This window comes from Oryx dammah, unplaced genomic scaffold, assembly GCF_014754425.2.
Source record: "Oryx dammah isolate SB20612 unplaced genomic scaffold, SCBI_Odam_1.1 HiC_scaffold_1, whole genome shotgun sequence".
Classification (NCBI taxonomy): domain Eukaryota; kingdom Metazoa; phylum Chordata; class Mammalia; order Artiodactyla; family Bovidae; genus Oryx; species Oryx dammah.
The window spans coordinates 28,630,057-28,918,414 of record NW_024070185.1 but is presented as its reverse complement, the minus strand read 5'-3'; the positions used below and the strand labels follow the sequence as shown (position 1 = coordinate 28,918,414).

Below are 288,358 nucleotides of genomic sequence, written 5' to 3'. Positions count from 1 at the left end.
CAACTGTGCATGTGAAAACAGTTAGGTTGTTGGGTAGGTAGGTAGATATGAGATATGTGAAGATAAGGAAGAGAAATGATGGATACTAAGCTACTGTCTGTGTGGATCACAATAAACTGTGGAAAATTCTGAAAGAGATGGGAATACCAGACCACTTGACATGCCTCTTGAGAAACCTCTATGCAGGTCAGGAAGCAACAGTTAGAACTGGACATGGAACAACAGACTAGTTCCAAATAGGAAAAGGAATACGTCAAGGCTGTATATTGTCACCCTGCTTATTTAACTTATATGCAGAGTACATCATGAGAAACGCTGGGCTGGAGGAAGCACAAGCTGGAATCAAGATTGCCAGGAGAAATATCAATAACCTCAGATATGCAGAAAACACCACCCTTATGGCAGAAAGTGAAGAGGAACTCAAAAGCCTCTTGATGAAAGTGAAAGAGGAGAGTGAAAAAGTTGGCTTAAAGCTCAACATTCAGAAAACGAAGATCATGGCATCTGGTCCCATCACTTCATGGCAAATAGATGGGGAAAGAGTGGAAACAGTGTCAGACCTTATTTTGGGGGGCTCCAAAATCACTGCAGATGGTGACTGTAGCAATGAAATTAAAAGATGCTTACTCCTTGGAAGGAATGTTATGAACAACCTAGACAGCATATTAAAAGCTGAGACATTACTTTGCCAACAAAGGTCCGTCTAGTCAAGGCTATGGTTTTTCCACTGGTCATGTATGGATGTGAGAGTTGGACTGTGAAGAAAGCTGAGCGCTGAAGAATTAATGCTTTTGAACTGTGGTGGTGGAGAAGACTCTTGAGAGTCCCTTGAACTGCAAGGAGATCCAACCAGTCCATTCTAAAGGAGACCAGTCCTGGGTGTCTTTGGAAGGACTGATGCTAAAGCTGAAACTCCCATACTTTGGCCACCTCATGCAAAGAGTTGACTCATTGGAAAAGACCCTGATGCTGGGAGGTGATTGGGGGCAGAAGGAGAAGGGGACGACAGAGGATGAGATGGCTGGATGGCATCACCAAGTCGATGGACATGAGTTTGAGTGAACTCCAGGAGTTGGTGATGGACAGGGAGGCCTGGTGTGCTGCGATTCATGGGGTCGCAAAGAGTGGTACCCAGCTGAGTGACTGAACTGAACTGAACTGAACCTACTGTCAGTAGCTGCCTCTGCTGAGCAGTAGAAATGGGGATTTTTCACATTTTGTTCTAAATGGTGATAAGTGCTACGGAGAAAAAAAAAAAAAAACAGCAGGAACAAAAGGTAAATGCTGGTACCAAAACTGAAAAAGACACATGTATCCCAATGTTCACTGCAGCACTATTTACAAAAGCTAGAACACGGAAGCAATCTAGAAGTCCATCAACAGATGAACAGATAAAGAAGCTGTGGTACATAAATATAAGGAACACATTTGAGTCAGTTCTAATGAAGTAGACAAACCTAGAGCCTATTACACAAAGTGAAGTAAGTCAGAAAGAGAAATATAAATATTGGATACTGATGCATATATATAGAGTCTAGAAAGATTGTACTGATGAATTTATTTTAAGGGCAGCAATGGAGAAACAGACATAGACAATAGACCTATGGACATGGCGGGAGGGGAGGAGGGAGAGAGTGAGATGTACTCAGAGAAGTCAGACAAGGGCTCTGTGACCATCTAGAAGGGTGGGGAGGGAGACGGAAGGAAGGTTCAGGAAGGAGGGTACATGGGTTCACGTATGGCTGATTGTTGTTGAGGTATGACAGAAAAACACAAAATTCTGCAAAGCAAATACCCTTCAATTACAAAAAAATGATAAAAAAAGAAATGTTAGTGAGGAGATTTATATAAATAATCAAATAAAATATATTTCTCATCTTTACATACATGAAATTACAAGAACATCTTTGGAAATAATACATGCCAAATTCAGAATAGTGTTTACTTCAGTGGAGGGAAAAGGGGAAAATCCTCTAAGAGTTTGAAAACCAGGAGATGTGGATACCTGAGGCCCTCTTAGAGATTATCTACCACAGAGATACCCAAATTACTGAAATTATTTTCAAATATCCAAAAATACATATGGAAAATGAATGGCAAAAATTATAGCACTTTGTATGGATTGGTATTTTCCATATTGTGGGTAGGTTTTCCATATTGAGAAGATTTGAAATGCTTTCAAACACTTAAGAACTCTCTAAATCAGACATCAAGTTATAGTGTAGATAGATCACTCCAAAATTTTGATATTTCTTATTTTTAGCTACCATTAAAATATGAACCTATTAAATGGAATGAGGGTTATTTGGCCCAACTGCTACACAGCTTACATAATTTACAGAATGAAACTTATTAACTTGATGGTCATTCCTTATTCATCAAGATTACTCACCCACAGTTTCAAGGTTGAACTATAAAAACCCCACATTGTATTAGATCCTCAACCATTCAACGTATGCCAAGAACCAGCACTAGCTAGAGGGGCCACTTGTAGTTATAAAAATAATACATTTCATTATTAAGAAGGATAAGTTTCATCTGAACCATTCCACAATTTACTACTAACAACATACGTAAGCACTTATGCACAGTACCATCTGAATGTTTGGATTTGTATATTTCACATTTCTCTATTTCTTGAATTCTTGTGGCTTTTTTACATGCAAAACATATTACTATTTGGGTGTTTGATCTTTAAGCAGAGGCACATTTTTGTTTGGAGAAAAGGGCTAATTTGAAAAATACTAGGCAACCAGTGGACATATAAAGAATGTGCTGTGACTGACACAAGTATTTTTTTAAGTAAGCTTAGATGTATTTTTTTTTTTCAAAGCAACACACATCCTCTATCCTTTCTCAGTCCTGTTTGCTCAGCTGGATGTCCACAGGGTCCAATTTTCCCTCCAATTGCCCTTGCACGCTAATATAATTGCTGCTCATATGGGTAATTGGTCAGCCTAGAGCAGCATTTGTGTGCATTTGTTCACTTGCAGTATCTGGCAGCTTCTCAAATGATTTTGCAGTATTATAATACTGCCATGTGTTTTTAGTTTTTGTCTCTTTATAACTAGCTAAATAGAGGTGAATCCTTAAGAATGCTATATTTTAAGTGTTTCAAAAGCAGGCATATAAAAATACAAATTCTCTTTTTAAGCAGCTCATGTTCCTTTTCCCTTATCAAATGAAGAGTAAATGAACTAGAGTCTCAAATGGACAATGTTCTGTCCTACCTTCCCTCATTGCTTTCCTCCCTGTGTATGCGTGCTCAGTTGCTTCAGTCATGTCCGACTCTGCAACCCTATGTACAAAAGCCTGCCAGGCTCCTCTGTCCATGGGATTTTCCAGGCAAGAAAACTGGAGTGGATAGCCATGCCCTTCTCCAGGGGATCTTAAATTAAGTAGATTCAAACAAACTTCAGCTTAAAAAAGAAAATGACAAGCCAGTTTCACTTAATACGCCCTTGATGAATCAGTAAAAATAATAATTTGACTAAATCTCAGCCTTTGAGTACATTTTCAATATTTTCTTTGACAGAATAGGAAGTAAACATGAGGCACTCTTACCTGTATTCCAAAGTATGACTCTTCATTCTTGAAGGAAAAAAGCACTGGTGTAACTTTTGAGTTGCAAGCTGAACCAACCACATTTTTCATGGATAGCATTGTTTACTTGAAAGAATAACTGACAAGCTTTCATTTTTCAGACAGGGATATATGGCAAGTATTTTCTCACGATGAAGTGAACCTGCCACAGTAAGGGAAATCACTGAATCTTTGGTTACCGATAATAAAACTCAAGTTTTCACATGAAAATTAGGATTTTGCAAAATGTAATGCATGAGCTGAACAGTGTTCTAATACTTACTTTTCCTGAACAAGATGAGTGGTGATATTAGTTTTAAATGTTAATCTAATTTTTATTTTTATAGAATGAACGTGTCAACACTTGAAAGCTCTGTGTTACTCCAATAGTTTCCAAATGACAATGAACGATGTCACAGAATCATGTACGGGTTAAGAGAACTTTTCAAAATGAAAAAGAGACCAGTGGCTTTTAATGTAACAGGGTTGGAAAAGTCCTTGGTATTGTTTCTGGTTCTACAATGTAACTAAATTTTAAGGAACCATAACTTGTTAAGACTTTTATATTATCAAAGAAGAGTATCCAGAGACAATTGAAAAGACTATTTAAATATTCTTCCTTGTTCCAATTCCATTATTTGAATGAGATGAGATTTTTCCAGATACTTCAGACAAAATAACAATGTAATGGACTGAGTGTTCTATGAAGATCCAAATTTCTTTTTTAAAGCCAGATATTAGAGCTTTGAAAAAAAATTTAGAATCATGACTCTCTAAGTAAAAAACATTACTTATGTTAACAAGCAATAGGTTTATTATATGTTTAATGAATAAATAAACATTTAAAATACTTCTCAGTTTTAATTTTTAATATAGTCAATATTGATAAAGACATTCTATATAAGCAAAGACTCTTTGGGACATGTAATCATTTTTATGAAAATAAAGAAGTTCTGAGACCAAAAACTTGAGAATTACAATTTATCATCACTGAGAAAGCACAATTATCGTATATGCTGCTTAGAATTAGAGCAAAGGAAACTGAAGAAAGAACAAGAGTAAAGTTTTACAATCCTTTAAGACTTGTCAGCATGTAACAATTTGCTTTGAATTCACCAACGCAGCAAAGTTTATAGTTTCATCTGAAATCCTACCAACTTATTTATCTATTAATTCAGAGTATTTATCAAGTTATTTTTCTGGTAATAAAAATTTAAGAAGGGGGTTTTAAAAATAAGAGTTAAGCCCTATCTTTCAATCTCGGGGCAGTTTCTACTTCTTCATTCTTCCTAACACACACTGATTTGTCTTTTCAGATGATATTTTTGACCCATTTATACTCTCTAATATATATGTCTCTGTTCTGATTTCTTGCATACACATGTAAAGTAATTAGTCGAGACTTAGGAAGGTATTTTTAGAACATAACTCGATAAGAGCAAAAGCTCTAAGTAATACCCCTAGAAAATAAACAATGCCTAGACATGTACTCTTTGCATTTTACCTTGCATAGATTACTCCACAAAGAGAAACTATTTCCATAAAATAACGTCTGGCACAATAAATGCTAAAGGGGTGATTGAATATAGTCAATTGGGTCATCTCTACACAAATATGCCTAACTAGAAATACTCTGTCAATTTCAACTCTACTATGTATACTGAGTTTTTCTTGAATATGTAAACAATTCTGAGATTATGACAGAACAAAATTTAAGGGTACTAAGTACAAATAATTATCCAAATTATATAAAACGGCTGCAGTCTATGGGGTTGCTAGAGTCAGACACGACTGAGCGAATTCACTTTCACTTTTCACTTTCATGCCTTGGAGAAGGAAATGGCAGCCCACTCCAGTGTTCTTGCCTGGAGAATCCCAGGGACGAGAGACCCTGGTGGGCTGCCGTCTATGGCGCCACACAGAGCCAGACACGACTGAAGCGACTTAGCAGCAGCAGCAGCAAACAAAGTGGCCAGTCATACTGACAGTCCTAAATTCTAGAATTTGGGGTTTATTTTAAAAAATACAGAGGTGCGAAAGAAAAATAGTCCTATGTTTTTAAAAAATATTTATTTAAAAATAAGATATCTAAAAATACAGTACATAATACATTTTGAGAGAAGTAAAAACTTCACAATTTAAATTAAAAAACAATCTGCAAAGAAAATAGAAATATTACATGAATAAAACTAAGTAAAATAAATTAAAAACAAAACAAAACATCGTTCTTAAGGTAGATAGATACATGGTTTGTTTTTCATTCAAAAACCAGTGTAGACTTTTCATTTCAACAAGTGTATCTTGGATACATGGCTCCCACTTATCATTTTCCTCCCTCTTCTCAATCTAGTTTCATATCCCTCAACTACTATTTTCTTTATCACCTTTAGCACAAGAAACATCAGTGACAATTTTTCTTTAAATGCTGTTAGGGGAACTGACAAGGTAACACAGTAGACATGCAGCAAAATAACACTCAGATTTAAACAGATGCACTGAATGTAAAAATGCCCAACAAATTTAAGAACAGAATCTTCACACGGCACTTGGAACATACCACTATCAAAATAAAAGTCTTTTATTTTAGGGAGGATATAATATTAAACATCACTTGAGGTTGACACAAAATTTTAAGAGCCTCAAAATATCACAAATTTTGCCTATTCGTTAAACTTGCCAGTCACATTTTAAAAGACTAATTCTAGGGACACAAAGCCCATACAAGCAAGATCATCTACACTCAGTTCCTGCAAAAGTCTATTTTATTCCCTCAGGTTAAACTTGCAACTCACTTGCCTGAGTATCTCCAGTTGTAGAGAAAATTCTTCCTATGATATCATTTAGTCACTTTATTCTACCTATGCTAAAGCAGACATTTCTTTCTAATACTCTAGAGAACAACAGTTGTGAATCTTCTACTACCCAATAACTTAAATAAATGACTGCATTTAGCCACATTAAACGTGACTTCCCTGGTGGCTCAGACGGTAACGCGTCTGCCTACAATGTGGGAGACCCAGGTTCAATCCCTGGGTCGGGAAGATCCCCTGTTGAAGGAAATGGCAACCCACTCCAGTATTCTTGCCTGGGAAAATCCCATGGATGGAGGAGCCTGGTTGGCTACTGTCCATGGGGTCGCAAAGAGTCGGAGACGACTGAGCGACTTCACTATCTATCTATCTATCTATCTAGCCACGTTAAATTAAGTAACACATAAACAATCTGAGTAACTCAGAACTGATACTGCAGCAAAAAAATCTAGAAAATATATTTGGATAATTAGAGACAATGTTATTTCTTCCCAGTTTGCTTTTAAATTTTGTCTTTCCCCCTAATAATATATACATCTGTATTTCAATATATTATTCACGTGACCCTAAGTCACATTTCACATTAGTTTCAGGCATGATTTTTTTCCATTCAGAATTCACTGCAAAACCATATATTATATCTACATTCAAAGACAGAATGATTTTAGTTGATTGAAAACTATGCGGAACATTCTCAAATGTGATTGTCTACTTTCCCAATATGCACACTCAGTTATCTTCTTGCCAGAATTTTTAATCAATTCAGCTACATTTTTTAGGGGCATTAAATGAATGCTTTAAAGTTTTATGGGGGAAAAAAACAGGGAAACAGGATAGTAAACAAAACAGTATTACATTTGGACGATTACAACTACTTCTAAACGATGTTTTCTTTCATTTTTTACAAAATGAATCACTAAGCAGAATTAGTTTTTAAAATACTCAACTATAACTTACGTGAAGTGAGTAACAACATCTAGGTTTTTGGGGGGGATGTAAAGTTTAATTTCTTATTAGTTTTGTTTAAATCAAAGTTTGCATTTCCTCTTAGACAAGCATATGTGTGTGTGTGTGCATGTGGTATGTGTGTGTACACACATACATATGTGTATATTTTAACATTTCCTTTAAAATTATCTTTATTTGCAAAATAGAAAAATGGCAATATCATTCTTTAATACCACTAATACACACACACACATGCAGAAACCTTCATCTGTTATCAGAATGGGCCCTTAACTTTTCCTTTTAGCATTTTGCTTCAGAATTTATTAAAAGGGCCCAACAAGCCATACAGTTCATTTGTAGGAATAGTAGAGTTCTTATTATTTCTCATTTATTCCTGCAGATTAAGACAAAAAAAAAATCTTGTGAAAAGTGTTTCAATTAACTTTTGTAAGTTCAATCTACCATACTACATTTTAAAGTGGCCAATCTATAAGAAAATACAAAATTAAACATCATACTAATCTTCCTAACTAAAAAACATAAAGTCCAAATGAGAGACATTTAAAGCCAACTAAATTGAGGCAGCAGTGTGCAAAAACTAACATCTATTAATCAGAATTGTTCTTAGTAACATCAAATTCTCCTTTATAAACACAAGGACATGAGAAGAAAACCCTCAGGGAACTGAAAAGAAAATTAACTCTTTGGTACGGGAGTTAAAAATGTCACTCAAGGCTAAAGTGAGTAGCACCAGGATGTTTTAGTTATTGAGGTTGTAAAACACTAACTTCAGGCACCAGTAGTGCAAATATCACCCAACACACACTGGCAAGAATGAGCTTGCAATATGCAGGCAAGCTTTCCCTTTAGTTAACAGCCTACACAATTAAACCCTGTACTTAGTCAACAGACAAGCAAAGCCACAAAAAGAAACACACCTTTTGCTGCTGCTGTTTTGTCCACGTCTCTGTTTACATATAAAGCTATCAACACCAAAAAGGTCAGAGCGCTGCATGACTGTGGTAGGCACCATAGTACATGTTGCAAGAATTCACAATACCAATAGCTATGGAGACCCTCAAGATCTCAAAATATCTGAAATAGTCCAAAATTTAAAGTGAAAAATCACCCTTCATATACAAGCAGTTGATTTTCTCTCTGTTGACAAATTCTACTTTAATACACAGTATCCTTTCTCCATAATAGGAGACTTATAATAAGGTCCTAGTTTTTTCAGTCAAACTTTAGGCAACCTATTCACTTCTCCTTGGCATTAAATAGCTGTACTACCACATAATTCTTGAAACTTCCTGACGGCAGACACTATACAATTCTGATGTTTAAAATTAAAAAGAATTTCTCAAAGGCATCTGACTAGCTGACAAGAATCAGCAATATAAACTCCTTAGGTAAAATAACTCAAACTAAATGCTTACATGCATTAACAACTCTTACAGTAAAACGGTATCAACAAGAGATAAGGCTAAAGTGATTGTAGCAGGGAAATTCTGTGTCCAGTAAACCCTGCTGTTAAGATGCTGATTATACATAGTCTATCTAGCCTTCTCTCTGTCTCATTATGTTCCCCTACTCTCCTTATCCAGTTTTGGCTACTCACTCCTCATTTATACCTGTACTCTATGGTAGAAAAAGGAAAAAGGAAATAATATAGCGAAAAAAAAAAAATAATGGAAAATACTGAAAATACCAATAACATAAGAATAAAGATCACTATTATTTCTGTTTCAAATTAGCATAGCAAGCAGCATACTATAACATCTGAAGAACAGACAAAAATGCACTAAATTTAGTTGTTAAAAATTGCACAATGATAATGAAAGGAGACATAAGAGAAAACTTTCCTGAAGTTAAACCATCACCATTCCAAACACAGCAGAAATGTTAAATACTGACTGATATACAGAACAACAGCATTGGTTCACAATACTTCAAGCAAGTTGGTTATATTACTTTTTCATGTTCTACTGAAGAATATTCTAGGATTCAATTGAGAATGGCTAAATTCAGAGTTCAATGAAATTAGTGATTTACAGAGAAATTCAGAGGATTCTTAGGATCTAAAGTAATAAATGTGGACATTAAATACTATATTCATTCATTTACTAGTTATATGGCTACTAATACTAGCAAGTAGAACATACTAAATGTGTATGACTTACTAACTACATTTGCTAATGCTTATTTTTTTTAAAGCAACAGTAGGAGAATTGGGTAAAAAAATCCCATATCTAATAATAAATTATTTAATGTTTATAAGTATAAACTGTACCAAATAAATTCTAGATATATCTACATATATAGAGGTCATGTCAAAAACTTATTTAATAAAGCAGCAATAGTTTAGTAAACTTGAGCTAAGTAGTCTATTCATACAGGAAGCACTAAGGGAAGTAGACACTGGAGAAAAGTACAGGGAAAGACTAGCAGCTCTGTTAATATTAATGCTTTTGTAAACTACAGCTGCATATATTGTGATTTTATACCAACATAAGTGAGAACATTCAAACCACTCCATTATCTAACACATAGAAAGCTACACGCTTAAAAATCAAAATTATTTCATACGTTTTGTGTGGAGGTGTTCTCCTAACTCAAGTCTTCACGATTAGCATCAAAACACCCTTTGGGGTGAAACATACCTTCAATTTATTATTTGTACAAAAGTGGCCTGAAAAAGCCTGATGAAGAATAGTTAAAATTAGCCACCAGCCTGGAGAAAAATACCCCTAAGCTTTAGCAAACAATCACTAATGCCCATTCTGACAGAAATTTTAACTTAGCTGTTATACTAAACTTTATCTATGCTTATGTTTTCTATTTCTATTATTTAAAACTCTGCTTTCTTCTGCTCAAAGAGATTAATATATTACTATTTTAAATATACCTATTTCTTAAGTTAACCACAAATATTTTTAATATAATTCTTAAGCAAAATAGTTATTTTTCTTACAGTGGAACATCAGCTGATTTAATATTTTTAAAATTTTTAACTCAGTCAATTTTTGCCCACAATCTTCAGCCTATAAAATATTTTTGTTTGCAGAAATAAATAGCAACAAACATAATTGTTCAAGAGGGGTAAATTTTAACAACCACTTAAAAATCTTTCATTTCCAGAAGCCCAATTAATGACCTTGCTGACATAAAACATCCTTTAACATACATTTCACTTAAAATGAAATGGAATGTTTATAAGGAAATACTTCATTCAATATATAGATTACATCAATAATCTCACTGCTCATAATTATTTTCTAATGTTCAACATCATTAGTTGTTTTCACGGTTATCCAGAATACATAATAAATCAGCTACTAAAGGTACAGTTCTAACTCACAGTAGGATAATTAAAAGGAATGAAGAAAATTATAGAAAGAATCTCATTATTTTAATGTAATTGAATCAGTTAAAAAAAAAAAGTCATTCCAAAACTGGGATTAAAAACTAAATGTATTTTTTTATATATTCAGTAAAACACACTAGACACTTGCTTGCTATCGTAACTACAATAAATTTGTTTTGTAGTAAACTGGTAATTTTAAGGTAATGGTTTTTTCAATTCTGAGGCTTAATTTGCCAAAATAAGATTCATGAAATGGTTTCATATGTATTTATCATCATCTGATATAAATCTGACAGTAAAAAAAATACAATATGAATACACATAAATGAAGAAAAGAGGTCATACCTGTATGAACTAGACATCAAAATCATAAATAGGAACACATTCATTTTCATAAAACCTTACATTTTTTACATAGACTTCCCTTCAACTTGTACCTTTGAAATGTTCAGAATTTGACTATACAATTCACTTGTGGGGCAATAAATCTCTAAAGCCAGTATAATTACATCAATTAGCCAAAAGAGGGCGCAGAGAGAACACTAGAGTTTATGCACTCCCTAGGAAAGTGCCAGGTGGCTTCTCTCACGTGGTCTACCAAGAATCACAAAACCCAGTCATGTGTGCTAACTTGAAAACACTTAAAGTTACAGCATAAGTATATACAGCTACACTTTATATAGATTCTTATATAAATATATTGATATGTAGCATTTCTGCCATTCAAAGAAAAATAAATATATGCCTTGCCAGTGCATTAGTTTGCATTTCAGTAACTTAGAAGAATCAGCTACAATGGGTTCAGGATCAGGGAAAGTGGAGAAAGAAGCGAAAAGAATGTGCCCTAAAATTGGGAAATCTAAGAAAGCCGGAAACAGATCCTTAGAGTAGGAAAGAGACCACCTCTGGTTCTCATCACTGAGGCAGAGGTTGGCACTGACCTCCCCAGTACCTTTCAAGGTAGCTACTGCTACTACATGAAGTATAAATACATCCATAAAGCTCTTTAGGAGTCCTCACTTGGCTACGCTGTGTTCTCAACGTCCTCATTTGAAAGGAATGTATACAGCATAAGGCATTTGACTGATACCTATCTACATTATCTATACTCCTTATAACTTCTGTCACCAGGCCAAATTTGGTCAATATGTTAGCTTGCACAAAACCCTACTCATTTATTTGCCTGGCGTGAATATACTAATTTTGTGGTTCATTAAGCTCTATAAATATATTTCTTATATTAAATTTACTATGCAACTTATCAGCACCAATAAATATTTTTATCTGCCACGTCTAAGTTTTTAAATAATAAAGCATTGTAATCAGAGCAGGAGAGACATGGCACTTAAATCTCTGAGAAGACCTTATTCTATTACTTTAGAAGACTATTTACAGTTTCTAAAAACTAAACACAGTAGAGTTAACTAGCTGACAATGGTTAACCTTCTGTCCCATGATTTCTCAGGTATGACTCCTTACTATCAAAATTAACTAAAAAGAAAATATTGCTATGCTCTAAGAACACTAGACACCCCTTCAATCTTCTCTTCAAGAGAAAGACTGAGTACATAATTTCTTTAGAAAAGATATATGGATTTTGCAGTATTCTAATGGAAAAAAAATTTTTTAACTGAATTTTTTTCCAAAACATACTAAATATTTTTTTCACACAAATGTTCTGTACTTTCCAAGAGACCATCACTATCAACAATTCAAATTTTTATAAGGCTAATCATGAATACAGATCACTATATTTTCTTATTTTAAGGTCATTTCCTAACACTAGCTACAACGAAAGTTTTCTCCATCCAGATTACATGTGGGCAATTAAAATTTAATTTCAATTTGGGTGATTACAGGTACACAAAAGTTACTTACTTTTACTAGTAACTTTCTATAAATAAAATTTCAATATTAGTTGGCCAATATTTATTACATAAAAATCTTAATGTGTCATTTTAGATCTAATAGGTAAAAGTAAAAAGTATACATTTTTTCAAAAGCACAATACTCTTTATACTATACATTACATATTATCTAGTTCACTAGCATTTAAAAAACATAACACATTCTAATATAACTACACAAAAAAAGGTATCAGTGGAATTATTGCAAATTCTTTACCCTTTTGCTCATCAAAATCTTAGGGTAAAATAGGAACACGTCTGTTTAGTCAAAAATTCTTCCTTGGAGCAAATATCTCAACAAAAACCAATAATTACAACAGTAGAGGAAGAAGAAACAGGAAAGTTAATGTGGAAAAAATTAATTTTTCCTTTAAAATAAAGTAGGTAGTTGGTATTTTACTTTAGTGGTGTTTTTATTTAGTTTTTGGTGAAAAGAAAAAAAATCAGAAAGCTACTTCTAAGAAAACACAGTCCTTTTTTTGTGTTGCTGCTTTTGGTTTTTGTTGCTGTTCAATCTTATATGCTGCATTAAAAAAAAATCTTGCAGCACATATAAAAGGGAGTATATCATATTTTAAACTGTATTTGAAAAAGAAAATTTACATAAAAGGTATATCAACTTTTGTAAAATTTGAAGAATTAAATTCCGATTTGGTTAGTACTGCTTAAGAGTGAAAATTTTAAATAAACATCTGAAGTTTCCCATAAATTGAAATCTGTAACACTGTTAGTACTAAAAGAAATTATGTACAATTATTTCATCCCAATCAGTGCCTTTTGAGTTTAATAACAAAAGCATTTAAAGAAATCCCTGTGGAAAGCTAATTTGAAAGTAAACATGCTTTAAAACTTAGATATAGATCTTTTATTAGTCCCACAACAGGATCAAGATCACTATTAAAATAAAGCCTGGGGCACATTATGATGCTTAGGATTGGTGGGTGGATTTTAATTGACTTGAAGACTGTCATAGTTCTATTATCAGAAAACCTGTAACGCATTTCCAGCATGGAGGACCCATCTGTGCCCACCATCCATCTGTTTAGACGTGATTGGCAAAGTGGTAGGGAACTCGCAGTGGTTGCCTCCGCCTGAAAGGAATAAACCACAGGATCTTCCAACGAGTGCCAAAAACTTCTGAGAAGGTCTGCTGCCATGGCTTTCGGGGCCTCGATCTACAGAAGACAGCATTATTAGTGAAAGACAGCACTCCCAGGGTGCACTTCAGTCAGCTAAAACAATGCAGGTTGGCTGGGGATCCATTACTGGACTCTGATGAATTGTGTCCCAGCATCACAAATACAGCTTTCCTTTCATTATGGCATACAGCTGAGTTTTAACTCTGGATAGCAGATATTGTATCTGTGTCGTCAATCAACCTAGGCAACTTTTGAAGCAGAGGAGAATCTCAGGATTAACAGAATGTGTGTCAACAACACAGTAGCAAATCTCTTTTGATGTACTTTCAGGACAAATAATTTAACTTACTTTAGTTAGACAAGGGACAAGAATGATCAGTACTTATTTTGTTTGAAAACTATCACGGCTAGAAGACCCCTACTGTAAGACTGGGTCATGCTTGTCTAGCTCAGACCTTAGACAAGGTACCGAGAAAAAGCCATCATTATATTATCTATCTTTTCACTACATGCACACATTTTTCAAATGTAACCAGTTGTTCACATTTTTAAATAAGAACACTACAGAGTTCACTTTTATACTTACATTTCTTCACAACAGTTTGACATCTTTTCAATAGATGTTGTATCCTATTAAAAATTTAAAAAATTATACTCAGGTATAACAAAGTTTTCAAAGCTTTATATCTATTTTATGGGCTTTATTCTATACTTTATGATTTTTTAATCATATTAAGAGAATATTCTGAAGATATAAACAGTCTACATATAGGTACTAAGAACTCTAAATTATCCATGTACATTGCTGAAATTCCCTTGGAAAAACAGAATCAATATTACCTTGTGCTAAAAAAAAAAAAATTCAATTACAAACCCCATTCCCCAAATTGTAGGAGTCTCAGTTCATTAAAAAATACCTTTTATTACATTTCCCTTCTGGATAATTCTTTTAAAAGCCTATAGTTAATTCAATTGTCACATGCATTCAAAATTAAATACCAAAATATTAAAGACACTAGTGAACAGAAAACTTTAAAGAGTCAAAAATTGCTACTGGTTATGGATTTCTGTAAACCAACACAAATTCAACAACACAATGTATGTATTTACCATGCTACCACACTATTACTTGAAAAGTAAAGCGAACTGATTAGTATTTAGTAAAAACTGCTTCAAAAGAAACAACAGTCCCTTCATAATAATGCAATTTCTCATTATGTGTTTTCTAAAAGGCTGTTAAGACAAATATATAAGAAAAAGAACTCAATAAAGAGAATTAAGTTTCTAGACATACTAGTCTAATTCATGTTAATGGAAGACATCATTAGACTGAGAAACTGGGATGGATAAGGAATATAGAAATAATTAAAAACACAAGTAACATAATCTTATTTTATATACATATTTACATTTTTTAATTTATATTTTAAAAATACTTTTAAATAGTACAAAAGAAATATATTCTTTTTAAATATACAAAAAAGTTAAGAGTTTTCCTTTTACCCTATTTATTAGCTTCTGCATATATAGCAGGTGGACTGCACTATTAAGCAGTACTACTCATGCAAATATTCCTAACTGCAACTCCAATTCCAAAAACTTCTTTAGATGTGATTGTCTTCCAATACTACTACTAAAAAATACCTTTGCTTCAAAAAATTCTTTAAAAGCAGCTACATGAATGGCTCATAATATTAAATTCTTATGTATGAACAGCTGTCTAACTTCAGTTGGCCCACACACAGGAAAACAAATCTATGTTTTTTTTTTTAGATGACTAGTAACCAATAACAGAGTTTCACTTCCAGATTTGTCAGGAATGTGTGAGGAGGTTGCAGATTAGTTACTCTATATTCACTAATTTCCCTAGCATTTTATGAAATTCATGATATCCAGTGACAATTCGACTCATAATTTAACCTTTCCTAGTTCTATTGCATGCATAATTTGCTCAAAATAATGTTTTACTTTGTGAAAACATAGTCTGCAAATACATGTAAACATTGATTAGAAACTTAGAGGAAAGTTGGGGCTCTGGTTCTATATCTGAAAAAAAAGTGAAGGAAGTAATTTAAATGGTTTCTTAGAATTGGTGGTGACAGGATATTATGAAACAATTAAGACAGCTTGCACAAAAATATGAAGGAAGAAACAGAAAAGAAATTTAAAACTGTTACGAGAAAAGGTGTATAAATGGCCCTGAATCGCAGGTGTGGATAATATTTGAAACTAGAAACTATTTCAGGATAAGGAAGGCAATTATAAGGTTAAACTATTATAACTGGCTAATAGTACAGGAATTTTTTTACCATGCCTAAACTTACAACTTGATTATAATTCTGAGGAATGTGTTTGTGACAGTAAAAGATCAACTTAAAAGACTTTATATTTAGACTTCCTATGGGGAAAGCTCTTACTTTCAAGTGCTTTTGTTGATATCTTTCTAGAATCTGGTTCAAGAAATAGCAGGAATACTACCTTTCAAGTCATCATAAACAGTTATTCTATCAAAGAATGTAGTGGTTTACCAGGACTTTATGAACAGGATTTGTGGGGCAACCTATAAAGGACTATTTCTTTTCCCCTCTAGAAATGGCAAATGCTTAGCTCTCAGCTATCCAAAATACTATTATAAGAACAATAAATGGCCAAACATGTCACAGAGTTTTTGCACTGGCGTTTATACAACATACTCAGGGCAACAAAAGTTATCAGCTATCATATTCATACACACAATAGAAACAGTAAACTAGAGGAGAGATTACTAGTGAAGGAACGTTGACAGTTACAAGTTATTTTCAAGTGCCAAACTACATTCAATATACTTTTAGTTTTATTTAGGCAGGGAATTGTGGAATATTTCACAGAAAAACTAAAAATAATTTAAATAGATTTTGTTGCAAATAATTCTATTGAACATAAAAGACTCAATACCTTTAGTGACTATCACAAAAGGACCAATAAGATAGTTACTATCTTCAAGGAGTAATAATACAATCTTTTAAATTCCTGCTATATGTAGGACAGCTATCTAGAAAAAATCAAATTCCTCAAGGAATGATAAGGAACACATTTTTATCGAGTGTTGTCTACGATCAAAATACCTTATTTCCAATGAAATATTTATGTCTTGATTATGGTCTAATGATCAAAATAGCCAAGACTTGTGTCAGTCTGCATAAGTGAGATATATGAAAATCCTTTCCTAGTTTAAAAACCAGAAGTTTATTTTCTAAAAAAAAAAGAATAAACTAGAAACAAGCAAGACTTACAGAAATATAGCCCTCATGTATTTTATCAAATATACTTTATCTTCTCCCGATGGCTGACCCTACTCTAAGAAATGATTTTTCAGGTTCAGTCTAAGGAAATATGTTTGACTATAAAAGAATGATGTATCTCTCAACTAATAAGATTATAACTGGAATGAAAAAAAAGTTTCTAATAGGAAGGGAGAAGGAGGTATTATTGCCTATGGGAAAAATTGGGGGTGAGAGAGGTGAAGAGCAAGAATTTATCACCAAACATTTCCTGGTTAACAGATCTGAGTATCTAGTCCTCTTGGGATAGACTGCTTGATGACACAATTCATCCAGCTAACTCACTCTGCCTTGAGTTCATCCTCACCAAGCAACACTTTGCTGTGCACACAGCTGTACAGCAGAGTGTACTGCAGAGTCCTTTGGTACCTGACAGTCGTACATAAGGGAATAAATAGTCACCCTGGTTCATATGACTATCACTTTTGCATCTAGAAGTAAGAGTTACTACTTCTGGGCCTGATTAACCCTGGAAACATTTTCAAAATGGAGTTTCCAGAGCTATCAAAACAAAAGTCTGAGGAAAATAAGAACATTCTGTCAGAAAGAAGACAGTTCAACCTAGCTGCCCGCTCTCATTCATCTTAGTATAGGTCTTCTTGATAGTCTGTACTCTGCTGCACATACCTGACTCAACAACTCTGCTGATTTAACCTGGAGTAAAAAACACTATTAAGGAAAGTTTATTTCAACTAGAGATGATATACCTGTTGGGTCTACTAATAATTTTTGTAATTCTAAAACAGACGTTAGTTGACTTCCTATAATTTCTGATCAACATACAGAGAGCAACTCATTTCACTTTGTATCTTTCATAGCACCAAACCACACAGAAAGTGGGTACTCAATATATGTTTGCAGCATTAAACTAATCGAACATGGACAGAAATAACATTATTTCTTATCTTAATTTTTTTTCAATCCAGAGAGAGAAGACTTCCTCCTAAACTTAGACCTCTCTTATCCTTTGAGGTCAAACTCAATACATTACTCACTTGGAAGAGATAGTTCTTTAAAAATCCATCTTTCACAAAGGATCAGCTATATCTTTTATTAGAGATCTTAAATTCATACAAACATTTAATCAATCATGAAAGCAAACTGAGAAGGCCGTAGATATTACATTTATAGCCACTGAAAATTTCTTTCCAAAAGAATTTCTATACTCCTTTTGTGTGTGCGCTTAGTCGCTCAGTCACGTCCAACTCTTTGTGACCCCATGGGCTGCAGCCTGCCAGGCTCTTCTGTCCATATGGATTCTCCAGGCAAGAATACTGGAGTGGGTAGCCATGTCTTTCTCCAGGGGATCTCCCCAACCCAGGGATCAAACCCAGGTCTCCTGCATTGCAGCTGGATTCTTTACCATCTGAGCCACCAGGGAAATCCAGAATACTGGAGTCAGTAGCCTCTTCCTTCTTCAGGGGGACTTCCCAACCCAGGAATCGAACCAGGGTCTCCTGCATTGCAGCTGGATTCTTTACCAGCTGAGCTACTCAGGTTTTTAATCAGCCTTTTTCTGGCTGTTCAAATACTACTACTAGATTTTTGTAGGAATCAAATGAAGTAATATGTTAGAGCCCTTAATAACTCAATAAATGGCAAACCTAAGTTTTTACTGTAGGACTTGGGAGATATCTCAGTTATATTAGATTGTAACTAGACAAAATTATCTTTAAACAAAAGTGGTTTTCATAATTAAAATGACATGCACTGTGGAAGACTACACAGATAAAATACAATGTCCAAAAGGGACTTATAATCTGGTTGAAAAAATAGGTAGTGAGTATTATACATAAATCATGATTTATTTACTCATTTATTCCTCTATCGAAAATTTAATAAGTACATATTATACAGTAACAAAGAGCTTACAGGCTAGTGACAGTTAAATATAGAAGAAATAATTATACAGAAATATACAAAAGATATCAGAGAGGATGATCAGATATAACAATATATAAGTAAGCCACACTATTTTAAAACAGCTGAAAACTTATGTTTGCAATCAACAATCAACTCAAGGTCAATTACCCTTACATTTTTAATACAAAATTATACTTTTAAGAAGATTTTTTTATCAGTAGAAGATGGGTTAATGTGCCCCTTTGGCTTGGATTTGAGGAGTAAGTAATATAGTGACAGAATGTGACAGAGAAAAACGTAAGAATCACTGTGGAAAAAGATCTACCAAGTTAACTATAAATATAAAGTTCACTGTTTTTTCCAATCCTGTAAGTTGTAAAGTCAGAGTAAAAATTCATGTGGATTCAGAACATGAAACAATAAAGTGGGAAAAATCACAATTAAAAGGGAAACTCATAAATGTTTAGCTTCCTTACCAAAAAAAAAAAGCCATCTACTTAATCACTGAAGCAATAAGTCATGCCTAAAGAAAATTAAAAGGCGCTATTCCTATTTTAAAAAGTACAGAAATAGATCTAAGTTGTTTTAAATGACTTTTAATCTTATCAGAAATAGTTAATTAATTACACTGAGTAAAGAGAGAGGATGTAATATAAATACATTTACACACAGAACAGTTTTATGCTAAAGAGCAATCCAATTCCACACATAATAATCATGATGCTAGGAGGCATTTTTAGAAAGAAAGCTTTTCTATTACTAGGCAATGTAACTTAGTATGTATTTAAACTAATTCTTTTGCTAGAGTGAACCTAGTTTCCATACAGGTCTCTACTGTATCCAAAATTCAAAGAAATATTATAGCCAATACTAGAATATGATACTAAAAGCATATAAGAAGTAACATTTTAAATTTTAATGATTTTTCTAGGTTTTAAAAAGCTACACAGATACTTCCTGTAATATTATAATTAGAAATGCTGTATTAGAAACATATTTTGTTTTTATTAAATGAAAATATAATTCAGAAAGGAAAACAAAATGTTGCACAGAACTCCCTTTATAGAAATGTAAGTGAGCTAGGTTCAGCATAATTGGCAATGATATCCATATTTGCAATGCTGATTTAGAGCTGAGTAAACCAAACATAATTTGTACAGAGATTGTACTGAACACTTAATTCATCGCACTGATTCAGGGGATACTTAGCAAAATTTCATTATAAGTCTTAGGACTACATTTTTGGGTATATGTCTAAAAGGCAGGTAAGTTCACTAACTGATGAATAAGAATGCTATTTAATAGATAATCTCATTTAAGCTAATTTAACATTTTGAACATAAGATACTTTTCACTGTAAAACATAATCAAGTTAAAATTAAAGTCACTCCTGCATCTGTGAGTCTATGTTTATTTAGGTAACCATGAGTGAGAATTTAGGGAGGAAAACATTTTCTCCTTTTATTTTGAAAAGCTTTGCTCTAAGCTATCCTCAGTAATTTAAGTAGTGGTCCAAAAATAGTACCTGTGAGACCAAATATAAAAAGCTCAAAATTTTTTTCTTTGGGAACTTAAAGCCTTTTACAAAACTGCAACTAAATATATCTTCCCCAGGATACCCTCAACCTCACAACTGAGAAAAGCACTAAGCTCCAGAGACACCATCAAAAGCTTCAGCTTTTACACAAACTCCACGGTGCCCTGAAAATAAAAATGCGTGTATACAAAACTGAGATAAACTGTCAGAACAGTGTCATGGTATACAATAGCTCACTGTCAGACCCTCACCAGAAGGCGCTGTGCCAGCTGTTACCGGCTTCTTGATTAACTCTCTCCAAGCCCAGTGACTGAAAACATGGCTAATACAATCACCCAGCACTATTAGTATTGGTGCTCATCAGAATGGACATTATTCTTGGCTGTGTGTGAACTACTGCATGGTAAGAAATACTGACAACAGCAATTACACTAATAATATCACTATCCATTTCATTCAGAAACAAACAAAAAGGCTAAATAGTCTAAGTGAGGAATAATTAGAATAATCTGTTCCATAAAGAAAGAATGTTTCAAAGCAACTTTGAAAACACTTTTAACCTCAATATTAATTTTAGTCAAAAGGAGCAAGAATATATATTTAAACCTTGTTTTTTAAAATTAAGTCTAAAATAATCAAAGGTAATCCTTAAAATTTGGGTTTAAGATTAGTCTATTTCATAGAAACATCTGGCTGGGTTGAAATCTTTTAAATGGGAAATGGGATCACAAATCCAGTATTTTTAAATTTAAGTAATTTCTAATTATTTTATCTGGGTCACAGTAATTTGTCTTACTAGGTCTAAAACGACACTGGATTATCATTAACTATGATTAACCTGTTACCTTCTACTATCAGTAAAAAGATGGGATTTTTCTTCTTATACAGGAAGGAAATGTTTTATTTTTCCAAGTAAGGGCCAGATAATGGGGAAAAATTACCAAAAATTAACATGTAGCTTCCTCAAAACTTCAATCTAAACCTAAATAGAGATAGCATTTGTTCTGCTTGTTTGTTGTCTATTTCAAACTATGTAATTACATAATTTCTATAATGAAATGATACTCCTACCAATCTTTTCCAAAAATGTATCTTGGTCTTTGGAGTGCAGGAGTAGGGGAAGGAGAAACACATCAATGGAAGGATTAAATTTACCATGATTCCTTCTCCTCCTTTTCTTTTTTCTGCTACCTGACAAATTCGTCACTACTTTCACATTCTAAAGAGAGATCCATGGATTCTGACAGTGACAAAAAAATGTCCAGATGTGAAATATCCTATAGGTAGTATCAATTTTTTTCATTAAACAGGAGCCATATGTTATAAAGAAAGGAAGCAAAATCTATATTTTAAACTTTAATTTTAACATTAAATCTATTTTAAATACGAATAACTCACTAGATTTAAAATTAAATATTGAATGCATTAACAACTTTATATAATTAAGCCCTAAAGAACCTTAAATCAATGTGGGAAGTAGTGCATTCTGGAAACAAAAAAAAACACAACTTTTTGTCATTAAAAAGAGTGGTACTTGAAGTACCTTATGAGAACCCAGGTAAATGCAATTGAAATTTACTATAATTTTTAAGGATTTAGATTCAAGAGGAAGTACAGTAACTAAAGGTTGGACTAGCAAATGGAATATATAAACAGCAAGCAAATTTTATAAAGAAAGGAAGCAAAAATCTTCATTTTAAACTTTAATTTTAACACTAAATATATTTTAAATACTAATCAATTCATTAGATTTAAAATTAAACAATTAATGCATAACAACTTTATATAATTAAGCCCTAAAGAATCTTATATCAGTGTGGCTAGTTGTGCATTCTGGAAACGAAAAAAATTTTTTTTCTTCAAATAGTGGTACTTGAAGTACACCATGAAAGCCCAGATAAATGCAATTGAAATTTACTTTTTTTTTTTTTCGGGATTTAGATTCAAGAGGAAGTGCAGTGACTAAAGGCTAAACTAGCAAATGGAATGTATTCTGTCTCTTAATATTTGCATTCTTTTTCAAATGTTTCACATATATTTAATTTCTGTACACACGAGAACTGTCTACTATACTATATGTATACAGAAAGAGATGAAACTTTGGGAGAGAGCTTTATTTAACAAATAGAATTTCTACTCAGGGGCTTCCCGGGTAGCTCAGCCAATATCTGCCTGCAGAGCAGGAGACCCGGGTTTGATCCTTGGGTTGGGAAGATCTCCTAGAGAAGGAAATGGCAACCCACTCCAGTATCCTTGCCTGGAAAATACCATGGACAGAAGAGCCAGGCAGGCTGCAGTCTACGGGGTTGCAAAGAGTCTGGCACGACTGAGCAACAAACACATACTCAGTTTTAGAAATGCCACAACCTTAAAACCAACATCCCTATCTTAAGAAAGACAATGAAATGTGGTTCAATATTATAGCAAAAGAGAACATACAATTTGAAAACTAATATTAATGTACTGGTAGTCTGAAACACAGAAGGGAACCTGATACTGTATATCCTTGAAAAAGCATAAATAACTATATATATATATATATATATATATATAACTTTAGGTCCAACTCAGAAGTGAATCAGATATGATAAGTAGTTTTATGTCCAACTCAGAATTGATACAAAAACTTGAGAGCAAAAATTCTTAAATGATCTTAAAGCCTATGCTGCCAAACCCCATTTTCTGAAGCTACTAGGACTGCTTACGTGAGAAGGAAATTGTTACTGTCAGCTATAAGCCTGATGACTCTCAGAAGTAACTTGTAGTCTTAACAGCAATGCTATCAAATGTCCATTTCCAGTCATTAACCATAATAAATTAGGGAAATAAGAGAAACTTCATTTCAGGAAATATAAATACGATTTGGAAAAACTCAAAAGTAGAAATTTAAAAATGCAAGCATAATCTGGCAATTTAGACTCAACTTATGAATGGACTATAAAGTAATAATTATGAATGAGTATAAAGGCAGAGAAAAAAGATTTTATGGGAAGATCTATTCTCGTCCACAGGAATATGATTAATATCACATTATTTATCAACATCATTAGATAAATCACAAGAGATATTAGAAAATATATCAAGCGACTGAATAATAACAAAGGTATACCTAAACAGACATCATCCAATCCATGAATGACCAATAAGCACATTGGTTAAATATCATTAGTGTTAAATATCATTAGTCATCAAGGAAATGTAAATTAAAACAACTGTTTATTATTAAAACCTATAGAACAGTGAAAGTGAAAGAGGAGAGTAAAAAAGTTGGCTTAAAGCTCAACATTCAGAAAACTAAGATCATGGCATCTGGTCCCATCACTTCATGGCAAATAGATGGGGAAACAGTGGACACAGTGGCTGACTTTATTTTTCTGGGCTCCAAAATCACTGCAGATGGTGATTGCATCCATGAAATTAAAAGACATTTGCTCCTTGGAAGGAAAGTTATGACCAACCCAGACAGCATATTGAAAAGCAGAGACATTACTTTGCCAACAAAGGTCCCTCTAGTCAAGGCTATGGTTTTTCCAGTGGTCATGTATGGATGTGAGAGTTGGACTATAAAGAAGGCTGAGTGCTGAAGAATTGATGCTTTTGAACTGTGGTGTTGGAGAAGACTCTTGAGAGTCCCTTGGACTGCAAGGAGATCCAACCAGTCCATCCTAAAGGAGATCAGTCCAGGGTGGTCACTGGAGGGACTGATGTTGAAGCTGAAACTACAATACTTTGGCCACCTGATGAGAAGTGCTGACTCATTTGAAAAGACCCTGATGCTGGGAAAGATTGAGGACAGGAGGAGAAGGGGACGACAGAGGATGAGATGGTTGGATGGCATCACCGACTCAATGCACATGGGTTTGGGTGGACTCCAGGAGTTGGTGATGGACAGGGAGGTCTGCATGCTGTGGTTCATAGGGTCACAAAGAGTCAGACACGACCTAGCGACTGAATTGAACTGAACAGGTGCAATTAAAAGACTGGCAACAATAAATATTGATGAGTATGTAAAGTAACCAGAATTCTCATACACTGTTGGTGAGATTGCAAAATGGTACAATCACTTGGGGAAGAGGCCTGGCAGTTTCTTATGAAATAAAAGATAAACCCATCTCAAGTGACCAGCAATTCTTCTCCTAGATATTTACCCAAGGATATGAAAACGTGTTTCCACAAAAATACTTGAACAAGAACGTTCATAGCATTTTTATTGATAATTACCAAATTATGGAACCAGACCAGTTGTCTATTATAGGATGTATAAACAAATTGTGGTATAGTCATATAATGGAATATATTCGGTAATAAAAAGAAATTATCAGTACATGTAAAATATGGATGAATCAAAAAACATTATGCTGAAAGAAAGAAGACCTAGATAAATGGATACGAGTCAAGTTCTATTACCAATTCTAATCTATGATGGAAAAATAACCAGATTAATGCTGCTTCTTCATAGCACATAGATCTGCTGACAAGAGGCATGAGAGAACGTTCTAGGTTAACGGTAGCAGCTCTGTTGTGAAAGAGGTTTGGGATGCACATGTATGATTTATGCCATTGTATGTAAATCTTGTCTATGATACATTTTGGGTAAATTTACATAAATGGTATGAGTTAAGGGCTCAACTTCATTCTTTTGCATGTGGACACCTAGTTGTCTCAGCAGCATTTGTTGACTTTTCCTTCCCCCACTGAATTTCTGTTCTAGTTACAAGTCCTGTATCGGTACTCATATAAATGGAATCATACAAATCTGTAACCTTTTGTGACTGGTTTCTTTCACTAAGCATAAGGCTCTCTGGGTTCATCCATGTTGTTGTATGCATCATACTTCACCTCTTTTCAAAGCCAAATAATATTCCATTTTATGGACACACCACATTTCATGTATTCATTCATCAGCAGATAGATATGTGGACTGCTTTCAGTTTTGGCCTATTATGACTAATGCTGCTATAAATATTCATGTACAAATTTTTGTGTGAATGTATGTTTCAATTTTCTTGGGTATATACCTAGGAGTGGAATTGCTGAATAAAAGATAATTTAACTTTTTAAAGAACTGTTAGACTATTTTCTAAAGTATACACACCATTTTACATTCCCACTAGCAGTGTATGATGCCTCTGCATCCTCACCTCTGATATTATCTTTATTATACCCTCCTCGTGGGTGTGAGAGAACTTCCCTGGTGGCTCAGTGGTAAAGAATCCACCTGCCAATATTGGAGACCAGGTTTAATCCCTGGGTCAGGAAGATCCCCTGGAGAAGGCAATGGCAACCCACTCCAGTATTCTTGCCTGGAAAATCCCATGAACAGAGGACCCTGGCAGGCTACAGTCCATGGGACTGCAGAGTCAAATAAGACTTAGCAACTAAAGAACACCAAGGATGCATGAGAAGTGATAACCTATTTATGCTTTTCATTTTCATTTCCCTGATGACTTATGATGTTGAACATCTTTTCATGTATTTATTGTCCATTTGTACCTTCTCTGAAGAAATGCCATTCACATCCCTTCCTCATGCTTTAATTAGGTTATCTTTTCATTACTGAGTTGTTTTTTTAATCCATTCTAGATACAAGTCCCTTATCAGATATGTGACGTGCAAATACTTTCTCCCATTATGCGAGCTGTCCTTTCATTTTCTTGCTAGAGTCCTTGGAAGTTCAAAAGTTTACAGTTTTAAGTCCAAATTAGTCTTATTTTTCTCTGCACTTTTGGTGTCATATCTAGGATATTATTTCCTACTCTAAGATTTACCTCTGCCTAATCCTACATTTTCTTCTAAGAGTTACATAATGTTAGACCTTCCATTTAGGTCTCTGATCCATTCTGAGTTAATCTGTATACGGTAATTACATATAATGGAAATAAGGGCCCAACTTCATTCTTTTCCATGTGGATACCGAGTTGTTACAGTAGCATTTGTTGAAAAGACTTTTTTCTTTCCACCACTGAATAATCTTGCTACTCTTGTTGAAAACTGATTGACCATATAGATATATGTTTATATGTCTGGACTCTCGATTCTGCTTCATCTATCCTTATGCCGGCACTACACTTTCTCGATTACTGCTGCTTTATGTTAAATTCTGATGCATTTTCTTCACTGAATATATTCTAGTAAACACTTAAGCTTTTACACATAATATGTTATATATAATAATGAGAATCTTTTTTAATATACATGTTTCACATGTAATATACACACATGTGAAAAAAATACTATCTATAGGTTGGCCAAAAGGGTTATGCATTTTAAATTCTGATAGACACTGACAATCTGACCTTCAAAAACTTTATACTAATTTATACCCCCACCAATAACAAATGAGAAAGCCTATTTACATCTGAAATGCAGTGTATTTCCAAACGTTTTGGGGAAGTTTGTTTTTTTTTCTTGTTTTGTTTTTCTCAGTGTTATTTTTCACATTTTTAAAATCTTTTCTGTTGTGACAAGTCCATTTTGGCTAATAAACACATGCAAAAAAAAAGCCCTTTACTTACTAATAAAATGTTTATATCTGCAACTCTATTTTTTGGAACTTACCTTAAATTAGTAGTTAAAAGAGAAAAACAGAGATGTTCAAAGAGCTATTTGTAATATAGAGAAAAAACTGCATAGTAGATACTGATCAACAGAAAAATGATTAGTTAAAATATGATGTAGTCACTAAACAGTGTATCAAACTATTAAAAACTATAAACATGAAGTTTGTAGCCAAATAAAACTACTTTAAGCTAATTTTTAAAAGCAGGATACAAAATTATATGTACATTCTGTACACTGATTATAACTACTTTATAATTACACAGGCATACAAAAATGGTACTGTATAAATGACTATGGGTAAGTTTCTCTTTAATTTCTAAACTTTTTGTAACTTTTTAGAATTAAGTTCATAATTAGGACATATGTTCATAAATATATTACATTAAAAACATACTTACTGTGATGATGCCAATTAGTTGAGTATAAAATAGTCCAGTTATTCCAACTAACATTGTAATGCCCATAAAGGCAGCTAGTCTCATTATGGCCAGTTCATGTCTAACAACAAAGAGGTCCTGTAAGAAAAAGAAAGTCTTAAAAACAATTCAAAAATTACTTACAATTGCAATAATAGTCAAGAACTGAGCCATAACAATTTCCCTTATCTTAAAAGAACTACACTCCCCATTTATGAGTTTATTCCACTTTATGAATATATAAATATCTGAAATTATCAAAACTAATTGTTTGTAGTTCACAGTAGCAAGCTGAAAAACAGGATTTTACTACTCTATTATCACATAAAAACTCAATCCTAAAGTTGCAAATTACCCATGCTCATTTGGAGCAAAAAATAAAACATTCTTCAAAAATCAAGAAAAAAAAACAAACAGATGGTGCACAATCTCTGGGTCAACAAACAAAAATTTTATTATGGCACTGGTAAAAAGCTTGAATGCACAAGTCTGATTCATAATATTAAAGTTCAAGTGGCCAAGATACCTAGAGATTATGTATTTTAGTCAAAATGAGAGGAACACACAATCAACAGGATCACATGAACAGCTCTCCTCAATCTCCCCTCATTCATTCATTCACTCATCCAACTACCACTGCCAAGCACTGAGCTATGTAGGATAAATGTAAAAATGATAAAGGTATGGTCTGTGCCCTCAAGAAGTGTGCAATTTATTCACAGAAAGAAGCTGGCTTTGCAAAACCCCAGAACAGTAAGATATATATTTTAACAGGAATGTGTGCACAGAGGACAGGAGAAACAAAGAGGGATGCCTAGACTGGAAGGTTAGACAGAGAAAAGCTGTGAGGGAAAACTGATTCTCCAGCCCAGGGCATGAAGAAGAGAGTCTTGAAAGTGATCCAAAGAAACTGTGGCAGGAGGTCAGGAAAACAAGGAGAAGCCATTTAATTTACCCTCACAGTTCTTTCATTCTCTCTCCCTCCTCTGGATAGACTAGTCCAGTCAAGGGAGACAAAAGAACAAAGACTTCTGGAAGCCTGTTGCTGCGAAGCTTTGGCATAAAAAAGTCAGGGTGGATAAAAAGCAACAAAGGAATGGGAAGGACCCCAAAACATAACCATCCACATGCTTTTTTAATACTGATTCAGGTTAGGGCTTAACAGTACTCTGGTGGCAATACGAGAAACAGGGAGGTCACTGAACATAATGATCTTGTTTGAAACAAAAGAACTGATGCTCTTCTATGTACCACAGGGATCATCCGCCAGGCTCAAGCACAACTCTGAGGCCACACTCAAACCACCCAGTTTATTAGCCGGGAAGAAATTAAAATTCACCAAGACACTTAAGATGTTACGTAATAGTCACATATTAGGCAGTCATTTCAAAACTTGAGTAAAAAGAGAACAGAGAATCCCTACAAAACATGTAAAGAGGAAAAGATGGGGCTATAAATGACACCACGAATTCAGTACAGTAAGCTCTTCTACAATGCTTTTTCAAAGCACAAATATGCTCCAATATGACTGATACATTAAGCAACAATTTGACCATAGCAAGGCTCTTGTGTTTGTTTATATGTGATTTTATCTGCAAGAAACCCAAGATGAACAATAAAATCTTCACCCAAGCCATACTGGAATACACAAAATATACACTGTCAAACATTTACCAGCTACCTCAACTTGTCATAAGTGTTATAAGTCACATTCATCCACACCTGGTATTAAATTTTCCCTCCAATTTCACATGACTCTCCTCCCATCACTTGTAATAACTCACATAAGGCAACCCTTCTGGATACCCACTTCCACGAGAAAATTTTAGGTCTCTTCTAAGGTAAAATGCAATGTTCCTTACAGCATATCTTAACTAGTTAACATGTAAGACCATGCTGCTATTTTTATTAGGTGTTCTTTTTAAGTGTCACTGACAAGGTTTTTTAATATTTTCATTTCTCTGCATAACCCCTATGGTTTTCTTTGAATGATTTTGCATAGTGGGGCAAACTTTAGGAATTCACACATTGTGCTATGTAGAGCTTACCCTAATAAAAAAAATACGGTCCCCAATTTACAATGGTTCACCTTATGACTTTTTGACTTTAAGATAGCGCAACTTCAGATATTTTCAATTTAGGATGTGTTTATCATGATGTATCCCACTGTAAGTCAAGGAAAATCTGTGACACATGTAACCAAATAAAATTCATCCTCTTTTTCCCCAGTGAAAAGATTAAAAAATTCTCTGCCAACTAGAATTTATACCTCTTAGGGATGAAGATGAGACTATAAAAGATCTATTTAAAATTACATTTATCCACTTGCTGCTGCTGCTAAGTCACTTCAGTCGTGTCTGACTCTGTGTGACCCCAAAGATGGCAGCCTACCAGGCTCCCCCGTCCCTGGGATTCTGCAGGCAAGAACAATGGAGTGGGTTGCCATTTCCTTCTCCAAGGCATGAAAGTGAAAAGTGAAAGGGAAGTCGCTCAGTTGTGTCTGACTCTTCGCGACCCCATGGACTGCAGCCTATCAGGCTCCTCTGTCCATAGGATTTTCCAGGCAAGAGTACTGGAGTGGGGTGCCTCGCCTTCTCCGATTTATCCACTTAGATATACATTTATTATTAAGAGTATTTGTGTAAAATAGTAAAATAATTCAGAAGTTGCTTTTTATCACTCTTTTTCAAAAAACGTATTTCAATTTTATACACACATAATTAACATTAGTACTAAATCCATATTTTGAGGCATTTAACACACATCTCCAGAGCACAACATCTTTACTTCTATCTTCGATTTTTCTTTCTTTCTTTTTTTTTTTTAGATACAGTACTTTTGAATCCAAAAATTGGCTTGGGAAATTTTATCTAAATCACAAGTACCCATTTGCTATTTAAAGCTTTACTACATAATCACTGTTAAGGCTGAATTACGGCTCTCCAAAAACTTGTATGTTGAAGTCCTCATCCCACCTCATCTTCAGTACTTCAGAATGTGACTGTATTTGGAGAAAAGGCCTTTAGAGAGCAGATGAAGTTAAAATGGGACGCTTAGGGCGGGCACTAATCCAATCTGACGAGGACCCTTATTAAGAAGAGGGAACTGAGAGACACAGGGAGACACCGTGCGTGTTGCAGCACAGAGGCGAGACCATGCGAGGGCACAGCAACAGGGGGCCACCTTCAGAAAGGCCTCCAGCGGAGCCAGAACTGCAGACGTCCTGATCCTGGATTCCCAGGCTCCGGGAGTATGAGAAAACGTCTTTCTGTTGCTTGTGTCCCCCCGTCTGTGGGAAACTGTATCAGCCCTAGAAAACTAACAATACAGTAACTGTGTTTACAGTTTTCATTTCTTCCCATTTTTGTTAAGAAATGTGTTTATACATAGATGAACACAGAAAAGACAAGTTCGGTTCAGAGAGAAGAACGCGGACATCTGCGAACGTGCACAGGCGTCCTCACTGCAGGCTCTTTGCCGTCACATCCAACCCCTCACCCCAACTTAAGGGAAAGGCTACTGAGTGGCTCTTCAGACCGTTCCGACGCTACGTTTCTGTTGCTTATTATAATACCTTTCCATACTCTGAGTCTACTTTTTCATTCTCTTTATGGCAACTTTTGATAACCCCACATTCTTAATGTAGTCCAATTCATCAATCTTTTCTTTTAGTGCTTTTTGTTTTGTATTTAGGAAATCTTTCCCAATCCTGAGGTAATAATGACATTCTCCTATATCATCTTCTAAAGCTTTTAAAAGCTTTATAATTTTGCCTTTCATATGTGGGTCACTAATCCACGTGGAACTCATTTTTGTACACAGAGAAATACATGGTTCTGAATTTACTTTTATTGTATGGATACTCAATAGTCCCAGGATGGTTTATTTAAAAAGCTGGCCTTTCCTCAGTGATCAGAGGTCAAGTCTCCATACATGAATGAGTCTGATGTGGGCTCTTCTATTCAGCTTTCTTGGTTTATGTGTTTATCCCAATACTAGTGAGCACATCTTTGTTACCATGGCTTTGTACTAACTCTCCATATCTAGGTGGCCAAATTATCCCAACTTGTTCTTTTTCAAGAATATCTTGTTATGGGGTTAAGAGACACAAACTACTAAGTATTAAATAGATAAGCAACAAGGATATATTGTTCAGGACAGGGAAATTCAGCCTTTGTATTGTTATAAATTTAAATGGAATATAATCTATAAAATATTGAATCACTAAGTGTGTTACATCTGAAAATAAGATATTATGGTACATCAAGTATACTTCAATTAAAAAAAGAATTACTGGTTATTCTAAATACACCTGACCGTTGAACAACACAGGGGTTAATCTGTATGTAATTCATAGTAGGCAATCAGTACCCACAGCTCCTCAGCATCAGGAGATTCAACCAACCGCTGGAGTAGTTACTACTGAAAATACACACAGGCAGGCAGTCCTGCATAGTTCCAATCTGTGTTGTCCAACGGCCAACTGTAATTTATATTTGCATAATAACTTCTGAACCAGATTTAAGTTATGACACACACACTCAGACACACACACCTGACATATTCTCTCCACCGAGTCACAATTTTCCCCTGGAGGTCTTGTGCTTCTTCTAGTCACATTTCCTTCAGGAACTTCCTGTTTCTTGATTCAATTATAAATAGTTCTGCTATTAATTCCACTGTCTAAAGCACTGCTGGCTGGCATTTAGAAGTAAAACTGATTTTTAAAAATATTTTATTAAGAGTCACACTTCTTAAACTTTCTTTTAAAATCCCAAAGAATCTTTGAATATATTATTTACACCATCATGCCATCATGACTTTTACATATTTACACAAGAGTAACGACGGGCTGATTTATTTCAGCAGTTAGTACTGTTTCCTTCTTCTTCTTGCCTCACTGTATAGACTAGAATTTCTAGCATTGTGTTTCATAACAATGGTTACGGGGTCACAGAGGCATCAATACCTTGTCCTGCAACTTGGAGGTCAACATTTTATCATTAAACAAGCTACAGCTACTGTGTTGTGTTCTGTGTGTGGTTTTGGTTGTTGGTTTGTTTTGGAACCATTTATCTCACTCAAAAAGCTCTCTAGTTCTAGTTTGCTAAGAGTTTATACATGAATGGAGGTTGAATTGTATCTTCTTCTTCATACACTGATATATGTAGTCTTCATACACCTGGGGATCTTCCCTAATCTGTTAGTGTGATAAAGTATACTGATGGATTTTCTAGTGTAAAAATAACCTTTCATTCCTAAGATAAACTTAACTTGTCCAGGCTGGTTATATATAACCAGATACAGTTGGCTAAAATTTTGTTTAGGGATTGTTTATCTATGTTCATAATCAGAGTAGTCTAATTTTCTTTCTTTTTCTTATTATCTTTGATAGGTTACATATCCAACATATGTTATACACAAAAATAAGTTGGGGAGAGTTTTCTCTTTACCTATTATTTTAATAAGTTTGCATAAGACTGGAATTATTGTTCCCTTTCATACATGACAGAGTTACAACTCACTGGTAAATGTGTGAATATTCTTTTCAGAAAAAGTTTTAACTACTCACTCATCATCATTGGATTACCTATGTTTCCAGATTCTTCCTGCGGCTATACTATGTTTACGATCAGGAAACTCAGTAATGTACAGATGTCAATTATCCAAACTGATGTATAGAATTAATACAATCCCAATAAAATTCCCCCACCAATAGAGTCCTACTGGTAGGAGTTTTTCACTTTCTTTTGATTTGTAAACTGCCAAGTAAGCGGTTTCTAAATTTCACTGGAAAAATAAAGGCAAAGGACAGCACAGCACTCCTATATAAAAAGCACAAGGGGAGGATTTGTTCTCCTGCATGCATCCTCAGTAGGGGCAGTACTGCCCCCAGGAGAGAGAAAATTGGTTCCTGGAGGATAAAAAATCTTAGCTATTACAGTGATTTGTGGCTGTCCAAAATCAGTCCTACCTGATAAAATCTTATTCCTTTAGTATTTAACTTCACAGAGAGAAGAGGAGAAAGCGTCTAAAAAGGCTCCTGAGGGAAACAGAAATAATGGAAATAAAAAGGCTGAGAAACACCCCTACACTATAGAACAAGATTTCTTATAAAACAACAGTTGTGGATTTTCCTGGTAGCACAGTGGATAAGAATCCACCTGCCAAAGCGGGTGACAGAGATTCCATCCCTGGTCCAGGAAGACTCCATGTGCCATGGAGCACCTACCCAATGTGCCACAACCACAGGCCCTTGCTCGGGGTCCACAGCCACTACTACTGAAGCCATGCTCTTAGAGCCTATGCTCTGCAACAAGATAAGCCACCGCGATGAAAAGCCCACACCCAGCAGCTAGAGAGTGGCCCCTACTCACCACAACTAGAGAAAGCCTGTGCACAACCACAGAGACCCGGTGTAGCCAAAAATAAATAAATATTTTGTATTTTAAAAAGCCCTAAAAAAAAAAAAAAAACAGTTGTAACACATGATATTGTACATGAGGTGGTGACCAAAACCATCCCCAAGAAAAAGAAATGCAAAAAGACAAAGGGGTTCTCTGAGGAGGCCTTACAAATAGCTGAGAAAAGAAGGGAAGTGAAAGGCAAAGGAGAAAGGGAAAGATATACCCACCTGAATGAAGACTTCTAGAGAAATCAAGGAGAGAAAAGAAAGCCTTCTTAAGTGAACAATGCAAAGAAATAGAGGAAAACTACAGAATGGGAAAGACTAGAGATCTCTTCCAGAAAATTGTAGATACCAAGAGAACATTTCATTCAAGGATGGGCACAATAAAGGACACAAACAGTATGGACCTAACAGAAGCAGAAGATATTAACAAGACGGGGCAAGAATACACAGAAGAACTTTACAAAAAAGATCTTAATGACCTGGATAACCATGATGGTGTGATCACTCACCTAGAGCCAAACACCCTGGACTGCGAAGTTAAGTGGGCCTTAGGAAACATCAGTACAAACAAAGCTAGTAGAGGTAATGGAATTCCAGCTGAGCTATTGCAAATCCTAAAAGACGAGATGCTGTTAAGTGCTGCACTCAATATGCCACCAAATTTGGAAAACTCAGCAGTGTCCACAGGGCTGGAAAACGTCAGTTCTCATTCCAATCCCAAAGAAGGGCAATGCCAAAGAATGTTAAAACTATCATACAATTGTACTCATTTCACATGCTAGCAAGGTAATGAATGCTCAAAACCCTTCAAACCAGGCTTTAACATTACATGAACTGAGAAATTCCAGATGTAAAAGCTGGATTTTGAAAGGGCAGAGGAACCAGAGATCAAATTACCAACATCTACTGGGTCATGGAAAAAAGCAAGGTAATTCCAAGAAAACATCTAGCTTGGCTTCACTAACTATGTGAAAGCCTTTAACTGCGTGGATCTCAACAAACTGTGCAAAATTCTTAAACGGATAGAAATACCAGACCATCTTCCCTGTCTCCTGAGAAACCTGTATGCAGGTCAAGAAGCAACAGTTAGAACCAGACGTGGAACAATGAACGGACTGGATGAAAACTGGGAAAGGAGTGCGTCACGGCTGCATACTGTCACCCTGCTTATTTAACTCACATGCAGAGTACATCACCTGAAATACCAGGCTGGGTGACTCACAGACTAGAATCAAGACTGCAGGGAGAACTATCAGCAATCTCAGATATGCAGATGACACCACTCCAAAGGCAGAAAGCAAAGAAGAACTAAAGAGTCTCTTGATGAGGGTGAAAGAGGAAAGTGAAAAAGCTGGCTCAACATTCAAAAAACCAAGATCATGGCATCCAGTCCCATCACTTCATGGCAAACAGAAGGGGAAAAAGTGGAAACAGTGACAAATTTTATTTTCTTGGGCTCCAAAATCACTGTTGATGACTACAACCACTAAATTAAAAGACGCTCACTCCTTGAAAGAAAAGTTATGACAAAACCAGACAGTATATTAAAAAAGCAGAGCTGTCCCTTGGCCTACAAAGGTCTGTATAGTCAAAGCTACAGTTTTTCCAGTAGTCACATATGGCTGTGACAGTTGGACCATAAAGAAGGCCGAGTGCTAAAGAATTGATGCTTTCGAACTGTGGTGCTGGAGAAGACTGAAACTAGAGCACTTTCTAACACCATACACAAAAATAAACTCAAATTGGATTAAAGATCTAAACGTTTAAGACCAGAAACTATAAAACCCCTAGAGGAGAACATACGCAAAACACTCTCCGAGAGTCCCTTGGACAGCAAGATCAAACCAGTCAAAGCTAAAGGAAATCAACCCTGAATATTCGCTGGAAGGACTGATGCTGAAGCTCCAATACTATGGCCACCTGTCGTGAAGAGCCGCCTCATTGAAAAGATTGAAGGTAGGAAGAGAAAAGGATGACAGAGGATGAGATGGTTGGATGGCATCACAGACTTAATGGACATGAGTTTGAGCAAACTCCACAAGCTAGCATAGGATGGGGAAGCCTGGCGTGCTGCAGTCCATGGGGCTGCAAAGAGTCGGACATGACTGAGCACGGGGCTTTGTCTTAAGATCTCTTTTCTTGTCTATCTATACTCACTCCCTAGAAAATCTCCTATCAGGTTCCATGGCTTTAAACGCCATCTTTATACTAAAGGCCCCAAACTTATATATCTAGCTCACACCACTCTACTGAAATCCAGACTTCTATATCTTAACATCTATATCTTAACATCTATATGTCTACTTAACATCTGTTCTTGAATACTGAATTGGTACCTCAACAGATACAAAATTTTTTAACTTTTTCCTAAAATTTAGTCTTCCTCCAGGTTCCTCCCTCTCAGTAAATGGTATCTCTATTCTTCCAGTTCAGGACATAAAACCTTGCAGTCATACTTAGCTTGTCACTTGCTATCTCATATCCCACATGCAAATCATCTCCAAATCCTGTTCACTCTTAAACTATAAGGCACCACTTTTCAACACTTCCACTATTCCCTATGCACTGTCATCTTGTTGGGACTGTATTTTAACAGTTTAGTAATTGATCTTTTTGTTGCCATCATTGTCCCTAAATTTATTCTTCCTAGCAATCAGTTTTCCTTCTAAAATGTAAATGAGCTTGTGTAATTTTGCTAAAAATCCTTCAATAGATTCCAAAGTCCCAATATTTAAATTAAACCTCCTGACAAAACAAAGTCTCGCCTCCAATCCCAGCTCTCACTTCTCTCAGTTATCTCCTACTACTGTTGCCCTACCTCTTTCCACTCAGATACACTGGCCTCCTTACTGTACCTTGAAAATATCAAGCATGCTCCCACCTCACATTCTTGGCATGGGATCTTTCCTCTCTCTGGAATGCTCTTCCTCCCAGTATCAGTGACATGCTTGAGTTTCCAATCTCTGCTCCAGTGTCAATATGAGAAAGGCCTCCTGTGACTGTATCAGCATTACTTTCTATCCCTTACCCACTTTTATTATACATTTCATAATACTAACCTTGTATACCATATATTTGCTTATCACCTGGCTCCTCCAATTAGGATGTAGGCTCCTTAATTCATGAACTTTACTGTGGTCTCACTGCATCTGCAGAGCCTAGAAGAGGCACCGTGCACAGAGAAGACGCTCGACAAATATTTTTTAAATGATTCATGAGTGTTCTTCAAAATTTTTGAAAATAAACAACTGTTTTACAAAGAAAACTTTACATCCAAAGTGGTAATAGTCTTAATTAGTAGAAAGCAATTTTATTTATAACTATTATTTGTGAGTTACTTTCTGGCTTTTTTTTTTTTTTTCCCCCCGCTGGCCCGGGATGTGGGATCTTAGTTCCCCAACCAAGGATCAAACCTGTGCCCCCTGCAGTGGAAGCACGTAGTCTTAACTGCTGGACCACCACAGAAGTCCCTGTTTTCTGTGTTTTTATGAGACTAGCCTGAAAATTAACATTAGAGGTATTTGTGATCTTTCTGCCACTGTGAAGGGGTTTGTCAGCCTCCACATTACTGCGCTTTGTGCCAATTCATCCTCTTTTGTAAGGGATGGCACTATGCATTGCAGGACATTTAGCAGCATCCCTGCTAAATGCCCGTAGCACTCTCCCAGTTGTGACAATCACAAGTATCTCCAGATATCCTTATCAAACTCTCCCTTCTTCTCCCACTGTACTCCTGGCAAGGGTTTGTTTTCTGTTTTTCAAAAATGAAAATAGCTAAGATCACAACTAAGATATCTAAAATATACAGATTTGAATTTTGAAAATGGCTAAATAACCAACTTCACATGCTGAGGTTAGGTTCATGTGGCACTTGCTTTTGCATAAAGTAAAATCCTACTATGTATGTACAGTTAGCAGCACTTTCTGGGATGGGCTTCAGCTTCAATTTTATCATTACATTCGAATCACAGACAAAGAAGTTACAGGATTATACTGTATAGTATTCTCACCTCCACTCTCCAGGTAAAATGTACTTTTCAGTTTTGTTAAATCCTAGTGGAAATTAATATCTGAATGAAAAAAAATCACTCTTCATACCTGACTCAAGGCTCTTCCTGAGTGATCAGAATCATACATTAAATTTGGATACAGATATAAATGCAGCTTTCTCAGCGAGTAAATTTCACTGGCACCTGACTGCCAGGTTCATGGCTGAAGGTGAAATATCTCAGAAAAATAATTTTGTCTGCCTTCCTATCTTTTAGCAGGAAAAACTCTAGAAAAATTAGAGCAAATTGGTAAGAAAGCAGGATACCATACTTTCTTGCTATATGCATTTGATAAAAAATGAGAGATGAGTGAGATTATAAAATTGCTGTCAGCATTTAACCGTGACTAAAAGATTCTCACAGAGAAATAAAACTGCTAAATTTTTACACTAAGTATAATAATATTCATAAATAATTAGCTATATAGAATTTAATGAGGACATATATTCAGGAGACGTGGTATTGCAAGGCAAGGTCAAGATTTAGTATAAAGTTTCTTTGTTCCACCTCAGTAAAAGCACAAGGGTATACGACATACAGACCTGACAATTGTTAGAACAGTAGGGTATTCGTATATAGTTTTTTTTTACACATATTAACTAATTATACATCTGACACCATACCTTTCAAGCAAAAAAAAAAGGAAAAGGAAAGAAAAATTTACCAAGAGATGCTACTTCGACCAGCATTTCAGGAAAGAGACAAAACAAATTATCTCTATACTTATTAATGAAATAACTTTCATTTCATATTTATCTCAATTTCACACTATTTTTGGCTATTCTTGCCAAAAATAAACTAAATACATATTTCCAGAAATTTTATTCATTCTAAAATGTCCACAATAAATGACTCTATATAAATATAGAGTAAAGCCTAAATCATTTTTTAAAATAGCAATAAGTAATTGAAGTACTCAGTATACTTTAAGATTGATTATATAAGAAGATTAAACTAAACTATAAAGAGATTTATTAATACTCAAAGCTACCTGCAACCAAGTCCTCTAGCTACTTCTATTCTTTGTTAGCCAAAAATCTATGCAAATAACTCCATGGCAAGGTTCTATCTGACATCAATCCCTAGCAACACTATTAGATAGGAGCTAATTGGAATAATAATAATGCATCTTCCTAGCAGAAGAGTTGTCTGGACTGCTAAACATTATTTATTTTCCTCTCCTGAATACTGGCAACATGTCCTTTATTGAAATTCCCTTCCATCCTTTGCCACTTCTGTAACTTACCCCATAGCCTTAAATGCAGTTAATATATTAGTTTTCCCCCTTCATATAAAAATAGATACAAAAGAATCAACTAAAAATTACCTGAATCTACTTCATCTAAAAACAATTTAAAAGATGTAACTTCAGAACTGTGCCACAAATGATTAGTTGCATAAACGCTATGCTAATAGTTACAGATTATTTCAGAAAGAAAATAATCTCTTATTTTCTCACATAGAAAGAATGTAGAGATAGTACTGCCTACAGTGTGTGATTGCCAGCAGGTACATACTTTCTAAAATATTTCTAACTTTCTATAATGCTTTTATAACATGTATTTTGACAATCTTTACATTAGATTAACTACTAAAAATGTGCTGATTCAATTAAAAATGAAAACAGCCAAGTATGAATTTACCAATCAGGAGATCCAATAAGATTTCTCTGGAGATTTTGTGGATGTTTGACTGTTTTTTAAACTGCTGAAAAATCTTCCTCAGGGTAAAGTGCAAACAGTGAAATAGTAACTTGATAAGTACAGAAAGCATACTGGCTCAGGCATAGGCAGAAATGGACCCAAACACACCTCTGGCAGGTGGGATAATTCTCTGCTTAGACAAGTTACTGGACCTCTCTAAATCTCAGTACCTTTTCTGTACAATGGGAACCACACTACTTATCCTCTCATGGTATTTTAAAAGAGTTGACATTTTCCACTAATTCAACTGTTACAAATCAAGAAAAATATAAAGTAAAATTCCTGAAATAAATGAATGAAATATTCATGATCAATAAATAGTGAACTATAGAAAGCATACTCCCTAATTATAATGATACCTTCCCTCATATTTAATTAAAATGTTATAATTTTCTAATAATGATTTTGGTAAACAATTAGCATACAATAAGATCAACTACATTTTTATAATTTATTCTGTAAATTATTAAACTATATTTTTACAATTTAACAAGATGCCAAATGACCAGATATTTGCTTATAAACATTTAAAATTTATTTAAAATGTAAAAACTAGTCAAATAGAGACTCTGACCAAAGAAAATTTATTTTCTTTAATATCTATCCATTTTATTAATTTAAAATGCCAAATTGCTCCCCAATCTACACATTTTGAAATCTTTTAAGATGATTTTCATCCTAATCATGCTTAAAGGAAGACATATTTTCAAGAGTATTTTAAATAAAAAATAACATTATAGTGGCATGATAAATACAAATGATGGTTGAACTAATCTGACATCTAACATTTGAAAAACTCCTACAAATATCTCCAAGTTTATAATTTTTATTAATTTTGGATTCTGTGATTCTAACTGAAAATGTTTTATTTATCCCCATTTATTTAGAAAGACACCTATTACTTATGTTTCTGCAGTTTCCTAAATATGAATTTTTGTCCCAATATTACCTGAGAATTTATAGAGATGTTTTTTAATTACTATTCACAAAGAAGATGGTAATATTAATTCTTCTTGGGTTTGTAGGCCTTCTTTAGTATAAGACTTAGGCTATAAATCAATATTTACAATACAAAAATAAATCCTGATTTGGGGCACTGATTCATGGTGAATAAATTCCTTGTCTTCCTTTTTTCTTATTACCCCTTTCTCTAACTAAGGGATATATTAAAGCATTTCCTTAAAACTTCACATAGTAAAAACACATAAATCTTTAGAAGCCCATGATAGCTGGATATTTTTAAAGTAAAGATTAAGAAGAAATCTAAAAAGCATTAAGTTACTCTCAAAAACAAAGGGGTTATTGCAAAGCTATTAAAACAATCCAGCAGAGAATGTACTTTCCTGAAAAGGCAAAGCCAAGAGAAGAGAGAAATGGAAGAAAATCAGGTTCCAAACCCTTTACTTCCCAGAGTTTGTGAACCGGCCTGCTTTCTTTCAATTCTTTGTTTCTTGTGCATTTAACCAATAACCTACCAGTTTTCTCCTAAATACAGGTTAAGTAACATAACCACAAGTTTAAAAGTCAGTCTTTTTCTCTTGTTTAATGAATACTTTCACAATTTAAGAAAAAGAAAAAAAGAAACAAAAACCTAAGCAAGAGTTGTTAACACTTTCTTTTCCCACCTAGAGAATAAGCACTCAGCTTTAGAACTGAAGATGGTCTAGAAAAGATATATGCTGCCATCTACCTACCTGAAGGGGCATAAAGGAAATACAGACTAAAGCTTTCGCTTCCTCTGGCTGACAGAATACAGGGTCAAAGACCACTGCATACTTTGATTGTACTTTTTCTCCACAAGAAAGAAGCACAGTAACCAGTAACACGATCTCCAAAGATAATTAGGGATATCTGGGGATCTTTATACCATAGCCCAAATAACAGAAAAGAACAGCAAGTTTTATGAAGGTTTCTGATACTATCAAAACAACTTCACATACAAAACAAAGAGCTGGATATAATTTTTTTGTTTGTTTTAGAGAAAAATGAGAGACAGGCAAGGGCTTAGGAAAAAATGGATGGGGTAGGATTGTTTGAAGAATATTCCACTATAAAACACTATTGTATAAAAAACACTAATAGTGATTTTTGTACTGAAATTACTGGCAATTTTCTACCTTTACAGAAAATATGATAAATGTCATTACCAAAAATAATAATAATAATAACCTGCTATAGTAAGGAGAGTTTTCTGTTATTTAGACTTAAGAAAATTTTCTATAGAGTTTATTAGTATCTTAGAACAAATGTGACCTTAAAACCAATTTCCAATTAACTGCCTCAAGCCTTTCAGCCTTTTGTTATTCTATTGTCCAGCAACGATCTCCTTCGTTTCTCCATCTGGTTTAACTCTATTGATACTATGAAGTCCACCACCAGTTTAATTCTCTACAGCACAACAATAGCTCTCAAACCTTACAGTTACAGGAGCATTCTTCTGTACAACTCCAAAGGATACTGTTTACATAGATTAAGATATGAGTGCTGTCTCCTGGAGTTGTGCAGTTAGGAAACAATGATAAAATCACTTGGGAAGAAATTTTTAAACAAAACTGTATGCCAATGATACTTATGAAAGAGGAGATTGTATGAGAATAACCCTACCAGTAAGAACACTACTAAAAATCAGATAAAACTCAATTAATTGGTAAATAAGCAGCTGACTGAAGACACTGAGAAGCGGCCAAAGTAGCCAGGACGTAAATGACCAACATCCCAGGAAAGGTAGAAAGGCACTAAGGTGAGTCCTACATTCCACACTGTTTTTTACCTGGAGGTAACTGTCAACTCATAAACAGTACTGTATGAAAGGTCAAGTAGAAGTGGAGGCTCAGAGCCTTCTACAGTCCCCTGGAGCTGGGGAAACACCACAGCAGAAGCCACCATACACACTGAAGTTTCCAGCTGAAAAACCCTGGAAGCGCTACAACATAAGAGAAAGGAGAAACGGAAACTAGTTCTTCATGAAGACAAAACCCAAATCGTAAGCCCTTACAAAGTCTCAACAAACGTAGTAAATTTCATCTTCAAAAGAACTGCTGTATTAAGACCAATGTTCTGTTATTTAGCCTTAGAAATATTTATTACACAAATTTTTGGCTGGATCAAGATGAGTTCTCTCTTATTGACTGTCCACAAAGACAAGTAAATCGTACCTTGAAAAAGAAAGCATCAACCAGGTCTTCTACAATTTGTCATATAAAATGCCTAGTATCTAACAAAACTTATCAGATGTATCAGAAGAAAGAACAAATATCTGAAACTAAAAGAGAGAAGAAAAAAGTCAACAGAAATAGATTCACAAGTGGATCTCAACACTGAAGATATCAGACATAAACATTAAAAGAACTTGCATTAAAATGTTCAAAATTTAATGACAAATGAAGAATTTCACCAGAGAAGTGATCTATGAAAAAATGGAAATTCTAACAGTGAGAAATATTGTACAAAGCCAGTATTAACCAGATATGAAAACCAAATAACACTAAAAGTATAGACCCATATACCTGATGAACAAATATGTAAAATTCCTCAACAAAATATTAGCAAGCCAAATTCAATAATACGTTAATAGGATCACACACCATGATCAAGTGGGATTTAATTCCAGGGATGCAAAGATGCTTCAACATCTGCAGATCAATAAGTGATTGATTGTATCAATATACATTAATAAACTGAAGGATAAATATATGATCTTCTCCAAGGACACAGAAAAGTACTTGACAAAATTCAATATCCATTCATGATAAAAACTCAACAAACCAGGTATAGGGGTGAACATATTTCAATATAATAAAGGCCATATATGACAAGCCCACAGAAACATCACGCTCAATAAAAAGCTGAAAGGTTTTCCTCTAAGATCAAGAATGAGACAAGAACAACCATTCTCATCATGAATATTCAACAATGGATATCAAAACAATTAGGCAAGCAAAAGAAATAAGATATTCAATTAGAAAGGAAGAAGTAAAACTGACATTATTGGCAGATTACATAGTATTACATATAGAAAACCTAGAGACCACCAAAAGTGTTAGAATAAATAAATCCATAAACTTGCAGAATACAAAATTAATATACAAATATCATTCACATTTCCATAAACTAATAATAAACTATCAGAATGTTAAGAAAATAATCCTATTGATAACTGTATCAAAAAGAATAAAATACCTAGGAATAAATTTAAACAAGGTGAAAGATCTGTTCAGTGAAGAAACTTATGAAAGAAATTGAATGGAAGACAACTAGTAAATGGAAAGCTCTTCAAGGCTCACAGGTTGGAAAAATTAAATATTCTTAAAATGGCCATAGTACTCAAGCAGTCTACAGATTCAACGCAATCCCTATCACAATTTTGACTTCATTTTTTTCACAGAAATAGAACAAATAATTCTGTGTATAGAACCACAAAATATCTCAAATGACCAAAGTGATCTTAAGAAAATCCAAGCTGGAGGCATCTCATTTCCTGATTTGAAAATACATTACAAAGCTATGGCAATCAAAATGGTATGATACTGACATAAAAAGACACTGAGATCAATGGAACTGAACAGACAGCTCAGAAAAAGAAAACAAAAAAACACTCTTACATGGTCAATTAACTTATGACGAAGAAGCCAGGAAGAGTCAATGGGGAAAGGACAGCCCCTTCAATAAACGGTTCTCAGGAAACTGGACAGTAACATGCAAAAGAATGAAACTGGATCTCTACTTTATACTATACACAAAAATCAGCTCAAAATGATTCAAAGACTTGAATGTAAAACCTGAAACCATAAAACTCATGGAAGAAAGGGTTTTGGGTAAGCTCCATTATACTGGTCTTGGCAATGATTTTTTGGATTTGATACCAAAAACAAAGTTACCAAAGCAAAATAAACTAGTGTGGCTACATCAAACTAAAAACCTTTTGCACAGCATAGGAAACCACCAACAAAATGAAAAGGCAACCTACGTGATGTGTAAAAATATTTGCAAATCATCTCTCTAATATGGGGTTAATATTCAAAATACATAAAGAACTCATATAACTCAACAGAAAAAAAATGATTTAAAAAATGGCAGAGTACCTGAACAGACACTTTTCCAAAAATATACTGATAGCCAACAGAGAAATGAAAAGGTACTCAATACCACTAATCATCTGGGAAATCCAAATCAAAACCATGAGATATCACCTCACACCTGTTAGATTAGAATGGCTATCATCAAAAAGTAAAAGGTAAGTGTTAACAAGGATGTGGAAAAAGGGAAACCCTTTTGCACTGTTGGTGGGAATGTAAACAGCTATAGCCCCTATGGAAAGCAGTATGCAGACCTCTCAAAAAAATTAAAAATAGAACTACCATAAGACCCTGCAACTTTACTGCTGGGTATATATGCAAAGGGAATAAAAACAGGATATCAAAGAGATATCTGCACTCCCATGTTCACTGCAGCATTATTCAAGATAGCCAAGATATGGAAGCAACCGAGGCATCCATTAATGGATGAATGAATAAAAAAGAAGTTTTACACACACACACACACACACACATGCACACACACGATGGAATACTATGCAGCCATGAGAAAGGAGGAGATCCTGCTATTTCTGATAACATGGATATACCCTGGTGGTATTACACTAAGTGAAATAAGCCAAATGGTATCACTTACCTGTGGAATTTTTTTTTTTTTAAAGTTAACTCTAGAAACTGAAAGTAGAAAAGTTCCCAGGGGCTGGAGTTGGGGTAAAAGGGAGAGATAGGTAAAAGGGTACAAATTTTAGGTGTAAGATGAATAAGGTCTAAAGGACCTAATATAAAACATGGTAATTACTGTTTTATCACCATATTGCACAACTGAAATTCACTGAGAGAAAAGACTTAAATGTTCTCATAAAAAAGATTAATATGTAAGGCGACATTTGTGTTAACTAGATGTGGGAATCCTTTTAAAGTATATGTGCTGTGCTAAGCTGCTTCAGTCGTGTCCAACTCTTGGCGACCCCATGGACAGTAGCCTGCCAGGCTCCTCTGTCCATGGAATTCTCCAGGCAAGAGTACTGGAGCGGGTTGCCATGCCCTCCTCCAGGGGATCTTCCTGACCCAGGGATCAAACCCAGGTCTCCTACATTGCAGGCAGATTCTTTACCAGCTGAGACACCAGAGAAGCCCTTCAAACTGAATACATACATCAAATTATCATAATGCAAAATTTAGGTATCTTATAAATTTATTCATTAGTTATGCCTCAACAAAGCCAAAATAATATAAATAACTAAATCATAAAAACAGAGAGAAAGACACATTACTTCAATGAATGAACTATAAAACTAACAACTAAAAAAAACTAAAAAAAAAAAAAAAAACTAACAACTGACTTTACAGCAGAAATCATGGAAACCAGGAGACAAGGAAAAAATATCTTTTAAAATCTGAAAATAACTCTAAACCTATAATTCTATGCCAAGCGAATAAATCATTCAAAAATGAAAGAGAAATAAAGACATTTTCAGGTGAACCAAATACTGGCAAAATTTGTTTCAGTACACTTCCACCAAAAGGCAGGAAAGAATATTCTCAGAAAGCAGCTTAGAAATTTATGAAGTCATGAAGGATCAATAAAGCATCAATAAGTGGGTAACTTTAAACAAATACTGACTTTATATAACATATGCATTATAACACATAATTTATAAATGAACATTAAATCTTATCATTATGAGTTTTATTTCTACATCTATCTTACGCCCCTACAATACCCAAAATGACGATGATAAGAAGCGTTCTAAGGCTACTCCATTTATTATCTTGGTAATGTTTAAAGTATCAATTTATATTAAACTTCAGAAAACCAAGGAAGAATGTTTTGATCTCTGGGAAAATCATTTTTAAAAGAGTAAAAGAGAAAAAAACCTCAGAAGGGATATGTTGGAAATTTCTTTCAATTGAAAATTTCAAAGCAGATAAGAAAGAGAGAAAAATGGGAACAAAAGAACAGAGGGGTGAAGTAAAAAATAAACAGTAGGATGACAGGGTTAATATCAGTCAAAATAAATGAAATAGACCATTTCAATTAGAAAAAGATCATCAGACTTCAAAAACGAGAGAAATATTTGGTGTCTACAAGACACAAAGATAACTGATAAAGGTTGTAAGTAAAAAGTTGAAAATACCAACCAAAAGAATAATATAGCCAAATTAATAACAGAAAATACTACAAGGGAAGATAAGTACTGCAGATGAAAAGGTATAATTTATAATGATACCAGAGTAAACTCATTAGAACAGTATTAGAATTCTAAGAGTGTATGTACCTACTGTTTTATCACTTCAGTCATGTTGTGACCCAAAGGACTGTAGCCTACCAGTTTCCTCTGCCCATGGGATTCTCCAGGCAAGAATACTGGAGTGGGTTGCCACACCCTTCTCCGGGGGATGTTCCTGACCCAGGGATCAAACCTGAGTCTTTTAGGTCTCCTGCAGTGGGTTCTTTACCACTAGTGCCACCTGGGAAGCCCTACGTACCTGGAAACATAGCTTTAAATTATCAACATCTTAATCAATGAAATGATTAGAATTCATTTCAGTGAATGCTAAATACTATTGAACATTTATTTTCCTTCAGATCCTTGGAATATTTAGGGCTATATATCCCAAGGATCTGAAGGAAAGTTCAATCCCTGGGTCAGGAAGATACCCTGGAGAAAGAAATGGCAACTCACTCCAGTATCCTTGCCTAGGAAATCCCATGGACAGAGGACCATGGTGGGCTATAGTCCATGGGATCGCTAAGAGTCGGAGACGACTGAGTAACTAACACACCAGTAAGTATAAGTAGGTTAAAGACACCAATAATAAACATACTATATAAAAACAGTATTAGTCAAACAAAATAGTCTTTTCTTATACTGGATAACACTATGGTAAAATTCTCCTGTCCATATACCTAACTTAAAAATATTATGAACCACTTCATTCAGAAAATACACCATAAACAGGGTTAAAACACAAAGGATTTTTCAATAGGATGCCAAATGCTCTCAGAAATATCATAACATAAACCCTTTGGGTTTCAACTTCATTATCTCTAACATGAAGGTAATTATAAAAACATCCTACTTAATACAACAAGGATACCATAAACCTTGAACAATTCCTGCTCAGCACTACTAGCTAAAACTCTGTCAGATCCCTAGAACTATCTGCAATTCACTGCTATTACCAAAGTAGCTTTATTACAACCAATATGATAGAGCTAATTATTTGATTTTCATCTGGTAATCCTACTAACAGTAATTATGATTTTTAAGAATTTTAAAATTACCTGTATTGTTTCTACAAGTGATTGCTCTAAAGAAACTCAGGTTTGAATTTTTAAAACCCAATTGTACTGCCTTTTTATATTTTGATCCTGGACTTTACATTTCTTAATAAACCTTTACTACGCTGCTAGTCTTTTGTCAGTATGCATGTAAATACACGTCTATGTATATGTTTCTAAGCATATTAGTATCACCTGTAATCAGTTTTTCCATTTAAAAAAGTGCTCTTTCCTCTAAGTGATAGTAATTTTTCCAGAGTTTCTACCTTTCGTTTGGAGAGACAAATCAGTTTGTAATTTGTAATGTCTTAATCCTTCATTTAAATATTTCCATTATATTCTTGAGTGTTGGAACTTTTTTATTCTGTCATTGATCTCCTAGTAATATTGTTAAACAGTCTGTTAAATGTTCATAAAAATTAAAGGGGCAAAGAAAAACTGTTCCCTTCTTCTGAGAGCTTTCACCAAAATCAAATGTAACATAAATTAAAAATCTCTTATCTACCAAGAACTTTTACATGTGTTATCTCATTAAATCTCATTACTATTCACATTTTTCAAGTGGATATTACAATTCAGAAAGGCTAAAGGATGTGTCAAAGCTTATACTCACAATAAGCCAGGCTTAATTCTAGGTGTGTCTATTTATAAAATCAAGATCTTTCCACTACCGGAAGCTGGTAAATGCAAGATGAAAAGCCCGATACCTAGTCTTTTAGGCTTTTCAGCACATATGCCTCTGTCACAGCTACTTAACTCTGCTGTTGTATTACAAAGGCAATTGCAAACAAAACATTAACAAATGAGAGTAGCTATGTTTCAAATAAACTTTATTCATAAAAACAGGTAGCGGGTCAAATTCATCCCAACACCCATAGTGTACCAATCCCTCCACAGTTCCACGGTGCATTCCCTCCTAGAGAAACTCTACTAGCCTTTCATTAATACCACTAGATTCTACCTCTCTCTCCATTCTTAAAACATTCTGATCTTAATCTTACAGGTACATTTTTATTTTATTAGGCTCAATCTATTGAATATTTGAAACAGGTTACTTGGAAAATACATATAATCTTTTATATGTTCTAACTACAATACCAAATATATCCGAAATTAATCTATGATTGAGATTCAAACCCAAGGAGTCTGGCTTTAAAGTCACACTCACATCTAGGCCACCTCACATGGTGTGGGAATTAAAAGAAATGACACATGCAGAAAGTACTTTGCTGACCCTAAATGACTCTTTAAATATTAACTGCTGTTGTTTTAGGGCTTCTGATCTGGATGCTTTGGGTGACCACTCTTTTGTACCTGGTTTTATCAGAAAGTAAAATCAAAATATAAGAAAGCATAAAAAAGAAATTCATTGTAAGATAAAACATTTCTAAGACTATAGTATTAAGATGCACTAAATTCTCAGTGTGATAAATGTCAAACACCTATATTTACAGTTCTCCCCCTTGAACTTTTTTGAGTTATTCACATCTAATTTTAATTGCTCATTCTGCATTTAATACATAGAATTACCTTGACAAGGCCCACTAATATATGCAACCAAGCAACAACAGTAAATATCCTTTTAATTATACAAAATGATCAAGTATACAAAAAAGATCTAAATACACAGAACTCAAAGACCTTCTCTCAACTGTTCCATTATTATAAAATTTAGTTGTATGTGCCATCACTAAGCTTATTATTTTTAATAGAAAAGATTTAAAGAGTATAAAAGGACTTAAATAGGAAATAAAAAAACACCCTTCTTCATCAGAAATTCCATTCCTCTTCCCTGTCTCCTTCCCTATCTTGCTTCCTGTAAGTACACATACCCTCTCTCTCTCTCTCTCTCACACACACACACACACACATACACAGAGCATTCTAAAAACACAATTTAAGTCAAAATGGCACACAGGATCAGGCTGAAATACAAGTTCTACAAACAAAGCACAAAGATACGATTCAGATAACACAAACCCAGATTCAAATCCCAGTCTACAACTAAAACCAGTTGAATAATCACTTCCTAGCTTTGTGCCTTCAGTAACTATTTATTTAACTTCTATTAGTCTATTTCCTCATCTATAAAAAATGGAGGAAAAATCATACCCACCTCATGTGATTGTGGTGTGCATTTAAGTGAGAATTAAAATCACATGTCCATGGCACAGTGCTGATAATATAGTCAAGACTTAAAACTCCTGGTTGATGTTATTACTACTACTACCTTTAACACCACCATTCTGGGCAAACCTTATTAACATATATTGTAGTTCCTCTATAGAGTGGGAAAAGCATTGCCTCAAATGGATATATAACAACAACTTTTTAAAGCATCTGCAAATTCATCTTATCACCAATGTTAAAAGTTGGAGTTGGGGTGCTGGGGAACGAATCCTTTTCTCAAGAACTTAATGTTCCTTTGAGAACTTTTAAGAATTAAACAAGTCTATTTTTACTCCTGAAAAGAAGTAAGAAGCTAACCTTTTTCACTTTGCTTTTCATTACTGTAGATTTAAAACGAAAATATGTATACATTGAGCGACAGGTCACTTTTTAAAGAACTAGACACTAATAAGTAATCATAAATAGATGTGGTTATAAGGCAATATCAGAATAGGTCCATTTTCTCAATTCCAATACATTTTAAAACACACCAATTTGAGGGTTTATGTTCATTACTTTTGTTTTCAATTTTCTACACTTTTAAAAGCACCACATGTTAATAACTATATACTACAGCTGTTCTAACATTAGTGGACATAAACATTTCTTACCAAATTACGCTTTTTTAGCGGAAGAAAGTAATAATAGTGGCAGAAAGAAAACATCAGTGCGTAGCAAGTAAGAAGTTCAGTGTAGAAACACAACTGCAGAAAAAGCCAATGGTTATCTTCACCAACACAATTGTTAATCCTGAAGAAAAAAAAAAGGAAAAAGAAAAAATATTTCGAACTTTAATAAGATGTTAATTTTAGGATGGTAAAACTAGAAATAAGCACAAACAACTTCTTAACTGTTTAAGTTCATAGAGATAAGCCCAACCCACTCAAACCTAAGAGCAAAGAGTATATAAGAAAAGATATGACATAAACACGCCACCTCACATTTGTAAAGCACATTCTACTTGTCAAAGAAGTCCTGTGTATGATTCCCCATTCAACTCAACAACAGGCCAGTGAGGCAGGAAGAACAGATGGCAATCTCCTTGCTTCACTGATACAAAAGAGGAACAGAGGAGTTAGGCAATTGCCAGGGGATGTACAGTTAGGAGAGACCGTGGTCAAGAGAACAAGAACCCTCTTCTGTACACTGCTCTTTCACTGCAGCATTCAAGCTGTGGAGATCAAGTTGAAGGATATGAAGCAAAGTAACTTAAACCTGCCATTCTGACACACTGCTAAGCATTCACAATTTTCCTTACTTTTACAGTCTAACCCTTGGTGGCTGAAAATAAACATATATTCAAAAATATGTATAAATTCTTAGAGCTACATTTCCACCAATACAACAATGAACCAAAACTAGGAAAAAGGATTAATGTTAGAATTCCAAAAATTCAAGATTAATGCAAGCTGAATATTTTATTGTTCCAAAGTTATTGTATCTAAATTTTCTAAATACAATTCCAGCAGAAAATCCTAGTTCAAAACTACAAATTATCTTTCACAATGTTTTATTTTCAACATACTAGAGCATTATACTGCCACTGTTTGAAAAAATAATAAATAGGGCCAAATTCCTAACTTAAATTGTATTAAAGATGTGCTGTCAATTTTTTAAAAGCAGATATGTAACTGAACAGAAAACCTGAAAGAGGCATTTCTTAGACTGAAGAATTCACTCTGAATAAACAAGAAAACTTCCTGTGTTTTGTTATCTGTAAGCAGGGCTACCAGAGAAGAGTACTTCTGTGTGCACTCAAAAATACTCTCCAATAGCTACTGCTTAAAAGATGCTTTATCCTTGCCCCATCCTTTCTGTCCCCCCAAAATCTGAGATATAACTGCTATGAACACTGCATTCTTCTTAAGAATAGAACTGTAAGAAACTACTATCATCTACATGTAAAAACTGTTTTGGTAACAAATTCCTTAGAAAGAGTGATCAGAGTCAAAAACAGAGTAAATCTTGAGGTTATCAAAAGAACTGACCTCTAAATCTAAAGCTGTTAAGCAGTTAAGATAATGCAATTTCTGAAAATACCAAAAATTCTCCTTGCTTCTGCTGCACACTGTACACTTCCCTCACTCTCTGAAGAGCTCAGCAATGCTTTATTAGGGAGTTCAAGCACGTAAGTCCCTATACCAACTCATGCCCCTGATCTACCCTCTTTTCCTGTCTGCAGCTCTCTGTTCTTCCACTCTTTTCTCACCAGGGCTCTGAGGTGACCAAAACTGGAAACAGAAGGCCTAGGAACAGAGAGCTCACCCCAATCCTAGAATTTTGGTTAAAAAGAACTTTATTTGGTCACCAAGTCAGTCTTAATTCCTTGAAAATAAATAAATACTATCACTAATCTATATAATCTATATATACTAATCTATATATAATCTATATAAAAGTTATAAAATAGTTGATTTTTTTAAGCTTAAATTACTGCATTCACTTAAAAGGAAATATCGATATCCAACCATCATGAACATTTATTATATTTTTAATCAGAAATATTACTCAAAAAATTATATAAAATTGAGTTTTTCAGTGTGATTATCACTTACCTGAATACATGCTTCACACAGTTTTAAAAAGCAAACCCTATTACTATTGTAACTGTAAACAGATCACTGAGGTTTATAAAATCATTTGAGAATTAATCTGAATAAATTCCAGGCACATTTTTAAAACACCAACTGTATGTTATACACTAAACTATTCTGTGATAGAATTTTAAACCTTTCTACATAGTAACACAGTATTCTTATTTTTTCTGAATCTCAGGAAATTATCTTCTAGTCAAATAATCATTTTATAGTGAAAACCAAATTCCCACTAAAAGCTTGCTGATAACTTGTGCTATCAAAAATAAAGGAAGCTCTAAATGATTAGCATTACTAGATAAAACTAAAATCTACCCTTGAGACAACCTCAGATAAATGCAGTTATAAATTTAAGAAGATTATTATGTAGCTAACTTTGTATACATGTGTGTATAAACATAAATATACATGTATATAGATATATTTATAAAGTGCTACACCATACCAGTTTAAATATTTATGCAGAGATCCCATGCTAGAAAAACAGAATTAAATACAATATCTTTTCACAGATTTTTGTGACAGCTTTGAAATGAGATACAATGCAGAACTCTCACAGCATTTGTTTTCAAAAATTGTTTCTCAACTGAACATTTTCTTTAAATATTACAAGAGAGCCCCCTACTGACCAAAAATGTTGGCAGTCAGCAGAATCAACTATCACTTTTTTTTTCCACTTCTAGCTAGCATGTAATATTAATCCCTATATCCAACACATAACACTGAAAAAAAAGGCTGAAAGGAAATGAAATGAGGTATAAGTATATGAAATGTCACTCTTTAATTAAACTGGAAGGGAAATACAAACAATGAGATGTATATGGTTTACATTACAGTTAGAAACAGTAACAGCTACTATATTTAAATTTAAGTACTCTCTATATGTCTTATACTATACTAAATGCTTTACCTACACTGCTTCATTTAATAAAACCACTTTATTTCTTTTGTATATTTGGGTGCATGTTAATTTTTAGTTTTCTGCTCAAATATCTCCTGGTTAGAAAAATCTACGATCTCTGAAAAAATGACCCTGGGAGTTGATAGAAGCATATGATCAATTAAAGGTCTCCTTATAAAAAGGCTCTCTTAAACTGTATAACCTGATATAACCTTTGTTTAAATCGGCTAAGTACCAAGGTCTATTTTTTACTACATTTTTTTTCGAAAGTGAATTATTCATTTCTTACCATGGACAATGATGATCCATTCTCCTAACACAGTGGCCGCAGCGGCTGCAGTGATGGGAACGCTTCGGTCTCATCAAATTACACTTGTTACACAATTCCCAGAACTCCCTTTCTAGAGAAGGAAATTAAAATTCATTTAGTAAAGGAACATGAGTAATGTTAAAATTTAGAAACAAGTGTTTAGAAGAGTTATAGGAATTCTTTGAGATATGTGCCTAAGTCTCTACTGTAAATGTTTGCCGTAAACGTTGCTTCTCTGTTCTCTGCATGTTTTATTTTGTACGTTTCTAATTTTAAACACTATAAAATAAGACTGTTAATAGTCAAACTAAGGGATAAAAAAAACAGCATATTTGGGTTTAAGTATATTGCTGTAAGCAAAATTTAGTGACAAAACTCTTATTTAGAATCAAATTATTACATTAAAACAGAATTTTATTGAAACAAGTTAATTTCTAGAAATTTATTATCTAATGGTTCTACAGAAGAGATAATGCTGAGTACTGGTTTCATAGATTAGTAAGTCAAAATTAACTGCATAAACAGAGACAGCATCTCCCCAAACTTCCAACACAAAACCATTTTTTGAATGGATTTATTTGGGAATACTTATGACAGAGAGATGGAAAAACAGTTCAGATGCATTTAAGAGGTACTAAAATAGTTTCAGAAGTGAAGAAGATTACAAGAAAATTACTCTTTAACGGAAATAAAGGAGTCCTTTACAAAACTCTATCCTACCACCAAGTAAGTTTCCTCTAGTCTGCTGTGAACGAGCACACAACTAGGCTTTGTGCTAAAAACATGAAGTTTACAGGAATAAAGGAAAAAGTAATTTATTTCCATTAAGAATTGCTCTGGCTAGAGCCATTAAAAACTCTACAGGACTGTTATTTACCAAGACAACTGTTATACAGAATATATAATCTTAATATTTCTTGACATGGAATTTTACCTTTATAACAATTTTTAAATTTTGTATCACTTATGGAAAACTATACCCTAACCTCACTAAAATTATGGGTACAGTAAAATTAACCTAACTTCAATACTCCAAGTGAATATTAGTATATGCAAAGTGTGACTGAGCAAACCATAGATAGTCACTAAATCCTTGCTAAAACATGACAAGTTTAATTTTTTTTTAATGAAAGATTCTAAACATAAGTAACAAAAGAGAAGAGTAGGTAGTTTTCCATTTTTTAAAAAGATACCCTATTTTAATTCCATTATTTCTAGTTTAATGACCAGAAGTAAGATCAATATACTGGAATTTTATAGTAAAGTGTTGGAAAAACATTCTGCTACAAACATCTCTGGAGAAATCAATAAAGCATGAATAACAGCTGTAACAAATTAATTGCTCTCGATGAAAGCTGAAAAATTATCTTTTACATTTAAAATATTTCATTTTAAAATAAAATTCTCTTCTATTTCTTACTCACAATTCTTATTTTAATGAAAACATATTACATGAGAGAACAACAATATTGAAGCTTAATTTAGGTACAATTAAACTACTGTTATTTACCTGTTGGTGAAATAGAAACTTGTTTCATATGTAGCATAATACAATGTCACATACATATCACTTTTTTCTCCCACTTAACTAGATGTTCCCAAATATCCCAATATTAAAACTCTAAATTCACATATTTCAACGAATATGTGAAGGTGAGCCCATTTTCATTGAAAGACAACATGAAAACTATGTTCTTAAACCAGCTCCTTAAAAAAATAAACATGGGGTATTCACTACTGGCAATTTCAGCATAAAATATTCCAAAGAATAAATCATTTATTTCATACTTAAAATGCTGTACCCTCAGGAAAAAGAGAGAATTTGGCTATAGTCAGAGAAAGACTGTAATTCATTCTGTGGTGTAAACTACGGTTGGCAAACTACAGTCCACAGGCAAACCCAGGCCATCACCTGTTTGGGGGTGATCCATGAGCTTCCCAGGTGGCGTTAGTAGTAAAGAACCCACCTGCCTAATGTAAGAGATGTAAGAGATGACTGGGTTAGAAAGATCCCCTGGAGAAGGGTATGACAACCCACTCCAGCTTCTTGCCTAGAGAATCCACGGACAGAGCAGCCTGGAGGGCTACAGTCTACAAAGAGTCGGACACAACTGAAGCGATTTAGCATGCACGCGTGAGCTAAAAGTATTTTTAACAATTTTAAATGATTGAAAACAATAATAACAATTTGTGGCATGTAAAAATCTTGGAATTTAAATTCCATGTCCATAAAGAAAGCTTTATTTAAACACAGCCATGCCCATTCATTTACATACTGTGTATGTCGGCCTTGGGGCTACCATGACAGAGAGGAGGACTTGTGACAGAGACTATATGGTTCATAAGGCTAAAAACATCTATCTGGCACTAACGCTACAGTAGAATTTGCTGACCTATGGTCTGGACCATAAATGTGTTCAAACAAAGAGTTTGAGTCACTTAATGCTCAATTTAAGATACAAAAATCTAAAATGAAGATGCACATTTTGCACACACACATTTATGTTTTGAAAGGAAAAAAATCACTATTTTTAAAATTCAGAAATTTAAAGTATCATCTATGTTTTTGCTTTGCAGAACAAGAAAAAAAGCCATCCATCTTAATCTATCCTATGCATCCAGAAACCATTTCTTAGTCTTCTCCCTTTTTTCTTCTTCAGGATTTATTCAGGTCCTAATAGGATCTTTCCTGGAAAATCCCATGGACGGAGGAGCCTGGTAGGCTGCAGTCCCTGGGGTAGCTGAGAGTCAGGCACAACTGAGCGACTTCACTTTCACTTTTCACTTTCATGCATTGGAGAAGGAAATGGCAACCCACTCCAGTGTTCTTGCCTGGAGAATCCCAGGGACAGGGGAACCTAATGGGCTGCCGTCTATGGGGTCACACAGAGTCGGACACGACTGAAGCGACTTAGCAGCAGCAGTAGCAATAGGATCTTGGTGACTGACACATTCTGGTATCTGATGATTACCTATAAGACTTTTGCACTACCCATCTAACAAGATAAAATAAAAGCCTATGGGAGACAGAATCCACCTGCTAATTTATGGCAGCTATATAGAAAGTTTAAAATTAAGATAACATTTTTTAAAGGAAAGAAAAATCAACACATAAAACAAAAGAAAAAAGGTAAAATCTATAAATGATTCTCTTTAATATAAGGTAAACAGTATCATATTGTTTAACAGGGAAACTTATTAATGCTGTAATTGCATGAAAGACTATAAAGACAGATACGGTTTGGTTTGGTTTATCCCTCAAAAAGGAACAAATCACCTTTCCATTTGAGTCTTTTGAAAGATTCACATATTAGGGGAACTTTTTTCAATGACTATATTTCAGATCACAAAGTAATGTTTTGGGGAGAAAAATATAACTTGAAACTAACAAACATCAATACAAGGATTGGGTCTTAATAGAGGTTTTCTGGCAGAACTGGTTGGCAATGCAAGAAATAAATGAACAAACAAAACAGAAACAAACTCAAGAAACAAAAAACTAGTGGTTGCCAGAGGGAGAGGGGTGGGAGTGGGGCAAAATATGAGACGGGGACCAAGAAGTACAAATTTTCAGCCATAAAATAAATAAGCCACAGGGATGCAAGGTACAACAGGGGGTATACACAACAACAAAAAAATAAAAACAAAGTGGCACTAGTGAGGACAAAAACAGAACTCTAACATGCAAGTTAAGAGCTTAATGATGAAAATGTTCTAAGATTGACTGTGCTAATGGTTGTACAAATCTGTGTATATATAAAAGACACTAAATTGTACACTTTAAATAGGTGAATTATATATGTGAATTACACTCAAAGTTGTTTTTTAAAAGTTGAGACTAAATAAAATCATTTCATAAAATTCAAAAATGACAAAAAGTAATATTTCTGTATTTCAAACATGCATGTAATTTAAATAGACATTTAACAGTTTCATTTGACTATTCCATCTACATGTCCCAAAGTTTATAAAATCGAATTCTTGGGATCTTCACACGGAAGCATTCTCCTATATTCAAATTGCCTCATACTTGGTGCGTCATATAGAAACTAAAGTTACTATGTTTAAAAAAACAGAAAGGCATGTAATATATTTCAGAAGGGCATGTAAATTTTTTTTAAAGTAGCTAAAATAATAAAAGCCTTAGGGTTTAAGTTTCCTTTTCTAAGGAGTTCAATTATATAAAACTGCTCACCCTTAAAACAATGCTGAATAAACATCACTATTTTGTAGACCCCAACACTTTAGTCATTATTTTTCACTATTAAATTTTTATTTTTTTAACTAAGTTAAAACTGTATCTACACAATCATCAAGTAACTGAGCAAAAAGCACATGAAAGCTTTAATTAATTTCCTTCAAACCAAAGCAAAGATAAATAAAGAGGTAAGATAATTCACCTGTAAGAGGATTCATGGTAAAAAAGATGATGGAGACACGGATCTGGGCTTCACAGCAACTCTGTAACAACCTACCGTATGACCTGTGAAGGACAATCCATGCTCCTGATTTACCCAGTCCACCCACCTCATACCACCACCATGAGGGTCATATGACAGGAGATACCAAAAGACTTTGGAAACATTAAAATGTGATAAATAAATGCGTGAGTTTTGTTTTTTTTTTTGGTTGGGCAAAGGGGAACTCTCTCTCCACTGAAGAAAAACAGCCCAAACGTCAGTGAGAGCAGATATAATGCAGATAACCAAAAGGTTGGCAAGATGCCATGGTGTCCTCATCACTGGAGCCTATAAATTAAAGGTAACACAGCAGCTTCAGGTGGATTCAATCTGGCCCTCAGTTATAATCTGTTGGGTATTCATTTAAAAACAATGCTTTTAAAATTTTGAATCAGTTGCTAATATTTTTTAAAATCATAAAATGTCTCATAAAAATTGAGACTCCATGTTTTCTCTTCAAAAATTCCAAGATCTAAAAATACATGACAATTCAGTGTAGCTGATTAGTGCCAATTCCTTTAGATAAGATAGATTTTCAAGATGAAATAGTTCCTCCCTGGCCCCTTTCACTGATTTGTACTATCTGACAGATGTAGGCATTTGAATATTTGACCACAGCAAACTGAAGTTTTCTTCAGAAATGAGTCCTGAGTTAGGAAAACCCTGCTTCCTTGATTTTCTGGGAACATGAGGTTTTAGAGTTGAAGTAGAAAAATACATGTATCAATATTTTAGACAGCCGTTTGTTTTAGGTTAGTTGAGAAGAGAGATTCTACACAAATTACAGACTGCCATCCTCCCTGCCCAAACACAGGCATACACACACACACACACACAATTACCGTTAAGTGACAGTGATACTGTTCTACAAATTAATAAAAACTAAATACTCAAGATTATTTTCAGAAATTTCTACGATTACATAAATATTAGTGTCATTCCCACTTAATCATTAAATGTGCAAGGCCCATTAAGCCCCAAAATCATGGATCTCAAAAAACAATCACAAGCTCAAAGGAGGCTAAGTGACTTGCCACTTAAATCTAATTTTGGAAAGAATGACTACATTGCTTTCCAAACTTCTACACATTAGATTCACCTGGGATCTTTCAAAAGCATGGATACCTGGCTCTTACCCCTAGACACTCTGATTTAATTAATATGGGATATGATTTGGACATTGAGGTTTTTTAAAGCTCCCTAGGTGATTCTAATGTACAGCAAGTTCAGAAACTACTGAATTACTATAAAAATTCTCTGGCTCTATAATGTATAAAAAAGACATATAAATTTCTTCCTAGAAGAAAGTACAGGGTTCTCAAAGATTACATAGCAAATGTTCAAAAGCAAAACTCAGGAAAGAGCATAAGGGAGGTTTACTGTATCTGGCAAGCAATACATTTTTAATTTATTTCTGTGATCTAAATGGTTACTATGCAATAAGGTGACCAAAAATTACTTCCATTGACACTAGAACAAAAGGCTTTCAAATTTTTCACTGAACTGTTCCAACTTGGAGAAATACAAGCAATATCATTATAATACAATTGATATTTATTTTGTAAATATTTGTAAATACATTGTAAGCAATATTATAATACATCATGAGGTAAGTGGCACCATCAAAAACTCCTCTACTAAATAAAAATGTAATTTTTCAGATAATATCATTCAAAAATATTTACCCAGCAATTATTACTAAGTGATAGAGACTGTTTAGGCCCTAAGGATACAGTACTGAACAAATAAGAAAACAAAACAAAAACTCTACACCCTCACAGAGGTGATACAGATCTAGAGTGGGAGGAGTGAGGGACAAATAAATAATTAAACTGAAAAGGAGCCAGAGACGGCAGATTCGAGGAGTAAGCTGGGATTTGTGGTTTTAAACTGAGAAATCTGGAAAGAAAGCACTTGAGAAGAGACACGGAAGCGGCTTAGATGACATCTGTAATTAATATACTACAGGCAATAATATACATTAATACAGATGATAGTTCTGACATAGCAAAACCGATGAATCTGAAGAGCACCCTACCTCCATGTGGAATCTTTGGGTTCTCAGGGAGTCTTCCTGGATCAGTTATTGAGGCCCTCACTAAAGCAACCAGACAGAACATGGCAATGCCATAGAATACTTGAAAATAAACAAATAAATAAAATCAGTATTTACCCTTCAAAATGTTTTTTGACAAGCATATTTAAAGGCTAAAAGTATATTTTAATTAACAGCATCAGCCTAAATTCTCAGAGATAAGATGGAAAAATGATTAACTCATTTCATTCATCAAATAATATTGCCAAGAGGACTTTCTAAAATATACTAATTTTAAATAGTTATTTTGCATAACAATGATAAGTGTGTTGTAAATGAGATTCTTTATTAACAGAAATTAATGGTATATTAATTAACAGAAATTAATTCTTTAATTACTACATATACTATATTTGATAGAATCAAAGCAGCATTTTTAAACCTATTCTACAATTAAACTTCTTCATTAACTCTAACTGGCTAGCTTCAAAATTACATTGGATTAGTGATGTTCAATTGCTCTTTTCAATAGAGCTTGAGATTCTTAATTTGAAAATAAAGAATCTAGAAACTTTTGAATTTTACAATGAATAACACTTTAAACTATATACATTTATACATGTACTTTAATTATCTAAATTTAAATTGTATAACAGAAACATTAAAAATACACACACACCTACATAAATAGAACTATTGTGCCAGTGTAGCTTTAAACAAAATTGTACTTGTAGACTTTGTAGAGTTAGATATGAAGATATACCAATTACCTTACCCTGAAAAACTATATATATTCTTTTAAAATGAGTAAATAATTTCATATTAATAGCACTGAATAATATTAAAAGGAAGGTTATATAATGGTATTAAACTCCAAAAATATTCACAATGAGAAAAAATCTTTAATTATACAAGAAAATAAAGATTTAGAAACTTACTTATTATTAATATGCCTGGAATATGTCCTTCTTCATAGTGAGGAAAGAGGACAATTTTGGGAATTAAAAAAAAGTTGTATAACCAGACAAAGACAATCAAACCCATGCAGCACCAACCATGTGGGTCAACAACAAAGTGAATCCGGAGACCCATTCTGCAGCCCTATGACTGCCTACCAATCCACAAGCGAAGATGAACCTAAGGAAAGGGAAAAAGAAAACAATTACTTACATAGGAAAAATTATCTGACTAAAACAAAACTACCTTATTGGCAACTATAAAATGACATGAATTTTCTTTGTACATATATTTTTGACAATATAAAACCCTTTGGAAAACAAAGGGAAGTTTTAGGCTATTCAAATTTCACCATAAGCTTCAAATAATTTAATTTCAATTTTCATTATGGATTGAGATCACAGAGTAGCTCAGCAATTCCATGTATAAGTTCAAGGGACATAAGTGCACATATTCACCAAAAGATATTATTAAAACTACTAAAAAAATCTTGTACATAAGACTAGCTGATGGTCATCCAAGTCAAGAGTACCCATCTCATGGTGGGAAGCATGTTTACTGACTGGAAAGGGACACAGGGGAAACTCTGAGGAGCTAGAAATGTTCTATATGTTGACCTGTTGCTTTAAGGTATGTATATATGTAAAAATTGAGCAATACACTTAAGATTTGTTCAATTTAATTCTTAAATCATAATAAAATGCTTAAAAATAATTTTGAAAAATTATAATAAAAAATGAAAAGTAAATACAAATTGCCAGAAATACTTAAGTTCATGGAATGAAGCCCAACTAATATTATTAATACTACCAATTCAAGAAGACTTCTGCTTAAAATGTGGGTTTTTTCAGTTCGGTGTTAACAAAAGGCTAATACATCTCACAATGAGATGCTTAAAGTTAAGATATTTCTACACAGGTAGGAAAAAATGACTTAAAATATGTCCTTTAGTAGATACAACTTATAAACCCTCAATAATAAATTACTATGTAAGGTTTGGGTTTCCCATGTGACACAGTGATAAAGAATCAGCCTGCAATCCAGGAGACGTGGGTTTGATCCCTGAAACAGGAAGATCCCCTGGAGTAAGAAATGGCAACCAACTCCAGTAGTTTTGCCTGGAAAATTTCATGGACAGAGGAGCCTGTCATGCTACAGTCCATAGGGTTGCAAAGAGTCAGACACAACTGAGCGACAGACCATGTAAGGTCTAGGCAGCAACTTTTTTACGTAAAATACAATGGAATAATACAGTAATAAACTAGTTCAATATTTCTCAAACCTGTAAGCAAACGGGAATCAGTTGAGGAGCTTTTTAAAAACACTTATTCCCAGGCCTCATTCTAGATCTACTGAATCATAATACTTTACAGAGTAATGCCCCAAAACCACTAAAATGTTCTATTGATAAAACGGTCTCCAGGTGTCTCTGATACAGTTGACTGGTATCCAGGAACCACTAATCCAGGAGCTTCACTATGACTTCAAATGTAGAGCAACGAGTTGCACTCAGTTCAACAAATACTCAATGAGCCTCCACCGTACACCAGTCACTTGCTAGACACTGTAAATACAATGATGAATAGGACATGATCTTTGCTTGAAGGAACTAACAGTCTAATGGAGGAAAAGTCATAAAATGGGTTTAATATGATATAATACATTCCAGGGATGTGGACAATATATTACTATAGGCACAAATGGGGACTAATTAAATCAGGACAAGACTCCCTGGAGCAGAGTTCAATCTTAAAAGAAGAGTAAAAGTTATCCAACCAAAGAAAAGTGACAACAGGACTGCAAACAGAAGGAAGTGTCAGAGGTATTTAAGACTTATAAACTTTTAGGGGAGAGCAAGCAGTAAGAAGTAAGGGGCTATATCATGACAAAGATGCCATTCAAAGACAATTTCTTGGGAAGCTACTAAAGCAGGGGGGCAGGGTAACATAGTGAGGTTTATACTTTAAATAAATTATTAAAGCTCTGGTGTGGAGGACGAAATTAAAGTCAACGATTCATTCGGGCTAAGAGAAGACAAAAGTCAAAACTAGTTTTGGAGAAATTAGTTGTATAATCAAACCAGTAAGCTTTTGGAGGGTATCTCCTAGATTTCTAACATATATCAGACTACTGCATTCTAGGAATAATTTACCATCAGTTGAAGAGCCTCACAGAACTACCCTTTAGAGGCCTTGCCAATGTTCTTTAAAGTTACAAAGCTACCAGGACAAAGAAAAAAAAAAGATTAAGGATTATTTAATTCTAAAAGAACACTCTTATCCTATTATCCTAGAACCTTGAAACACCAGAAATGCAGGGGAAAAAAAGACAAGAATTCAAATGCAACACCACCCAACTCTTTAAATCAGATTTGGTCTCTTAGTATTTATGCATGAATTTTAAAATTGAAATAATGCCTAGACCTTTAAAAAAGTAAAGGCTGAGCTTCATTACCTTTTAACTAAAAAATTAAAAGATCTATCAGAATCAATAAAGTAAGGAAAGCCACAGAGCATAAAGCATGCTATTTAATTTTCTAGGTATCATTATTTTAAAAAGTCAATGAAGTCAAATGCAAATGATAAGCTATCAACATACCTAAAAAAGAGAAACATTAAAAAGAATGTTTATTTTTACAATCTGGCCAATTATCAAGTGCTAAAACAAATGACAGAAGTCTGTCTCTCAACATGATCAGTATCATTAGCTTCACGTATCTTCTTTTAATGTTTCAGTTCCACTCAGAACTAAAAAACAGACAATGAATTTCAATAATTATATAGAACAGAGTAATTTCATTACTTATTTCTAAATATATTAGTATCAGAAACAGGGACGCATAAAACCCAGCAAAACATGTAGCAAAATTATCAAATACTTTAAACTCTATTTTCATTCTCCTCTACCAGAGAATAACAATTTTTTCTTATCATTGCAACACATTCCTCACAACAGAAACTATTAATGAAAAGCACAGTTTAAAATGTGTCTGTTTTTCCTGGATATAAACATACACAGACAACAAGCTCTGAAAGAACAAGAATCCCCAAGGAAAAGTGAGCTAAGGGTAGAAATATAAAAGAATGAACAAGTAAGACGTTGAATATTTTTTTTAAAAATACCTGATCAGTGAAAATTAGTGCCACTTAATCCTTACAACTGGACTGTAGAGACAAAAGCAGTAGCCTTCCAAGAGCTTCAAATCAGATGACAGCCGGAAATATGTAACTGGTAGGGTTGCAGGATCGCGCCTCTCAGTTAATACCTACCAGGCGTGGCTCACGGCCGAACAGAAACTATTACACATCCTGAGCAACAACCAAATTGAACACTATGTTGCTACGTGGTTTTAAGGGTGGCATCTGTAAATACTTTCATCAGCTAGAGAATTCAACGCATTAATTTGTATATTAAGTGATGAGCTCATAACTCTTTGATGTAACTAGTGGACACACCGGTACTTCAACATTTTTGAAGATTGCTATCTGGTAACTATACTTGGGTGCTGTGACCAACATCATTAATAATATAAATTACTACAGCACAACGTTTTGTTTTGTTTTGTTTTGTTTTAATAAATTATAACTCAACTCTAATAAACTAGACCATGTAAATATTTACAATGTTCAACCTACTCTGGTAGGAAACCACCTTTCCTTTTCTGCCTTTTTCAGGCAACTAAATTTTACTATGTATTTTCCTCAGGAAGAATATTGAAGTCACTATGAAAAGTGACAGAAAACTATGATGGAAAATTATAACACCAGAATGCAGATTTTGGAAAATGATAAAAGTGAGCCAAAATAATTAACAAGAAATTGAGCCAAATGAGTATCTCTAAACTCACAGTTTTATATGACTCACCATGTCAGCCGGTGGTCTTACTATTGTTCCATGAATAAGAATATATATACCTCTCTCGTTCCTTCTGTCCAAAATGTCCCTGCCATTTTGTCTGCTCTATTCAAATTCAACTCATACTTCAAGGTCAATTTGACTCTCAGTCTCCATATGAATTTTTTTTTACTGGCACCTACGTTCATAGTGAATTGCTCTTTCTCTTCAAAATTTCCAATAAAAAGAAAAACTAACAGAAGAATATATATAGTAAGTGATTTTATAATATTAGAATGAGAAAGCTTTTAGTAAGACCCCATAAGCCATATTTGATCACATAAAGATTAAAATTTCTGAAGCTCAAAACAGCAGAAACAAAATTAAAAGACAAAGCATCCTTAGAAAATAGAATATACCATATTACTAGTAAGAGTCATTAAGGTAAATACATGGAGAGGCAATTCACAAAGGACAAAAAAAATCCAACGGTTAATCACTGCTGACTAGAAAAATGTGAAATCACTAGTTGTATTTTTCATCCTTTGTATTGACAAAATTTTAGAAAGACAGATGACACCCAATGTTGAAAGGGCACAGAGAAAAGGACACTTTCAATTCATTGCTGATAAGCATGTAAACTGATATAATCATCTTTGAAGGGCAATTTGGCAGTATCTATTAAAATGTCAAACACTCTGATCCAGCGGTTTTATTTCTAGTCATATCTATAAAACCATTCACTAGAGTGTACAGGTATATATACATGTAAGGATGTTCTATATAGCACTTTTTATAATCACAAAAATATGGCACAACCTAAATACCCAGGTAGGGGCTTCCCAGGTGATCTCAGTGATAAAGAATCCACTTGCCAAGCAGAAGTGAGGGGTTCGATCCCTGAGTTGGGAAGGTCCCCTGGAGGAGAAAATGGCAACCTTCTCCAGTATCCTTGCCTGGGCATCTGGTGGAATATAGTCCATGGGGTCGCAAAACACTGGACACAACTTAGCAACTAAACAACAACAAATGCCCATACAGAGAGAGGGAAATGGTCATATAATGTAAATCACAATACATCCACAGCATAGACTATTTCCAAGCTATTGCGATTTTAAAGAAGGATAGTAAGTTGATCAAAATTTGCATATGGCTTATTGGGGGCAGGAGGAGAAGGGGACGACAGAGGATGAGATGGCTGGATGGCATCACTGACTCGATGGATGTGAGTCTGAGTGAACTCCGGGAGTTGGTGATGGACAGGGAGGCCTGGCGTGCTGCGATTTATGGGGTCGCAAAGAGTCAGACACGACTGAGCGACTGAACTGAACTGAACTGACCCACATAAGTGCTGAGTGAAAAGAAGAGAGTAATATGGCAAAATCTAGGGGGGGCGGATATCTTCCTGAAAGGAGGGCAGGATAGAGGTGAACTAGGAGAAGGTATAAGGGAACTTTCTGGGGTGCCGATAAAGATCTCTATCTTGACACAAATTTGAGATATACAGGTTATAAATTTGTTGAAACCCAGCAAATGTGCACCTAATATGGGTGCATTTCATGGTATGTCAATTCACCTTTAAAAAAATTCTTTAAACCAATGCTGAACTCTAGTTAATGATATGTACACTGAAGTATTGGGAAGGAAGCACACAGATGACTGCAGTTTACTTTCAAATGGATCCCAAAAAACACGGATTAATGGATGGACTCAGAGATGGACGAGCACGTGATGTAGTTCAGTAAAACATCAGTTGTAGAATTATGGTGATGGGTATGAAGGTATTATAGCATGAAATTCTTTCAATTCTTCTGCTGAGAATCTTTCATAATTAAATGCTGGAGGGGAAAGTTACAGAAAAGTTTATGCAACGTGATTCTTCTTTTGTTAGAAAAAAAAATAATGTGTAGTTATTTCTGTATGTGTGGAAGAAAATACACCTACCAAACTGTTAACAGTGGTTATCACTAGGCTGAGGAAGGAAAGGATGGAGAGAAGGAATGCCATCACATTTTGTACGTATATTTATGTATAAGTCTAAGCTTATTAAGAAACAAGTGTGCTTGTGCTCAGTCGCTTCAGCTATGTTCAACTCTTTGCGACCCTATGGACTATAGCTCACCAGGCTCCTCTGTCCACGGGACACTTCAGGCAAGAATACTGGAGCGGGTTGCCATGCCCACCAGAAATTTTCATTTTAGCCTCTCTTTATCACTATGCATTAGCTTTATATGGAATGTTTTTCAAATTAGTATCTTTAAAAATGCAGCACAGAAGCATTAGCAATAAAGCCATATAAGACATATAATTCAGGAAGATGTTTCAATATTATTTACAGATTTTTTTTCCCCTCTGTGGAAAAAGCCTTGTTTAAGAAAATGTGGTTAAAATTTTAATATGAAAAACTTTACATAAAGTATAATTTTTTGCAAATGAAAGATTGTTAAAATTCATCTAAACATAACACTTTAAGGATACTATGCCACAGAACTAAGAAACATATTCCCATTAAAATTAAATGCACTTACCACTTGCAAATTCACTGAGATGTGTTGTAATTTTTCTGGTACTTGGATTTAGCAGTTTTATCTTGATTATTCTTTTTTTTTTAATTGCATCCCAACAAATGGATCTCTCCTCAGTAGCAGTTCTCCATGAGACTCTATTAATGGTTTAATAAAAATGATCTCACAACAATGATACAAACTGTAAACAACTGAATATTCTAACTGAAAAACACCAATTACAAAAGTTTAAATTTAGAAATAAAATGATCCAGCTCCACTTAATTCTGTCTTCATATCTAATTCCGCCAGCCCCCCAAAAATCTTTATCTGACTGCCATTATACATGAAAGTTTTCTCTTTTGAAACAACCCAGTTCCCATAAAATCAAATTAAGTGTTGTGTGTCCAGTATTTAGCTTCATCAAACTTCCTGACCACAAGTCACAAAATAACAGTAGATTCTAAGGTCACTGATCTGACAAAATGCAATGTAATATCTATCAAGAAGACTAGGACTATCTAATCACAATTGATAAACATAAAATAAAGAGTTTAAAAATAGAAGCACATATTCATTTAAATGTTTTAAGGGAAAAAGTTATCCTCCTATAATGAAATCATTAAGAGAATCAATCATTAAAGTTAATTTCTAGAGTTCAGGCTTAAACAGTAAGAGTTTGAGTTACTGTAAAGAGTTCTAGAAAACATACTGATCCAGAATTTCACTAATTCAATCACTTCTTATTGTCTATATTCCAAGCCTTGGCACTGCGTATAGATTTAAAAAAGAAAAGAGAGACCAGACCTATTCTCAACAGAGACAAACTCGTAAACAGACATGATCAACACCAACAAACACAAAGATAGAGGGCAATGGGGCAATAATGTATCTCATAGAGGAAGGGTACTGGTTCATGGGACTTTTTTCAGTCATGTGAATATTTATGTGCCTACCAGGCTGCGGTGAAAATTTTCTTTTGGTGTTGCCACCAAGAAAAGATTTCTGGAGCAAGTGAAACCTTGAAATGATGAAAAACAGAGGTTCTTCTGAATCAGAGAGCAAAGTAAGCAAAGGTATAAGGGAGGCAAAGAAAATCTAAATACACTGAAATGAGTCATTTCATATGCAAGAATCAGATAAAACATGTTAAACCTTTCGAGAACAATCATCTTTAAGAAATACAGTTCAGAACATCTAGTAGCAAATATACAGAAATACATGAGATATGTGAGTATATATTTCATAGGTATAAAATATATAACTGAAAAAGTTTAACGAAGTGATATTTATCCAGACTATATGTGATATATACTGCACTATTTTATTGTATTTCACTTTAATGAAAATATATGGTCACAGCCTACTAGACTGATTTCATGACCTACAAGCAGACAGAGTAAAAAACACTGTCAAACCATGCCAATGAGTTTGGACTTCACCCTGAAGACAGTAGTTTAGAAAATACTGAAGGATTATAGGCAAAAAAATGCCATGACGAAATGTGCATTTTAGAAAGAAGAGCAAGACTCTGAAGAACAAACTTGGGTGGATGGATAAAGCTCCAAGACTGACTATATGAAATAAGCTAGGTTTACTGGTTATTCAGTTGAGAGATGAGGGCATATGGTAAGTACCCCAAAAGCAGTAGTTTCTAAAGGAAGTAGGAAGAAGTAGGGGTAAGGATGGAAAACTTAAAAGACAGGAGGTATGCTGGAAAAGGGCAGAATAAGAACTTAAGAGTAAAACTAACAGGGCATGGTGATCAATCACACATAGGGCAGATTCTAGGATGACTCCCAAGTTTTTGGCTTAGGGTCTAGGTGAATGGTGGTACCATTCCCCAAGAAAGGAAATAAAAGACAAGTTGTGAGTTTGCTATGCATGCTGCTTACCATAGCAATAGGAACCTATTACATACAGAGGATGTGGAAGAAAATATCAAAATTATGATCACTGCATTTCCATTCCCTTTATAGACTTCTTTTTTTTAACTGCATTTTTCTCCCAAGGTCACTTTTCCTATGGATCATGATTGTTCGATTGTGAAATGTAATTTGTTTCTACTCTAGCTTGCTAAGCTAACTTAAAGTGGTCTCCATGGCTTGCACCATTGCTTCTCAGAGACAAAATACAGAATGACTTAGCAAAGGAGCTGATAGTCTAACAGCAATGAATGAACTCATCTTCTAGAAAAGACCTCAAACAGAATTAAGTGTGGTACAAGGAAGTGCTCTGAAACATGGCCGAAGTCAGTAATTCTGCTAGCGCTAGGACTCCAGGGTGGCTTCTTAACGTTTACAGCAAAACAGTAGTTTCTGTCAGTAACATTAGGTAACAGCACAAGTCAACCATCCTAGGCATTCGCCAGCTTAAAATCAAGGGAAAAAAAATCCTACTTTGTATTTACAGTTATTAGAACACATCACAGCCACAGCACCGAAAATGAGAGAAGCATTTTATCTATTCAGCATGGCCATTACTGTAGAATCAAATCTCACCCATGTGATATAAAAGCAATCCTAGTCTTAAAAACCCAAGAAATTTTGTGACAGCAAAGAATATCTCAAAGTTCTACAACTACAAAAAGTTAATTATTTTTAACATCGCTATGTGTGAAAGACTGCAATTGATGATTTACAGGGCAAACCAAAAGAAAAAAAAAATCCTCCCCCCACAGTGTCAAAATAAAATGGTTAACATATTATACAAATATATAAAATTTAAACCTTATAATTGCAGCTTTAAATGAATCTTAAAAACATAAATATATAACTGTATATATTTATACAGCTATTTAACTTCTAATTTTATCAACTCTGAGAAACTAGTCAAGTAATTCTACCTAAAATATCTGGATATAGATGTCATTAATAATTAGCCAAATAGGTCATGCAATTTTTAAAATATCACAGAGGTATTCAGTTTATTTTAACAGAGTAGGAAATTAATCTTAAATGTTTAAGACAGTCACATTCAAATTATGACAGAGCCTTTTATTAGCTCTTTAAGCTTCAGTTTCTTTTCAAGCTTCAGTTTAACCATCTCTAATATGGTGATTAAAATATCAACACACAAGGTGACTGTCATACCTAAAGGAGAAATTGCCTGGCAAATAAGAAACACCTCCAACAATGGTAATTTTAAATGGGAGTTTGTAAGGGGAAGGAAGGACTTAAAGATGAATTTTACATGTAGTCTTAAAAACTCCAAGATGAAACAATGTTTCTAGGTTGCCATCATTAAAGCAGTGATTTGAGGTGGCGCTAGAGACAGGTAAGAGATGCAAGCTCAATCCCTGGGTCAGGAAGATCCCCTGGAGGAGGGCATGGCAACCCACTCCAGTACTCTTGCCTGGTAAATCCCATGGACAGAGGAGTCTGGAGGACTACAGTCCATTGGGTTGCAAAGAGTCGGACACAACTGGAGTGACTTAGAGGCACGCACAATTTAACTATACCCAGCTATCTATTTTTTCTAACACCAGAATCTGAGAACTACTTGTCAAGGGATGTGAAACCTCAGACAGTATACAGCCTTTTCCCTCGCATCATACTATAAGCACGTAGGGAGGTTGTATTTCCACCAGGCAGGCATGCATGAGGTCTCTTCAAGCAAAAAACCAAAAACAGAGATTTGATCTAAAAATAGAGTGACTGAGCTAAATCTTTTTCAGGTAAAAGTAGAAGGCCTGGTGAGTTAAGGAATGAAGCATGGGAGAAAATCAGGACCTGATTTCAAGACCTAAGGAAAAATACAGAATTATAATTGGGAATTCTGGCCCATCTGCTAAGGTCTCCAGGAAGACCCCGTGAAAATATGGGTGAACAAAGTGTCCAACCTGTACCACTGATGGTTTCAAGAATCCACTTCCTAGAACAAGTCTTTAAGTCTCTATATTCTGGGCAGAACTGAACATAAGCTGAGGCTCTTCTGTGTATCTGCTTCATAGGTGAAAAAAAAAAAGTAAATTAATACCATTATTAAAAGTATTGCAATACAGCGACTTCCAACAAAAAACAAACCTCCTAACAAAAAAAAAAATAATAACTCAAAAGGTGTGGGATGATATGAATTAAAGCCTACCTAATATTGTTTCAGTCAGTACAAACGGCCTATGTGGGACTCTTCATTTAGGAAAAGGGACAGGGCAGCCAGGAAAGAACTGGTATTAAATGCAGGGTAGGGATAGAAGCTCCCTACCTTTGAACAAAGGTAACTTCTGCTCAAAAAACAGCACAAGGACAAAACCTTCAGCTACAGGAAAAGCCAGAAATAAGGCTCTGGCATTTCCTGGATGTGAATTAGGCATGTTCTTCCATGAGGAAAGGCAAGTCAGCTACTTATCCCTATCTAGTATCCACTGTACCAAGAACAGATTGGCGGGGGAAGCTAAATTAGATTTCCTTCACACCAGGCTTTACCAAAGCAGGCAAAAAAAAATCTCTCCTTGCTTGCTGAAGCTGAAAATCCTACAACAGTAAAAAAAAAAATTTTTTTAAGTTATTTACTCCATAATTACTGATAAAAGGCTTAAAATCAGAAGTCAGGTTGAAACCACAGTGGAGCATGTTAAGTTAAAATTAAAATTAAATGAGTCAGTGAGTAGTAAAATACTAATTTTTACCTAACCTGCCCTTTTGTGGAAGTGGTAGCAACAGAGAGAGAGCAGAAACTTATTCAGTTCTTAAATGGACAAAGTTAACCCACTTGGGTGAAAATGCACCAGGAAACAGGGGTCTTAAAGGCAGAAGACAAACTTTACAAATATCACATTTTTTCGCCAGAGTACCTCAAAAGAGGGAAGTAAGTTAATAAACTACCAACTACTTTGGGACAGGTAGCTAACAATGCAAGTAGTGCTATTTTGTATCTATTAAGATGTGCTTTTCAAACTAGGCTAACTCAATTTCAGTTCAGTTCAGTTGCTCAGTCGCGTCCGACTCTTTGCGACCCCATGGACTGCAGCACACCAGGCCTCCCTGTCCATTACCGACTGCTGGAGTTTACTCAAACTCATGTCCATTGAGTCAGTGATGCCATCCAACCATCTCATCCTCTGTCGTCCCCTTTTCCTCCTGCCCTGTCTTTCCCAGCATCAGGGTCTTTTACAATGAGTTAACTCTTCGCATGTGGTGGCCAAAGTATTGGAGTTTCAGCTTCAACATCAGTCCTTCCAGTGAACACTGAGGACTAATCTCCTTTAGGAATGACTGGTTAGATCTCCTTGCCGTCCAAGGGACTCTCAAGAGTCTTCTCCGACACCACAGTTCAAAAGCATCAATTTTTCAGCGCTCAGCTTTCTTTATAGTCCAACTCTCACATCCATGCATGACTATCGGAAAAACCACAGCCTTGACTAGACGGACCTTTGTTGGCAAAGTAATGTCTCTGCTTTTCAATATGATGCCTAGATTGGTCATAACTTTTCTCCCAAGGAGTTCAGTTCAGTTCAGTCAGTTCAGTAGCTCAGTCGTGTCCGACCCCTTGCGACCCCATGAATCGCAGCACACCAGGCCTCCATGTCCATCACCAACTCCCAGAGTTCACTCAGACTCACGTTCATCGAGTCCATGATGTCATCCAGCCATCTCATCCTCTGTCGTCCCCTTCTCCTCCTGCCCCCAATCCTTCCCAGCATCAGAGTCAATGAGTCCACTCATTTCCAATGAGTCAACTCTTCGCATGAGGTGGCCAAACTACTGGAGTTTCAGCTTTAGCATCATTCCTTCCAAAGAAATCCCAGGGCTGATCTTCTTCAAAGGAGTAAGTGTCTTTTAATTTCATGGCTGCAGTCACCATCCGCAGTGATTTTTGGAGCCCCATAAAATAAAGTCTGCCACTGTTTCCACTGTTTCTCTGTCTATTTGCCATGAAGTGATGGGACCAGATGCCATGATCTTAGTTTTCTGAATGTTGAGCTTTATGCCAACTTTTTCACTCTCCTCTTTCACCTTCATCAAGAGGCTCTTTAGTTCTTCTTCACTTCTGGTTCCAAATAGGAAAAGGAGTACATCAAGGCTGTATATTGTCACCCTGCTTATTTAACTTATATGCAGAGTACATCATGAGAAACGCTGGGCTGGAAGAAGCACAAGCTGGAATCAAGATTAACGGGAGAAATATCAATAACCTCAGATATGCAGATGACACCACCCTTATGGCAGAAAGTGAAGAACTAAAGAGCCTCTTAATGAAAGTGAAAAAAGAAAGTGAAAAAGTTGGCTTAAAACAACATTCAGAAAACTCTATACTTACCAAAAAAATTACCAAAAACTCTTAACCAAAAAAAAATCAATATTCTAATAATAATAAAGACGTGTTTTTCCATTTATTTTTGTCATTCACCTATATTTTTTAACATTTTCGACTTTAATAAGACGTATTAATGCACTGACTTTTCTCGATGATAAAGTGCCATTTGTTTTTAGTGTGTTTGAGAAACTGAAACTGAGTCCTAATGTTTCACTACAGTAAAATAAAATGCCTTCATTCCTTAATACAAAAGTAAAGCTGAGCTTAGGGGACAACTGGCTGGTAATACAAATAGCTTTTCCTTTGCCTTCCCTGTTATGTCTGGTAGAACTGATAACATCACTATGTAGTCTTCTACACTGAGAAAGATTTTATTGACTCACATTCAATTACAATTCCTGAAAAAAAAGCTCCATGGAGACATTACTAGACTTCTCAATTCATTTCTTCACTAATACATGGCATTATTTTACCCATGTGCTTTTCCACAGGCTCTGAATCCATCTCTATGAATTAGAGAAATCAGGCAGTGAGTAAAAAGAAGCACAAAATTTTATGATTCACTGATTACTTCTTAAGAACCTACCTGTTAAGCTGATGGTTCCATGTTTGCATTTTTAAATGCTTAAATTTCTTTCATTAAGCAAAACACCCCAGAGGTAGGCAATGTGACACAGTTATCATTTCATTTAAAATACACTCTAGTTCATTTATTTCAACTATGGCTTCAAAAGTATGCTAAATTAAACAGAAATCACAACAGTTTAAAAGGACTTAATATAATCCTATTGTTTGATCTCCAAATGAGGAATTCTGGAATAGTACTACACCAAATATTATGCTGGAGAAGGCAATGGCACCCCACTCCAGTACTCTTGCCTGGAAAATCCCATGGACAGAGGAGCCTGGTAGGCTGTAGTCCATGGGGGTCGCAAAGAGTCAGACACGACTGAGCAACTTTACTTTCACTTTTCACTTTCATGCACTGGAGAAGGAAATGGCAACCCACTCCAGTGTTCTTGCCTGGAGAATCCCAGGGACTAGGAGCCTGGTGGGCTGCCTTCTATGGGGTCGCAGAGTCAGACACGACTGAAGCAACTTAGCAGCAGCAACAAATATTATGCTAAAAGTATGGATTTATACATTTTTGGTTCTATTTTGATATAATTTTACTAATACTTCTTCAGGTATCTTTAACATGTTAATGGGTCTTAAATTATTTACAAACTTAGCATATTCCAAATAAGCACAGGACAGCTAAAATAAGGCTTAAAGAATTTGGCCCAACTTCCTGGTTGCTCAGATGTTAAGGAGTCTGCCTGTAAGGAGGGAGACCTGGGTTCAATTCCTGGGTAGGGAAGATCCTCTGGAGAAGGAAATGGCAACCCACTCCAGTATTCTTGCCTGGAAAATCCAATGGATGGAGTAGCCTGGCAGGCTACAGTCCATGGGGGTCACAAAGAGTCGGACAGGACTGAGTGACTTCACTTCACCTGGTTGTATAGATGAAAAATGTCATTGGTCACTGACCTACCCATGAAACCCCAGCTAGACAGTGACCGAGTTTTTCTTTCCACAACACCAAATTATTTGGTTCTTTCTTTCTAACTGATTTCTCATCTTATCTTTTCAAAAATAGTTTTTGCCATGACAACACAGCACACCTAAGGCAAAATAAAGCAACTCTCTGGATTTTATTCTTAAAAAAAAATCTGAGGAGTTGGAAGGATTTAACAAGACATTACATCAACAGCCTTTAGTCAAGGAATGGCATGTACTGAACAGACATCAAATGAAAATTATTATTACTTTTTACTTCAAGGAAGGTAGTGAATATTTAAAGTACGCATATTAGCATAACAGATCTTGGATCCATTTGACAAATACTTTCAATCTGCGTGCTTAATTATACTTACTGGTCTTTATTTTATACTGTAACTTTACACTATGATTTATGACCCGCCCACAACGACCTTGACTTTTTTCCTCTTGTACTTTTATAGATGGCTATACTGAAATATTTTCAAATAATAACCAGTCAGGTTCCCTTCGCCCTAGAGGTACAGACATCCTCCACTGACTCACAAAGGATCTTAATACATGACCCAAATACAGCTTGAAAAAGACCACAGCATTAAATGGTTAAAATTCAGTGGCCTATTATAGTGAATGGTAACAAGTGCAAACTGCTGCCATCCGTAAGCCATTTCTCAAAACCACTCTTAGATCTGGGGGAGGGAGGCAGAAGGTCAGCAAAGGAGCAAGTTGTTTCTCCTCTCGCAAATCCTCTGAAGCCTCACCCCAGCGATCTGGAAATGAATGAAAAGCCGTGATGGCAGGAACAAATCCCAGATCTCTAGCAGGTCTCCGGGCGTGGGTACAGAGACGGGAAACTAGAGTTCATACGTGAGAAGCTCAGGGCACAGATTTTTTACACCACACAAACAAAAAACTACCCCAAACCATCTAGACTGGAACAGGAAACCACCAAACTACCAGTAATGGGAGGGGCAGCTGGCGGGTGGCTGCAGCTCCCTGGCTGAAGATGCTGGGAGAAAGGCCAGACCCCAGGGGGGCAGGGCACGGAGAAGACCCGGGGCTCTGAGCGGGGGTGAGGGCAGGTGCGGGCAGGGGACAGCGTGCGGGGCAGGGCGCGGGGCTGGGGCGGGCGCCGGGCTGCCGTGGCGTTCCGCGCCTGCACACACTCACCGGCGCCGGGGGCTCGCTCTCCCCGCTACTGCTCTCGCGGCTGCAGGCGGCTCTTCCCCCTTCACCTCCGCCTCCTCCTCCTCTAGTCCCGCCGCCGCCGCCCAGCCGGGCCTGCGCTCCCCTTCCGCTTCCGGAGCCAGAGCGCCGGGCTGGCGGGATAGGTGCACCCGCCCGCGCGGTGGAGTGACCGGTTGCGGTTGTCGCCGCGGTCCCCACTGCGCGCCCGGGAGCCGCGATGGGAGCCGCCGAGGGCCCAAAGACCAGAAATCGCGCTTGGGGCGGGCGGAGACTCGCCGCGGCCACGTGCCCCCGGACCGCCGCTACCCAACACTAGCACCTGACGCACCTCGGCGCCGCCGCCCTCCCTGGCGGCCACCGTCCCAGCTTTGCCCAGGCCCTCCTCCTTCCACACCGTCCCCAGTCTCCTGAGTGACTGGAGAGGGGCCTTTCTTTAAAGATCGCCTTTATCCTCTTTCCTTCGAAAGGGCTGTCCCTCGGGCCTCTCTACCCCTAACTCACACTGGATGGCCCCTGGTACCTTGCCTCAAATTACAGTCCCCAGCATCATTATCCTCAGGAAACTTGTTAGAAAGGCGCCATTTCAGGCCCGCCGAATCAGTATCTGCATTTTAAGAAGGGTTACAAGTGCTGCCTACACGTGCACCTTGAAGACTGAAAGGCACTGGACTCTAGTGTATGGTCTTGCCCACTTCAGACCCTCTGTCTAACAAGAGCCAGAGTTGCCCAAGACAACCAAGATTTTTCTTTTTCCTGTCGGCAACCAAAATTCGTAGTGAAACAAGCTTTACTTTGTGTTTGTAATCCAAAAATTACTGGCTTTCCCATCCCTGCAACCTACGAAAAACACATTGACTCAACACTGCAAATAATCCACCTCTCAATCTCAATTCGTATCTTCACCCAACACCAAAGATAAAACCTTTACTCTCTCACTCACCTCTGCTGAACAGGTCTTTGGGAAGGTTGCTGGATCCTTGTGTCTATCTGCCACAGGAGAAATAATGTGTGGATTGGGGGGAGGGGGGTGGAATTCTACTTGCTGAACTCTAAGGAGAAGGCAATGCACCCCACTCCAGTACTCTTGCCTGGAAAATCCCACAGACAGAGGAGCCTGGTGGGCTGCAGTCCATGGGGTCGCTGAGAGTTGGACACGGCTCAGTGACTTCACTTTCACTTTTCACTTTCATGCATTGGAGAAGGAATTGGCAACCCACTCCAGTGTTCTTGCCTGGAGAATCCCAGGGAAGGCGGAGCCTGGTGGGCTGCCATCTATGGGGTGGCACACAGTTGGACAGGACTGAAGCAACTTAGCAGTAGCAGCAGCAGCTGAACTCCAAAATCTGAACTCTACAGAATGGCATTGAACGCTCTTCACAAACTGGTCCCTACCTATCCCTCCAGTCCTACTCTACCTCTCTTGCTTCTGAATCTACCCTTCCTAAAAGACCCTCCATCTTCCTCTCATGATCTTAATTCTATCCAGACCTGGCACTCAGCTCAAACCCTGCCAGCCCAGAGTTCCTCTCTCTCTCAATATCACACACATTGTAGTTTAGTTTGGACCCTTATGTTACCTTGTTTTGCTAGGTATTTTCAAACGTGTTATGTCCTGGTTTCTGAATTAGTTACAAATATAAGACCTTGCAATCTTAAAGTCTTACATTGGTGGTTATCAAAGTGTGGTTCCCACACCAGCAGCATCAGAATCAACTAGGAACTTATCAGAAATTCATGTTCTCCAGCCACACCCAGACCTACCGACATAGAAACTTTGGGGGAGAAGCCCAACAATCGGTGTTTTAATAGATCTGGGAAAGACTAGAGATCTCCTCAAGAAAATTAGAGATACCAAGGGAAAATTTCATGCAAAGATGGGCTCAATAAAGGACAGAAATGGTATGGACCTAACAGAAGCAGATATTAAGAAGAGGTGGCAAGAATACGCAGAAGAACTGTACAAAAAAGATCTTCATGACCGAGATAATCACGATGGTGTGATCACTCACCTAGAGCCAGACATCCAGGAATGTGAAGTCAAGTGGGCCTTAGAAAGCATTACTACGAACAAAGCTAGTGGAGGTGATGGAATTCCAGTGGAGCTATTTCAAATCCTGAAAGATGATGCTGTGAAAGTGCTGCACTCAATATGCCAGCAAATTTGGAAAACTCAGTAGTGGCCACAGAACTGGAAAAGAACAGATTTCATTCCAATCCCAAAGAAAGGCAATGCCAAAGAATGCTCCAACTACCACACAACTGCACTCATCTCACACGCTAGTGAGGTAATGCTCAAAATTCTCCAAGCCAGGCTTCAGCAATACGTGAACCGTGAACTTCCTGATGTTCAAGCTGGTTTTAGAAAAGGTAGAGGAACCAGAGATCAAATTGCCAACATCCACTGGATCAACAAAAAAGCAAGAGAATTCCAGAAAAACATCTATTTCTGCTTTACTGACTATGCCAAAGCCTTTGACTGTGTGGATCACAATAAACTGTGGAAAATTCTGAAAGAGATGGGAATACCAGACCACCTGACCTGCCTCTTGAGAAACTTGTATGCAGGTCAGGAAGCTACAGTTAGAACTGGACATGGGACAACAAACTGGTTCCAAATAGGAAAAGGAGTACATCAAGGCTGTATATTGTCACCCTGCTTATTTAACTTATATGCAGAGTACATCATGAGAAATGCTCAGCTGGAAGAAGCACAAGCTGGACTCAAGATTGCCAGGAGAAATATCAATAACCTCAGATATGCAAATGACACCACCCTTATGGCAGAAAGTGAAGAGGAACTCAAAAGCCTCTTGATGAAAGTGAAAAGGAGAGTGAAAAAGTTGGTTTAAAACTGAACATTGGGAAAATGAAGATCATGGCATCTGGTCCCATCACTTCATGGAAAATAGATGGAGAGACAGTGAAACAGTGTCAGACTTTATTTTGGGGGCTCCAAAATCACTGTAGATGGTGATTGCAGCCATGAAATTAAAAGACACTTACTCCTTGGAAGGAAAGTTATGACCAACCTCGATAGCATATTCAAAAGCAGAGACATTACTTTGCCAACAAAGGTCCGTCTAGTCAAGGCTATGGTTTTTCCAGTGGTGATGTATGGAGTTGAGAGTTGGACTGTGAAGAAAGCTGAGCGCCAAAGAATTGATACTTTTGAACTGTGGTGTGGGAGAAGACTCTTGAGAGTCCCTTGGACTGCAAGAAGATCCAACCAGTCCATTCTAAAGGGGATCAGTCCTTCATGTTCATTGGAAGGACTGATGCTAAAGCTGAAACTCCAATACTTTGGCCACCTCATGCAAAGAGTTGACTCATTGGAAAAGACCCTGATGCTGGGAGAGATTGGGGGCAGGAGGAGAAGGGGATGACAGAGGTTGAGATGGCTGGATGGCATCACCAACTCAATGGACATGAGTTTGAGTAAACTCTCGGAGTTGGTGATGGACAGGGAGGCCTGGTGTGCTGCGATTCGTGGGGTGGCAAAGAGTCGGACATGACTGAGCAACTGAACTGAACTGAACTGAATGCATGCTCATTTTAAAAGGACTAAGTTGGAGTGCTACCCTGGTGGCTCATCGGTAAAGAATCTGCCTGCCAGTGCAGGAGACATGGATTCAGTCCCTCATCTGGAAGATCGCACATGCTGAGGAGCAACTAAGCCGGTGTGCCACAACTGTTGAGCCTGTGCTCCGGAGCCAAGAGCCAGAGCTCCTGAAGCCCACATGCCCTAGAGCCCATGCTCTGCAACAAGAGAAGCCACCGCAATGAGAAGCCTGCGCACCACAACCAGAGAGTAGCCCCTGCTTGCCACAATTGGAGAAAAGCCCATGCAGAAATGAAGACTCGGCACAACCAAAAATAAATAAGTGAAATAAATAGAAAATTAATGAGTTGGAATATTACCTGTTAATCCCAAAGGAACTCATTGATGGGGTTGATTTGGCTATATGCAAGGTTTTTTGCTTTTCAGATGGAGAACTAAGCTCCTTCATTCACAAATAGCTAGGTTTGAAGGTTGTCACACTTTTGCTTTTGGAAGAATTATCATTGTTTACCATAATGCTTTTGATGTAGTAGGATTTTTATAACTGGATTTGTTTGAAAAGAAAGAGGTCATAGTGATAGTCACTTTGAGGAAGAGAAAACATGTGACATTTTACCCCCCACTTAAACCCTGGTACTGAAGTGCATATTATTTGGCTGTCTCTTAGTATACCCTCATGAAAGAGAATAATCTGTGGCAAATGATCTCAACAGGTGCCAAAATGAGACTTAGTTGATGAGCATGTGAATGCACGTGACATGGGACTGTATTGCTGTTCGTGCATCTTTAAAATATTATTAGTCAAATCAGTTCCACAGAGGATTTTCTAAGGAAGGCAAGGAAGGAGATAAGTGGCAGGAAGAACATTCTCAAAATCAAGAACCTTTTCTCTTATTTTTGCATGGGCAGTTAAGAAGTATCATCAAGGACCTATCCCTGACACTGAAAGTCAAGTCATAATTGTATCATTCACGCTAAACGTTGACTATATTGTGCTGCAATATATACACTTAGAAACCAGAGAGAGAGAGAGAATAGGAAGATATGGCATCATGTAATCTTTTTGAGGAGCTTTTCAACTTACTCTTAGAGAAGACATATGCCATGCACTATTTTTTTTTCCCTCCAGAATTCTTGTTTTCATGGTGCCTGTGACTGACTGAACCATGATTATTAATCAAACTAATATTTATCTGGGAATAGAAAAAAGTAGAAAGGACAAGTAGCACTGCTGCCACTGCCAATTTGGCTTCTCAACAAAGGCACAGTCAGGGCATTTATGTGGATAAACTCAGCCAACGACTGTGCTTCTGTGCCTTGACTGGGGAGGACAGAATTTTACTGCAATTTCCCAAAGTCAGAACAAGTGCAGTCCAGAGTTTAATCAGTACTGGATAATAGCCCTTGGCAGCTTGGGATGGATAGCGTTCTCCACCTGCCCAGCTGGGTACCATGCCCTAAGCACCCACATTTGATGCACATTCATGATTTCTTGGTTGCTTATAGTCATCTCCCCCATCTGTTTGAGTGGCAGAGTGCCCATTCCACAACAGTCTAATATTTGAATAGTTGTTCTTAACCTCTTTGGGGTTATGCATCTCTTTGAGCATCTGCAGAAAGTCATAGACTCTCTTCCTAACAAAATACACAAGTATATAAACATGTACATACATGTTTTATACCTTTAGATTTATACCTAGAGTTTCACAAAATGCTCTACCTTTCCACATTCCCAGAGAACCACAATGAATTAATAAGTTTCACATTAAGAACTTTCCCTAGGAAATAGAGAGTAGGTAAAATAACTCTTCCCCCCCAAAAAAACATTAATGATAATTCTAAAAAACACTGCAGTCTTAGGAGACAGAAGAAAAGCAATGCTAACCAGAGGTATGGACAAGTTACTACAGGAAGTGCTAAAGAAGCAGCTAACAGTGTCAACGAGATGATTCGGGGTGGGCTCGCAGAGAAAGTTCTTCCATCAGATAAGTGAGAGTAAGATTTTGATTAGACAGAGGCTCCCTACAGGATGTGGGAAAGTGTAAGCAAAGGCATGGAGGTGTAGAAGTGCAAGGGTCCCTCTGCTAAGTCACTTCAGTTGTGTCCGACTCTATGCGACCCAATAGACGGCAGCCCACCAGGCTCCACTGTCCCTGGGATTCTCCAGGCAAGAATACTGGAGTGGGTTGCCATTTCCTTCTCCAATGCATGAAAGTGAAAAGTGAAACCGAAGTCATTCAGTTGTGTCCAACTCTTAGCGACCCCGTGGACTCCAGCCTTCCAGGCTCCTCTGTCCATGGGATTTTCCAGGCAAGAGTACTGGAGTGGGTTGCCATTGCCTTCTCTGGTGTGGCTCAAATGTAAAACACAGAGAAAGACAGAGAGGAGAATGGAAAGGTAGAAAAAAGCCCAATTATGGTGAGCTTCAAAGACAATGAGATTTCCAGTGAGTCATTAAGCTTTCAGAGTAGAGTAATAGACCTGCCAACAAGGGTCCGTATAATCAAAGCTATGATTTTTCCAGTAGTTGTGTATGGATGTGAGAGTTGGACCATAAAGAAGGCTGGGTACCAAAGACTTGATGTTTTTGAACTGTGGTGTTGGAGAACACTTTTGAGAGTCCCTTGGACTGCAAAGAGATCAAACTAGTCCATCCTAAAGGAAATCAACCCTGAATACTCACTGGAAGGACTGATGCTGAAGCTGAAGCTCCAATCCTTTAGCCACCTGATGCGAAGAGCCAACTCACTGGAAAAGACCCTGATGCCGGGGAAGATAGAAGGCAGGAAGAGAAGGGAACGGCAGAGGGCAAGATGGTTGGATGGCATCACCAACTCAATGGACATGCATTTGGGCAAACTCCAAGAGATGGCGAAGGGCAGGGAAGCCTGGTGTGCTGCAATCCATGAGGTTACAAAGAGTTGGACACAATTGAGCAACTGAACAACAATAGACCTGCTGTACTCTGGAAAGACTTTTTGCGAAGGCAGTAGCATTATCAAAAGTTGTGGGGAGGTATGGGGTTTTTGGCAAAGTTCTAAATATTCTAAAATGGAACCTCTGAGAGAAGCCACATGACTTTGCTTCAAGCTCTTAAGTTGCTTGGTGTTTGCTCTAGAAGTGCCTACTAATTTAAACCAAGATAAACTAAAATGCTTACAACTGTTTAGGTGGGGAAATGTATCCCAGTGAATGATCAGGTGAGTTTAGAGTCTACAATGCTAAAAGAGTTAAAATCTATTTGGAATTGAAAGAACAAAAATTAACTTGGATTGAAAAGAGAAAAAAAAAAAAAAAGCCCTGCCACTAATCAGGCTGGGAGGACAGACGCAGATGAAGGCAGCTGCAACGTTAATAGAAAACACTATTTCTGCCAAGGTCATGCAGCAGTTAGAAATTACAATAATGCCACGTGCTCTTTTCATTTCTTACTAGGGATACCCAATTGCTCAGTCTTCTTGACACCTTCACTTGCTGACAACACCCAATTCCTAGTAAATTCCCTCTTTTTCAAATCGCACCGCAGAACAACAACCAGTGGGAAACTGACCGCTGCTTTACTCAGACCATCTTCAGAGTCCGTCAGTAAAAGCCCAGTTCACAAAGATGCTTACTTCCACCCACCAGCCTAGAGGCAGGCACTCCTCTGATGTGTTCTCCCTTTTTCCAAGGCAACAAATCTGCTTTTGTTATGCTGCAGACTTGTTCCTGGTAGTTCTGGGCTGAGTAAGTTTTAAGAGCCCATTTGATAATGAAAGCCACATGTTGTCAGGACTCAACAGTCAAGATTCTTCAGGAAAGAGGTCTCCCTTTTTGTGTCAAAGACACAGCAAAATAGCTGCCATCCTCAGCAAGGAAACTCAGCAGTTTCCCATGTGGATTCTTCCAACATGGGAGGAAGCGATGCTTTGGGCAGAGCCTGGCCTGAGCCTTTGGAGAAACATGGATTGAAGTAGAAGGCTTTTTATTGCTTTTAAAAAACTATTTTTGTGAGTGGTATTTCAGAAAACAGCTTATTCTAAGTAAACAGGATTAACAGAGTTCCAAGACAGAAATAAAATGGGCTTAGATAGATGATGGCAAGTTCTGCCCTGATTCAATGCAAAGAACACATTAAAAATAGGGCAATTTTGATGATGCTGGCCTCTTTGCATGATGGAGAAAGACTGAGTGAGATGTTCTTTGAGAGATGTTATTGTGAAGAAAATAGCAAAAAGAGATGGAGAAAACTGACAAGACCATAAAAACAGAGAAGCAGAATACAAGTCAGAATTGGAAACTTGAACAATTTGAAGGGCAAGAGCACCAGGAAAATCAAGAGTCCAAATAGGAGGGCTATCTTTGCTAGAAAAGAAACAGTTGCTTAATTCTCAGTCGGAAGCAAAGAAGAGCCAAAGGATGACCAAGCGGGAAATTTTGATGGGGACAGGAGGAAAATGAAGGGTTAAAACAGAATGACTTCCATCTTTGTGTAGAAACAAGAACAGGAGGTGCTGAAAGTGAAGTCACTCAGTTGTGTCCATCTCTTTGCAACCCCGTGGACTATACAGTCCACGGAATTCTCCAGGCCAGAATACTGGAGTGGGTAGCCTTTCCCTTCTCCAGGGAATCTTCCCAACCCAGGGATCAAACCCAGGTCTCCCACATTGCAGGCGATTCTCTACCAGCTGAGCCACAAGGGAAGCCCAGGAGATGCTAGGCTCTCTGAAAGGAAGAGAAAATATGAGACTGTTTAGCACCAGGAATGGTGAGGAGACTGAAAGGGATGGCCCATTTGGCTCATGTGGAGAGAATGCTGACTAGGAGAAGAGCATCATTTCTGAGTCCTTCAAAGAAAACCTAGGTGCCAGAGGTAATGAAAATAGTACTTTCAGCTGTTGTGCATAATTGTATTTATGGCTGTAAAACACTTTAGAGACTTAACTTTTGTTGGTTTCCAAGCCTACTAACTCAACGGACCTGCTTTGGGTTCATGGAATCTACATCTAATAGATTTTAAAAAAAAAGAGGACACCTGATATTTCACCTTTTGACACCTGCAATGCCACAGCAGGCAGCCACAGCCTTCAGTGGTAAAAATATAGCTGACATGGGTGGAATAGCAGAGAAGCCAGGGAAAATTCCATAGGCAATGCAGGTTTAGAATGTTACAATGGAGAAGAGCATGAAGCAAGCAAATGCATAATTGAGGAATTCAGTGCAAGAAATGGTGAAAGATTAATGAACAGCTAGAATACACTGACCACGTCTTCAGCTTATGAAATACCTGTGCTGCTTTGGATAGCAACGCCTGCCACACTGATAGACTTGCATACCATATGCACACACGTCTTTGTTTTTTGCTCTTTTAATCAAGCAGTAAGCTTCGTGTGGGCTTCCCTGGTGGCTCAGTGGTAAAGGATCTGCCCGTCAATGTAGATGAGGATTCGGTCCCTGGGTCAGGAAGATCCCCTGGAGAAGGAAATGGCAGCCCACTCCGATATTCTTCCCTGGAAAATTCCATGGGCACAGGAGCCTGGCAGGCTACAGTCCACAGGGTCACAAAAGAGTCAAACACAACTTAGCAACTAGACAATAACAAGAAAAAAATACTTTCACTGTAACTGCATCACAAAAACAAAAAGTCTGCCCTAAGTTCATACCTATTCTAGCAAGTGACTCCCTTATTCCCTTCACCTTTTCCCAGTCCACTTCTGCTGTTTGGGGAGAACCTAGAGATACGGCCCTACAGGACCATATAGGCAACAACAAAATGGGTCAGCCTTAGGTTTAGCAAGTCCTGCACCCAGGATTCATCCTGTGGTCTGGATCTGTGAATACCAGCATTCTGAGAGACTCCTTCCTGAAGCAATCAGATCACCGTTGTGCTGTCATTCATTAACTGCCATGGAAGTCGCCAACTGTCATCATCAAAGTCTTTTATGGGCATGCTGTAGATATTAAAGGAGCATGTTAATATTATATCATGTGCAGCAACAGCTGATGCTATTTTTATGGAGGCAATATTAGAGAGTGTGCAGAAGTATCAAACTCCAACTCCCACCATCTCTGTTTCTTACAGCTCTCCTGAAGCCTGATGTGGGGCCACAATGTCAAGCAGCTTTAATCACAGCAAAGAATTATTCAACTGATCATTTCCACGGAAGCTGATCTTATGCCTTAAACTAGGTATGTAGTTAATGATTGTAGATGCCTTTCTCTACACTCATCACCGACTTCTACTGTAAACCTGAAGGCAGAAGGATTTTCTTTGAAGTTTCCCAGGGCCAGAGAGAACATTTCTCCTTCCTTCTAGTTCAAGCCAGTATGTGGGAGTGTACCCTAGGAGTTATATGACTCCAGACATTACGTTTGGACATTACGTTTATATGTGCTCGATTGTATCTGACCTTTTGCAACCCCATGGACTGTAGCTCACCAGGCTCCTCTGACCACGGAATTTTCCAGGCAAGAATACTGGAGTTGGTTGCCATTTCCTACTCCGGGGAATCTCTGTCCTGATTTGTGAAATCTACTCAGAGCAAACTCAAGACTTATTGGGGCTGTCTCATAAGTCCTGCTTGCTCCCCTGAGATCTCCTCCCAGAGCCTATCATAAAGTCTGAAATTTCCAGCTCTTTACTTGAGAGAGAGAGAGAGAGCAAGATCCAGACAGTGACTGTTAAACTGCAAATAACTCGATGACGTTTTGGAAATATTATTAATTTTCTTAGGGGTGATAATGATATTATCATCCTTAATTGCGTAGGAAAATAACCTCATTCTTTGACGACGCTTATTAGAGAATTAAAGGTGAAACGGCCTGATATCTGCAATTTACTTTTGAATGGGCCTACAATATAAAAATATATAGTGAACGCACATCTATACACAGTCACACAAATGGAAAGATAAAGTCAATATGGCAAACATAAAAGTCACTTCAGCTTAAGTGGAGGCTGTGGAAGTCTTCTGGGATCTAATTTTTTTCAACTATTTTGTATGTTTGAAAAATCTTCATGATAAAGAAGTGGAAAAAATTTAGATGCCAGAACATATCTCAAACCCAGTGAATCAGATGTCTTGGGTGTGAAGCCCAAAAAAAAAGCCTTGCTTGTGAGCACCTGAAGTAAGTTTGAGGCATGCTAAAATATGAGAGTTAATGAATTATAGGGCTAAATGCTAATAGAGGAGTACGTGTAATAGGTATATAAGAAAAAGAGTTAATGATTTGGGGGAGAAAAAAAATTCAATTGAACACCTCTATTTCCTCTGGGCAAAAACTGAGCAAGGATACTGATATTCATAAGCTGCCTGAAAATGAAATTTGAGGAACCTAGAGTTTTATAGAACAACAAAACTGGAGGATCAAGAAGGACTGAGAGAACAGCATGATGTTCTAATTCAAGAAGAAAACTGAGCAAGTGTTCAGAATTCCTGTGACCAGAATTCTGCAGTAGCTCCCACCTACTCATTATCTGCCCTGGTGGAAAGATCACCAGCAGAGCTTTAAAAATACATTGACAATTGCCTGCTGTCCCCAACACCTACCTCTAATTATTGGAACAGAACTTCTGTATTTTAAATGCTCATGGACCATTCTAACACACAGCCAAGGTGAAGGAGTAGTTACCTGTCCATGAAATCTGAACTCTCTAGTTGGTAAATTCTGTATCCTCAAGGGCAGGAAGCTTTCATAGCCATCTTGGTACCCCAGCGGGTCAGCTCAGTGCCTGATGTTTCATTCATTCTGAATAGATGTTAACTGGATGAGCCACACAGATGAATGCACATGAATTAGGAGCCCTGGGCAACTGTAGACAATTTGAATATCTTAGAATCGAAGTGAGAGAGGGAAGGGAGCTCAAGGGTGAAGCAGAAAGAAGGAAAAGTAGACACCAAAGAAAATTCCACCTGCTTTGAACTACTTTCCTTAGAGCTATGCCTGGACTCATAATCACCTTTGCAGATGGCCAGGGGAATTAGGAGGCTTCCCAGGTGGCACTAGTGGTAAAGGACTCGCCTGCCAATGTAGGACACATAAGAGAAATGGGTTTAGTCCCTGGGTCAGGAAGATGCCCTTGTGGAGAGCATGGTAACTCACTCCAGTGTTCTTGCCTCGAGAATCCCATGGACAGAGGAGCCTGACGGGCTACAGTCCATAGGGTTGCACAGAGCTGGACATGACTGATGTGACTTGGCACAGCCACGGCCATAGCACAGGGGAATGAGGGGCATGAAACCTCTTTTTTCAATCTCTGCACATGGAGGAGGCCCCTTCAGTGGTAGTTTCACCCTGTGTTCTCATGGTCTTGAGAAGCTCCAGGACATTATTTTTTTTAATGTTCAAAGATTACTAAATCCAACGGATCCCAGGGCCCTTGATGGAGGCATCCTTTTAGTGTTTTATTTGAACAGCCCTAAGAGGTAAAATCTGTGCATTCATTTAAATTTTTATCTATTTCTTGTCTGAGGTTTAGGCAGGATGCAGGTTCCCTTGATTACTGGAACCGTGACATAAAGAGGCATGTACTGGAAACTCTTATTCTTGGGATATTGAACATAAACAGGCGTGTCTCCCTTAGCTGGTAGACAAGAGGAAATTGTGACCATTTCCCTGAGAAACATTAACCCAAGTCCACACCCAGAGATGGGTCACTGGTTGTTTCTTTTGGAGGAAAGGACGAGGAATGAAACAAAAACGGAGGGAGCATGGCAATAAAATGAAAATCTGAGCTCTCTCCCGGAAACGTGGGTGGATAACTAGGGCCTGGCTTTGGAAAACTCGTATTACAGGAAAGTCCATTCCTTTGCTTAAGGTATGATTACTCACGCATTTCACCATTACCAACTCCCCAAAGTGAACATTAAGCAAGGTGAAGAGGACCCACTGATGTATATTTAAAACTCCTCCTCTGCTCTTGAACTGGAAACTTGACTTTCCCCAGATTTGCTCAGAAGAGGTTTGTGAACATGATTTCCAAGTTTTCTTCCAGCTCTTCTGGCCTCCATGCTTTCTCCCCATTCCAACTGACCGGCTCCACTGTTAACATTTTTGGCTCATGGAAATCTTGTAGAAGCTCGGAAAATTCTAGATGATCTCCCCTGAAGTGTGTCCATAACCACAACAATTATGTACATTTCAGGGGGTCATGAGGCCCTCTGAATCTACTTTGTAAATCCATACAATCTAATCTGCTCAGAAATCTTCAAAAACTCCCCACAGTCTATCAAATTACATTTTTAAGACTTGTTGACTGCCATTCCAAGTTCCCCACCTTATGTACCCCATAGACCTTTTCAAGAGTAGTTCCCAAAATTCATTCACTTACCTTTACAAGTATTAAGTTTTTATTCCTTACAAAATATTAAAATTATACAATGTAGGCGTATGTGTATGTTTCTGAATATATGCAAATATATAAAAATCTCAAAATATGTAAATATATAATACTACTTTATAAGAAATAAAAAATATATATCTAATAATATATTAAAATAATGTAATATACTGTACCCTGAATCTGATGTCCACTGTGCTTTGCATGTTTTAGAAGTTATACTGATGATATACTGGGGGTACAGTTTACATCTTGGAGGCAAGAAGAGAGGAAATAAAGATATGAAGGCCTCCCATAAAGCTTAAACTGGAACTGTAATGTTCTATTTCTTTTTTTAAATTAATTAATTTATTTTAATTGGAGGCTAATTACTTTACAATATTGTGGTGTTTTTCGCCATACATCGACATGAATCAGCCACGAAAATGTTCTATTTCTTAAAAAAAAAGAATTTAAGTGGGATTTCCCTGGTGGTCCTTGCAATGCAGAGGACATGGGTTCGATCCCTGGTCAAAGAGCAAAGCAGCCAGGCCCAAGAGCCAGCAATAAAAGATCCTACATGATGCAAAAGACTTGACACAGTTAAATAAATAAATAGATTTTTTTTTTTAATTAAGCAAATATGGAAACATGTTAAATGTAAAAAAACTAGATAGTGGCTATACAGGTATTTAATGCCGTTATTTTTTAACTTCTTTGTATGCTTGAAATATTTAATAAAGTTTTAGAAGAAAAAAAATAAAATAAAATAAAATAATGTAATATATAAAACTTTAGAAATGGGAGACTAACCAAGATGTATAATATACAGGACTTGCTCACTATTATTGCTTTAAAATTTGCATATATTATCTCTGCTACTATATTATAAGCTACAAGGTGGGAGAAAATGTGTTTTATCTATGTTTGCTTTTATCTGAGGGTCCTCAGAATAATGTCATGTATAGCATAAATTATCAGTGAAAATTCAGAGAACACATAACATTCTTAATTAAGAATTAAACTGACAGGTTAAGGAGACTATACACACCAAAAAAATAAATTATCAAAACTAAGTTAACCGCTCCCTGTAGGGAATACTTAATGTCATACTTCCTAATAGAAATAAAATAGTATAGCAAAAACGCCTTTAAAAACTGTTGGAAAAACAAGCTGGAATCCTGTATGGAGAAAGGAGTAACCATGGAGCAATTTATATAGAATATCATGTTTGTAGTAATTAAAAACTCAGCTTTATTACACTTTCACAGGTTATTCAGTCTAACATGATTAACCTCGGCACACTTGTCTATTTTATTTTTTATCACTTATAACCATCTGATATTTTTCCTTTTCAGTTGATTAATTAATGAATTGATTGATTTTCAAGTTGCTAGTCTCCCTGCACTAGAATATGAACTCTATAGGACCAGGGGCCTTATCTGACTTGTTTCCTTGCTGTGGACACAGCTATAGACTTACAGCTCTATCGTGCACAGAACTGGTGGACAAATAAATACTTGCTGAGTAAAGGAACATATACACAAAAATAGTATGCATTATTTATGGATGTGTATGTACCTTTACAAAAATATAAAAGGTATTGGAAGTGTAAACAAGATTGGGAGTGGGGTAAGCATGAGTGCTCAGGGACTTGGGGGATACATCAGCATGGTAGTTAGAGAAAATGTATATGTGAAGTGGTTCATACTTTTAAGAAAATAGACAAGAAGCACAAGACGACAAAATGTTAAGTATTCTGGTAGTGGGAAATTGAGGGTCTGTTGTATTGCTTTTTGTACTTTTCTATGTCCTTTAAATGTCTCAAAACAGTTTTTGTTTTTGTTTTTAAGTCTGAATAGAGAAGAGTGAATTTATCCTAGCCTTATAGGATCTAAAGCTCTCTGATGTGCTGTTACCTAAACCTGATCATCACAGTAATTCTGAAGTAATTATTACCAGCCTTATTTTTTATAGGAGGAAAATGAGACCAAAATTGAGGAAGGGGGCTTGCCATGACCACCTCTTAAGTCAAGGCAATGGTTGGCTGAGAACCTGACCTAGGGATGATTTCTCTTTCAAGAGATAACATCACTGTCCTTCAAACATGAGGGCTAGACCAGAGGTAAAAATAAATTAGCTTTGAGAGCTATAGGCAAGAGACCTAGAGGAGTTAAATCTAAACTGACAAACTGCAAATAGGCAAACATTTTAATACAAGTAGAAAATATGCCTCACATGATCTTAGTCAAGTTGCTTAAAAATTTTTGGCTTATTTTCCTCTCCTACAAAATAGGGTATTTACATACCTCATCTGATTCTTGTTAGCATTGTACTATTTATGCATTTACACATGACTTAAATTATACAATTTATATAAAAGACTCAGGACAGTATCTGGCACTTAATAGATTGTTCAATATTTGTGTGTTTCCTCTGTTTCTTATGCTGCCATGTATTATGTCAAACAGTTAGAGATTGCCTTTTTTGTAAATAAAAATCATTGAATGTGGGCAACTTCGTGAGTTTCATGCTGCTGCTCTTTGAATGTGACCTCTGCTACAACCATCAGCTATCTCATCTTGAATTCACACATGAACAAAGGGCAGAGCAGAATTTGAATAAAACTGAAGATTGTTTGGGGCTTGGGCTGGAGAGTCTATTTGCAAGGATAGATAAAGGGGATTTGCAAGTGTGTGAGGAGGAGAAAGATTGGCAGAGATAGGTTTACATAATCAGGGTGAGGCAATTGCAAACTAGACAGCTGCTCTATAGCTTTTGGCACCAAAATATATTGACCAGCTGGGATATCATTAATGCTTAACAGTTTTATCCTTATGACCATATCTTGGCCAATTAGGTTGTCTTTGACCACAGAAGGGTATCATATATTCTAATATAAATGTTGCATGTATATCTCTGCAGCACGTATTCTATTGCATTGATGTGTTGTAGAGTATACACTAAATATAAATGCGTTTGTTTCTTCAGAACACCAGGTTAGATGGTGTGACTAAAGAGGAATAGAATTAAAATAGACATTAATTTCTTTTTTAGAAAAATAATTATTATTCCAGGATATACATTCTTGGGTACACTGAAAGTAAAGGGATTCAAATAAAATCATTTTTAAGATGAATTTTTAAAGAATGATTTTCGAAAAAGAAATAAGGTTCAGGAAAGTCAGTTCTGCTTGCTTTCCATACAAATAAATACACACCGGAGAAATGACTGACAGGCAGTGATTGAAGGACCTTAGCAGAAAGCGGTTTGCAGTGTTAAAAGAAACACTTGGACTAGGGTCATTAGCCTATGAAGCCATTTTGGAAATACTCTTACTAGATAATCTCCCAATAGTGCCTTTAAATTATGGGAGAGGTAAAACAAATAAGGGCAAAATATAAGACAAATGAATGCTATAATATTTCCCAGAATGCATCATACATGAAAATTTAATACATTAAAATATTTGGAATCTTTTCAGAGTTTGCAACTGCGGCGTTTACAAAATAAAATTTGTAACAGTTTTTCTATGCAGTAGCACAAACACAGTCATACGAACACAGAACCATTACTAAACTACCTAAACCAAAATGCATGGGGAAAAGGATTTCACCTGTAAATTGTTTTTTAAATTTTAAATCATTTGCAGTTTATTTGACATCTATAGGAATTCCTTGGTTATTTGCATCAACATCTCTGGATTAAACTTTAAACCTGATACTGATCATATATTTTCCTTCCCCATAATTTAGGTACTAGTTTGTTTACCGATAATTGATTGTTCCTTATCCCTATGTAAACCACTAAAAGTAACATCTGTGTTCCTTCTTCAAAGCTAGAGACCTGACATTAAGGATTTTATATGGGAAGTATAAAAAGTAATGAGGCAACCAAACACCAGACTCCTTTTACCTATGGACCTACTTAATCACCTGATAGAAGTCAAATAAAACATGGCCTGAGAGCAAAGACAGCTACAAGGATCAGGAATCTTCTCTACAAATACCACATTGAAATGTATACATACATGCATACATATGTTGCTCAGTCGCCCAGTCATGTCCAACTCTTTGCGACCCCATGGACTGCAGCCTCCCTCTCCCTGACCATCTGCTGGAGTTTGCCCAAGTTCATGCCTGTTGCATTGGTGATACCATCCAGCCACCTCATCCTCTGATGCCCTTTTTTCCTTCTGCCCTCAATCTTCTCCAGCTTTCCCAAGGTTAACTGAATTCTGCCAAGAGAAAGCACTGGTCATAGCAAATACCCCTTTTCAACAACACAAGAGATGACTTTGCACATGGACATCACCAAATGGTCAATACCAAAATCAAATTGATTACATTCTTTGTAGCTGAAGATGAAGAAGCTGTAAACAATCAGCAAAAACAAGACCTGGAGCTGACTGTGGCTCAGATGCATATGTATATATATGTATAAATATATACATATAGTTGCTGACGCTTTGACAAGCTATTAAAGAAACCCATTTTATGGTCTAGTTTATTTCTTTTCCATCTTCAGATGGAGGCCTCTTACCAAAACTTGTAGAAAATAGATCATGTAATAATAGTAGCGGAAAGGATTCTAATAATTGTCTAGTTCAAGTGCCTCCTTTATAGATGAAAAACTTGAAGAAAAAGCTTTTGCAGCTCATTAACATGCCATACCCAGTTAGTGGCAGAGTCGAGACTAGATCCCAAATATAAGCTGATGAATGGATGAATAAATATCATGACCTCTAACTCATTTTCACAACTATTTTGTAAACCATCTTTCTCTTAAAATATTACATACCCACTTCACATTTCAGACTGAGAAATCAGTAATTTTCCTGATAATAGTAAAATAGCTTTTTTTTTTTTTTTTATGTTGAAAATCCTGGGATAAAGGGATCTTGGACATGAAATTCTGCCCGAAAGCCAGCCTGTTCGGGGTAGCCATGCTGATGCTCTGTCTTCACCATGCACTGACATTCCTCCACCAGCATCACCACCTTGACCACCATGGCCAAGCCGGTGCAGTTGAGCTGTAAGTGCCTCGTGGTGAACTTGGCAGGCAGGCAGTGGGAGCAGAATGTGTGGGGGTGCTGCGCAGCTTCAGGAAAAGGAAGGGACCCGCATTTTCCAAAGCAGAGGTTGTTCTGTACAACCACTTTCTCACAGTCTTCATGGGTGATAGTCTAAAAGGCAAACACATCTCCATTAAATTATCTTGAGTCATTTCTTTAACATACAGGATGCAGACTAATAAGGCTGAGGATGTTAGTTGCTCAATCGTGTCCGACTCTGTAATCCCATGGTCTGTGTGTAGCCCACCAGTCTCCTCTGTCCATGGAATTCTCCAGGCAAAATTCTGGAGTGGGTTGTCATTCCTTTCTCCAGGAGATCTTCCCATTCCAGGGAGTGAACCCGGTTCTCCTCTATTACAGGCAGATTCTTTACCATCTGAGCCACCATGGAGGCCCTCCCAAGCCTGAGGATAACTTAGACTAAAATTGAAAAATCTTTCCAATGTTGGATACATTTTAAATATCCAAGTGATGGTATCTTAAGAGCATAGAGCTACCTCAACTAAATTTCTTTTATTGGGTAAATGAATAAATTACCCTGTAGGAAATACCTAAGGTAATATGAAAACGTTTACTCTACACTTGAATGCCAGACTCTAAGTTTGATGTTACTGGTCTGAAAAATTCTAATGGTTCGCTTCTTGTCAATAATGTGTCTTACCCTTCTTCTCTTCACAGTGCATCGTGCATAATAAATTCTCAATACGTATTTGTTCAATAGCTCACAGAATAGATCAGAACATCAAGAGTTTAATTCTGTCCTATTTTGCAGTGTTTATAGTCCATTCAAATTTATTAAAGTTGCAGCACTTACACCTCTAAATCATGTTGTGTGACATCATCTCTGCCTCTCCCATAACCCCAGACACCTAGCTTTATGCGCCCTTCAAAATATATGAGCCAAACACCTTACTCTTAATTTGATTAGCAATAGAATTCAAAATACGAGTTCAAAGGAAATTTGATTGCCCAGTTCTTAGGAGCAATTTTCTAATTATACATGGGCCAACAAAGCAGTCATTATTATTTGATCATTGACTTGTCATTGCTACGTGTCCTTGCCTTTTCAGAATACTTAACTGCCTTGCACAGTCAATTACCTTGTAATACTGCCTGCTTAATTGGGTAGCTTTACTGGACTGTAAAATTTTACTCTGCCCTGCATTGCTTTTGGTTCAGTATCTCTGTGTTTAAGGACCTGATGCAATTTCTCAATTTTAATCTAACATTTGGAGCGTGGGCTTTGCCAGACTGACTGGAGGAAGCAGATAGTAGAATGCTCTCTGGTCTTAATAGTGTGGAATCAATCATCCTAACCACAAATCAGCCAAACAACATGAATTGGGAGACAGGCATTTCTAAGGGGAGGAAATGTGATTTCACATCAAGATTACTTTTTGAAAGCTTATGAGAAAATCTGTTGTATTAAATCATTTTTGCTATGGTAATGCTAGAAATAATCTGGCAACTTCTGCCTAACAACCTGGACATAGTTGATAGACCTATGAAGTAGCTGGGTGTGAAATACAGGGATTAAGACCATCATACATGCATGTTTGAGGAGGAGTCCAACGTATCCCACTTATCTGCAGATGGAACCCACCTGCTCATCCATGTCTAATAGAGTGTAGAGATGCAGCTAGGGAGAAGTTCTGGTGATCACTCTAAGTTCCCAGTTTCGTACCTGGAGGTACAATCAATTACTTCTCCAGATAAACCACACCAGTGTAAAAACAAATAAAACAAACAAACAAACAAAAAGCTCTGTGTGATCAATATGAATGATTTCTAACATTAGCAGTACCGTCATACCATATTTGCAGCATTTACAAGGTTAGAAAGAAATTTAGGAAATATGAGCATACTTTGCCAAATCCCATGCTGAAGGTCCAGGCACCAAATCTGGAAATTAGGTGAGACTCAGACTCCTGGCACATTTGTCCCCTGCTTTTTACCCATCCCAGCTGTCCACTCCCTCCTGAAAATCTGGATCCCCGCCCCCACCCAGAACAAATACCTGGCTGAAGGGCACTGTCCTACAGGTCTCCTGATGCACTTCGTGGCTTTTGATAGGCAGGATGATCCCCTGAGAAGCTGGACTCATTCTGAACATGAAGTGGTGCCAGAATTTCTTGGCTTCTTCCCGGAGAGGAGATTTCTCCACTGGCATCCTATCCTTGGGCTGAGTGAGGCCCCAAGTCCTAGGGAAGATCTGCTCACTGACCAAGCCCTGGGATGGGTGCAGCTCTCTCTCGGGCTTCTTCCAGAATCTCCCAAACCTGGACAGCATCTTTTCTCTCTGCCTCTGGCCCTCCTCTGCAGGGCTGGCACCTATCAGGTGTGGCACAGCCACAAACAGATCTGGCTTCTCCTCTGCTTCCTCCTGAGTGCCCACGGAGAGCTCTCTGCGATTCCTTTCTAGGAGCATGAGAGAGACAGAACTCTGCCTCTGGCGACCATCGCCGGGCTGTACAGCCACCCCTAGAGGCAGGAGCACCAGCAGCTGAAGGAAGAGAAGAGGCATGCTGTCGGGCCCGCTTCTTGCAGATTCACAGACTGTGAGGCCCAGAAAGAGGTTCACTCCCTGCAGGACTGTGACCAGGGAGATGCTATATATGGATACCTGCCTTATGGGATGGGAAGGCAGGTGGTCAGTAGCCAGGCAGAGTAAACACACCTCTTGTTTGCTTGAATTATGGAGTGCTAATAGTGTTCTGCCTTCATTTTGGTTTTGTGTATTTTAGAAGGCTCCAGTGAAAGCCGGGGACCCAGGGGGTAATTAGCTGACACTTTATCGTCTGAGATTTAAGGAGCAGTATTAGTGAAAACAACACGCCTTTGCCTGGATTTCCCATCACTGTTATTAGGGCCAGAGTAAGCTAACATCTGTGGTCCATCTGCTTTGTGCTGATACAGAACTGACATGTTTTTAAGAGAGAGTTCGGTTGCTCAGTCACATCCAGCTCTTTGTGACCCCATGGACTGCAGCATACCAGGGTTCCCTTTCCATCACCAGAACTCCTGAAGCTTGCTCAAACTCATGTCCGTCAAGTCAGTGATGCCATCCAGCCATCTCATCCTCTGTCGTCCCCTTCTCCTCCTTCTCTTTAAAAGAGAAGTGTATCAGGTTAAAATTAATGTATACATTTAACCAAAGTTCAGGCCATTAGGCTCTACACACACACACACACACATGCATAGGAGCAGCCAAAGAAATATATAAAAGTTGTAAGAAAGAGAAAGGAAGAATTAGAGGGGTGTTACATTCATTGAGAAAAGGATGCTTCTATTACTGAGATACGGTTGTGGTTGTCGATTTTTGCACGGTAACAGTGAAGGGAGTATAGTCTCCTTTTCCACACATGGAAACTCACAATTCCCAAATAATCCCCTCACCTTAAGAATCAAATACTTGGTGCTAAATTTCACAACTGATTAATCATCAGATAAACTTTCTCAATTGTTCACACAAATCTCTCAACAGGAGTCTAAGTAACAGACTGACAGCTCAAGGAGGGGGAAATGTCTTTCCCTCAAGCCACCCTACTGACTTTTTTTCCCCAAAACAAAGAGCCAGACTTGAAAAAGTGGATTCTATGAACCAGGTTTGATAGCTCTGGGGCATGAAGCTGGCTGGCCCACATCATTTTCTTTATACTGCAATAATTGATGACCAGGTTAAATAAAGATGGAGGCAAACATGAGTATTCAGGGATCAAAAGAAAATTTGTTAGATGACTATCATTTTAAAACATTATAAATCAGACAAAGGTGTAAGAAAGAAACATTTCCACAAAAATGAACCTCAGAATTCAGTTCCAACAATCCTTTACAATATTTGAACAGTATTTCCACTGGGAATCAACCTAACACCTGCTTGCCTTTCTCCCCTTTTAATTCAATCATCATATTTCTTGCTTTCAGTAACACACATAATCCTGGAACATAACCCCTTTTTTTCAGTAATGATTAATCTTTTTTTCTAAGAAGTGACCCATTGGAATATTTTTTCCAGAACTACTGTTCTTCTTAATAGTTATGCCTAATTTCTAAGAGTTCAGTACAGTTCAGTCACTCAGTCATGTCCAACTCTTTGCAACCCCAAGAAATGCAGCACACCAGCCCTCCCTATCCATCACCAACTGCCAGAGTCTACCCAAACCCATGTCCATTGAGTCCGTGATGCCATCCAACCATCTCATCCACTGTCATCCCCTTCTTCTCCTGCCCTCAATCTTTCCCAGCATCAGGGTCTTTTCAAATGAGTCAGCTCTTCACATCAGGTGGCCAAAGGATTGGAGTTTCAGCTTCAACATCAGTCCTACCAATGAACACCCAGAATTGATTTCCTTTAGGATGGGCTGGTTGGATCTCCTTGCAGTCCAAGGGACTCTCAAGAGTCTTCTTCAACACCACAGTTCAAAAGCATCAATTCTTCAGCACTCAGCTTTCTTTATAGTCCAGCTCTCACACCCATACATGACTATTGGAAAAACCATAGCCTCAACTAGATGGACCTTTGTTGACAAACTAATGTCTCTGCTTTTTAATATGCTGTCTATGTTGGTCATAACATTCCTTCCAAGGAGTAAGCATCTTTTCATTTCATGGCTACAATCACCCTGCAGTGATTTTGGAGCCCTCAAAAATAAAGTCAGCCACTGTTTCCACTGTTTCCCCATCTATTTGCCATGAAATGATGGGACCAGATCCCATGATCTTAGTTTTCTGAATGTTGAGCTTTAAGCCAACTTTTTCACTCTCCTTTCACTTTCATCAAGAGGCTCTTTAGTTTTTCTTCACTTTCTGCCATAAGGGTGGTATCATCTGGATATCTGAGGTTATTGATATTTCTCCCAGCAATCTTGATTCCAGCTTGTGCTTCTTCCAGTCCAGCGTTTCTCATGATGTACTCTGCATATAAGTTAAATAAGCAGGGTGACAATATATAGCCTTGACGTACTCCTTTTCCTATTTGGAACCAGTTTGTTGTCCCATGTCCAGTTCTAACTGTTGCTTCCTGACCTGCATATAGGTTTCTCAGGAGACAGGTCAGGTGGTCTGGTATTCCCATCTCCTTCAGAATTTTCCACAGTTTTCTAAGAGACAAAGCCTCAAATAAGTCCTTTTACCTACAATAATGAATTTTTTAAATGAACCATCATTTTTCCAGAAATCTAATGAGATGTATTTTACTTGTACCAAATACCTAGAAAACCTCTGTTAGTATTAATTAAGGTACAGTTGATCCCTACTAAATAAATGTTAATATTTGTCATTTTTAAGAGTATTTTTAAAAAATTGCCTGCTGCTTGAATTTCTTAATTTCCTTCAGCCATCCAATGCAATAGCCCTCTCAGAACTGGCCACTTAATTATATAATTCATATTAGCTGGCCATTCAATTATAAATATGTTGTGGGAGCAAACTATGATATGTTCCTGGTTCCTTTTATTTTTTTATTTTCAGTTTTAAAAAAAATCTTTATTATTGGACTATAATTGCTATAGAACGGTGCATTAGTTTCTGCTGTACAACAAAGTGAGTCAGCCACATGTATACATATTCCCTGCCTTGCCCTTAAGCATCCTTCCCACCCCGCTAGCTTCCTAATTCCTTTTCGACTTTACTCTTCAGTGCCTGAAGTTCCACTGCCATCAATCACAGGGTCCAGCATCTTCCAGACTAACGTCTGTTCCAGAAATTCTCCTTGGAGTCTCAGATTGCCTGTCTCTGAACATAGGATACAGTTAAAATAATTTCTTTTGAGTTTAAATTCATAGAAGGGTCACTTGGTGGGCCAGGCATCATATTAGACACTGCTGCTAAGTCGCTTCAGTCGTGTCCGACTCTGTGCGACCCCATAGACGGCAGCCCACCAGGCTCCGCCATCCCTGGGATTCTCCAGGCAAGAACACTGGAGTGGGTTGCCATTTCCTTTTCCAATGCATGAAAGTGAAAAGTGAAAGTGAAGTTACTGAGTCGTGTCCAACTCTCAGCGACCCCCTGGACTGCAGCCTACCAGGCTCCTCTGTCCATGGGAGTTTCCAGGCAAGAGTACTGGAGTGGGGTGCCATTGCCTTCTCTGATATTAGACACTAGAAGATGATAAAAAATGATGAAACCTTAGCTTCTGCCCTCAAGTCGTCTTGTGGTTTCACTCATTTTATAACTTTATTATATTAGCTGTAGGAATGTCAGTTATTAATACTTAACCTTTATTTAGTCCTAAACTCCTCTTCTTCTGATGTTAATTTTGGTGTTTATAAATGTCACTTAAAGACTGCACAGGGAGGATTTGCTTTTGCTGTTCTGTTATTCCTGTTGAGAAATGTGTAAGTATCTTGAAGGCAAACCGGTGAAGTAAAGCCTTCTGTGATGAGTACGATAGTGCGGAAGTTTGTCTTCAAGCCCTGGCTTTTGCAGCTACGGGTAGGAGATATTCACCTTTCACCACTGTGTCCTTTCCTCAGTGCTGAATCTGTGTCTGTGATACATTACAGTTTATTCTCCAAAACAGAAACACTGTGGAGTTTTTCAGCAAAAAATATGCTGCCTCTGTGGATCTTTGGTGATATAAGCATATAGAGATCTCCCAGTTTGGATGAAACCAAATGGAGGTAGGTGTGGAAGAGGTCTCCAGACACAGCAGGGAGCTGTCGTGTGGAGACAGCACCACAAATTGTTGATGTCCTTAGTAGCAAATGCCAAAGCAGAAGGCAGGCCTGAGATCTCATGAGCCCAAGCCTGCCTAGGTCTGCTTCCTGAGACCACCCTCATGCCTGTGCGTGAGCCAGAGAGTGCAACTGTACTATTTTCAACTTGTACTAGGCATGCCCTGAACTGTGAATTCCACTTGGCCTGTTTGTGTGGGCACTGGGCTGTCTTCAGGAGCTCCCAGCGCGTCTGTGAGAGAACAGTAACAGACATGTTTTCTGTCCCTCTTCCAGACGCTCAGAAAGAAGCTAAAAGCAGGATAGTGCTCTCCAAGGGAAAACAGTTCTTTCCTAAAAATCCCAGACCTAAATCAATAAAAGGTGAGAGGCAGTATTGGGGCAGGAGGTAGGCATTAGAGCTAAACAGAGAGACAGAAAAGGGAATCTGAGGGGATGGATTTGTGGAAGAAATCTTTTTAGAGCACATGCCATTGCTTCACAACTATCTGTCTTTTCAAAATATAGAGTAGCAACAGGACCGTCGGAATTTAGATTATTTAAAAAGAACTCAGAAGAAGGTAGAATCTTTCCTTTACCAAAGAACAAGGAAGGCAGCAAACTTAAGGTTTAAGAGTAAGTGATTTCTCCTTAAACCCTTTATCATCATGAATTAGTTTAGTAAATTATTTAAAACATAGAATTCTCCCCCTGCACTCTCCTCCCTGCTACTTTCTATAGAAAGAAAACATTAGGAAGTCCTTCTTCTCCAAAGGAGGGACTTTCACTTACTGGACTCATGAATACACTCATTCGCACAGAATATATCTGAGTGCCAACTCTGTGCTAGGTCCTGGGGATAAATTAGCAAGAGTGTCCTTGTCCAAGCCTAGTGAAGTTTGCGATCTAGAGGGAGTTTATTCAAAATGAGTTACACAAGGAAAACCAAGGCAGACACCATTCCTAGTACTGATGGGGGACTTTCAGGTGGATACTAATCCCAAAGCCACAATGGACTGTGTTTCTGCTCATTTTATTTGATAAATATTTGCAAATAAAGATTGCACAATGTAGTACAGTACATGTCATGCAAATATTTTATTTTATTTTTGATTAGGTAATACATAGGTATAGTAACAAGATTGAGATCATAAAAAAAAATTGTATGATAAAAGGTAAACCTTCCTCTGACCTCCCAGGCTTGCTGTCCTGCCATGCGGCCATCACTGTTGCCAACTTATTTATAGTCAATCTTTTAAAATAAAACAAATACATAAAATTTTAAGTTAAAATACTTTAATGTGAAAGAGCCACTGATGGACATCAGAGAAAGTGGAAATTTAAGTCAAATTTTAATTAAAAACCTTTGCATAAGTGAAAAAAGATTAAATTATATATAAAAAATGTTACCTGTGTCCCCCCTGCCCCATATTCATATGTTGAAGTCATAACCCCCAGCACCTCAGATGTGACTGTTTTTGAAAATAGGGCCTTTAAAGAGGTAATTAAATTAAAGTGAGGCCACTATGGTGGGTCCTAAACCAGTAAGATTGATGTCTTCATTAAAAAGAGAGATTGGGACAAAGACACACGCAGAAGAAAGATGACATGAAGACATAAGCAGACAGCTGTCTACATGCCAAGGAAAGAAGGAAACAATCTACAAACACGATGACTTCGGACTTCCCGCCTCCAAAACTGTGAAAACACAAATCTGTACCGTTTAAGCCACCAGGCCTCTGGTACTTTGTGATGGCAGCGATGGCAAACTAAGACACCACATGAAGAAAAAAAAATGTAGCCAATAGAAGAGGACAAATACCAAATGGTGCACCATATTATAAAACTTCACTATTTCCACATTTAGGCACTGATTCCAGTATTGCCTTTTAAGGTCAGATTCTTCAGTTTCAGTGAACTTACTGCTCTGTGTCCAAATCACTCCCACACCATGAGGAAGCATTTTATTTTTTGCTACTGGGGCTGTATCTATTACCGTGCACAAGTCATGGACAATACCTAAATTTGACAAATAAGCTACCTACCAAGATGGCAGAGAGGGCTCCTACAAATCTGAAAAGTAGGCCAAGGCAGCCGAGCAATGTCACCCTGCGCCCCCTCCACCCTCCATCCATCCCTCACCACCCACAGCCTCTAGTTATAGTCAGTCCAGGATGTCTTCACTGATCCTAAACCTCTGTCATCACCTTCTTGCTATTTCTTAAAATTTACCCTGATCAACTTTCACTGCAGAAAGCTGAGAGAGAGTAATACAAGTGGAAGTGGCTTCAGATTTGAAGCCAGAAAAACTTTTAATCTGATTCCTGGCTCTGCCTTTACAGTTTATAAGCAACATGATCTCAGGGACTTGACTTCTTGTCCCTAAACCTTGCCAGGAACAATCCTACCTGCCCTGCCTTCCTCATCTGGCTCATTGCCTTTCTCTTCACTGCAAATCCTATTGTCAGCCTGGGTAACTTCAGGATGCACTTCAGCATCCTGGGTAAATTCAGGACAAGTCTGAACAAATAACCTGCCATCAGTGTTACATGATGTCCTATTCAACATCCTGGCTGCAGCCTGGTAACTTCCACTCAACTGGCCTCTCCATCCCCTTTACATTCTGACCCCTGTTATCCCCAGGAATTGCTTCACCTCTAGACTGTGAATGTCACATTCCACTTTCTCAGGGCAACTTTCTGTGGCTTCTATTCTCTCAATTGTTTCCACAGCATTTGTTTTCTGCTTTGTCCTTATAATGGTGCTACCAGAATTGCAGTTGAATAATTACTTGTGTAATTATTACTTGTGTAACCACTTCAGTATTCTTGCCTTGAGAACCCCATGAACAGTATGAAAAGGCAAAATGATAGGATACTGAAAGAGGAAATCCCCAGCTCAGTAGCTGCCCAATATGCTACTGGAGGTCAGTGGAGAAATAACTCCAGAAGGAATGAAGGGATGGAGCCAAAGCAAAAACGATACCCAGCTGTGGATGTGACTGGTGATAGAAGCAAGGTCCAATGCTGTAAAGAGCAATATTGCATACGATCCTGGAATGTCAGGTCCATGAATCAAGGCAAATTGGAAGTGGTCAAACAGGAGATGGCAAGAGTGAACGTTGACATTCTAGGAATCAGTGAACTAAAATGGACTGGAATGGGTGAATTTAACTCAGATGACCATTATATCTACTACTGCGGGCAGGAATCCCTCAGAAGAAATGGAGTAGCCATCATGGTCAACAGAAGAGTCCGAAATGCAGTACTTGGATGCAATCTCAAAAACGACAGAATGATCTCTGTTTGTTTCCAAGACAAACCATTCAATATCACAGTAATCCAAGTCTATGCCCCAACCAGTAACGCTGAAGAAGCTGAAGTTGAACGGTTCTATGAAGACCTACAAGACCTTTTAGAACTAACACCCCAAAAACATGTCCTTTTCATTATAGGGGACTGGAAGGCAAAAGTAGGAAGTCAAGAAACACCTGGGGTAACAGGCAAATTTGGCCTTGGAATACGGAATGAAGCAGGGCAAAGACTAATAGAGTTTTGCCAAGAGAATGCACTGGTCATAGCAAACACCCTCTTCCAACAACACAAGAGAAGACTCTACACATGGACATCACCAGATGGTCAACACCGAAATCAGATTGATTATATTCTCTGCAGCCAAAGATGGAGAAGCTCTATACAATCAGCAAAAACAAGACCGGGAGCTGACTGTGGCTCAGATCATGAACTCCTTATTACCAAATTCAGACTGAAATTGAAGAAAGCAGGGAAAACTCCTAGACCATTCAGGTAGGACCTAAATCAAATCCCTTATGATTATACAGTGGAAGTGAGAAATAGATTTAAGGGCCTAGATCTGATAGATAGAGTGCCTGATGAACTATGGAATGAGGTTCATGACATTGTACAGGAGACAGGGATCAAGACCATCCCCATGGAAAAGAAATGCAAAAAAAGCAAAATGGCTGTCTGGGGAAGCCTTACAAATAGCTGTGAAAAGAAAAGAAGTGAAAAGCCAAGGAGAAAAGGAAAGATATAAGCATCTGAATGCAGAGTTCCAAAGAATAGCAAGAGATAAGAAAGCCTTCTTCAGCGATCAATGCAAAGAAATAGAGGAAAACAACAGAATGGGAAAGACTAGAGATCTCTTCAAGAAAATCAGAGATACCAAGGGAACATTTCATGCAAAGATGGGCTCGGTCAAAGACAGAAATGGTATGGACCTAACAGAAGCAGAAGATATTAAGAAGAGGTGGCAAGAATACACAGAAGAACTGTACCAAAAGATCTTCACGACCCGGATAATCACGATGGTGTGATCACTCACCTAGAGCCAGATATCCTGGAATGTGAAGTCAAGTGGGCCTTAGAAAGCATCACTACAAACAAAGCTAGTGGAGGTGATGGAATTCACTTGTGTGAATTACTTGTGTGAAATAGTTGAGCTATTTCAAATCCTAAAAGGTGATGCTGTGAAAGTGCTGCACTCAATATGCCAGCAAATTTGGAAAAGTCAGCAGTGGCCACAGGACTGGAAAAGGTCAGTTTTCATTCCAATCCCAAAGAAAGGCAATGCCAAAGAATGCTCAAACTACCACACAATTGCACTCATCTCACATGTTAGTAAAGTAATGCTCAAAATTCTCCAAGCCAGGCTTCAGCAATACGTGAACCGTGAACTTCCAGGTGTTCAAGCTGGTTTTAGAAAAGGCAGAGGAAGCAGAGATCAAATTGCCAACATCTGCTGGATCATGGAAAAAGCAATAGAGTTCCAGAAAAACAGCTATTTCTGCTTTATTGACTATGCCAAAGCCTTTGACTGTGTGGATCACAGTAAACTGCGGAAAATTCTGAAAGAGATGGGAATACCAGACCACCTAACCTGCCTCTTGAGAAATCTGTATGCAGGGCAGGAAGCAACAGTTAGAACTGGACATGGAACAACAGACTGGTTCCAAATAGGAAAAGGAGTACGTCAAGGCTATATATTGTCACCCTGCTTATTTAACTTCTATGCAGTGCAGAGTGCATCATGAGAAACGCTGGGCTGGAGGAAGTACAGGCTGGAATCAAGACTGCTGGGAGAAATATCAATAACCTCAGGTATGCAGATGACACCACCCTTATGGCAGAAAGTGAAGAGGAACTCAAAAGCCTCTTGATGAAAGTGAAAGAGGAGAGTGAAAAAGGCGGCTTAAAGCTCAACATTCAGAAAACGAAGATCATGGCATCTGGTCCCATCACTCCATGTGAAATAGATGGGGAAACAGTGGAAACAGTGTCAGACTTCATTTTGGGGGCTCCAAAATCTCTGCAAATGGTGATTGCAGCCATGAAATTAAAAGACGCTTACTCCTTGGTAGAAAAGTTATGACCAACCTAGATAGCATATTCAAAAGCAGGGACATTACTTTGCCGATTAAGGTCTGTCTAGTCAAGGCTATGGTTTTTCCAGTAGTCATGTATGGATGTGAGAGTTGGACTGTGAAGAAGGCTGAGCACCGAAGAATTGATGCTTCTGAACTGTGGTGTTGGAGAAGGCTCTTGCGAGTCCCTTGGACTGCAAGGAGATCCAACCAGTCCATTCTGAAGGAGATCAACCTTGGGATTTCTTTGGAAGGAATGATGCTGAAGTGGAAATTCCAGTACTTTGGCCACCTCATGAGAAGAGTTGACTCACTGAAAAAGACTTTGATGCTGGGAGGGATTGGGGGCAGGAGGAGAAGGGGACGACCGAGGGTGAGATGCTGGATGGCATCACGAATGCAATGAACGTGAGTCTGAGTGAACTCCAAGAGTTGGTGATGGACAGGGAGGCCTAGCGTGCTGCGGTTCATGGGGTCGCAGAGTCGGACACGACTGAGCGACTGAACTGAACTGAATTACTTGTGTGAACATTTAATATTTGTCTCCACTTTGGATTTTGAAGTCCATGAAAGCAGGAGTTCTGCCTTTCTTAGTCACCATCTCAGGACTTTTCTTGTAATAGATGTTCAAAAATACTTGTTTTAAAGGAATGAATGAATGAATATCTAAAACTGGTCTTCATTTTCTTCCCTATGCAGCTTGGATCCATGGCCCGTCATTTCAAATTTTTACAATATTACCAACTTCCTTGCTCTCCTTTCTCTTGCATGATCTAGAATTCCAAACCTGGAAACACTCCACTCCCTCTTCCCTGAGCTACTTTGACACAGAATACTGGCAGAGACAATGACAAAATGGTGAAAATTGACTCTATATAAATTATCTCCTATTTTAACTGAACTGTCAATTCCACCCAGCAATCTTTCTTATTACTCTAGTCAGCTCTCTCTTCATTTTCCAGGTAGATCATTTAAAAATCTTCTCTGATAATCTCGAACCTCTGACTTCTCTGCCTTTCTTTTCTTTCCTTTTTTTTTTTTTGGTCACCATTAAGAGTCTGCATTTTAAACTGATTCTTGAACTGGTGGCTTGTATCCATCAGCTCGTTCAACTTTAGCACCTGTCTCATCCCCAATAGCTTTTCCAGAACTACTACCTTCACCATGTAGACATTTTCATTTCTCCTCGACATTTTCAGCAAATGACCTCACCCCCTTCTTCCACAGAGAAAAACAGAAGCGATCAGATGGGAGCATTTCCTTTACTTGATGGTCAGACCACAACAATTCTTTTCTCCTTTCCACTCTGTTCTTGGAATCCATCCTTTCCCATCTCCTTTATTAATATTCTCTCCCACCCCATATCATTCAACTCCCTTCATTCCACTGGTTGCCCATCAGCGTTTATATAATGTGTGCTTGTTTTGAAGCTTTTAAAAATGCCTCTTTGATTTCACAGCAATTTCCAGGTTCTATTCGTCAGTGGTGTCTTCTGCCTTCCCAGGCAAATACTGGAAAAAAATTGTCCAAGCCCAAACTCCATTTTCTCACTTCCACTGACATATCAACCCACTGAAGTCTAGCTTTTTGCTCCAGCACTCCTTTATATCTTTCTTCCCAGGATCACCCATGACTCCGTGTAGCTACTAGAATGCTCTACAACATTTAACTCATTTCTTAGGAACTTGGTCCTAAATAAAATGGTGAAAGAATGGGAGGTCAGAGTGGGCAAAAGAGCTATGAGAAACCTGAAATCTTAAACTCCAGGAGCTGACCTGTCATTGAACCAGCTTTCTGCGGAATAGAAGTTTTATCAGGAGTCACCTCACCCATAGGGTTTCCCTGGTGCCTCAGATGGAAAAGAATCTGCCTGCAGTGCAGGAGACCAAGGTTTGACCCCTGGGTTGGAAAGATCCCCTGGAAAAGGGAATGGCAATCCACTCCGTATTTTCACCTAGAGAATCCCATGGACAGAGGAGCCTAGTGGACCACAGTCCATGGGGTAGCAAAGAGTGGGACATGACTGAGCAACTAACAAACACTTTCACCTCACCCAGAACACCAGGATTTATTTGCAGCTCCTTCTTTACCCTGCCCTTTAGTGATTCCTCAGCGTTGGCTCCAGGCGAGGTCTATGTTTGCTGGAGATTGCACAGTCAGCAACCTGGAGAACAGGAATTTTGCTGAATGCATTTTTCTGCTTCTTTCCCCTTCCCGGGGCCTCACTCTACACCTAGGTTAATGAATGTTGGCTTCAACCATCAAATCTAGGAAACATTTTGGACAACAACTTCTGCCATGGGTCCTTGTCATGCTTTACTTTCTAAGAGGTATCACTTTGTCCTGGAGAACTTATCCTTAATTCTCTGTGTTTAGACTGTATTTTAAAATCACATTTCCACTAGATCTGGGAAGACTCAAAATAAAACTTTATTTTCCAACCTGGCCACAGTCTCAGAGTAGGTCTTTGAACTTTGTCATATCAGCCACAGGTCCAGGCAAATCTTTTCTGAAAGATGATTATACTCCCAGAAAAGGCAACTCAGGCCAGCAAAGTCTTAGGGAACTTTACACAGTTCATAAATTGCTTTCCTCTAGTTGGAAGATAGGGATGGTGTATCACCAACAGAAATGAGTGTAGGGGGCATCTGTCTGAAAACTGTTCCCCCACTGCCACTGTGCCAGTTTCTGCTTTTACAATGCAGGCAGATTGAGGGAACCATATTGTCCCTATAAGCTCATAACACATGGACAAATGATTAAAAACACATGGAAAACAGTTCTACGGCTAAGCTAAAACTCAGATGGGAACGGAAAATCAACTTGCAAAGCTTTCAACTGTCTCGAGGCCAAATGTAGGACAGAATGTAAAGAGAAGTTGCCAAAAGAGAGGGAAGTTTTGGGGAAAAAAAGGCAAGCCATGGATAGGAAACCTAAAACAACGGCACCTTGTGTTGACAACGCTTCTCCAAAGCTCTCCAAGAGCAGGCACCAAAATCAACTCTGGAAATATTAAGACCTTCCTTTCATGAAAGATTTTAGACAGATTTATATTTTCTACCCTCTATAAATAAAGGTTGGCTTTGCCATCTTGGCAACACCTATGCAGAAGCATAATGTTAAGTATCTGTAACATAAATATTAAAATATTACACATTTTTCCCTCCAAGGTGTGGGAATTAAGTAATAAGGTGGCATGAGACAAACTGTGAAAAATCATGAGAATAAAGTGCTAAAGCAAAGCAGAACTTTCCAGTAAGGCTTGCCTTCTGTTGTGTACCTGACCCTGGGCCTGAGTTTGCTATAAAGTCGGGCAGGCCTTCGTCACATTTGCAAAAGTTTAACTCTTGATTCAAACCTGAAAATCTTAGAGGCCTGCTATTTATGGTTAGTCACCAACGTGACCTAAGGATTCTGCTCAGTGGGAAATCTTAGGCAAGAAGGTAATTTACTGGATGTCAGTCTCACCTGACCTTCTCTGTCTTTCAGCTTCTAAGGAGAATCTTTCTTGACTCCCATACACTTCAAACCACCATTGTCTCCATTTAGTGGGACATTCCCTGGTGGCTCAGACAGTAAAGAATCCGTCTGCCAATGCAAGAGACACGGGTTTGATCCCTGGGTTGGGAAGATCTCCTGGAGGAGGGCATAGAAACACACTCCAGTGTTCTTGCCTGAAGAATCCCCATGGACAGAGAGACCTGGTGGGCTACTGTCCATGGGGTCGCAAAGAGTCAGACACAACTGAGTGACTAGGCACGCATGCAGGAACAGCCAACACACATGTTCTTTCGGGCCCTGATGAATCCTCGATATATGTAGCAAGTGTGTCACTTACTGAATATAAAAGGGAATTTTGAGAATACGGCCTCACTGAGGAACCATTCTTAGAAAATAACTATCACCCAAGTCCTTACCAGTAAACAATCTTTTAGCAAAACAAACAACCCTTTCTGTCAGTGGAAAAGCTATTTCCTAACTTTTCTTTCTTTATAATAAGATTTGGGTACAATAGATCTGCATTTGTAGAGATGTGGGTGGGCCAAGAGGCTGGACATAGTAGAAAGTGAAGAGTGGGATGAATTGGTTTGACCTCAGGTTTGACCTCAATACACTCCCAGGTGTACAATAAATAGCTAGTGGGAAGCTGCCCTATAGCACAGGGAGCTCAGCTCAGCGCTCTGTGATGACTTAGAGGGGTGGGATTGGGGGGTGGGAGGAAGGTCCTGGAGGGAAGGGGTATATGTATACATATGGGTGATTCATTTCATTGTACAGCAGAAACTAGCACAACATTGCAAAGCAATTATATTCCAATTTTTTAAAAAAGATCATGCATGAAAGTGAGGCATACTGGAGTTTTAAAAAGAAAGAAATCAGTCTTCCAGGTTCTTCCAACAGCTGGAAACACCTCTATGTTCAACAAAGTGTCCTCATACAGGGAATCTTCTCACTGGTAATATGGAACTTCCAAACCCCAGCTGGCCCAGCCCCGCTCCTCCTCCTGTTTACTGGTCAGGACAACACTGTTTGAAATTGTCACCCTCTTCCAAGGACTGTGCATCAAACACACACACACACACACACTTATAGCTCTTCAACTTTTACAAAGATGTGTTTTATTGAATGCCTACTATGATCCAGGCATATTCTTCATAGTTTCACACTTAATTCACTCAAGAATTTCTTTAGAAAGTTATTATTACCTCCACTTTCCAGATGAGAAACCTAAGTTTAGAATACATAGCTAGGCAGTGGTGGGATTGAGATGTAAAACTATATCAAGCATTCCTCGTCAGTTTGCCTATTGTAATATGGCTATTAAACTTGTGCACACAGTATTTTAAACTCTGCTACTTAAAATTAACTTTGTACAATAGAATTATCATTTTAATGGAAGCAATTGAATATTCCATTAAGCATTCTTCTGTTGTTGGACGTTTAAATCATATAAATTTGTTCCGATTTTTATTGCCCTGAAATAGATATCTCTGGGAGACAGTGAAGGACAGGGAAGCCTGGCATGCTGCAGTTCATGGGGTCACAAAGAGTTGGACACAACTTTGCAACTGAGCAACAACAATTCATATAGCCTTCCTTTTCTTTTGAAACTTTTCCATGATGTTGTAGACATTATTTCATTGTTTTATTTCTCTAAATAGTTTTATTGAAGGATAAATGAGATACAATAAACAAGATGTATTTAAAGTCTATGGTTGGACAGATTTTGACACACACATACACATATGTGTGGATGCCTATGTGCTAAGTCACTTCAGTTGTGTCCGACTCTGTGCAACCCCATGTCACACAGAGTCTACCAGACAGAGGAGTCTACCACACTCCTCTGTCCATGGGATTCTCCAGGCAGGCAAGAATACTGGAAAGGGTTGCCATTCCCTCTTCCAAGGGATCTTCCTGACCTAGGGATCGAACTTGTGTCTCTTACATCTCCCGAATTGGCAGGCTGGATATGTAAAAATGCATGTACCTGTGAAACTATCACTGCAATCAAAATAGTGAGCACATCCATCCCCTGCTATATTTTCTTTGTGCCCCTTGGCAATCTTTTCCTCTGTTCTTTCCTGTCCTCCTCAGTCATTTCCAGATAACATCTCACTTACTTTTTGTCAACATAGATTATGTTGCATGCTCCAGAATTTTCTGTTAGTGGAGTACACATACACTATATATTCTCTTGTTGTCAGGCTTCTTTCACTCAGTATAAATATTTGAACAATTATCCATGTGGTAGAAAGTTCTCATTTGCTTTACTCCTGCATAGTATTTCATTATAGAGATACACTGTAATTTATTTACCCAGTCATTGATAATAGGTGGTTATTGACAATTCTTGCTGTTACAAACAAAGCTACTATGAACATTTATATACAAGTCTTTCAATGGAGATATGCATTTTTCTCTCTTGGATAAATACCTAGGAGTGGATTGGTTGGATCATATACATGTTTAACTTTTGAAGAAACCACCAAATTTCTTTCCAATGTTGTTGGGCTATTTTATATTCCCACCAGCAATGTATGAGAGCTCCAGTTCCTTCAACACATAGTACAGTCAGCCTCTTTAATTTTAGCTATTCTAGTAGAGATTAGTACTATCTTATTGTGACTTTAGTTTATAATTCCTTAATGACTAATTAATAGGGAAACATTTTCATGTAATTTTCATCCATATATTCTCTTTGGTAAAGTATCTGTTCAAATATTCTACCTCTTTATTCTTATATTCTATATATTGGAGTTTAAAAACACAGAGTGTACACACAAGTCTTTATCAGATATATGCATAGTAAATATTTTCTCCGAGTCCATAGCCTATCTTTTTTTTTAAACAGTGTTTTGGGTAGGATGTATCATCCTTTTATATGCATTGTTAGATTTTAATTGGCAAAAATTTTTTTTGGAATTTTTCCATGTATATTCATGAGGGATATTGATCTGCAGTTTTGTTTTCTTATAATATTGTTGTATGGTTTGCTTGTCAGAGTAACAATGGCCTAAGAGAAGGAGTAAGAAAAAATTCTTCCCTCTGCAATTTTCTGACTTTTGTAGATTAGGAACTATTTCTTTCTCAAATCTTTGTAGAATTCAATAGTAAAGCTATCTGAGCCTGGAATTTTCTTTGTAAGAAACTACAAATTCAGCTTCTGCAATAGTTTTCTCAAGTTACCTATTTTTTCTCGATTGAGGTTTGAGAGTTTCTCTCGTTCATGGACTCTGACCATGTAAGTTGTCTGTTGATACGAGTTGTTCATGACAGTCCCTTATTTTTCTTTTAGTAGCTATAGAAGACATAGTGCTGTCACCTGATGTTACTTCTCATTCCTGATATTAGCCACCTGTGTCCTCTTCTCATCTTTTCCTCATCAGTCTGGTTAGAGATTCACCAACTTTATCAATATTCTCAGAAAAGCAACTTTTGGTTTCACTGATTTTCCCCTACTGATTTTTGTTTGCTCTTTCACTGGCTTCTGTTCTGATATTTTCATTTCCTTACTCACGTCTTCTATCTTCTTGAAGTGGAAGCTGAGGCTAATACTGTCTTCCTTTCTAATACAGGCATTTAGTGCTATAAAATTCCCCATAAGTACTGCTTTAATAGTATCCTACAAACTTTGATGTGCTTCCATTTTCATTCAGTTTACCATACTTTTTAATTTCCTCTTTGAGTTGTTCTTTACTTCCTGCATTAAAGAAGTCTATAATTTAGTTTCCAAACACTTAAGAGTTTTCCAGAGATGTTTCTGTTATTGATTTCTCATTTAATTCCACTGTCGCCAGTGAACATACTTTGTATGACTTGAATTTTTTTAATTAATTTATTTTTTATTGAAGGATAATTGCTTTACAGAATTTTGCTGTTGACTTGAATTTTTAAAAATTTATTGAGACTCATTTTATGTCCCAGAATATGGCCTGCCCTGGTATATGTTCCCTGAGAACTTGAAAAGAACATATATTCTGCTGTTTTGGGGTGGAGTGTTCAATAAATGTCTATGAGGTTAATTTGGTTAACAGTGTCCATACTTTTATAACCTTACTGATTTCCTGCCTACTTGTTCTATCGATCCTTGAGAGAGGGGTATTAACGTTGCTGACTATAATCAGAGATTTTGTCTATTCCTCCTTACAGTTCTCTCAGTTTTTGCTTCATGTATTTTTAAACAGTTATTAGATACATAAATATGTCTTCTTGATTTATTGACTCCTTCAAATGGTAAGTTTTTATCCTTGATAATATACTTTGCTCTAAAAGTTACTCTGATAACACAGCCACTCCAGCTTTCCTTTGACTAGTTTTAGGACAATGTATCTTTTTTTCCCATTTTTCTTCTGTAGGGTAAGTTGGGACTGATTGCCTTTGGGAAGTAAAAATACAGATGGGAATAGAAGCAAAAGGTGAACTCATATACTTCATTGCTCAGAAAAAGTATTGCCGGTTACCATAAGGCCTTTAATGGAAGTGTCAGTTGATTTTTGTTCCTTTCTGTCTTAAGATACACTAAATTTTATTGCCTAGCAGAATATATAAGACCCATAAAAACTGCTCAAAACGAACAGTTAAATGTGTAAGTTATGAGGACAGTATATTCATTTCCTGCACAATCCTGTTCTAAAGACTTATAAAATTAATTTTAAGAAAATCAAGGCATTCTGGATATTACAGGCGTCCAGACACATGCCGCCATCAATAACCATTCTCCCATGATTAATGGGGGAAAAGAGGAGGAAGATCAATAAAGCAGCACTGTAAATTTAAAACTCTGTCAAATCAGCATTTTCTTTCCCTTAACCAACTGTATTAACAAATAAACAAAAACCTGAGCGAGACCTGGGGCAAAGACTGGAAAAAGTATCTGGGATGAATTGCATAAACATACAGCTAATACATCAACCGATTTATAGTTTTCTAAAATACATTTTTATGTGGTGATTTTTAATAGCATTTTTTATTGAGATATACTTCCTATAACACACAATGCACCATTTTAAAGTGTGCACTTCAGTGGTTTTTAGCGTATTCATTGTGTTGTGCAACCATCCCCACCATCTAATTCCAGAGCACTTCCATTCCCTCGGAAAGGAACCGTCTTCCCAGAAGCAGTCAGTTCCAATTTCCCCTTCCACTGATCCTCTGCCTAAACTGGACATTTCATATAAAGGGAATCACTCAATACGTGGCCTTTTGTGTCCATCTTCTTTTACTTAGAATAATGTTTTTAGGTATATGGTGAACCTCATAATACTCACTATTGAAAGGTATTTTACTGGAATATAATAAACCATTTGCTCAGAGTGATAATAAACATATGGAATAATTAGAAGAGACCCAGCCTACACTTTGGAAGACTGTAGCTCTCTGGTGCTGATTTCTTCTCACTTTAACTTCTGAGGACTTCGATCCTTTCTGCCGTATAATATTAGAGGAAATGACATCAAAGATCTCTCTTCCTTATTCCTGTTACTCCAGGAATCTCAAAGACACAGAGACAAACACTGCTCGTCTCTTTGGAAAAAATAATTGTTACAAAATTAATTAGCTGGATTTGAAATCTTTCGCTCCTAACCTGATCTGGAGATAGGAAATTTGAAACAGCTGTTATCAATAACACCCTGACCTGATTATAAATTCAGGAAGTTCACACCAATTTCTTAATCAGTTGAGAAATAAAACAAAAGATGGTCTGAGCTCTTTGTATCAGTGTGGCTTTCCCTCTGATTCTGAAAAGGGATAATGCAATCAATGACTTCCACTGTGACTTTCTCCCTGATATATATATATTTTTGAAAAAGCTCCATGCTTAAAAATAACTATTAGAAATTTACATATACATACCATGCTTTTATACTTTAACTTTCTATCTCATCCACTACATACACCCAGTGTCTACAACAGTATCAGGCACTTCAGTCAATATTTGTTGACTGGATGGTGGATGGATGACTGGATGGATGGATAAATGGATGGAAGCTGTAAAATGAAAGGCTGATCTAAATAGTAAGGATGAAAAAGACATGTTCAGTTTTTTTCTCCATTTCTTCTTAAATGGGTAAAATAAATATAAAATGTTAAACACTAAAGGAATAGTAATTCAGAACTAGAAATAGCTTATTTTATTAATTTTTGTATAACACTAGGTACAGTACAATTAATATGCTGCTTTGTCACAGAAATTAATCAACACTAGTATATGGTTTAAATTATACAGAACCATAGTGTTAAATATGTGCATATTCTTTTTGTCTGTCTTAAAAATAAACCAAAAAAAATGTAAATAAATGACACCTGGTTCATTTTTATCACCCCTTGGAAGAAGATGGAATAATTGTCATATGTTTTTTGAGTTTATGTTTAGCAGATATATACTACACATATGTATATTTTGTTAAAGACCAACAGTCACAAGATTCTGAAAAGGTACACATTATCAAGCTTGGTTAATGCCCTTGGATTATATGGGACTTTTCCTGAGTCAGTATTCAAGTCTAGAGAGAAGAGCTGGGTGGCATTCAAGTCCTTTCTGATGCTCTCTTTCTTAGCTACCAACAACTCCCATCTCTTCCTACTCAATCTTTCTCTCCACTCTCCCCTTATCTATGATCTCCCTGTCCCATTCTATCAATACGATTACTCCATTTCCTTCCTTCCCACTCCCACCATAACCTGAAGGATGACAATAATCAATAAAGGTGGAGAGAACCATGACGATCATTTACTAGTACTTCCCCATCAGTCAAAGCCCAGTCATGAGAAGGAGATGAAGGTCATGCACCCACATATTGCTTAGCACCCACACTTGCTTGAATTTTTATTTGTACCTTCTTCCAATTAGTTGGATTTTACCACTTGATTGTTTTCATGACCAGGAATAATTTAAACATTCTTCTAGTATTTCTTTTAGTTGCTATAAGAATCAAAGCATTCTCTCTTTGTGCTAACATTTGCAATTACATTTTAATATCACTGACATGGCAGAAATGTATAATAAAACCTACCATGCTGATGAGGTTTACACAGTTGCCATGGTTCTGGATTTCCAGTCAATACAGATCTAGGAATTCCTCATTCCTTGACCATTTACTTTCCATCTTAGGATACAATCCTTCAGGTAAACAACTCCTCATTTCTTTATTCAGCATCCCATCTTTCAACACTGCAGAGGCCCATGGATCAGAAGGGACATCAACTGATACAGAGAATGGGTTTACACCTTCTGATTCAACACCAGAAACTGCTTGTGTCATATGGAAGACCTCTATATCAGAGCAATTCAGATTCTACTTGTGATATCTAAGCTAAGGAGTCTCCTGACTCCACACTGATGTTGGAATTTTATAAGAGGAAGAATGTCTAAATCTCATTCCAATCTGTCTTTGTAAATATTTCTATTAACCAAAATCTTGATAAACAAGTACAAATAAAACAAGCTTGTTGTTTTTTATATCCAAAAAATGAGACTGAGTTTCTTCAGTCACTTTTAGTTTCTCTCAAGGTATTATTATAATAAAATCTGCACCAAAACTTTGATCTGCTTGGTAGCTCTGTTTTGATTCTGAAGTGACTCTGGTACTCATAATAGCAAGTTACATGGGACATAACCATATTTTTCAAGGATTATGAAAAGAGGAAAATTGTGAGTAAATGTTTCAGAAATAAATTTCTAATTTCCTGTAATTAAGTTTTAATTTCAGAAGGGAGTTCTTGTAAGGCTGCAACATGCTTTACTGCTACAAAAATGTTTCACTCAGCTGCCATTATAAATTAATAAGGTACCTTTTCGTTAGAGGATCAGGTTAACATGGCAATTCTACACATATTAAATATTTAAGGGCTCAAAATTATACAAAAATCCTTTCTGAGAATATAGGCTTTCAAGGACTCTGTTTTTAGTACTATTTTTCTTTGTTCATCTGTGTAGTTCACTGGGACACTTTTGAGGAAGCCATATTTTTCTTTCATATGTTAACCATCATCCATATATGATTTTTATTCCAAACGTCCTTGAGAAATGCTACTCAGTGCTACAAGCACAGATGAACAGAGCTCATGATCCTTCAAATGTCTCCTGAATCTGTAAAGCTGGGGAAACCCAATTATTCACTTTCGAATGGCACAACCACCTTACTGGAAAAGGAGCTCTGTCTCATGGGAAGTGATGGGTAGGCTTCTGAAGGACAGGTAACCCCTGAATTCTTACCTGAGCTACAGCTTTGCAGATGAACTTCCATCTGCCAGATTCTTCCATCTAAAGCCTTCCTTTTTCACCACAGAGAACTCTCCTTTTTATCCACAGCCTCTCAGCTTTCACATTTGAAAGGACTCCAAAGGGACAAAGCAACCCTTTGCAGTTCAACCTTGATTTAATGAACTGGCAGGGTAAGCCTCACTCAGATGGAAGCGGTGGAAGCATCTGCAATATAGATTTCAGAATGTATTCATTTGAAGTATTGGGGAAAAAAATCCAAGGACCATGAAATTACTGTTGACTGAAATATGAAGTCTCCAGAATAATCAAATTTTGTACCACATAATACCTTGGGGATTTATTTCAAAATATACTGCAAAAAATTTATCTTTTCCTCTAAGAAACATTCATTTATTAATCTTCCTGGAACTATTGTTTTTCTTTACTATATAGAATCCTTCAAACACTTTGAGAGAAGAAATGTACCACATCAGTCATGACACTCTGTTTTCTATTGAGTAATAAGCACAAATCCTGGAAATAAATAGATAAAAACATCCCAAGTAGATACTTGCAGGGCCAGTTAGAGTTTCCTGGAGCACACATAATTGTGAGATTTTCCCTTCCTACAGTCCTTTATGTGCCATTTTCCTGGCCTTTGAACCAAAACACAGTCCTTGCCATGCCTTGAACGTTGCGGGGGCCCTCTCCTCCAGTTGGTGAAGGTCACAGGTTCACCGCCAATCCACTCCCAGTGGCCAGCACGCACTTGGTCATTCAAACCTGACATGAACCAAAGAAGGGTGCCAAATGATTTTTATTACATTTACAGCTGGATGTCATATCAACCCACTGTTCTAAGCTCAGTAACCACATGCAATTGTGAGCCTACATTCTAAAGCATGGACTAGGACCTGGGAGTCCTCTAAGACACCCTGAGACTATGAGGCTTTGGTGTAAAGCCAGGTAGGAATCCAAATCCTAGCTTCACCACTTGCTAGGTGAACATATCTGGGCAGGTTATTTAACCTCTCTGAGTTCTCCAAGCGTTAGTTTTCTCATCTCAGAAATGTATATCTAAGTAGAACTAGCTCTATGTTAAGGATTAAATAAGATAATGCACATAAAGCTCACAACATAGCAGTGTTAATAAATGGCACTTATTATTTATATGTCTACAGGCAGAGTACCTGTCACAGGGAAACAGAGACATTCCTGTCTATTTATCTTCCTTGTGATTCTTGGGTATCATATTTGAAAGTAGCTTATTAAGTATTATTTTGTCTGGAGTTTAAGATTTTTTTAATCTGCTACAGTTCTAATAAAAAGCAGCTTTTCTCAATTTGCCTCTCTACTCCCACTGGCAAATTTTTTTCGTTTTTAAATTACACTTCAATGTTACAAAGCTCTTAAAATTTTTCTTAAGGAAGCACTCTGGGATGAATTGAGAGAGTAGCATTTGATGTATATATACTGTGCTGTGTTCTGTGCTATGCTTAATTGCTCAGTCATGTCCAACTCTTTGCAACCCTATGGGACTGTAGCCTGCCAGGCTCCTCTGGCCATGGAACTCTCCAGGCAAGAGTACTGGAGTGGGTTGCCATGCCCTCCTCCAGGGGATCGTCACAACCCAGGGATCAAATCTGGGTCTCCTGCATTATAGGTAAATTCTTTACCACTGAGCTATTAGGGAAGCCCCCATATATATACTCAGACCAATGCTCTGTGATGATCTACATGGGTGAAATGGGGGGCCCTCGAGAGGGAGGGGATGTACACGTACAGCTGATTCATGCTGTTGTACAGCAGAAACTAACACAACATTGTAAAGCAATTACACTCCAATTTAAAAATAATGAAAAAAAAATTTTCCCCTCCTCACTCTCTTTTAGAATAGAGATAAAAATAATAGAATAAAAAAAAGAATCCTGTGCAATAGGATTACCTGGCAGCTCACAAACCAAATTTGACTGTGAAAATGGTCTTTGTTATGCAGCATATAACCTTCTCCCCATTGGTTCTCATTTGATATTTTGGGGTAGAATAAAATGAAGTACTCTTGCTTGGGAATGACTTGTCTCCTTCTGGATTGTTTCTCTGAGTTACTGATCAGGTGATGCTACACCCCAAAACTTTGTGGGATTAGAAACTTGACATCTGTCATGTGGACATAGAGAAAATTTATCTTCCAGCCTTCACTTAATACTCTCAGATGACTTCAGAATTACACACTCACTGAGTATCACAGAGATTTTAAGAAGCCGAGTAGGTTTATTATTATTTCCTTAAATATAGTATCTTGAAGAGATGGTGAGAATATTTACTTTAGTACAACCTGAGAATTCTGTTTCTAAAGTGGCTTGAAAAGATTTGTGATTACTGTTAAAATTGTAGAAAATATTAAAACTTTAGAAAAAAAGGATAAAATTAGGATTAGCTATAATTCTTAACCAGAGATAAAAAATACTCCTAACTCTTTGGCTTATTTCTTTTTGTGTCAATACATATTCACTTCATAGCAGATAGATGGGGAAACAGTGGAAACAGTGGCTGACTTTATGTTTCTGGGCTCCAAAATCACTGCAGATGGCAATTGCAGCCATGAAATTAAAAGACGCTTACTCCTTGGAAGGAAAGTTATGACCAACCTAGACAGCATATTAAAAAGCAGAGACATTACTTTGCCAACAAAGGTCCATCTAGTCAAGGCTATGGTTTTTCCAGTGGTCATGTATGGATGTGAAAGTTGGACTATAAAGAAAGCTGAGCACCGAAGAATTGATGCTTTTGAACTGTGGTGTTGGAGAAGACTCTTGAGAGTCCCTTGGACTGCAAGGAGATCCAACCAGCCCATCCTAAAGGAGATTAGTCCTGGGTGTTCATTGGAAGGACTGATGTTGAGGCTGAAACTCCAATACTTTGGCCACCAGATGCGAAGACCTGACTCATTGGAAAAGACCCTGATTCTGGGAAAGATTGAGGGCAGGAGGAGAAGGGGATGACAGAGGATGAGATGGTTGTATGGCATCATCGACTCTGGACATGGGTTTGGGTGGACTCCAGGAGTTTGTAATGGACAGGGAGGCCTAGCGTGCTGTGGTTCATGAGGTTGCAAAGAGTCAGACACAACTTAGCGACTGAACTGAACTGATAGGTATATATTATGTGTATATATAACACTTGTATATATACTTTTTTATTCTAAATTATTTCATGCTTCATGTGGCCGTAGACTGTGTTTTTCACATAGCACCTTGCCACCAATGCAGTACATTACATATTTTATATATAATATGCATCCATTATTGAATGAATCTATAAACATAAGGTATTGTTATATCTTTAATATTCTTTCATATGGTTATAATTTATTAAACCATTCCCTATTTACAACTATTTTAAATTTTTTGCCTTTAGAAATAACATTTATGAGTTTCAAAAGATAGACTGTCCAACCAGCTAACCATTGCATATTATTGTAGACCACAATTATTTGACCGATGGAAGGGAGACCTTCTCTTTGTGGTCTTGCCTTCCTCCTCAGGGTAACACAGATACTTGCCTATCCAAAACGGCTTTCTTCCACTGATGTCCCAAAGCCATCGCATGTGCTGCCTGGAGATGACAGTTACAAGGCTGCCCTGGTGACTACGTGCAAACAGAAAAATTAGAGCGTCAGTGACAGGGAGTTCAGCATTTTTGCTGATATGAGATGCATAATGGAAATCAAAGCTCGTTCAAACTAGAAAACTGGTATATATGTAGAAAGAACTTTCCAAGATTTTAATACTCCATTTTTTTATTTTTTTACTTTACAATACTGTATTGGTTTTGCCATACATTGACATGAATCCACCACAGGTGTACATGAGTTCCCAACCCTGAACCCCGCTCCCACCACCCTTCCCATATCATCTCTCTGGGTCATCCCAGTGCACCAGCCCCAAGCATCCTGTATCGAACCTAGACTAGCGATTCGTTTCTTACATGATAGTATACATGTTTCAATGCCATTCTCCCAAATCATCCCACCCTCTCCCTCTCCCACAAAGTCCTCCATTTTTTTTTTATATTAATGAGTATCTGTGGGGGAGGGGGTGCTTGCATCCATGCTAAGTCACAGGGTCGAGTAGGTAACAGCAAAGAAGTGATACTGTATTATAATATCTGGGCTTTAAAGCACAAATTCTTTTCAGAAAATCAGCAGCTGTTTACTTATATAGATTAATTACTTAATGTCAAAAAATGACCCCTCTCATGGGAAGTTTATCTCTAAAGTGCATTAATTTGGCAATTACTTGGTTAATTTGATTAGTAAAGTAACCCAAACTACCAGATAAAATTACTGGAAGCCAACATTTTGAGCTTGATGTGTTTAGTCAAATGCCCAAATATATGTGACTCTTTTTCATCCTACCCAGGGAAAGGAGTTCAGCCTCACTGTCAAACCTTTGTAGGTTATGAAGAAATTAAAGCACCTGTTCTTACAAATACATATAAACACTTTCTCTAAAACATAATTGCATTTTTTATATGTTTAAAGTTTACAGCATAGTGCCTTGACTTACATAAACTGTGAAATTTGATTACCACAGTAAGTTTAGTTAGTACCCATTTCATATAGTTACCAAAAAAAAAGAAAAAATGTTTTTTCCTTATGATGGGAATTCTTAGAATTTACTCTTAACACCTTTCACATTTACCACACAATAATCATGTTACATATTACAGCCACATTCTCTATCTTATAACTGGCAGTTTATATCTTTTGATTACCTTCATCCAACTCTCCCACCCCAAATTCCTCCCTTCTTATAACCACAAATGTGATTCATCTGTTGATGGATGCTTACATTGTTTCCATGTCTTCACTTTTTAAAAAGGAATGCTGTTATAAACATAGGGTGCAGATACCTTTTCACCTTTTCAACATAGTACTGTCATTTCCTTTAGATATATTCCCAGAAGTGGAATTGCTGGATCATATCGTAATTCTATTTTTAACTTTTGAGGGGCCTCAATACTCTTCCATGGTGGCTGTACCATTTTACAATCCTACCAACAGCACATAAGGGTTTCCTTCTCTCCACATCCTTGCCAGCATTTGTTATATCTTGTCTTTTTCGTGACAGGCATTAACAGGCATAAGAATTCTTTATGAGTTATTTTTGCAGCTAGCTAAGTTATTCCTATAAGCAATATTTGATCCCAATTCCCAACAGTGTTCATTTAAAACTCTTTAAAATACTCTAAGTAAAAAGCCAATAGATAATTTTTTTTCTTTTCTTCTTTTTCTGATACAGAAAGTTTCAACAACAAAAAAGGGGTGAAAATCACCACGCCCTTCATGCCTAGTTAATATCTATTGATGTTTTAAAAATCAAGAAACATAATTAGTAATACATACTTGTCACAAGTTTATGTTGCTGAATTTTTTTTTCATTTTACCTACAAATATCCAAGCTTTAGATTCATTTCTCTGCTTTTTCAGATCATGTATGGTGAACATAATCTAATCTATCTCTTAATGATATTTTTCCTACTAATACAGTACTTTGGTGTGATATAACACAGTGATGACTCCTAGGCCTTCTGAGATATGCAGGCACTTTTCTACTTCTCTGAGTGTCCTCACGGTGCCAGATTCAGGTCATGTGACTTGGTTCTGACATTTCTATTTACTGTCAGCTTCTGTCTGACAGTTACAACAGACATGATAGCCAATTCTCTTCCCTCTCCCTCATATCCAAAATGGCAGTTCTGATGTGCTGAGGGTTTAAAACACAGAATACGAAATGTGTATTAAAAATAGCCCAAGGGAGGGTTTGAGGGGCTGTTTCAATTAATGTGACATATTAGAGTGTGGGAGACCTGGGTTCCACTTCCTGCTCCGTCCCCAATTTCCTTATGGATGTAACTTCAGCCTCAGAGTCTTTATCAGGAAGGAATAGATTTTATTCAAGGATATTTAACACCTCCTTCTGCTTTAAGATCCTTGAAACTATCTTTAAAATAAGCCTTTGCAAAATCCATTTTAGCTGCTCCAGTATAAGTTTGATTTCTTTATTGATGCTCTGAGAAGTGCAAGAGCAAGAGGAAAAAATAGCTGTGTTTAGAGTAGGTAAAATGTTAGACCACAGTTATTTACAAAAATAAATATTTAGGTGTTTTCATTTTATAAAAATGCCTATCATATCCTTTTATTCCCATATACAAATAAAAGAGAGAAAATTAACCATATAGATACAAATATACTATAGAGATATATAAATAAAATATAGAGAAACATACAAATAAAAATCTTTTGACATCTCTGAAATCTGAAGACATTCAAAGTGTAGAATTAAAAACATAACCCTGAATTTTTCCAGTTATAGAAATAAACATCTACTTCATTAGAACTTTTTGATTAAATATAAATATATTTTAGACTAACTCTTTAAGGATAGGTCAGCAGGGGTTCCAGACACTCCTGTGGGAAACCAAAATGGTTTCAGAGATAATGATCTATAAGAATAGAATTACCAAATGTACAGTGACTGCCTAAGGAAATGAGCAGATGAGATTATGATATGTAAATTCAAGAAATACCTAATCTAGGAGTCTGGTTCCTCTGGGCTAAAAAAATAATAAAACACTAATGGGGAGGAAAGGAGAAAGGAGATAAAGATTGAGTTGAGTTAGCAATCTGATTAGGGGCAAAGGATAAAGTAAAATTTGCTATGCTTCTTGAAACATGCGTGCTGTAAATGACCATTTGTAAAAGACCATCAGGTAGCAAGGGAGCCTGAGGAAATATAAATCAGAATTGAAAAATGGTCCCTGAGATCTAAAAAACACACTAGATGTGTATTAATTCTAATTATAGACTCTAAAACCATCTCCTAAAAAGTATTCATGAGAAAGTAAATAGCCAAGTTATAAAATGTTGCAACTATTAATTTTACATCATAGAAACAATTGATAATTCCCAGAGGAATGAATATTCATTGGTCAAGGTAAAGAGGTAAGAGAAGAAGAGGACCAAATGAACCTGAAAAGTAATGGGTGAAGGGAAGCAGAGGCCCACAGAATGAATGGAAACATGTTGAATGATAAAGGAGGTCTTGGGGTTCAGAGGAAAATTATACTAAGGAGGTGGCCTTGCCATTCAAAAATGTTCCTTTTAAAGTGACTGATCTTAAAGACCAAGAAGACCAAATCTTTAAGATTTGGTCTTTTAAAGACCAAATCATTTAGTTTGTTTTTAATCTGCTGCGAGATATTTTCTGAAATGCCTCTATTTTTAACTGTTCTTGGGATAATCATTCTTCTTGTCCTTTTGAAATAAAATGCATATTGAAGTATCATACAAAAGTCATCAGGTCAAATATTTATACCCATTCTTCACTTAAAATTAGAAAATTTGAAGCATTTTTATGATATTTTAAAAATCTTATAGCAAATGTTTTTTCTTTACCTCTTATACACCTTGGAATACCATCAGAAATGGTATTTGATAGACACCTTAATTTCTGGAGCAATATGGTACATACATAACATACACTTCAAAATAGTTTATATTACTGATAGATAGATAATGAGTCACTTTCTAAAATATGATGGAAAATCTCCAGTTGCCCCCTAAAAACTTGCTCTTGTTCTGAAAATTTTTTCAGTTTTACATCTAAAAAAAGGTCTCAGTACAATAGTCTAAAGCAATTCCCTGAAACCAGTTTACAAAATTAATTTCACAAAGATATGAAAAAATTAATTCTGAAACTGCTAATTACATAATGTTTGATTTGCTGTAAATGGTCATCAATCCCCTTAAATTAATATGGGAGACAGAAAATTTCCTTCACTCTTATACTAGATTTTATAATAGTTTACTGAAGAACAAAATACCTATGTATGTGTTTCTTGATATCATTATTCTGAGATTATAATCTTCCAGATTTTTGGTGTCAAAAAACATTTGTTATGAAACCATGGCAATTTAAGGTAATCTTATTGATGTCATAATTTTGCTAACCCTGCATTAGTCTCCTAATATATTTTTTATTTTATTGATCCATCTAATTGCCCAATCTGTTATATCTCTGTCCACTAACAACAAAATATCAGAAAGAGAATTTGAGGCAATAATCTCATTTACTATTGCATCAGAAAGAATAAAATACCTAGGGATACCTAATGAAGCAAAAGACCTGTACTTAGAAAACTATAAGGTGTTGAAAGAAACTGAAGATGACAAACAGGTAGAAAGATATACTGTGTTCTTAGGTTGGAAGAATCAATATTGTTAAAATGACCATACTATCCAAGGCAATCTACAGATTCAGTGCAACCTCTATCAAATTACCAGTGGCATCTTTCATAGAACTGGAACCAAAAAAATTTAAATATGTATGGAGACACAAAAGACTCCACGTAGCCAAAACAATCCTAAGAAAGAAGAATGGAATTTGAGGAATGATACACCCTAACTTCAGACTACAGAAGCCACAGAAATCAGAAGAGTATGGTACTGGCACAAAAACAGATACATAGATCAATGCAACAGGATAGAATACCCAGAAATAAACCCACATACTTATGGTCAATTACACTATGACAAATGAGACAAGAATATACAATGGAGAAAAGATAGTCTCTTCAATAAGTGGTGCTGGGAAAACAGAAAGCTACATGTAAAAGAATGAAACTAGAACATTCTCAATATCATATACAAAAATAAACTCAAAATGGATTAAAGATCTTAATTTAAGAAGAGATGCTATTAAAATCATGGAAGAAAACATAAGCAGAACACTCTTTGAAATAAATCTCAGCAATATTTTTTTTATCTGTCTCCTAGAGTAACAGAAACAAAAGCAAAAATAAATAAATGGGACCTGGTTAAATTTAAAAGCCTTTGCACAGCAAGGTGAAGTCACTCAGTCGTGTCCAACTCTTTGCGACCCCGTGGACTGTAACCTACTAGGCTTCTCCGTCCATGGGATTCTCCAGGCAAGAATACTGGAATGGATTGCCATTTCCTTCTCCAGGGGATCTTCCCGACCCAAGGATCGAACCCAAGTCTCCCACATTGAAGGCAGATGCTTTAACCTCTGAGCCACCAGGGAATATCAAAGGGTTAAGCCTGGGATTCAAACTCCAGACCTACAGAGCCAGATTGCCTGTCCACCTGCCCGTCTGCCTAACCGCTATGCTACCAAGGCTCATTAGGAAACCATAAACAAAATGAAAAGACAACCTACAGAGTGGGAGAAAATATTTGCAAACAATGCTACTGACAGTGGATTAATTTCCAAAATATATAAACAGCTTATATTGCTCAATATCAAAAACAAACAACCCAATCAAAAATGAGCAGAAGACCTAAACAGACATTTCTCCAAAGAAGACATACAAATAGCCAACAAGCACATGGAAAGGTGCTCAATGTTGCTATGTGAAATGTGACTCCATGAGGTATCACCTCACATGGGTTAGAATGACCAACATCAAAAAGCTTATATTTAATAAATGCTGCAGAGGGTGGGGAGAAAAAGGAACCCCCTTATACTGTTAGTGGGAATGTAAATTGGTACAGCCACTATGGAGAACAGTATGGAGGCTTGTTAAAAATTTAAAACTAGAGTTACCATATGACCCAGCAATATGGGTCCCACTCCTGGGAGTATCTGGAAAAGAAGGAAACTCTAATTTGAAAAGATTCATACACCCCAATGTTCACAGCAGCACTATTTACAAAAACAAAGACATGGAAGCAACCTAAATGTATATCAGCTGATGAATGGATAAAGAAGATAAAGAAGACATACACACAATAGAATATTACTCAGCCATAAAGAGGAATGAAATAATGCCAATTGTAGCAACATGGACGGACCTAGAGATTATCATACTAAGTGAAGTAAGTCAAGCAAAGACACTTATATATGGAATCTAAAAAATAATACACATGAACTTATTTATAAAACAGAAATAGAGTCACAGACACAGAAAACAAACTCATGGTTTTCAAAGCAGCAAAGGGAGAGGGATAAATCAGCAATTTTGGAGTAGCATTAGTATCTATTAAAACCATAAGAAAACATCACTTTACAGCCACTAGAATGGCTAAAATCACTGAGACTATGTTGTAAATGGATAAATTTTGTCAAGTCATCTTTCACTGAGTGTTCTGTTATCTAATCACACTTTGTCTAACCTGTCTGGTTTCATAACCATCAACACCTCTTATATTGTTACAGGCCTGCTGCTATGAGATCTTTCATTGCTATATATTTCCATATCAGTGGGCTGGGATTCCTGTTTAATTAATAAATGATAGACTCTGCCATGCTGCTGACTCAGAGAATCTGCTTTCTTCAAAAGTTTGAGATGGAGAGGCTAAAAAATAAAACCGTGACATTAGCACAGTTTATCATAAAAGATACATCGTTAAGGTCAGCCCAAATCTGTCCTGAACTACAGAACTCCCTCCAAGCTCCTAAAACAAAGCCAGGTGGATGTTAGACACTCAACACTTGAATGAATGAAGAAACACTAGAGTTCCAAGAGAAAACAGAAATATTAACAAAGAAGCATCAGCCAAACGAGAAATGGGGTTTCTTACTGTTCCCTGCAAGCTTGGGCAGCTGTAGTCCACGTGCCTTTCTGCTCTGTGATCAAGGAGTGGCAGTAGCCTGAATGATGGTGCCACCCAGCTGGGCAGGATTTATCTTCCACCTCCTGAAAAATAGTTGTCCATGCTCACATCATAATGGTCTTTACAACCTAGAGTCTATTCTCAACATAGAGAATCCTGTGAGTCCTCTAATGAAAATAATTTTGTCGCTAGCAAGGAGGTCAGCCCTAATCCCCATTCTCCACTTTGAGAAATGCAATGGCTTCTTATGGGACATGTTGGTAAAGTCAGCCATGTTTTAGTTTTACATGTTTAACATTATAATAATTGAATAAAATAAGTAAGCCTCTTTTTAAATTGTAGTGCTTAACTACTGTGTTTTGTGATTTTTAAAGCATCACCTGGCCATCTTTTCCTCTTCCCCCTCAAAGCATAACAGAGCAGGCAGAAGAAACACCAGGGGACAGGGCGCCTCCTCTCCCTCTCCTGGGTTATGATGGGACTTGCTACAAGTAAAGGGATGTGGCTGCTCAGCCTGCGTCCCACCTTGGTGTGGGGGCTCCAGGATCTCCAGGCAATTCCATCACACTTGTACAGTTTTTGGAGGCTTTCTTCAAAGTGGAAGAGTCCCTTTAATTCCAGTGTGCAGTTCTTTGGGAATGAGGGCAACGGGTCCTATGGGAAGGAAAGGTAATTTAGATCTGACACCCTGTAAGCTGATCACACTGTTACCTCTTTCAGGCCATCATTTGCTGAATAGTGTTTGAACTGAGTAAACTATCCCCAAACTTGAAGGCTGTTTTCCGGCCCAGGAAACAGCTTGTTGTAAGGTGAGTAGAAAGGGAAGAGATTTTCATACCTGTCTGGGGAAGTGTGAGCCGGTTGTGGATTCCTCCTTATCGGCTTGAGGCGGTTCTGCCACTTTGGTTGTCTTTTGGGGCTCCCTAATAATGGATACGTTGGCCTTCCTTCTGCGAGTTAGGGAGCTGTCATCTTCCAGTTTCAGGGAAATCATCCCATGATACTTGAGGAAATCAGCAAACAACAATCAAGACAAAACAAACGACAAGACAGCGAACAAAAGCACTTGTTGTAAAAACAGGCAATCCAAAACCTGGATCAAAATAAAGAGATAAAAGGATATTTTCTGACCACCCAAGCCTCTAAACAAAATTCAAACAGGATTCTAAGGAAAATATATAAATATAAAAGTTACAAAAAGTAGTTTCACTACATATTTTGCATCCATAAATACAAAAAATTTAGGAATTCTCTCAGACTCAGACAGAGGAGCCTGGCAGGCCTGGGGGTTGCAAAGAATTGGACATGACTGAGTAACTGAGAACACACATTGCTTACACACTATATATGCTTACGTTATAGATGATGTCTGTTCTATTTCTATAAACAGAGGATGGAGGAACCTGAAATCAAGAGAGGAAATAAATAGGAACAAAATTGGCTTGAATAATAATTAGTAATAGGGCAAAACCCTTCCAATAAGATTTTTTAGTAACTAAAAGTTTCAAAACATATTTTTAAAAGATTTTCCAGGCCCAAATAATTGGAATTTTTAAGTCACTGGACTAATCACAGCTTATCAGTGTCGACTCATCTATTCTTCGTCCCAGTTAGAAAAGACATCCTTATTTTTTTGGTACATCTATAGTGCACAGAGCTCCAAGAAACACACACACACACACACACACACTTACTCATGAGTGTATGCCTGGTGAGAATGCTATGCTAGTAAGTTCAAAGCCGTGGTTTCCACACCCAAATAATCTCATTCTTTTTCAGGACCATGAGTCATTCCCTATCTGTGTTGATCACAACAGGAACCAAAGCAGAAATCATATGGATGACTCAGAATATCTATCACTTCAGTCGGTACAATTAATGAACTGTGCCGATGTTTGTATGTAAAGGCCACTTCACATTGGTCCAAGGAACCATGAGAATCTCTATGGCCCCCATTCACTGTGAGAACCAAAACAGCTTCCTCAGCATTTCAGATTACTTATTAAGATCCTTTGATCCCTTTCATATGCACTCCACACATCAAAACCCAGGAGGTCCCCATCCTTACTGTTTTGCCATCGCCTCGGGCCCTAAGCTTCACTGGAGAAAGATCTTCCGAACCAAAGTCCCGTAGGGCGTCACCCCTGGTGACTGCTAGCTGCTTGGAATCTGGAAGGGGTCTTCTTTCCAGATGAAAGGAACCAGAAGTGATGGGTGAGGAAGTCCCTGGGGAGAGCAGGTGCCAAATGCCCTTCTCCCCTGCACTGGGCATGTTTGGATTGAAGGCATAGGAAGGATGGCACTGCCCTGGTGGCACACAAAATGGCAGGTCAGTTCATTTTACACAAACAGGGAAGTGATCACATCGACGAAGCTTGTCATTAAATTCAGATGGATGATTTTCCCACCAGATGTTGTCTTGCTGCCATTTGCCAGAAACCCCTTTACTCTTCACCAGTTTCCATACAGGAAAGCTATGCCCTTTTGCACAGCTACAGGGTGATTATGAGTCATGAAATTGATTTCACAAACCACAGATGAAAATCACTGTGGTGATTCTATAATCATCCCATCTACTTGGGAAATAGACTGCCTTCATTTCATATCAACAGAACTCCTCCATATTATTGGGTTTATTCCCTGATCAAGTGTCATTCCACAAACACTTTTCCTTGTTCACCCTCTCCACAGTCTCCATAGGTAGAAACTGGAATTGTTGGAAGATGTTAGTGAAATCAGATAACAGTTATTCAGATGAGCATTCAACTGTTAGAGCAAAGATTCAGTCCATCTTCATGGCTCTCCTTTGATTAGAAATATTGCCAATTAGTATGAAAAAAGTCTAAACCCAGAGGCACATTTGGATACCTTATACTTCATGGGTCAAGTGTGTACTTCATCTGTTTATGTACTTAATGTGACCAGAAAAGTCTACTGGAAAAAAAAAAAAGAATTTGGTGAGGCAAGGTGGTGCGAAGAGATGTGGAAATATGAGTGTGGTAAAGGAAAGAGGGAAGTGCCTATATTTATTATAGAATGAGAAAGAGAAGTGGAGATAATTAAGTGAAGAAAAATATATGGCCCATAGGGCATGACAGGTGTAAAAACTGGAGTGTAAGACTAAGCATTGTAACTGGACACTTGTCAAATGCTAAAAAGACGAATAAGTAGAGGGTATTTGGCAGGAAAAAGTCAGCGTACCAAGGACTTTGGCTGATCTTTATTTAGTTCACAAGTTGTTCTTTAGCATATACCATCCAGGACCTGTTTGGCTCTGCAACCCAAGGTTATTCATTAATATTCTCCAGCTGCTCCTGAATCCCCACACCAGCTGCACCTTTCACATCTATTTGCCTCCCATTCCTTCCTCCCTCAGAATTTTCATGGTCACACTACAGCGAGGGCTCAGATTTTAGGCATTAAGAGCTCTCTTCCACAGAGGAAGATAATTACAGCCCTACAAACTCAGGGCAGGGAAATAATTGTCGATAGATTCTCACCAACATTGTTTCCCCCTTGGTGAGAACAACAAACGGGTAGGGAAAAAAAAACAATGAGGCACTGACTTGTTGCTTTTCTCAAATGATCGTTCTTAGCAGGAGGAAAGCCACATGAAGCAGAAAGCAGAATAAAGGGCCTACATCATGACTGAGGTTGCTTTCTTGACAAGAAATTAAGCATTTTGATTTGAAAGCGTTATCCAGCACACTGGCTGTTGAAAGTAAGCAGCTACAGTGCCAAGACTGCTCGTGATTTCAAGATGAGGATCAAAAGAATACCTCCTTTTGAGTCCAAAATTTTCACTGCAGTTTTTGTCTTTGTGCCAAGAACCGCATTCACAGGGGAGTTCAGAATTACTTCAAAGACCTCATCATCTTCCTCTAATCCGTCATAGGTAATTGCTATATTCCACATCTTAGTTGACATTCCTACAAGAAGTAAACATTTTAATTACTCTTTAATTGCTATTTCAATCAACTAGGTGTCAGCGAAATATATTAATTAACATGTCTGCAGCCAGACTGCAGTAGCCTGAGTGAGCCATTGTACTGCAACCAACTTGCTGAAGTCGTGCTGTTCTCCCAAATAATATTAAAAGACCACATTTGTTCCTGGACAATGATGATTCCGTTTAAATGCAAACACTGTAACAAAAAAAAAAAAGCAAGCTGCATTAGGGAAGGGATGAACAAAAAATGGTGAGCTGTTGAGACCCCAAGACATTTTTTTTTGAGAATTTTTTCCTGACCTGCCCCTTCTCATCTTAAGAATAAACAACTACTGCAATCTTAAAATCTTAATAGTTTGAAAAATCTTAAGATGTTGATGCAGTCAGAAGTGATTATTGGATGGTACTCCACGCTATTCATGGAACCCTTAAAATGATTGATTTCTAACGACAGCTGCTTCCATCGGCTGCCCTACTTCCTGAGATACTTGTAGCCCACAAACGCTTTTTCTGATGATGTAATACTCCAGAGTTTGATATCCTCCTGTGGAGAATTTATAGGCTGAGGGGTTCTAGAAATAGATGGAGCCAATTTTTTTTTCTCTCTCTTTCTGTCTGCCTCTGTTCATGGAGTTACAATCAAGCTTGGATCACAGTAACTTTGCGAACTTAATACAAAACAGTTTTGATGTTACAAATGTATCTCCAGCCATCCTGTCACCACTCAGATGGGATGCAAAGCAACCCCGGAAACACAAAATTAATGTTGGAAGAAACTTCAGAGATTGTCGAATCCTGACCATTTTCCATGACATGTATAGCAGGACATCTGCCCCAAGGGTTTATTTAGAAGAAAAAGAGTTGGCAGGAAGAAAAGAAAGTATTGTTTAGTGGAAAAAGAAGGCTCAATTTTAAGGGGGAAAAATAAACTTATGGTGTAAGATTCAAGAACTAGGTTTTGAAACTTTATTCTGGGTCATTTACTCCTCAGCTATTCAAGCGCTTGTATTTCTATGTGCTAAGTCTTTCAGTTGTGTCCGACTCTTTGCGAACCCCTGGACTGTATGTAGCCCACCAGGCTCCTCTGTCCATGGGATTCTCCAGGCAAGAATACTGGAGTGGGTTGTCATGCCCTCCTCCAGGGGATCTTCCTGACCCAAGGATCAAACCAGCATCTCCTGCATTGGCAGGCAGATTCTTTACCACTCCCATGAACTCATTTACATAAATAGTTAAACATGTTTTTTCTAGCCTTCTCATCTAAAAATCTGAATTCTTTTCTCATTGTTCTCATCTGCCAACAGATACAGAACAGACAGTAAATACTACACGTATGTGGGCTCCAGAGTTGGAAAGACCAGGAGGGCGGAATAGGAAAACAACAAGAGCAAAGTCAGAGAGCAAAACAGAGGCCTTAATCAGGAGGGCTGAGCAGAATAGCTGGCTGGAGTAGAGGCGTCTTGCCAGGGAAGAGAGGTGGCAAGGCAGCCCTGACATCTTGTAGCCAGACTGCAGACAGCCCTGGACCCTCAGTGGTCAGACTCAGACTTTAAACCACGGGCAGCAAGGAAGGCTCTTGAAAACGGGTATCTTAGAAAACTGAAACTGAAAAGTGTTATGTGGGAAGATTTAGGGGCCCAGGCAGGCAAGCAAAGAAGCTAGAAGTTGGGAGTCCACTTAGGTAGCTGTTCTAATAAACTGGCATGAAGAGAAAAGAGACTTAACAATGAAGAAAGCATATGAATACTAGGGCTTTTAATAATTAGAGAGCTCTTTTGACTCTTAAAGCCCATAAAGTTAGCTGTCAAAGCAGTGGTCAAATAAAAATCCAATATAAAAAAATTTTTTTCCAAGTCTCAACCATTTGCCCTCTTATTTTAAGAATTTTTTTAAAATTATAGTATCCCCGTCCTCCCACCTTTAAAGAAAACCCCTTAAAGTTTTTTAAAACCTTATGGAGTAGAACCATATAATTAGAGAAAATCTATTTTAAGTTTCACTGAAGTACTTTTGATTTGTTTGCCTGCATTTCAACTCTGTTTCTATGTCTACCAGGTGTGCACATAGGACCTACTTTTTTTTGGTTAATGAGGTTAGAAATAAGAATTTTCTTAGTCTTTCTTTTTCCTTCCTCTCCCCCCTTCAAGGTGCAAAGTATTTGTGAAAGCACAGTGATTATAAACAATTTCAGAAGGCTCGAACTGGCCCCCGATTCCCATAAACAAAAGGTGCTGAAGAGGAAAGAGAAGTGTCAGGTTATGCAGACAGAGCCCACTTTACAGAGTGAGTTAATTCCTGGATATTTTCCTGCGAAACAGATTTCACTATTGAAAGACATTTTCTCAATGTTTTTTTTTTTTTTTGCAAATGCTACATGAGAGAGCTGTTCTTTGGAAAACATTTTGACTCTTAGGCACAGTGAAGTCTCAATTAAGAACGCAGCAAAGCCTTCAAGAACACCTATTTTAAAGGAAAACAATCATTTTCTTAAGAACATTTGCACTTTGACTCAAGATTAGACACAATCACAGGATGCCAAGTAGTCAGGGTTTGTTTTCGATTTGGCGCAAAACTGCAAGGCGAGTATAGATCACTAGAGCTTTAAAAAGTCCCTCAGTTTCTCTTCAGCTTCCTCCAAGAGCGCTCCAACCTTAAAATATTCACTCCGATTTCTCGGTCTCTGTTCCTTCCCCAAGCATGGAAGCTGCTGCTTTTAAAGAAATGAACAGATTACTTTGGGTAAAAGGGGTGGGAATGGGGATGAAGACATCAGATCTGAAAGAGGTAAGGATTAACAACATGGGAGTAAGTAAGTATTTGCAGGATCAGTGGACAGGGGGAAATGTAACATTTTCTAAAGGAAGATAACAGTTTATGAAAGTTTCTGGCTAATGAGCTCCAAAACAATGAGCAGCCAAGTGTTGTTTCTTTTTCATTTATAAACTATGTTTACTTATTTTCTTCAGATGTTTAAATAATCTCTAAACTCTTAACTATTTAGAGCCTCCAGAGGTCTTTAATATCTAACTCAAAACAGCATGCAAACTCTTCCAGAAAAATGGGTATTTCTCTCACCCGGAGGAACCTGCAAGGGGACCGCTCAAAACCTACCCAAAGCCCAAATCACTCCTGATCTTGTCACAGACCGTGAGTAATAAAGATGACATACAACAAAGACTCCTACCTCTCACAAAATGGAAAGACTGAACCTGCCTTAATCTAAAGTACATACAAGTCACCGTGCAAATGCCCTGTGCAAGCCCTTTTGCCTTGAGGTTTATCAGAACCAGTGCCTGTGCCAACTCGAGGGTAAACTTCAATACGTAATAGGAATAGTTCTTCTCACCAAGGGCAGTCAGGCTGAGGAACAAACTGAGGCAAATCAGAAACTTAAGCATCACAGGAAGGAGCTGAATAACAACACTGGGATTGTTGTTGTTCAGGCGCCCAGGCGTGTCTGACCCTTTGCGACCTCATGGACTGCAGCATGCCAGGCCTCCTTGTCCCTCACCTTCTCCCGGAGTTTGCCCAAGTTCACGTCCATTGTATCAGTGATGCCATCCAGCCGTCTCATCCTCTGACACCTTTTTCTCCTGCCCTCAATCCTTTCTAGCATCAGACATTGTTGCATGTGAAATGTGAGTCTCTCTTTTTATAGGTTGTGTCACTCAGAAATCACTACATTGGAGTCCTAAACTAATTTGGAAATAAGAGCATTACAGATGCAATTCACATGAAGTCATACTAGAGTGGAGTGGACTCCTAATCTATTATGACTAGTGTTGTTATAAAAAGCGGGAGTCTGGACACAGACACACACAAGAACGCCCGATTGAGACAAAGGCAGAGATTGGGTGATACAGCAGCAGCCAAGGAAGCCCAGGGATTCCAGCAGAGCATCAGATCATGGAAACGAGGATGGAGCAGACTCCCTTTCAGGCCTCAGAAGGAATCAACCCTGCCCACATCATGATCCTGAATTCCTAGCCTCCAGAACTGTAAGGAGACAAATTCCTGTTTTTAAGCAACCAGGTTTGTGATACTTTGTTAGGACAGCCCCAGCAAGCGAATACAGTCACCAAACATCATACAACTTGCAGCCATGTCTGACTCTTTGTGATCCCATGGATTGTAGCCCGCCAGGCTCCTCTGTCCATGGAATTCTCCAGGCAAGAATACTGGAGGGGTTGGCCATACCCTTCTCCAGGGAATCTTCCCAACCCCAGGATCAAACCCAGTTCTTCCACACTGCAGGCAGATTCTTTACTGACTGAGCCACCAGGAAAGCCTGAACTGCAGAAAGGCATTCTTTTCTATGTTTAATAGTAACGTATCAGTTTTGGAGTGGTGATGGTATTCAGGCAATTTTGTTTTGCCTTTGCCAAAATGTCCTGGGTCAGTGGCAGACAATGGCAAAAGTTTTGATCAGGTGGCCGATTCTTAGAGGACAGAACACATCCTCTGCAGAAAAGCACAAAGGTACAAGCCCTGGCTGCCTCTCAGAGCCTTTCCATTCACCCCTGGGCAGGTGATGGAGGTCTATCCCACACAGAGGGTAAGAGAGAGAACCATGCAGTACAGCGAGGGAGAGCTACCAGTCCCCATCTTCAGCAGCCAGGGAAAGGGGGCATGACTTCTGCCTTGGTACTCCCACCAGGCACAGTTGCCAAAAGTATGTCTGTCTTTTGGGCTAAGTCCCCTTCTTCTGCTGCTATCTCCTCTAGGGAGTCTTCCAGGATTTTTCTCAGCCAGAACAGTAACGCATCCTTGAGGTCCCAAAGCACTCTATCAACAAGTTGTTCTCATGTCTGTATTTCCCAAAGGATAGAACATCTGTGGGGGCTGCCCTGGTAGCTCAGCTGGTAAAGAATCCATCTGCTATGCAGGAGACCCCAGTTCAATTTCTGGGTAGGGAAGTTCCCCTGCTACCCACTCCAGTATTCTCAGGCTTCCCTGAGCAGGCTCAGATGGTAAAGAATCCACCTGCAATGCAGGAGACATGGGTTTAATCCCTGGGTTAGGAAGATCCCCTGAAGAAGGGAATGGCTACCCACTCCGGTATTCTTCCCTGGACAATCTCCGTGGACAGAGGAGCCTGGTGGGTTACGGTCCACAGGATCACAAACGGTCAGACATGATTGAGCAACAAAGCACAGCGCAGCATAGAACATCTACGAGAGTAGGCCCCATGCTTTTATATTCACTTTGCACCTAGCAAAATTTTTCCAAAGGCCTAAAGCAAAATAGGTGCTATCTAATTAAATAATAATTTTCCCTGAAAGCTGCTCATATCAAGCTATTCCAAGACAGATAATTTAGAAGTGCCCTTTAGGAATCCACATGACTATAACATTCTGAAATTTTCCATCAAAATATGAGGCAATTACATTATTTCAGCTTTGTGTCAGACCTTTAAATCATTTTTTTAAATGGCATTTCTTCTGGATTTTTGGATGTTTGCTTTAATATTTTATACATTTTATTTGTTACGATCTTTCATCTCATTTAAAATAAATATCCACTAGTAATAAAATCAAATACAAAGCACAAAACCTCAAGGCCAAACTGATCTCTCTGGAAGCGAGGTAATACTGTTCCTTGAGGAGTTCTAGTTGGCTGAAGTTGCATAATAGTCTGTCTTTTCCACAATCTCTAGACTGTCTTACAAAAACATGAAACAAACTGTAGACACACAATGTACCTGGGTCAAACTGAACCAGCTTAGATGGAGTCATGGTGAAATCCTTTCCAACTGTAGCTGACACTTGGTTGACCTTAAGAGGGAAAAAAGAGAAGACATTCTTTTAATAAAAATATGCTGTGATAGAGAAATGCTGAGTCTTATCTCATACTAGACTAACTCATGTTCTTAAATCTGTTTCTAACATAAATTATCTTTTATTATAATACATCATTTTGGATCCATCTTCCTTAAAGTTACCTTTATTCCTAGACTAATATCAATGGAAGTACACATTAAACTTTTTATTTTTTGGCTTCTCCTTTATGAATAATTCAGTTGTTGGAGAAAGTAATGTGAATTTTAAACAATATTTTTCTCTTTGCTACAGATACTATTTTATTCCATGGCCTTCCCTCTACCCCAACATGGTCCTAAAATCATGCCTTGGAGGAAAGGAAGGGGCAGAGGAGAGAAGGAAAAGTGGGCTCTCCTGACAAATAGAACTCTGCTCTGTCAGTCAGTTGGAGGGATCCCACAAGCTCAGAGTGCAGCCTTCAGACCAGATGAATGAAAACAAGTCCATTCTCTTATCTGGATGAAGCCATTCCCCTTCACAGACAGGAATGAGGGCTCTGTGGGGATGACAGACCTGGGGAACAGCCACACAGAGGCCACCCACACCCAGAACTCAGGGCTTTAGAAGTTCCTTCAAGTAAGTTGTTAAAAAAAAAAGATGTCCTAGTCTAAAGAGACTACTGGCTGTTCTCCTGTTCCACTTCCCTGGGGCTGAAGGACAGAGATGATTTAAGGACTCTGACATCGTGCCCTTAACTTCCCCCAAGGAGCCTAAATATATGTGAAGAACACATATTTAGTTTGAAACATGGTTGAAAAAGAGTTTGAAAAAGAGGCTTCAGCTGGTTTGAAAAAGAGGTCATTGAATGGGATATTTGGGAAAGTGGGTTACTCATTTCTTCACTTTCTTACAAGGGATAAAGGGCACAATTCAAAATGCACAAATTCCTATTTCTTTGGTCTCAGACATGATCTCCATTTCTACCAAAGGCGCTAACATCTGCCAGTGGTCTGCAGTGGAAATGCTTTGCCCAAGAAGGGTCCTGCCAGGTGAATAAAGATGCACACGTGGAGAACCAACACGTGGACACAGTGCGGGGAGGAGAGGGTGGGACGAGTCAGGAGACCAGCTTTGACATATATACACTACCAGTGTAAACCAGCTAGATACAGTGATACACGGACATATATACATTAACATGTGTGAAACAGATAGCTACCACGTGTGAAACAGACAGCTGCTGTACAGCATAGGATGCTCAACTTGCTGCTGCTATGACCTAGATGAGTGGGCTGCAGGTGGGAGGGAGGAAGGTTTAAGAGGGAGGGGATATATGTATACACAGAGTTTATTCACTTTGTTATACAGCAGAAACTAATGCTACATTGTAAAACAATTATACTCCAATTAAAAAAAAAAGAAGAGCACTGCCTCCTAAACCCCTATTTGCTCTTTCTCTACGATGCCAAGGCTCCTCCCGAACAACCTTTCCCTGTGGAAAGGCAGCCCATTGTACACCTGTACCCACCATATGCTGGGAGTTACACTGCCTCGTGTGGTTCTTGCACATGCAATTACCTAGTATTTACCACCACTGAGTTTACAGAATCCTACGTGGGAAAAGAAATGGGCTAAGGTGAGGTGGTTGCAGCAGCCAGTCCGGTGCAGGTTGGTGATTCAAACCAAGGCAACAACAGAGGGTAGAAGCACTTTCTTAAGCAGCCAATCAACTCTGGTCTAAAGTGGCAGGCTGTGCTGTGGGCAGAGTGGTCCCTGAAAGACTCAGGCTGTTTGAGAAAGGCCTGCAGACACAGCCGGCAGCTTGTCTGTGCGTGCTCAGCTTCAGCAGACAACAGAGCTCCTGTCACACCAGATCTGTTCTTCCTGCCTGGCAAGGTGAACAGTTCTGTGGCCCAAAACTCCAGACTAGAGCATATGGTGCTTTCTCCGGAAGCCCAGAAGATTATTAGGAAACCATCCACGCAGAGTCTTTCTTTTTCCATAACCAATGTACTGGGAAGTTATAGGGGACACCAAGTTATCTGATCCTGTAACAATCATAAAGCACCCATCAGTTCAGTTCAGTTCAGTTGCTCAGTTGTGTCCGACTCTTTGCGACCCCATGAATTGCAGCACGCCAGGTCTCCCTGTCCATCACCAACTCCCGGAGTTCACTTAGACTCACATCCATTGAGTCAGTGATGCCATCCAGCCATCGATCAGGAAAACAGAACCTATGCCCACTGGAAAGATAAATGCTGAGTCTGGTATATAGTATAATCTACATGCACAAGGTTCTGAAGGTGATTTGAACTTATTTTTGTAACTGAGAATTCACTGAGATGGCATTTTCCCCCAGAACCTAATATCACTGCTTTTTTCCCCCCACTTTAGATTGAGGAGGAAGTCTTTACCAGCATTAGTATCTACAGGCTTTTCATGCTCTCATTCTCCCCATGTGCAGTTTTTCTAGAGACTCCTTAAAAACCCTTCCATTCTAGAAGCCATGGTTGTGCTCCATGTTCCATGTCAGTAGAAAGAAATACCAGGTGACTAATCCAAAATTAATTATTGAAAATTTCTTATATTTCAGGGTGCCTCTGTTGCTACATAGCCTCTTAATTTTGCATGACTTGGGTGATGCTTAAGACGGGTGTAATCCCTGATTTTTCTCATCCACTGAGACTACAGGAAGTGATCTTGGTGCATGCTAAGAGAAAGCCATACAAGGACTGAAGTTTGCAGACAACTTTCCTTTCCAAAACAGAGTTTGGCCCAAGTTCACTAAGTTGGGTAGATCTTATGAAATCAAACTTCAAGAGTTAAAGACCAGATTTAAAAACTAAAGATGGGTTAGAAAGAGCATATGTAGTAGCTAACGTATCTTGATAAATGATGGAGAGACAAAGAGGTTTTGTACTTAGACTTTCTGGAACAGAGCAACACTCCTGCAGTTTGAAGTTTCCTTAGTTACTCTGAGATTCTCTAAGGAAACAGTCAAAGGCCTAGGCTTTAGCTTGAAAGATGATAGTTTAGAGTTGTTACCTGTACACTCACAAAGGCTGAGTCCATGGAATATCCCCTTCTGGTAATTTCCAAGGGCAGCATGCCCATATTCTCACAGACCTCATATTCAGTCCGCGACCACTCAATATGAGACCACTTCAGTTCCAAACTATGCATGTAAGAAAAGAAAAAAAAGAAAATCATGAGAAATGCAAAGTGCAAGCCTGTGGGGCTCCTCTGCTGGGTATAAAACAACCACTGAGTGGTTCATCAACCTACACCAGTGCTACAAAGTCCTTGCATATGTTTGGTACCTTTTAGTTCACAAAGAACATCTACTAGCATTATCTCATTTGTTACTCTCAATACTGCTGTGAGGAAGACAGAGCATGTATTAGAATTCTATTTTATAAATGCAGAAATAAGTTTAAAAGTCTATCCAAGGTCTGTGGTTATCAATGATAAAGGAAGGGACTCAAATCTGAGAGTGTTTGGAAGGGAAAGGAGCAGGTGGTTAAGTTCAAGGAGATGTTCATTTTTGGAAAGGACATTGATACGAAACTTCTCTCCTATATTTTGGCCTCCTTCAATGGTACAACAAGGTCATTTCCAGGCACAGATCTTCTCTAAACTCAGGCTCAGTTTAATAACAAGATGTCTTTGAGAAGTGTCTAGGAATTAGAATGTGCATGTATTTTACAAGTTTATCCATCCCTCCTCTGTGTATGTGAAAGGACTATACTAACACATAGCTTGGTTGCAGCTATACAACTGAATAAACCTGTTAAAGAGAGAATGGTCTTTTTTTCCACACTATGTTTAGTGAGTCCAAAATTTGATAGAAACTGACTTCCTAAATCCTCATAATACAAAGAGGTATTTTTTTTTTTTGTCTTTTTCCTTTTCTTCAGAAAAGAACACTGAGCTTAGAGAGGTTAAATAACTAGCTCGAAGGCAAAATGCTATGACAAAGCTAACAGACAGCAGAGACAGAATCCTTAGCATAAATCTGAAACCAAATGCTTTGTTTCTTCTCTACCATTCTTCTTCCCAACTGAAGTTCTTCATGACTCGTGATCTGAGCTCAAGCAGTGGACTACAATTTTATCTTTATCCTGAAATAGTTCCCTTTTTGAGGTAAGAAAACTTGAAATGGTTCACCTGAACAGTAAGAAAATCTTTGAAGAGAACATTTTTTTACCCCCTGTAACCTGCAGCAACATAAAAGACATGAACAGTTTTTACTATGATCATTTAAGTCACTTCCATTGTTTTGGTTTTATTCATTTTCCTTTCACTCTCCATTCATAAAACCCTCAGAGTGTGCCTTACTGTATTCCCAAACTTCCACTTAGATTCAGGTCTTCCCTCTGGACTTTTAAATTTACTTCTTACAGTGTTTTTCCTTGCAGAGCTAGAAATTCTGGGTGCTACTGAGTAGAGTGAGGAGGATCACAAATTTCAAAGAACACGCCACACTTTCCTGGAGATCATTCCTAATAGAGAGTAATAAGTTTGTCCTCTAGTCAACCCTTTATGTCCTTGCACCAGTCACGTGTCACAGCCACAGCCTATATATTAAGTTCAGTAGCAAAACAAACTCAACAGCACTGTGTCCCACGCTACCAACCAGCAGCCGGTGAGACAATGGTAGTGTGGAAGCATGGAATTATTCCAGAGGTTCAAGAATTTGTATTAATATATATGTTGATTCAATCAATAGACATGACATGTATTGTTATTGGCATGCTGGGCTTCACAAACTTTTGACATGAAAATTGGATACTTATATTAAATAATATTGAGAACCTCATGGGCCTTGATGAAATCGATTTCAAATCTGACACGAGACAGATCAAGAAAGAAAGAAATGACAATGCCTAAAGAATCACAAGATAACAAGCAACATGGATGTTATAAACGCCAATAGAAATAACACGTTGCAAAGAATTCCCAAAGGATCCAGCCAGATAGGAAAGGGAAACAAAATCAACAAGAATGATTGGAAGAGAAAATAGAAAGATAAAACAGGAAGGAAAAGGGAACCGTGGGAACCAGTGAAATAAATACACAGAGATGGATTTCAACTAAGTCTGCGTAAGGTTTAAATGAGTTTCAACGTTCAATCTTCTAAGAATCTATGCATTGCTGATGCTAACCACAACCAGCAAAAATTCATCAATGTCACTCTGCAGGTCCAGATGACCCTGAGGCCTAAAGTGAAGTGTGGTTTGATCGCTGATCTAGATCAGGGGATCATGCAGAGTGACATTCAGTTTCAAAGCATTAAGGGTTTTGGTGTTTGGGAATGTGCACACATCACCCTGATATATCACTGGAACAGCGCACGACGCTTAGAGGTTAAGGTTGTAATTATACAACATTCTATTTCACTTTCTTAAAACTATTCCCTACAAATAATAAATACCTATTTGAAAGCTATGAAATTGAAGCCAGGCTACATATTTTCAGAAAAATATTTAAATCATGAGGCACTTGCATACCCAGAGGACACATGCTTTGAAAGTGTTTTTTGTTTTCTTCAGTATTGTATTTAAGAAGGCCTTTCTACACTGAGCCTGTGGTTGCTTAAACTCTACACAAACACCTGAAAGAAAAGTAAGAGATTTAGTCAGTCACCTGGGAATCCTCCCTACAAGAAGCCACATGGACAGATGTTTGGTATCATGCAGATAACCAGAGGCAGAAACCCATGAGAGAACTGTGGAAAGCTCTGGACTGGGAGGTGTCAAGCAGACAGGGGTCGGTTCACATCTTCACATTTTAATGACCCCCCCTTCTATTATCATAAAGTTCAGCTCGTTCTGAAGTCAGAAATAAAGTTTATGGACACACTTTCTGTGAAACCCACATGGCAATCATTGTGAGTCAGCAGGACACAAGAACTCCTCAAGCCCCAAGGTTAGGATTTCTTGCCCTTGACATTTGGGACCAGGTGATTCTTTGTGGTGGGAGGCTGTCCTGTGCACCGTACGATGTGTCCCAGTGGGAACTTCCTCACTGATCTAGTGGGCAAGACTCTGCCTTCCAATGCGGGGGCACAGGTTCTATCTCTGGTCAGGGAATTAAGATTCCACATGCTGCAGGGTGCAGACAAAAAAAAAAAGTGTTTAGTAACATCCCTGGCTTCTACTCACTAGATCCCTTAGATGCAGCCATGCCATTCCATTCTAGTTACAACAGTCAAAATTATTTCTGGACATTTCCAAATGTCCCTCACGGGGAAAGTCATCTTTCTGAAGTGATTTCGCAGACTCATCACAACAGAAAATTCTATTTAATCTATAAGTCAAGTTTTGGTTCTCAACAACTGTCATGAATGAAAGACATAGTCTGTGGGGTCTGTCCAGACTATTTAATTTCTATTCCTCCATCCTATGTCTTTCATGATGTAGGGCTGAGATCATCACAATACTGTAAAGTAATTATCCTCTAATTAAAATAAAAATTAAAAAATAAAGGCAAAAGTACCCAGCATATGTAATAAAAAGATATAACATCTCACATGAAAAAGAAATTAAATGGGATGAGACTTCCAGTTCTTCTCTTAGTCAAAGACAAGACAAACTGTTTAATTACCCAGTTTAGCAATCTACCTCCAAAGTCCAGCATGTGTAATCCCCTTTAATCTGATTAACTCTCATTTTCCAAAGTACGAATAACATACTATTTAATTCACTTAAGTACTAAGGTAGTTAGCTAAGTATCTAGGTACTCAGCTCCAAGTAAACAGGGGTCTTTAGTTCACTGATGTATCACGAAGTGCCTTGTAGGGTGACTAGGACATAATAAGTGCTCAATAAATATTTGCTCAAGGAAATAATGAACTTTGTTTAACCTACTGTTTGAAAAGCTAAATTGACCACTGAAACTTTTTTTCTTTCTATCCCTATTCACATATTTCACACAATTTGAAAAGAAAAATTCTAGGCCAGATGACCCTCACATGGTTTTTCTAGCCCTGACTTATTCTGGATTCTTGGAATCCAGGTCATACTGGATTGTATTAGCTTGAGAGAAAGATGGCATTGGTAAACGAGCATTCTATCATAAAGCATGGTGTCACATGCATGCTTCTCAACATGTGACAGTATCTAGAAACAGCTTTATTTTTCATAATGGGAGGAAGGTGATACTGGTACTTAGTGGGTGTAGTCCAGGGATGTTGCTAAATATTCTTCAATGTACAGGATACCCAACTCACCCTCCACCCAAGCCCTACGACAAAGAATTGTCTCAACCAAATAGTCAAGAGTGTTGAAGCAGAGTCAAAAATGTATGCTTTCTGATATTCTACTTTGTGGCTGTTGTTGCTAAGTCACTAAGTCATGTCTGACTCTTTGCGACCCCAATGACTGCAGCACGCCAGGCTCTCCCATCCTTCACCATCTTCCAGAGTTTGCTCAGATTCATGTCTGTTGAGTCGGTGATGCTATCTAACCATTTTGTGGCTACCTGGTTCATTTATATGAAGGAACAATGAACCAAAAGAACCATCTGGAATTAAACTTTATTTTGGGATTTGGGACATTAATCCAGGTTAACAAGAAAATGTAAAAAAGGTACTTGGCTGCTCTCTGCCTCAGTTTCCTCACTACCCCAAGTACAATAATAATGAGCCTGTACTTCAAAGAGGTTGAATGAACCTTAATGAACATTCATTAAGTACTCTGAGCTTCTCAGTGAAAGGTTTTATAGTAGCTAAAACAGTGATTAAATTATTCTTATAACTAGATCTTATAATCAAGTAGCATATGACTTAAGAAAATCAAAACGTTAAAAAATATTTTCTAAGTATTCAATCCAAGACTTATCAATTCAAAGAGGATGCTATTAAGCTCCATAAAAATGCTATGAACACCTGTGTTTTCCTTTCTGTCTTTCTCTCATGATAATGGGGAAACGGTGCTTAGTCAGGAAGCAGCATAGTGAGTACCCCAAACAAGTGCTTTGGAGTCAGACACATCTCATAACCACTTATTAGTGTGCGATTATGGTCAGTTACTCAGTCTCTCTGGACCACAATTTTCATCATCTGTAAAATGAGGGAAATTACATTCATGTCAAATGATGCAAATTAAAATTTGTTAATATGTATAAAGCACCTGTACACAGTGGGTGCTTAATAAGGGCTATTTCCCTTTCCTTCCTCTGTGGTTTCTTAGATCTAATCTAGAGACAAATACTTTAACTTCTGGCTTGCAGGTAACATGAAAGCTTTACCTAACCAAGAGTTTCAACCTCTTCCCCTATAACGTGTTTCATAAAAGTTGTTAAAGCATTACTAAGTTTGCCTGCTAGGGAGGAGAAGGATCAGGGTGCTTGGGAGTCATGGAGCAGCTGGGGAAGCAGCCACTGAGTTATGAAGAACTTCAGCAGGGGTCAACTTTCGTTTTGAAGCTCACCTTTTCTGCAGTGGGTGCAAGAAAGAGGTCAACACTGAATGCATGTTAAGAAACTGCCTTGGTCAGACGTCAGCTACATTCTGTGGTCTGCAAAGGTGTTTTTGATGAATGATGCAGTTCCTACGTGACAGAGTTTGGGTGGGATGCAGACCATCTTGAGATTCACACTGGACATGAGAACGGCACGCTAAGGCACACACCGAGAAGATGAGCACTCACATTGAGGTCAGGAGGTCCTGGTGCACTGTGGGCTCTGCCATTTATTCACTTAGTGGCTGCTGGCCAATTACTTGAATGCTTTGAGCCTGATTTCCTTATCACCCTCAGAGAACTGTTTTGCAGATTAAAATGGAAAACATATGTGAAAGCATCTAGCACAGTGCCTGAAATTTAGGCACTTAACCAAATCTAAATTTTGACGCAAATTCCCATGGATTTCAACATTCTGTAGTAACTTCTGTTTACAAATGTCTTCTAAACGTATCACATGAAAAGCTTGTGCCATGAGCTATTCTGGGGCAGGGTGGTCTCGGCTTTATAATCAAATCATATTGAGATATGTTGCATATTATATCCCTCTCTTGAAGATTCCCAATGCACACACGCATCTTTGTGACTTTGGCAATGTGATGCATTAGTGAGTCATAATAACTTGATCACATCAAGATTTCCTAACACCATTTCTAATGAAAAGTCTATTGACCCTTCAGGACTGATGCACTATAGAAATGCTGCCATAGCAGGAACTTATTAGCAATCAAGACTCCGGAACAATTCTCACTGAACATGGGTTCTTCTTATTCTATAAAGAGCCTCCTTTCTGCTCCTGATTGCATCCACCAGTCCCTTTAGCTTCATTGCAGAATGTTGTCACCCCTTGAAATATATAGAATAGTAATCTATTAATCCTAAACCAAACCAGAACACAAAGTTCACTGCATTCAGATTATTAACAAGAATATGGATTGCTCACTTTGTGAACGTCTCAGAGTCCTTTTCTAACTCATGGGCCTTAGCTGGCCACCAAAGGCCTCTGGGAAACTTCTTCAGTCAATCATTGTCCCCCACAAGAATGCACAGTAGTAATCACCACTGCAGGTCATGTTTGTCACGGACTTTAAATAGACGCTCTCACATGTTTTACCTCATTTGTTCCTCTAAATAAATTGTGATACTGCCCCCAATTTACAGATGAGATAACTAAGATAACTAAACACTTGACCTAGGTCAATGGCAAAGTCAAAGCCCAAGCTGTTCTTTGGCTCTGAGTCCAGTGGTTTACTGTATATTATCTATCCCATTATCCCCAGTTCATTAGCCATGGAGTACACACTCATACTGAGACATGTAATTTACATTTAAGCTCCTTGAGGAGTCAGTATTCTTCCTTTCTTGTTGCTTTGATGGCCAAAGATTGGAGAAAAATATGGAGCTGAGTCTGTTGCTTCTTTCCCCTTAGGCCAGTTCAGCACACTCATTAAGAGTAGGCAAGAAGTCCTCTAGTGCAGTGAGGAAAACCACAGATTTGAGAGTCATAATTTCTGTGCCAAAATCTTGGCTCCTTCTCTGATGAGCTGTATGAGCTTGGAAAAGTCACTTCCTATCTCCTTGCCTCAGTCTCCTCACCTGTAAATTCTGGATTATGATGCTACCTAACTTAAAGTTTGTTGTGATGATTAAATGAAGAGCAATGAAGTAGAGTAGAAAGCTATAGTGTAAATGCCTGTGATTTATTCTATACAGGTAGCTAGGTTCCTGCTAGCTCTCGGAAGACAGATCATTATTCATAACATTGTTTCCTACTGGGAAAAAAAAAAAAAAAAGTTCTTCTTGTTCCAAAAAGTATCTACTTACAAATGAGGTTAGAGACAACTATATCCTTCAAAACCTATAAAGATAAGTGCTTAGTAACTTCTACCTGCTCTTCCCTCCACCCACTCTAGAGAAAACAACTTAATATATGTCAGATCAAATCAAAGTTATTTGGGGATTAACTCTCAGTGGACATATTTTGCTTTATATTCCACTGATTCCAATCATTACAAGCCGAATTAGAAACATCTTCAGCATAGGTTCCTGAAAATAGGTATCTAGTAGAAGTAGGAATCTATTTTAAAAGTTTCAAGTAAAGTTATAAATTCTGAGGTTCTGCAATAAACTTGAAAATTATTCAAAATCATAAATTATCTTCAAAAGCAGTGTCCTTGGTTACAGTGAGGAACTTGGGGGGATGTAGAAACTTTCCTGGTGATCCAGGGGTTTAATGCTGTACTCCCAAAGCAGGGGGCATAGGTTTGACCCCTGGTTGGGGAACTAAGATTCTACAAACTGCAAGATGTGGCCAATGAAAAAAAGGTTTGTGGGTGAAGCAATATCAATCTAGCTCTATTTCTGTGTTCCCATGTGGAAGACCAACAGTCAGCATTAGTTCAGTAGCAAGTCTGATCAATATTTTTATGTTTATATGTTGAACAATTAAAAAGCAAGTGAAATCAAGTTATTAATATTTTTGAATAGGATTTTTTAAAAAAATTATTGAGAATTGACTACATTTGTCTGAAATTGCAAGTAGGTAATTTATTTTCCATAAAGATTATAATCCCAAGGAGCCATTTTTCTGAGGCAGGAGCATTTTAATGGGAAGTGGGCATCCATTTTAACTTTAAAGTATCATGATTGAATTTTCATGTCAGGGTCCAGTTCTTCCTTGCTTACACCTATTTCCCAGATGCTTATACTGTGCACCTGGCCTACAGTGGCCACTCAATAAAAATCTGGACCAGATTTTTTTTTATGCTATTGGCAATAGAGGTGCGATTCTGAGAACAAGATTTGGTCAAGATGCATTTTTCTAGCAATGACCACAGAGACCTCTGCTGGCAGATACTGGGACAACAATTCAGGATCAGAAAGAAAAAGCAAAAATGAAGAGATCAGAGGTGAATTTCTCAATTTTCTTGTCTTTCTTTGTCCATACTCTGTCATAAAAGCCCCATAAGAAGCTGTCCTCATTATGGTGTGTGGTTTGATAGAGTCAATACTAAAACTAGAATAAATGAACAACTTTTCTCTGAGGTGAGAGGGAAGGGTATCAACTTAGAAAGAAAAAACGTGGAGAACTGGATTGTGATTTCTGGGATCATTTGATAGCTGTTATTCAAAGTGTACCTTAAAAAAAAAATCTAGACTAGTGACCTGGTAAGTGAAATTACTATGGTCTGTTAATATGGTTAATTTTGAGGATTTGATACTCTGGTTTTTCTGAGGGTCCTATATTTGACACAACTTCAAAGTATTACTTAATACCTCCCCCAAGTCTGTTTTCCTCTTTTACACTGTCTTCTCCTTACCCATGTTAGGTTTATTAACTTACAAAAGGAGTCGCTAGTAATTGCTTGGGTTTGGGGGGAAGAGGAGATGTTTTGCTAACCTTTCCTGACTCCCCCACTCTCTAGATATTTTAGAAATTTAGATTTAGGAACCTGTGGGTCCTAACACAGTCCTACAGTGACCTCTTGCTGCATGATTTGTACATGAGCCTACAAGCCCAGTCCTGGATACCAGTGACTTGTCAAGATAGAAACCTCTGTGGGTGTGAAAGGATATGCGTTTGTAAATGCATGCATAAAATGAATGACCCAGCCCCAAACAACTAAACTTTTTAACACTTTTTAACACAGAATAATCACATTCTGTGATTATCAAGCAGCAACAGAAGTTTGAACTTCCCCAGTGGCTCAGTGGTAGTGAATCTGCCTGCCAATGTAGGAGACACAGGTTTGATCCCTGATCCAGGAAGATCCCCTGGAGAATAAAATGGAAATCCACTTCAGTATCCTGGAAATCCCACAAACAAAGGCACCTGGAGGGCTACAGTCCATCGGGAAGCAAAAGAGTCGGACACGACTTAGTGACTAAACAGCAACGATAGAAGTTTCTCTTTCCAAAATAAATTCTAGGAGCTGGGGAAATCATCTACCAATTTGTCCCTTAGATTCTGTTGAAAAAAGAGGATACATTCTGGACATTATATGCAGGTCTTAAATAAGCAAAAGAATTTACCTTTGAGGAGTGGCAGAGTTCCCTGTGGGATCCATGACTTGAAATTCCATGGTATCTGAATTTACTTCCAAAGATGGGTTTATGATGTAAAGAATGGTCTTACTGTTTAAGTCCTTCTGGCTAAATTTCTCATAGATAAATTCACCTACAAAAAGAAGTAAATGATTTTCATCGGTAATCAAACAAAATATTAGATAAGAGCTGAAACAATATTTATGGCTGTTTTATTTTTATTTTTTTTCCATTTTTCTTTTTTTTTAATTTATTTTTTATTTTACTTTACAATTCTGTATTGGTTTTGCCATACATTGACATGAATCCACCACGGGTGTACGTGCGTTCCCAAACATGAACCTTAAAATATTTAAAGTAAATCTTTTAAAGAAATTAATAAAATGTAACCATCTTAAAACTCAAAGTCAATTAACTAAAATTACTTTGTTTCAAACATTGTACCTTAAATATGAAAACAGAGAGTGAATAGGAAAATCTAGCAATAAAATCTAAAATTCTGCGCCATCCTGTGATCACTCTCTTCATAAAGTAGAAGTAACATACAATTCAGAGAAAACTTACATCAAAAAGTTGTTTTTAATGAACTTACATCGCTCAGAAATTCATGATATAAGAAAATGGGTCACAAATATGAATTTGGTCCTGACAATGTATTCCTGTGAATACCTTACGATCTAGCTATTGAAAAAAAAGTTATACATAATAAACAGTTGTGCATCAGTATCCAGTTCTCCCACTCAAGATGAATTTAGGAAAATTTAGCTTTAAATCCTCTTTAGCATGGATACTGATTTATAAACTGCATCTGTAAGTAAGCCTTGGGGAGTATTTACCAAATGGGCCTGAACTTAATTACAAATTACCTTCTAGATTGCCAACCGCTGAGTATTTTAAAATGAGCAAGGATTAAGGAAGGCAGTACCTGTCATTGAGTTCTCCAGATGCCCATGTTGGGGGCCTCGTAAAATCTTAAAGATGATCTGATTATCATCACTGTCGGGGTCTGATGCCTTCAACACGCGGGAAGTAATGTAAATCCCGTAACAACCATTTTTCAAGAGCCCTACTTGAGAAGGGGAATGCAAGTGTGTGATGCGGGGGGCCGCTTTGTCCAACTGGTCCACCTGAATGATCAATAATCACATACAATGTTAAGCAAAGCCTTCTCATTCCCAAGCAACACAGGGGCTTAAATGGTTCAACAATGACAAACTCTCCTGAATTTCAGATTCCTTATCCTCCTCATTGGTTAACTTCTGTTAAAAGCTACCTCATTCACAATGTCGTCAGCAAATATCATAGTGCCCGGAAGAGAGGTTAACTTTCTGTTATAAGCTTTGACTCAGCCCTATTTATTTGGCCACTGTCTGGCTCCCCCATTAGACCTAAGCTCCCTGAGGGCAGACACCATGTCTTTTTTCCCCTCAACTAGTCCCTGCAGCTGGCACAATGCCCAACCATCACAGGAGCTCAAGAAACACTTGTTGGATTAATACTTTATCCCCAAATGAAACTATCGTGATTCTAGCAAAGTAAAAAATGAGTGTCCACAATAAGACCATATATTTTTTTGTGTTTATATAATAAACTACCAGTCATCTATTGATAAGAAAAGGAGATAGGATAAACTAGTAACGAAATTCAGTGTTAACCAATAAAAAATAAAAATCAGAAAGTTTCAGAATAGGAGACAACTACCATTTTTGTTCAAAACAAGTACATATATATGTTCACACAGACACAGACAAAATTTTGGGAGCACGTGTACAAACATGTTCATTTGTCTTCAGATGGGGAAAAATAAGCTCTCCTTTGAGTATTTCTATATGGAATTTTTTAACAATGAAATATTTTTCTGTTAAGTTGGCAATCTGCTTTTTAAAATAAAAAAGCAATCACACCTCACATTGGTAAATGTTTGAAGAAACAGACATTTTTCTATTTTGTTGGAAGGAATGCCAATTAGTGAAAATCTTTTGGAGATAAACTTGATATATATGTATATTAATAATGTGCATATACTGTGATTCAAAATTTCCACTTTTTGAGTATACCCTACAGAAACAGATGTGTAGACAAAGAATATATATATGACTATTAACTAAAATATAATTTGTAATAGCAAATAATAAAAAATTCCATAAAACTTGGAAGTCCTACAGGGGAATTGCAAACTATCTCTGCCCGAGATTGAGTGCCATGCAGCCTTTATCAATTATATTATCAAGGAAGATTTAATGACATGTGGAAATTTTTAAGAGTGGAAACAATATGCTTAATAGTACATATAATATCATCTCTTTGTTATTTCAATAAAAGACTGCAAACAAGCCACTGATCACAGTGGGATAATGAAGAATTATTTTCTAGACCTTTTCTGTAATTTATGAATTTTTTAACAACAATTATTTTGTAAGCTGAAGTAGCAACACACAGTTTTAAAGGTTACAGTCATTCTCCTTTCCTAAAAAAGTGAGGATGGCACCCTCAGAGCTGTGAGGTGGGGAGGCAGTTATCATGGCCTTTTGGGGAAGAAGCTCAGAGTGACTAGAAGGAAGTACAGTCAATGGCAAGAGAAGAAAAATAAAGATATTTTAAGACATGTGAGTAATCCTCAAAGTTGGTAAATACATTGTGTGTGCAGAATTTTTTAATTATATTTTCCTTAAATATAGAAGCATTATAAAAGGAATAAATGCCTGCTGTAATCATTTGCTTTTAAAAATGTTAATATCTACGCTTTGGGCTTTGGGCCGCCTGCTGTGTCTTTGGTCCTACTCTGTGTTAAAATCCATCCTAAAATTCTAGTTTCTTCTTCAAAAGCAAGGTCTTTTGACTCAGGATACCAGAAGCATTTTAAAATATTAGAGTACAGACATTTTTTTTAAAAAGGCTATATCCTTACAACCATTTGTGTTGGATTTACTAAAACTTATGTCACACTTGCCTAAACCATAGGAAGCAGTGGCACTGGTCCTCTGTCCCTCACCCCTACCCCCATCTCATTCTAAGAAAGATTACAGAAATCATCGCACTAAGATTGCAGAATTTTGGTCAGCAACACAGAAAAACCGTAACTCAAAAAGATACATGTGCCCCATGTTCATAGCAGCACTATTCACAATAGCCAAGGCCTAAATGTCCATCAGTAGATGAATGGATAAAGAAGATACGGTACACAATGGAATACTTCTCAGTCATAAAAATGAATGAAATAATGCCATTTGCAGCAACATGGTTGGATCTGGAAATCATACTAAGTGAAGTAAGTCAGAATGAGAAAGACAAATATGTAGTATCACTTATATGTGGTATCTAAAGATCACACAAATGAACCTATCTATGGAACAGAAACAGAATCAGGACATAGAGAATAGACTGGTGGAGAAGGGGTTGGGAGAGGGATGGAGTGGGAGGTGGGAGTAGCAGATGTAAGCTTTAATATCTATTAACAGAATGGATAAACACCAAAGACTGACTATATAGGATGGAGAACTGTATTCAACATCCTACAATAAATTGTAATGGAAAAGAATATCTTAAGAAAAAAGGAACGTAAATATATGTATAGCTGAATCACTTTGCTGTACAACAGTAATTAACACATTGAAATCTTCAATTAAAAAAAGATGCAGAGTCTTAGACAGACAGACATGATTTCCTACAAATGAATGTCAGATTAGTGCCTGTTGGTGTTGATAAAATACAACTGTGTTTTGTGTTTAAGTCCTGTAGCTTTGCCCTCAGTTACTCAGTTTGGGAATATAAGTGGTACACCTATGTTTAGGAGATTCAGTTCAGTTCAGTCGCTCAGTCTGTCCAACTCTTTGTGACGCCATGGACTGCAGCATGCCAGGTCTCCCTGCCCATCACCAACTCCTGGAGCTTACTCAACTCATGTCCATTGAGTCAGTGATGCCATCCAAGCATCTCATCCTCTGTCGTCCCCTTCTCCTCCCACCTTCAATCTTTCCCAGCATCAGGGTCTTTTCCAATGAGTCAGTTTTTCGCATCAGGTGGCCAAAATATCACAGTTTCAGCTTCAGTATCAGTCCTTCCAACGAATATTCAGGACTAATTTCCTTTAGGAAGGACTGGTTGGATCTCCTTGCAGTCCAAGGGAATCTCAAGAGCCTTCTCCAACACAACAGTTCAAAAGCATCAACTCTTTGGCACTCAGCTTTCTTTATAGTCCAACTCTCACATCCATACATGGCTACTGGAAAAACCACAGCTTTGATTAAACAAACATTTGTTGGCAAACTAATGTCTCTCCTTTTTAATATGCTGTCTAGGTTAATAGCTCTTCTTCCAAGGAGCAAGCGTCTTCTAATTTCATGGCTAGAGTCACCATCTTCAGTGATTTTGGAGCACCCCCCCCCCAACAAAAAACAGTTTCTCACTGCTTCCATTGTTTTCCCATCTATTTGCCATGACGTGATGGGACCAGATGCCATGATCATCGTTTTTTGAATGTTGAGTTTTAAGCCAACTTTTTCACTCTCCTCTTTCACTTTCATCAAGAGGCTCTTTAGTTCTTCTTCACTTTCTGCCATAAGGGTGGTGTCATCTGCATGTCTGAGGTTATTGATATTTCTCCCGGCAATCTTGATTCCAGCTTGTGCTTCATCCAGCCCAGCGTTTCTCATGATGTACTCTGCATATAAGTTAAATAAGCAGGGTGACAATATACAGCCTTGACATACTCCTTTCCCAATTTGGAACAAGTTTGTTTTTCCATGTCCAGTTATAACTGTTGCTTCCTGACCTGCATAAAGGAGGCAGGATTTCTCAGGAGGCAGGTCAGGTGGTCTGGTATTCCCATCTCTTGAAGAAGTTTCCACAGTTTGTTGTGATCTACGCAGTCAAAGGCTTTGGTATAGTCAATAAAGCAGAAGTAGATGTTTTTCTGGAACTCTCTTGCTTTTTTTGATGATCCAGAGGATGTTGGCAATTTGATCTCTGGTTCCTCTGCCTTTTCTAAATATGGCTTGAACATCTGGAAGTTCACAGTTCACATACTGTTGAAGTCTGGCTTGGAGAATTTTGAGCATTATTTTGCTAGTGTGTGAGATGAGTACAATTGTGTGGTAGTTTGAGCATTTTTTGGCATTGCCTGCCTTTGGCATTGGAATGAAATCTGGCCTTTTCCAGTCCTGTGGCCACTGCTGACTTTTCCAATGCTGACATATTGAGTGCAGCACTTTCACAGCATCATCTTTCAGGATTTGAAATAGCTCAACTGGAATTCCATCACCTCCACTAGCTTTGTTCATAGTGATGCTTTCTAAGGCCCACTTGACTTCACATTTCAGGATGTCTGGCTCCAGGTGAGTGATCACACCATCATGATTATCTTGGTCATGAAGATCTTTTTTGTACATTTCTTCTGTGTATTCTTGCCACCTCTTCTTAATATCTTCTGTTTCTGTTAGGTCCATACCATTTCTGTCCTTTATCGAGCCCATCTTTGCATGAAATGTTCCCTTGGTATCTCTAATTTTCTTGAAGAGATCTCTAGTCTTTCCCATTCTATTGTTTTCCTTTATTTTTTTGCATTGATCCCTGAGGAAGGCTTTCTTATCTCTCCTTGCTATTCTTTGAAACTCTGCAGTCAAATAGGTATATCTTTCCTTTTCTCCTTTGCCTTTTGTGTCTTTTCTTTTCTCAGCTATTTATAAGGCCTCCTCAGACAACAATCTTGCCTTTTTGCGTTGGTTTTTCTTGGAGATGGTCTTGATCACTGCCTCCTATACTTTGCCACGAACCTCCATCCATAGTTCTTCAGGCACTCTATCAGATCTAGTCCTTTGAATCTATTTGTCACTTCTACTGTATAATCATAAGGGATTTGATTTAGATCATACATAGCTAAATCAAACGGTCTACTGGTTTTCCCTACTTTCTTCAGTGTAAGTCTGAATTTGGCAATATGGTGTTCATGATCTCAGCCACAGTCAGCTCCCAGTCTTGTTTTTACTGACTGTATAGAGCTTCTCCATCTTTGGCTGCAAAGAATATGATCAATCTGATTTAGGTATTGACCATTTGGCCTAATTCATCACTCAGTGGTGGCCAATGTCATATTTTCTTGCCAGAAAGAGCTCTCAAAAGCAAGAGACTGAGGAGGTCACCACCTCTTCTGCATTACAGGTGGGTCAGTCAGTTCCTGAGTTATTTGACTCCTCTGCTCAAAGACATCAGGAAGTTCGGGGGAATTATGGGAGAAAGTTTGAGGCTTTCCTTCTGAGGTTTTTTGTTTGTTTTGTTTACACAAAAGGCAAGGAAAACCTTGTACTTTCGATGAAAAACTTCTGCAACATGTATTCAACAATTCCCTATCAGTTAACTCTACAACTTCAAGAGATAAGGCTCTTGTGATAAAAACACTCCATAAGATACTTTTGCTGTTGGGAGAAACCTGATTGAAGTTCTGGTACTCTCTTCAAACTCTAACCCCTTTTCCCTCCCTGTTCTGGAGTGTAGATAGGAACTCTTACACTGGCATTCAGAATTGATAATTCCTACATATTTGTAACCAAATAGAAGTGAAGTGAAGAGAAGTCGCTCAGTCATGTCTGACTCTTTGCGACCCCATAGACTGTAGCCTACCAGGCTCCTCCATCCATGGGATTTTCCAGGCAAGAGTACTGGAGTGGGGTGCCATTGCCTTCTCCAGATAAACCAGAACATTATGCCAGGTTGGGTAGTACTATGACATTTCTCTACATAGCATGGGGGTGGGGGTAGTCAGGAGTCAAGAAAAATATAAACTGACTGAAGAGTGGGAGGGAACTGACAACAATTAAAACATGTAATAAAAAAAGAAATTAACTTTACGATGCACAAGGTATTTCTTACATACTCTACCAATAATATCAACCCCTTCTCTCTTCTCCCAGTGTATCATAATCTCATTCCACTTTCTAGACTTCCTTATAGTCAAAGATTCATCTTGCATCCACTCCGTGTTATCATAACTCCCCATTTTTACCCTCAGATCTCACTTTACATAAAGACTGTGATGGTTAATTCTACATGCCAATTTAGCCAGGATGTTTGGTCAAGCTAGATGTTCCTGTGAAGGCATTTTTTTAAATTGATGAGTATTTCAATCAATAGACTTTGAGTAAAGCAGATTACCCTCCATAATGTGCATGGGCCTCATCCAATCATTTAAAGGCCTTAAAAAAAAAGACTGAAGTCTCTTGAAGAGGAAGGAAATCTGCCTCCAAACTGCCTTTGGACTCAAGACTGTCACATCAACTCCTTCTGAAATCTTCAGGCTGCTGGCCTGCCTCGTAGATTTTGGAATGTGTCAGACCCCACAATTGCATGAGCCAATTCCTGAACAGAAATCAGTCTTTCTCTCTTCCTCTCTCTCTTATCATTTATACGTGTATAAATTATATAATCCTATTGTTTGTTTCTCTGAAGATCCCTGACTAAGACAGAGATGAAAGAGCAAGGGGAAATTATTATTATTTTACATAATCAGAACGTATTCTGCATCAAGACAGATTTACATCTTTTATGCTATTGGTGGAAGTGTGTAGAACAGGGTGAACTGTATTCAAGGAGAGTGGATTCAAGGCTTTGAGAGCCAGGATATACTTGATGTGTTTTGACTAAAAAAAGAAAAACACGTTATGCCCTCCAAGAATCATCTTAAAGTCAACATAACTGTGGCAGCAAAGTACCACAAAGGACACAGCACTGAGGATCAGGAAGACTGGAGCTCTTTATGTGTGTTTGATCAAACTGTTTAATTTTTGAACTTCTGAACATCTATAAAATGGAGACAATAAAACTCAGTTCATTGGATTTTTATGAAAATTAAATGAGATTTATATAAAGCAGGTCTGACCTACAGTTAACACTTTAAAACTGTAGCTTCTATAATTATTTTTCTCATCAATACATGGGTAATACTGATGTAGCTTCATACGTTTTTGGGTGTTTAATTGAAAACCATTAAAATTACAGTTAACCATTAAAATGCTCTTGGACTGCAAGGAGATCAAACCACTCAATCCTAAAGGAAAATTAACCCTGACTCTTCAGTGGAAAGACAGATGCTGAAGCCGAAGCTCTATACTTTGGCCACCTGATGTGAAGAGCCAACTCACTGGAAAAGACCCTAATGCTGCGAAAGACTGAGGGCAAGAGGAGAAGGGGTCAGCAGAGGATAAGATGGTTAGATAACATCTTTGACTCAATGGACATGAATTTGAGCAAACTTCAGGAGATAGCAGAGGACAGAAGAGCCTGGCGTGCTGCAGTCCATGGGGTCACAAAAAGTCGGACAAGACTTAGCAACTGAACAACAGCAACGCCAGTAGATAACATAGGCCAATAAGCATCATTATAATAGTATAGTTAGATATTATAAAAGCAATTATAAGAGACTGAATACCTAACATACTTCAGGCAACATGCTAGTACCCTGGATACCTTATCTTATGTAATTCTTACCACAATGCTTTAAGGCATGTTTTTTGAGAACAAAACGTAGAATCAGAAGAGTCAAAAAAACTCTTTTTAGTTCACACAGCTTTGAAAATACTGAAAGCAGAAATTCCAACCTAGGTGTCTGTCTCCAAATGTATTTTGGTCCTTTGTGTATTACCACTGACTCCAAAGGTCAGTCATTATCTTGTACACAGGCAGCACATCCGTTTTGTGTTCATATTAACACGATTGGTGCCTTGCTTAGTACCTGGCATGCTACAGACACACATTATACATTTGAATGAAAGAAGGAAGGAAATAGGAAACAGTTCTCCCAGAAGTCGTGTTCTTATCTCTGACCATGAACTGTGTATTTGTTATACTTGCCTGGATGGTGAATGATACAGGTTCTTGCCACACTCTCCCGTCCACAAGAAAGCCGTGGTTTGTCCCATCTGTGGCCACAAAAGTGAAGTGGTCAGTCCGAGAATCCCCTCCCGAGTGCCGATAGGCCACGTGCCTGCTGTCCACATCCAGCTGAGTGAAATTGCATGGGACCAGCGCCATCCCCCGCAGGTAGAGCTGGCCATGCCGTGGGAGCTGGGCCAGAAGAAAGGTGAGCTTCTCGGCTGGAGTGTCAGGGTCGGTCAGCTGCAGGAGGTCAGGGGAGAGCAGGCCCGAGGCCCCTTCAACCAGTCTCAACCCCTTGTTCCTGGTCACCACGGGTAAGGCTGTGTCCACAGTCTCCAGTGTGATCTCAAAAACCCCAGGCTTGGTCTGAAGTCCATTGCTGACGATGAATCTGGCAAAGAGAGGCAAGGTAGCCTTCAACATGGATTCTTGTGTCACCATCTATTGGAATGAAATGATAACAATACACACCTTTACTCAAGGACATATTGTGCTGGTATGTGAAGGAAAGCTCAAGAGCAGATCTTTCAGGAGGACACCATTCTATCCATTAAACCAGTCACTAGACAATGTGTACATGGACCATTCTAACCCCCCAAGTATTGCTCAGCAGCATGGATGGTGGATTCCTGGGATGGGGCAGGTTAACTGTGCCAATGATATTTCTCAGGCTTGTCAATACTTAGTGTCATTTCTTGCCCCAAATAGGAATTTCATAGCCCAGACTCTTTTGCAATTGTATTTTCTTTGTGAGATTTTAATAGGCTCAGTTCTTAAGGCTGATCATTGGAAGCCCATCCAATAAAGTACTGAGTAGGCTGAATTTGGCTAATTCACTCAATTCATATATTTTTCTGTTTGTTTTCACATTTGCCCATGACAAGATTTGGGGAGTTGTATTAGACAAAGATTATTCCCCTGCTTTAAAGAAAAGAAAATTAGAGTGGAAAGATTCAGAAACATGGCAGATCATAAGGCAGGTAGGAGACAGACCTGGGATGAACACCCAGGTCCTCTGACTCCACACCTTCTGTTCTTGCAGTTTTAGTGATTGCTAGTTTAACAATCCACTAAGAAAGAGTTGTGGTGCCTAAGTATCACTGCAGACCTAGAAGAGAAAACGGAAATGATACAAATCCAAGCTAAGCAAGATGATTCTTACACTTGAAGCTCTGTGATACCACAGCACGCTTCTGATTACATTGATCACTAAATCACATTCCACCCACACAAACAATCTCAAAATTAAACTAACCAAAATCACCCTTATAACATTTCAACGTGTAATTTCAATACAAAGGACAGTTGAGACCATGATGAAATTAAGCCAACAAAATCCGCTATTGAAACTCCAAGTTAGGAAATCAGTAATCTCACATAGAATTGACATATTCACCATTGGCCAAAGAAACGTACTTCAAAACAATCATGGAATTGTGTCTATTTGTTTTTTCCCATGTGCCAGTTCTGAAATAGTCATGGAGGATAGAAACACTCTTATGTTCCAGGATGTAAAAATCTCCTAAAACATTGTAGTATGTATAACACTGAATGATAAAAGAATTTTCTTTGGAGGTTCTTTTTTAAAATTAGAGAAGATATGGGGTTTATATTTATTTTATTAATTTGACAAATGTGACTACCAAGTTTTTAATTCTCTACAAAAGATATCTCATCTTTCAGGGATAGAAGGTTAATGCTTTGCTGTTGAACATGAAGGAACAGGAAACCAGGTTGTGTGAGTGTGACGAGTCTGCCAGCCTGCCTGAGGCAAAGGACTCAAGGACAAGAGCAGCTGGACCAGAAGTTACAGGGAGATGAGTTTGGCAGATACAGATTTTGCTTTGAAGGCTAGACTAACATTTTTGAGCTTTCTAATTATCAAGCTAGTAAGACTGCCTACCAGGAAAATAGGATGCGATGCATGGAAAAGGAATCTTTGTCCAAAAAGTTAAAACTGCTAAGTGAAATACTCCAAATAAAACACATTTTTGGACATTTCACATACCTTCACTTGTAAAGAATACAATTTGTGGGTTTTTTTTCACCTCCACAGCTCAAACAAGAATATGGAATCAACTTTAGAATTGCAGATGGAACAAAATCATAGTTTCCTTAAAACAAAACAATATGTTTGGATAAATGTATTCTAAGCAAATAGGTAATTTCATTGCTGGATCATGGAGTATTTGCAAAATCCATTATTTTTTAAGAAGAAAAAAAAATCACACCTGAGAAAAAATATTTGTGAATGCTCTTCACCTTTTATTAGTCACTTTGACAATATCAAAGATCAGGTGATACACATTTTTAGATACAAAACTCATGGTCTGTTTCTCAGGGGATGCTTTTCATGGAATGATGCCCTTATACTATTGTCTTCTGGGTACCTTTGTCATATTTCCTCCCTGGAGTCCATCTGAGCAGAGGTAAAAACTGGAGACCAGGCATCCTCTCAGGGCCTCTATTTTCATGGAGCTTTCAACTTTGCCCTCTTTCACAATATAAAATGGCTGTCATTTAAAATTAGCAATTTATAGTTGAGCATAGACTTAAGCCAGAGAACACGTAGGCATGTCAAATGCTGGTGGAGAAGGAAGAAAAAGAGAAGGGGAGAGACAGCCATCAGGAGCAAGGAGGTGAAGCAGGAGCCCCAGGGGCTGCTGGGGGTGCATCCAAGGTGGCCATTTTGAGCATCTGATTCTGACTTTCTCCTCTGGAGACTAAATTCCAAAATTGCCCAACTAGGTGCCCCAAGCTCAGTCTCCAGGTGGCTGCATTATCCACATACATGTGACCTGTCTGAGGCCACTGAAGTTTTCTCGTGATTTGGCAGTCCATCTCAGACTCCTCTCTGCCTCTGACAGGCATCTGGCCACAGTGAAAATCAGCAGTTGGCCCTCAGTCAGAGGGGAACGAGGGTGAGAGGGTTAGGGTCCGTTAAGATAAGAAGCATGTTTCCTGAGGCCGGTGTTCCCAGCTGGGACGCTCAGGCAGCTGTCTGCACTGACAGAAAGCTAACAAGCCAGTGGCCAAAAGGATGCAATGTCTCAACATGACTGGATCAAGTACATCTTACCACGTTCACAAGTAACAGTGCAAACTATTCACAAGCGGAGAACATTATCAGAGAGAGTGAGAGACGGGGTGAATCGGTCCTGGTTGGCTTCCCAGTCAAAAGAAAAAAAAGCCTAGCAGAACCAGTGCGACAAGGTCAATGTTTTGTGCCTGTAAATATTGACCAGATGATCTTGCACATGGCCCACACCATCCCCCTCAGAAGAAACCTTCCAAATAGATTTTCAAGTTTTAAAACAATAGTGCCATTGCTATTATGGCATCCAATCAAGCTAAGAAGCCAGTGGTGTTGAGGTGGCCGCTCCTTATGTGGGTCCATTTTGTTTAATTTCCTTTATTATGCCCCCCCTGAGAAGAAACGCAGCCAAGATGACCACTGTCTCATGAAATTTGGGGAATGACTCTCAGATCTGTGTGGGGTGCCTGCCCGGCCTGATTTCACCATTACCATGGTGCTTTCAAGCTTTCTGCATTTCCTGGCAATAGAGTTGGCTGAAGAATCTGCCATCTGTCATGGCATTTAAAAGATAAAAATGGAATCATAAATAGAGCCAGTTCTTCAGGAAAAAAAAAAAAAAGTCCAACCGGCATGTCAAAATGGAGGACATTAGCATGTTCTTTTAGAACCCGGCTGCCAGCAGCTGAAGTCAGCTTGCTAATCACTTGGTGTCAGCTGTCCCAGAATGTGCTGCCAAATCCTTCTTCCAGGCCAGCAGCACCAAACAATACAGGAGAAATTTATGATTCACAAAATATTTTTGCAGAAGGTAAAATCTGACCATTAAACTCCCCCGTTTAATTAATGCTACCATAGCTTACATTAAAAAGTGAAGGGAGGAGGGAAGCTCTCTGCCACAGAATTTATCTCTTCTCCCCAGCCAAATTCCTTGCCAGATTTAACAGCAAGCAACATAAATTTAGGTGATTAGATTGGTTGCATATATTTAATTTTTAAAAAGCGCCATGATCACACTTTCATTAAAACAGCCTTTCGGCTTTGGTTGAACGCCACCTGACAGACAGCACAATGGATGGGTTAGTGAAATAACAAGATTAAAACAAGAGTCTTCAGCAGATGTGAGGCTCTCCCATTATAAAATGCAAAACTGCTGGTCAAACATCAGAATGACACACACGGAGAAGGGTCCTTCCCACAAGTAAAGATTCTCCACAAGGTTTTAGTACAGTCGGGGATAATGGAAAGACCTCTCCACAGTGAGATCTCAGCCCAGATTTAGCTCTGATACTCAGCCATGTCAACTTAGGTGACTTTCTGCCTCTTCGAGACTCACTTTTCTCACCCATAAAATGGGAACAAGGCATCTCTCTCAAGGTGGTGGTGTAAGGCATAAGAGCAATGATACTTGCATTAAAAAGGGTCTAGTACACTGCTTGATGGGGCTTCTCAGGTGGCACTAGTGGTATAAAACCCACCGGCCAAGGCAGGAGCCATAAGAGACAAGGCTTTGATCCCTGAGTCGGGAAGATCCCCTGGAGGAGGGCATGGCAACCCACTCCAGTATTCTTGCCTGGAGAATCCCATGGACAGAGGAGCCTGGCAGGCTGCAGTCCATAGGGTCGCACAGAGTCAGACACGACTGAAGTGACTTAGCACGCACACACACATGGCTTGATCCATTACAGGTGTATCAAGACTAGCTTTCTTGCACATAAATGAACCAACTGGATTAAATCAGTGTTTTCCTACCCTTGCTGTTTATTGTCTCAATGAACCTGTTTCCTAATCTTGAGTCATTCAAACACCATCTTCACAATTTTTGCCATTTTCTGGTACTACTGTACTCTTATTACCTACCATTTTGCTTTATACCATCTCATTGTTCTTAAATAAATGTACTTGAAAAGAAACCTTTTAACGACTAAAAGACCAAAGTTTTCACTCATGAAAACGAAATCACCATAAACACGACAAAAATAAATACAAGAAACCAACTGTTTTCATTTGCGCTAGATGTTGTTGGCCAATGGTTTGGAGCCTGCGGCCTGTACGCTCTTTGCTAAAGAGGGAAAAACAGTTCATATTGAAGAGCTGTTAAGGACATATGAGCACAGGCCGCCTGAGACTTCCTTCTAGAAACAGAAGGATTGAGAGTATTAAAAAGGAGTTTCTCACTCTTGAATCTCTATTACTTAATGTCTCTTTTCTGTACCAGCCAACATCACTTAGCATCTTTGTAGCATTGGTGGTACTAATCACTCATTACAAAATGGAGACACAGAGTTTCTGCTAAATGAAAACCTTGCCTAGAAGCTCTCCCTGTGCAAAACAAACTAGAAATCAAACCACCAACAAACTAAACAAAACAAAGGTATCTTAGTAACTCGAGATGTGAGCTGCAGAACACCATTAATTCAGCCCCTTCATGTGCTGTCTGGGAGAGGACATCAGAGGCTCCTGTAGACCTTCAGACACCTCAGAGCACACCGGGAAAAATGCACTGGACCAGATTGGACACGGCTAGTCCCAACAGCATCGGACTCACCTGTAGGGCTTTTAAAAGTACAGATTCCTAGGCCTGACACTGGACTCACTAAGGTTGTCTCTCTGCAGTGAGGCCCAAGAATTTAAATTTTGTAAATCTCTCAGGTAACTGTCTTGAGAGTCTAGAAACTTAGAAACTCCTGGGATGAATAATTTTATAAACACCCTCAAGTATGATTCTCTATGGATGTGAATTAGGAAGCTGTTATGGCATCACTAATTCTCACATCATAGATATCGTTTTTTATTCTCAGCTCATCACTACCATCTAATTAAGGCCTAATTATTACTTCTCAACATTGTTATGTGTTCATTCTTTGGCTTCTCTGGTTTCTCCAATACAATCATGAATGTCTTCAGCAGACTCTCCCATAGGCATGGATGGAAGCAAACAGGAATGGACAGGAAAAAGAAGTTCTAGAAATGGGTGTCAAATGAAAAACCCTGAATCTGATATACCTGTGCTAAGCTAATAAGCATCCACCCTCCATTAATAAACAGGAAAAAAGGAATCATATTGCTCTTTATAACTTATTCCTTCCTTCAAGATTAATCTTGGTATTGTAAAGATTGGAGAGAAAAAAAAGGGGGCCAAGGAAAGAATATGGTAAACAATAATAACTACAAGAATAACAAAAATGATAGAAACATTATTATTAACATTAAAATAAACATTAAAATCTAATATTAATAATAGAAACCAATACTTACCTTGTTCTTCCTATGTGCCATGTTTTGGGTTTTTTATTGGAATATAATAGCTTTACAATGTTGTGTTAGTTTCTGCCGTACAACACCATGAATTGGCCATATATATACACGTATCTGCTCCCTCTTGGGCCTCCCTTGCACCCGCTCTCCCGTCCGACCCCTCTAGGCTGTCGCGGAGTATCCAGCTGAGCTCCCTGTGCTATACAGCATCCCGCTAGCTAGCTATTTTCTGTACCGTAGTGTATGTATGTCAATGGCACTCTCTCAATCCGCCCCCCTTCCCCTCCCCACTGTGTCCACAAAGCCATTCTCTATGTCTGCTCGTCTATTCCTGCCCTGCAGATAGGTTCATCGGTATCATTTTTCTGGATTCCACATTAAGAATATTACATACCTAAGCTCATTTAAAGCCCTCAACAGCTCTGACATAGCCACTCTGAGCATCATTCCTTTTCACAGAGACATTTATAGGAGCGCAGGAGAAGGAATGACTTGAGGAAAACCAGAGATGTGGGTCATGAAGACACAGAACCGACCCCAGTTTCGTGCTTTCATGACTCTGTACCATATCCCAAGCCAAGGAATCAGTGGGAAAAGTAATCCCCACTTCTGATGTTTTAGTTAACACCTAGCAACACTCAAGCACTGAATTGGTATTAAGATAATGAGCCACCAAATGATTATCTGCTTGTTAAGAACATTTGTCTAAAGAAAAAGGAGGTATTAGTCTAAACTTCCCTGGATTTTTTTTTTACCTAACTATACAACTCATCTTTTCAAATCATCATTCCAAATACCAAAAAAGTCAAGCAAAATAATCTTTACTGACATTTAAACATTGTTTATCATAGCAGACATACTGAATTAGAAAAGATATATGATAGAGGAGAGTGGCATTTGGACATGGGTTTATCCATGTACTTGATAGTTTATGGGAGCCTGTCAAATAACATAGCAGTCTGCTAGAGTTGTGTTATTTTATAGCATTCTTTTGAAGGTTGTATTCTGACATGATAAAAATCATAGTGGAGGACAGAAGCCCTGTGTGTATGGAAGATGAATCAAGGCTCTCAGAGCTCTTTCTTAATTAAAAAATTCAGGGTTAGATGTGTACCAAGGTCCCCCAAAGGCTAGTCCAGGATTTCTGGGTTCTCAACCCAGCCCTGGGAATCTGCATTTCTATCAAGAACCCCAAGTTCAGCCAGTTTTCATAACTGCTAAAGGGTAGACCCTCTAGAGTTTTTCTTGCTTTATGTAACTGGAAATAGATTTCAGTATTTTAAATGAATGCAGACTTTCATTATTGTTGTATCTTTGCCTTTTCAACAGATTGTTATTCTTCCCAGTGATTTATTTGATACAGAATCCTTGAACAGGTGCACAGCCCCCAATTATAACACTGTTTCTATGGGGAAATATGATCCACTTTATGACAACATGATTTACGATATAGTTACCCAAACACATTGTATCAAAAGGCACTGTCTGCTTATGCCAAATGTTTACTAGCAAATTTCTTTTCCTTGGATAGAAAAACAGACTCAAATAAAGAGGTTAAATTACTTTACCACATCTCTCATTACTGGAGATCCTCAGGTCTTCACATGTCTCTTCACTGAACAGCTTGCATGGAGATTTGCTTAGGTGTTTATTTTTAAAAAACAAGCCCTAATTTCTGGCCTGGCTACTACTGTCAGTTTAATTGTGCACCCTTCTCTCTCATCCATCGAGGCAGTGGATGAAGAGCAGATTTATACTGGAGCTGGAAAAGGGCATATTTTTCCTTGCCTTTGTCTTCTAAGCATTCATTCAAAGAAGGCGTTCTGAAAAGTTTCCTCAGGGCTCACCTGAATGTGTCTCTGTGGACAGCTGTTGTGCTCTTATCCACATAGCAGACTGTCTGTCCTGCTATATCCATTTGGCTGAAGCTTGTAATGGGGACCCCAGGATAGCGGACGTACTCAACCTGGCCAAATTGCGGTGGGGAGGTGATGACGTAGAGAAGTTCCTCGGGCGTGTCTGTTCCATCCACAGCAAGGAGAGTGGTGGTCGTTAGGAAACCTCTGCCACCTTTAGACACCACAAGTGGTTTTGCCAGGATGACAATATCACCTGTGTGGCAGAAGAGATGGTGGTCAAAATTTGAAAATAAAACATCTACACTGAAGGTAAAAAGCAAAGGCCAAACTGCAGAAATCAAAATCTCAATTCTAGGATAAGAATAGAGACACAGATGTAGAGAATGGATGTGTTGACATGAGGGGCAGCAGAGAGAGGGATGAGCTGGGAGATTAGGTTTGACATACAAACACACATATGCATGTGTGCTCAGGTGCTCAGTAGTGTCTGACTTTGTGCAACCCTCTGGACTGTAGCCTGCCAGGCTCCACTGTCCATGGGGTTCTCCGGGCAAGAATACTGGAATGGGTTGCCATTTCTTCCTCCAGAGGTCTTCCCAACCCAGGGATTGAACCTGCATCGCCTGTGTCTCCTGCATTGGTAGGTGGCTTCTTTACCACTGAGCCACCTGGAAAGCCCATACACTACCATGTGTAAAACATAGCTAGTGGGGAAGCTGTTGTATGGCACAAGGAACTTAGCTCAGTGCTCTGGAGGGGGCTTTGCTGGGAAGGAGGTCCAAGAGGGAGAGGATATATGTACACATGTACACACAGAAGGGGTTCACACTGTTGTACAGCAGAAACTAACACAACATTGTAAAGCAATTATACTCCAATAAAAAAATACTTAAGAAGTGACCCCAAAAAACAACCCTAATATGATATAGCAAGATTTCTATGACTGGGATTAATCAAAGAATTTGGCCAAAGACATATGCAGATATCACAGAGAAGGGGCAACACATAAGGCCAATAAAGACGCAAGATATGCTCATGAATAGTCAGGGAACTACAGATCAAGGTCACGCACTGCCATCTCACATCGCTCTGACAGGCCAAGATGTGGAAGGCTGAAGATGGCAAGTGTTGAAGAAGATGGGGACTCTTGCATACAGTTCAAGTCAGAGTGTAAACTGGTACACAACCTAGAATTACTTTGTAAAGAGTTGGATACTCACATATGCCTTGACCCAGTGATGCCACTCCAGTGGTGTGCTGGAGAGAAACATGTGCACTTGTACCCAGGAGGTCTGTGCTAGAAAGGTCATGGCAGCTCTGTTTGTAACTGAAAACACTGGAGACAACCCAGATGCCTTTTCGAAAGGTGAATGTATAAACAAGCTGTGGCCTATTCATACAGTTGAATTTTGCAGAGTAGCAAAATGAATGCACTAGAGCTACACGCAGCCACACAGATGTCGCTTATTAACATGTATTAGTTGAGTGAGCAAGTCCCAGAGAACCACAAACAAAGGTAAGAAACTTGACACAAAATTCGGGATGGTGGTTTTCTCTGGAGGATGGAACGGATAGATAGGTAGATTCTGATACTGTTAATATTCCAGTTCTTGTATGTATGGTGGCTACACAGGGGCTGTTATGTGTATTTAAAAGACTATGAGTGAGTGTCTGAATGCAAAGAAGGTGATCACACACAAAGGATACAGAGCTTCATAAACTAAAGGTTATATCAAATTTTGTTCACCTGAGGTTCATCAAAAAATTATCATAATTAAAATACCCTTGAGTTTCAACTTTGTGCTAAGTAAGGGAGAAAGACCCTTAAAACTTTACACCAACACTGTGATAAGCCATCGCCATGTGTCTAGGCTATAAATGAGGAAACTAAGGTGTATAAATGTTACCAACTTGGTAATGATTATATAATTAGGAAAGATAGAGCTAGAATTTATACCCAAGCCATCTGACCCAAGGGCACACACTCAAACCTCAAAGACCCTGATGATGGGAATGATTGAAGGCAGGAGAAGGAGACAGCAGAGGATGAGATGGTTCGGTGGCCTCACCGACTCAAAGGACATGAGTTTGAGCAAGCTCTGGGAGTTGTTGATGGACAGGGAAGCCTGGCATGCTGTAGACCATGGGGTCGCAGATTCAGACACAATTTGGCAGCTGAACAATGACTAACTTCTAATAGGCAAAGACCAGTTCAGCTCAGTTCAGTTGCTCAGTCGTATCAAACTCTTTGCGACCCCATGGACTGCAGCATGCCAGGGTTCCCTGTCCATCACCAACTTCCGGACCTTTACTCAAACTCATGTCCATTGAATCAGGATGCCATTGAACCATCTCATCCTCTGTCGTCCCCTTCTCCTCCCGCCTTCAATCTTTTCCAGAATCAGGGTTTTTTTCAATGAGTCAGTTCTTCGTGTCAGTTTGCCAAAGTATTGGAGTTTCAGCTTCAGCATCAGTCCTTCCAATGAATATTCAAGACTGATTTCCTTTAGGATGGACTGGTTGGATCTCCTTGCAGTCCAAGGGACTCTCAAGAGTCTTCCCTAACAGTTCAAAAGCATCAATTCTGTGGTGCTCAGCTTTCTTTATAGTCCAACTCTCACATACATACATGACTACTGGAAAAACCATGGCTTTGATTAGACAAATATTTGTTGGCAAAGCAATGTCTCTCCTTTTTAATATGCTGTCTAGGTGATTAGCTCTTCTTCCAAGAATCAAGTGTCTTCTAATTTCATGGCTACCGTCACCATCTGCAGTGATTTTGGAGCTTCCCCCTCCACCAAAAAAAAAAGTCTCTCACTGCTTCCATTGTTTCCCCATCTATTTGCCATGAAGCGATGGGACCAGATGCCATGATCTTAGTTTTCTAAATGTTGAGTTTTAAGCCAACTTTTTCACTCTCCTCTTTCACTTCCATCAAGAAGCTCTTTAGTTCTTCTGCATTTTCTGCTGCTAAAAATTCTATAGTGCACAACAAACTCTTACATCTCAAAATATTGATATTGCCATGACTGGGAAACCATGTTTTAGATGATCAAATTAGTCTTTTTTATATATTATGCTTTTTAACTCAAAATGCAACTTAAGTTCAATGTAGATTCAACAGTCAACCTAATTTTACATCAAAACCTGAGCCTCAGATGCTTCTGAGGGAGTTAAGATGAATACATCAAAGAAGAAAAAGAAATGAACAAAGCCAGGAAACAAAATTTACCCACAGGATGAAGAGCAGAAGATAGAGCTGAGGGGAGGAAAAAATATCTAGGTTTTGCCTGAACCCAGTTTTTCAGCACTGTTTTTCACATTAGTCAGAGTATGGATGAGGGTCAACTATAGGCAATGTCCTTCTAAACGTCTCTCAAAGATGTCCGAGTCATTTTTGCCACCGTGCAAATCAGAAGTCACGGCACAATGAGAAAGCATAATGTTATTTATAATGGCTCCCCAAAAGTGTTCAAATTTGCTAATGTTAGGGTCTGATTTAGTCTAACAATTCAGTGTAATTTCATTTAGAGATGAACAATTCTCATTATAAAGTTACACTGTAACCTGAGAAAATTTCCTCCAAAAGAAGGAAGGAAGGGAAAAAACCAAAGCAATGAAGAAGGAGGAGGAAAGAAGGAAGGATAGGATTCTGTATAGAGATAAAAAACACCACCAAATTAAAAGAATTAAAAGAATCTGTCTACTTGATTAAGTTTTCACAAATCCTTTTAGAAAATAATCACAGGCTAGTTGTAGCAGAGACTGGGGAGGACCTCACCAGCCTCAGTACTTTTTCTTCTGGATGTACTGCTCCAGTTTCCACTGCCCAGCCTCCTTACGGTGATTCAGCCACCAGGATGTATAGAGGGCAAGTACCCCACCTCCAAGCCTAGCCCATGAAATTCTCCCATTTTCCTTCACATGCCCTCGTGTGCATGCACAGATATGTCCGACTCTTGGCAACCCCATGGACTGTAGCCCACCAGGCTGTCCATGGGATTCTCCAGGCAAGACTCCTGGGGTGGGCTGCCATTTCTTCCTCCCGGGGACCTTCCTGATCCAAGGGCCAAACCCATGTCTCCCGCATCTCCTGCACCGGCAGGAGGATTCTTCACAACTGCACCATGTGGGAAGTCCACTGTCATCCACATCTCGCTCTCAAAGTGACTCCAAGGCCTTCAGGGACAAAGTCCCTGGCTAGAAAGAATCCCCAGGGGGGTGCATGGAACAGAACACTTCTGTACTCCCCAGCGAATGCACCATGCTAAGAATGACAGGACAGTCTGCTGCCCTAACACATATGTTGTCTGCCCAGATATTTTACTTGTATTACTTTTTGCCTGGACAAGTATTTATGAAGAATGTAGTCTTACTTTTGCAAAGAGAATTAAATGTGTACAGTAACATGAACTTATTATATATCTTCAAGGAAATAAGCAAATAAAATATACAGTCTTCCCCTTCAAAAAAAAATCAAAATCAGTCAATCTGGCTTAAAATTTGTTTTAAAAAATTCAGGATAGCTGTAATTTTACCACCTTCATGAAGTAAAACTTTTACTGTACCTAAGCATCCAATTTAATTTAGCTCTGAGCTTTCTGGCAGCCAAGGCAAAAAAAAATGCTTTCTGTTAATCTGTCAATCAAGCATGTACTAAGGATCTAAGACTTTGCTTGGTCCTGAGAATATACAGATCTTGGACTATACAGATGAATGAGACAGGTTCTTCACTCTCCTCACACAAGCTCTAAGTGAAAGTATGCAGTAGTAACAGTTGAGAATCAAAGACCTACTCTCTCCCTTGCTGAGCTTTCAGTACTTTTTTTGCTCTCCTCCTTCTGCCATTTATGTGCTGTTGAGTCCCATCATGCAAATGGTCTGCTTAATTAATTCAACAGAAGCTTACTATCAGGACTTCCCTGGTGGCCCAGTGGCTAAGACTCTGTACTCCCAATTCAGGGGACCTGGGTTCAATCCTTGGTCAAAGAACTAGATCCCACATGCTGCATCTGAGGGTTCGGCTGCTGCAACTAAAGATCCTGCGTGTTGCAACAAAGACCTGCTGCAGCCAAATAAATACAAAATTAAAAAAAATTTTTTAAGAGAAAAGCTTATTATCTTACAGCATTCTTCCTCATCCCTAAAGAGTATGTGTTAGCACTTCCAAAGTGAAAAGACTAACAACTTTCAACCTCTTCAACAACAAAATTTCTTTGTGTTATTTAAAATTTTTTTAAAATATATTCATTTATATTTCCTTTATCATTCAGTTCAGTTCAGTTCAGTCGCTCAGTCGTGTCCAATCCTTTGCGACCCCATGAACTGCAGCACACCAGGCCTCCCTGTCCATCACCAACTCCCGGAGTTCACCCAAACCCACTTCCATCGAGTTGGTGATGCCATCCAGCCATCTCATCCTCTGTCGTCCCCTTTTCCTCCTGCCCCCAATCCCTCCCAGCATCAGAGTCTTTTCCAATGAGTCAACTCTTCACATGAGGTGGCCAAAGTTCTGGAGTTTCAGCTTTAGCATCATTCCTTCCAAAGAACACCCAGGACTGATCTCCTTTAGAATGGACTGGTTGGATCTCCTCGCAGTGCCTTTATCATTACTGTATTGGAAATATTTTCCCTTTCAAATTCTGTTTTTAAGTAATCATTCAATTCCTGAAGATAAAACTAGAGTTGGCGCATTGATTTGTAAAATTTTCCTTAAAGCATAAAACCTTGACAGTTAAAGTAACCTGTGCAGCCATATTGCAGACAAGGCTGGATTTTTAATGGGCTTTTTGAAATACTGAAAATAACACATGAATTGGCTACTCTTGTAAACCAGGCAAAACAAGTGAGGAACCCAGGGATCAAATCATAACTGATGGAATTTCAAGTCTAAAAGATGGAAGGGAGAAAGGAAAGGAGGGAAGGAGGAAGAGAGGGAGAGAAGATGGGAGAGGTTTACAGCAGTGCACTTCTGCTGTAAAAGTTCGCCCCGATAAAGCCTGATAGAAATGCTTTACCTTTTCCCATATCCTTGATGGTGATGTGACAGTCAAATGCCGGTGACCTATTGTCACCATCCCAGAGGTGGAAGGTGAAGCTGTCTTGGTTCTTGGAGTCCATGGCCCCGGTGTGTGTATATCTCAGCAAGTTCAAATCCACTTCTTCCTGAGTGCATTTCATGCCAGGGTACAGAGGGACCCAGTCCCTCCCTATCTGAAAGATGCCAGAATTAGTCAGCTGCCCAGGTTTCCCCCTCCTCCCAAGGTGTGTTGGTGAACATCTTCCATATCCTCTGAAAACTTCCAAGATAAATGATATTTTAGAGAAACCCCAGATTCAATTATTTTGCCATTCTACCTCATATTTTCCATTGAAATAAATGTATTAAAATAATTTCAGACCTTAGGAAAAACAACTAGCTGTAAGCAAAGAATTTTTTGCAAAGTCATGCAATTCAACTGCAGTACTACTAAGAAGTATTTATCATAAGCTATCATAGCTGATTAAATATTTCAATTGATGAGAGCAGGTGGGTAATTGAGCTGTTGGAATTGATTCTTTAAAAATTAAATGTGTTTCACTTGGGATTTCCTTTTTTCTTTTTAGATCATATCATTGTTCAACTAATAAAACCTGTATTTCAAACCAGTTTGTCACTGGAGTTATCTGAAGTAGATAAAACACAAATAGGATGGGTGTATTTACTGTCCCTATGTTTTTCAGGTTTCCTAAAGACCAAAGAAAATGATGAAAATTTCTATTATTCCCTACATTCATATCCTGAGTCAGTACAAAAATAACTACAAATATCATATATATATTGTTAATTATACTCTTCTAAAAATAACCCAGCATTAGTAAAGCATATTTTCTATACAGAACTCAGTGCAGAAATTGTGGCATTTTCAATGAAAAGAGGTCTTTATGCTGAGGGAGAACTAACAACTGAGAGTATTAGAAAATACAGTAATAATAAATCTGTCTCTGATTAGTAATTCTGTTGTTATTCTCTTAAGATGTATAGCTTTCCCTAAGAGTGGCTTGTAAAAGTCATCTGACATAATTCAAGAAAAATGTCATCTTAAAAATTTATTGTATGATATCATCAAGTGCTTTTCCTATGTTTTAAGAGACTATAACAAAAATTTCAACATTTGTTTTTTATTTCCTTTGACACATTATTTCACATGCCCGCCTCTTCCCCTCACCGTGTTACCACTTCCTTTTGTCACTCTATTTGATAAAGTTCCCTCCTCTTTAATGTTTATGCCCAGCTGATGTTTACACATAGGTATGCTCTGCCCCAGTTCTCACTGGGTGAAAGTTAATTATATTCTAATAATTAAGTTCATTGTTTGTTTGCATTGTAAGGTCTATTTGAAAATTTAATTTTTAAAGCAGACACTCTTTCAGGTTTTAAACCAGACAGCCTGTAATCTATTTAACTTTTTTCTTTATAGTCTTTTCCCAGAAGAAGATACATTTTGCTTTCCCTCATCTCCATCTAATTCCCTACTTGCATTCCCAAGTGTGAGCTTTGACTTGACAAAATCCATCTGCAAGCCCCCAAAGAGGAAGAAAATAAGAGTTGGACTCAAGGTGGGTAAAATGCAAGAAAGTCAACAAGAAAACAAAGATGTATGAGAAAGTCCAAGAGGCCAGGTCCCTGGTCTTGGAGAGACTTGGAGAACCCCTAGGGAGCTGGGAGAGAACTCTATGGTGCCATATTGGGAACCTGGACCCATCTGGATTTTTACATAACCAAAAACACTTTCACTCCCATGCCACCCAAATGTGTGAGCTCTCACTGCATTTCTGCTTCATTACTCTCTGAAATGAAATAAGGCCACAGCTGCACCTCAGTTTAATCAGTGATTTCTCTTCACTTCGATTCTCTATGGTGCCCACAATCTAAGACAATCAAGCTGTTACCCACAGAATAAATCCTTGCTGCTATTCTCAGGCTGTGTCTACATTTTATTAAAAGTTAAGCATTCAAACAGTCACATAGACATTTTGATGAGTTACTTGAGTGACCTTCTCAAGTGACAGATCTGTGATTTGTATTGAGTTGATCCTTGGGCATCACGTACAAAGTCTGAACTAGTCTGGTGAGCACCATTTGTTAAAGGACTATCTTTTCTCCACTGCTTGGTCAAAATCAGTTTGCCATACTTGTGTGGGTCTATTTCTGAACTCTCAGAAATAGAGATTTCTGATTCCCTGGTGGCTCAGACGGTAAAGAGTCTGGGAGTGTGGGAGACCGAGTTCAATCCCTGGGTCGCAAAGATCCCCTGGAGAAGGAAATGGTACCCACTCCAGTATTCTTGACTGGAGAATTCCATGGATGGAGGAGCCTGGCAGGCTACATGTAGGTCATAGGGTCACAAACAGTTGGACACAACTGAGCGACTTCACTTTTACTTTCATTCTGTTCCATTGATCTATTTGTTTCTTCCTGTACCAAACATACACTTTCTGGGTTACTATAGGTATAAAGTCAATCTTGAAGTCAGTTAGTATCAGTCCTTCAATCTCATTCTTCTATATTGTGTTAGCTATTCTGGATATTTTGCCTCTCCAGATAAGCTTTAGAATCAGTTTGTTGATATTCACAAGTGCTCTAAAAAATAAAGCCTATTTTTTAAAATAAAAATCTGATGGAAATAAAGATATCTCAAAGTATGCCTGATTCTCATCAGAAACTAGACAACTTGCTTTCCCCAGTAACTTCCTATCCTCCAATTTAGGTACAATCCTAAGGAGAAATGAGCAATGAAAAACCTTGATTTTGGTTGAATTTACCCTGAAATGAGTTAGTAAATTTAGAATAGTGTGAGTTCCCTCCAAAGCAGTAAAATTAAAATTTCTACTTTGGGGCAAAACATGATTATGACAGAATACATTCAGTTATGCAAATCTGTGCATTGAAAAAATTTAAACCTGTTACAGTCAATCTGAAAAATAAAAAAAGGCGACCAACCTTAAGTTGAAGTTGCCCATTTTGGGGAAGTCTTTCAAATAAATAGTAAATCTTCTCCCTGGGTGAGTCTTCATCTATGGCTGAGAGAACAGCACTAGAAATAATATGAGTTTCACCCATATTCATTGTAATTTCAGCCTTCCTGTAAAAAAGAAGACATTGGGGTTGATACCGAAACAGAAGACACTGCTTTAAAAGGGGACACTCATAATGACTATTACAGTGCTCAACCTTCAAAAATTAGGGGATGATTTTCAGTCTCCAAAGTACTAAAAATGATGAGTCAGTCTTGTGAAACAAGCTTTCATTTCACCTTACCTGTGAAACTCCTGAAAATATTTAGCCAGGACTGATGAGTATGGCATGAGCTAATTACCTACTCCTGTTTACATGTATAGAACTTTATAATTTTATATTAAAACATTTTATAAACTGATATTTTTCCAAAATTTTGTTTGGTATGAATACAACAACAGCTCCATGAAGTAAGTGGGCTAGGTATTCTCCTAATTTTACAGACAGAAACTTAAAAAGATGAAATGACTTACTCACAGGTATTCTGGTACCTTTTATGATAGACCATTATGAATTTGGTGATATTTAGGCAATCTGTAGCCCTCTACATTACTCTTTCTCCTTGATAATCTTCTGGGTAACTAGCATTGTTTTCACAGCAGTTCATCTTTTCCAAGTGCCACAGCTGCCTGGTCAACTCCTGGCATCTTGAAGAGAAAGCTGGGCAGGGAGCAGCTGTTACTTCTACCATAGAAACCGCTGCTGTGGTTTCATGTGTCCTGTAAATGGTGACCGCCTTCACAGCCAATATTGCCATTTTCCCTGGTCTCACCAAAGTAAAGAAGGGATTTCTTTCCACCTGTTGTTTTTTGCTCTTGGTTTTGGTCATCACACAAGAACTAACTGTGACACTTTGTTTCTGAGAAAAACTGGGAAGTTTCCTTGGAATTGAGATCAAGGACATTTTTGTAGCAAAAGGACCATTCTCAACAGCTTTCCAGTCCTCTGCTGAGAAGTCAAAGCCCAAACACCTCAATTCTAACCTTACTAGGTTTCTCTTGCCTCCTTGGAACTGACATCTTCCCTGGTAGTAGGAGGCCACTTTTGCTCTCCTCTTTACAAGAGACTATAATACCATTGAGGTAGGAGATAGATAGGCCCCTGGGCTGAACAGCTGCTGTTTGTCAAGTGGAGTAAAATTGCAGCTTTGTTCTCACCCAGACACTCCAAGGGCAAAGCTAGTGGCAGAAGCTGAGCACTGCTGAAGTAAACAGACAAGAGGACCAATCCCGAGGTCAAGGAAAACTTCTCTGTCTGCACAAACGCAGGAAGACTCCTTGGTGGTCAAAAGTCAGGGGGTGCCACCTGTGTGAACATGTACCCACAAGCGTCTGAAGTGGAATCCATCTTAGTAAAAAGGTGCGCACACATGTTGGGGAGAATCCTTGAACAGGTCACATATGGGAAAAGAAACAAGATAATTGGCCAAAGGTAAACAAAGATCTGGAAGTACTGTACTACGTAAGTGATTTAAATCACCTCTTTACTGCACTCCTCCTCATTAGGGTGGACACACACTCTTTCTCTCCAGGTGTGTATTTCTGCCTTGCTTCACTCTTAAACACAAAACGATTCTCTATGTGCTCTCCCATATGCTATGCTGTGTCTCTGATAATAAACTTTGTACCTGTTTTTACAGTTTTGGCCTCCTTGAGAAATGCATTTTTCAATGAGGATAAGAGCCAGAGTCACTTTGCTTCTAGCCCCTAGACCCTTGTTGTCTAGTGGCAAGGATTCTTCATTTTCATCCAGGCTACCCAGGTTCAGTTCTGGGGCAAGGGACTAAGATCTTTCTTCAGGAACACTCATTGCTGTCTCTCCAAGATCAACATCATTCTAGGAGGCTAGAATGCTGGTTTGGGACTTATGGAGATTAGTGGTGATTTTATTTATTTATTTTTGGCCTCATGTCTTGTGGGTCTTAGTTCCCTGACCAGGTATTGAATTCCAGCCTCTGGCAGTGAGTGCATGGAGTCCTAACCATTGGACCACCAGGGAATTCCCAGTGGTGTTTTTAATAGAAATAGATGAACTGAAACAGGAAGCCAATACAATGAAGATGATAAGGAGTCTGGTAGAAAGAAATGGTCAGAAAATAAGGGTTCAAGAGAGAAGAAAGTGTGTCACAGTGTGTTACCTTGAAAGGGACAAAGGCTTAGTGTCGGTAATTTATTTGGGAAGTGACCTCAGGAACAAGTGAGAGGGAGGGGAGGAGGAGAGGGCGACAACATAGCAGTCAAGATTGCTACGGGACTCAGTCCTACTGGGGATCTGTTGAAGAGCCACGTCAAACATGCCACAAATTTTAGCTCTGAGGGATGGGAGGCTGGGACCCTTACATTATCTACTACCTCTCATAGGTGGAGAACGCCCTCAGAGTGTTTTCCTCTGTGCCAGGACAGGGGCTGAGTGAGCCACTGCTGCCTGGAGGCAGAAAAGCAGAGCACTGCAGGTACTTCAGTAGGGTATGGACAGGTGTAGGGCATATTCCATCACTAGAATCAAATGTAGGCTAAGGGGGTTTAACCCCATGAGCCAAACCACCTACTATAGCATTTAAAAAGAACACCAAAGAAATGGTGTCAAATGCACTAACAAGGTCCAGCCAGGTGAGAAAAGCCATTAGATTTGGAGACAATGGGCAGAAATGGAAGAAGCAAGCACAAGCTATTTCTTCAAACAGTTTGGCACTGGAATGAACGGGGACTGGGCCATCATTGCAGTCTAAAATGAAGATACCTGCTAGCAATAATGATAATAACTGACACAAGAACTTACTATGTACTAACCAGTCTTTCAAATACTTTTACATATTTTAATTCATTGAACCCCTTCAATAACCACATGAAAAGGATACTGTTATTACCCTCATTTACAAAGAGGTTGACAAAGAGGTAGCAAGAGGTTAAGTAATATATTCAATATCAAATCAGGGCTTCCCTGATGGCTTAAATGGTAAAGAATCTGGCTGTAGTATGGGAGACCTGAGCTTGATCACTGGGTCAGGAAGATCCCCTGGAGATGAGAATGGCTACCCACTCCAGTATTCTTGCCTGGGGAATTCCATGAACAGAGGATCCTGGTGGGCTACAGGCCATAGAGTCACAAAGAGTTGAACATGACTGAAGGGCTAGAACTTTCACATTCTTTTACCCCCAAGATCACACTACCCGTAAGCGGCTGAATCAAGACAGTTTGGCTCCAGAATTTGCTCCCTTCACTATTAACTATATCCCTGTGTCTTGTTAGCAGAAGGAATGAAAAGGGAAGGGATGGAAGATGCAGTTGAGAAAAAATAATGGAGCATGTTCTGAGAGAAGGCAAGAGGCAATATGCTCAAGGACACATATGGAAGGGAAAAGAACAGAAGGGAAAAAAGGAGATTTCAAAGCAGAGCTGAAGGAACTTTGGTGATTCTGTAGATGAAGCTATGCCGGGATGTTTAACGGCAAGAACGTAGCAAGAAATAGTAAGTCAGATAAGACTGAATGAGTGCCTTACGTCATTTTACTTTTCTGGTCTCAGTTATCTTAGTGAAGAAAACAATAGCTACTTCACACAATTTTGGTGGGGATTTAAATAAATATATATGAACAAATCCAGCACACTGTTGTATAGAAAGCATTTAATAAACATCATTTTTCACCTCTCTCCCTCTTTCTTAGATAAAGTGAGGTCATCAGAAAGGAGGCTCTTTACTACCAAAATATCTTTCAAATTTTCAATTTTATAAATCAAGATTATACTAATCCAACATTCCAGCAAGAAAATAAGGAAATAGTATGTGTATTGCTGATTTATTCTGCTATAGAGTAGAAAGTAGTCTTAGTCACTCAGTCATATTTGACTCTCTGTGATCCCATGGACTGTAGACCGCCAGGCTCCTCTGTCCATGGTATTCTCCAGTTAAGAATATTGGAGTGGGTAGTCATTCCCTTCTCCAAGGGATCTTCCCAACCCAGGAATCAAACCTGGGTGTCCTGTAGGCAGATTCTTTACCATCTGAGCCACCAGGGAACACAACAGTGTAAAGGAACTATAATCCAGTAAAAATAAATGTAAACAAATAATTATTCCTTAAACAAGGAAAAACATTTCAAAAGATCCCACTGCTGGGCATACACACTGAGGAAACCAGAATTGAAAGAGACACATGTACCCCAATGTTCATCGCAGCACTGTTTATAATAGCCAGGACATGGAAACAACCTAGATGTCCATCAGCAGATGAATGGATAAGAAAGCTGTGGTACATATACACAATGGAGTATTACTCAGCCGTTAAAAAGAATACATTTGAATCAGTTCTAATGAGATGGATGAAACTAGAGCCCATTATACAGAGTGAAGTAAGCCAGAAAGAAAAACACCAATACAGTATACTAACACATATATATGGAATTTAGAAAGATGGCAATGATGACCCTGTATGCAGGACAGCAAAAAAGACACAGACGTATATAGCAGACTTTTGGACTCAGAGGGAGAGGGTGAGATGATTTGGGAGAATGGCATTGAAACATGTATAATATCATGTAAGACTCGAATTGCCAGTCTATGTCCGATGCAGGATATGGCACGCTTGGGGCTGGTACACGGGGATGACCCAGAGAGATGTTGTGGGGAGGGGAGTGGGAAGGGGGTTCATGTTTGGGAACGCATGTACACCCATGGTGGATTCATGTCAATGTATGGCAAAACCAATACAGAATTGTAAAGTAAAATAAAAAATTTAAAAAAAATAAAGAAAAATTTTAAAAAAGTAAATAAAATATTCTTTAAGAATCAGTCAAAAAAAAAAAACTAAAATACTTTTGAAACAATTAAAATAAATACATTGTTGTTGTTTAGTCAAAAAAAAAAAAAGAAAGAAAGATGAGTTATAAGCCCGGAAATCAACATGATTTGAAAAAATTTTTAATTTTTATAAATATACAAATCCTAAGGACATACACACAAAAATTTCCTGTTGAATACGCTTAGCCAATCTGATGTCTGAGATGCAACTCTCCAAAAAATTATCTCCAGCATTTCCCATAATGGTTTCCAAGGACCTCAGAGGCCATAAGGAAACAGCAAGATAAGGAAGGGATTTGTTTCTTTTCTGTAAAGTGGAGGAGATCTTGGGAGTTTACACATTTTCAAGAAGTTGTTCACTTCCTAATAAAAACTTAGACTGTCTACTCAATGCCCATCATGCTACACCACTGACATGGTCAAAGAGGTACCTAGAAGCACACAACTCCCTCGATCTAGGACCTTAGAAGAGTTGAGCTTCCTAAAGTTTTGACCTTGGACTGTTCTCTACAGTTGCCAATGATAACAGAAATGGCTGGAACTAAAGAAATATAACTGATGAAGATTCTGTAGCTATGATTAAACTGATCAGCTCCTGAGAAAGTTTGCAATGAATAATATCAGTACAGAATTTTTAAAAGGTGATCATCTTGACCTCAGGTGGCAACAGGGTATTGATCCCTAGGGAGCACAGAAGAGGACTGGAGGACAATGAAATATGAAAATGAAAAAAATCACGGCAATATATTTCACTCAGCCACTCTTAGCTCAAAGATTAACCAGATCCACAGTAAGGACTGTCTTCAGTTGTATGATCACATTTTAGTCGAATTTATTTATTAATTACTCTCTGGTTTGTGTGTACATGTATACGTGCATGTGCTTAAATATTTAGTACACTGTTCATTCCGTATTGTATGTATGGTCATTTTGAATTACTGACAACTAAATAGAACTTTTAGAGGAAAACTAAATAATTAAAAGGCTAATTTGAGAAATTTTAAGGAGGAGTTATGTTAACTAACATTTGCACTGAAGGTTCTAGGTGCTTAAGTCCATGGGAAAGTTGCAACAGGCAGGAGTTGTTAAAGACTTCTCTCTGGAGGAAAAACATTACACTTGCATCTAGTATTCCAGGCCTTAGAAATTCATACAGAATCTCAAATGGACTCTTTTCAGGTAACTTACTTGCTCAGCATTGGTTTCTCATCATTAACTGGGGTGACCTCTACAAAGATGGTTTTAAGTATCTTATGTTTCCCGTCTGACACCTGGATTGTAAAGTCATCAGCAAGACTCTCTGAATCATCATGCACGTACATCAACCTCATTCCTGGACAAAGGGAAAAAAGAAAAAGTAAATCTTTCTTATGATTAAACCATTTCAAAATCCGTCATAAATAATTTGTTTTAATTTCCAAGGCATTGCTATTAGCATGAGCTCATTAATCAGCACAATAAGGTAAAATCAAACTATTTTATAAAGTAAGAGTACCCTCCTAATTCATTAAAAGTTCCTATTTAAATAAGTTAGTATTTGATAAAGGTCTTACTTAAAGTCATGGAGAAAAAATATATTATTCAATAAACTGAAAGAGAACAATGGTGACAGGGTATTTAAATGAAACAAAAAATTAGTTCATTACTTACAGGAATTTGTATTTAGATCCCTACCTCAAGCCAACAATCAAAAATAAATTTTAGGTGAATCAAAATTTAAGTAAAAAACTATTTTTAAAGCCTATATATGGAACTTTCATATGTAGCTGGTAGAAAAGTAAAATGCTGCAGCTACTTTTGGAAAACAGTTGGACAGAGTTTTAGGTTTGATCCCTCGGTCAGGAAGGTCCCCTGGAGAAGGAAACAGCAATACACTCCAGTATTCTTGCCTGAAAAATCACATGGATAGAGGAGCCTGGCAGGCTACACTTCATAGGGTCACAAAAAGCTGGATACATCTGAGCACATGAGCAAATGGGATAAGATCAATTTTTCAAAAAGAGTAATGAAAAAAATCCTTTAGTCTGCTATTTCAATCTGTCATTTCCTTAAAGAGCAAATTATCACCTCAGAGAATAATGAATGATTATAGGTTGTTCTATATTTGTTTCAAATGTGGAAGTTTTGACAGACAAATCTCTTCAAATTTAGTTCCATAATCTTGATTGTTTTAAAAAGGAATTTTTTATTGTGTGATTAAAACCTTGGGGTAAAATACCAAAATTCACAAATATTATTTTGCTGATACTCTTAAGGTGAAAGAAAAGATATTATTTCTTTTTCAGTTACCCACTGTGTCTAGCTGAGACTTCATGTTCTGCATTAATCCAGAGCCCAGGGAAAACCCTTGAGGGATAAATGAATACAAGCGAAGGCCATTTCTTCAATTCCTCTTTCTGTGATTTATTACTGTCTTTTCTGGGATAAATTATTAAATCAATAACAACAAACAAATTGAAATGAAACATGATATACCATTCTTGAGAAGTTCCATGGAAAAGTTGTAGACAAGTTCATGCTTCTGACCAGGGTTGGCTGATTGCTTATATTGAAAAAAGTTTCTGCTAAATGCCCTGTTGATGAGGAGGCCATGACGCGGTTTGTGAGTGATACTGAACAGCAAGGGGTTCTTGGGAATGTCCCGGTCAGTAGCACTGATGATGGAAGAATCCAGCTCTCTCATCTGACCCTCACACACCTAAACAAACACAAGAGAAGTCAGCTGCATGTGAAATGAAACCTTTCTTTTGGCAAAAAGCTCAAAAAATAATTTTAAAATATCCTATAATAATTTTAAGAGATCCTCACAAATTTTCCATGAGGTTTGTGTGTAATGAGTCCTGAAAAGAAATTGCTAGTTTAACATGACCTTAGAAGACAATAAGACAATCTACTCATCTTTCTCATGTGTTTTTCTAAAGATTTCAAAGCACTTTATCCATTTCCATGAAGGACTAAGGATATATATAAACATATATATATATATAAAATATATAATCTCATATATATGATTCATAATTCAAAGATCAGGGACTAAAGCAATCAAAAAGATGCTTGCCTTCTGGAAGTGACAGAGTTCAGTTGTAAAACTGGGTGTAGACCCTGGCTGTCCTAACTTGCCATTTTAACCTCTGAAACTTGCTGCTCTCACAGTTCTTTTTTCCTGCTGTACAAATGGCATAAATATCTGCTCTACACACTGGGGGATGTTAGGTGTTTTTAATTTTTGTCATTGCAGCAAACACTACTGTATCTCAATTACAGTCAACCACAGTTGAGAGGATGCTCCTGGATACACAACAGTGTATATTTTAATGCTGGGTCCCTGATCTCTTCTCTGTCCTCACACCACTAATTTGCCTGAACAACCCCCCATCCCACTTCAAGTTTCATAATCCTTTAAGCATAAAGAGAACTGAATGTTTTTCATTTCATGTAGGATCTAGTTATTTAGAAACATTTGTACCATTAACATGGTACTTGGTCATCTTCATCTTCTTTTTCTCATAACAAGGGAACAAAAATTATTTCTGCCTCCTACTGTGAAATACAGCAAGATCTAAATAATATGAGTATGGAAGTGTAGTATGTGCTTATTGAGCACGTACAGAATCACTGTAAGAATATGAATATTCTAAAGAATCAAAGTCCAAATGAGACTGTGATGGCCTGTTCATCATTAATTATAAGACAAGGAAAAAATATCTAGCACTACTAAATACAGATAAACAAGAAGTAGGAAAGGGTAGAGGAATCCGAGAATGTCTTTGTGGCTGAGTAGGCATTTTATGTTTGAAGAAGACATGGGCTTTAGACTTGTGAAGATACTCTCTCTTCAGCCTCTCTTAAGGACTTTGAAAAGAACCTTCCTACAACTACTTTCATGTACATAACAAGAATCATATCTGACATTTAGGCTAAAATTATGCTGGTTCCCTTTTATCTGGCCTACATTTTAAAAACTGAGATGGCATAATAATTTAATGCATGGTGATAGAAGTAGGGAATCATCTTTGATAGGAACTTGCATTTTTCTCCAAAAACTTTAATAAAGCAACCGAAAAAAGATGCTCTAATCATCTTTCTTTATAAAGCTCAGGACTCCTGGACTCATTGTATGGCAGCCTTTCCCATTTACAAAATGGTAAATTCATGCACAAGATGACTGGGAAATTTTATCAAAAAAATGTGAGATTCTTCTTTGCACATTCAATAATGTATTGAGATTATAAATAAAAGGTTTAGATAAATAGACATAAAACACAGAAACTCACTAGTAGACAGCTTTGAAATAGATTATAATAACTTTAAAATCTCAATTTTTTTGTGCTACAAGTTGCAGCACAACTTGATGGAAGCCCAGCTAGCTATAAAATAAATACACTTTTCCACAAGAAAGCAAAATACATATGACTATTTTAAAAAATCGCTTGAAGCTTAAAGCCAGCTCTGCCAGTAACACATGGGGCTCCATATTTGTTACTCTTCAACAGCCTCTGTAAGCAATTCACAGGGGAGAAGAAAGGCATGATTACTTTCAGAGAAGAGCAAGAGACAAATTCCCAGTGGCCTAATTATTTCAGAAACTCCAACCCTAGATAGATACAAGACAATAGAGGTAGGTATAGAAGGAGTCATTTGTAATTTCTTCTCTCTCTCATAATTACTGAAGTGCTCTCTGGAGAAATCCATGTGCCAACAGAGGAGGAATGGCAGGAACTGGCTTTTAAGTCTATTCTGAGACTTTTAAATCTCTTCCTTTTAAGTCTTATATACCATTAAGACTTGGCACAAAATTAAAATCAAATAAAGACTTTTACATTTAGAATTTGATAATTTTTAGTGAAAAATAAGGCAAAATAATGATTTCAAAGCAACTCTGATCAATGTCTGAAAAAGGATGACAGATATAACAAGACTAATATGAATGACACCTATTTAATAAGAATTTTCTAAGGAGATGGTTAGATAGCATCACCAACTCAATGGACATGAATTTAAGCAAACTCCAGGAGACAGTGGAGGACAGAGGAGCCTGGGGTGCTACAGTCCATGGGGTTGCAAAGAGTAAGACATGAGTTAGCAACTGAACAACAGCAAAATGTGCCTGACCATCATGATAGTTATAGATCACCCTAAAGGAAGATCTGATACACATTTTGCAGATGAGGAAACAAAAGCACAGAGTGAAATAACTTACCCAGAACCCTACGACTAGTAAAAAGCAACACCAAGTCCCTCATACCCCAAAGCCAGTACTCATTCATTTAATCAGAATATGTTATGAGTAAACCTGGATTAAATAACTGTATAAAAATTAGGATTGCTTAAAAAGAGTAATGTGCTTATATGAAAATATTAAAATATAGCAATCAAAGGTTTTTTGAAGTAGAAAGTAGGGTATATTAATGATCTCTGATTTGTAGGTGAAAACATACAGAAAAGTCATATACATACATACCTACATATCATTGGCATGGGACACAAATTACCTCTGTGGAAATTAACTACTAAAAACTCAACTGATGGGGAGTGACCATGCACAGCTACTGTTAAAGAGGGAAAATTTCACAGTTCACTGTGTAAGTTTCACAACATTCTAACTTGTTTAACCACATATATTTATTATTTTTTTAAGACAACAGTTGTCTCAGCAGTGATATGCTGGGCCATTTTAACTATGTCTAAATTTTTAAATAAAACTAACAAATATTATTATATAATATAATAACATTTTTAAACCGCACAAAAATAATGGTCAAAATTGTATTTTTTTCCTGTCATATATCTTTATAAACAGCTGTATAAAAAAGATGCCTGTAGTTTGAGAATTAAGAATCCTTGCTATTGTAGCACTGGTTAAGTAGCATACTATGGAATCAGAGCACCAGGGTGCAAATCCTCTACTTTTTACTTACTGCCAAGCTCTGTGATCTGGGGACACTAACTTAATCTTTTTGGTCTCATTTATTGCAGTTATTACATGGCAATAATAATGCCATCACTTTAAAAGCCTATTATGAGGATTCAATATGAACACATGTAAAGGGTTTAGAACAGGACCTACTAGCAAGTACTGCATTCTATATACAGACAACCTAATTTAAACTATGCAACTGCTATCTGTTAGCAGTTGCTATTATCATGACCATCATCATTACTATTAGAAAAATACTTATCAAGTGACTGCATTACATAACACAGGTTACTGCCCTCTTTACTCATTGACTTGATGTGTTAAGTGCGCAAAGACCAATGTAAATAGATTAGTGAAAATAAAAATTAGAAATGACAAAGAGAGACTAAAAATTCAAATATCTTTCTTACAGTAATATTCTGCACTATAAAATCAGGAGCTTCATCATTTGTAGCGTTGATTATAATGTAAAATGGTATCTCCATGGAGTGTTGCTTCCCATCAGTGACATACAACACAAACTTGTCAGCCGTTGGTTCCATCCCCAGATGCCTGGACTGCACATAGTTAATATGTAAAGCCTTCATGTCTTTCCACTGAAACGAAGCTAGAGCACACCAAAATGGAGCAGGTAAATAAACCCGTGGTGGATTCATGTCAAGGTATGGCAAAACCAATACAGTATTGTAAAGTAAAATAAAGTAAAAATAAAATTTAAAAAAAAAGAAAAGAAAATCATATTTTCCCAAGCTACTGGTCCTTAATCCTTAACCCAATAGCCTATTTCTCAGCAGAGTAAATAAGAGATCACAGCAGTTGACCTAAGGATCAGTCATCAGGGACTTCTACAATGACTATACCCATCAACATAAAAACATACCCTAAATTACAAGGAAGAATTAAAATGTGCATGGAGAACAGAAGGGCTGAAACTACTAACTAGGATGTAGGGACTCTGTGACCATCATTCACATAGTTGGAATGAATGCCAGAGACTGTCCCTTGATTAAAACCAGTGCTCCAGAGTGAGCAGTTCTTGTCATATTTGAACAAGAAAGGAACCATCTCTTTCATATAAAGGCAAATCAACAGTTCATCAATCATCTGCCTGTTGGTCGTTAAGTTGTCTCCAGCTCTTTGCAACCCCATGGGCTGTAGCCCACCAGGCTCCTCTGTCCGTGGAATTTTTCAGGCAAGAATACTGGAGTGGGTTGCCATTTTTCTCCAGGGGATCTTCCCCATCTAGAGATCGAACCCCAGTCTCCTGCATGGCAGGCAGATTCTTTACCATCTGAGCCACCAGGATGGTAGTCTATTGTCAGCCTACTTGACTGCATAGCAAGCAACTGGCAGGAATGAGTGAAATTAACTGACCTGCTATTATGGTATTCTGATATTGACTTAAATCAAAAGATAAAAATGCTCTGTGTTGCATATTAAGTCACAGGTGGTGGTTTAGTCGCTAAGTCATGTCTGACTCTTGCAACCCCATGGGCTGTAGTCTGCCAGGCTCCTCTGTCCATGGGATTTTCTAGGCAAGAATACTGGAGTGGGTTGCCATGCCCTCCTCCAGGGGATCTTCCTGACCCAGGGACTGAATTCCAGTCTCCTGCATTGCAGGCGGATTCTTTACCAACTGAGCTAACTAAGGCCCCCACCCTAAGTCACAGGAGAAACTGCAATTAATGCAATTCATCTTTAATGCATTAATCTTTCTTCCAACTCCATTGAGACATAATTCACGTATCACTGTGTGAGTTTAAGGTGTAAGACATGTTGATTTGATACAAGCATGTATGTCTTCTCTGAAAAAAGGTCTATTCAAGTCCTCTGCTCATTTTTTAATCAGATTGTTTAGCTTTTTGTATTGAGTTGTATGAGTAATTTATAGATTTTAGATTTTATCTCCTAACAGCTATGTGGTATGTAGATACTTTCTCCCATTCTAAAGATATTCTTTTCATTATATTGATTGTTTCTCTTCCTCTGCAGAAGTATTTTAATATAGTCCCACTTCTTGATATTTTGCTTTTCTACCTTTGTTTTGGTGTCACATTAAAAAAATCATCACCAGACCCACATTAGGGAACTTACTGCCTATGTTTTCTTCTAGCAGCTTTATCATTTCATGTCTCATATACAAGACCTTAATCCATTTTGAGCTATTAAATTCTGTGTTGTAAGATAATAGTCCAGTTTCATTCTTTTGAATGTGTCTGTCCATTTTTCCCAACACCACTTCTTAAAGAATGCTTTGCCCATTGTATTTTCTTGGTTCCTTCATTAAAAATTAATTGACCATATATGTATGGCTTTATTTCTGGGCTCACTATTCTGTTATGTTGATCTACGTGTTTGTTATTTTTTTCTGCTTTGATTATGATAGCTTTGCAATAATCATTTGAAATTAGCAGGTATGATGCTTCCAACTTTGCTCTTTTTTTCTCAAGATTTCTTTGGCTATCTGAGGTCTTTTGTGGTTCCCTACAAATGTTAGGATTATCTGTTCTATTTCTGTTAAAAAAAAAAAAAGTCATTGGAATTTTGATAGGGACTGCACTGAATCTACAGATAGCTTTGGGCAGTAAGGACATTTTAGCTATATTTACACTTTCAGCCCATCAACACGCGATGTCTTTCCATTTGTTTGTGTCCTTTTCAATTTCTTTCACCAAGACACCAATTCTATGTCTTATAGTTGGTACATAAATTTTTCCCTACCCTGGTTAAAATTACTCCTATATATTTTACTGTTTTTTATACTATTATAAATGAGATTGCTTTCTCTTCTTCTTCTTCAGAAAGTTTATTGTCTATGTATAGGAATACAACTGAGTTTTATATGTTGATTTTTTACCCTGAAACTATGGAATCTGTTCATTAGTTCTAATGGTTTCTGGTGAAGTCATTAGGAATTTCTATATATATATACAATATCACATCATCAGCAAATAGAAACATTTTACTTCTTCCTTTCTGATTTTCTTCTTGATCTCCTTCTCTGGCTATGATTTTTCAGTACTATATTGAATAGGAGTGATGCAGGTGGGAAATTCTGTCTTGTTCCTGTTCTTAGAGGGAAATTTTTCAAACTTTCGCTGTTAAGTCTAGCTAAAAGTTTGCCACTTTCCTTTATCTTTAAAGAAAAATCAACTCAGTTTCGTTAACTTTCCCCATTGTTTATCTGTTCTTTATTTGTTTCTGCTCTGGTCTTTATTATATCCTTCCTTCTGCTAAATATGGGCCTAATTTGTTCTTGCTTTTCTAGTTATAGGTTATTTACTTTTTTAATGCAGCATTTATTGTTATAAAACTTTCCTCTTAGCACTGTTTTTGCTGCATTCCATATATTTTGCTGTGTTTTGTTTCTATTTTTATTTGATATTTTTAAGTTTCTTTCTTATATTTAGTCTTCGATCCATTGGTTATTCAGGAATGTGTTAATTTTCACATATTTGGGAACTTTTTAGTTATCTCTAGTTATTGACTTTAACTTCATGGCATTGTGGTTAAAAAAAAAAGATACTTGGTACAATTTTGATCTTTTTAAATTGTTAAGACTTCCTTAGTGACTCATCATATGATCTATCCCAGAGACTGTTTCCTGTGCATTTGAGAAGAATGTGCATTCTACTTTTGTTGAATGGAATATATGTATGTCTGTTGGATTCATCTGGTTTAATATATAGTTCAAGTCTAATGTTTTCTTACTGATTTTCCACCCAAATGATTCATCCATTGTTGAAAATGGGACACTGAAGTCCCTACTATTATTGTATTGTTGAGTATTACCCTTTTCAGATCTATTATAGTCTAGTGAAGTCACTCAGTCGTGTCCGACTCTTTGCAACCCCGTGGACTGTAGCCTACCAGGCTTCTCCGTCCATGGGATACTCCAGGCAAGAATACTGGAGTGGGTTACCATTTCCTTCTCCAGGGGATCTTCCTGACCCAGGGATCAAACCCAGGTCTCCCACATTGGAGGCAGACGCTTTAACCTCTGAGCCACCAGGGAAGCCCTTTTCAGTTCTATTAGTATTTGCTTAATATATTTAAGTGTTTCAATATTGTATACAGATACATTTACCACTATTATATCCTCTCAATGATTTAACACTTTATCATTATATAATGACCTTCCTTGTGTCTTGTTATACTTTTGACTTAAGAGACTATTTTGTCTAGTTTATGTATATCTACCCTTGCTCTCTTTTGGTTTCCATTTGCAAGCAATGTCTTTTATCATCCCTTCATTTTAAGCCTGTGTCTGTCCTTGAAGCTGAAGTGAGTTTCTTGTAGGCAGCGTTGAGTGGTGTCTTGTTTTTCCTATTCATTCTACTAACACAACTAATTGTAAACCCGGCTTCTCTTGTATTTAAAATGGATATGCCCCAAAAGGTGCTTACAGAATAATTTACTTCTGAAGTGTTGCCTTTGAATGATTTTGGTTTTGGCATTTGTTTTTGCTTTGGTTGTTTTCAAGTGAAACAGCAGAGCTATTCAAGTTTCTGAGACACACTTTGGTTTTAAAGTTAATGTCATTATCTTCAATATTTCCATGATATATTTCCTACTCTTTTCTGCCTGTATCTTTTAAAAGTGTTAAAAGAAACTGTGAGAATAAGACTGTGAGTTTCACCAGATTTATTATGTCACAGTATTCTGTGTTGCTATTGGGGCCTTTTTTTTTTTTTTAAACTTTACAATATTGTATTGGTTTTGCCATACATCGACTTGAATCCACCGTGAGTGTACACGTGTTCCCCATCATGAACCCACCTCCCACCTCCCTCCCCATCCCATCCCTCTGGGTCATCCCAGTGCACCAGCCCCAAGCACCCTGTATCATGCACTGAACCTGGACTGGCGATTCATTTCACATATGATAATTTACATGTTTCAATGCCATTCTCCCATATCATCCTGCCCTCGCCCTCTCCCACAGAGTCTAAAAGACTGTTCTATACATCTGTGTCTCTTTTGCTGTCTCGCATACAGTGTTATCAGTACCTTCTTTCTAAATTCCATATATATGAGTTAGTATACTGTACTGGTGTTTTTCTTTCTGGCTTACTTCACTCTGTACAATAGGCTCCAGTTTCATCCACCTTATTAGAAGTGATTCAAATGTATTCTTTTTAATGGCTGAGTAATATTCCATTGTGTATATGTTCCACAGCTTTCTTATCCATTCATCTGCTGATGGACATCTAGGTTGCTTCCATGTCCTGGCTATTATAAACAGTCCTGTGATGAACACTGGGGTACACGTGTCTCTTTCCATTCTGGTTTCCTCGGTGTGTATGCCCAGCAGTGGGATTGCTGGGTCATAAGGCAGTTCTATTTCCAGTTTTTTAAGGAATCTCCATACTGTTCTCCATAGTGGCTGTCCTAGTTTGCATTCCCACCAACAGTGTAAGAGGGTTCCCTTTTCTCCACACCCTCTCCAGCATTTATTGCTTGTAGACTTTTGGATAGCAGCCATTCTGACTGGTGTGAAATGGTATCTCACTGTGGTTTTGATTTGCATTTCTCTGATAATGAGTGATGTTGAGCATTTTTTCGTGTGTTTGTTAGCCATCTGTATGTCTTCTTTGGAGAAATGTCTGTTTAGTTCTTTGGCCCACTTTTTGATTGGGTCATTTATTTTTCTGGAATTGAGCTGCAGGAGTTGCTTGTATATTTTTGAGATTAATTCTTTGTCTGTTCTTCATTTGCTATTATTTTCACTATGGGGGCCTTTTAAAACATTATTTCTTCAATATTTATCCTTACATTTTCCATAAGTGTAATTTCCATTTATTTTGAAGTAAACTCCCATACATGCGAAATTTTAAATGAAAAATTAGAATGAAAAACAATAGTATTTGAAAGTATCAGTGATAATAATAATTCCTCAAGTGTAGTACTTTGAACATTTTTTAAGTCCTAACCCAGTTATTAAACATAACCTAGTCTCAAACAAAGGCTGATTATTGCTGGACATAAAACCATGACTTACCTATGCTGATGCCCATATTGCTCTTTTCAAAACCTGCAGAAGGGAGTGTGTTTTCAAGGTAGCCAAACTGGGGAGGAGAAACCAAAACAAATTCCAAGTCATCTGCTGCAGTGTCAGGATCAGTGGCAGACAAATGGTTAACAGTAAGGGCTGCTGAGAAACCCTCATCTACAATGAATATGGTACCTGCGTGCAAATAATAACACAATTATGACTTACTGTGAAATCCTCTAATCAGAATAGTGAGGACAAAAGGGAGTGATTGAAATTCCAATTCAGAGATGTCTCCTATACACAAATGTACTTCCATGGGAGATGTTCATTTCCTTTAGCATAATTCTCCTTATGGTGAAAATATTCAGGGGTAATGGGTAGAATTTAATTTGACTTATGGAATTATATTTTTTCTTGTCTAAGAAAGCCAGACTATTACAGAAAGATAGAAGAAATACTAAATGCTCCAGTACAGCCCTTTAGTCATTCTCAAGGAACTCTGATTTCCCCTGTGTCTCTATAGAAGTGACAAATGAAAATAAGAATTGCCAAAATGTTTTAATGATAAGCCACTGAATGTGGTTTATATACTCCTCAAGATCAGTTGTTACCTCTGTTTGTCAGAGCGTTAATTGCCTGAGAACTATTATGAATTGCTCATAACGAGCATTTTTTTTATGCCGTAGTGCTTAATTATTCTGTGGGGATAATGCTTGCTTTCCAGAACACTGCTTGGGAGACAGTTTGCAAATTACAATAACATTCATACATATGCTTGCATTTCTTTTCTGAGAGTCAGAACATATACATAGTGCCTACAAAGAGATGACTTCCTAAAAAGCAAATAAGGTTAAATATATATAAATAGTCCCACTGGTATATTCATTCTATTCTAATAGAAATTGTTTTGGATAAAATAAATTACTGTCTCTACCAGGTAAATGATACTTTCCCATGTGAAATAAAACCAGAGTATCTGAGGATTACAATGTTGTCTTCATTTTAAAACACACACACACACACACACACACACACACACACACACTTGCATTCTCTCTCCATATGGATTTATCTAAATTTTTAAACAAGTTATTTCTTTTTCCCTGTAATCTTTCACAGATCTGAGGTTTCCACAAGTCTGTTTTGAGACAATTATTAGAGGCAACTTTGTATGGTGGTTTTCTATTTTGACTATAATAAAGGGCATTATTTCACTGGACCACGGGTATGACTAGGTGAGATAATAGAAACTTAAGAGAAAAAAATATGGCCACCTATGGCAACTGAAGGCGGTTGGTTGTCCACTGGATACACTGTGATGTTGAGATCATACATTGGAAAGGACTCATGAAGAGGAACAGATGGATGAGGTCCATTGTAACAGCAGCCATTCACAAAAGGACCAGCTTCTCTGTCCGAAACCACCAATGTAATGGTGTCGAAACAAGGCATCAGGCCAATCTCACCACCTGGAAGACACAACTATAGCTGAAAGATGACTTATAAAAAATGCAGACTACCAAGATCAAATTGCCTTAGACTTCCTCTACAAGCATAGAATGGCAAGGAAAGGAACTTATGTGGTTAAAATGTGAAACTCAATTTTATTACTATGAAATTAAATAGAGTCATGAAAATAATGCAGAAATGCTTGCCCATCTGTTGCCTCTGGTGCAAACCCTGCCAGCCATCTATCACCATATGGAGGGGCAAAACAGGGCTAACAAGGGTCTGACAGTTCACAAATGAACAAGAGAGACACAAAGCTGGACTCGGGATGGCTTCGCTCTTCTCCCATAATTATTAGTGTTAGGACCAACCACAGGGAAAACAGAAGGCACCCTGTCCCTCTGGTAATTGTCTTCACATTTGCATTAACCACCTTAATTGAACAACCACTCACTGCAGAAGAAGCTGAATAGGTAAAATACAAAGATAACCCACATCTTTGTCACTTGCTTCAGTATTTTCCCATTACATATAGTCAAGATGTTAGCAAAATAGCAACAGCACCTGGATAAGAAGAGACCCTAATTTTCGTCTTCTTTTTACTCTTGAGAGCTTCCATCTATGGGATTCAAAATGGTCCCAACTTAAGTCATAAGAGGAAGAAGGAAGAAAATATCAGGACTAGATACTTTATCAGTAAACAAGACAATCTATTATTGGATTACTAATGAACAGCACAGAAGTAGGAATGCTTACTATCCAAGGGGGCAGAAAAGTTATGTAGACGTGCTTTTGATAATTCTCATACATTATTCTAAAAGTATCAACAAGGAAGCAATTATGTTTGAAGTTTCGATGAGACTAGGGCATAAAAGATCAGGAGCAACTTCTCTTTTCACAAGACACATTGGTCAAATCTATAGAGCATTGTACTTGGAATTATTACACCTGTTTAAAAAAATGACACAGAATATAAAAAGGAACAAAACTGGGTCATCTGCAGAGATGTAGATGAACCTAGAATCTGTCATACAGAGTATAGTAAATCAGAAAGAAAAAAAACACATATTAATGTATATATCTCCCATGTTAGTAAGGTCATGCTTAAAATCTTGCATGCCAGGCTTCAGCATTACATGAACCAAGAACTTCCAGACATCCAAGCTGGGTTTAGAAAAGGAAGAGGAACCAGAGATCAAATTGTCAACATTCACTGGATCACAGAGAAAACAAGGGAATTCCAGAAAAACATCTACTTCTGTTTCATTGACTACACCAAAGCCTTTGACTGTGTGGATCATAACAAACTGTGGAAAGCTCTTAAAGAGATGGGAGTACCAGACCATCTTACCTGTCTCCTGAGAAACCTGTATGAGTGTCAAGAAGCAACAGTTAGAACCCTGTATGAACAACTGAATGGTTCAGGATTGAGAAAGCAGTACCACAGGGCTGTCTGCTGTCCCTCTGTCTGTTTAACCTATATGCTGAGCACATCATACAAAATTCCAGGCTGGCTGAGTTATATGCTGGAATCAAGATAGGTAGGAGAAACATCAACAACCTCAGATATACAAATGATACCACTCTAATGGCAGAAAGCAAAGAGGAAGTAAAGAGCCTTTTGATGAGGGTAAAGAAGGAAAGTGATGAGCCTGCTTAAAACTAAATATTAAAAAAATCAAGATCATGGCATCTGGCCCCATTACTTCATGGCAAAGAGAAGGAGGTAAAGGCGGAAGTAGTGCCAGATTTCATCTTCTTGGACTCTAAAATCACTGGAGATGGTGACTACAGCCATGAAATAAGAAGACAATTGCTTCTTGGCAGGAAAGCTATGGCAAACCTAGATAGTGTATTGAAAAGCAGACATTGCTCTGCCGACAAAGATCCACATAGTCAAGACTATGATCTCCCCAGTGGTCACGCACAGTTGTGAGAGCAGGACTGTAAAGAAGGCAGATCCTCAAAGAATTACTGCCTTCAAACTGTGGTGCTGAAGAAGACTCTTAACTGTCCCTTGAATAGCAAGGAGATCAAACCAGTCAATCTTAAGGGAAATCATCCCTGAATACTCATTGAAAGGACTTTTGCTGAAGCTGAAGCATCAATATTTTGGTCACCTGACATGAACAACTGACTCATTGGAAAAGTCCCTGATGCTGGGAAAGACTGAGGGCGTAAGAAGAGGGAGTCGGAGGATAAGATGGCAGGATGACATCACCGATGTAATGGGCATGAACTTGGACAAACTTCAGGAGATGCCGGGGGACAGGGAGGCCTGGCGTGCTGCAGTCCATAGCGTTGCAAAGAGTCAGACACAACTGGGCACACCACCAATGCATATATAGGGAATCTAGAAAAATGGTACTTATGAACCTATTTGCAGGGCAGGAATAGAAATGCAGATGTACAGAACAGACTTGTGGACACAGAAGGGGAAAGAGAGGGTGGGGCCAATTGAGAAAGTAGCGTTGACATACATATACTACATGTGTAAAACAGATAGCTAGTAGGAAGCTTCTGTATAGCATAGAGAGCCCAGCTTGGTGCTCTGCGATGAGCTAGAGAGGTGGGATGGGAGGCTGGGGTGGGAGGGAAGCTCAAGAGGAGGGGATATAAGTATATATATAGCTGATTCACTTCACCGTACAGCAGAGATTAACAAACATTATAAAGCAATTATACTCCAATTTAAAAAATGGCAGACAAGGAAATATTCAAAATATTATTGAGTAACCAAACGATTAAAGAATGAGAAGACTGGGCTTACTTTTTTAAAAAGAATAAAGTTGAGACATTAAAATTAAACAATCAGCCTTCTACTTTAGGAAAAGTAGGGGAAAGAAACCACTTATCTATTCATATTTATAAAAAAGTTAATTGGCATAAAACTTTTTTATGCAATACTCACTTGATAAATACTTATTTAATGCTTGTTGTGTGAAAATTAGTGTTCTGTGTGCTCCAGCGGAGGGAAAGACAGACATGGTGAAAATGTCAAGACAGTTCAAAAAAATATCAAATGTTCAAAGACCTACTATATGTCAGGAGGGGACACAGTCTAATGGGAGGGGAAGAAATGAAGTCTGGTTAGATTATCACAGATGTGTGTATATATTAAGTGGAACCATATGCAATTGCTACTCTGAGCCATTTTTAACCTATTAAATGGAACATTCATCTATCTCAGCCTGATTATTACACATTAGGTGCTGAGGGTGAAGAAGGATGAGAGCATAGGCTGATGATGGCATGGGGGGCAGAAAGCACATGCCAGGGAAAATCAGAAAAATCTTTCTAGATGGCCCTGCTCACTTTGTACTGAGCATTAAATAATGAATGGTTTATAAGGCAAATAAGGCAGAGAACTGGGAGATGGGTGAGAAGATGTGTAGGAAGCGGGAGTGGGGAAGAGACATGGAAAAATAATTCTAGGAAATGAAAACAGCTTAACCAAAAAATCGAACACAGTACATTCCGTAACTGTAATTTCAATATAAGAAAAGCATGTGAGACATTCATAGAAAAAGCTGGAAATGTTGGCTGAGTGTTAAGCCACAAAAAAAAGGCTACAAAATGGGTCAAAGAATTCTTTACCTTGAAATGAGATACAGTCTAAAGATACAATTTATACTGAAAACATTTAACTGGACTGCTATTTATTAAATAATTTCTGAATGGCTTCATATTTAATGTTTGGAGAATAGCAAATTAGTAATAATTTTATATCATAAAATATTATTCAATGATTAAAACATGGTTACAATAATTTTGTAATATTTAATAATATTTTAATAAACATTTTTAGATGAGAATCTATGTGAAAAACAGAATTGCACATACAACATGATTGCAACTATGTTAAAAATTACAGTTAGAAAAAGGAAAAGAAAACGTAATACTGAAATGTTAGCAGTGATTATCTTTCTGAAGTAAATAAGGTGATTTTTCAAAATTTTATCATAATTTTCTAAGTTTTCTGTAATGAGTATATATTATTTTCATAATCACAAAAATAAATAAACAAATAAAACAATGGTGATACAATTGTTATCAGGCTTCCCTGGTGACTCAGCAGTAGAGAATTCACCTGCAATGCAGGAGATGCAGGTTCAACCCCTAGCCAGGAAGATCCCCTAGAGAAGGAAGAGGCAACCCACTCCAGTGTTCTTGCCTGGACAATCCCATGGACAAGAGCAGCCTGGCAGGCTACAGTTCTGGGGCTGCAAAAGAGTTGGACACAACTAAGCAACTAAAACTACAATAACAACAATTGTTCTTTGGTAATCTTGATAACCAATGTATGGAGGTAAGCGCAGGGCCACTGAAATTTTATCTCCTATTCTGAGTTTCTCTTTACTCATTCTGCTGCTTCTGCTGCTACTGCTTCTAAGTCGCTTCAGTCGTGTCCGACTCTGTGTGGCATAGACGGCAGCCCCCCAGGCTCCCCGGTCCCTGGGATTCTCCAGGCAAGAACACTGGAGTGGGTTGCCATTTCCTTCTCCAATGCATGAAAGTGAAAAGTGAATGTGCTCAGTCATGTCCGACTCTTAGCAGCCCCATGGACTGCACCCCACCAGGCTCCTCCGTCCATGGGATTTTCCAGGCAAGAGTACTGGAGTAGGGTACCATTACTCATTCTAGAACAGTGCTAATCACTACCAAGTAACTGAGTGAACATTACAATCAAAAGTATCATTCAAATAAAATATTTTTTGAATACAGTATTTCTGTTAATTTATTAACATAACAAAACTGTCTATCTGAAAGAATTTGTACCAGTGTCCTACTAGGTCTTTGAAGAAAAAAAAAAATGTGTTAACACTCCCTTATGTGACCATCACACTAAACGAGAGTTATATGTATATCTACTTGTTATTTAGTACCTGGAACAAGGCACAGGCTTGAAGGGAAGATAGTTTCATCTCACCCATAATGTATCTATGCCAAATGAGCCTTTCAAAGATGTTAAAATTATGTAACAAACCATAATATTGGTCTCTAGATCACTTTTCTGATAGTCTGTTTGGGCAAATCAAAAAGAAGCACCTATTTGCGAACTCTGACATTGAGAGACATTGAGTAAGTGGACTATACTTCTCAGGACAAGGAAAGAGACAACAAAACCTTTTCTAAGTCATGTACAGATGTGAGAGTTGGACAACAAAAAAGGCTAAGCATGGAAGAATTGATGCTTTCCAACTATGGTGCTGGAGAAGACTCTTGAGAGTCCTTTGGACAGCAAGGAGATCAACTAGTCAATCCTAAAGGAAATCAACTCGGAATATTCATTAGAAGGATTGATGCTGAAGCTCCAATACTTTGGCCACCTGATGCGAAGAGCCGACTTATTGGAAAAGACCCTGATGCTGGGAAAGATTGAAAGCAGGAGAAGAAGAGGGTGACAGAGGATGAGACGGTTGGATGGCATCACTGACTCGATGCACAGGAATTGGCACAAACTCCGGGAGGAAGTGAAGGACACAGAAGCCTGGCATGCTGCAGTTCATGGGGTCGCAAAGAGTCAGACATGACTTACCAATTGAATAACAACAACAACAAAGACTTAACAGTGCGAAAATAAAGAGATATTATTTCAAGCAAAGAGATGTCTAGTGGAGTGATTAAAGTATGTCATACTAATTGGCCCTAAGGCAACTGGTATCCTAATAAGTTGTTTTTTTCCAAAGTACATTTACAAAACGTTTTCCCCCATGTCCAAATTAAACTTGAGCCATCTCAGTTCCCCTCCTTGAATTCCCTCCCACATCACTGCTTGTATCCTCTTTCTCTGTTTTTTCAAATAAAAAGATTTGAATTCTGATACCTCTTATTTCCTGTACCACTCACCTGGCCTGCCACTCTCAGTCATACTTCCCTCTGGAATCTAGGTTAGCAAGGCATATGGATGTGTAAACATGGAACAGTAATGGAGTGTGATAAAAGTTAGTTAGAGGAAGTCCATGGCATTATCACTAAGGAAGTGCCCCCAACCCAGAAATCAGATTTGGCAGGGGTGGTGATGTCATGAAGGACAGAGGTGTTACTATCATCTATCCATGGGAGTGGGGTTCATCTTAGGGTCTGGATTATATTCCTTTGAGCCTACTATGCCTACTACTGTGATCTGTAGATTTCAGATGTTGACAATATTTTTTACGTGAATATTTTACATGAGGAACAAATGCCACCTAGATAGCAATATAATGCAATGCCAGAAATATAACTACAATGCTAACAAACAAGCATTTCCTGTAGTTCCAATCTGTGTTCACGACTGTCAGGTGCTGTGGGCAAGTTACGCAAAGCATAAAACATCACCTTTGCTCTTTAAGAACCCAAAGGGCAGACCAGTTACTTCTTAGGAACTAGCTGATAATCAGAAAATTTCTCAAGTTAATAATGTAATTACCTTAGGGAGCCTACTTCAGGCATTTTTGGTATGATATATGGAACCAGAGTGGGATGGCCAAATAGCCTTCTTCAAATTGACCAAAGTAAGGATGGGGACAAGCCAGAGTGAATTGAAAGTCTACGTGGAAGCATCAGGAACATAGCAGCAATAACACTTGCTCTTTCTGTGAAATTCACTGTATTACTGAGAGATCTAGAAATACTGCTGAATATCGTGATCATATTTGAAAAAATAGGACATGGGCTCTCACTGCAGCTTCTCTGGTTTTAATGGAAATAAGCACTAAGACTGAGATTATCAGAGCCCACAGCAAGAAGTGAGCTAAGACTCTGTAATGTTGTTGCATCCCCACGCCCAGACTCACCACAATGCTGTCACTTACCTGTGTGTTTGTACGTCACAGCCCCTGCGACAACATCTTCCTGAGAGAATTGATGTACCCTGACCCCAGCTCTCCTTACGGTCCCATGCTGAGGTTCTCCAACAATCATGAACATCAGTTTCAAATCATCACTGTCCAAGTCAGTAGCAAAAATGTATTCAGAAGTGATGACCACCTCTTCACCCTCGGAGCAATGCATCATGGGAATGAGGTCCGCCTTTAGCACTGGTGGTTCATCATTTACAGGGAACACCTAAGCAAGGGGACGTGAAAAATACATGTTTCTGAGAAAAAGAAAGCAATGACAAATTGTCCAACTGGTAATTCATTGCTCATAATTGGAATAACAGACTTTTTCAGTCTTCCAGACACACAAAACAATAGCTATGGAATTTGGCCAAGCTGTTTGTATCTTTTAATTTTCCCCATATGAACCATCTTGGAAGAAATGACCCATATGAGAGACATTTAAGGTAGGAATGGGGGAGTATGGTTATGGTTTGGGACCCAAAGCTCTCGTTTGTTTCTAGACAGACAAAAAATAAATGTAATATAAAGCGTCTGTCACCCAAGCCCCTATCCTCCTCTGTCCAATCCATGCATATTCTGGAGGAAATCTAGTCCTTGTGGTCTGAGCATTTACATTTACCACATCAAAGTTATTTATATTTCAAATTACTTGGTGATTACAAAACTCCTTTCCTTTCAACTTCCTGCCACCCAGGAAGTTTCTCTGGATATATAATAAGTAGCAGCTGCATTTCAAACATTTTGAGTTAATTCTAAAACTCCATAACCGTTAAATCAGTACCAGTTTTCAACATGGTAATACATTTTTTCTCACTGTCATTAAAATAAAACCCTTAAGTAGAAAGGAAAGAAAAGCAACATGAGATTGCAGAGACTGTCCAAAATTTTAAAAGATTTTGTATAAATTTGAAAAGTAGGCTTTCTAAATAGGAATAAAGGACAGTCCTCCTCTGAGTTCACAACCACAACTCGGTGTATGCTGCACATTTATTTATCAAGTCTGGCCTGTGAATACCCTCAACCCTTTATTTCCTTCCCTCACACTTCAACCAATGTGATCTTTTTAAAAAATTATTATTTTTTATTTTCTCTATGCTGGGTCTTTTTTGCAGCACATGGACTTCAGTAGTTGCCGTGTGTGAGCTTTGTTGCCCCACGGCATGTGGGATCTTTTCCCTTTCCTCTTCCACTTTCATCAAGAGGCTTTTTAGTTCCTCTTCACTTTCTGCCATAACGGTAGTGTCATCTGCATATCTGAGGTTATTGATATTTCTCCCAGCAATCTTCATTCCAGCTTGTGCTTCATCCAGCCCAACATTTCACATGATGTACTCTGCATATAAGTTAAATAAGCAGAGTGACAATATACAGCCTTGACGTACTCCTTTCCCAGTTTGGAACCAGTCCGTTTTTCCATGTCTGGTTCTAACTATTGCTTCCTGACCTGCATACAGGTTTCTCAGGAGGCAGGAAAGGTGGTCTATTATTCCCATCTCTTTAAGAATTTTCTACAGTTTGTTGTGATCCACACAAAGACTTTGGCATAGTCAATAAAGCCAAAAGGAACAGACCAAGTAAATGGCTATCCAAAGATGGCATACAGGTATTATATTATGAGAAGCTGGCAGATCATGGAGGACTTCTCTGAGAGCCATTAGGTCCCAACTTTTTTGTAGTAGAGATATTATGTTATTCATTTCTATATTCCCAGGCTGAGCACAGTGCCTATAATATATATCTTATTCAATGAGTTTCTTCCGCTGACATACAGTAAGGAAGTAAGACAGGAAAAGGAGCATAGTCCAAGTTCAAAGTGAGAAAATCTGAGTTGATGGGTGAATGACAAGACAAAGCTAGAGTGAAAACATCTTTAATTTCAGAGGTATACTGGAATATTCAGAGGCTAAAGTCATGATACCTGGGGCTTACATTAAAATAATTCAGCAAAGAGAAAATAAATGAAGGAAATATGGTAAAATGATAGCAATTATTAAGATGAGGTGATTGATATATGGGACTTTATTATGATATTCTCTCTACTTTGACACCACCCTTATGGCAAAAAGTGAAGAAGAACTAAAGAGCCTCTTGATGAAAGTGAAAGAGGAGAGTGAAAAACTTGGCTTTAAACTCAACATTCAGAAAACTAAGATCATGGCACCTGGTCCCATCCCTTCATGGCAAATAGATGGGCAAACAATGTAAACAGTAAGAGACTTTATTTTTAGGGGTTCCAAAATCACTGAAGATGGTGACTTGCAGCCATGAAATTAAAAGACGCCTGCTCCTTGGAAGAAAAGTGAAGACCAACCTAGACAGCATATCAGAAAGCAGAGACATTACTTTGCTGACAAAGGTCCATCTAGTCAAAGCTATGGTTTTTCCAGTAGTTATGTATCCATGTGAGAGTTGCACCATAAAGAAAGCTGAGTGCTGAAGAATAGATGCTTTTGAACTGTGGTGTTGGAGAAGACTCTTTTTTTTTTTTTTAATTTATTTATTTATTTTTACTTTACAATTCTGTATTGGTTTTGGCATACATTGACATGAATCCACCACGGGTGTACATGCGTTCCCAAACATGAACCCCCCTCCCACTCCCCTCCCCACAACATCTCTCTGGGTCATCCCCGCGTACCAGCCCCAAGCATGCCATATCCTGCATCGGACATAGACTGGCAATTCGATTCTTACATGATATTATACATGTTTCAATGCCGTTCTCCCAAATCATCTCACCCTCTCCCTCTCCCACTGAGTCCAAAAGTCTGCTATACACATCTGTGTCTTTTTTGCTGTCCTGCATACAGGGTCATCATTGCCATCTTTCTAAATTCCATATATATGTGTTAGTATACTGTATTGGTGTTTTTCTTTCTGGCTTACTTCACTCTGTACAATAGGCTCCAGTTTCATCCATCTCATCAGAACTGATTCAAATGTATTCTTTTTAATGGCTGAGTAATACTCCACTGTGTATATGTACCACAGCTTTCTCATCCATTCATCTGCTGATGGACATCTAGGTTGCCTCCATGTCCTGGCTATTATAAACAATGCTGCGATGAACATTGGGGTACATGTGTCTCTTTCAATTCTGGTTTCCTCCGTGTGTATGCCCAGCAGTGGGATTGCTGGGCCATAAGGCAGTTCTATTTGCAATTTTTTAAGGAATCTCCACACTGTTCTCCATAGTGGCTGTACTAGTTTGCATTCCCACCAACAGTGTAGGAGGGTTCCCTTCTGGAGAAGACTCTTGAGAGTCCCTTGGACAGCAAGGAGATCCAATCAGTCAATCTTAAAAGAAATCAGTCCTGAATATTCATTGGAAGGACTGATGCTGAAGCTGAAACTCCAAAATACTATTGACACCTGATGCAAAGAACTGACTCATTTGAAAAGACTCTGATGATGGGAAAGACTGAAGGCTGGAGGAGAAGGGGACAACTGAAGATGAGATGGTTGGATGGTATTACCAACTCGATGGACATGAGTTTGAGCAAGCTCTGGGAGTTGGTAATGGACAGGGAAGCCTGGTGTGCTGCAGTCCACGGGGTCACAAAGAGTTGGAGAGGACTGAGCAACTGAGCTGAACAGAACTGATGTGGGATCTTAGCTCCCTAACCATGTCCCCTGCATTGCAAGGCAGATTCTTAACCACTGAACTACCAGGGAAGTCCCCAGTGTGATCTTTTTAAAATGCGGCTGTGCATAGGTGCATGTGCATGGCTAGTCATGCCTGACTCTTTGTGACCCCATGGACTGTCGCCCACCAGGCTCCTCTGTCCACGGAATTTTCCAGGCAAAAATACTAGAGTGGGTTGACATTTCCTACTCCAGGGTATCTTCTTGATCCAGGGATGGAACCCGAGTCTCCTGCATGGGAAGGCAACAACTTAACCACTGGACCACCAGAGATGTCCCCAGACAGAATCTTTATCACTGAAACTTCACTGGCTTCCTAGGGACTTTCCTGGGGTATCTGACCTTATCTTATACAATGGGGTGCCTTTGTCATTCCATCCCATGCCACTGTTATCCTCAAGACACTGTGTTCCACTCACATCAGGTCTTTGTTCCATCTTTGCATCCTCACCCTGTTCCTTGCCTGGTATGTTCTCCCCTAACTTTTTATTTGGCTTCCTCTATGTTTAGGTTCCATATGGATTTCTCCAGGAAAACTTCTTGACAACTGAGACTCACTTAGAAACTTTCTTCATTTACCCTCTTTTAGTACCCTGTTTGGAGAAGGCAATGGCACCCCACTCCAGTACTCTTGCCTGGAAAATCCCATGGATGGAGGAGCCTGGTGGGCTGCAGTCCATGGGGTCGTGAAGAGTTGAACACGACTGAGCAACTTCACTTTCACTTTTCACTCTCATGCATTGAAGGAAGTGGCAACCCACTCCAGTGTTCTTGCCTGGAGAATTCCAGGGACAGAGGAGCCTGGTGGGCTGCCATCCCTGGGGTCGCACAGAGTCAGACACGACTGAAGCGATTTAGCAGTAGCAGCAGTAGTAGTACCCTGTTGACTTGTAGAACACATCCATATTTTAACTAATTATTTCAGTGATAATCGGTTTAAAGCCTGCCTTCTTCCCTTGCCCATAAGCTCCACAAGAAGAGAAAGTATATTTGTCTTGTTCATCATCATAGCCCAAGCATTCAGCATAGGACCTGGCATATAGATGGCACTTATTAGGCATTAAGGGGATAAATGAATGTACAAATCTAACTATGTATGTATGCCCTGGTCACTCTGCTATTTAAACAAGCTAACAACTCTACAACAGATATACATGAAATTATGTTGACACTTTCCTTTAACAGGTAGAGAATAGAGTGATAAGCCCAGGCTTATTTATTTAATTAAAGGTAGAAAAAGCATGCAATATTCCATCCCATTTTCTATTGGCTTATTAAGGGACAATATCTCTGTTCAAGTCTTCAAAGGAGGTTGAGTGAAGACCCTCTTTATTATTGTTTTTGACCCCATCTGATTAATCTCACTAACACATTCATGACAATCACCTTACAGCAGTTCACAAAATAGCCTCAGCTTTCAAACGCATAAAAGTCCAAAGGTGATAGAATTAAAAACACTTCTCCTGGATGAAAAAAAAAAATCATATAAAATTGTCCTCAAATTGCCCAAACTTCTGATTGGCTTTCAAAGCACATGCTCTTTTCTCTAAAAAATAACACAAACAAATTCTTTTCCTCAAGTAAGTGAGTGAATAAGTGAAGTCGCTCAGTCGTGTCCAACTCTTTGCGACCCCGTGGACTGTAGCCTACCAGGCATGTCCGTCCATGGGATTCTCCAGGCAGGAATACTGGAATGGGTTACCATTTCCTTCTCCAGGGGATCTTCCCAACCCAGGCATCGAACCCAGGCCTCCTGCATTGGAGGCAGATGCTTTAACCTCTGAGCCACCAGGGAACAGCTTATTGTCATTGATAAAAGATAGTCACGGACAGAAGATAGAGTTGGGATTTTCACCAGAAATTTTCTTGATATGTAAAAGTCCACCAGTAAAGAAAACTCACCTTTGTGAAGCTGAAATGACACGCTTCTTTTCACCTAGGTTTAAGACCATCATGAGAACCAAGTGGGAAAATGAAAGGAAGGGACTGTGCATTGAAGCTGGCACGCATAAGTGCCCCTGAATTACAGTCACCTGTAATTCCCTGTGGCAGTTGTGAAGAAGAAAGAGCACTGCCCTGATGACCTGTGCAGAGCTCAGCCCAACATGGTCAAGTTAATGGCTTTCGACAAGTCATTGAACTTTTTCAGACCTTTGCTATAAAATAAAGATAATTCCTTTCCTGTGTACTTTTAAAAAGACTAGATGGGTGTGATCATTCTAAATTAATTATTCACTGTAAAATATCTTGCAAATACATTATTATGACCTTTAACAATAATTTCATACCATGAAGATCTGACCAACTGTAACAGAAATAGAATTTGGTACAGTAAGAATAATTAGAGGGTCTTTAAGAAGCATGGTAAGTCTTCTGCAGACTCCTTTGTCATTAACTACAAATATCTGCATAACCTGTGAGTTATGTTTGTGGACGTGGATAGTCACTCAACAAAGAAACTCGGGGGTTCCCATCAGGCCTTTGAGCATGAACTCAACCTTTATGTGCAGATTTTCCTTTATTTGTCAAAAGGGGGAAATTAATCATCTCAAACAAGCCAGGGGAATGTACAGTACAGGAATTCACAAAAACTCACATTGTACATGCAGATATGGCTCCTAGCAACAGGAAAAACCCCCATGATGCTAGCCTAACCCATCCAACTGCTAAATAAATATTTTTGAATGTTACAGGTCAAAAATATTGGAAATAATTTATATAAGGAACCAATTGCTTCTTCAATTAAGTCTCTGAGTCTGAGGGCAGAGCATTTCTATCTTTAAATGGACTGTAGTGAGAAACCAGTATGCCCATTTCACCAATATATTTTTGCTCTCTATTGTCTGTTCTGATACATTCCAAGACATAAACAGGCACCTTCTTGCTTTGGTGTCGATGTATCTTCATTTCTATCAGAGACCCTAAGAAGATTCCAAACCCCAAACTTTGTTTCTATATAAACCAAGGAGGAAACTTACTACCTACCTCGACGTGTAGAACATACTCAGCTGCATTTGTGCCATCTGTGACCTGCAGCAGTATGTCATCCTGAAGTTCCTCAGCTCCATCATGCTGGTATCTGTGGGGATGACAGTTGTCACTAATCACTCAAGGCCACAGTGAGAGTGCACTGAGATTGTCACAAGAGCTCTTCCATGGTTTGGGCCCTATGTTCAGTCAAATAAATATATAACCAAAATCCCAGTATAATCTCGAAGTCACTTACATAAATATTCAAGCATCCTTGATGGCAAAATTGCTCCACCTGAGAAAAATGTGTTCTGTGCATTCATAACTTGTCCCCAAATCAAAAAGCAGCCCTTTACGTTGTCACTGTGAAAATGGGAAGCAGTGGATATGGCTCTGCCTACATACAGAAAACACTGCCTGGGGCCGAGGGCACCCTGAGACTGAGCAGTGACAGGCAGAAGTGGGACAATGAGTGGGTTTTGGTGATTCTCCCTCCTCCCCCACTTTTAGGGCTAATCCTTCTGTGCGCTGAATCAGTTTAGCTCTGCCCTGAAACCTCATCTATGGATTACTCACTACCTCTCTCTTGCCATTTCCCTCTGGCCAATGACTAGGTCTTTCCCTCTCAACCTAAGAAGATTCTTGAATCTCTTCAGACTTAAAAATATTTTTTTCTTGATCTATTCTTGACACTACTTTCTTTTCATTCTCCAGTCAAGTTTCTTAAAGTAATTGTCTAATTCTAGGCTTTCCATTCACTCTCTAGTCTACTGTAGTGATACACTGTAGTTTTAAATAATTGTTGAACTGAGCCACATGTCTGATACTGACTCAGTCACGCACCAGTTAGGGATTCAATCCCAGTGGTGGAGAAAGCCCACTTCCAACCTCCAGTTTCCCTCCCAACACTGCCTCCTATGCTTTATTTTGTCATGCTCCCTGATCAAAAGTAGACTGACGTGTGATAATGTGCTAATTCAAATAAATTTAACCATGCCATTATCCTTAAAGGGCCAAATAGGGCTAGGAGTACACATTCCAAAGTATGGCAATGGAATCAAACAGAACTTCCTTTAAAACCAGACTCCTCCTCAAACTTGCTAAGTGACCTTAGTTAACCTCTTTGTGCCTTAGTTAACTCAACTATAATGTGGGAACAGAACCATCTACCTTATCAGGTTTGGTTGCTGTGAAGTTTAATGAACAAAATATAATTGCAAGCCTCTAGAAGAATGCTTGAACTATAGCTCAAGAATGCTTGAACTATGTGCTGGCAAAATTGATACCTTTTCTCTATCCATCATTCATTCCCTAGAAAGAATTACCTGAACAGAACTCTCTTTCTAACGGTAGGAAAGAGCTGAGATCTTGGGGTGGGGAGAGAGAAAATTTTAATGAAAATAAGAGTAGTGAAAAGAGCCTAAGATACTGGAAGCTGTAAATAAAACAGTGTAACTAAACTTCTGGATGAAAATGCTCCTCCTGTACACAAATCCCCCTTAGTCAATTTCCAAATGCAAAACTAAGCATTTGAGGCCTATACTTTATCAAAAAGACCAAAATTCTAGTTTGCCCAACTTGAATTTGTATAAGTGAGAGATTAACCAGTATGTCTGTCTACCTGACAACTGCTTTTGAGTATCTTGCATTATTTTACAGAGAAAGCGTTTTACTAGCTTTTTTTCTTTTTTAAGTGTCTTACATAATGACATTAGGCAGAGGAAAGGAACATCCTCAAGGTGAAGGGAACTGTTAACACTATAGGCCCACTACAGCGCTAAGAAGCAGGGATTACTCCGTCCCTGACAATAAGACGCCCAAGCACTAGTCTGTGTCCTGCCTACCTAATCTACCCTACTCATTTGCCTGCAAATCACCTCCCCAGTAGAATGGATTAAAAAGTCACACTAAAGACATCAATCAACAGAATTCTATCCCAGAATTTCCGGCGTTATGCAGTTGGCTTTTCTGAAAGCCAAATTCAGTTATGTAGATTAGCCTTACAGATTAGCTCAGACTCAATTCATCTAGTTTGACCGCTACCCTTTGTGATATATGCTGTTGCAGCAAATTTAATATTCGTAGCAATTCAATTTTTGTTGTTCAAATATTCATAATATCATTCTCATCAGTACAGCAAGCCAGAGGGGAAGAAAATGTCTGGAGGGAAAACTAAAGGGTTGTTATTTCTAGTGTTCAACTGCCCCTTGAATGTATTAGGTGGCATGTTGCTACTCCTGCAAGAATTGAATAAACTTCTTACACTGCCTCACAATTTATTCAAATGGGAGCCAAAGCATGTAAAACAAAGAATCCAGGAAACGTTCTAACCTAAGTTTTAAGGCCTGGAGGTCTCCCCAAGAAAACGTGGCCCCTGTGTTTAGAGGGAATCCATCTAGCTCCACCGTTCCATGCTGAGGCAGACTCTGCAAGGAGAGGTGGACGTTGTCTGGTTCGGTGTCCTCGTCAGAAATCAGGACATGCTCTGTGCTGATGACACACTGACCTCCCTCAACCACTCTCAGAGGTTTGGTAAACACCTAGAAAGAAGGAAGAAACATTTAAGGCCTTGTTCATGAGGTGTACCTGAAAACAGAACTCATGAAAGCAACAGAAAACTTCCAGCATCATCTTTACATGTCAATCCAACTTTCAAGAATGTTCTAAAGGGGACAAATTCATAGTTGAACATCTTGGCTAAATGCTTTCAGTTCTAAACATTGATGGACACAAAGAAACAAGGCAGATCTAGAAACCTGAAAGCATCTACATTTCATTGATCTCAGATCCTGAATAGATCTGAGCAATCAGATCTATCAGCAGCAATCAGATTTATCATCAGTGTATGAGATTTAAACTATGTATGTAAAGTAAGAAAATAACATTCCTCATCATGTCTGTATCTATCATTGCTTGGCACATATGTACCTTAATTTACAAAATGAACAAAACCTATATTAAATTTCCTGAAGGAAAGAATCCATGTTTTCTTATACCCTAAAAATTCTTAAAGACTTGAGTAACTGATTGGAGCATTTAAGCATTAGGGTAGTGAGCATTTTAGAGATGGAAGTAGAACAGGGAAACTGAAGACTGGAAACTGAAGAATTCACAGGAAATAGATTCATTCAAACATTAGACTTAAATATTAAAGCCATAAAGATAATTTTCTATAATAGAAAAAACCCACTGCTCAATAAAAATTAGCTTGAAAGTAAAAAGCAAGTTTGAACAACTGGGGATATTTATCATTACTTTGGCAGCTGGCAAGAAGTGTTCCAGGGTCAAACACAACCTGAAAATAGTCACATATTAATATAATATCTTCACCTTGGAGGTTTATGAGACTCATAATCATATTCATGCTCTGAGATACTAGAGTAGGAAAATCTGTTAACTTTATTTAATCTACTATTTTCTCAAATTTGTATTACCACACAGAATCAAAAACAAGTTGATACAAGTCATGGGCTTTGAAGGCTCCTCACAAACAGTCTGGGATGACTGCTCTGCTAATGTGAGGACACAATGTTCTCCAAGGAAGCAGCAGTTTCTTCAGAGCAGCTGCCACCCCTAGAAAGGAGAGGTTTTCCCAAGGAGAGATCTTGAAAAGGGGGTTGGGAGTGAAAAGGGGACAAGAAATGGGCAGAGGAAAGGGAAGTGAGCAAGAAATCACAGCGTCCACGTACAACCCTGCTCCATCCTCCCAGCCACCCACAGCTGCCCCACGGGCAGCCCTGGGGGTCATAGAAATAATGACACCAAGCTCCCTGGGACGGCTGCCTTGTATTCTTTAATAGACAACTTCTTTCAGCAAAGCAGAACATAAAGTAAGAGCCTTTTCTCCCTACAACCACTCACTCCTACCTTTCCCAAGAGCCTTACTCTCATTTGCCACACCTACATTTTCACTGATTGTAGGAGAAGGAAATAAAAGGAGCTCACATTTAAAGAAGGTTATTATCACTGAAACATGGTCCATGTATGCCAGCCTCATTTTGTCCTGAGTTACATCAGTTAAGATCCCAAGATGCTAAGTTTCAAGGAATATACTTTGCCTCATTCAGTGATTTTTAAATACATATGGTTTTAGAACAACTTTCAAAGACTAAAAGCATAAGGCTAACTTACTCCCACTTTTTCATCATTCACCTTCCAGCCCCTCCCTTAACCCAGTGTTTAGGTTTCTGGAACTTCAGGTCAGTACGGCATCAAGATTCTCTCATGGTGTCACTCAATCTAGCAGTCTGTGGATTTTTAACATCAGGGAACAGCTCCCACGACCATTTTCATGGAGAAGACTCATTTAATTTTACTTCTATTGTATTATTCTCAGTTCTCTATGGTACTATTTCATTTGTCTCATACACTGTAGAAAAACTACAGAAGCTCCTATGCCTCTTGAGCCCCAAGTCCTCGTAACAATTCCATTTACCTTCAGATGACAGAGGTAACTATTCACTTCACTCTTTCTGTTGGTTTCCCCCCTCTTCCCAACAGATCATCTTTCTCTAGCAAGAGGTTTGGATATTTTACATAAAAAAATGACTTCTCTGTGATTGTTCTGGAAAACATGGTAGCTTCTTTGGATGCTGTGCTATTTCAGTGCATGCATCTCATACGCAGAAAAGGATGATCTGAATAATATCTAATCAAATTCACAGACATTCAAAACTGTATTTTCAACATGGAATATGATCTGGTCCCCAGCAGGGAAGGAGACAGAGAATCCAGCTTAGATTATTTTGTGTGACCTCTTGGGGGGCCTATCTTCTACCAAAACTTGCAAGCTCAGAGGCCTGAGGGGTCAGGCCAGTGAGGTAAATGAGTGGCTTGAGCTGGATGGATACTTCGGTGACTGGGGAACATGCCCTGTCCAGCTGCTGCAGAGTAGGGATGGGGTAAGCTGCAGAAGCCAGAAATCCGGAAACAAACACAGAATGATTTTATTGAGATCATTCACACACCATACAATTTACCTCTTGAAGGTGTAAAAGACAATGTCTTTTAGTATTTTCACATATTCAAAGTTATATAACCATTATCATCAAGTTTGGAATATTTTCACACACAAAAAAAATAACCCTGTCTTTATTAGCAATTACTCCCTATTTCCCCACAATCCTTCCCACTCCCACCCTCCCATTTCCCCCCTTGCAGTCTTATGCTGTGCTGTGTCTCTGCCCATGGGATTCTCCAGGCAAGAATGGTAGAGTGGGTTGCCATGCCCTCCTCCAAGGAATCTTCCCAACCCAGGGATCAAACCCAGGTCTCCCAAATTATAGGCAGATTTTTCACTGTCTGAGCCACCAGGGAAACCCAAGGGTTAGGGTTAGGGTTAGGATAGCTGGAGTGGGTAGCCTATTCCTTCTCCAGGGGGACTTACCGACCCAGGAATCGAACCAGGGTCTCTTGCATTACAGGCGGATTCTTTACCAGCTGAGCTACCCTGAAAGCCCCCTGGCAGTCCTAAGCAACCACTAATCTACTTTCTTCTCCTATAGACTTGCCTATCCTGGATCTTTCATATAAATGGATTTGTACAACATGTGGTATTCTGTGACTGGATACTTGTCTTTGAAATAATGTTTTCCAAGTTCAACCAATTGGTAGCACATATTAGTACTTTATTCCTTTACGTTGAGGACTGATATTCCAATGTATGGATCGCCACATTTCATCTATCCTTTCAACAGCTAACAAAAATTTGGGCAATTCATTACTTTCAACTATCATTTAGACTCATCAGAACAGTTATACAGGATGGATAAGTGCCTCAGTCCTCAGCGTGAGACTTCTGCCACACAACTTTGGGCAGGTGCAGAGATGATGAGGAGAGCCCAGGAAAGGAGGAATCCAGGCTTCCCTGGTTTCATTTCAGGTGGGGGCCTGGGAAGGTCAGTCATCCCTCTCTCCTTAGGGATGTCACATGGGTGCATTCTAGTCCCCGGTGGTTTCTAATGAATGGGTAATCATACTTTGTCTTTCCACTTATGAGGGAAGAAAAACAAGCCTAGGAACAGCCACACTCATTAGCCCTAGCACTCTGATGGCGGGGAGACAGGTGGGGAACAAACTCTCATGATGAATCCTAGGCCTGAAGATAAGATGCGCAAGGTAGCAGCGCCTTTGTGGTCTGGTTTTAATGAGAGACCCAGGTGCTTTAAAGCTTACACAAACATGAGAGAGTGGAACAGGACAGGATGCAAGGGTCCATCTTAATTCATTTCGGAAAATTAAAGCGCTTATTTAGATGACAGAGCAGCATAGCTAGTCTGTGGGGAGAGCAAATAAGCCTCTCTGGTTGCTAAGAGACTCCTAATTTAATCTCCTTCCCCTGATCAACACGTGAAACTCAGTAAAAAGGAAAGGAAATGAAAGAGATTTTGACAAAGCTTTGAAAATCATGCCAAATGATTTTCATGCCAAATAAAGCAACTGGAAAATCTCACCTCTTAGATAGAAAGTCCCATAGGAGGTGAACGACTCCCCTCCCCATGCTTGTGTTCCCTACACTGTAGTTGGAAAATAGAAAAGTCCTTGGAAACAGCCTAAAGAGAAGTGAGCATTTCGAGTAAGTCTTTAAAAACTTACCTTAGGTCCTCCGTCCTCTTCATCCTTCGTATCAAGCATGATACCTACCTTTGGGGCCTGATTGTCCACGGGAAGAATCGTGATGTTAAAGCAGATCCCATACAGCGTCCCACCGTGCTGGTTACTGACGGAAAAGGCAAACTGGACGTGTCTTGGATGCGGACCTACATCTTGCATGGGTGGCATGTAGGCCACTTTCATATGGTTCACAGCGTGCTGCAAAGCAAATCAAGATGGACACGTGGGTACCGACTGCCAGGATCAGAGACATTTAAAGACCTGGGGCTAAGAGATTCATCAGGTTAGCTTAATATGTAACATTGCAAACACTCCCATCATCAATTTGAAGATTCTACAAAGCTCTATCTTACAAATCACATTTTCTAAAAATGGGAGGAAAAAGAACAAAGAAATTAAGAAACTATGCCAAGTGCTTAAAGTCGGCCAACTCTATAAAAGACAGGAACCTTGAATTTCAGCCCTCCTCCACCATGAAGGAGCTGTGTGACACTGATCAAGCTACTTAAACTTGTGAGGCCCACGCGCCCTGGAGCCCGAGCTCCACAATAAGAGAAGCCACTGCAATGAGAAGCCTGTGCACCCCAACTAGAGAGCAGCCCCTGCTCACCACAAAGAGAGAAAAGCCTGTGCAGCCACGAAGTTCAGCACAGCCAAGAGTAAGTAATTAAATAAATAACGTGATGAGGCCCCTGTTTCCTTATCTATAAAATAAATAAGGTAACAAAATAATGGAACTCATCATGAGGGTTGCCATATTCATTTACCACTTCTAACTACCATGGGGTCACAAAGAGTTAGACATGATTTAGAGATTGCACAACAAACTACAGTGAGATTCAACATATTGAAGCTTAAACCTGAGGTGTAGCTGCTGCCTAAGCACTCATTATTACTGTGACCCCACTCAGGTCTTCAGAATATAGAACCATAGGAGTAGGGAGAAGGTTAAGGAAGGATTCTGGAAAGCGGTAGTATTATGGGTTGAATTCTGTCCCCCATACACACAAAAAAAGATATGCTGATGATCTAAACCCCAGCACCTCACCTATAACCTTGTTTAAAAATGGGTGTGGCAAAACTCACAATTAGTTAAGGTAAGGCTGTACTGGAATAAAGTGGCCCTTAATCCTACATAACTTGTGTCCTCATAAGAAGAGACATAGGGGGAACCCAGCTATGGGGTGACAGAAGCAGAGAGTGGAGTGATCATCTACAAGCCAAGGAATGCAAGATTCCCAGCAAACCACGAGTCACTGGGAAGAGAAAAGGGAAAAACACCCTCACCCCACCCATGAACAAGGTTTTGGAGGATGGTATCCCTGCTGACACCCTGACTTCTTCTCACCTCCAGAGCTATAAGACTATTCATCTCAGTCCTTTAAAGCCACCTAGTTTGTGGTCTTTGCCATAGCAGCCCTAGGAAACTAACATGTAGGTTATTAGATGAACTGAAATTGATGGAATAAAAACATATGCATCAGGTCCCTAAATCAGAGCCCTAAACCAGGAACCTAAGTTGATGCAAAAGGCTGTATTGAATTATAATGAGATTTTATTATACAAACATATTCAGCTGGATCAAGCATTTCCAAATACATGTCACTTGCTCAATGGAAATGTGCAAACAGAAAGAATATAGACATCAGGTATTTGTTGCTTGTGGTGGATGTCAAAGGCCAAAATTCTCAAGTAAAAAGCTAGGAGTACCAGAGCTTCTCAGAGGACACTTTCATGTGTTTGTCAGCATGAGCACAGCATCATACCTGAGTAAAATATTTTAACCCCGGAGCTGCAGGAGTCTTGGTTAGCCTTGGTATGCTGTCCACCATGAATAATTTCCCAGCATCTAAGTGTCTAAAGAAAAATACAAGAGAACACATCAGCTAATTTTCCAGGTAAAAATTAAGTCACACATTAGCCTGCAACCACATTTTCTAAAGCTAAAAGTGCTCACTGTCAGAAGAAATCAAATGTTCCATCTTTATAGTCTCTCTTTATATCCGGAGCAGGGACTTAAGATTTACTAGCCTTAAGTCTAGTATCATGAATGCCATTTTCATCATAACTATAAAAAGCATGTACAAAATTTCTGCTCTGACATGATGAAAGGGAACTTAACTACAATGAGATGCTGTTAGATACTCATCCTAAAAACATTTACTCACTCTCATTTAGTACATAATTAAAGCCTAAGCTATATTCATGGCACTTTCTGGATTGGAATCATAGAATATGACCACTTTTGTAGCCTGAGATATCTAAAAATAAAGCTATGGAGACTCAATAAATTGTACCTAAAAGAAAAAAGCATTCTCTTTAGAAAAAGGGATTAAAGACTGTTTTCAGCCTACTTAAGCTAAAGACACTACAAGTTGCAGGCCATTTACCTATTAACATAGCCTTTGAAGGAAGGCATGACAAGTTTGAGATTAGAATTAATGCTGACCTGAATATACGTTCATGTCTAACTAACAAAGCAAGCGAACTAAGGACTACACAGTGACACTTTCAACTCAATCCTCGAATACAACCTTCAACTAATAGCCCAAGTGATGACTTTTCATAGAGATACCTGCGGCTGGAGGAGAAAAATGGAGGAGCGGTTATTGTGTAGAGCAGCTCCCTGTCTTGTGATTCTGTATCTATAAAATGTAGATGTTTCTTAGTGATGTAGGCCACCTCCGTTTCCTTGACAACTAAATGCCGAGAAACTCCGGGAGCCTCTTTTGGAAGCTGGTCATCTACTGGAGTGATATGGATTGTCACCACCTGGAGAGAAATTATCTGTATCATTCATTTGAAATACCAAAAGGACACCAGAAAAAAGGCACTCCACTATCATCCAATCAACTATGATTTTCAAAAATTTTATAATACACGTCCAGCGAAAAAGTTCAGGAGCTATTAACAGCACGAGCTAAAGATGGATCATTCTCCATCCATTTTTCACTGTATCTTGAGAATACAATTGTCACAATTACATTTAGTGCAGTCCCGAGTGCTATCAAATGGGCATACAATGCACAAAATATATTCCTGGTTTTATGTTTTGTTGTTGTTGCTCAGTCACTGTCTTTTCTAACTGTTTGTGACCCCAGTGACTGTAGCGTGCCAGGCTCCTCTATCCTCCACTACCTCCAGGAATTTGCTCCGATTCATGTCCATTGAGTCTGTGATGCCATCTAACCATCTCATCCTATGCCAGCCTCTTTTCCTTTTGCCTTCAGTCTTTCCCAGAATCAGGGTCTTTTCCAATGAGTCAGTTTTTCTCATCAGGTGGCCAAAGTAGTGGGCCTTCAACTTAAGTAACAGACCTTCCAGTAAATATCCAGCGTTGATGTCCTTTAGATTCACTGGTTTGATCTCCTTGCAGACCAAGGGACTCTCAAGAGTCTCCTCCAGCACCACAGTTTGAAAGCATCAGGTTTTACTTTTACATCTCTCTTTACCAACAGCCTGGTCTTTCTCTTCCTCCTTCCACTCTGTCATAATTCTTGGAAACCTTGACGTAACTCTTGGTTCCTCTTTTTCTACCCACATAGAACACATCACTAAGTCCTAGAGTTTGTATTTATAAATTTTTCGAAACAGTGACCACACCCTCCTCCCCAGCTGTCAGCCCCACTATTCCTGATCTTGCTCCAGCCTGCATAATTTCTTCCTTGTATCATCGTAACAGCTTTACATCAGCCCTAATTTCAATAGCTAATCTTGACTTTTCATACCTCTGGTCTTATCTTTTAAAAAAACACAAGTAAAATCAGGTTATTCACATCCTTAAAGATCTAAAAAAAGATACAAATGAAGTTATCTATAAAACAGAAATAGACCCACAGACATAGAAAACAAATTTATGGTTACCAAAGGGGAAAGGCAAGGGAAGGATAAATTAGGAGGCTGGGATGAACACATGTACACTACTACATGTAAAATAGATAACCCCCAAGGACCTGCTGTAGAGCACAGGGAACTATTCTCAATAGTTTTTAATCTATCCAGGAAAAGAATCTGAAAAAGAATACATGTGTGTGCTCAGTCATGTCCAACTGTGTGTGACCCATGGACTATAGCCTGCCAGACTCCTCTGTTCATGGGTTTCTCCCGGCAAGGATATTGGAGTGGTTTGCTATTTCCTCCACCAAGGGGTGTTCCCGACCCAGGGTCTGAACCCACGTCTCCTGTATCTTGTGCATTGGCAGGTGGATTCTTTACCCCTATGCCACCTGGGAAGCCCCTGAAAAAGAATATATATACATAAATATGTGTAACTGAATCACTTGTTGTATACCTGAAATTAACACAACACTTTAACTATACTTCAGTAAAATTTTTTAAAACAAGAAAGTAAAAAGGAAATCTTAAACAACCACCCAGGAGGGATAGAATTACTCAAACTCCCTAGCATGGTATTCAAGACCCTTCACAGTTTGGACACTTTTTAACTTTGCTTTTGCTACCTTTTAACATTAATCTAGCATCCTGCTTGCAGAAAGCAGACCCAGTCCTGGTTCTCAAACACACCTCTCTGCTCTGGACCATGTTTTCTTTAGTCTGGAATGCTCTTATCCTGTTTTCTCTACCAACTTGATTCTTTCATCCTCTTAAGGGCTCTTCTTGAAATGTTTTCCAGTTTCTCAGTTGGATTTCATTTTTCTCGAATTTTCATTATCTCTTGACAAACACTATAATTTCATTGTCTTGCATTATTAGTTTGTAGTTTACATGTCGTCTCTCCTAGACTGTAAGTTCCACAAGAGGAAGATCACAGTACAGTCCCACATGGAATGTGCCAGTGAATGGACAGTCCTGAGTATCCCACTTGGTAATTACCTATCTTGAACAAGTCATTCAACTTTTTCAAGTGTCCATTTTCTTATCTGTAAATTAGGCATAATATCAGCTCCACCACATCTAGCATGGTATTTTGTAGGTAGGAGGCACTTTATCATGTTTTCTCACTGAATGAGTCTACATATTTACTACTCCATTATGAAGTATTTCAATAATTAAAAACTAAACCCAGTTATCAAAATAATGGAACACAATGACAGTCATTTCTCTAGTTTCCTGGAATCTATGTCATGATTTTTTTTTTCCAATTACAGTTTTTTGCGAATCTACAAAGTTCAGAAATTCTCTATGGGACCTCCCAGTCATGGTGTGGATCAGTGAGGCTCCAGTTAATTGAAAAACTGGATTTAATAAGGAAACAATACTTATTGTGCATTCAAAGAGACCATTTTCTATGCAAATTTATTCTCTAGTGTGTTCTTTGTACAAAAAGAATGTACAAGCAATGCTTTTTTACACCCCAGTAGTAATTCTTGGTGGGCCCATTTTTCAACATGCTTTATGATTGCCTAAGTTGATGCATCTTTACATATTTATGCATGTCCAAATAATTACTGTGTGTGTGTATTTTGTGGGTGAGAAAAAATCCAATTTTAACAAACTCCATAGAGAAATAAACTGTTTCCATTCTTACTGAAATTTGGTTGTAAAAAAGATCTAATTAAATACCTATTCCCACACAGTGGAAAACTAGTGTCCATACCGGTCACTGGGCTCTTGCCTGCTGCCTTCCTCTACATGCCTCCAGTCTACTTGAGGCCACAAGCACCCTGACAGATTGGTGGGAAATCAGAACATAAAGAAATAAATCAGTATATAAAATGACAATGACTAACCTTGACCCTCAGAATACACGTCACAATATGACACTCCATCAGCTAGTATCTACCTTTCTTGTGGACCTTCTCTGCTCTGAGGTTTGACTCCTATCTGATTCCTTCTTCTTCATCTTCCTTTGAGATTCTGTGTGTGCATGCTAAGTTACTTCAGTCGTGTCCGACTCCTTGCGAACCTATGGACTATAGCCCTCCAGGCTCCTCTGTGCATGGGATTCTCTAGGCATCTAGGCAAGAATACTGGAGTAGGATGCCATGCCCTCCCCTCCAGGGGATGTTCCTGACCCAGGGATCAAATCTGCATCTCTTATCTCTCCTTGCATTGGCAGGAGAGTTCTTTAACACTAGCACCACCAGGGAAGCCGATCCTTTGAGATTTTCAATGCTATTTTTCACCAACAGGAATTATCACTTCAGTTCAATTCAGTTCAGTCACTCAGTTGTGTCTGACTCTTTGTGACCCCATGGACCATAGAATGCCAGGCTTCACTATACATTATCAACCCCCACAGCTTGCTCAAACTCATATCCATTGCTTCAGTGATGCTATCCAACCATCTCGTTCTCTGTCGTCCCATTCTTCTCCTGCCTTCAATCTTTCCCAGCATCAGGGTCTTTCCAAATGAGTTATTTCTTTGCATCAGAAGGCCATGGTATTGGAGTTTCAGCTTCAACATAAGTCCTTCCGATGAATACTCAGGACTGATTTCCTTTAGGATAGACTGGTTAGATCTCCTTGCTGTCCAAGGGACTCTCAAGAGTCTTCTCCAACACCACAGTTCAAAAGCATCCATTCTTGGGCACTCAGCTTTCTTTATAGTCCAACTCTCACATCCATACATAACTACTGGAAAAATCATAGCTTTGACTAGATGGACCTTTGCCAGCAAAGTAATGTCTCTGCTTTTTGATATGCTGTCTATGTTGGTCATAACTTTCCTTCCAAGGAGAAAGTATCTTCTAATGTCATGGCTGTAATCACCATCTGCAGTGATTTTGGAGCCCCATAAAATAAAGTCTGTCCCTATTTCCATGGTTTGCCCATCTATTTGCCATGGAGTGATGGGACCAAATGGTACAATCTTAGTTTTTTGAATGTTGAGTTTTAAGCCAACTTTTTCACCCTCCTCTTTCACTTTCATCAAGAGGCTCTTTAGTTCTTCGTTTTCTGCCATAAGGGCGGTGTCATCTGCATATCTGAGGTTATTGATATTCCTCCCAGTAATCTTGATTCCAGCAGACCTGGGTTAGAGCGTGTGGCATAAGCCCTCTTGGAGGAGGTCACCATTAACTCCACCATAGAGCCACCAAGCAGACGACCCACAACCTCAGAACAATTATACCAAATAAATTCTGGCACTGGAATTATACCCAGTGCTAGTTTTGTGCACTCCACTCTCCAGTCTGACTTCTGATAAATGCCCATCCCAGCTGCCTGTTCTCTCCACCTGTCACATTACATTTCCTTCCTCCCACTGCACACACAGGCCTTTGTGGCATCTGCTTCCTTTCTTTCAGTTTCTTAGTTCTCTTTCTTCTATTCTTATGTTTGGTTCTCTATTTTACTGCTAACATTATGCTCTCCTAGACTAAGACCTCAAGTGTAAGCTTTATAAAGCTCTCTACTGAGAAGAATAAAGAAGAAAATATTTTCTTTTTATGGTCAGCTTTATTGAGGACTATTCTACATACAATGAACTGCATTCAATTTAAGTCTATAATTTGATGAGTTTTGACAATCACATATACCTATGAAGACACCACCACAATTAAGATACATAATATCTCCCATGGATTTGCTCTTTTTTTTGGTTGGTTGGTTGGTTGGTTTGATAGTATTTCACTGTATAGATATACATAGGTTTTTAAACCAGTCTTCTGCTGATAAGTATTTTGGGTGCTGATACAAGCAACTTTACACTTAATAATCTAAGAAAATATTTTTCAAAAGCAAATTGAGTAAATGAGGCTTTATTTGGCAACAGTCATGATAACCAAGATGGAAAGAGAGAGAGGCTCCTAGCTAACACTTTGTTGGTGGGTAGGTAGATTGCTCAGTACGACTATCCAGATGGGAAGGATAAGAGGAGGTAAGGGGCATCTCCACTTATGCAACTTCCTCCCTGCTTTGACCAGAAACTTACGTGAGAAAATCTTTGGTCCCTGCCCCTATGAAAGGAAGTATTCTAACAGTATGGCTGAAAAATCCAGGGCTTGAGTTTAATCTTCAGTGACCTAGGAACATTCTGATCACAAAAGCTCCAATCAAGTAACGATTTCATCTGGTCTTATAGTTGAACAGCTGAAAATTACATTTTGTTGAATATTTTAAATGCATTTTTATCTGTTGGACATGACTAGATATTTGTACAAATTGAAGATGCAATCATCAAATAAACCAGGTAATCATTTGCATTCCTTAAGAATCGGAGTTTCAGTGATGATATAATTATAACATAGAAACTCTTACCAGCACACACATATACAAAATAATTGTTTTGTTTTTATATACCACACTAATTCCTGAAAACTCTGAAAACTAAAGCTTTACACTTATTACCTCCCTATCTCACTTTTTCCCCAGTCCCTGCCAAATGGTTGGGTCTTTTTATTTCCTCCTAGTTTCATTACAAGTTGAAAGAACCAGTTAGTTTTAGAACCAACGTACAATTCTTGGGGTTCTACTCTGAGGCAGGTACCAATATCTGAAGACACAGAGATAAATATATCAGGATCCCTGTCATTAATGAGCTCACCATTGATCTAATAAAATAAATAATGGCCTCATGTTATAGTAACTTGGTACCAGATCATGTAAAACGACCAGATAGCCAAACCTGGGGAAATGGGAATAAGAGGATCGGAGAAGGATTCCTGGAGCAGATCATGTTATAGCTGAGAAATGGTCCATATATAGAGAAGCTAAAGCTGCTAAAGACCAGAAGAAGGAGAGTTGGGGAAAAAAAAAAAAAAACCAACCAGATGAATTCTACTCAACATATTAGTTCTGTATCAATGAATTTGTTTTTGTTGTTTAGTCACTTAGCTGTGTTCCACTCTTTGTGAACCCATGGACTGCAGCCAACTAGACTCCTTTGTCCATGGGATTTCCCAAACAAGAATATTGGGTGGGTTACATTTCCTTCTCCAGGGGATCTTCCTGACCCAGGGATCAAACCCATGTCTCCTGCATTGGCAGGCAGATTCTTTATTACCGGCTACCAGGGAAGTCCATCAATGAATTTTATTTGTCCTCAAATAACTGTCCTCAAAGGATGCAGTTAATTGCTTCTATTCTTAAGAGACCATGTGAGAGATTTGGAGAATAATCTAGTTCAAAAAAGATGAAAGTTGAAACAAAAGCAATGACAGTGGGGTGGGGTAAGTAGAAATAGATGAGAGAAATTTCTCAAATAGATTTAGTAATACTAGCTGCTGGTTACACAGATAACTCAACAGAAAGAGGGTAGGGATGACTACAGAAATTCCAGTTACCATGGCTTTGCACAGTTTTAGCGAAATAGGCTAAATGTCTTGTGAACATGTTGAGTTTAAAATAAATATAGAGATGTCAGGTTCGGGTGTAGGTACACAAGTCTGAGCTGGAGGATATTTAGGAGTCAGAAAGTAGGTGGTACATGAAAACAGAGCAAAATTCTTTTTCTCCCCATTTCTCTCTCTCTTTATCCCTCCATCTCTCCTCATGTCCTCCCTCTCTCTCTCTTTTTCCAACCCTTCCCTTCTTTCTTTTCTCCCTCCTCATTCAATATAGATTAAGAAGATAAATAAAAGCAGAGAAAAATATGATATGATTTCCTTAGAAGCACAACCATAATGGGGAATAAACATAACTGGATCTATAGAATTTAATCTGACTTATTTGTCAAGATTTACAAATAATTTTATTTCAGTAAACTTTTCATTACTGCAGTCTTTACTAGAGAAAACTGACATCTATACAGGTGAGTATGAAAAATATGATCTATAAAATATGCAATAGCTAAAAAGTAAAAAGTAGTCCTGAATTTCCTATTTTCAAAAAGGCCTGTAGTTTGCTAAAAGTGATATGGTATTCTAGTCAGAAACCTAGCACAGTTGAATGGATACAACAGAAGATGTAGAAATAAATCCTACTAATAGTTTTCATTTTGGACTATCAGATCAACTAAGATTTCAAGAAAAAAGGAATCAATAAGTGGCACAATTATATACATTGATGAGAAGAGGAAGCTGTTCTACATAAAGGAATTTTTTTTTTTAGTCAATAAGCAGATGAATTGAGAATTTCCTCATTCATTTTTCCATTATTTCTTTTAGCAAGGAGCATCTACCTCCTTCAGTTTCTGAGCCGTCCATATCATTCCTCCTGATCATCCCCTTTTGTTACCTTTATCCTGGCAAACAGATGAATAACCCAATCGTCTACGTATCAGCTAATGTCAATGACAGTGATGCTATGAGATGATATTATATAACCAATAGGGATCAGGTTCAAAATTTGTTAGACCCCTGCATACGCTAACTTCTAAAATAAGAGGTATAAAATGCCTGGCAAAAAGAACTATACATAGTGCGTGTCATTTATTTTCAGAAGACATCTGTCCATCCCTACCACCAGCTGCCCTCTCCTCACAGGAAATCTACCCCTTTATAGCTATCCAGACCCTTTTTTTTTTTTCTGTAATTTCTACAGGATGATGGCTCCTTAAGCCTATTTTTGTATTCTGTATATTTAAATAAAATATTTGAGTGTTAATAAAACTCTTAGTTCTTCAAAAGCAACAATAAATAAAAGCAAATATATTCATTGAGTACTTACTAGGTGACACAAGGTTTACCATACTCATATGTATTATATCGCAAGTTGTTTTATCTGTTTTACAGATAAGGAAACTGAGGCACAGGTCAGTTAATGCCAAGGATAGGAGAAAAAGACAGTCCAACTACAGAGCCTGTATTTTAACCACTACACAGAAAATAAATCAGTGGGTTTTTTTTTTTTTTTTAGTGTTATGAAGCAAGCAAATCTCATAAGATACTCTTCATAAAAGGGTCCCATAGTCAACTAACTTTGAAAACACTGCATACGTGGACATTTACATAATCCACTTCAGTATTCTTGGGCTTCCCCTGTGGCTCAGCTGGTAAAGAATCCACCTGTAATGAGGGAGACCTGGGTTTGATCCCTGGGTTGGGAAGCTCCCCTGGAGAAGGGAACAGCTACCCACTCCAGTGTTCTGGCCTGGAGAATTCGATGGACTGCATAGTCCATGGGGTTGCAAAGAGTAGGACATGACTGAGTGACTTCCACTTTCTCATAGGCTTGACCAATGTGAACATAAGCTGTGTGAACAATTGACTTAATTTTGCTTCTTCCATTGCTCCTCAAACTTTGCAATCTGTTTTCACAGAGTTTCTAATAATATCTTCCAGAACTGATATCTGTGGACAAGATTTGAAGAGTGTTCAGAGATGGACTCTTACCTGTGGCACTGAGAGGTTTGGAGGTTCGTGACTGTCCCACAGGACAAATTCAAATGAATCTTCAAAGATTTCTCCACCAAAGTGACGATAGTAAATGATGCCATTGAATAGATCCCTCTGAATGAAGCCAGGGACTGGATAACCTATGGAGTCCACAAAATACCACATATCTTTGTAACTGTCTGCCAGGTATTGGGGTAAAATAATTTTGGATTTATCTACAAGTTTTTTCTGCCTAGTATGTTGCATGTACCCAAGGAGTATTTTTTTAAGTATAGCTGATTTACAATATTATGTTAGCTTCAGGTATATAGCAAAGTAATTCATATTTTTTTTCTAGATTCTCTTCTATTAAATATTATTAGAAGATACTGAATATAGTTCCCTGTGCTATACAGTAAATCCTTATTGCTTATCAATTTTGTGTATAGTAGTTTGGTTGAGGAATCATTATAAAATGCTCTTATCAAAGCAGAAGAAGAAGGAGGTGACAGCTTAGATGATAAGATGGCATCACTGACTCAATGGACATTCGTTTGAGCAAACTCTGGGAGATAGTGAAGGAAGGGAAGCCTGACATGCTGCAATTCATGGGGTCAGTCTCAAAGAGTCAGACACAACTTAGTGACTGAACAACAAAAATCAAAGTTTATAAATAATAAAGCATAAAAATTAAAATTACTACCTCTGCCTTAGTATATAGAAAAATTAGCATCAGAAAAATATTTTCAAGAAACAGTCTTAAAGTCAGCCAAGATGGCAGAGGAGAGAAAGATGCAGAGCTCACTTCCTTTCATGGGCATACCAAAATTACAACTATCTTCAGAACACCCATCAGTGAAAAAGTCCAGAACATACCAGAGGAGATCTACAATTAAAGTTATAAAGAAGAAACCACAATAAGGTTGGTAGGACTAAAGTCACAATATAGTCAAGTTTCATACCCCAGGGCGGGCAATACACATACAGGAGAATAATTACAAGTGCCGAGTTTCTCTCAGAGGACTCCAAGTCTAAGCCCAGGGATCCTGCCCTTGGGAAGATGAGTCTCCAGGGCATTTGACTTTGAGGACCCATAGGGTTATTTTTGATAGTCCCAGACAGCTGGGGGAAATAGAGGGTGTGCATGCATGCTCAGTCGTGACTGACTCTTTGCAACCCCCTGGACTGTAGCCTGCCAGGCTCCTCTGTCCATGGGATTCTCCAGGGAAAACTACTAGAGTGGGTTGCCATTTCCTCTTCCCGGGGATCTTCCTGGCCCATGATCCATGGGCTGCCCACATCTCCTGCATTGGCAGGCAGATCCTTTAGCATTGCGCCACCTGGGACATGGGGGGAATACAGACACCACTCTTAAAAGGCACACCAAGAATCTCACATGCCTCAGGACCCAGGGAAGAAGCAGTAATCTGACAGGTCAGAAATTAAAGGATGCTTGCTCCTTGGAAGAAAAGCTATGACACATTTAGATAACATATTAAAAAGCAGAGACATGACTTTGCTGACAAAGGTTCACCTAGGCAAAGCTATGGTTTTTCCAGTGGTCATGTATGGATGTGAGAGTTGGACTATAACGAAAGCTGAGCACCGAAGAATTGATGCTTTTGAACTGTGGTGTTGGAGAAGACTCTTGAGAGTCCCTTGGACTGCAAGGAGATCCAGCCAGTCCATCCTAAAGGAGATCAGTCCTGAATATTCATTGGAAGGACTGAGGCTGAAGCTGTAATACTTTGGCCATGTGATGCAAAGAGCCAACTCATTGGAAAAGACCCTGATCCTGGGAGAGACTGAAGGCAGAAGGAGAAGAGGATGGCAGAGGATGAGATGGGTGGATGGCGTCACTGACTTGATGAATGAGTATGAGCAAGCTCTGGGAATTGGTGATAGATAGGGAAGCCTGGCGTGCTACAGTCCATGGGGTCACAAAGAGTTGGACATGACTGAGAGATTGAACTGAACTGAACTGAACTGGGCTGAACTTGACTATGCTAGATTGAACTGAACTGGACTGGACTGAACTGAAGTGGACTGAACTGGGTCAGAACCACTTGCTTGTCTAGGAGAATCTCCTGGAGAGACAGGAGGCAACCACAATTCAATCTGGGGACACAGATACTGGCAGCAGTCATTTTTGGGAACCTGTTCTACCACACAGACACTGGCTCTAGCAAGCACCACTGTGGAATCCTCCCTCTAGCTTATTAGGGCCAAGACCAAGCCCTGATCCAGGCCACAGGCCTGGGGGCTCCAGTGCTAGGATGCCTTAGGCCAAGCAACTAACTGGGTAGGGACACAACCTCTTTCAGGCTGTCTTAAGACCTCCTGAGCCAACAGTTGCCTCTGGACACAGCCCTGCCCACCAGAGAGGACATGACCCAACTCCAGCCATCTCTGGGTAGACATCAACTCTAGAATAGCTTGGACCCCAGACCCATTCTCCAGGGAGCCTACTGTAGCTTCTGAACTAGTTGTATCTACCAGTGGGCAGGTAACAACTGCATAAAACCCCAGATATGCAGCATGCAAACACATCCTGACCAACTGGACCATGGTCCTGTCCACTAGCATTCCAACACAAGCTTCAGGACTCCCCAGACCCTGCACTCAACAGCATCAGGAAGTAGTCCCATGCACCAGTGATGCAAAACCAGCTCTAGGTCCCCTAGGTCCTGTAACTAGACTCTAGTATCTAACTCTGCCTGCCAGTGGGCCACACTAGCGCTAGGACCTGGTTCTACCCACCACTGGGTGGTAACAGCCCCAGAGTCTCCTGCATCTTGACCCAACCCAACAATAAGCCAGCACTAGTACCACCTTGTAACCTGGTCCCACCAACCAACAGCCAGCAACCTCCACGCAATGCAGGGCCTGGCAACCAACTGGACAGGGACTAAACCAAGCATATTAGACTGCCTACACAGTCAGCCCAGCACAATAGGAAGACACACACATCCCCTAGAGCATATCGCTCGGGTGATGAGAGGGCGATGTGTTGCTAGGACACATATGATATCTCCTACAAAGGGCTGCTTCTCCAAGGTCAGAAATAACTAACCTACCAGATACATAAACATAAAAACAGCAATTTAGGTAAAAGGAGGCAATAAAGGAATGTGTTTCAAACAAATAAGATAAAACCCCATAAGAATAATTAACCAAAACAGAGATAGGCAATCTACCTGAGAAAGAGTTCAAGGTAGTGATTATAAAGATAATCAAATAACCCAAGAGAAAAATGGATGCACAGCATAAGAAATTTTTTTTAATGAAAAGTTTAAAAATATGAAGGACAACTGGACAGAGATGAAGAATACAATAACTGAAGTGAAAAATACCCTAGAAGGAATCAAGAGTAGACTAAATGACACAGAGGAACTGATCAGCATGCTGGAAGACAGAGCAGTAGAAACCACTGATGCTAAGTAGACAGAAGAAAAAAGATGAAAAGAAATGAGGACAATTTGAGAGACCTCTGGGACCACATCAACCCCCCTAATATTCACATTATAGGAGGTGCAGAAGGAGAAGCGAGAGAGAACCTATCAACATATTTGAAGACATGTCAAAAACTTCCCTAACCTGGTAAAGAAAACAGCTATCTAAGTTTAGAGAGTACAGGGAGTCCTATATAGGATTCACTCAAAGAGGAACACACCAAGACACATTATAATTATAATGGTAAAATTAAACATAAAGACAGAATATTAAAAGCGGCAAGGGAAAAGCAACAAATAATTTATAAAGGAACCCCACATAAAGCTATCACGTGAATTTCAACAAAAATTCTGCAGGCCAAAAGAGAGTGGAACAATATATTTAAAGAAAAACCTACAACTGAGAATATTCTACGCAGCAAGACTCTTGTTCAGATTTGATGGAGAGATCAAAAAGTTTACAGGCAAACAAAAATAAGCATTCAACACCACCAAACCAGCTTAACAAGAAGTGTTGAAGGAATTTTAAGAGAAAAATAAAACACCACAACTAGAAACATGAAAATTGCAAAAGGAAAATGCTCATTAGTAAAGGCAAACATACAGCACAAAGTTAGTAAGTCATTCACACACAAAGATATGAGGAAGATTAAAAAACAAAAATGGTAAAATCATCTACATTCACAATAAGCAGTTAAGGGATTCATAAAACAATTGGGTGTAATATATGACATCAAAAGGGCTTCTCTGGTGGCTTAGCAGTAAAGAATCTGCCTGCCAACACAGGAGACACAGGTCCAATCCCTGGGTCAGAAAATCCTCTGGAGAAGGAAATGGAAACCCACCTCATTATTCTTGCCATGGAAATCCCATGGACAGAGGAGTCCATGGGGTTGCAAGGGTTGGACACAACTTAGCAACTAAACTACCACCATGACATCAAAAGCAGTGAGGAGAGAAGAGTACAGGGTTATTAAAATGTATCTGGAATTAAGACACTGATGAAAGAAACTGAAGACAACACAAACAGAGGAAAAGATATATCATGTTCATGTACTGGAAAAATTAAAATTGTTAAAGTGACCATATTACCCAAGGCAATCTACAGATTCAATGTAATCCCTATCAATATACCAAGGGCATTTTTCACATAACTAGAACAAATAAGTTTAAAATTTGTATGGAAACACCAAACTCCAGATTGTCAAAGCAATCTTGAGAAAGAAGAACAGAGCTGGAGGAAACACACAATGACTTCAGACTGTACTACAAAGCTACAGTAATCAAAACAGTATGATACTGGCACACAGCAGACACACAGATCAATGGAAAAAAATAGAGAACCCAGAGATAAACCCATGCACTTATACTCAATTAATCTACAACAAAGGAGGCAACACTATACAATGGAGAAAAGACACTCTCTTCAATAAGTGGTGCTGGGAAAACTGGACAGTTATGTGTAAAACAATGAAATTAGACCATTCTCTAACACCATATGGCTTTCCTGGTGGTTCAGATGGTAAAGAGTCTTCCTGCAGTGCAGGAGAACCAGGTTTGATCCCTGGGTCAGGAAGATCCCCTAGAGAATTCTTGCCTGGAAAATACCATGGACAGAGGAACCTGGCGGGCTAGAGTTCATGGGGTCACAAAGAGTTGAACACAACTGAGCTTTGAACTAATACCATAGACAAAAATAAGCTCAAAATGGATTATAGACCTAAATGTAAGACCTGAAACCATAAAACCCCTGGAAGAAAACTAAGGCAGAACACTCTTTGACATAAACTATACTGAGGTGTTTTTTTTTTTTTTTTTTTTGGCTCTGTCTCCTAAAACAAAAATAAACAAATTGGACCTAGTTCAACTTAAAAGTGCAATGAAAGAAACTATCACCACAACAAAAAGACAGTCTACTGAATGGGAGAAAATATTTGCAAATAATATGACAAATAAGGGATTAAAATCCAAAATACACAAATGGCTCATATAACTCAATAGCAAAGTAACAAAAAACCCAATTAAAAAGTGGCAGAAGTCTAGAATAGACATTTTTCCACATAAGACTTAGAGATTGCCAACAAGCAGATGAAAAGATGCTCAATACCACTAATCATTAAAGAAATGCAAATGAGATATCATTTCACACCTGTCAGAATGGCCATCACAAGTAAGAAATGGCTAACACAAATAACAAATGCTGGCAAGAATGTGAAGAAAAGGAAACCTTGTACACTATTGGTGGGATGTAAATTGATATAGCTACTGTGGAAAGCAGTATGAAAGTTTCTTTAAAAACTAGACATAGAATTTACCATATATCTCAGCAACTCCACTCCTAGATATACACTTGAAAAAAATGAAAACACTAATTTGAAAAGGTATATGCACCCCAATGTATATTGCAGCGCTATTTACAATTGCCTCGATATGGAAGCAACCCAAGTGGACGTTAATAAATGAATGGTCAAAGATGTGCCATTCACACACACAAACACACATAATGGAATACTACTCGGCTATTAAAAAGAATGAAATTATGCCACTTAACAACACAGATGAACTTGAAAGGTATTATGACAAATGAAATGTCAACCAGAGAAAGGCAAGTACTATATGATATCACTTACATGTGGAATCTAAAAAGTAGAACAAGTAGTGGATGTAACAAAAAAAGAAACAGACTCTCAGATATAGAGAACAAGTGAGTGACTACCGGTGGGGAGAGTGAAGGGAGAGGGGCAATATAGGGGTATGGGATTTAGAGGTATCAACTGCTATGTCAACTACTATGCATAAAATAAAGCAGCTTCAAAATACATTATACAACACAGGGAATATAACCATATTTTATAATAACAACAAATGGAGTATAACATTCAAACATTATGGATCACTATGCTGTACACCTAAAACATATAATATATAGTGCATCAACTATACCTCGATTTTTTACATAATCTATTAAAAATAAAATCAAATATGTTTAAAAAACACATAGTCTTAGGTAAGACTGCTTGATGCCTATTTTGTCAAGCTCCTTACCTATCTACTTCAAAAAGTAGTTGTGAAATTATTCTAACAAAATGTAAATAAAAGTTATTCCTGAAACTTTTTATCAATAATCTAGAATAGGTCAAAATATCTCTTCAACCTTATTTGTCCTATCACCTTATATTGTAGACTTAATTTTTCATAGTGTAATGGTTATCTTGAGGCCCAGTTCCAGATGGATAGATCAACTTAACCTAAGTCTCAGTCTTCCCATCTGTGAAATGGGAATAATAATAATAGAATCTTACCTCATAGACTTGATGTCTCTTTCAACACAAATTCTGACACAAATGATCTTAACAGCCTAGCACTCACCTATCAGTCCTGGCGCTGGTTTCTTCATGATCTCTCCAGCTTGTGGGGGTTTTGTGATATTAAAGAAGATGTAGTCATCACTGGAGTCCATGTCTGAAGCTCTCAACATGGAACCCTGGATTAGTATGGTCTGCCCCTCCTCCAGTTCAATCAGAACATTTGTTATGAGGAATGGCGGACTGTCATCTTTGGGCAAGATGTTGATGGGAAACTTATGTTGGATGCTGTGTTGGCTGTCAAATATCCTGAAGACCACAAAGTCTTTGGTGGAGTCACTGTCATCATGATGATATCGAACGACTCCAGCCTGAAGGTCAGCCACAGTGAAGAGAAACCCCTTTCCCCCTGATGGAAAAAACAGAGATGAGGCAGAATGAGAAAGATATGGAGGCAGCAGGTTAGTAAAAGCAGCACTACAGGAGCAGGTGTGAAATGGAAAGTAGGACAGCCAATACTTTCCTCACCTGGAAAAGCCATAGATTGTTTAGTGGGCTCTGGGGCTCCAAAGACCCAGTTTTGAATACTAGCTAGTTGTAACACTTATTAGCAGGGTGGACTTAGGCAATGTATTTAATTTATTTGAGACCCATATATAAAACAGAGATAATAATACCTACCTAACATTCCCTCTTAAGAATGAGAGAGCTCAAACATAGTGTATCTACAATAAGTATTAGTTGTTCTTCAATTCACTGTTATCAGCTGACAGCACTCCTTAGAGTAGTGGCTTCGAACTAGCAACATCAGCACCATTTGGGAAGTCATTATAAATGCAAGTTCTCAGGCCCTACCCCAGACCTACTGAATCAGAAATTCTGCTACTGGAACTCAGCAATCCATGTTTTATCAAGCCCTCCAGGAGTCTAATGCGTGCTAACGTTTGCGAATCACTGGCTTAATGACCAAGAGCTTGAGCTGTGGTGGCAAATGGCTTGAGTTCACATACCAGCTCAGCCACTTTCTACACCTTAGACAAGTCAATTTCTCTTAGTCTCAGGTTCTCATTTGCAAAGTAAGAATAACAGTACCTTGCTTCATAAAGTGGATGTGCGATAAAGTATATAGAATGCTTTGCACAATTGGGCACAAAGTAAATGCTTAATAAATGTTTGTACTATTTTCTGCCTCCTCTGAGCCAGAATATCATTATAGGGTATGACTCTCTGCTTCATTTCTATAGTATTGATAAACAATGCTTCACTCTGCACAAACTACTAATATTTCAATTCTTTCCGCAGATGGCCCATAGCTTTTCCCACTCCAGATGGTTTTATAGATTAAACATGAGTATAGTGAACACTATGGGTTACTTGCCCATCAGCCACTTTCTCCTCCTTCTCAGTACCAGAATCCTAGTCTTATTTGGAATGATGATATAACCATTTAAAAATACTCAGGTTCCCAGACTCTGTTGTACCTAGGGGATAGTATGCAACTAGGTAAGAGATGTAATTAGACTTCATTTCTTCAGGCTCCTAGGAAAAGTTGTTACACAAAGCAAACTTGGATGGCATAGCTTTTTTAAATTCTTCTTTTTCTTTGTTCCTTCCCCTAATGCTCATTAGAAACCTAAATGTGTAGGTACCATTCTGTGACCACTGACAGGGCAGAAAAGAGCTGCTGGCATCATAAATACAGAATATCCATCTCTATGTAACTTGTCACAAGAAGAAAGTAACTCTTGAGTTTAAGTTGCTGTAGTTGGAGTTTTCTTACATGCAACTGAATACCCATCCTAATTTATACATCCAGCTTGAGCTAAGCTCCCATTGTCCTAGGATTAGGCAAAAGAATTTATCATTTTTATTTCTATTTTATTTTTTTCAGAATTCCTAATCAAATATAGTGATAAACAAGAGTTCTCTTTCTGCTTGACAAATAGGTAAACTGAGACGATAACAGAATTAATTCCTCTGAGCTCATTACAAGGAATAGACTATATTATTATTAACTATGGATATTTTTATTAGGGCCATTACTTTAACTACTACCCTTATAATTATACATAACTACCACCACTTTACATAACTACTACCCTTATAATTATAAAACCACTTCTTTTAAACTATGGTAGCTGCTACTAATAACATAAGAGCATAATTATCACTAAAGTATTAAAAACATGTTTTTCTATTTTTCATTGCATTTCTCTGAACCAGAGAAATGAAAAGGACATATTTTGTCTTTAAACTGGGCTAAAATCATCTGTTAAGGAGTATATTTAGAAGGGTTCAAAAAGCAAATCTGAGATTTAAATAATGGCTCAAATATAAAATATCATTCATAAATGGTCACCCACTGATTTGAGCATCTGCTACAAAAGTCAATGGTTTCAAGATCTCTGGACCTAGGGAATATGATAATTCATTGAGAAATGGAGCCCAAGAAATACCATATATATCCTGTTAAATATGATTTGCTTTTGGAGAAAATAATTGTTGGGTTTGATTCTAAGTTACAAGGTGTGTTCCTTCACCTCTCACAGTAAGCCGTCCATGCTGCAGGCCATCCACAGTGACTACCTGGACAGCATGAATGTCATCATTGTCCACAATCTGAAACTGCTGCCATGTGATGGCCCTAGACTGTCCCTCCAGGAGACTCAGACCTACAAGAGAAAACAAACAAACAAACAAGAATGTCCTGGAAAGTTCTACAGCATGCCAAGATGACTGCTTTAAGACAAGAGTAATATAGTTTCACCCACAAAACTAGGTAAAAACTGTATCTTCAAAAGCTTGTTAAGAAACTATAATTTAGCTTTTAAATAATATTTTTACTATTAGTAATATTAACTCTAACCTGATGACTGGTTCCTTATAAACTATCCTTTAGAAGCATAATGGTGCCAAAAATGAATACTAGAAAGAAACAACAAACGTTATGTTCACAGGGGTCTATAGTTCAAAAATGTACACAAGGAATTTTTCAAAGGCTGCTTTCACATATTTTAAAATGGGGGCAAGAGTCAGAAGCGCTTTCACACATAAATTCTAAGAGCATAAGTAGCCCATAGGATAGAGTATTAAAGTGGTTAAATAGTCATTAACTATACAAATACAGAGCTACTGTGCTAGGGGAGTGTTTAATGGTGTTAGACAGGAAGAGTCTAAAACTTTGTAATGAGGGCTGTGTTTTAGTCTAGACACTAATAAGGAAGGGATTTTTGTAACTAAAGGAATTTAACAATAAAAGCTTCTCCTTGGACCCAGCATGCTGAAGGGAATGTGGGGAGAAAGGGGAGTGCTGCTCAGAGCCAAGAAGACAGAATCCAGACTGAACACCGTGGTTAAAGACAGAGAGGTGTAGTACCATCACCCATTCCCATTACCCAACAGACTGAAGAGAACCTTGAAAGGCAGCAAAGCCTTTCAAACAAACAAGTGTCTTTATGAATTATGGATTTCTCATGGTATAAGCCCAGTAGTGGGATTGTTGGGTCATATGGTAGCTTTGTTCCTAGTTTTTTAAGGAATCTCCATACTATTCTCCATAGTGGTTATATCTATTTTCCTTAATGTTTACTGCAGCACTACTTACAATAGCTAGGACTTGGAAGCAACCAACATGCTCATCAACCAGTAAATGGATAAAGAAGTTGTGGTACATATATTCAATGGAATATTACTCAGCCATAAAAAGGAACGAATTTGAGTCAGTTGAACTGAGGTAGGTGGACCTACAGCCTGTTATACAGTGTGAACTAAGAAAGAGGAAAACAAATATCATATACTAAAACACATATATGAATCTATTAAAAAATGGTAGCGATGAACCAATTTGCAGGGCAGGAATAGAGACATAGACAGAGAATGAACTTGTGGACACAGCAGGGGAAGGAGAGGGTGGGATGAACTGAGTGCACTGAAGTATGTACATTACTATGTGTCAAACAGATAGCTAGTGGGAAGTTGCTGTGTAACACAGGGAGCTAGCCTGGGGCTCTGTCATAAATTAGGGGGGTGGGATGGGAGGGATTAAGAGGCAGGGTATATATATATATATATACTTAAGGCTGATTCACATTGTTGTACAGCAGAAAACACCACAACCTTGAAAAGTAATTTTCCTCCAATTAAAAAAAAAGAAACGAGTGAATGAAATCTAAAGCCTGTGTACTGGTAGACACAGTTAATGCATTAATGCTTCCCCTCAAATCTGCCTGGCTTCCCCTGCCCCCAATGTTGACAAATTGCCCGTTTTCTAGCCTGGCAGCTCCAACAAATTTCCCACGATCCCCACACAGTAAAGCCCTGGCCACCATCATTGCTTCATCTTCTGATGTCACTGCCCTCAACTGCCCACCAGACCAAGTTTGGGCATGACCTTCCCTGTGGCTGTGGCCAGGTCTCACACCATGGGACTCAAGGAATTTGTACAGTGACTGCTGAGAAGAGCCAAGTGACACAGTCCCGGGCATGTGGGAAGTTAACCCCAGTGAGGCAACTGACTGAGGTGAGAGAAGAGATGGAAGATGCTGACACGTGGTTGTTCACCCCTTCCCAGCCCCACCCCTGACTCTTCCCACACAGTTTCCATCTCCTGCTGGAGACGTCAGCACTACTGAGCAATAAGCTTTGTTTTCTTGTAAAACTACGACCAGCTCAGTCAAACCATCTTTCTATTTGCTACCCTCCAAATTCCCAACTTCCCTTCCCCTTAACCCAGATTTCAGTACAGGGTTAGTGCATATAATCTGCCTCAGGGGCTCTTTGCTAGGGAATCTGAGTTAAGACATACAGGAATACTGAAAGAAACAAAAAGAGAGAGAGAGAGAGAGGAAGGAAAGCGAGAGAAGTGAGGGAGAAGAAGAGAGTAGAAGGGAAGAAGGTAGGGAAGGAGGGATGAAGGGAGGACAATGGCTGGTAACAAGGATTTTCAAGTCGAGAGTGCAGAGTACAGCACAGCACAGAACAAGGCATCATGGGATGTAGCAGAGGAGCAAGCAAGAACACTAGAAATTTATGTAGCAAGATATTAATGGTGATTATGTTTTGTGATGGAGTAATGAATAATTTTATCCAGCTACTATTATTTCATTCACTTATTCATTACTATTAACTCTACTTATTGTGCTTTCCAAGTTTGCAATGATCTTATATTAAGTTCATAATAAATAAAATTTTATTTTAACAAGAATTCTGATGTCCAAAGTAGTGAAAACCAGATCCAGAGCTCTTAACAAGCCGAGGTTTCTCAGATCACACATATACATGCAGACCATTAAGTCTCTATGCTGTATACTAAACTTTGCTGTTGTTCAGTTGCTAAGTCATGTCCAGCTCTTTGCAACCCCATGAACTATAGCACACCAAGTTTCCTTCATTATCTCCTGGAGTCTGCTCAAACTCATATTTATTGAGTATTGAGTCAGTGATGCCATCCAACTGTCTCATCCTCTGTCACCCCCTTCTCCTCCTGCCCTCAATCTTCCCCCCCATTAGGGTCTTTCCCAGTGAGTTGGCTCTTTGCATCAGGTGGCCAAAGTATTGGAGCTTCAGCATCAGTCCTTCCAATGAGTAGTCAGGGTTGATTTCCTTTAGGATTGACTGGTATGATCTCCTTGCAGTCCAAGGGACTCTCAAGAGTCTTCTCCAACACCGCAATTTGAAAACATCAAACTTTAGATCACCAATTCCTAACTTTTCTCTCATTATCCCCCAAGTAGAGGTAGAACAGGACAGAAAACCAGATTGTAAATGAAGGATGCCCAACTGATATTGTTCGTCCCTACTGAAACTCACATATATATAAACACACACATGGTGTGTTACCCATGTGTAAGCACACACATACACACATGCACACAAAAGATAATCCATATAAGATGCCACCTGAGGATTTAAATCAGACAGAGATATTTTCTGTGTTAAATGAACCTACCAGCACTGCTTGAATGCCACTGATGGTAACAGTGGGAAAGGGAAAAATCTTCACTTACATTTCACATTTACATCTGATCTAAATATATACACTGCATTGTAAGTCTTCTCAGAAATGAGAAACAGTACAAAGCCTTCTTTTGAAAGAAGTAAAGCAAGAGGAAATCAACATGGCAGAGTAGGAGGATGCAGAATTTACCTCCCCTCTCCCTCCCACCTTATGAACACATCAAAAATACATCTACACATGGAGCAATTCTCACTGGAAACGGACTGAAGACTGACAGAAAGATCCTTATGCAACCAAGGCTAAAAGAAAGTTGTGCAGGAAGGGAATAGAAGTAATCACAGAGGGGCCGGCACCCCTAGGAGGGGCCACAGGACAGGAGGGGCATTCCAAGGATGAGGATATTCCCAGGGAGTGAGGGGCTTGAATCATACACTGGGTGCACCAGCCCTGGGGTCAAACGGTGGGAAGACCATCGGCTGGTTTGAAAACCAGTAGGACAACAGGGCTGTAAGAGAGCTAGACTCTACTCATGAAGAACCCACACATTCTTGTTTACTCCCAGTATAAGACAGAGAAAGCAGAGTGAAATTCCTCAGGACACCGGCTGGCTTCTCTCACAACTGCCTCAATGCATGCCCTGGCCCATGCTGAGTGCCCTTCCCGGCCCCACTTGCTCAGAGGCACAGCTCCCCACTAGAATGAGGCTGCCACGGCTGAGGAGCGCGCCCAGTTGTGGGGGGTGGAGCTGGCTTGGGCCCAACCCTCACGGCTATTGCTCCAGTACCTTGGGACATGGCCCTACCCCAGTAGGGTGGTGGTGTTGGCAACTGAGAAGCCCTGGCTCACACCTGGCTCCGGCTCCAGCTCCTCCGTCTCCGGCCGCAACACCTACCAGGTTGATAGAGACCACTACGCTTTCATATCAGATCCAGTACTCCCATGAAACCCACAGGGAACATGCACAGACTGTACAGACATGTACAGACTGTACCCACACAGGGACATACATTTAAGACCACGGTGGGTAATGTTTACCTCGTTTTATAGAGATAGGAAAAGCTAACCAAAGCAGGAACATGGAGAATTTTATTTCAAATGAAAGAAATAAAAAAAAGAAACCTGTAAAACCATCCAGTGAAACAGAGATGAATGAATTACCAGATAAAGAATTTAAAGATTAGTAATAAGAATGCGGAGGGCAAAGAACAGATGAACTAGAGAATCTGAAAAAGTCAAAACTGAAGTATACAATAACTGCAATGAAAAATACACTAGAAATAATGAACAGACTAAGTGACACAGAGGACATATAGTGTTCTGGAAGATAGAATACTGGAAAATATCCAGTCAGAACAACAAAAAGAGAAACAAATTGTAAAAACTGAAAATAGTTTAAGGGACCTCTGGAACAACATCAAGCATAATAACATTTACATTACAGAGGTCCTAGTAGGAGAAGAGAGGACAAAAGAGGTCAAAGGATAATTGATGAAATTATGGCTGAAAACTTCCTGAACCTGAAGAAGGAAACAGATTTCCAGGTACAGGAAGCATAGAACGTCCGAAACAAGATGAAACCAAAGAGAACCACACCAAAACATTTCATAATTAAAATGGCAAAAGTTAAAGAGAGAATTCTAAAGGCAGCAGGAGAAAAACAAAGAATCACATACAAGGGAACCCTCCTCCCCCAAGGCTATTTATTAATGGATTTTTCTGCAGAAACTTTGCAGGTCAAAAGGGAATGGCATGATGTATTTAAAGTGCTGAACGGGAAAAACCTACAACCAAGGATATTCAATCCAGAAAGATTATCCTTCAGAATTAAAGGAGAGATAAAAAAATTATAAGCAAAAACTGAAAGAGTACATCAACATTAAACCAATCCTTAAAGAAATGTCAAAAGCTCTTCTCTAAGTTGAAAAGAAACGAATGGGTTACAACAAGAAGTAAGAATTTATAAGAAAAGAAAATTCCACTAGTAAAGGTAAATATATAGTAAAGGAAACTTGCACAGTAAAAGACACCATAAACAAAATGAAAAGACAACTTAGTGAATATACAAGCATATAAACAACTCACACAACTCAACAGCAAATAATAATAATCCAATTTAAAAATGGTCAGAAGATTTGAATAGACATTTTCCCAAAGAAGATACATAGACGGGAAACAGGCACATGAAAAGACGCTCAACATCGCTAGTCATCAGAAAAATGCAAATCAAGAGCACAGTGAGATATTACTTCACACCTCTCAGAATGACTGTCATCAAAAGAACACAAATAACAAACGTTGGCAAGGATATAGAGAAAAGGGAGCCTCATACACTGACCCTAATGCTGGGAAAGATTAAGAACAGGAGAAGAGGGCAACAGAGGATGAGATGGTTGGATGGCAGCATCAAATCAATGGACACGAGTTTGAGCAAACTCCAGGAGATAGTGAAGGACAGAGAAGCCTGGCATGCTGCAGTCCATGGGGTCACAAGGAAACAGACACAACTGAGCAACTGAACAGCAAAAACAAAGTTGGTGTAGCCACTGTGGAAAAGAGTAGAGAGGTTTCTCAAAAACCTGGAAATAAAACTGCCATATGACCCAGCAATTACACTGCTGAGTATACTGGAATAAAACATAAACACTAATTGGAAAAGATACTTGCACTCCAATGTTCATAGCAGTATTATTTACCATGAAAACAACCCAAGTGTTCGTTAACAGATGAAAGGATAAAGAAGATATGGTTTATACATGCAATGGACTATTACTCAGACATACTAAAGAATGAAAGTTTGCCGTTTGCAACAATCTGGATGCACATAGAGCATATTGTGCTTAGTGAAATAAATCAGAGAGACAAACACTCTATTTTGTCACTTAAGTGTGGAGTCTGAAAAATAAAATGAATGAATATGAGAAAACAGAAACAGGCTCACAGATACAGAGAACTAGTGATTACCAGTGGGAAAAAGGAAGAGGGGAGGTGCAATATAGGGAGAAGGAATTAAGAGGTACAAACTACTAAGTATAAAATAAATAAGCCACAAGGATATATTGTACAATACTGGGAATATAGCCAATATTTTATAACTTTAAATGAAGTATAATATATAAAAATATTGAATCAGTATATTGTATACCTATAACTAATGTAAGATTGTAAGTCAGTCATATATTAAAAATAAGAAGAAAAAGCAGTTTAAACTCTTAATTATGTATTTTCATGTCCATGCAACCCAACTTAAAAATAAGATAATGGATTATAGTCTGTGTCTTTCTTTGATTCCTTTGAGCAATTTTGAGTTAGAGACCTTTTCTCTCTCAGTCCAACTATGCTCAGCATCACAAACAGTCACTTTTTTGCCTCAATCAAAAAGGGACCTTTTTGGCTTATCTCCTGTAGAGGAAAGAACTTAATTTCAGGACACCAGAATCCTCAATTTAAATTTCTCACCCTGACAGTAGGAAAAACAAAACCAAACAAACAACTAGATACCCATAGCCTGTCTGGTTTCGGTTGCTTTGTGTGTAAAATAGGAATGCTGCTGCTGCTGCTGCTAAGTCGCTTCAGCCGTGTCCGACTCTGTGTGACCCCATAGACGGCAGCCAACCAGGCTCCCCGGTCCCTGGGATTCTCCAGGCAAGAACACTGGAGTGGGTTGCCATTTCCTTCTCCAGTGCATGAAAGTGAAAAGTGAAAGTGAAGTTGCTCAGTCGTGTCCAACTCTTAGAGACCCCATGGACTGCAGCCCACAGGCTCCTCCACCCATGGGATTTTCCAGGCAAGAGTGCTGGAGCGGGGTGCCACTGCCTTCTCCAAAATGGGAATAAAGCTACCTTTTTTCACTGACCAGTGTACTTTCTTGTCTTCCTTTCCCTGTTTTGTTTGACTCCTATATTGCACTTCACCTGTGTTCCAGGACACTCGCGGGGCATTTGTATCTGCTGTTCTGATGGAGATGTGGACTGTAATAGGTGCACTCTTCTCAAAGAAGAAGTCATAGACCTCCAACTCCACCTGTAAACAAACAGTTGAATATGAACTACATATTGACAATTTATAATATAAAATACCGTTAATTCTGGGATATATACCGCAGATGGAGGCAAAACTAATTCACTTTCTGCTGTTGCCTGACCTCATTTTTGACAACGTAATCTCACTTTTTCCAGCTCTATGTCTTATTCCTTAATTTATCAGTGTTTTTAAATTTTCTTCTCTATGATTGAAGGTCTTAACCTGAAATAAGCAAATATGCTAGCAATGTGTCCCTGCATTTGTTCAGGAGACTACATTAGTCCAGCATCAGACCGCTTCAGCTTCTCGCGAAGATATAGGATCTAGAGCAGTGGTTCTCCACTGTGATTTCACCCCCCCAGGGGACATTTGGGAATACTTGAAAACATTTTTGGTCTCACAAATAGGTATGCCCACAGAGGTGCTACAGGCATCTAGTGGATAGAAGCCAGGGAAGCTACTATTAATAACATCCCACCATGACCAGGTCAGTCCTTACAACAAAGAATTAGCCAATTCAAAATGCCAACAATGTTGCAGAGATCCTGATCTACAGGCAGCTATCCCACTAGATATATTATTAAATATCTATATTTTATTTGCTCCCTTGAATTCCATAGCTAATAAGTAGGCTTATACATTTTGAGCTTTATCACATGCTATGTGTGTATTACACCAGGTGCTGGCAGAGAAGGATGAGGTATAATATTGTAAAGGAAGGCAAGCTACCTACTTTTGAAGAATGTGTGGTCCATTTGAGAGGATAAAAGAGACAATTAGATAGTACCATATCAGCAAATACTACATAAAAAAAAGAGATTCAAGAGTGACAAATACACACATTGAAAATGAAACTATACTGATATGGGGGGTATCATTTTGGAGGTCTCATATAAATATATATTAGGTTGAGCCCTATCACTAAGGAACTTTCCTCTAAGATCAATGTAGTACCTACTGGAGTGAAGTTGGATTTCCATGCTTACAAGAGACTGCCTGGTGTAACAGCTGAAGGGAGGATCAGCTAGCTTAAAGCTGCACTGGCCATTGCTCTGCTCGCAGAAATCTCTCCCCAGGTGGCTTCCGGCCAAAAGAACTGAACAGTGCAAAATCTCCACTGAGAAAACTGAAAGTCACCTTCTAACAAAACAAACCAAAAAAGCACACATCTGGACACATTCTGCTTTAGTATTACACTGTACAATGCCAGACATAACACATACAGAGCAGACAGAGCAGCAGCGCTTTGTTTGTGGATGTGAGATAGTACCGGACATCCAAAGAGAGATTACCTCATGCTACGGCTTCCCTGGTGTCTCAGAGGGTAAAGCGTCTGCCTGCAATGCAGGAGACCTGGGTTCGATCCCTGGGTCGGGAAGATCCCCTGGAGAAGGAAATGGCAACCCACTCCAGTACTCTTGCCTGGAAAATCCCGTGGACAGAGGAGCCTGGTAGACTACAGTCCATGGGATCGCAAGGAGTCAGACACGACTGAGCGACTTCACTTATGGAAGAAATGAGAAGTAAAGACAGGAAAGAAAAAACCAGCTGCCAATTACTATTATGAAGTGAAGAAAATAAAAGTAAAGGGCAAAGCATGGCATTTATAGTCTCCCCTTGAGACTAAATGCTAAAAATGCCTAAACTAGATAGAGGGCAATTTGGTAACCCCAGGGACACATATTTCCCTTAATAGACCTGAACTCAAGTCTGTGTTAACCTGCTTATTTAAATTTTGTATCATTTTTTAATCAACTTGCTGGTAGGTCTACAGGTTTGTGAAGGGTTTTTATGCACAAGTCTGTAACCAGCTGTTCTCTACTCTCATTGAATACAAAACAAGAGGAGAGAGGCAGAAATAGCAGAAATGATTTAGATTAGATAGAAAGACAATTTTCCTGATGAAAAGCAATAGTGAAATGAGTCTTTTTAATGAGAATATGGAATCTCCTACCCTGAGTAAGCATTATTACTTAAAATTAAGGACTCCAGTAGAAAACCTTGATGGAAAATAATATAAAATAACTTATTAATGAAAAAATTATAAACAAATAGAAGTTAGACCATCTCTAACTTCAATGGTCCATGTAATGCAAGAAGGCTGTTGGAGGCACCAGAATTCTCAAACTGGTGAACCTGGGGGCCAAATGTGGCCTCAGAAATGTTTTGCAGCTGGTATTTTATGTTTTAAATTTACAATGTCTTCTATGTTTAAAACTTGAAACTTTTTTTAAATTTTATATTTATTTATTTTAATTGGAGGCTAATTACAATATTGAAACTTTTTAACTGAAGTATAGTTAACAATGTTATATTAGTTTCAGGTATATAGCATGGTGATTCAGTATTTTTGCAGGTGATACTTCATTATAAATTATTACAAGAAAAGGGCTACAATTCCCTATACTATACAGTATATCTTTGTTGCTTATCTACTTTATACATAGCAGTTTTTATCAGTTAATCCCATACCCCTACTTTGTTCCGCCCCCTCCGCATCCCCTTTAGTAACTACAAGTTTGTTTTCTAGGTCTGTGAGTCTGCTTCAGTTTTGCACAAACATTCACTTGTATTTTGAAACTTGAAATATTTTTACCAAAAAAAAGCAGAGCTTTCCAACTTTTCTTGAAAAAGGAAAGCTACAGCAACACTGGGTGCATCCATATTCTCACATGCAGCAGTCAGCTGGAGCTGAGTTACATCTGCTTCCTAAATTGCCAGCTCCTTCCTCACTTCCCCCCAGTCTCCCTCCGGATGGCTTTGTTCATTTGCATCACCTGCCTGGTTTGCATCTTGATTTGCAGTGATTGATTCTCTTCTTAGATTAGAGAGATTGATAATCATTTAGAGAGATTTTAATCACATACTGATGCCCAAATTCCATTTCCAGATGTTCTAATTTAACTTTCCTAAGGAGGAGATAAAAAACAACAACAACAACAATTTGGTATTCTTAAAGTTCTCTGCTGACTCCAATATTTAGCCAGGGTTGAGGTGGAGCACCAATTTTGTCGTTAGAAGGAACTGTTCTTTTGATTCCATGTCCCGCACATATGGTTTATATGACTTTGGACAATGAGGCAGGGACCGTACAAGGTAACCTGCAGGCTAAAGAGAAGTGGCCTCTTCAATGACTCTCTGAATACCAAAGAGTCTAGCAGCTTTGTCTCTCTTCCCTCTCACCTCATAAAGTCTCCTCTCAGAATGGCTGCTGTTTGGTGGCTGATAGGCAATCTGCATATCTCTTAGATCCTTCCAGGTGAAGGAGGACACTGGTCTGGTGTGATCCCACAGGTGAGTCACATAGCCCTGGAGTGGAGCTTTAGTAATGTTGAACACCAGCAAGGGTTTGGGGGTCTCATCCTCTTCACAGTCCAGAACCGATGTAGTCAATGAGGTCAGGATGAACTGATCCACTTCCAGAATAAACATGGCCATGAATGCAGCTCTTGGAATCTGATTGGGAATTCCAGGTCTGATATAGACAGGCAGCCACGCGCGCTCTGACTTTGGAAGGAGAAAGAAAGGATAAAGGGGAAAACTATAAATGAAGCTATTGATATAATAGCAGTGTAAGTCGCACGGTATTTAACACAGTCACAGCCTAGAGGGTGCATCCAGCAGTGATCTGAATCATTTAGAGAGATTTTAATCACATACTGATGCCCAGATTCCATTTCCAGATGTTCTAATTTAACGTTCCTAAGGAGGAGATAAAAAACAACAACAACAACAACAATTTGGTATTCTTAAAGTTCTCTGGTGACACCAATATTTAGCCAGGGTTGAGGTGGAGCACCAATTTTGTCATTAGAAGGAACTGTTCTTTTGATTCCATGTCTAGGACATATGGTTTATATGACTTTGGACAAGTTACTTCTAAATCTTGATTTCCCCCGCCTATGAAGTGGACATCCTAGAGGTCCTAAGTACTGAGTGAGGATTACAAGAGAGAGCCAATGTAAAGCACAAGGACTTGCCTAGCAGTCCAGCAGCTAAGACACTGCACTCTCAGTGCAAAAGGCCAAGGTTCAATCCCTGGTTGGGGAACTAGATCCCACAAGCCACAATTAAGAGCTTGCATGCCACAACCAAGATCTAGCAGAGTCAAATAAATAAATAATTGATTTTTAATCTTAAGGAGAAACAACGTAAAGCACTAGCAGTGTCTGGCACACACAACCAATAAAGCACTAGCAATGTCTGGCACACACTACCAACCTCCCCTGGCCACCCCATCCATCTCTTGTAGGTTTCAAAGGTGACAATGGCAGGATGAAGGAACCTGTCCTTATGACAGCTGCTCATGAAACTGAAAGATGTTTGCTCAGTCATGTATTAGTTAGGACCCTGGGTTTCCAAGTGAGGAGTAGGTCATCAAAATTGCAAGTAACTCTTCAAGCTAGAAATACACCTTCCCCAAGTGAGAGAGCTATGAGGAAGAGGCTCTCATTGTGGGGATCTCCAGAGAAATCATGAACTTGCAGCCTGGGATCTGAGGTCCCAACAAGTGCTATGGGCAGAAAGGATCCTCAGCAGAAGATAACTGGTCATCACAGAATTTGAGACCAGGCTTAATGATCAGAGCCACATGAGTGCAGTACAGCTGAACACTGGATATTTATATAATGGAATGTTTAAAATGAAGTTCTTCTTGGCTCAGTCTAAACTGAAGTTCCAAGAGAGAGCATTTCAAAGACAATGTGAGACAGGTACTATAGGCAGAATTTACAAAACAAATTGTCTGGAACCAGTTCCAGACTCTAGAACCTTCTCACCCACTCTAAGAATATAAAAGGGTTGAGAGAAGTAAGAAAAAGAGATTTATTTACAGACAGAAGTTGCTCTGTGTTGTGCTGAGTCACCGCTTTGATGCCTCACACTGTATGCCCTCTATGAAGAGGAGGGGTGGGGGGGGGCGGTTTGCAATGCTGCATCCTTTGTCCCGGGTGTCAGAAGGGAAGCTTCTATCACACCAGCCTTAAATGTGTCTTTTACCAGTGGAGCACACAGGGGATTGATGTTGGGCTCATCCCAGAGGAAGCTAAGTAGCCAGAGGCAGAAGAAACATGGTATCTGTGCTGGGATCAGTCTCTAGTCCTTGTTTGCAGCAGGAAGGAATATGTGAGTGCGCTCAGATACAGAGCAAATGGGACAGAGCGTTGATCTAGGGTCATCTGGGTCCCTGACCTTTAGATGCATCTTTGAGAAGCCAAAAATCTCCACAGAAAGAAGCTGGAGGTGGAGGTCATATCCTAGGAGCACTGGGAGGAACTGCAATTGATTAATCAGGCTAGAAAAGGTGAGAGGCCTTTGCAGAGGGGAATCTCCAGGAAAACAAGGAAATTGCTCTGAGACTAAGAAGAAGCTTGAAACATCCACCCAACTCAGAGAGCACAAAGCCACATTCTTTCAATGCCTGGTCAAATAAGACCTCTCTCTCCAACAGTCCTCCAAAGCCACCCACTCCTCAGCCTAGAATTTCAGAAACTAGCCAGCAAGACTCAGAGAAAGAAAGAAAAGCAAGAGAAACAGAGGTGACAACTCCTCTCCCTCCCACATGGTGGTTTATAAAAACAAAAGAGTGATAACTCTGAGAGTTTAGACTGTGTAGTTCTAATGTGCCATTGAAAAGCATTTGAAGATTTATAATTTAATCAAGAATGAGGAAATCGTAGTATAAAAGGACTGGTTTTGAACAATAAGAAATATTAAACCTAAGGATTAAGCTTGAACAAATATTACTTGAAATGCTAACAAAATGGATACAAATGTCAAAAGAGTAGAGTACACTTGAAATAAAAGATGAAGTTAAGTATCATAAAGTATAAAGATGATATGCTAGAATTAAAGTTGCAGATTATGTTAACCAAGCCTGGTGGTGGGTAATTGCAGTGAGAAAGGATAAATAGGATCAGACCTCATAATATATATGAAGGAGGCAAAAGACTTCATTGTATTTTTTACTTAATATGTTAAAAATAAAGGTTAAAGAATTTTTTCAATTTAGAACTAAATTTTAAAATGGGATATTAAATAAGTAAAGGCAAAGGCAAATAAAATATAACCTAGAGTGCAAGATGATTTTATTAATTAGCAAGAAAGCATAAAACAAGATGATAGGGAAAAAAAACATCCATTATTATAGAAATATTGTCTATATTCTCTTGTTTAAGACAAATATTCTGAAATTAAATATCCAATTATATCTGCCTTTACAGGAGAGGCATCTAAAATTATACACAAAGATTAAACATAAAAGGATGATCCAAAAAAGTCTGCAGATGTGACTATAAGAATTTCAAAGAGAGATTAATTCAAGGCAAGAAGAATTAAAAAGGACAACGTGTGCAGGTAATAGTGATAAAATGTATAAGACAATGATTCTGATATGCATCACTGTATTTAGTATTATTCTGGCCAAACCAGTGGGGAATACAGGAGAAAAAAGAGAAATAATTACTGAAAAAGAAAGGAAAATTATCATCCTCAGTGGGAGATGTAATTAGTACAGTCTTAAAAGCCTATAGAATTGAAAAACTTTTAGAATAATTGAATTCAAGAAAGAAGCCAGACAAAAGAAAATTAGACCAAGAAATAGCTTTCCTGTTTATCATCACTAACCAACAAGAAGAAATAGTGGAGGAGAAGAAGACTAGTCAGAATAATTTCATGAAAACTAACTGCCTAGAATTGGACTTAGTAAGTGTGCACAAGTGATATGAAGAAAACTGCAGACTAAATAGAAATATATCAAACATCATTTGCCTCAATGAAGTGAGATAACCTTTGCCTGGAAAAGATGACTCAATATGGTAAATGTTCCAATATTCCAATTTTTCTCAAAATAATTTGTAATTTTAATCCAATCCTGATTAAAAATAATTAGGGGCTTAAAAAAAACTAACATAAATATTAATTACTTATCTAGAACTAAGAATAGATAAGAAAATTTTGAAGCAGATCATGAGGAGAAACTTGCCTATAAAATATTAAAGTCCATTTTAGACCTTTTATTTTGGAATAATACGGTACTGGCACAAGAATAAGTGGGCCAATCTAAAGAATAAGAGAACTAACCTTGAAACAGACATATAATATCTTTCTATACAACAGAGCAATCAAAAAATCAGTGGGAAATAGGTTCATTATTCATCAAATAGTGTTGAAAATTTTGGCTACTTGGAAAAAAACTGTTCTGTTGTTTCACAATAAGATAAAATTTATCTCAGACAGATTAAAAAGGTAAACATAAATAAGAAAATATTTTTAAATATATAAGAAATTATGGGTGAATAGTCAGTCTCTTGATGAGGATGGATTATACCAGCATAAAAATAATAAAATAACAAGATATAAAACTTCAAATATAATATAAATTCAATTCCATAAACTGACTCTGGTATGCATGTCTCCCCCTCTGTGTGTATGTGTGTGTGTGTGTGTGTAAGTATGGGTATATATACACATACATTTATATATATATGTATATATATATATATCTTAGAAATACCCTAGTTCCATTTTCTTATTTTTTCTTTCTGTGCTTTTCTAAAAAAATAACCTCTGCCATTGAGCATATTAGTATAATCATAAAAGAATCTGTTTATGACATGCCAAACTGACTATGGTATAAGTAAATCCTAAATAATACCGGAAGGTCATTTTAGAGAGGAAACTTCTAATAAAACTAATCTGAAAATATCAACAAAGAAAGCCCTATATCAATACATAAGGAAAAAGAAGAAAAATCAATTAGGAAGAAAAATGGCTCTAAATTTTGTTCTTTACAGAGATAAAAAAGCATTAAATGTCAAAGAAGTTTCATGTCAAAACAAACAGAAAATATGTACTAATCGTTAGGAGACTGAGTTTAGTCTTGATTCATCCATGCATGTATGGTCAAGATATGCAATTTTTGTGGCCCCAGTATAAAATAAGGGGCTTGGGCTAAACTAATTGTTTCCAAAAACATCAGTTTTTTCACTAGCAAAAAATACGTGTAGAGCTTACTATGTGTTCAGCTTTGTGCCAAGCTTTGTAAGCATCACCTCATTAAATCCTCTCAATAAGAAGTACTACTATGCCCATTGCAAGATCTTAAAAATGAGGCATAAAGTACAAAATCACACAGCTAGTTAAGTAAACATTTGAACCCAGGCAACCCAGGCCCAGGGGCAAGCTAACTATTAATGTCAGACTTAAATCTCTTCTTAAATCTCACTTCCCCAAGTGATTTACCTGATCAATTTGACCAGACCACCTCACAATTTTTCCAGTTCTCAATTATAAAATACTACAACCCTGTTTAATCATTTCTTTATCATTCTTTGTTTTATTAATTCCTGTGATAATAATGTTCAACATTCAACTGGGTCTGTTAGGAGAAATCATAGGAAGAAGTGAGACTGAAAGACGGAGGTCTTTTACAAATGTCATCTCAGATCATCTTAAATCAGCACAAAATCTAAACTGTTTCAGCAAGTTCATAGTCATTTCAGCTTCCCAAATAAACACATTACAGAGTACCTGAGTTAGTAGAGAAGCATGCCAATCTTTCACTTAGATTGACTTCACTTTCTGTCATCATTTCAATAAGAAGAGATCAAGAGGAAGAAAGGCAAGGAGAATTTAAAAGAGACTGGAAGACAGAGATGGCCCTGCTACAGCCCTAACAGTGGGACCAGGACTCCCTCTCTCCCAGTTTCCTATGGCCTTGTTGAATGGGTGTGTGGACCCTTTGATTTCCTCCAACAGATGAAAAGAGGGTCTAATAAAGGAGTAAATGAGGCATCAAAGAGTAGGAGTTACAAAAGCAAAAATGAGAAACTGAAGAATATTGAAGGGAAAGGGAGAGAAAGGTTAGCATGTAACCTGATTCTGGTTCTTTCTAAGTTGCAATGGTAGAGCTACAAAATTGCCAGCAAAGGGAAATTATACATGGATATTATGTGCAAAACCAATCCTGTTTTAAGCACTTACTGGCAGAACAAGCCTGCAGTTCCAGTGAGTCATTAGGCTGTTCCACCCACAACCATACAGGAACCCTTGCTGACATGGGAGCCAGCACAAGTGTCCCCAGAGAACCAGCTCTTAGCTGGGGACCCAGACACATAAGCCCATAGACTCTACCTTGTATGTGATTTTACTCCTGCTATCTGTGAGGTCCAGTTGGATGGAGAAGTAATCAATGTTGGGAGAAGGGGAACTCAGGTGTTGGTATCGAAGCCCCATCAGCAGGAACTCCTCACAGCTCACTTTGAGACTTCCGACTTTCTTCAGTCCCAGGGTACACCTGCCACCTGGACACTTCAGTTCTGTCCCCAATTCTAGAATGTATAGCAGGGAATTAAGAGAGGCACTTGTATCCTAGTGATTACCTTTAAAAACCTATCCTCCCTTCCACAGACACTTATTCCCTCTCACTGACCAAAGAACACTCATGTGTACCCGCCAATCGTTCACTGAGTGGGTTGTCATTATTCTGAAAACCTGCCATTTCCTTACTGTAAAAACAATCGACCGATTATCTAACAAGGTCCTTACCCACCAAAAGTGCTTGAGAGAAAAAACATAAAATGCATTTTCTGGTGGCGGACCATCCTGACAAATAGGCTCACTGTCGGCCTTCTACAGTCCTGCTCTTGTCTGTATTTTCAGCATCCACTTCCATAGCGCCACCATGCGATCTCTGCTAAGTGGGGAAATTCACTCCCCACTTAAACACATCTGAATTCTGCCTATTTTCCAGGTCCGCTTTGTCTTTTCACTAAACCGTTCTTCAAATATTCATTGACCACCTGAACCAGCTTAATCTCCTCCACTAAAAACTGCAGTCATCTCTCCAGTACAGTCTTTTTGTCTCTGCCAACTGTATTATTCACTCTTGCACCGTCTGTGATACGCACAGGCCACTTTTGTTAGTGGCCTTCTGCACACTTCCCTGATGTAAAGACTGGGTATTCTATTCTTACCCGGAAGGCTGCAGACTACACGAGATGACATGTGTGCAAACATGTCTTTAGCTATAACTTACTGTCCAAATTCCAGGTATGACTACAACCATGATTTTCCCTTATATTTACACAGTGCCTAGAACACTATTATGCATCTAAGAGGGGCCCAAAATGTGATAATTAAATGAATAACAAAAGGAACATTATCCATCATACTGTCCAAATTCCAGGTATGACTACGACCATGATTTTCCCTTATATTTCTTGGTCTTTCCACAGTGTCTAGAACACTATTGTGAATCTAGGAAGTGCCCAAAATATGATAATTAAATGAATAACAAGAGGAACATTATCCATCAACTCTTCCTGATTTAAACCATATCTCCTGCCTACCAGCTTTACCCCAAACCTGCTTCAAGTCTAATAACACCTAATAAATTCCCCAGCTACTCTGGCTATCACTGCTATTGCTATTTACTATTAATAATAACAGCTGACAGTTACTGAGCACTTGCTATGAGCCAGACACTGTGTGAATTGCTTTGTGTGTGTGTGTGATCTCACTCACTCTCACCTTTATACAACCCTATGGAAGAGCCACTATCCTTGACCATTTTTCAGAGACTTAGGTTAAGAAACTGACCTAACACCACACAGGAAGTAAATAGCACAGGCACTTTTCAAGCCCAAGTTTTTCTGTTTCCAAAGTCTGCACTCTTAGCCACTAATCTATGTTTTCAACCAGCTACAAATTCTATTAAGTAAAACTCCTTGTCACGGTGGACGATGACCATTTAAGACCTGGCAGATTTAGTAACATCCAGATAAGTATTAAAACATATCATACGAGACTCAGGGAAGAAACTATGTGGCTGATCTCCACGAGGTTCTTCCAGCTGGGGCTCCACCAGAACCAACTGGCCGTGGGCTGGCAGCTGAGTTCCCACAGGGTCCAGTCTGACTGTGCATTCCAGGCTGGCCATCCTGTCGTAATCAAATCTGAGCAGGTTCTTATCAATGACTCGGGACAGGCCGTAGAACCCAGACACCTCCAGTGCGTCATCACTCACGCGGATGATGTTACAGTCTGGTTCCAGGAGGTAGACCCGCAGGGTAAAGGTTTCCGTGAAAGTGTCTGTCTCCGTAAACCTGAGGGCAGAACAGAGCAAAGGCAACATTATTGGTGCACAGATTCTTCTGGTACTTGGGCACTAAGTTGGCTTGAAGCTTAAAGATTGTCTTTCACACTATCTGTGTATCAGGGAGAGTTTGGATTTTACTTTATACTCTACACCCCACCTCCCTGTTCTTTTCCCTTCTCCTTAAATTGGTGTCAACTCCTTTTTCTGTTAGTTCCCTTTCCAATGACCCTCCTTTTAACACCTTCTCTCAAATCTATCATAAATATGGGTATTTAATGACTGCTCTGAGCTCAGTCTCATCTCTAGCATGTGTGCAGTTTCACAGTATCCTGCATATCTAGTTTATGCACTGATTTTAATTCAGGAGTGAAGGGGTGAGGGGTTTCTGAAGCATCAAGCCCTTTTTGCTTTTCACAAATGCCACTGCAAGAGTGGTTATTTGCAATCTAGCTGGGGAAAGCTCAGCTCAGTGGGTGGCATGTAAAGGGTGATCAGTGACTGTAACCTCTATTCTCTTCATTCCCTTAGGAACTACACTCTCTGGATATTTGCAGAACCTAATAGGGATGGATTGTCATTCTTCTTCTGATGAAATTTATTTATTTTTAACTGAAGGATAATTGCTTTACAGTACTGTGTTAGTTTCTGCCAAACATCAACATGAATCAGCCATAGGCATACCTAGATCCCTTCCCTCTTGAACATCTCCCCCAGCTTCATCCCCATCCCACCCTTCTAGGTTGTTACAGAGTCCTGCTTTGAGTTCCCTGAGTTATACAGCAAATTGATGGGCTGTCATTCTTTATTGAAGGGAGGAAATTAAAGTGATGGTCGTGCATCAATAATAGGTTCTCCATTGATGTGCTTTCATAATGGCCCAGGCACATGGTAGACTCCTTACAAAGAGTTTATCATTCAGTCTTCACAGGAATCTATGGTAGTGTTGTTGACTCCATTTTACAGATGAGGAAACTGAGGCTTAGAGAGGTCAAGTAGCTTACCAAAAGGGCTAGAGATGAGGTAAGAGGGCAATAAACATGCTCTCTGCTTTTATGCCTCCAACTCCTCTGAATGTTCTACTTTAAATCCTCAAGACCAAGAACATTGACAGGTCCTCTAACTGTACTTCATCTGTGCTGCTCCTCCCGCCTCATCCTTTAGAAACTCAAAGAAATGGGAACAGCCAGAATTCATCAGCAAGCTCTCTGAAGCTAATTAGTTTTGTTAACTTTAATGTCTTAGGAAGACCAAACAGCCCTATATGCTGATTGCCTAGTTCCCAAGGAATCCTTGGGTGCCATCTCATTTTCTGAGCACGGCATTTGCTTCATGCCCCTCTTCTGGCTTGTCATTCTGCATCACAATTATCTAGCCATCTTTTGCATCAGGTCCTGAAAACCAGCCCATGTATCCTCATTCTTTTGTTTCCTAAGCCTACCTAGCATGAGCCTGACCTATGATGGGTGATCAGGATAATTCACTGCCTGCTACAAAACTCTAGACTAGTATTCCTCTAGTACTTAAGGCAAATTCATGCTGCTGTATTTTAGTCAAATACTCTTAAAAGTGACAAAAGCCAAGTACAAAACTATATAAGGCCTACTCCACCTACACTGACTTTTCATGAGCTTAATTTTTAAATTAACTTTTCATTTAGATATAATTCACATAATTCTAAAATTTACCTTTTTAAAGTTTACAACTCAGTGTTTCTAGTATTTTCAGAAGGCTATGCAACCATCCTGCTCTCTAATTCCAGAACACTTTTATCACCTCCCCCCATAAAAATCTACACCCATGAGCAGTCACTCCCCATTCACCCCACCCCCAAAAGCTGGCAACTGCAATCTACTTTCTGCCTTTCTGAATTTGCTTTTACTGAACATATCATATAAGTGAAATTATACAATGTGTAATGTTTTATGTCTGACTTCTTTCACTTAGCATAATATTTTCAAGGCTCATCTGTGTTATAGCATGTAACAGTACTTCATCCCTTTTGTGGCTGAATAATATTTCACTATAAATATACCACATCTTGTTTACTCATTCATCAGACTGACTATTTCAACTTTTTGACATGTACAAAAAATGCTACAGTGAACATTTGTGTAAATTTTTGTGTGAACATATGTTTTAATTTCTCTTGTACATTTATGTATCTAGGAGCAGAACCGCTGGGTTATATGATCACTTTGTCCAACTCTATAACTGATCGTTTTAAACCTTTTTAAAATATAATATGTTTAAAAATAGAAGATATTGCACTTCTTAAAACTGAGCAGTTGATAATCAAAATGAAGAATTTCATTCACTTTTGGAATATATTTTCTTCCTAATTCTCATTAAAAATTTGTAGGTTGTAATCTCCATTTTTAATCGTAAATGGAGAGTTGAATGATCAGAGATACCTGTACAAGAACTCTAAAGGGAAACAGGAGAAGGCTAATAATTTGCCACAGAAAAACCCCAAGGAAGAGGATATAAATAAAAGTAACTGAAAGGTTGCTACAATTCTTGCCTCATCCATTCAGGTCTCCAGTTCCTACTACTAATTACTTACTTGTTTGAAATCTAGTAACTCCCACCATAGCAATACTTATCCAAAGAAACAGAAGCATACAGAATGGTTAACTGACAAAGAATGAAGAACGCTCCTGTGCCACTTACCTGTAAAGTCTAAGCTTCACTGTGTCTTCATCAAGAATTGGGCAACCATTATGAGTATATTTTACTTCATTGGGAAGGAAATGGCAGTCAAAGACCTAGTTCATGAGAAGAAAGGGATATATATGTGAAAATCATTGGTACACTTTTTAGTTTTTCCAGCAGTAAAGTATGGCCTGGAGAAATTATGTTCTCTTAGCATTATGTATGTATATGTATGTTTTGTTGTGTAGGATCTTAATTCTCTGGATCTTAATTCCCTGAACAGGGATAGAACCTATACCCCTAGCAGTGGAAGCAGAGTCCTAACCACTAGACCACCAGAGAATTCCCTATATGTGAGTGTTTTAACCACCAACACCCCTACGCAGCCCCATGTCCATGACCATCCTGCTTATATAGCTGTTGTCTGTTTTGAGAATATCTAAATTATGAAAGTCTGGTTCTTTGGAAGGACTGATGTTAAAGCTGAAACTCCAGTACTTTGGCCACCTCATGCGAAGAGTTGTCTCATTGGAAAAGACTCTGATGCTGGGAGGGATTGGGGGCAGGAGGAGAAGGGGACGACAGAGGAAGAGATGGCTGGATGGCATCACTGACTCAATGGACATGAGTCTGAGTGAACTCCGAGAGTTGGTGATGGACAGGGAGGCCTGGCGTGCTGCAATTCATGGGGTCGCAAAGAGTCGGACATGACTGAGCGACTGAACTGAACTGAACTGAAGCAGATAAATTAAGCAGTGATGATCTCTAAATAATTATCTTTTTATAGTATATTTAAAATATGGTTCCATTTTTTAAAACATTATTTGCCAATACCTTTCAGGGGTTTATAGCAACTAAGGAAGTATACCTGTATGTACACAGGGAAAGACACGTCTTACCCCACATACCAACATGCTATATTAGCTCTGTGTGTATTTTTTATTCTCCTTTTATTGCTTTCCTTTCCAAATAGTGTCTTTATATTTAAAGATGAAGCTGCTTACTATGGACACTATTGTGTTTGATCAAAGCCAAACAAGACCCACAGTGGTTTCTCATTTACTTGCAAAAGACTGTGGTTACTAGTTACGTAATAACAGAAATGATTCATGTGACAAACAGCAACATCAAGGCAATTTTCTCTCTTTGAGCAGAATTATAATTAACTGTACCACCTAACTCAGAACTATTAAGGAAATTGCCAATTGTTATATTCTGGGGTCATATTTTTTAAAAGAATTTTCTCTTCCAATCACACCATAACACTCATTCTGTACAGTCTGACTTGGTAGAGTACTAAGAAATACTCAAGGTATTTACATGTCATCACTGCTGAGTTCATGCTACTTAGCCTGTGCCTAAGTACAGCCTCACACATTTACAGAAAACATAATCCTTTCTGACTCTACTCTAGGCAGAAGGTCTCTTCTTTATCTCCCTCCTTACTGTCAGAAAAAGGAAGCAAAGACGTCTGTAGAAGAGGAGATCATTTATTTGCATTCCTGTTCTACACACATCTTCGCTTCCTCTTTTTAATTGACAACAAGGAAGGAGATAAAGGAAAGACCTTCCCCATATCATTGACAAATAGTCATGGTAATAAAGAGACAATCTGCTTTGTTAAAAGAAACATCTGTTTTATGTTTCATGATATGTTTTCCTTTTATAAAAGGCGACAACCATAATTGTCCATAAATTTACTAACCAAAACAAAGGAGAGTTAAATCCTTTTCTAATTACTGTCTAGCTTTGTTTTTTTCCACTCCAACTGCTTTTCAATTACAATTTATAATTAAATTGTCACACATTCCTAACTCATTACTCACTTTAATGACAGTAAACTGGTTCAAACGAGAGATATTTTCTTCCCGCTATAGTTCCTATTCAAAAGAGCAAGCTCAGCACTAAACTGTGGTGCTTTTCCACCCAGGAAATTTCTTGCTTTGGGACAGGTGTGAGGAATGCTGTGTGGGGGTAAGTCTTGTCCTAAGACATGAGGAAAACATATCGCCATCGACCTTCTCTAATTGACTATATCAAGAGGGTTATCTAGACAGAAGGTACTGGTATGCGCCAACTGAATTCCTTTCCAAATATCCAATAGGAAAATGAACCTGTTGGTCCTAAGACAAACTTCAGTAATGAAATGAAAACACTAATTGAACAGATGTTAAACAAAACATTTTCTGTGCAAATCACATGAAACTGTTCATTACACAGCAGGGTGTTGTTAATACAGTCATCTCACTAGGAATGGGCCCGCATAAGCTTGCTTTCACCTTACTAGTAAGCTCTATTGAAGAGTAATGCATACATTGTGTGTGTGTGCGTGCACTTGCACGCATGCATGCACATGGTTATGCTTAATTTCAAAAGCTCCGTAAGACATAAATCCCTAGAGAGAACTGCATCTGCCAGGATTAAAAACAGGGACATATTCCTCAAAAAAAAAACACTTTTCACTTAGGAATTTTGGTTTTGTTCAAATTATCACAATAAGAAAATAGGAAGATCACCTGGTGATCTGAGAAAGTTTTTCCAGATAGACAAATTTCTTGATAGTACAAAGCTCTAATATTTGTCCAGAAGGTAATGAAACTCCACATTTTAAGAAAATAAGTATATTTACTTCGTGTGTGCATGTTCAATCGTGTCTGAGTCTTTGTGATCCCATGGACTATAGCCCACCAGGCTCCTCTGTCCATGGAATTTTCCAGGTTAAGAATACTGAAGTGAGTTGCCATCTCCTACTCCAGGGAATCTTCCTGATCCAAGGATCAAACCTACATCTCTTGAGTCTTCAGTCCTGCATTGGCAGGTGGATTCTTAGATGAGAAAAATTCGTTTGAGATGTCAGAGGTACCTCTGGGTATGCATACGCTGAGGCATGATCCTTTAATGAGCCACAGCACACTAGGGGACCCTCTGGGGATGTATGGAGCCCTGTTCCTTTGCCTTGCAATGCTGACTTTCCTAAACCAGACAGGTATGTTGTTTTTGTTCCACATCGTCTTTCTAGTAATGGATTTTTGCCCTAAAATCAGAGAAAGTTTGAAGAGGAGATGACTCAGAGATCTCCTACAATCCTTGGTTCTTGTGACCAAGTAAGTGTTTTGCTTACTTCTGGTCACATGGATCCCTTTTTGCTCTCCAGGGCCTCAGAACTGGCCAAGTGATGAGCACCATTAAAATTTCACCAAAAATTATGACTTTTTCATTATTCTCATAGAAAGTGCTATATGTGTTTAGAAGTCATAGGCTATTTGGAATGGAGAGAGGGACAGGATAGCCACAAAGGTTTAAGTCACAGTAGATTCTCCCCAAAATGCTTTCTAAGGAGGGAGAATCTGGGGAATAATAGGGGGTTGTTTTTGCATGCTTGAGGCCAGAGCTTAATATCTCTGCACTACAGGGGGAATTGAGTGTACCTCTCTTCTTCCCTCACAAAATAGTCAGCTTTACTTCTAAATAAATGTTGAACAACTTTAAAATATATATATTTATTGGAACCATTATCAAATTATCAGTCTCTATGAGGCATCCACTTTCTTCCATATAGCCCTGAGTCCCTGCTCTATCAGGGACCCCGGTCATGTAGGATTAGGGTCCTATTTGCTGTCCCCCAAAACCCCAAGGTTTTGTTTTTGACCCCAGTGCCTGTAGTGAGGGCTCCACTGCCTGCTATTGAGCCTATTCATGTTCAGCAACTTATCACATTTACTGCATCAGGGCTCCAGGCACGAGCCTACCTTCCCCCTAACTTATAGACCTCAATCAAATACACCTTCCAGCAGAAGTTATATGTTGGGAGAAAGTGGGGAGATGTTGCAATTACTACACACTTGGGAATACAAGTGTGACCTGGGGCCATTAGCACAAACTAACACTGTTTAGATGCCCATCTGAACACTGACTGATAAAAGAAAAAGCTCATGGGAAACAGGAAGGAGACATTTAGTTACAATATCATAAGCAATACTCCCAACACGAAAGCTCTCCATAGAATTCTGATGTGTTTCAGAATCAGATATAACCATAGGGAGGTAAGTGGAATATCTAGAGATGTCAGTTTTAGCTAGTATGTATCAGGTTTTTTTTTAAGATTTTTTTGGGGTGAATGTGGACCATTTTTAAAGCCTTTATTGAATTTGTTGCAATATTGCTTCTGCTTTTTATGTTCTAGTTTTTTGGGCATATACAATGTGGGCTCTTAGATCACTGACTGGAAATCAAACCCACACTCCTTTTTTAAAATTTTTTATTTATTTATTTTAATTGGCTAATTACTTTACAATATTGTAGTGGTTTTTGCTATACATTGACATGAATCAGCCATGGGTGTACATGTGTTCCCCACCCTTAAGTCCCCTCCCTCCTACCTCCCCATCCCATCCCTCAGGGTCATCCCAGTGCACCAGCCCTGAGCACCCTGTATCATGCATCGAACCTGGACTGTCGATTCATTTCACATGTGATAATTTACATGTTTCAATGCCATTCTCCCATATCATCCTGCTGTCGCCCTCTCCCACAGAGTCCAAAAGACTGTTCTTCATATCTGTTCTTCATATCTGTGTCTCTTTGGCTGTCTTGCATTTGGGTCATCATTACCATCTTTCTAAATTCCATATATATGCGTTAATATACTGTATTGGTGTTTTTATTTCTGACTTACTTCACTCTGTATAATAGGCTCCAGTTTCATCCACCTCATTAGAACTGATTCAAATGCATTCTTTTTAATGGCTAAGTAATATTCCATTGTGTATATGTACCACAGCTTTCTTATCCATTCATCTGCTGATGGACATCTAGGTTGCTTCCATGTCTTGGCTATTGTAAACACAATGGCACCCCACTCCAGTACTCTTGCCTGGAAAATCCCATGGGCAGAGGAGCCTGGTAGGCTGCAGTCCATGGGGTCACTAAGAGTCGGACACAACTGAGCGACTTCACTTTCACATTTCACTTTCATGCATTGGAGAAGGAAGTGGCAACCCACTCCAGTGTTCTTGCCTGGAGAATCCCAGGGACGAGGGAGCCTGGTGGGCTGCCATCTATGGGGTCACACAGAGTTGGACATGACTGAAGTGACTTAGCAGCAGCAGCAGCAGCTGCGATGAACATTGGGGTACACGTGTCTCTTTCAGTTCTGGTTTCCTTGGTGTGTATGCCCAGCAGTGGGATTGCTGGGTTGTATGGCAGTTCTATTTCCAGTTTTTTAAGGAATCTCCATACTGTTCTCCATAGTGGCTGTACTAGTTTGCATTCCCACCAACAGTATAAGAGGGTTCCCTTTTCTCTACACCCTCTCCAGCATTTATTGTTTGTAGACTTTTTGATAGCAGCCATTCTGACCAGCGTGAAATGGTACCTCATTGTGGTTTTGATTTGCATTTCTCTGATAATGAGTGATGCTGAGCATCTTTTCATGTTTGTTAGCCATCTGTATGTCTTCTTTGGAGAAATGTTGGTTTAGTTCTTAGGCCATTTTTTGATTGGGTCATCTATTTTTCTGGAATTGAGTTGCAAGAGCTGCTTGTATATTTTCGAGATTAATTCTTTGTCAGTTGCTTCATTTGCTATTATTTTCTCCCACTCTGAAGGCTGTCTTTTCACCTTGCTTATAGTTTCCTTCATTGTGCAAAAGCTTTTAAGTTTAATTAGGTCCCATTTGTTTCTTTTTGCTTTTATTTCCATTAATCTGAGAGGTGGGTCATAGAGGATCCTGCTGTGATTTATGTCAGACAGTGTTTTGCCTGTTTTTCCTCTAGGAGTTTTACAGTTTCTGGTCTTACATTTCGATCTTTAGTCCATTTTGAGTTTATTTTTGTGTATGGTGTTAGAAAGTGTTCTAGTTTCATTCTTTTCCAAGTGGTTGACCAGTTTTCCCAGCACCACTTGTTAAAGAGATTGTCTTTTCTCCATTGTATATTCTTGCCTCCTTTGTCAAAGATAAGGTGTCCATAGATGTGTGGATTTATCTCTGGGCTTTCTAATTTGTTCCATTGATCTATATTTCTGTCTTTGTGCCAGTACCATACTGTCTTGATGACTGTGGCTTTGTAGTATAGTCTGAAGTCAGGCAGGTTGATTCCTCCAGTTCCATTCTTCTTTCTCAAGATTGCTTTGACTATTCAAGGTTTTTTGTATTTCCATACAAATTGTGAAATTATTTGCTCTAGTTCTCTGAAAAATACCATTGGTAGCTTGATAGGGATTGCATTGAATCTATAGATTGCTTTGGGTAGTATCCTCATTTTCACTATATTAATTCTGCTGATCCATGAACATGGTATATTTCTCCATCTATTTCTGTCATCTTTGATTTCTTTCATCAGTCAAACCCACACTCTGCACTGGAAGCAAAGTCTTAACCACTGGGCCACCAAAGAAGTCCCCTATCTCTGTCTCTTTAGTTCTTCTTTACAACATCTATTATCACTTTTGAATAAGCTGATGGATTTTTTATTTTTAGCTAAATAGAAAGAACATTAATGCTCACAGTTCAGCAAACAGAAATGATGCATTTTGCCAGAAGAAGTAGTCACATCCAGTGTTGAATATTCTCAAAACTGTGTGCATTGAGAGGAAAGTTAAACCACAGTAAGAACAAGTAATAAGATCAGAACTGATATTCTACTGTGTATAGAGAAAAAATTTTACTTTAAACAAATATTTGATAATTGGGGCTTTCCTAAACCCAGTGAATTAGAGGATAACTCTTTACCCTTCAAAAGGATTCAGCACAGAATACCCTTAAATGACAAGGTCTCCAAGACCATGATTAAACAGAAAAAAAATATATGTGGACATTTTTGAAGAACAGTGACTATTTAAAGTATCTTCATATCTCTTTTCCAGATCTCTTCCATTATTCAAGGGAATGTTTGAGTGATGGTAATAGATAAAAATGTCTTCATGTTTTATTTTTGCTATTCTGCAGTACAAGTGTTCCTAAAATTGTCCTGGAACCCTGACATCTTATCCAAAGACACCTTGACTGGCCAGGGTGAGATAATCTGGGGCAGTAATAGTCCCATAGAGATTGACCATATCACACTACACAGGAGACTGCCCACTCCAACCCTTGGAAGGCTGGCCTTGTTTTCATTTTCTATCCCTCTGTCCCCATTTTCCTCTGTTTCGCCCCTAAGTTTCTCAGAGAGTGCTGATGTACCTAAAATGAGTGGTATTTGATTCCCTCACCTTAGTAAGATTTACATTCATTATCTTCAATAGAGAGGATAAATTGGAAAGATTTGTCAATTTGTGTATTTTTCATTTAAAAATCCATCCATCCATAAGTTTGAACCAGCCTTCCACCACAGGTGTTAACATAAACAGGAGTAACTCCTCTTGGTTTTGTAATTCACAGTCAGCCAAGAACATTCAAAAATAGTTTTGACCAATATCAAATCATTATCTGGTACACCTGAAACTAATGTTGTATGTCAATTATACCTCAAAAAAATTTTAACATGTTTCACCTTGCATAGAAAAAACAACTCAGTATTATGCCCATCAACTGCAACTCATTATTTCAAATCTGAACTTCTTAACAGCACTCACCTCTGGTAGCTTGAAGGAAGACCTTTTATCTTTCTCTCTCTCGCCTCTCCGCCCTCTCCCCCTTACATTCTCACATACTCAGATTCATACACACACTACTAAATAGCAAATCTCAGATATGACCTACCTGTGGAGTAAGTTTCCCAACCCTCTGGGTTATTGGCTCATTCATCACGACTTCCACTTTGCAGGCATCTTTCTCTTTGGGGATGGTGAACTTCAGGTCATCTTGAGACAGGAAGGCGGAACTGCCCTTCATCACCCTGACCCCTTGGTTAACACGGACAAAGGTGGGGCTGGCCCAGCCTGGGAGCAGCAGCAACAGGAGCAGGGCACCAAGCCCACCCCAGCACGGAGAGCTCATGCCGACAGGGGCCAAGTCGTTTCCGTTCACCAGGAAAATCCCTCCAACAAAGGGGGGCTTCTCAGCTTCCTTCAGGGGTGTCAGCTCATAGTCCAAGGGGCAGGGAGAAGGGTCCTACAATGTGCCCCAAGATCTTAACATGTCCCTTTCATTTCAAACTCAGACAAGGAGGTCTTTCAGGCAGTCCCAGAGCTTTTAATAAAACTCGCTGATCACTTCTGACAACACCAGCAAGATTAATGTATACCTCCCAAGTGCTTTTTTAATCCTGCAAAGGGGGCAAGGGGTTGGAGGAAAGTGAGAGAGAAACCAAAAGTTTATGTGACTCATTCAAAAGACCCCCACCGTCAAAGGAATCTTTCAACCAGCCTATGATTTCAGCTAAATTAAAAACAAATAAACTAACTTGACCTCCAGGCCCATGTGAAAAGCAATGCAGTCATTTCACTCCCCGGCGGTAACTCCTGCTTCTGGACTCCGCGGGTCCCCACCAGGATGTCAGCTGTGTGGTCTTACAGGAGCCAGCCTGCCTCACTGCCAAGGGCAGCATTTGCTCCCCCTGCTTTCAGAAAAAGTTGTCAAACTCTGCTTCTGTTTCCTCACTTGATAGATGAGGACTATAACCAAATTTGTGCAAGAGAGCTGATAGAATTAATTGCCCACTGTTTGAAACATGATTATTTCTGAATCAGTGCTACCCACTTTTTAAAAAAAGGCTTAATAATTTGTCACCTGTGCACACTTTGCCAGGCAATGAAGACACCTAAGAAATGCTTGAGTGGAAATTGGCGAAAAGATATTTTTTTCTAAGTGAACATTCGGGGTTTTGTTAGGTGTAACAAGCACTAGGAATTGAGTAACATAGCTTCAACATACACAGCTAATGACACGGCAGATGTACATGCATTTATACATCATCTACAATGCTAATTACATAGAAAGTACTGAATTTGCACAAGTGGAGTCCTCTTTTCTATTTTAACCTCTTAGAATTTCATGATTTTTTTTTCTCTGTGTCCTGTAAGAACAGAAATGATTTTAACCCAAAGTAAATGGTATTGAAACATATCTTGAACTCCAATATATGATTAGGTGAACAAAGGATAGTTCATTATGCCCATAGAAAGGTCTTACTCTTTACTACTTTTAATGATTTCTGTACACGGAAATAAATGTCAGAAGGTATAGACAGAAAGGCCTGTCCTGTCCACTTCTAGGACATTAACGGAAGGCTCATTCTGTTGTCATTGTTTTAAGCCTTTGCTTTTGAGGTAGTGCCTGATCTGTGTCACCTGACACCATGTTTCACAGAGCAGCCTGTTTTCTATTTGGTCAGTCCCCAAATAGAACAGTACCACCCTCCCACTGACCATGTTGTACACTCTCAAGCTGAATTAGGTTGGCTTGTTTGGGCAAGAATGCAAACTGTTTGTTGAACTTTCACAACTTGTTTCCATTAACCTCTGACATCTAAGGGCATTCTAAAAAGCAGTGCATTCAGAGAGAAAGAGCTAGCAGGGTGGGTAGGTGTCTCCCCAAAGTGAAAGATAAAAGAAAAAAAAAAACTTGGCTTTCTGAGATTGAAATGAATTAAATCAACCTAAAAACGATTCTACAAGGACTCTATACTCTCAGACACTCTTCTTCCTTTTCATCTCCCTTCTTTCCTGCTTCTCCATAGACTCTCTGGCTTTTTCATGTTGGGGACCTCCAGGTCTAGTCCTGTTTTCTGTCTACTCTCAATTCCCTAGCAACCTCATTCCTTGGCTTTAAATACCACTTATTTTAAACGTGGCTAATGAGTCCTACATTCATATCTCTCACCTTCTCCCTTAATTCTAGATCATACATGCAACTATTTGATATCTCCCTGTGGGTGCATGTGAACACACCCAAAGGGGTGCTAGTGGTAAAGAACCTGCCTGCCAATGCAGGAGACCTAAGAGACACAGGTTTGATCTCTGGGTCAAGAAGATCCCCTGGAAAAGGAAACAGCAAACTGTGGATGTGTAACAGCCAGCTCAGTATTTTGTTTCTGTTGCTGTAGCCAAAATTGAGCTCTTGATCTCCCCTCCCTGGGTCTTCTTTATCTCAGTAAATGCAACTTCAGGTTTTCATTCGTTCTCTTCTTTGCCTCACACATCTAAGTAAATAAACAAATAAAACTATTTGTTCATTGTGGTGGACAGACCTTAGGGTGACCTCCAATAATTCCAGCCTCCTAGTGCACAGAAGTTCCCTCCCTCCCCAGAACTAATGATATGTCCAACCAACCGAATAAAACAAAGGTGATGGGATGTCATTCTCATGACTAAGACTCTCTTAGCCAGTGGGCTAGAGGCTCTCCTGCTGAACTTAAAGAGGCATGCCCCTAGGAGTTCTGCTGTCACAAGGCAACGAACTCCTTCAACAACCTAAATGAGCTTGGGAGAAGGTTCTTCTTGACTCAAGCCTCCAAATAAGAAGGGACCCCCATGGACACCTTGATTTCAGTGTGATGACAACCTGAAGCAGAGAACCAGGATAAGCCATGCCTGGACTCTGACCAGTGAAAACTGTGAGATAATCAATTGTGTTGTTTTCAACCTCTGTTTGTAGTAATGCGTTAGTACAGCAATGTAAATTTAATGTTTACTTTTTTTCAAAACATATCAAGAATCCAAATACTTCTCACTGTTTCCATTGCTACCACACTGGTCCAAGCCACCAGCAATTCCGCTAGACTGCAAGAGCATCCTACTGGACCTCCCTGCTTCTCCTCTTGCCTCCCCTTTAGGCATTTCTCAGCATGGCAGCCAAGCTTCCTATTAGATGTTACTTATACCACATCCCTTCTCTGCCCTAGACCTCCAATGACTTCTTATCTTAGTGTGAAAGCTGAAGGCTTTGTGATGGCCAGTAAGGTACTTTACCATGTAATCTGTTTTCCCCCTTACCTCTCTCATCTCCTGTTTGTCTTCCCTTTGCTCACCCTTCAGCCACACTGGCACCTTTGCTTTTTTTCCAAACAAACCAAAATCAACTTTCCCATTTGCGGTTTCCTCTGGCACAAACATTCTTCCCCTAGACATCCCTCTTTCTACCTCACCCCTTTCAAATTTTCCATCAAATGTGACCTTGACGCTGTGGCCACACCTATCTCATTAAAATTATGATGCTCTCATCCCCAGGTCCTTTCCCTTAGCAGTGATAACCACCTAACATAATACATTTGCTTATTTATATTGTTCATTCTTACTTCCCTCGTGAAGGTAAGAGCTTCCTTTTTATTCATGGGTTTATCTTTACGCTTCTCTCCCTTTTGTTGCCCAGATTGAAAAGGCTGCCTTGCACACAAGAAACAGAACCACACCTCAGGCTACCAGAGCAGTGAGCCAGAAGGAGTGTGAGTGCTTGGAGCATTTGCAAGGCAAAGTCACCATACCAGCCTATTCTTTCAGAATTTTACTTGACAGGGAATGTAAACTGCTTTCTGGTTTAAGCCACTGTTGGGTGAGTGAGTGAGTGAAAGTCACTCAGTCATGTCCAACTGTTTGTGAACCCATGGATAGTCCATGGAATTCTCCAGGCCATAATACTGGAGTGGGAAGCTGTTCCCTTCTTGGCAGATCTTCCCAATCCAGGGATCGAACCCAAGTCTCCTGCACTGCAGGCAGATTTTCTACCAGCTAAGCCACCAGGGAAGCCCAAGAATACTAGAGTGGGTAGCCTATCCCTTCTCTAATGGAACTTCCTGACCCAGGAATTGAACCAGGGTCTCCTGCATTGCATGTGGATTCTTTACCAGCTGAGCTACCCGCTATTATTTGGGGTTTATTTCATTATTTGTGACTGAACTTTTACAGTTAATAATCATCTTATTCTTCAAGGTTTTCTATTATAATAATTTCATTTAGTCACTAATCAGCTAAGTATTATAACTTCTTAGCTAACAGCATATGGGGCAATAACTCATTCTCTAACTGCTGCTGCTAAGTCACTTCAGTTGTGTCCAACTCTGTGCGAGCCCATAGATGGCAGCCCACCAGGCTTCGCTGTCCCTGGGATTCTCCAGGCAAGAACACTAGAGTGAGTTGCCATTTCCTTCCCCAATGCATGAAAGTGAAAAATGAAAGTGAAGTTGCTCAGTCGTGTCCGACTCTTGGCGACCCCATGGACTGCAGCCTACCAGGCTCCTCTGTCCATGGGATTTTCCAAGCAAGAGTACTGGAGTGGGGTGCCATTGCCTTCTCCATATTCTCTAACTATATCATAGTAAATCCTTAATCAGAAAATAATGTCAAAAACCAAGATTCTAATGTTCATCTACCAGGAAGAGAAAAGGGAGAAAGAAAAGTAAATCTATTTCTGCCACAGTGATGTAGGAAGGGTAGACATGAATCCAAAGATCTGGATCCTAACCTTGGTTTTTATGAACATCTGTTTCCTCTTTCAAAAATGGGGCCATCCATCTTGCCTCTTCCAGTGTCCCAGAGAGGCCAAATGAAATAGTCTATTTGGAAATATTTTCTTCATTACAAAGCCCCATGTAAATGTAATACTATTATTATAAAATATGTCAAAGGAATAAGAGAGCAAAGCTTGTCTCAAGAAAAACAGAATGGCAGAACTTGGTCCTGGATGAAGGCAGCAGAATAAAGTTCAGTATACGTCAAATAAAATATATTCCATTGACATTCAGATTTTCTCTTTTTCTTCCTCAGAGTCCTAAGACAGAGATAGTAGTAAAACACTGAATCCTAATATTTCAGAAACAACCTGAAGTAACACCATTAGGGGGTAATGAAGAGTGCAAGAGTAATAATTTTTAAGTTCAAAAATCAAACAAAATGCATCCTTCAGTCAACTGGGCTACCAAATTAGGTACAATACAGATCAGAAAGAGTATGCTATATTTGTGTATTATTCATATTTCAATTTTGCTCTTATATTTTTCTCTTGGTGTTGAGAAAACCAAGTATGTAGGTATTACATGGAAAGTATTGCTCTGATTTTTTACTTGAAGAAGGTGGCAGGGGAAGGGAAAGAGAGAAAGATTTGGATGAACAGAGAAGAAAAGGGCCAAAAAAAAAAAAGTAAATAACAACAACAACAACAACAACAAAAACCCATAGAACAACAGTAAGGAAATTAGGATTCTGAATCAAGCAAGATTTCAGAGATGATAACTTGTTTTATCTCCACCAAATAAAATGATAGTATTGTTTTATCTCTGGTACAACACTGCAATGTCCAGAGGCAGCCAACATTTACAGGACAACAGCCCAGTAGGAAACCTAACAACACATGTTGAGAACTTCATTTCTTGACCCCAACATAGGGTCAAGTCATAGGGCCAAGTCAGAGCCTCAGAACCCATCTGTCCCCCACTTGCTCTGATCACTGAAGTGGGCAACCTCAGAGTCAGCAGAATGACTGGGAGCATTTTTGCTAGGGGAAGCAGAGAAGTGGCCAGATTCCATAAGGACTCTTATAAACTAACTGACTTTTCGCCAGAGGGACTTAATTTGATGCTGCAATAGAAACAAATTCTGTCTGCCTGCTTGTACAGTTCAGCTGCTTCTCAGTATTTCACAAGCCTCATGTTACCCTGTAAATCAATGATGCTCTTACAAGCCATTTCGCACTCTTGCCTTTTTTCCTTTGTGTGGAAATCATGTATTCTAAAGATACCTGTACAAGCCAACAAAAACGTGCAAAGATGTTTGCAAAGTGGGAAAACCACCCTGCTCTGAGTTCTTCCTTATAAAATTTCAGAAAGGTTTCTCTACTCAAACTTTCTTAGTAAATTTCCTGAACAGAAGAAAATGATTTAGTAACATTTAATTTGGTAGAGAGTGATTGGAAAGACTGATGCTGGGAAATATTGCAGGCAAAAAGAGAAGGGGCACAGAGGATGAGCTGGTTAGATAGTGTCACCGACTCAATGGATGTGAATTTGAACAAACTATGAGAGATACTGGAGGACAGTGGAGCCTAGCATGCTACAGTCCATGGGGTCACAAAGAATCAGACACAATTTAGCAACTGAACAACAGTTTATTTCATAATTACACATTCATTTTAATCAGCAGAGAATGTATGCTCCATGTTGATATAAATATGCTGATATCATATGTTGGCATCATATGTATCTGAGATATCATCATATGTATCTGAGATAATCTGTGCATAGCAAGAAAAAGAATGGATCCCAGCTATCCTTTCAGGCTCTCTCTGGGATGGAAATTCTTGATGGGCAATGTTAATGATGTGCCTTGAAGAGATTCATATTTACTATTGCTCTTCTGAATAATTTTACGATGACACCTGCACAATATAAGTACCTTCCCCATATCTGCCCAACACAGAAACATCATCAATAATCTATCATTGAAGAAGGAATTCATAGGGCCTGGACTCCATCTTAGGCCTGTTCATGCTGATCATGCTCGGCCACCTTTCCAATGGACTCTGAAGTCTGTGTTTAGTGCCTATGGAAACAGCAACAGAAGGATAAGACCCCCTTCCAGACAGGGGAACCTTGAAGATCGTATCTAGGTTACTCCTCACCTAAGAGAAAACATACACTAATCACCCCTTCCTCCAGACAGGCCATAAATTTTTCTGTATCTATCGGAGTGTAACCTCGGGTTTATTGATTATTGGCTAATTGTTTGACTGTTTGAGCACATAGCACGTGAATGATGGGGTTATTGGGATTGTATTTTCCTTGGTTTATGTAAGTCTCAAGGAATTTGGAGTGGTGGGTTCAGATATGTACACATGGGGTATAAAAGATTTTCACAAATGCTGGTCGGGGTCTTTGGCTAAGAGGAGACTCTGCCTTGGGCCCGCTGGTGTAATAAACTGCACTTTGCTATCTGCATTGTCCTTCTGAGTGAGTTTGTTTCCCGGAACATCATAGTTTTGCTGGCTTGCTGTGCAATTTGCAGAGCTCCTACAAGCCTGATATCCTTCTCAGCACTCTGGATAGTTATTACCAACCAACTAAAAATGCTATAAACAACAGAACCTTTCATCTTCCCTGTACTTGAAGTTATTACCTCATGACTCACAGCTTCAGATCCTGCAAGTACCCTAAAGTGGTTAAGAAAGAAAATAAACTAATAGAGAAGTAGCATTTTGAGTAAAAAATGGCCAGCTCATGATCAATCCATTCCCACTCACTAAAACATAGAGAGATTTTGAGATCTTTGACTAGAATGCTAAGAAAACCAGTGAAGATTTTCTGACTTGTACTCTACATTAAAATCTGTAAGACATCAGTGAGAAGGAACATAGAAGCCATCATGGAATTACTTACAAAGAATTTTTGAAACCATGATTTTACTCATATTAATTTTCAAAGTAATTTATACAAATCAAGGATAAAAGTTTAAAACACAAACTCATAGCTGAATATAATTATCCATAGAACAATTGAAATCATTCTGAATCATACGTGACAAAAATTGATTCACCCGGGAACAATGAACTGGAAATCAGGAGAACTGCCCCCAGGGAAAAACTTAACTGTCTAAACTCAGAGAAAGCAGTTCTCTTCTTTTGCATTACAGTTGAGAAAATTAAGAATTAGACAAACTTTACCAAGGACTTCAGATCCACCACCTGCTTTGACCTTCCTTCCCTGAGAGAGATAAAGAAGTCTAATTGCTCCTGATTATAAGCAACAAGGAGTCAATCTAAAGCTGGCCTGAGGTCATCGCCAGAGGCAGCAGAGCCTGGGCGAATCAGGGCTCTGGCAACCTGGGAAAATGCTCTGTACTCTATCCTCACAATCTTGTTCCATTTCCTCCATCAGAGAGCTGCTTTTGAGCCACTACAAAATCAGGCCTTGTGCTCAGTGGTGTCCAACTCTTTGCAACCCCATTGACTGTAGCCCACCAGGCTCTTCTGCCCATGGCATTTTCCAGGCAAGAATACTGGAGTGAGGTGCCATTTCCTCTTCCAGGGGATCTTCCAGACCCCAGGGATCAAACCTGAGTCCCTGTGTCTCCTGCATTGGCAGGTGGATTCTTTACCAAAAGCACTACCGGGGAAGCCCAAAAAAACAGTCCTGAGAAAACACAAATACAAAGCTGGTTTCTTCTCTTTCAAGAAGCTCATCATCTCTGATGGAGTTTTAATTGTTCAATGATCCCACAAGGGTAGAGGATTCTCTCAGAAAGGGAGAATAGAATACTGGAGAAGAAAGAAATAGATTGCGACTTCTAACATTTTTTCTTAACAATTTTTAGTACAGTTGTCACTTCCTTTCCTGAGAGAAGAAAGTAGGTTCCAGGTCCCACCCCCACTCCCCCAGACACCAAACTACAGGATGATGATCAAGTCCTGAGTGACACTGTTGCATTGAAAAGGAAAAAAGAGGAACGAGTTTTTCTTTCTTTTCTCTCCTGAGAACAAAGAAGATAAAGAACAGTGAGCAGGACTGACCACTCTTAATTTTTACTTTAAAGTGTTCCTAATCCATAGTCTACAACAAGGTTTGCTTTTCTCAAAACTCAGCTGACCCTGAAGCTGAAGCTCCAATCCTTTGGCCACCTGATGCGAAGAGCTGACTCACTGGAAAAGACCTTGGCACTGGAGACTGAAGGCAGCAGGAGGGGACGACAGAGGATGAGATGGTTGGACGGCATCACTGACTTGATGGACATGAGTTTGAACAAACTCTGGGAGATACCGAAGGACAGGGAAACCTGGCATGCTGCAGTCCATGGGGTCTCAGAGTCAAACATGACTGAACAACTGAACAACAAATCTGACCCCGTGTAAACTACATCCTCCACCTATTGGCCCCCTAACTCCGCAGGAGCTACATTCTGCACCTATTATTCTTCAAGTGAAAGGGAAGTCGCTCAGTCGCGTCTAACTCTTTGCCACACCATGGACTGTAGCCTACCAGGCTCCTCTGTCCATGGAATTTTCCAGGCAATAGTACTGGAGTGGATTGCCATTTCCTTCTCCATTATTCTTTAATTCTGTGCTAATTACATCGTGCACCTGGTGCTTACCCTTACCACAGACCACCCCTTGTAGTTTTCTTTCTTTTTGCATTTAAGAAAGAAGGCCGCAGCACAATAAACCAGAGACAAAGGGACACAATTACCTGGCTACCTGCCCCCAGCTATGATAGTTTTGAAACAAAGCAAGAAGAATAAGGCAAGACGTTATCCCTGGGTTGGGAAGATCCCCTGGAGAACGGAATCTGGAGAATTCCAAGGACTGTATAGTCCAAGGGGTCGCAAAGAGTCGGACAAGACTGAGCAACTTTCACTTTCACTTTATTAGTCTGAGTCTTATCATTTACCCTAAGACCAAGCGACCCAGGCTAGATGAAGTCTCTCAGTTCCCCAAGGAAAAGAGGCACAGTCCTGAGGAACTAGCCTGCTGTGTTCTCAATTGGCAGAGGATTTATTCAGGTTCAGTGGGCAGAGAAAGTCAATATTTTCGCAGTAAAAGCATAGCATTTGCATATAACCCATGCAATGTCCTCCCATATATTTTAAATCATCTTTAGATTACTTATCATACCTTAATACAATGTAAATGCTGTGTAAATAGTTGCTAGTGCACAGCAAATTCAAAGCTTGCTTTTTGGAAACTTCTGGAATTTTTAAAAATATTTTCAGTCATTGGCTAAATTCATACATACGAAATGTACAGATATGGAAGGTTGAATGTCTTAAATGTACAGATATGGAAGGTTGAATGTCTTTTCTCATTTTTAAATAACTAGTACTTTTTGCTTACTCTGTGTGTGTGTATATATATAGTAGCACTGAGACATACTCTTTATATGTTTATTTTCATTTATTTCTCACAACAAACCTACAAACAGTTACTATTACCATGCTGATTTTATAGATAAACCATGAGTTAAGGACGTGACTTCATAATCACATAAAAAAGCAATATTTAGATTAGGTATTGTTCAAAGGACTTTGTATACGTTATCTTAACTCCGACAGTGGTTTTAGAAAGCAATGATTTTATAGATTTGGAAAATGAAGTAAAAGAGGTTAAGTTACTCACCCAAGGTCATGAGCTTGACTCAAGTCTGTGTCCTTGCAATTAAAACCCATATTTACTGACTGCAGGACCTGTGCACTTAACTGCTATATTATACCACTTGGCATTACAACAAAATCTTAAACTCTGCTATTGCTTCACTATCCCTGGGGTCTTTTTCCTACAGTATGCAAACCCTAAACAATTTCCTTTATGGTCCCAGACAGCAACAGTTAGCTATTGCAGGAGTTAAAGTTTCAGTGGAGGCAATGTTCTCTCAAGGAAGTAGCTGTTACTTTAAGAGCATTTAATTAACGCAGATATCCTGCCTACCCACATCTGAGTGTTCCAACTCCTTACACTACAAGCACAGTTTAAAGGCCTCAAGGCAAGCAGGCCACTTCCAAATTCCACTCTATTAAATCAATAAAATATGTATTGATTTTGTTTATAACGTTTTGCTTCCTTCATTCTGCCAATTTTTTTCTAAAATGTAATCTAAGTCACAGATGTGTGGTTTACAAGAACACTCAGAAATCAACCAGTTTATATCCTTCATTTTATTTATCAATTTAGTTTTTTCTGAAAATGACTTCCTTTTGTGTGTAAAGAAGTACACACTCATTAACTAAAGGATAAAAATATAAAAACGTAATGAAAAGGAAACTTTCCCAACACCCAAAGAAAATAAGTATGTATATGTACACAGTTTTTAAATGAAATTAAAACCACACTATAAAAAGGGTAATGTATAATTCTTTTCCAGTAATATAACATTCCTTTCTAAGCATTTTCCATATTATTAAACATGCCTTGTGATCTTACTTTTCATGTGTGCATGGACATCTATAGTCATTTCATTGTTACGCTGAGCTAGTTACTAGGTTAATAGATTGTGTTGAAAAATCCTTAATTAAATTAGCTTCTTTTTCTAGTTCTTTCCTTTTGATGGTTCTTTGGAAGTGGGATTATAAGATCAAAGGATGTACAACTTATTTTGAGGTTCTTCAGTTCAGTTCAGTTGCTCAGTCGTGTCCGACTCTTTGCAACCCCATGGACTGCAGCACGCCAGGTTCTTGATATGATGCTATATGGAAAGATGGCACTAACCTACCCCCTTACCAGCCTTGCTCCTGCTGATATTCAATATCATCTCCTTTAATTGTTCCTCACTTTCCAAGTGAAATGTTGAAGCCTGTCACTATTTTAACTTGCATTCTTTTATTTACTTGAGATTTGTCTTATTTTTTTTTTCTATGTCTATGAACATTGGATTTTCTCATGTAGAAGCCCATTTATTTTGCAGAAGAAAGGAAGCCCTATGGCAGTTAAGTGACTTTCCCCAATGTTGAAATAACTGTCAAGGCCCAAGATGGAGCCACTCCCTCCCAGCATGCCATGTCAGCCAACCAAACCTAATGCCCCTGTAAATGTTCTGCTTGACCAGAAACACAGTGTATTTAGTCATCCAATCCCTAAACACCAATTCTGGGCCTTCTTACCCTAAAGAAGGTTGACTTTGTCAACCCAGCCCCAGCTAATCAGATGTTTTCTATTTGTTTTGTTTTCATTCATTATCTTATAAAAGCGTCTCGCCTTTTGCCCATTTTGCAGTTCTCTGAAAGCAGACTATTCAGCAGACTATTCACTCCATGAAGTGTTAAGTTTTTGTGTATCACCTAAATTATCATCTTTAATCATCCTTTAACACCAAGATTATCCATAATCTGGAAATGAGCCTGCATTGGAACCTAAGGTCTCCTGACATCCAGACCCATGCAAGGTCTCCTAACCCATGCAGCTCACTTAAATCACAGGTGCTTAGTCCAGCAATATTCCTTTCAGTTAGAACTGCACATGAAACAACAGACTGGTTTCAAATAGGAAAAGGAGTATGTCAAGGCTGTATATTGTCACCCTGCTTATTTAACTTATATGCAGAGTACATCATGAGAAACGCTGGGCTGGAGGAAGCACAAGCTGGAATCAAGATTGTGAGGAGAAATATCAATAACTTCAGATACACAGATGACACCACCCTGATGGCAGAAAGTGAAGAGAAACTAAAGAGCCTCTTGATGAAAGTGAAAGAGGAGAGTGAAGAACTTGGCTTAAAGCTCAACATTCAGAAAACTAAGTTCATGGCACCAGGTCCCATCACTTCACGGCAAATAGATGGGGAAACAGTGGAAACAGTGACAGACTTTATTCTGGGGGACTCCAGAATCACTGCAGATGGGGATTGCAGCCATGAAATTAGAAGACACTTGCTCCTTGGAAGAAGAGCTATGACAAACCTGCATATTAAAATGCAGAGACATTACTTTGCCAACAAAGTTCCATCTAGTCAAGTCTGTGGTTTTTCCGGGAGTCATGTATGGATGGGAGAGCCGGACTATAAAGAAAGCGGAGCGCCAAAGAATTGATGCTTTTGAACTGTGGTATTAGAGAAGACTCTTGAGAGTTCCTTGGACTAAAAGGAGATCAAACCAGTCAGTCCTAAGGGAAATCAGTCCTGAATATTCATTGGAAGGACTGATGTTAAAGCTGAAATTCCAATACTTTGGCCACCTGATGTGAAGAACTGACTCATTGGAAAAGACCCTCATGCGGGAAAGATTGAAGGCAGGAGGAGAAGAAAATGACAGAGGATGAGATGGCTGGATGACATCACCGACTCAATGGACATGAGTGTGAGTAAACTCCAGGACTGGGTGATGGACAGGGAGGCCTGGCATGCCACAGTCCATGGGATCACAAAGAGCTGGACACGACTGAGCGACTGAACTGAACTGACTCTAGATCATGAAATTGAGCAGGACCTTGTGAGGCCACTGAACATTAAAATCTTTCTTTGTCCCCCATTTCTTGATTACAGGAAATGGGCTTCATTCAGCCACCGTGACCTTCCCTGAGTTTCCACCGGCAGGTTCAAATAGTCGCTAATTAGGGAAGGGAGAGGATGCGGAGACAAGGGAAGAACAGTTAAGAAATAATAGTGCAGCTTTGGGGCAGCATCCTGATTCCCCTTCAAGGGACATACATGACAATATCTTTGAGCTGTTTCGCAGATACTGAAACTCTCACCAGGTGGGAGAAGTTAACCATAAACTGCCCACAAGCACTTAGACCCAAGATAGGTTGGACCCAGAAGGTTGAGGATGCTGACTCCCGCTACCTCACTACTAACCGATGAGAGGAATGCCCTGAGCTGTCTTACTCTCTTTGAATCATTACTATAAAACTTCTCACTGCCTACTCCACGTTGGGACACTTAGTTTTGAGGGCCTTAGCCTGCTGTGACCCCTTTGTCTGGCAAAGCATTAAGCTATTCTTTTCTACTTCACCCAAAAGTCTACCTCTGAGATTTAATTTGATGTCGGGGTACAGAGGCCAGATTTGGCTTCAGTCAAAGGAAGCACAGACTCAGAGAACTATGGACAGAAAGACCCCTTGGGCTGTACCATCAAGCACAGGATTGCAAATATGGATCTTTGACTATCACACAAACTCATTAGATGGTTTCCTTTCTTAAATTTTTCAACACTTCAGTGTCTATCTCACTGAAAAAGGCCAGAGTTTGCAAGTTGTGTTTTTTTAAATGTACCTGTTGAAGATGTTAAAAAGTTTTCCACAAAAGTCTTCTATATCCAAATATACATGAAGCACAGAATGCCAAAAACTCCTTTTAGAGATTTACAGTATATTATGAGCTTATTAAAGGCGCTAAGAATCCCTGCAGAAAGAAATCATTAAGTCCAAAGTCTGCAAACTTATAGAAAACCATTTTTAATTTAAAAATCCAGGTTCTTTGAAAAATCATTCAAGAGACATTAGTCACAGAATTAAAATGATTGAAATATAGAATGGTCACACTTGATAAATCCACACTTAATGAATCTGCAACAGAAATCCGAATTCCAGGGCACTCTGGAAACCAGACATTCAACCTTTCTTTACAAAGACTTTCTACTAAAACTACCTTCAAAGGTAGAGAAAACTGATCACAGAGGGAAAAGACTTTGTGCCGCAATTTATAGTTTTGTTCTTAATGACTATTAAAGTTTCTTAAGTTATCAGAGGTATTTCCCTAGACATTAGGAAACAGCCATAATTTATTTTCATTTTGCTTTTAGTCAGAGGATTATATCATACAAATTTTCACAATAGCTTGTTTTAATTGAATAACTTAGAATGGAAAACACTCACATTCACTATACCTGACTCTACCTATTTACAGAATTATAGACCTGCAAGGAGCTTCTCCTCCAAATTGTACCTGTTATCATCTTCCACAACAGTGGCATCAAGTGTTATGTATTTACTTTGCCTCTGGTACTGTTTTAACTCATTTAATCTTCACAACAAGTTATGGAATAGATCCTATTCCAAGGATTCTAAGAAAACAGATTTTGTTCAAGGCACATGCTAATAAACCATGGAGGTGGAATTCAACCCCAGCAGGCAAGCTGGAGAGCCCAGATTCAAGCTGTTGCTCTAGCACCCAAGGTCAAAGTGAGGAAATAGGGGCCTAAGAGCCTGTGATTTGCCAAAGGTTGAAAAAAATTGCTTAGGCATGCTGCTTTATTCATTAACATAAGCAGAGTGTGGTAAGTAAACCACAGTATTATATACTGAGATGCAGTAAACTATTGTGGTACTTAAACTTAACAGTTCACTTTATTTTTTTTTTAACAAATAACTTTGTAAACAACTTTCTGATTTATCAGTACTGAAAAAAGAAGGATAGAGGAATTAATTCTCTGATGCAGGATTGCAGTTGAAGTGAAAGGAAATATAATGGTGATCAGCACAGATTCTGAATCAACTCTACCAGACTGGTATACCTCTCCTGGTTCCATCATTTCCCTGAACAAGTTTCTCACTCTTCCTTGGGCTCTGTTTCCTCAACTATGCAATAACTGATACATTTCAGGGTTGCTAAATAGTTAAATGTACTATTATATATAAATATATCATAGCTCAACTGAGGTCCCCAGGACACACACACACACAAGGCTCAACCAAAGCCAGTTTCCTCTCTTCCCCTTTCTACCCCAGGCCAATCAAAGAAAAGTGTTTTGTTTTGTTTTGTTTCTTTCTAAAACACACTGAAAATGTTACCACTGTAATCGTGGATGCATGTCACTAAACATTTGTCAAAACACACAGAAGGGACAACACTAACCCTGAACCCTAATGTAAACTATGGGCTTTAGATCATCGTTACTGGCTCATCAGTTGTAGCAAACATATCAGACTAAACCACGATGGTAATCACGGGAAACTGGAGGGAGGGAGTGTGAGAACTCTCTGCACTTTCTGCTCAATCTTCCTATAAACCTAAATCTGCTCAAAAACTAAAGTTTATTAATTTTCTAAAAGTTATTAGTTGAGCCATCCTTGAACATGCTCCATAATTTAGGTTGAACTGACCCTCCAGTAACATTCAGACAGAGGTAGGAAATTTTATATAGAGCTGTGTAGAGCCATCAGCAGCCAAAAGGAAACGAGAAACCACAGCGACTTCTCACTTGCGCCTCTTCTAAAGCCTCGAAATGAGTGTGATTTTCTCCAGGCAGCCTAGCTCTGTCCTTTCTGAGGATCTATGTGTCCCCAGCTTCTCAAGGGCCACTCAGATACCATCAAGCCTCTCTGGTTTCTAAGACAGCCTCCCACACTGAGACTCCACGTGTGAACACACAACCCAGCGCCAGTGTTAGCTGTGCACATGCAGGGTTCCCTGGTAGCTCTGTGGCCCACTGAGCTTAACTGCTTTAAGATTCTTAACTGCATGAACAAAAGCAAACCTCGATCTGCTTCCTTTGGCAGAACATGGGGTGGGCTATGGAAAGTGCGAAGATGCGCTCAGCTAGCGAGACTAAAACTGCTGCAAGAAATGGTTCAAAAACAAAATTTCCATAAACATCACGAGCTGCAAATAAAGTATCTGAAAGTCTGATTAGATGACTTATGGTTGAACAAATCTGTGGTGGAGAATAAAGCAACGCACAACATAAGAACAGCAGTATAAAACAATACCAAACACCAATAAGTTAGAGAAGTATTTTAAAGGAGAAAAACACAGAGCACAAAAATACTCTTGGCTAAAATACTTCCTTAGAGTCTCCAAGACACAAATAAGCTATTTTTTTTTAAAGTTAGTTTTCAAATAATTTGTCTAGAAGTAAAATGGCAACCCACTCCAATATTCTTGCCTGGAGAATCCCATGGACAGAAGAGCCTGGCGGGCTACAGTCCATAGGGTCACAGAGAGTCAGAGACAACTGAAGCGACTTAGCATGCATGCACACACAAGAACACATTTATCATAGGCATGGATGTCCAGACTAACTGGGAAGTGCAATTCTAACTGTTGGCACTCAGCACTGCACAAACTCATCATGGTGGAAGAGATTTTCGTGGGAAACCCAATTAATGTTTAAAGTGTTGAGCAGAGGCATTGGGAGTCCTTCCCTTAGTTTCACTCAGTTCAGTATACGAAATTCTAAGGCAACGTCTGTGTTGTAACTGTGCCCCAAGGGTGCCAAAGGTGCTGTTTTCACAGCTCCCCCAAAGTGAATGGCGTGCCCTAGAGGTATGCAATGTGGCTGTTGAGTCCAGGTCTCTCAGGACCTGAGGATAAGAACTGGCTGCAGGGGAGACTTCACCCTCCTGGTTTTAGCCCCACTCCACTGGCCAGAAGGAAGCAGCAATCCTCCTGAAGGATTAAGGTGGTCTGCCTTAGTGTTGACAACGGAAAACACCAAGTGAAAGAGCTGCCTCTGGCATCACCCCTAGACTAGTGAGGCCCATCACTGACTTGCCTTCCCCATCATTCAAGCACCTCTCCCAGAGTTTAAGATTTAATTTATCTTGGTGGGGTCCAGGCACCTGAACTCAAAACTTCTTTAATGAGCAACCAGGATTGAGAATCGCTGCTGGAAACAACTGCACTTTTCTTTCCTTCTTCTATAAGAAGAGGTCTAAGGAACCTTTGTGCTCAGACAGAAGCTAGGTTCTTTGACTTGTCTGAGAACCACCTCAGTAGAGTGAAGTAGTAAGACTAGGGCTGGGGACCCACCTCCAAGGCCAACAACAGGAAGAACTGGAAAGCATGACCCAGTCTGGAGGTGACTGGGGAGGGATGGAGAAGAGGAGAGGGAGGTAAGATATCCCAGAGAGGAAAGGAAGGTACCATTCCTGACAGCCTGGCTGGGAGGGTCATTGCTAGGAAGCCAGTCATATGTGTAAGGTGTACAGATGCAAGGCAGTGACTTCCTGAATTAGCAAAATTGTTAGAAAGGAAACAAAGTCAAAAATGAAAGAAATTAAAATTTAACTAGTAAGATTTTGTGCTACCACTAGTTTTCATTGCATTCTAACGTATCTCTTGCTGTGAATCTTTAAAGACAAAGTTAAATACAGATATTGTAGCAATAAATTTTATTGCTCACAAGGCTAATATTTTTCCATGCTTTTTTTTTGTTTTTTCATAGTGTGGTATTTTAAGACGTGATAGAAAAGAACATTTGAGTTTAGGCAAGAAGTAATAGATCTTCCCCAAATCATTACTTGCAAAGCCATTACTGATTAGATTAGAAGGAATTGGAGGCTCTCTGCTTAATCATATGAAGCAAAGCAGAAACACTCCAACATTCTAGTCTGTAAATTAAAAACCTCTCCCATCACTCCAAAGTCTAATTCCCCTTTGTGTTCCTAACATACCAATTATTTCTAGTCAATTTTTCAATAAAACAAGAGCCATTATCTCACCCCTAAGAACACTTTTTCTTTTGCTTTTTTTTTAAAATTAAACTTATTTTGTTGGAGTACAGTCGATTAACAATGTCATGATAGTTTCAGGTGGACAGTACAGGGACTCAGTCATACATATACACGTATCCATTCTTCCCAAACTCCCACCCCCTTCACATGGTCATGAAACTTCTTGATCTTGTCCAGTGGAACCCATCCCACTTTCTCCAGCCTCCAATTTGGCCTGTTTTACTCAATAACAAAGATCTACGTTTTGAGGGGACAGGAGAGTCGATTCCTTTTTTTTAAGTAGATCCGCTTTTTTATATAAAGAGAAAGCCAGATAAAATTGCGTGACATTTGTGTCATACTCTTCAGTTCACACATCTCTTTGTAGTCAGACCTCAATTAAAGCCTTTGAAGTAAGGATAAACATTTTGACTAAACTGTTCACTTTTTGAATACTCTAGTGTCTAGAAAGAACCTCAGTCTGTGCTATAAATAGCTTACTTAAACTTTCTCAACCTTGCTCTCATCATCTGTACAGTGCGGATTCATTATACTGATTTCACAAGATTGCCGTAAAGATAGTTTGTTGCTGTTTTTAATGAATAGAGAAATTCAACCATCCTCACGTCAAAGGTGCTTCCCTGGAGGCTCAGTGGTAAAAGAACTGGCCTGCCAGTGCAGGAGATGTAGGTTCAATCTCTGGGACAGGAAGATCCCCTGGAAGAGGAAATGGCAACACACTCCAGTATTCTTGCCTGGAGAATCCCACGGACAGAGCAGCCTGATGGGGTTGGACATGACTGAGCTTGCACATCAAAGGTACATGTGCTCCTTACCATGTTATTAGGTTAAAGTCTTGAGTCTAAGTCTTAAAAATTCTGAAAAGTCTTAATCTTGAAAAGCTGAAGTCTTAAGTTTTAGGTTTTAAAGTCCTCATTTCAGAATTCTCTGGCCACAGAGCTAGCAGTTCAGATGTAGCACCTGCAAGCATGGAGCTGTCCTTGACAGCTAGGCTGCTGGGCCGTGCCATATGATCTCTGCCATGGCTCCATCAGCTCACAGCTGCCATCAATCGGCATTCTTAATGTAGGCAAACTGGTGCAGGAAGGGATACTTGAGAACCTCCTGAGTCACTCTTCCACTGTATCCCATAGCGTGTGATAAGGCACCATAAGGGCCTAGCATCAACGCAACTTATAAAGCCACAGACCAGGGAATTTCACTTCATGAGAAGTAAACAAAGACCAGTAGTTCCCAATAAAGTGATTCGGCAACAATCAATGACTGGTGAAATAGCTTCTGTAATACAAAATGGTACACAGGGCGGACTGCTCATTCCTAACACAAACAGATCAGCACCATGTGGGCTTTATGGCCAAATAAGAAAAGGCAAAATGGGTGCCATCTGGGATTTTTGAAAATGCAAAGGTAGTCCTGCTTGAGGAATTTTCCCAGTCACCTCATCCTGAAGCCAAACTCGAAATCCAGAGTGCATTATAAACTGATTTTAAATGTGGGTTTATGAGACTACAGGTTTTATTCTATCTTCTTTGGCTGCAGTAATATCTAAAGAATTTGGAAGATCAGCTAACTACTGCAAGGAGGACACTGGATATGGTGGTATGAGGTTATGGGCTGAATTTCATTCACCCAAAATTCATATACTGAAATCTTAATGCCCAGGACCTCAGAATGTGACTATATTTAGAGAAAGAGTCTATAAGGAGGTAATAAAATGAGGTCATTACAGTGGGCACCCCTAAGCACATAGTGGGTGTTCAATAAATGTTAGTGTTTTTTACTACCACCATTGTTATTATGACTATTGCTATAATAGTCACCAAACATTTACTTTGCCTCTTTCCCATTATATACCTCATCATGACCAACAATACTATCTGCTTGAAACATTGTCTCAGGACTTCCATGGTGATCCAGTGGCTAAGACTCTGCACTCCCAATGCAGGGGGCCAAGGTTCAATCCCTGGTCAAGGAACTAGAGTCCACATGTTGCAACTGAAAGAGCCTGTGTGCTGCAACAAAGCCTGAAGATCCCTCATGCCGTAACTAAGACGTGGCACAGCCAAATAAACATATTTCTACCCACTCCTTTAGCAGCCTTGTATTTCCTAAAAGGAAATTACTACCAGTCCACAAAACAGCTGTCTCAAAGGCTGCCAGTGACTGCCTAATGGAGACAGCAAACTGAGCTTTTCTCTGAACAGTTCTTTCCAATGATCAGTCCATTCCAATCTCTAAACAGTCCATTCTGATCTCTGTAGTGCCCAACAATGCCCTCCACCCACACTGTCTGCATAATTGCTTCTGTGACTCAATACACTTCCGTTCCTGTGACTCGATACACTTCCCGTTTCGCTTTCGACCTGATAAATGCTCTTTCTCCTTTATCTTCTCTTCCTTTTCTTTCCATCCTGCTTTGTTCTCTCTTGGTCATATAGTATCATTGAAAATACACTGTTCTTTAAAGTCTGACCTCACCTGGCTTCCCACTACATGGCTGCTTGCATGGTCTTTGACCATCACCTCTAGGATTCTGTATCCTCAGACCACAGGCCTCCCCCTCCTGCAACCTCAGTTACACATCACTGGGTCTTGCTGGACATTCTCACCTGTATGCCCTTCCTCATGTCTGCCCTACCTGGAACGTCTTTGCTTCCATTCTTATTAAAATCCTTCTCACATGTTAAAGCCTTTTGAACTACCTCCTTCAAGATGTCCGTAAGACCTCATCATTCCATTTGGAAAGATTTTCTTCCTGCTATTGCAGAAAAGTCACACATGGGGCCATCACATCCTACACAATTGTGTGACTATGTTTTTCAAAGCAGGAGGACAGAACTCTCTGCTGTGTGTGATATGCACTCAACACACGTATTGACAAATGAAATCAGTGATTGTAGTTGAACTGTGCATGGAGCATTCTTGTCAGATCAAGATCAGCCCACACTGACACTGCTGAGTTCTCCTCATTTACACTTGGACATTTCAGTGAGAAACATCTTGGGTGGTGCCCATAGAGCCACTCTTGGCAGCCTCTGGTTCAACAATTTTCCAAATTCCTAAACAAAGATAAAGAGATTAGCTTATCCCATTCACAGACAGCAAAAATCCAGAAAGGTTAACTGTTATCACTGAGGACATAGTCAAGATGTATATCTTAGATAATGGAGGCTGGAATGATGAACTGAAGCCACCAAGTTCACTTTCAACAAACACAAACATATACATTTACATTCCAAAACATCAACTGCAAATGTATGGGACAGAGAAGATTTACTTGAGCAATAATTTATGACAAAAAATTGTCTTCAAATACCTGCCAGAGAAATGACTTTATTCTGTGGTTCCCATACACAGGACCAGGCGGATAGGTTCTTCTTAGAAAGAACTTTCCTTCAAAGCCATCCAATAACAGCAAGGGCTGGGGTACAGACATCAGAAGGGTTCTTTCTCCCAGGGAGCGAGGGTAGCTTAGGTACTTTCTGGGGTCCCTTTAACTGCGAGACTGGATTTCCCTGCGTAGTTGTCCCCTGCCATCTCTCCAGCCTCTTCTCACACAACTCCTCCTCCTTGCCACTGACAAGCTAGTCACTCAGGTTTTCATTTCTTTCCTAAACTTGTGGCACTCCCCGTTCCAGGCCTTTCCATGGTTTGTTCATGCTGTCCCCTCGGCTAAGAATGCCCTTTCCCCTCTCCTGCCTACCACTACATTTGGCTAAATTCCACCCCTCCTCCAGGTATCAATCTCCCAGACTAGGCTAACTGCTTGCCTAGCACCCTCCAATACCCTTACCACACAATGCACACCTGCAGGCATCTGTTTATTCGCAGTCATTGAAAACATGTCTGCCTTTGACCTTAGTCTGAAAGCTTTTTGAAGATAACAACCATGATTGTTCTGCTCACTCAAATTATCTCCAGTTTTGGTCACTGGACTTGGTGCAGAGGAGGTCCATAGATAGAAGTTGAGAGACTGACTTACTCCAGTTTAAACTTTGGACTTGAAAGAAAAACTGGTTAGAAGAGCAAGAAAGACAGAAAGGGATAGAGAGTACTCACACCACATGTTTGAATGGCTGTGTCTTTCCATTTGGTGACAGCTCACAGGCTGACCACAGGGCAACTGGAGAGTTTCAAAATGTGAAACAAATACTCCCCCTTGAGGTTGGGCTGCCTGCTACAGTAGAGCAAAATCCCAAGAGAAACAAAATGATTCCTCTCCTTATATATGTATCTGAAATGGCTGTACAAGTCTCTAACTCTGAAAGGTCTGGTAGAAAAGGACGGAATGATTTTCACATCATGAAACTATATGACCAAGAGAGAACAAAGCAGGATGGAAAAAAAAGGAAGAGAAGACAAAGGAGATAGAGCATTTGTTCTCTCCCTATGAATGCCTTTGGTGATCTCTGAGCTCATGAATTTGTTTCATGCTTCTTCTTAACCTGGAAGAAGGAATCAAGGGAGAACAAGGCTGCTGCCCAGAGGGAAAGGCTGAGGAAGAGGTAAAGGCTGGACAGATATCTGTTCTGCCCAGTCTATGAGGCCTGGAAGAAAGCTCTATTTCCCATTTCCCCTCTGACCTATAAATTGAGTGGCTTCAGTCATCAAGACAGTATGGTATTGGCACAAAGACAGACATATAGATCAATGGAACAAAATAGAAAGCCCAGAGATAAATCCACATACATATGGACACCTTATCTTTGACAAAGGAGGCAAGAATATACAATGGAGTAAAGACAATCTCTTTAACAAGTGGTGCTGGGAAAACTGGTCAACCACTTGTAAAAGAATGAAGCTAGATCACTTTCTAACACCGCACACAAAGATAAACTCAAAATGGATTAAAGATCTAAATGTAAGACCAGAAACTATAAAACTGTTAGAGGAGAACATAGGCAAAACACTCTCTGACATAAACCACAGCAGGATCTTCTACGATCCACCTCCCAGAATTCTGGAAATAAAAGCAAAAATAAACAAATGGGATCTAATTAAAATTAAAAGCTTCTGCACAACAAAGGAAAACATAAGCAAACTGAAAAGACAGCCTTCCGAATGGGAGAAAATAATAGCAAATGAAGCAACTGACAAACAACTAATCTCAAAAATATACAAGCAACTCCTGCAGCTCAATTCCAGAAAAATAAACGACCCAATAAAAAAATGGGCCAAAGAACTAAATAGACATTTCTCCAAAGAAGACATACGGATGGCTAACAAACACATGAAAAGATGCTCAACATCACTCATTATTAGAGAAATGCAAATCAAAACCACAATGAGGTACCACTTCACACCAGTCAGAATGTCTGCGATCCAAAAATCTGCAAGCAATAAATGCTGGAGAGGGTGTGGAGAGAAGGGAACCCTCCTACACTGTTGGTGGGAATGCAAACTAGTACAGCCACTATGGAGAACAGTGTGGAGATTCCTTAAAAAATTGCAAATAGAAATGCCTTATGACCCAGCAATCCCACTGTTGGGCA

The 288,358-nt window shown here is 38.5% G+C and overlaps 3 protein-coding genes across 8 annotated transcripts; all 3 read right to left on the bottom strand.

Annotated features, from left to right (window-relative positions):
* Positions 1–5,633: 5,633 nt before the first annotated feature.
* LOC120863698 (palmitoyltransferase ZDHHC21) lies at positions 5,634–76,780 on the bottom strand. Of its 5 annotated transcripts, none has more exons than XM_040240201.1 (10): positions 76,659–76,764; positions 67,719–67,852; positions 64,479–64,664; positions 61,338–61,536; positions 60,403–60,501; positions 53,884–53,995; positions 50,711–50,849; positions 27,430–27,546; positions 14,337–14,380; positions 5,634–13,786 (listed from the first exon to the last, which is right to left on the bottom strand). In XM_040240201.1, the coding sequence occupies exons 4-10, from the start codon at positions 61,489–61,491 to the stop codon at positions 13,654–13,656; spliced, it is 798 nt and encodes a 265-aa protein (XP_040096135.1). In that variant the 5' UTR covers positions 61,492–61,536; positions 64,479–64,664; positions 67,719–67,852; positions 76,659–76,764; the 3' UTR covers positions 5,634–13,653. The 5 variants fall into 5 exon arrangements, with proteins under 5 accessions (XP_040096135.1, XP_040096125.1, XP_040096115.1 ...); XM_040240191.1 differs by lacking the exon at positions 64,479–64,664 and adding an exon at positions 63,955–64,103; XM_040240181.1 differs by lacking the exon at positions 64,479–64,664 and having other exon boundaries at positions 76,659–76,780.
* Positions 76,781–94,389: 17,609 nt separating this feature from the next.
* On the bottom strand, positions 94,390–97,155 carry LOC120863693 (cerberus-like). Its single transcript, XM_040240167.1, has 2 exons — positions 96,625–97,155; positions 94,390–94,718 (listed from the first exon to the last, which is right to left on the bottom strand). Exons 1-2 carry the CDS (start codon positions 97,129–97,131, stop codon positions 94,404–94,406), a joined length of 822 nt encoding a protein of 273 aa, XP_040096101.1. The 5' UTR covers positions 97,132–97,155; the 3' UTR covers positions 94,390–94,403.
* A 19,108-nt stretch (positions 97,156–116,263) lies between these two features.
* On the bottom strand, positions 116,264–265,771 carry FREM1 (FRAS1 related extracellular matrix 1). 2 transcript variants are annotated; one of them, XM_040240145.1, is made up of 36 exons: positions 264,831–265,771; positions 257,150–257,244; positions 254,185–254,486; positions 252,514–252,710; positions 246,565–246,888; positions 243,273–243,381; positions 235,946–236,077; positions 233,470–233,814; positions 226,667–226,809; positions 218,068–218,264; positions 217,259–217,349; positions 215,523–215,690; positions 211,212–211,420; positions 208,896–208,989; positions 202,236–202,488; positions 195,264–195,458; positions 193,996–194,181; positions 188,405–188,601; positions 184,553–184,775; positions 183,266–183,410; positions 177,206–177,347; positions 174,240–174,435; positions 168,208–168,472; positions 160,045–160,459; positions 152,129–152,330; positions 151,192–151,336; positions 141,743–141,872; positions 138,640–138,712; positions 132,769–132,918; positions 131,058–131,296; positions 130,345–130,392; positions 129,828–129,992; positions 129,515–129,643; positions 128,957–129,072; positions 121,913–121,998; positions 116,264–119,133 (listed from the first exon to the last, which is right to left on the bottom strand). In XM_040240145.1, exons 1-36 carry the CDS (start codon positions 265,065–265,067, stop codon positions 118,934–118,936), a joined length of 6,543 nt encoding a protein of 2,180 aa, XP_040096079.1. In that variant the 5' UTR covers positions 265,068–265,771; the 3' UTR covers positions 116,264–118,933. The 2 variants fall into 2 exon arrangements, with proteins under 2 accessions (XP_040096079.1, XP_040096088.1); XM_040240154.1 differs by lacking the exons at positions 177,206–177,347; positions 183,266–183,410; positions 184,553–184,775; ... (16 more) ...; positions 257,150–257,244; positions 264,831–265,771 and having other exon boundaries at positions 160,045–160,509; positions 174,240–174,437.
* Positions 265,772–288,358: the final 22,587 nt, after the last annotated feature.

Excerpts from the sequence above, each read along its gene's own strand:
- LOC120863698 (XM_040240181.1), bottom strand. The coding sequence starts at position 61,491 with ATGGGTCTCCGGATTCACTTTGTTGTTGACCCACATGGTTGGTGCTGC. Across the intron at positions 50,850-53,883 it reads ATGGATCATCATTGTCCATG|GATTAACAATTGTGTTGGTG; the intron begins GTAAGAAATGAA and ends TTTTTTCTTCAG. Across the intron at positions 27,547-50,710 it reads CGCTAAAAAAGCGTAATTTG|GACCTCTTTGTTGTTAGACA; the intron begins GTAAGAAATGTT and ends TTTTTCTTACAG.
- LOC120863693 (XM_040240167.1), bottom strand. The coding sequence starts at position 97,131 with ATGCCTCTTCTCTTCCTTCAGCTGCTGGTGCTCCTGCCTCTAGGGGTG. Across the intron at positions 94,719-96,624 it reads GGACAGTGCCCTTCAGCCAG|ACTATCACCCATGAAGACTG; the intron begins GTATTTGTTCTG and ends TTTGCCTTTTAG.
- FREM1 (XM_040240145.1), bottom strand. The coding sequence starts at position 265,067 with ATGAGCTCTCCGTGCTGGGGTGGGCTTGGTGCCCTGCTCCTGTTGCTG. Across the intron at positions 177,348-183,265 it reads GAGAAACCAATGCTGAGCAA|GAAGGCTGAAATTACAATGA; the intron begins GTAAGTTACCTG and ends TCTTTTTTACAG. Across the intron at positions 131,297-132,768 it reads AATTTTGGACTCAAAAGGAG|GGCAGTGCCATCCTTCCTAT; the intron begins GTATTCTTTTGA and ends GTGTGCCACCAG.